At 44.9% G+C, this 275,214-nt stretch overlaps 5 protein-coding genes, 1 non-coding gene and 1 pseudogene across 9 annotated transcripts; 4 read left to right on the top strand and 3 right to left on the bottom strand.

Annotated features, from left to right (window-relative positions):
* Positions 1–14,313: 14,313 nt before the first annotated feature.
* On the top strand, positions 14,314–14,420 carry LOC117702039 (U6 spliceosomal RNA). The gene has a single exon (XR_004605954.1). It is a non-coding gene; the product is annotated as a U6 spliceosomal RNA (small nuclear RNA).
* Positions 14,421–21,330: 6,910 nt separating this feature from the next.
* Positions 21,331–50,068, bottom strand: Chrdl2 (chordin like 2). 2 transcript variants are annotated; one of them, XM_034518875.2, is made up of 11 exons: positions 49,423–50,068; positions 39,091–39,203; positions 35,185–35,278; positions 33,901–34,043; positions 32,023–32,116; positions 30,226–30,284; positions 28,242–28,398; positions 27,171–27,365; positions 26,692–26,865; positions 22,379–22,471; positions 21,331–21,483 (listed from the first exon to the last, which is right to left on the bottom strand). In XM_034518875.2, the coding sequence occupies exons 1-11, from the start codon at positions 49,502–49,504 to the stop codon at positions 21,404–21,406; spliced, it is 1,284 nt and encodes a 427-aa protein (XP_034374766.1). In that variant the 5' UTR covers positions 49,505–50,068; the 3' UTR covers positions 21,331–21,403. The 2 variants fall into 2 exon arrangements, with proteins under 2 accessions (XP_034374766.1, XP_034374759.1); XM_034518868.2 differs by lacking the exon at positions 49,423–50,068 and adding an exon at positions 45,989–46,181.
* A 10,907-nt stretch (positions 50,069–60,975) lies between these two features.
* LOC117712251 (protein SET-like) lies at positions 60,976–63,252 on the bottom strand (annotated as a pseudogene).
* An 18,945-nt stretch (positions 63,253–82,197) lies between these two features.
* Positions 82,198–151,784, top strand: Rnf169 (ring finger protein 169). 2 transcript variants are annotated; one of them, XM_076938781.1, is made up of 6 exons: positions 82,198–83,482; positions 111,907–111,980; positions 124,882–125,028; positions 129,733–129,851; positions 144,802–144,901; positions 145,530–151,784. In XM_076938781.1, the coding sequence occupies exons 1-6, from the start codon at positions 82,930–82,932 to the stop codon at positions 146,652–146,654; spliced, it is 2,118 nt and encodes a 705-aa protein (XP_076794896.1). In that variant the 5' UTR covers positions 82,198–82,929; the 3' UTR covers positions 146,655–151,784. The 2 variants fall into 2 exon arrangements, with proteins under 2 accessions (XP_076794896.1, XP_034374404.2); XM_034518513.2 differs by having other exon boundaries at positions 82,200–83,482; positions 145,473–151,784.
* Positions 151,785–154,143: 2,359 nt separating this feature from the next.
* Xrra1 (X-ray radiation resistance associated 1) lies at positions 154,144–219,888 on the bottom strand. The gene is made up of 19 exons (XM_034510141.2): positions 219,749–219,888; positions 216,648–216,715; positions 211,185–211,282; positions 205,312–205,487; positions 201,439–201,510; positions 200,334–200,406; positions 196,823–196,920; positions 190,435–190,568; positions 175,551–175,679; positions 174,505–174,710; positions 170,205–170,245; positions 166,337–166,462; positions 161,757–161,850; positions 160,904–161,019; positions 157,674–157,997; positions 156,073–156,271; positions 155,355–155,470; positions 155,084–155,189; positions 154,144–154,806 (listed from the first exon to the last, which is right to left on the bottom strand). The coding sequence occupies exons 3-19, from the start codon at positions 211,276–211,278 to the stop codon at positions 154,547–154,549; spliced, it is 2,364 nt and encodes a 787-aa protein (XP_034366032.1). The 5' UTR covers positions 211,279–211,282; positions 216,648–216,715; positions 219,749–219,888; the 3' UTR covers positions 154,144–154,546.
* Positions 219,889–220,026: 138 nt separating this feature from the next.
* Positions 220,027–239,701, top strand: Spcs2 (signal peptidase complex subunit 2). Its single transcript, XM_034510128.2, has 5 exons — positions 220,027–220,215; positions 229,501–229,584; positions 230,113–230,273; positions 234,045–234,179; positions 238,713–239,701. Exons 1-5 carry the CDS (start codon positions 220,102–220,104, stop codon positions 238,897–238,899), a joined length of 681 nt encoding a protein of 226 aa, XP_034366019.1. The 5' UTR covers positions 220,027–220,101; the 3' UTR covers positions 238,900–239,701.
* Positions 239,702–250,947: 11,246 nt separating this feature from the next.
* Positions 250,948–263,938, top strand: Neu3 (neuraminidase 3). 2 transcript variants are annotated; one of them, XR_013111920.1, is made up of 4 exons: positions 250,948–251,185; positions 255,716–255,927; positions 259,459–261,505; positions 262,552–263,938. XR_013111920.1 is itself a non-coding variant. In XM_034510114.2 (3 exons), exons 1-3 carry the CDS (start codon positions 250,969–250,971, stop codon positions 260,506–260,508), a joined length of 1,479 nt encoding a protein of 492 aa, XP_034366005.2. In that variant the 5' UTR covers positions 250,948–250,968; the 3' UTR covers positions 260,509–262,545. The 2 variants fall into 2 exon arrangements, 1 of the variants encoding a protein (XP_034366005.2); XM_034510114.2 differs by lacking the exon at positions 262,552–263,938 and having other exon boundaries at positions 259,459–262,545.
* Positions 263,939–275,214: the final 11,276 nt, after the last annotated feature.

The following is a 275,214-nucleotide window of genomic DNA, read 5'->3' as shown; positions in this document are numbered from 1 at the left end:
GGCTGGAAATCAGCTTTTCTCAGGAGCCGGGTGTGACTGCCCCTTGTCTCCTTGATTTGCCCTCTGTCGCACATTCCTCACCCAGCACAACCTTATGAGGCCTTTTGGGGCCCCAGGACACAGAAACCATTCATCAGCTCGGCCTCATCTTCAGGAAAAGAGACATGGGAGGGTGTTGGATGCATCACCAGTGGTCAGCACTGTGACAGAGGGAAGCATATGGGATATCAGGGGTCTAGATGATGGCCCTCAGCTCCCACAACCCAGAGACTTTTCTAAGTTCAAATGACTGTTTTGTTTTGTTTTTTTAAATAAATAATATATTTTAAAAAATCACCCCCCCCAAAAAAAAAAAAAAAAAAAAAAAAAAACTATAAGGAGCTATTTCCTGGGCAGACGGATGGAAACACATCCCGGGAAGCATGTGCTAAGCTGAGAGGTTAAAGTGATGGTGGCCTGCAGGACCAGTGCTGGCTCTGGTGTGGCTGAAACCACAAGTCGTGCAGGGCTGAGTGAAGTGTTTATAAAAAGATAAAGAGATAAAGAGAGTATGTTCTGTGGGTGTGTGGAGAGGTATGGGGAAGGGGATGTCTCAGTGGGACCATGTGGAGGCATCTCTTCCCATGAGGGACCAGCCACACACCGGTATAGTGTAGAAAAGAGTTTATTGAGGGCATGGGGAGGGGAGCCAGGAGGGTAGTAGAGGCAGAGAGAGAGAGAGAGGAGAGAGAGAGAGAGAGAGAGAGAGAGAGAGAGAGAGAGAGAGAGAGAGAGAGAAGCAGAGAAGCAGAGAAGCAGAAGCAGGAGTAGAGAAGTAGGGGCCGATCATGACCACGTGGAGTGGGGTGGGGGAGGGGACAGAGAGTCAAGAGAGTAAGAGAGAGAGGGTAAGAGAGTAAGAGATTAAGAGAGTAAGGAGGGGGCAAGCAGCCCCTTTTATAGTGGGCCAGGCCTACCTGGCGGTTGCCAGGTAACTGTGGGGAGGAGCATACCTGGCTGTTGCCAGGTAATTGTGGAGGTGGAGTTTAGACAGAATACTAACACTGAGGGCATGGCAGAGGCTCCATGTAAGGGTCCTCAGCTGTGTTACTGTTGGGACTCCACCCTGATGGTGGGGAAGTCATTGACATTTTGAGTAGAGGGATCAAGTGAATATTCTAGAAACACCCTTCCAGTTTATGAAGACCAGAGGCTAGGTGTCTAGAGTGAAGGTATCAAGAGCAATCTGCCTTTTTCATCATGTCTCGGACTTTCTAGAGAGGGTCCGAGGCAGACCACTATGAATATGTTTGTAGAGTCCCAGCATCAGGACTTTGTCTCCTGGCCTGGCCCGAGGCTTCCCATGCAGCAGGAAGGAAATGAGATGCAGTCCTTATCCAGGGGATAGGTCAAAACCAACCATAGAACCCCCTACATGGCACATGCCTGGGTACCACCCTAAGTTTATTAAAGTGTGCATTCATCCCACAAATACTTCTTAAATGCAAACCACATGCCAGGCCTGGAGAAGTCCATGGAACCCATGGAACTTACACTTCCAACTGACATCTATACCCAGAAGCACTCTCCCTGTGATGCCAAAGCCCCGTGTTATGAGATAAATTGCCAAAATTCATATTTTGAAGTTCTAGCCCCCAATACCTCAGAATTTGATTATATCTTTGTGTAGCCTTAGCTGTCCTGAAACTACCTCTATAGCCCAGGCTGTCCTGGAACTCACAGAGATGTGCCTGCCTCCTACGTGCTGGGAGTAAAGGCATGTGCTAGCATTGCCTGGGGAAGATAGAGTCTTTGAAAAGGAATTTAAGGGGCTGGAGAGATGGCTCAGTGGGACTTGAGCACTTGTGCAAGCATGTGGACCTGCATTCAGACCCCCAAATCAACATGGAAAACTGGGTACAAGCATGTCAGTCCAGTACTGTGGGGGATGGAGACAGGAGGGTTGATGGAGTTTGCTGATGCCAGCCTAGCTCCAGATGCACTGAGAGGCTCTTTCTCTAAGGAATAAGGCAGAGGGTAATAGAAAAGGACACTGGATGTTCTCCTCTGGCACTAATATGCACTAGTGCACACACATATGCACACGCCACACTCATACACATCTTTTTTTTTTCCCCGAGACAGGGTCTCACTATGCACCCCTGGATGGCCTGGAATTTGCTATGTAAACTGGGCTGGTCTCAAGCTCACTGAGATCAACCTACCTCTGCCTTCTGAGTGCTAGGATTAAAAGGTTGAACTACCACACTCAACTCATACATTAAAAACAAGGAGGGGGAGGCAATCAAGAATAACTCGGCCATTATAATGGCCCTGTGGTGGTTAGAATGAGGGTGTCCTCTTGGGCCAGCTGTTTGGAGACATGGTCTCCTGATGGTGGTACTCGTTGGTGGAGGTTATGGGACCTTGTAGGAGGAAGTGCTTTGCTGGAGATGGGCTTTGAGGATTTATAACCTCACCCCACTTTCTGTTCTTTCTTTCTAATTCCTGTATGTGGATGAAAATGTTCAGCCATCTTCCTGCTCTTGACACCATGCCATGTCTTCACCATCATGATGAGAGCCATAAGCCATTGCAAACCCACTCTTTCTTAAGTTTCTTTTGGCCATAGTATTTTATCACAGCAACAGAGAAGTAACTATACATGCCCAATTAGGACTTGGCAAAGACCAAGGAGAAGGTGGCCATTTGTAAGTCAAGGAAAGAAGCCTGAAGAGAAACCTCTCCTGCCCATCCCTGGACATCATATGCTTGGCTTTTTTTCAGTGTATAAGACTCCAGTCTGCAGTGGTTGGGTCTAGAAGATCTATAAAGGTGTGAGTTGCTATCTATGTAAGAGCCAGCTAGGGAGGCCACAGGCAGATACAGTGCAGGGCTCCTGTGGGCAGGGGCTGAGATGCCCAAGGTTTAAAGGTAGCTGCAGATTGCCCCTGATGGGACCCAGTTTACCTCATATAGGTCTCAGAGTGTGACCATTCAACAAGATGTACAGGTACTTCAAGACACTTTGCTGCTAAAGTTTTACTTTTAACCCTGGCATCATGGCAGTGGGTCCCTGTCACCCACAATGAGCCACAGCTGTAGAAATGAACAGAAAGTTTCCTGTCTTCCACAAGGATGCTCCTATAAGGACAGCACCAAGATCTACGCTCGTGAGACAGACCTAGTACGGGCAAGCACCTGGCCTAAGATCCCACCCAAGCTGCAGTCTAACTCCCTGATAGTCCCAGCTGCTTCCTTCTCCCTCCTGGCATCCCCTGTCATCCACCCTGCTTCCCCACCCTCTTCTCCCCGCTGCCCTGGTTCTAAGTCCAAGAACATGACCCTATAATGATGAGAGCCAGCTTCCAAGGTCACTCTGGCCTCTACTCAGTAGCTGTAATTTGACATGGCTCCATCCCCTCCCTTCCACTACCAGGAGACCAAGGCAGCTGCCAGGCCTTTTACACATGTCTGGGGGAACACAATGAGACACCAGAAGGGCTCATTTCTGTTACAGACTGTCTCCTGGCCCAGCCCTGGTCTGGAGGACACACAGACTCACATTGAACATTCATGCCCATGTCATGCTTCCCCCAATCATCCCACACCTAGCAATCAATGGCACTCAACTGCCTGTGCCTCTGTTCTCACTCGTCTCTGGTGAATTACTCGTGTTTTCTTGGCTTGGCTTGCTCTGCCTTATTCTTACCCCCTTGTTTGCCATGTCTACCTAACTGCTACTCATCCTTCAATACTCAGCTCAGGTGTCACCTTGCCCAGCAAAACTTACTGCATCTCCAGTAAATGGGCCTAATATGTCTCTATTTGCTCTCATTATCTTTATGTTCATCACATATATGTGAAATACTGCTTACATGTCTTTCTGGTTCCCCATACAGAATGGGAGCTTCTTAAGAACAAAGATGGGTTGGGACTAGGGCTGACTCATCTGTAGCGTACCTGCTAGTGCAAAGCTCTGCACTGATTGAGTTAACAAGTGATCACTGAGAGTTGTAAGTCTCCCAACAGGCCACACACACACACACACACACACACACACATGAAGGCACGCACACATACACACATACACACATGCATTCATGCATACACACACAAACTCACTCACACATGCACACATGCACGCGCCAGATGAGGCTCATACAGTCATGTAATTGCTACTTCACTACAAACCTGAGGTCCAAGAGAAGGTGCCTGAGCTGCTCCAAGTCCAGGTCAACACCAGGATAGAACCAGAACCCGTCCTTCTGCTGTTTGGCTCTTTTACAAGGACAGTATTATAGTATTATAGATCACCAGGCAGAGTGAGTTTCTGAATGCAGCCGTACTGTATTAATTTTCTAACTGCTACTGGAACAAATTTCCACAAACAGAAGTGGCTTAAAAACAACACACTGGGGCTGGGGAGATGGCTCAGTGGTGTAAAGGGATTTGCTGCCAATTCTGACAACCCGAGTTTAATCCCAGAGAACTGACTCCTCTAAGGTGTCTTCTGACCAATCTCGCAAGCACACGAGCACACGGACACACACACAGTATAAAAAAATTACGTACTATGTTCCAGGCACTGTTGATACTGAACATCTTATATCTATTTCATGTGTTTCTTCACTGTCTTACAAGTAGGACAGTGGGTTCATGTGGAGTGCCCAGCCAGAGTAGGGTACATCCATTTCCAAACATCGCTGGGCTAAGGTGATGGGAGGATACACTGTAGGGAAATGAGGGCTGAGGGATTATTAGTTGGGGATGGGGTGGGTGGGCAGGTCCATCTAGCTTGTGAGTCTAAGGCAGGGTGAGAATGCAGCCACTCCATCAGCTGTGACTGGTTTCCAATGAAAACTCAAACTATGGTCCACACCAGAAAGAGTTTATTTATTCTAATAAGTTTGGTTATGTTTTCCCATACCTGTTCAATGTAGAACATTTACAAAATTCCAGAGATAAAAGGGAAATAATAAAATGCATGCAAATTTTTTTACATGGTGTGTGTGTGTGTGGAGGGGGGCCAGGGGTAGATCTCAGGTGACCTCAGGTGTCATTTCTCAGGAAGCATCCAACCTGGGGTGTGCACCCTCATCCTGGCTTTTTATGTGGGTGTCTGGACTGAACTCAGGTTTTCATGCTTTCATGGCAAGTACTCTAGTGACTGAACCGTATCCTAGCCCCCTTACAGTGCTTTGTAACATACGGTATTTCAACATGGGACAACCTATGAGGTACTATAACAAACACTCATTTATACCTCCAGCTTACAGAACAAGATGTTGTGTGTGAACATATGGGGTTTTCAACTTCAAGATGGTGATAGGGAAGTGATTAGTAGTCAATATAAATCACAGAGCTTTGAGTTCTGGTCTTTCCCCAGCCTCCAAGTGTGTCATATAACTTTCTCCCTTTGTTCTGGCAGCAGCAAGCTACTGTTTGCAATCAACCATGCTCTCAGAAGAGAAAACCCTACTATAGACACCACAGTGTTTAGACATTGTGTCTTGTGTTTTCCAACCCATTGTGTATTCAAAATGCCCATCTATGTCTGTATATAGGCAGCCAACACTTAGTATAAAATGGGCCTTATGTTAGATGATGCTGTCTGTCAGGACCGCTGTTCAGGCTCTGAGCACGTTGATGGCAGGAGTGCATTTTGCACATGTTCCTTTTCTGATACTTTAAACTTGGGATGCATTTATTGGGGCATCACTCCATGGCAAGCCAAGGAGCACCTGTGTCATACTCTGATGTGCCTGTTGCCTGGGAAATACCCTCTCTGCCTGCCCAGAAGTCCCTCAGGACTTCCTCTGGGCCCACAGCTTCAGATAAGTTGCTATCACTTTGACTTTACAAGTTTGTGCCATACAAGTTCAGAGGGAATGCTAGAGAGTCCCCAGCCACCACATAGTAGGTGCTTCCATTTTTTTTTTTTCCTGAAGAAAAGAACTCAGGAGCTGGAGAGATGACTCAGCAGTTAAGAGCACTTGGTGCTCTTGCAGAGGACCCAGGTTTGGTTCCCAACACCCACACGGTTGCTCACAGCCATCCATAACTCCAGTCCCAGGGGAACACTATGCTCTCCTCCGACTTCTGTTGGCACCAGGTAGGCATGTGGCACACAGCCATACACTGAGTGAAAGCACTGATACACATAAAATAAACCAAATATTTAAAAGTCATTTAAAAAAAAGAAAAGAATTTGTCCTTCACACATGAGGTTTTCAGTTGCCCAGAGGTGTCACTCCATCCTTGGGGGTTCCTGCTGTAGGTGTGTAGCTGTGTCTTAGCTTGGCATGATCCCTTCCTACCCATCTGACCTCTGCTCTCTGCCCACTGTTGTTCTTGACAGTTCTCTTTCCTCCCATCCCAGCCTCACTGCTTTTTCTTACCCCTCAGTCTCTCTCCCCTGTCTCTGCCCCAGCCCCTCATCCACTGCTGCTCAGCTGGGCAATTCTACTCCTTCTGAAGGCCTCTTCACAAGGGCTACAGTGCTCTCCCTCCTTCTCCCTCATGCATGAATTTCCTCCCTTTCTTCTCTCTGTAAACTCACCCAGGGAATAAAGGCATCTGGGCAGAAGGGGCTGGTCCAATTCAGTACCCAAGTCTCAAGAATGGAAGTCTGTTTAGACCTGGGCTAGCCTTCACTATTCCCTTCTCCCAGCAGAACAAAGCCAGGGCTGAAGGGTCCCTCCCACTTACTGTCCCAGAGCTCTGGACATCATTATCAGAAACACCTGCCAGAGTCAGACACAAAGTCTGCTGCAGGAGACGTGTGTGTGTGTGTGTGTGTGTGTGTGTGTGTGTGTGTGTGTGTGTGTACATGTTGGGGTGGGTCATGTTACTTCTACCTTCTAGTTGGAGCATGGAGAAACTGCAGTTGGGGTGTGTCCTGGGGACAGGATGAAGACTCGTGACTGCCTCATTTGTGGGAAGTGTGGGGACTGGGGAAATCCTATAGATTATCTGAAACCCAGAGATACACAGTCAAGGGTCTGGCTCCGCACCCAGACCTGAGGAGGTACTGGACTGTCTTTCTGTGCTCACAAGTCCCTTTCTCTTGGTTTTAGAGGCACCTGGTTATCCTTGTCAGATATCTCATCCTTTCTATGCTGCCTTCATTAGGACTGGAAAGGACGGGAACAAAGGCATCTGGGCAGAAGGGGCTGGTCCAATTCAGTACCATAGGACTCCACTCAGGCCAAAGGCTTCAAGTTCTTGCTAAGCTTCTGTCTTCGTTAGGGCCACTTACTATTGCTATGATGAAATACCACGACCAAAAGCAGCTTGAGGAGTAAAGAGTTTCTTTGGCTTATATGTCCTGGATCACAGTACATCAGGGAAAGCCAAGACAGGAACTGAAGCTAAGACCATGAAGGAGAGCTGCTTATTAGCTTGTTCCTGGGCTCAACTTCAGCTGCCTTTCTTTTCTTTTTTAAAGATTTATTTATTTATTTCATGTATGTGAGTACACTGTAGCTGTCTTTAGACACACCAGCAGAGGGCATTAGATTCCATTACAGATGGTTGTTAGTCACTATGTAGTTGCTGGGAATTGAACTCAGGACCTCTGAAAGTACAGTCAGTGTATTCAACCTCTGAGCTATCTCTCCAGCCCCAGCTACCTTTCGTATACTGCCCAGGCCCACTTGCCCTGAGACGGTGCTACCCACTGTGGGCCTTCCTACATCAACTGGCCATCAAGACATGCTCAGCGACCAATCTGATGGAGGCAGCTTTTTAATTGATGGTTCCTCATCCCATGTATGTCAAGTTGACAACAAAGATTAGCCATCACACTTGGGCACGTCACTAAATCTCTTAGCTCCAGTATCTTCTATTCCTTTGTAGAACTGGATAACAGTGGCATCTAATATGCAGATAAAGTTGGATAATGTGGGAGGATTACCTAACCATGGAGCCTAACATACACATTTAGCCACAACAAATGGCAGTCATGTGATTCCTACAGATGTCGTGGGCTCCCTCTGGGTCTGTGGCTGAGACTCTGAGTGACACCATGTTTCTTAGACCTCATTGAACCTCAACTCATGCTTGAAGTCATAAAAGGTCAAAGGTTGGGGGAAGTCACAATAGAAGTTGTCCAGAGTAGCTCTCCTAGTCTGAGAAGGTGGCTGCATGTATACAGAGCTGAGCTGCAGTCAGAGGCACCAGTGTCAGGAGCACAGAACTGGGCATTGAGGCCACTGCGGCCACACCACATGCCCTTCTGAGGCTACAGCTCAGTGCTTGGCTTTTCTTGGTACCTAGCATGGGCCATCCCAGGCTGGTTTTTGAAAGAGGCAGCTGGCACAGCCACACCCATTGGTGTCCGAAGCAGCATCACCTTCAGTAAGTATCAGGCTTGGTTGGTCTTAGACCATGCTGGTTCCCTACCACCCAATGTGCTGTTGGGTCAGCCTCCCTGGGGCTTTCCGGAGACTCATTCTGCTCCCCCAGCACTGATGTGGCTGTGAAACCAATTATGCCTGTATCAGCTGTTTACTCAAATTTGAAACTCTCTGTTAAGACCTCTAGTGTACAGTAACTTACAAGACACAGACCCAGCTTGAAACTTACAGAGTCACAAGGCTTGTCCTGAATGTCATAGAAGCAGTGACCAATTACTATAGGGAAAAGAGACTCTCAGACCATCAGAGCTGTCTGCAGCTGCCTTTGAGTCACCCACACTCCCCTATGTAACCCCCATAAACTAACAGCTAGCCTTGATTGGAATCATTTCTTTGGTCTGTCTTTGGTGCCCTATCTGGGATGAGTAGACATTTGTTCATGTCTCCCCAGGAAAAGTCACACAACACAGGCACACTGAGCAGGAATGGCATCGTGAAGGTGACCCAGAAAGTGGTGGTGGCGGTGGTGACTACATAAGCCTGCTCTTCCCAAGACAGACTGTGAGCTTCTGGAGGCTTGTGTTGGTGTCTCGCCCTCTTGCCTACCCCAAAAGGGGTTGGACACTCAAGAGGGGCTTTTCTGTGTCCAGAGGCCAAACAACTGGATCCTAAGCCTGCAGGAGGGTAAGAGCTGCCATGTGGTGTTTCCACAGGGGTGAGCTCATCATAATGAGTCACTTGTAACTGGATGCCCAGTCTGTGCACTGTCCAATCTGTGATCTCATCTTACTCTCCCAACCCCCACCCCCTTGCCAATTTCACGTCCTGTGGGAAGACATGGAGAAATGAGGATTGGTCTCCTCAATTTCTAGGTGGGAGTGTTGAATTTAGGAGAGAGACTTATCTAGGATACCCTAAAGTTCACAGTGGTTGGAACTCCTTCCTTTCGGCCAAGTCCAGTGGTTCAGGAGAAGAAAGCCACACAGGTACCATGGAGACATGGGAGCAGTCAAGGGAGGCAGAAGAACTCCACAGATAGATGCCAGGGCCAGGAGTCAGCTAACATTGGGACAACTGGTTCCCCCAGGGTATTCTGTCAGAGCACTGGTTGCCCATAACTTGTGATCGAGGGGTACACTTGAGGCAAAGATTGCTTTACAGAGTTCTGGGAAGTTGTAGGCAGCATATGGGAGTTACGTATGTGCTGAAATGCCCCACGAGCGTGGAGAACGGTCAGCAGCCATGCAAGAGGCCACCTGGAATAAACGCCCTGAGGAGAATTCAACTTGATGTGGAAAGAGTGAATAGTACCCAAGTCATCACCCTGGTCTTTATCTGAGTCAGTGGCTAATGACCCAGAGCTGTTGAGAATGACCCCCCATAGCTGGAGATCCTTGAGGGAGGTCACATGTCTCTATATCTACTGCCCCACTCAAGAATATTTAACAGGCAGAAAAGATTACACCAGCTTCACTCTCCGTGTTAGGGGAGGGCGTGAGTGTCTGGTCTGATGGATTACTGGGCTTGCTGGACTGATGCTATCTAATGGAGAACTATCAGAGGAGAACAGAGGACCCACCTATGCATCCAGGGAACAATCCCTACCCAGAGCAAGAATTGTAGGGGGTCTGACCATTCTGATCCCAGGACCCCAGAGATCTTGTAGCTCTCTAATCCATGAGGGTGTCCAGAAGAGGAGACTCCCAGAAGGAAGTGACTATTTTCCACCAACAAAGGAGATGGAGACCTACATAGGTGATGGGAGAGGCTCCAGTTCCAACTTTGCTGGGTGACTTTGGGCAAGTTATTAACTTCTCAAATTCCTGTGGCCCTCCACTGTAACCTGAATATGTTTATTGCTTTTCTTATCTCTTCGACATCTTACTGACAGAACAGTTAAGGAAGGGGGGTGTTAATTTAGCTCACAATTTGAGAGTCCATAACCCAAGAAAGTCACGGGGTGAGCAGTGTGAGGTGGTGGTGTCTGTAGCCAGGAAGCAGACACAGACAAATGCTTGGAGTTCAGCTCACTTTTTTTCTTTCCCATTAGTCAAGGACCCCAGCATATGGAATGACGCCACCCATATTCAGGGTGGGACTTTCCACCTACACCTTTCAGAAATGCTCTCACAGACAGGCTCAGAGATCTATCTCTTTAATGATTCTAAATCCAAACAAGTTGACAAGGAAGCATTAGCACCATGCTGGAAAGCCCAGTACTGGGTCTGGTTCTATAAAAGCCCCAGGGCACACAGGGGCTTGCACTCATCTGAGTCATTCTTGCCACCAGACTGTAATGGAACTTACTGGAAAGCAGGAGCCTGCCTGTCTAGTTCACCTCCATGAGCCCAGTGTCTGGCACACAGTAGGTGCTCAGAAAATAGATGATGGAGAAGGAGCATTCTGAGACTTGTTGTTAATGACGGCCATTCCATCAGCCAGCAGAGAGGGTAGCCAATGGGGCCTGCTGGAAACCGCATCAGGCCAGTAGACCTGGGTTCTATGGCATCTCTGCCACTGGCTTGAGGGATCTGGCAAGTTACACCAGCAGCTTAGGCCTTAATTTCCTTACTTGTTCAGTTAAAAAGTTGGACAAGACAAGCTCTCTGGTTCCTTCATGGCTCTAAAGTTAGGGGTGGGGCAGAAGGACCATGCGTCCATCCGTACGTGGACCCATATGATAATGAAATCAGCCTCCCAGCCCTGCTCTCCATTCCTGGGTGTTTTCTGCCTGGATGGACCAGGTTCCTTCATAAAGTCTTAAGGGACTCTGGCTAGCTCAGATGTGGCCAGCATGGCTCTGGCAGGCCTTACCCTTCTCCCCATCCCCTTATGCCTTGCTAAAACCATGAGATTACATTCTTAAAGCTACCACCAAGGTCTATTTCCTATTTGGCTACTTCCTGTACCTGGCACTGACCACCAAGGTCCAGCTCTCAACGTATTGAAGTCCAGCAACCAAAAACCCCCTTTGGCTTCCTGAATTAACATGTCCAATTAAAATTAAACACTTGATCCTAACACAGGATTTCCCCTTGTACTTTTATATACGGTCATTTTTCTATGGGCCACATCTGTCTCCCCTCTATCTAGAGGCAGTCCTTTGTCCCCCTTCAGGATGAATACCCCATCCCTTCTCCCTTGTTCCCTTCCTCTTCTCCCTCTTCTTCTGTCTTCTGTCTTTGTCCCTTATCCCTGCCTTCTGTCCCTTTGGGGCAAACAAAACAAAACAAAACAAAACAAAAAACTCCTTCATGCTAAGAACTTGGTCTTGGGGGTCCTTTTCCTTTAAATGCTGTTTTGAGCCTTCTCAGACTCCCTACCCCATCTTCAACACTCCTTGTAGGCAGTGAGATGATCCCCCCCTTGGTCTGTCTGCAAATCCTCCCCCTCCTTCTTAGCAGTTTGGGACAAGTCTCATGTTCCCACCTCCAGAGCTGCAGTGGCCCCTTGACCATGGGTCAGAGAGGGTAGAGTGACATGTTTGCTGACAGACTGGTGGCCAGCGAGCAGGGGGGAGCAGGCCAGCAGCCGCAAAGGTGCAGTCTGTGCCAGGTGGGCCTTGCCAGCCTGAGCTATTTTTAGAAGCCATGTTTGCAAATTTTGTGTTAATAGTGTCTCTGTCCAAGCTCTGGCTCTCAGGGCTTAGGGAGGGAGAGAGCCCTGAGAAGTCCTCCCTCTGGCTGCCTCCTCCCCTCCTCCTCTTCTTGTCCTCCTCCTCACAGGTGGCTGGGATCAGAGCCCTCTCCAGGCTTCCATCTGCAGACATTGGGCCAGTGGGGGGGGGTGGGTGGAGTGGGGGGGGGGCAAAGTCTCCGTGCTCTCGTGAGAGATGGCAGGGACCAGGCTGGGACATCTCTGTTGGGGACAACTCACTGATGGGGATTGTCATTTACTTTGTCCCTGGTTTCCTCAGTGAGCCTGAGCCTCCTAGCAGTCTCCGGTTATTCTGTATATCCCAAAGCCTCTTGCCAGGCCTTGACTGAGCCTGTGGCAGCGTAGTCTATGCCCTGGCCCAAGGCAAAGTAGATCTTTCTGCGCCAGCTTATGAACAAGAATTTGACCATGGTGGGGAGGGTGGGTTGGCAAGCCTTTACAGTCCCACCCTGGGGCTTCTTGTCTGCCATGAAGGACCGACATTGAGCCTGTCAATACCCTAGGATGGCTATTCCAAGGGGAAGGGGTGTGTGTGTGTGTGTGTGTGTGTGTGTGTGTGTATGTGTAGGGGGGTTGCTGGGAAATCATAACCTGTTCTGAGCCGAGGGTTGACTAGTAAGTCAAAGCCAGGTCAAAGTGGGTACTAGAGTCCCACAGGGCAAGCTGGAAGGCTGAGGATAAGAGGAGACCCCAGGCTCCCTACTTTAGGGAATGACCACTGTAGCCAGGGCATCCATCCCTCCAACCACAGAGGTTCCCATTTTTTTCCTGGTTTCCACACATCCACACAAACCTGCACCACGAAGGCGCACCCATATTCCTCCTCACCAACCTAACAGTTGAGTGCCTCTCCACCAAAGCAGTTGCCACTGGTGTGCAGCCAGGAGCCCCAAAGACTGGGCTGGAAGGAGCCTAACGGCTCCAGGGAATTGTCTAGTCCTCTGCTGGAACACCCACCCTGGGGAGCTCACTTGCTGGACAGCTTGGTGGGAGGTGAGCAGGAAACGCCTCCTTGCTGAAACCCACCTTCCTGCTGCCAGCTGGCCCTTTCTAGCTCTCCCTCTTTGGAGAGGCATCTTCCGGTGGCTTTGAGAGTCTGGGTTCCAGCCCTGGCTCTTAGAACTTAGAACCCTGTGACCTTGAGTGAGGTGCTCACTCTCTATGGACTTCGTCAGTAGAGTGAGAAGAGCTGTAGGTCGGGGCCTGGAACTCTGTAAACTTCAAAGTTAACACTGCCATGTTTTCATCGTTACTGGTCAATGGAGGGGGAAACTCACGGCTGGGGCTTGCCGGGAGCAGGCAGGGAGGACGGTCATGGCCTCAGGGGCCCTCGCCAGGCTCCGCTGGGCCGCTGAGCTTTACGAGCAAAAACAAACACGTCCCACAAGCCTGGCCTGTGCCGCCAGGTCAAAGCCGGCTTTGTGCCCGCCCCACCGCCCCCGCGGCCCAGGCGATTTTAATTAGCGTCTGGGTCCACGCCGCCGGAGTCACGAATCAAAGCCCGCGTTCTTTTGCGCCCGCGCCCCGCCCCCCGCCCCTCTGTCCCACTCGGAGCACTCTGCTGGAAGGTGTAGTGAAGGTGGTGTTTCGAGTTCGAGTCTTGCCTCTAGAGCAATTTGTCCATGCGCTGAGCCTCAGTTTTCCCCGGTACAGCACTCATTACAACCAGCCACCCCGAAGTGTGACTTGTGTAGGAAGATAGAGGGCTGACAAGTGAGCTCTTATAAGCGCTGAAGACCCTTAGGGCAGAGGCTACATCTTGGGAGGATAAGGAGGTGCTGTTGGACACTAGGTAGAGCCACTAGGCAGTGGGAAAAGTCAGTTGCATGGCCACCAGGTGGGGGAGGTGCATGGGTGGTGCATGGGCAGTCATGGCCCGGAGCAAGAAAGTCAGATTTGAGCTTTGAGAAGTCCCTCTACTGTCCCTGGTTATGGGAGTCTAGAGGGTGGCCAGTGAGTTTTGAAGAGCTCTGATAAGGGTCGGGGCAGCCACCATAGGAAGAAAACAAACTGTTAGGCTGGATCATGGAGTGGGGGGTGGGGGGGGATAGCGTTTTCCACAGGTTAAGATCTTGTGTTCTTAGGGGCTTCTTTGGATCTGTCTACCTGGGGTGCTTGTTTAAAATACCAGCTCAGGAACTGAGGATAAGGACCAGAGGTCTTACCTTCAGACTCATCGTAAAAACTTGCGTAGAAATGTCTATAACCCCAGCTGAAACAGTGCCGCCCCTGGGGCTTCTTGGCCAGCCAATCTGATCAAATTGGTGAGCTCCAGGCTCAGTGATTGACCTTGTGTTTAGTTAAGAGTTGTATTGCTGTGCTCGATTCGGCAGCACATATACTAAAATTGGAACGATACAGAGAAGATTAGCATGGTCCCTGCGCAAGGATGACACGCAAATTCGTGAAGCGTTCCATATTTAAAAACAAACAAACAAACAAACAAAAAAGAGTTCTATTGCTATGATAAAGACCATGACCAAAAACTACTTGGAGAGAAAAGACTTTATTTGGCTTATAAGTCCATTACTGAGGGAAGCCAGGGTAGGAACTCAAGCAGGGAAGGAAACTAGAGGCAGGAACTGATGCAGAGACCATGGAGATGTGCTGCTTACTGGCATATCAGGACTGCCTACCTAGAGTGTAGGTACGACCTACAGTGTCCTGGGCCCTCCCAGATCAGTCATTAATCAAGAAAATGCCCACAGATGTGCCTATAGGCCAACCTGATGCAGGCATTTTCTCAATGAAGGTTCTCTCCAGATAAACATAGCTTGTGTAAAGTTGACAAAAATATGACAAAAAACAAAACAGTTAAACCTCCCTGGAGACATCCTCACAGACACACCCTAAAGACGTGCCTCATTAACACCCTGGATCCACTGATCTTTCTTTCAACATTTATTTAGTGTGGAGTGTGTGAGCACACACACATTCTCCTCGGTGTGTACCCAGAGATCAGAAAACAACTTTTAGGAGTCAGTTCTCTTCTTCCATCTTATTTGTGGCCCAGGGATCAAACTCGGAGGTCAGTCTTGGCAGCAAGCTCCTTTACCCGCTCAGCCATCTAGCCTGTCCCCTTTGGTGTTTTCTTAATTTAAACAAATTACAATCAGAATTAACACTGGACCTGGGTCTGTTAGAGGCTGCAGGCTAGAAGGACAGAATAAATACCTGGCATGTGATCCCAACAGCCTTCTGCTGGGATCCCTAAGCTGGAAGGTTGAGCTGAGGCCTCGGGTGAAAGTAAAGCATTAGGAGGTATTTCCAAGATGAACTAGTAACTGTGTAAAAGGGAGGGGAGGGGAGGGGAGGAGAGGGATCATTCAGGCCAAGTCCCACAAAGCGGACTGGGCTGTCTTGTAGGGAAGCTCTGGGGAAGGTGCTGGTGGTTCCTCAGCTGCTGACACCAGTGTGAAGGAGTTGGGATGTTGGTACCACATACCCTTGACCACTGGCTAAGGGTCATCTGTGCCAGGTGTGTGTGTGTGCGTGTGCGCGTGCGTGTGTGTGTGTGTGTGTGTGTGTGTGTGTGTGTGCGTGCGTGTGCGCACGCGCGTGTGCACATTCTCTGGTTTTCTAACCTGGAGATCACTCTGAAGTAGGAACCAGTGCCTATGACAACGACAAGGGATGGGAGGTGTCACACGTGGGGACTAACTACAGCACATCTTCAATGGTAGGAACCATGAGGCCATCTGTTTTCTTACCTGTTGAGGGATGGGGTGGTCACCATGTCTGTTTGGCACGGCTTTTGTTGACACTACCTTCTATTTAGATGGCATTCTTAAATTCGTTCACGTCTGTCTCTGTGGCCATGTTCTGGCCTAGAAGGTCAGCCTGTCAGTCACTGAGAGCTGAGGTAAGTCACTAAGCTGTTATCTATTGTTAATTCCTGCCACAGAAGTAGCACCTACCCCCCCCACCCCCAACCACAACTGACATTTTCTCAGTTGTATCAGTAGTAGTAATAGTAGTAGTAGTATCTGGAGCCTCTGGAGCTCCTGGAAAGGAGTGGTACCCCCCCCCCCCCCCATCAAAGATCACACTCAGAAACAAGGAAGCTTGATCCTTTTGTCAGAATAGAGTCTGCTTGCAGACAGTGTGATCCTCACCTAGTCTCAGAGGGATCATTTGCTATAGCAGGGGACAGCTGGGCTTGGGTGGAATGTGGACAAGTCTCATTTGCCTTTGCTGCAGCACTATCCAATCCTCCCCCAACACACACACACACACACACACACACACACACACACACACACACACACTGATTTTTAATGCTTACAAATTTTATTTGCTAGGATCTGACGCCAGCAAATGCGTTGTCTAAGCCCAACATGCCTGGGCCTGATAGTCACACACTTGGGCTATCGTTTCTGGTAGATGAACTGATTGATGATCAGCTGGACCTGGCACTGGAGTATCTAGAGATACCTCTCCAAGTGGCTTGGCTTTCTCACAGTGTGACAGCCTGCCATGAAGTCACTGGTACTAAGTGGCTCAGAGCTCCAAAAGCATGAATCTTGGTAACAAGGCAGTATCTCTGTGGCCTTTTCTGGCCAGAAGTCACCCGCCTAATTTCTGCTTCTTTCTGTTGGTACAGGTGACTTCTCCCAGGTTTAAAGGAGAGGGTAAGGACTATGTGACCTGATACGGATGCAAGCATCTATGGATATGTTTTAAAGCTGTCACAGTATGCAAGCTGGGGTGGTCCCATCTGTGAGCAGAGCTAGAACATGAAGAAAAAGGGATCTAGGCATGGTGATCCACGGATGTAATTTCAGCACTTGGGGAAAGGGAGGAGGATTATAAGTTTGAGGCCAGCCTGGATATCACCCTCTCCAAACAAAGAAAATAAAGAAACAAAGCAGAAAGCAGGGCAGTGGTGGCACACACCTTTAATCCCAGCACTTGGAAGGCAGAGGCAGGCTGATTTCTGAGTTCAAGGCCAGCCTGGTCTACAGAGTGAGTTCCAGGACGGCCAGGGCTATACAGAGAAACCCTGACTCGAAAAACAAAACAAAACAAAACAAAACAAAACAAAACAAAACACCAAAAAAAAAAAAAAAAAAAAAAGCAAAGCAGAAGAGAAAGCCAGGGAATAAGGCTTGATTTTTTCCTGTGCTGCCAAGGAATTCTTAGAAGCCAGAACATTTTGTATTTGAAGTTGGTTTTCAGGGTCATTCAAAAGATATATTTTTAAGGGCAGAAGATAAGACATGTGGAGTTGTTGGCTAGTTTGACTCTCAAGGTGTAAATATTTGAGAAATACAGACTCTATTTACATTGCTGTCTGAGCCCCGTGGGTGTGAGGTCCTAGTATTGAATGTGGCAGCCATGGTGAGTGTGGCAGTGGTGCTGAGTAACAACAAGGACTCAACAGACATTTACTGAGCACCTATATGTCCCTTCTAGTTCCTCTGAGAGAGGGGGAGGGAGGGAGGGAGGAAGGGAGGGAGGGAGGAGGGAGGGAGGGAGGGAGGGAGGGAGAGAGAGAGAGAGAGAGAGAGAGAGAGAGAATTGGGCTTCAAAGCCCACTTCCAGTGACACATCTCTTCAAATAAGGCCACACCTCCCAATCCTTCCCAAAGAGGTCTACTAACTAGGAACCAAGCACTCAAGTCTATGAGCCTATGAGGTCATTCTCATTCAAACCATCACATTCCACTCCCTGGTCCCCACAGACTCATAACCTGGGCTGCTGCTGGGAGAACAAGCAAAGGGATTGTGTTGAAGACATAGCAGGAGGCATCAAGAAAGACCAGAATGCAGAGGGCTTTAATGTTACCCAAAGGCGGTGAGCAGTTCTGGAAAGACAGCTTTAGTGGGGGAGAGCCTGGTGGAATGATGGTTTGGAATGGCCGCCTGGGCTGAGACGTAGAACTTTGTAGCAGGGTGAAGTAGGAAGGCTGGTGGCAAGGAGCTGTGAGCAGGTTGTAAAAACTCGAACCTTCTAGTCACAGCCTCTGAGTGGGTTCATTGTCCTTTGACCTTAGGCATGTTGTGTGATTTGCACCAGCCTGAGGTAAAGGGAGAATGATAGTAAAAGCAGATATCATGTGGTCGTTACATCAGAACAGCAGAGGTCCAGATCCCAGGTCAATTCTAGAAAGCTTCTCTGTGCAGAGAAGGGCATATGTACAGAGACCCACACCAGCCCATTTACATAGAGACCCACACTGGCCCAGTCCCTGGCAGCCTTAGCCACACAGAATAGCAGTTCCCACTCTTCTCCCATACATGGTTCTGAGGAGGAAGACATCAAGCACGGGTGCCTTCCAGGGACTAGGATGAGGAAAAGTGGGTTTCTAAGCCAGTCCTGGAGAGGGATGCCATTGTGTCTAGTGTGGCCCCAGGCTTTCCCTTAGGCCTGAGGCAGCTCCAAACCACAGACCACTTTTTGATTCTCAGAAATACTACCATTTCCTAGAGCCCAGCATCCCTGGAGAGATGGGACAAGGCAGTATCACAGCTGTAGGAGGAAGAGAAGAGGAAGTGGCCCCAAGAAACCTGGAGGCATCACAGTAAATGAGCCAGCCTGGGCTAGAAGGCTGCCTAGATGGGCCAGTGGAATAGGGCTCTGAGCTCAGTTCTGTAGGATGGGATGGGAGGCAGTACCCCTAGGCTGGACTCCACATTCTTCGTTTACTCTCAGCTCATCTTCTCATTCTCTGGATTCTTATTTCCTCATCCATGTAGCATGAATAGAAATCTCCACCTCACTGGGGTCTTCCAGGAAGCAGATGAGAGACAAATTTGAACATAGTAGAATGGTGGAGTGGGTATCACTGGCCTCCAGGCAGCATTGCCCACCACTCTCCTGCATCTGTTCTTTATTGCCAAATTTATTAAAAGTCTGTTTCCTCACTTCCCAGATACTACCTCAGGTTCCCCCAACACAGCTTCTGCCTTTCAACTAACACTAATGGTTGCCACAACCACAAGATTGACCTGGTCCCCACAGAGGGCTCTTTCTGGCCTTACTTACTCAACTTCATGGTGGTGAGTGTCTGGCCTTCCCTCTGCTTGCCCCAGCGAGATGCTCCAGCCTTTGTCTGGGTCTCTTTTCTCTTTTCATTCTACAATCTTTCCCAGAGCTTGGTCCCTCCCCTTCTGGCTTTGGTCACCATCTAGAAGCCAACAGCTGCCACCTTCTGTCTCAAGCCCAACCTTCTGGTAACCCATAATATACCCAGAGTACTATGGCCATCTCCTTGGGTTCTTCCCTGGCTTCTGCTTCACTCTGTCAGGTTATTCTTCTCTAGCAGGTAGGAGCAGCTCTCTAAGTCACAGATTGTCTCTTGGGGTAAAGCCAGAGTCTCTCAGTTGAGGGGCAACTTCACCTCCGTCTGCTCACTGTCCGGCACTGGTAAAGGATGATGCTTCTCATCCTTTGCTTCTCTCATCTACCAGGTTTTCTGCTTCTCCATCATTACCCACCCCCTTCTCTTGTTCCATTTACTATTGCCCTGTCTCTTCCCTGTCCTCTGAGCCTCTGTAAGTGTCCTCGGTTGGGATCAGGGGCTGTGCCCCATAAAGTCCTGCTTTCACCTCCTTTATCATTCAGATGTCACGATGCCACCACTTTATCCTTATTGATATCCTCCTTCCCCTGACTTGGGAAGGGCAATGTCAGCTCCTTATTCTGTGTTATTATTAGTCTAGTATAAAGCTTACCCCAGAGTGGCTGAGAAAGAGTATGAAATCACGGAGCAGCTTGGTGTTGTACAAAATGAGTGTTTGCTCAAACAGAAAGGGCTGGACTAAAGCCAAGGGGGGTTGATGTACACAATGTGCCTCACCCCTGCCTGGGGAAGCAGTCTCTGGGCACACATCATAGGCTTTAGATGTGCCTATTAAATAAGCCAGGAGGCGGCTTGTCCTTCCAGATCAAGAAAAGTACCTCAAGGACCCATTCCTGTCCTGAAACCCAGGACTGCTGTATTCGAGATGGGAAGATGGATGGGGCTGGAGTGGGGGCAAGGGACAAGGGGAGCATTGGGAACGCTTTGCTGGAGAGACAGTCCACAGAGCTGGGAAGATGGACAGAGCACACCCTATGAATGGCTGGGCTTCTAGGTTCCTGAATTTCTCAGAACGCACCTCTAGACTTGCCAGGTTAAGTCTCACTAGTGCGGAAGCTAGTCAAAATGATGACTTTCCATGAGAAGGGGCAGGTAGGAGCTATGAGATGACAGGGAGGCCACACACGTGTTTTTCTAACTGAGCCTGTCCCAACCTCTCTCTGGGTGTACTCTGGGTATATTATGGGTTACAGCTGGCAAAGGGGGCTTCAGGACAGTGATTCCCAGTAAAGGTAGCATTGGTGGCTGCTTAGGCCCCTAGACTTCAGGGACAGTAGAGTGGAAGCCAAGGCTGTGGAGACAACAGGGTGGGCGCTTTAGGTGGTTGCACAGCTCTGGCCAGCAGGCCTCTGACCACAACCTCTTCAGTGTGTCTTATCTGCCCTGCATTGAAACAGTGGAGAGCCGGGGCTGCGGATGGCAGAGCCTGGCTGTCCTGAGAGCTTCACTGGAGTGACAGAGTACTCAAATTCAGGTCCTGCCTGGCTATTCATCACTGTGAGGCTCTGAGAAAGACTGTCTTACTGGAGCCTGGGAGGCCTCTCCAGAGTGGGGGTAAATCCTACATTGTTTGACGTAAGTGAAGTCACGGGCCATAAACCATATTGGACATTGCAAGCGCTTACACACGTGGGCAGGATAAATGGTGGATTTGTCTTCCACTGTAATGGTTGGGCCTTCTCGGACAACGGGCCAACTTGGCAATCTGACTGCAGTCTTGGATCCCTTGGAGGTGAGGCTGCTCGTGTGGCAGCAAGAATGGGGGAAGGAGTGCTAGCCCGGAGCCAGAGCCCTGGCTTCCAGTCCTAGCCAGCCACTACCCCCTCTGTGCCTTCAGGCACAGCACTGCTTCAGCTCTTCTCTAAACTCAGATTCCCTGAAGTAGGCAAGGCTGGCCTAGGAGAGCCCCAGGCCCCGGGGAAAGTGCACTGAGGTCGTGTTCACTACTACTTGGCAAACTAAGTTAGTCTTTCTTTTTAGGCTTAGTGCAAGGAAGCCACTGGAAGGGTGGGGTGCTCCCCATAAAAGCATCCTATTTGGGGGCTTAGGGGATAAGGGTGCTGGGAGACAAAAGCCTGAGAGGAGGCTTCAAGAGCTATCCCTGGCTCTAATGAAAAGCAGCTGTGAGGAGTCGGGCCCCTCTGTACCCCTTCTGAATCTACTTCTACCCATATAAATTCAGGACAAAGGCATCTTCCCAGAAAGGTCCCTGGAAACGGGATGCAAAGTCAACAGGCAGGGCTGGGGGAGGGTAATGCGACTTCTTTATTAATATATAATAACAAAACCAATAAAACTCATCTGCAACTGTTTAGGTCCTTGCTATAGCGTCTTGGTCACTTTGTCTGGGCTGGCTGTAACTTTCAGCTCTGGAGTCTGGGCTAGGAAGACAGTCCAGTAACCTGCATGGAGGGAGGTAGAAGAGACAAGGGATGTGTTGGAGGGAGGTAGAAGAGACAAGGGATGTGTTGGAGGGAGGTAGGAGAGACAAGGGATGCGTATAGCTATGTATTTTATAAGCATGTGTGCAACAGTGGTGGTGTCTGGGCCTTTTAATGCTTGAGTCAGGAGAGAGTGTATGAGCCAGGGTTTGAGACCCACTGGTGGAGAGCTGAGGTCCCTGTCTTGTAAGTTGTATGAGACTTAGCCTTTAGACACTCTGTATTTAGGGGTTGGGTTTTCTGACTTCTGTAGGTAATATTTCATCTGTCACCTGACTTGACATCCCCACAAAAACATCCGGGCCCATCTTCATGGAGTACTGCAGAACAAATTAGACTGTCTAGGAAAGTGGTTAGAAGGGGGGGGGGGCTCTCATCAGGAATGGGGAGCCTCTAGAGCAGTGGTTTTCAACCTTCCTAATGCTGCGACCTTTAATACAGTTCCCCATGTTCTGGTGACCCCCAACTGTAAACTTACTTCATCACTACGTCATAACTGTAATTTTGCTACTGTTATGAATTGTACTATAAATATCTAACCCATGACCCCTGTGGGTTGAGAACTGCTGGTCCAGAGGCAGGGCAAGCACCGGGTCTTGAGAGCTCAGATCTGACCCTTCTGGGCCAAGACAAAGCCATCTGCTCAGTCTCACCTTCTCTCTCTCTCACTTAGGGATTGAGAAATCTCTGGCCCAGACATCCACTGGATTCCTGTGCTGGGAACTGACGTCTGCAGCTGACAGCCCCCCTCCGCTCCCCCTGACAACAGCAGCCTGGGAACTCCCCAAGAGGTCCTGCTTTCTCTCTGTTCCCCTCCCTGGCCTTCCCCTATTAGGAACCTAGCCCAAGGTCCCACCTTCATGGGTGCCGGTGAGCAGTCGGAAGTTCTGAGCCTCTTTCTGGAAATCTTGCTTCCTGACTCTCTTGATCTGAACCAAGTGGTAGATTCCTGCAGGAAGACACAGCATGAGCTATGGAGGTAGGATGGAGTGCCACTCACAACTCACCCCTTCCTGCCCCCAATCTGAGGACACACGAAGTTAATGTGGAATAAATCTGCAGGGTTCCAGTCAGTTCTCCAACCCCATCACCCCTCCTCAGTCAGTACACCAGAGCCCTGGCCCCTCTTAAACCATAATCCTAATGGTGACCATTTGAGATTCTCTGGCTCCTCTGACCACCTGTCACCTCCACAGTAAGTAAAACCTGTTCCTTTAACCACCTTCCTCTGCTGCTGCTCCTGTCACCAGCGACATGCTCATATCTGCCCACATGTAAGGAAGAAGGGAGGGAAGGGAGGAGGAGGAGAGGAAGGGAGGAAGAAGGGAGGGAGGGAAGGAAAGGAATGAGGAAAGAAAGGGAAGGAGGGAAGGAAGGGAAGGGAAGGAGGGAAGGAAGGGAAGGAAAGGAAGGAGGGAAGGAAGGAAGAAAGAGGAGGGAAGGAAGGAGGGAGGGAAGGAAAGAAGGGAAGGAGGGAAGGGAAATGGAGGGAGGGAAGGAAGGAGGGAGAGATGAAAGGAAAAATAAAGAAGAAAAGGCTGACCCATAAAGAACATTAAAGCTTTTCTCTAGCATACAGCAAGAGATAAAAATCCAGAGCCGTGTTTATTCAGACATCATAGAACAGGAGCTAAGGGAGCTATAGTGTCTTAAGTATGGTCCATCCCTAGCTAAAATTTTGGTCCCAGGAGGAAATCAAGCCTTTGCAAATGCTACTACTGCAGCTGACAGCCCCCTCCCCTCTCCCTGACACCAGCAGCCTGGGATCTCCCCAAGAGTTCCTGCTTTCTCTCTGTTCCCCTCCCTGGCCTGCCCCTATTAGGAACCTAGCCCAAGGTCCCACCTTCTGCTCTTGCTTTCTGTGGACAGCAAGAGTAACCCACTCACTCAGCATTAGTGGGAAGGCTTTCTGACCCATCCTGAAGGTGACCACAGCCTCTTCTCCATAGGACCAATCATACTAGGTTCTGTTTATCATTTTACCCTTCTTTTTAAACACGTGTGTGTTCACATATGTGTATGTGAACATGGAAGACAGAGGACAGACAACCTTGGGTACCATCCTCACTAAGGCTGCCCTTTTCATTTGGGACAGGGTCTTTCTCTGGAGCTCACGAGGCAGGCTAGTCTGGCTGGGATGCTCCTGTCTCCTCTTCCCTAGTGCTGTGATTGCCAGTGTGTGAACGGGACCCAGGTTTTTCACATCCCTTCTCGGGGCTGAACTCAGGTTCTCAGGCTTTGAGGCAAGCGCTTTACCAACCGAGCTGTCTTCCTAGACCAGTCACTCCTATCCCTATGGTGCTGTCATCATGACATTACCTAATTCTCTCCCAGACATGGAACTGTGGAGATCTTAACTCCTTGAGTTTTGAGCATGGAACATTTATGATAAATGATTCCCTGGGTAGAAGGACGGGTGGGTGGATATATGCTTGCATGAATGTATGTATGTATGTATGTATGTATTTATGAATATATGTATGTATATATTGTATGTTAATGGATGGATGGATGGATGGATGGATGGATAGATGGATGGATGTGGTTAGATGGACAAATGGGTGTGGGGTGGATGGATAGATAGGTAAATTGATAGGTAGATAGAAGGAAAGATAAGTTTAGTTTGGCTGGCTGGGTGAGTCGATGAATAGATAAACATATATGTACCTAGTCTAGTGAAGCCCCAGGAGGAATGAGGTATTAGTTGACTCCTCTGGTATTTTCACTTTGTGGGACACTACCCTTGGCACCATACATGGCACTGAGGCCCTAAACACTTGCTTTGTGAGGTGGCACTAGCTGTTACCCACCTCAGCCTCTGGCCAGAGAGAACAGATGCAGCCAGCAGGGCCTCAGCTAGGCCAGCACCGCCTTGGGGGAAGACCAAGAACCAGACCTGTATCCTGGGATCAGATTGAGGCCCCATGAAGGGGAACAGAAAACATGGATGCTGGGACTGAGTTTCAGCAATCAGGAAATAGCCAGCACTGTTCTCAGAGCCCCAGCTTAGATGCCAAGAACCAGCATATCGCTCCAAAGGCCCAGGGAGCCACATCAGAGTGGCAAGAAATAACTTCTATGAGATGGAGCAGGCCCTCCTGCACAGGCCTGCCACTGCATGCTCCCCAGTACATGGGAGAAGAGGTGGCAGATGGGAGGAAAGTCACACATACACCTCATGGGTTTATAATGCAGAATGAAGAAGAAGGATGCTTTTTGGCCTGGGGGTCTTGAATGTGCCCCTTACCCTTTTGAAAGGCTGTATCAAGTCTGAGCACCGCTGGGCCCTGTGAGCCCCTAGCAGAGCTGGCGCTGATAAGTGAGTTCCAGGCACTAGGCCAGTCCAGCTCACAGTGAAGCCAAACTTCTCTGGACCAAGCTGTTCTGGGCTGAGAGGGAGGCACCTGCACGGGACTAGGAGGGACCATCACGAGATAGAGAGACACCCCAGACTCTCACAGGCTCTTAACCCTGAGCCCATTATGCTCAGATGCTGCTGGTGTTCCGGGCTGGTCCCAGATGGAGAAGCCTTGCTAGTGTGGCTTCAGTGGTCACTCCTCTGAGGGAGGAAACTGCAAGTGGTGGTCCTGATGATGAGCCCAGGGAGTGTTCATCTGGGGCAGGGAGGAAGTCACTGAACATTTAGGTGACTCAGAGGGCAGCAGCTGGGGAGCACTGTCAGGGACAGGACAGTAAGAACTGGCATGGTGGAGGTGAAGGTCCCCTCGTTTCTTTTATGCTGGGTCCAGTGGTGATGAGATGAAAAATAAGTCTCTTCATCCTCTGTATGTCATCCTGGCCCTTCTTGGTCTTTCCCAGACACCTCCATAAGCCTTCAGGCAAGTCATGGTATCTCCTAAATGGAGCCTGCACTTCCTCCCCACGACAAGGTCTACGTAGCCCAAGCTGGTCTCAAATTCTGGCTGTATCTGAAAATGACCTTGAAAGTCTGGTTTCACTTCTGAGATTACAAATGTGTACCACAGCCTGGTTTATCCTGTGCTGGGGGTTGAACTCGGGGCCCTCTGTGTGCAAGTCAAGCACTCTAGCTACTAAGCCTCTCAAAAAACGAGGCCCAAGTACATACCATAAAGTTTCTTGTGAGGATTAAATGGGGGCACTTTGTACATGGTGCCTTCTGTGTACAGATCACAGAGCACAGGGCTGCTGCTGTTCTGCCTGCAAAGTCCCCGTGGCTTCTCCAAGGCCCTCCAGCTTCCCTCACTTGCAGAGGTCCACCCTCTAGGAAGCCTTCTCTGACCAGATCACCTCCCCATAAGCACCTGCTGCATAGAGTCAGCAAGCCATGTGTTCCCAAAGACAGGGAGGGTGGGGGTGAGGGTTACTGCTGTCCCAGCACCTGCTGGGGTGTAGAGTGTGGGTGGTCTGAGAGCTGTCGCCAGCACCAGCCCTGGGAAACAGTCTGATCTAAAGGTTCAGAATGATGACAAGAGTTCCTGCTTCTGCCTCTTCTGCTCTGCGGTTCTGAACTTCTCTCTGAGGTTAAGCAAGTCCCCCCTCTTACTAAATAAAAGCCCACCTCTCCGCCTTCTAACCAGCCAGTGTGGTAAGAGGATACAGATATTTTTGCCACATTCCATAGGTCAGGGATTATCCCAGGGCACCTTTGCCCAACCCACAGAAGAGAACACTGAGGTCCAGAGAGTCTAAGTGATTGCCCAAGGCCACACAGCTAAGAATGAAAAGCGCCAAGATTTGAAGTAGCAGAGGTTAGTTTGAACCCAGGTCTGCCTGGTTCCATAGCCTCTGCTTGTGGCCTGGCCTCTGCTGTCACTCAGAGTAAAACTGTTCCCTCAGTCAGAGCATCCCACCAGAGTCAGGAGCCAGTATTCCCCATGCCCTGAATCTTTTCTCCAGGCTTTGCATCGTGGCTCAATGCTTCAATCTCACCAGTCCAGTCAGTCTATGATTTTAAGGTCGGCTCCTCAAAGGGTGCAGTAACCCTCCATGACCAGGAGAGGGAGCATTCAGGGGCCTTAAGCGAGCTTATCAGAGCTATCACAAGTCAGAGGAAGGAGAATGGAATCAGGGCTCCTTACTTCTGGAAGGAGGTTGAGGCACCTGCCCAGCAAAGCCTCCTTAAGGCCCCTCTGGGTGCTGAGGACAGGAAGGCACCAAAGACATATGAGGCTGAAGCTGACCACTCACCTTTCACCAGCTTCCAGATGTACATCTCTACCTGGTCAGAGGCTTCATGCTCCAGGACAAAGCGGTGTAGGCTGTCTGGGCTTGGAGATACCAAAGTGTACACATGGAATTGGCCTGGAACCTTAGGACAGCGGGTGGCAATGACCTCACTGTGGTCATCATCCACCTCATCCTCTAAAAGAGAGGGAAAAAAGTTTGTGATGTATTCAGTCGGCATCGGCTAGTCTCAAAAGGTCCAGGGTTCTAATGTTTTAGGGCTGCATAGAACGCAAAACGTCATTTGATTTTGTGTCTATAAGAGCCTCTGAGGCTACCTCTGTCATGCTAGGTGGTCCCATGCAGTCTGGCATTTTCTATGCATGAGCTTCTAGCAGTCTGGGCACCTGTAAACCCCATGTCCTATGGGTAAGCGCTGCAGGTCACAGGACCTCCCAGTGCCTAGGAACAGTGTCTTCCCCTGCCCTCAGCATCCCTCCTACCTGGGCAGATCTTGCAGCACTTCCCAGCCACTTTCTTGGGTTGACTGCAGGGATATTGGGTGGGGCAGGTCACACGGTGGCAGTCCTGGTAGCCATCCATACATGTGCACAGGATGCAAGGCATGGGGCCAAAGGAGAGCACAGTAGGGTGCCATACCTCCCCATGGGAGTATGTCTTCCCATTGTGTATGCAAGCTGGAACACGGAGAGCAGAGAAGAGGGAGGCTGGGTCAGGGCCTTGGGTCTGGCCAGTCTCTAGCTCAAAATGTAGAGTAGGCCCTGAGTGCACACTGGCTACACTGTTGCACCGACTCTGACATCCCTCCCAGCACCTAAGCTTTGCTGAAGATGGAAAGTCCTCCCCTGGCCTAAGAAATTCTGTAGTGGGGCATGGAGAGTGCTGGCTTGGCAGCCAAACCTGGCCTTTCCTGACAGGAAAAGCAAAGACAAATGTTAGCATTGTGGTGTGAACTCTACTAGGTCCTCTTCCCCCTCCCTGCCTTCCTACAGCCCAGGATGTGAGATTCTGTAGCCCATGGCCCTTCCTTCTCTGCCAGGGAGTCCTGTTGTGAACCTTGGTCTTCCCTTACATAGCTATCCCCACTGTTACCCTGCAAAGCAGCTCTGCCTTCATGTGACAGCCTTGTCCTCAGCCCTGTCTCATGGTAACTTAGTCACATACCTCCCCAACTAATCTAGGAGCCCTTTGGGGCAGAGACTGGGGAAGAGTCTATTCTGTCTCCTGTACTTCTCAATAAACACATAATAGATGCTCAATAAAATATTACTTGGGAGACAGAGGTAGGTGGATCTGAAGTTCAAGGATAGCCTGGGCTACATAATGAGGCATACACACCCTCACACCTATAGAAAAGGACTGTTTTTGTTTTTTCCTGATCCAGTCCTTGTGCCTCTCAGTGTCCTCTTCTGTCACATGGGAGTTAGGGTGCATGATGGTTAGGGGAGCACTCGATTTTGTTTGTTTTTGAGTTTATGGCTAGATTGAGATTGTTGAACCAGAGTAGGGAGTTTGGGAGCTAGGGGATCTCACCCCATCAGCCCTGCTCCCACCTTTTTTATGTTTCTCCTTCAAGATAATCTTGATGGTCGTGCTGCCCATTGCTATTGACTGGAAGTGGCGAGGGATGAAGCCCAGAGGGGAGCTGAGGCTGGTGGGGGCTGGTGTGCTGGGGTCTCTCCTCGCCGAGCATGGATCCTGGGAGTGTCTCTGCAAACAGCAAGCAGGATGTGGAGCTGTCTCAGTGGGGCAGGCCACAGCTGGGTCCACAAACCAGGCTGCATTGAGAAGCGTGCTACTAAAGACTAGAGGACTTCTGACAGAAAGCAGGGGCACAAGCTCCACATAGAACCTTCTGGGTGAGGTCTAAGATATTCTCAGACTAATCAATAAAAACAGCAACAAGGATTTGGCAAGCCAGTCTCCCCCAGGGCTTTGTCGGACCTTGGGGCTGCTATGAGTAGACAGAGCAATATGGGATCAGGAATAGAGAAAACTTGTTGCGTAGAAAAAGTTAGGTGGTGAGACAACAGAATGAACCTCTGCAGATCCCAGAAAGTTCCAGAATTCCACAGTGTAGGAAAACAGAAATTCTAGGGTCCATGTAGAGACACGGGGTTTTAAAAAGAGGTCTCCAACCTACTCTCCAACCCCTGCCCCTCCAGACCAGATCTAGGAGTGCTGGGACAGTGAAGTGTGGGTGGGGATGGGAGCCTATGGGGCAGGAACTCTGCAGCTCAGTGTGCGGGCTGGGCGGCTCCAGGCCACAGAAGGGGACAAGAAGAAGAACCTGCCTAGATGTCCATGAGCCTTACAGACCTCCTTCTACAGTTTCCCCACTCCACACAGTCTCTGGGGTTAACCCTTTCATGGCCCAGAGGCAGAGCCTGCAGAATAGAACCACCCCCACCCCCCGGGCCCAGCACAGGCTTGGGCACACAGGAAGTGTCTGTGAAGCACTGGTCAAGTGAAGTTGGGACAAGAAGGACTTGAAGGACAGATGAAACACCCAACTGGTACATGTCCAAGTTATCCAGTTAGTCAGGAAGGAGCTGTTCACGGCCTGTCACTAGCCTGTGGCCACACACTGCCTTCTAGGGACAGGTAGAAAGGAGAGATCAAACAGCTCAGGTTTATGGGCCCTCTTGAGAAATCAGCCTGGCAAAGGCAAATGCCCTGGCTGAGGAGGAGAGGTCAGGAGTCTAGCTTTGGGTGTCCCAGGCTCCTGGATCCCAGGATGAAAGAACGGAAGGGATTTTCACACTGTATCCTGCCACTGAAGAGCAATAGGGCAGTTGAGTCAGGATATGGTTCATTCTCCCATCTCTTCCCTCAGGGTACAGAGAGCTGGGAAGGCTGGGTCCTCTAAATTCTAGACAAGATTGACAGGAGCCAAGATGGAAGTGGGGGGCAGAAAGACAGATCCCTGGCAAAAAACCTGCACCCCAGAAATGAGGCACAGAAGCACAGACCAACCCAGAGGCTGTTCCCCACTGACTTAGTTAGATCACACACACAGGTTCTGGAAGAACAGTGTCAGGAACCCCCCCCTCCCCAAAGGAAAGTGAGGGCATTTGGGGCCTACACTGACCATGTGACAACTTCTTCCCTTCTCGCCTATCAGCCATAGTAGAAACCATGATGACAGGAAGGGAGGGAAGCTGGAATTATGGAGATGGCAATGTAGCTGACCCAGAGTCAGTTTCTCAGGCCTTGGAGAGGGCGTGGGCAGAGGGACATGGGATCAGGAATAGATAGTGTAATGCCTAAGAAAAGTGAGTGCAGGAGAGTCGTGAAGACCTTTGGCCTTGGAGAGCAGCCTCTCTCTCCCCCAGCATGCCTGCAGTGTTGAGTCCTCTCTCTCCCCCAGCATGCCTGCAGTGTTGACTCCTCTCTCCCCCAGCATGCCTGCAGTGTTGAGTCCCCTCTGTCCCCCAGCATGCCTGCAGTGTTGAGTCCCCTCTGTCCCCCAGCATGCCTGCAGTGTTGAGTCCCCTCTCTCCCCCAGCATGCCAACAGAGTTGTGTGCGTACTTACCTCTCCATGCTGCTGCCGCTGTGTCAAGTTCTCTTCCGTGGAACTCTCAGTTGTCCTGTCTGAAAACTCAAAAGGAAACCAGGTCAGCCTCGTGGTCATGGTTCTGAAGCCTCTGCCTGTACCTCTATCCCTTACAAAAGCCTAATGCTACATCTGTAGCCCCAGCTTACGCTTCTCTATACAACCTGTCTTTGTCTTTATTGGGTTATCAAACTCTCCATTACTAGGATACTTCTTCAACAACCCAACACCGACTTTCTGGTCACTCTTAGGAGTGAACTGTTCAGTTAGCCCAGAGCATTTTATTTAGTCTACTTAAAAGTCACCCCTCTGGGACACTGATCATCGTGTGAGTGATCGCCCCAAGATCCCAGAATCCCATGCCGCAACCAGGTTTTTCACTACACACTTCCAGAGCTCTACTGTTCTACCTCCAGGGGAATCTTGAGGCCTCTTCTAGCTACACCAGGGAACCAGCACGGAGAGAGCCCTGTGGCTTCTTGACGTTCAGCACCATTCTCTTTCCCAAGCCCCTCCTTCACTATACCATCTGGCTTGTTGAATGTTCCTGTTCCAGAGACCCAGGGGAGTAGGATTGGAGAGTAAGAGCCTCGAGGCCAGCCTCTGTTTACTCCCCAGCTGACAGCTACAGGAGCAATGAGGACTAAACAGAAGCACACCTTCCCAAACCCCAACATCCGAGGCTCCCCAAGAAGCTCTCGTTGGCTTCCCGGTCCACTTGGACAGTCCAATTGTATACCTCTGCTCAAGCCCAGCCTGCTCTTCAGCAGCATGTGTGCTAGCCTCAGTTTACCCAGAGAATCTATCCCAGGAGTCCAATCCTGTGCCCTATGCTGCAGTAAGGAAGACAAGAGACACCAGGTCTCAGCCCATGCTTATTCCCTTCCGGGTGCTACTTTGTTCCTTTTAGCCTTATTGGATCGTGGGGACAGCATCCTGTCACTACAGGATCTGCAGCAGCACTCTCTCTGCTCCCAGCACCCTCAGCTTTACCCTAGCAGTGCCTCTTATCCTTGTCTCCTGGCAGGCCCCTCCCCTCACTGCCTGCTACTCCCAGCACTGCCTTGTCACCCGCGCTGCAGGAGTAACTGGCATTAATGAGAGTTATTGATGTGAGCCTTGGCCAATGGGAGTTGACAGGCTGGAGACTAAACTTTTCCCTCTTCTCTCATGCCCAGATCTTTACGTTGTCTCACATGTGCCTCCTGGTATTGCAGTGGCAGGAATGGTCCAGCACAGCATCAGCCATGGGCCCTGCTTTCTGGGACATCCATGTCAAGCTACCACCTACCTCCCTGTGGGAAGGAAGCATCTACCACATGCTGGTTGTCCCTAGGCTCATGCTGGCAATTCATAAAGGGAGAACTATAGAACCCTGGCAGCCTTTGGGAAGACTCAGAGTTGTAATTACATTCTATTGCTGTGATAAAGCATCCTCACTAAAAACAATTCAGGGAAGGAAAATATTTATTTCAGTTTACAAGTTATAGTCTGTCACTGAGAGAAGTCAATATAGGAACTCAGGTGGGAACTTGAAGTAGAAACCATGGAAGAATACTGCTTGCTATTGGATTTGATTTAGGTAGGTCAGGACCACTGCCTAGGGAATGGTGCTGCCCAAAGTGGGCTGGCCATCCCTACATCAATTAACAATCAAGACAATTCCCTATAGACAAGCCCACAAGCCAGTCTGATCTAGGCAATTCCTCAGTTAAGGCTTTCCTCTCAAATGACTCCAGGGAGTGTCAAGTTGATGAAGTTCACTATGACACTCACCTTTGCAGGTCTGACAGCAAGAATCAGGCAGAGGGAGTGTGATGGGGCACCTGGGTTCAGGGCAAGTCATGAGACCGCAGTAAGTGTGACCTTCCTGAAAGACAGAACCCACCAGAATGGAAATGAGCTGTGTTGAAGATCAAACTTGGGGGTCTAGGAGAGCCTCTTTCCCTGGGAATAAATAGCCTTGAGGTCTCCCCTGACTTGGAGGATGGAGGGAGTGGCATGTGGCTCCTGCACAGGGCAAGTCAGCCATGAGGAGGGGTCCCCTTTGACCTCCTATTCCCACTCCAATCCCTGAAATGAACTTCATCTCTAATGTTCCCTCAGCTTCCACAGCAACTTGTTAAGATGGGCTTCAAGGTAAGGGGAGTCCTGGGGGTAAGGCAGGGCTGTGCCATCAAGCCATAGAGACAGTCAGGGTGGAAGGGACCTGAGCTCAGGCTTCAGGGTTTTCCCACAGAAATCACTATCTTCCTCCTGGGCCTGCATCAGGGACCCAGAATGAGAAGGATCTACATGGGTGGGTCCTAGGCTTATATTGGTTTTACTGAAAACCATTGGCCACCAACTTCAAGGCTCACTCAGAAAGGTGAGACTATAGAATGCAGTGCCCTCTGGGAGGCAAGAGATTGGCACCTTTAGAGAGGAGTTTAGTTTCACCTGCTGTGAAAGGCAGGGAGCACAGTCACCTCTGAGTGTGGCCATGAAACTCAGCTATAAGGCCCCATGCTCCTGTAGGAAATGAGACAGCTGAGTCCTCTCTTTGTTCCTCCCCATGAGTCTGAGATATAAGGATCCCACTTCCAGAGAGGAGGTCAGAACTCAAGCCAGGGCCATAAACAGGGATGAGATAGAAAAAGCACAGCCGGAAATCCAAGCTAGTGAGTGGCTGCTTGGCAGAGCCCCTGCCTCTTGTCATAGTCTAGAACATTGCTCTGCTAGATTCAAGTTCATGGAGCTGTCTTTGGTCAATGGCCTTAGGGGAAAGACCTCATCCTGTTCAGATAAGCAAATGGAACTCAGAGCAGTTAAGTAGCTTGCTATGGCTACAGAGTCAAAATCCCAACCCAGACCTCCATGTCTCCTGAAATCTGTGTTCTTTTCCCAGTAGAGTGCTGCTGGGAAAAGGGATACTTGCATTAGGACAAGGCTGCGGGAAGATGCAGCGATGACGGTAGTGGACAGGATATTCTAATGGTTCCTTTGCCCATCCTTTCTGGATCTCCTTTTTATCATCTCATCCAGAGAGATTTGGCAATAGGGAGTAGAGAGATAGGAAAGCTAAGCCCGAGGGTAAGAGGAACAGCTGAGAGACAGACAGGAAGAGAGCTACAGGGAGACTCTCCCAAGCAAGAAGAGGAAGGCTTCCTAAGTTGTGCCTGTTTGGCTTTGCTGTCCATCCGTCACAGGTCTGTCAAACCTGCTGTCCCTAAGCCTTACTCTGACCATGGGCACAAGGAGTCTAAGTACTTCAGACTAAGCCCCATCTGCTACTGTCAGGCCCTTCTTGTCTGTGTCCCAGTACTGGTGACTGGTATTCATTCATTCATTCATTCATTCATTCTATAGCAGCCACTGGCATCCTCTGCATGCCAGGCTCTGAGCAGGAACAGAGAAGACACAGAAACAACATGGAACTCCCATTAGAGGAGTATAGTGTCACTGGGGGAGGGAAATATAAGCTGCTTTTATTATTTGGGGACCAAGTGTGAAAACCTGGAGAAAGGTTACCTCACCAAGCTAGGGGCAGGACATTGTGGATTCTGGGTGTTTGCTTCCCTTCAGCCTCCTTTATCCTTAGTTAGTGGTTCCACCCCCATCCCTCTTTGTAAGATAGACACTGGCTTGGGCCACCGAGACTGTAGAGGGTCTTACAATACAGCTACACAGGACACACTGGTTGGACAGGCGGGCAGGGAACAGCTCCTGGGCACCGAAGATCTCTCCGTGTTGGTATGTGGTCTCATTGAGCTGGCAGGACTTTAGGGGAACCCGGAGGCCAGAGGGGACACGAGGATCTGCAGGTAGAAGAGCATGGTGAGGGAGAGCATGGTGAGGGAGAGCATGGTGAGGGAGAGCATGGTGAGGGAGAGCATGGTGAGGGAGAGCATGGTGAGGGAGAGCATGGTGAGGGAGAGCATGGTGAGGGAGAGCATGGTGAGGGAGAAAATGAAATTTCCACGGATCTAAGATTTGTGCCAGAAGTAGGAAGGCCACTTCTCACTTTTCTGAAGATTTTGTACTCTCTTCATCTCTGTCTCTGTCTCTGTCTCTGTCTCTGTCTCTGTCTCTCTCCTTAACATTTACACTCAGGTCTGGCTTTGGCCTTCCCTGACATTTTCTATGTAAACTAGCCAAGAGTTCTCACTGAGATATATATATATCTTCCCACTGCAGCCTGGCCACGCCTTAGTGTCTGAGGCCCATGAGTGTTCATGAGGCTCTCTCTCTCTCTCTCTCTCTCTCTCTCTCTCTCTCTCTCTCTCTCTCTCTGTGTGTGTGTGTGTGTGTGTGTGTGTGTGTGTCAGGCTTGGCCCTGCTGCCTGCCGACAGGATCACAACCTAAAAGGTAGAGAAATGAGCCACAGCAAAGACACCATGCGCTCATGCAGGGGCCAGCCAACCCCAAGTCGTTCGCCTTCGCTTTCCCCTCGTTCTGGATAGCCGGAGGGACTGGGGCTCAGACATGCAGTCATCAGGCCAAGCCAGCTCTCACCTCCTTTAGTCAGTTTCTCTGTTTTCTTTCTTTAAAAAAAAAACTTAAATTTTTTGAATTACATGGGGGGAGGGGTGTAAGCTGTGGTCTGTGGGTGGAGGCCAGAGGACAATCCCCTGGGTCAGTGTTTTCCTCCGACCCTATGGGTTCCAGGGGTTGTCATCCTGACGGTAAGTTCCCCTACCTGCTGAGACATCTTGTCCACCCAATTCTACTTCACCTGCCTTTTTCTACTGTTATGTGCATCAATTTTTGGAGAAGTTTGCTGCTATTGTAGCCTACTTGGGGGTCCAAAATGTGTCCACTGGACATCTGTTTGTTCCCACATATAATGGACAGGACTGCTTTTCTCCTTCTGGAGGCTTCTCTCTCAGCCAGGAGTTTATAGCAGGAGTAAGACGGTCAGCAAGAGCTCAGTGCCAGGGGAGGAGGAAGCTACTTACCCACACACCTGGGACAGCATTGCTGTGGCTCCATCACAGGCTGTGAGCAGTGGAGGGGTGGGCATCGGAGGCGGTAACAATTCACGTGGCCATTCTGAAAGAGATACAGGGTCAGGCCTCATTCCCAAGAACCACAGCCTCCCATCTGTCGGGGTTCTCTCCCTAGACCCCCACCTCAAATGCAGAATCCTACTTGGTCTTAAGCCTATGTATAATAGGGTTAAAAAAAAAAACCCCTCAAGTGAGCCCCATCCCCACCCTGCCCACTAAGTGGCTCTCACTTAGCCGACTTATCTGCACCCTTCACCGAGGGAGGAAAGACCTGTTGTGGGTTTGTTCAGGGCTCGTGTCCCCTTTGTGGGTGTGAGAAATGGAAGTAAAAACCTTGAGCTATCTTGGCAATGATCTTGGTGCTCTGCCCAGCACCAAGATCATTTTTATATTTTTAACTCTACAACTTTTTTCTTATAGTACTGACCCTGAGCCTCTTGTTCAAAGGAGGACCGTAATACAGGAGAGCAGTGACCAGGACACAACTAAAAATCTAGTGTGGAAAAGACTTGAGGCTTTATCATCCCTCTCCCCAAGTCTATGAGGTTCTGTGGAACCCTGGATGAAGCCTCTGGGATTGGCACCAGGGAGCTCAAGTTCTTTCATATCTTCAAGTCTAGCAGATGAGAGAGAATCAGATAGAGGAACACACATGGCAAGAGATGAACAGAGGCAAAGAGAGAGAGGTCCCAGCTCCTTCCAGAGGTGTCCTAGAGCACCAGGGCATCTCTCAGCCCTTCCTCAACCTCCCCACACCTCAGTCTTGCCCCTGTGACCTGTCTCCCCTATTCTAGCATGGACTCCGAAGCAATGATTGGCACAGGGCTCTGATTCTAAGCAAGCAACCACTAAAATCTAAAAGTGTGAGGGTGGTGGGAGAAGAGAGAGCTGGGGGGGTGGGCAGTCAGACATGAAGGCTCTCAAGTGAACGGAGCCAGCATTGTTTAAACCCTAGTGTTAATTAAGCTGGCCCCAGCCCTCTTGCATGTAGTTCCCCTTTATTGCTCTCTGCCCAGCAGAGGTTGTAGACAAGACTTCTCCCAGAAGCAGCCTTTTGTACCCAGGAAGACCCTAAACTGTCTGAATGCCTCTAGAGTCCCTGTTTCCTAAGGTGGCCCAAGAGAATGGTGGCCCAAGTGGCCCAGTGGGACAGGGCTTGCTCAGAGCCACAGATATGGCTTGTGCTTCAACAGTGACTTCCTGGAGATCCCACACCTGGAACTCAGTCAATCTTAAGAAGGTGAATGGAGACCCTTGGAGAAGCAAGATAGACTTTGAGGGACGTGTGGTCTAAAGCTCTAGAAACTTTCTCCTGGCTCTTGCTGAAGTAGATCAGAAAAAGGCAGCTTGGGGGTGATGGGCATGTGGCAGGGCTCTTTGTGGCCAGATCCATCATATTTGGAGTGGCTGTGTAAATATAGATGACCTAACTTTCTGTCCCCAACACTAGCATCCATAGTTGGTGCAAAGACTGTCCCTGAGGCTGCCTGAGGTCACACAGCAGCTAAACACTATGACCAGGGGCCATGGCTTTGTGGGATGCTGGGACAGTTTGGGTGCTTATACTGAGCACAGGCACACAACCAGGAGTGACAGTCTTGTTCTCGGAAGCCTGAATCCTAGTGGCTGGAGATGGACCATAAGGCAGTTAGAAGCTGGGACAAGCTAACTTCAGGTGTTAAGTTTATGGCCATGACCAAACCAGGTGATGCGATTAGAAGACATATTTGATGAGTGTAAGGGAAGCCCTCTCAAGAAGGTGACAGTCACATTATGAACCAGGAAGGGAAAAGCTGTCATTCATGACATGAGAGAAGACTATTTCAATGCCGGGAAGAGGTAAGAATGTTTCAAACGTTGGAGGTTCAGACATGAGGCTGATGTAGCTGCAGCAAGGGCATGGAGTGAGAAGATAAGGGGAGGGGAGTGTTGGATCATGCAGGACTACCCATAGGCTGGGCTCGAAGAGTACTTACCTAGCACACACGAAGCCCTGGGTTCGAACCCTAGCACTGCAGAAAGTAAGCACAGTGGCACATGCCCATGACCCCAGCACGGTTGAGGTATAGGCAGAAGAGTCAGATGTTCAAGATTATCCTCAGATGCATTTGAGGTTAGCCTAGGCTACATGAAACCCTATCCAAATAAAGGGAGGGGGGCTATTGGATGGTTTTAAGAGCTAAGAAACAGGTCTGCGTTTAGGGAAGATCATTCTGGCTGCCCTATAGAGAGGGAATTTTGAGAGGGACAACAGAGACCTGTTGGCAGGCCTGTGCAGCTGTCTCACTAGGCGAGAGACAAAGGTGGCTTAGATGGTGAAGACAGGCCATGGTGGAGAGAGGTGAGATGTTCAGGCCATACTTTGGAGATATGAGCAGCAGTCCTTTGGGCAGAGAAGGAGAAGCTACATGTGTGAACTCTGGGGAAGGAGACATGAGTAAGCTCCAGCGGATCACAGAACTTGGCCTTTGTCAACTGGACCATGTGACATGTCTGGAATTTTCTGTTATGGTTTCCTTTCTGTTTTCTGGCTATATTTCATAAAGCTTTTGAAAAATGGTTTATTGGCTTCAGATGTGCTAAGGATAAAAAAAGAAGAAAAAGGCAGCTGGAGCCTTGGAGGCGGTAGTTGCATCCCTGTTTGTGTCTGAGTTCTACCTAAAGCTAACATTATGGGAACAATGGGGAGAGAGAGGGAAAGATCCAGGAAGGAGCGGGCCCAGTGGAGATGAGGACTAGGTCAACTGCTCCCCACTCAAGTCTCCTTGGGACTCTTCTTTGCCCTTGGAGTTTCTCGCTTAACCACACAGGCTCTTAGAGCTTCTGCCTCTTCCATCTCTTAGTCTGCGAGTAAAAGAGGTGCAGAGGGCCCAAGATCCAGAAGCCCCCAGCATCACCCAGAAAATGGGTTCAAGAGCTCCCAACAAGGACCTGTTGTCTGGGTGTCCCCTCTGGCCTGTTCCTGTTCTCCCATCCTCGCACTTCCTTGGAGAATTATGGGTTGCACGGGTCTCCTTTATCTTAGCCAACTGATTGTGCAAGGCCCAGGGGAGAGCTGCGATAGTGAGAGTTTGGATGTTGAATGACCCCAAAGGTGCATGTATTAAATGTCCCAGGGTAAAGCTGTGGAAGCTCTGTGACCCCTCAGGAGATGGGATTTTGTCCATGGGTCACTGGGGGTGTGCCCATAAAGAAGACGGTGAGACTTGGGTTTCTTATTCATTCTTTGGCTTCCTGGCCATGAAATGAGCAATAAGACCAACCAACCTTCGCTAGAACGTCGAAAACTGAGATGGTGCAAACCTTTCCTGTTTATGTGTTTATACATGTATGTGTTGTTGTGATAAAGGAAAGCTGACTGATACAGTTGGGGTAGGAGGAGGTAGAGGTAAAAACAAAGGCACGGTCTCTGCCCCATTTGGTTCAGCTTTTGGCTAGATGCGAGCCATGTTCTTGGGGGCCCCATCGAGAAGGTGCACATAACTTTGAACAGTAATTAGGAGAAAGAGACACAGATCCATCCAGGAAGAGCTACTTCCAGGCAGAGGTCATTTACTGCTTTAGGCAAAGCCTTGGAGAAGGAATATTTGGATCAGCTGAGCTAGAGGAATGTCTATGGCGGAAGGGTGAGGAGGAAGGCTGGAGGGAATTCCCTGGAAAAGAAGGAGTGTGAAGTCACAGAAGCTAGGCTGGGTGGAGTCAGACAGCAAAGCTGGTACCAACACAAACCAGACTGGAGAGCAGCTCTTCACCCACCGCTGTCTCTGACAACATTATTATAGAATGATAATTCCTCCTATCTGCTGTCTTCCAGACATACCTGATATAGGTGGCCCAGTGGCCAGAGGGACCTACCTCAGAGCAGGTGCAGCGCACACAGTATATCGTGCCTTGCGGTTCCAAGTACGGGTGCCAGCTCTGACCAGGGGTATATATCTTTTCACCAAAAAGGCAGACTTTGCCTGGGCCTGGCAAGCCAATGAGGGATGTTAGTCTCAGGAGGTTCCAACTCAAAGCCCCGCCTCATCCCTGTTCCTAGAATATCTGAGTTTGCATCTCAGCTGGACCACATGCTTGCTATTAGGCGTGATGCTGTCCCTCTCTGAGCTTTGGCAGTTTAGGGGGCTATGAGGGGATCAAACAATGAAATGCTTTCAGATCAACATTCTATGCTACCAATGGTAGTTCTCATGCCTAGGTGGATGATACAAGGTCCAGAAAGGACAATTTGCATGCTAAGGCCACACAGCAGTTAGTATACCAAGCAGGGAGAAAGCCTGGATCTCCTCACCCTCGAAGCATTGCTCCTCTGCCTCATACTCACACTCGTTTTCTTTCCTTTGTCCCATCTGTCCCTCTCCTCTCACTCTGCCTCTTACACACACACACACACACACACACACACACACACACACACCACCCAAATTTCATATATCACTAAAAGTGACATTCATGGGCTAAGGAGATTGTTCAGTGGGCAAAAAGCTTGCTATACAGATATGAGGATTGGTGTTCAGACCCTCAGTCCCCATGTGGAATGTCCTAAAGGTGTGGTCTTCCTGGACTTTTAGTGCTGGGAAGGTGAAGGTAGGGAATCCCTGGAGATATCTGTCTGTCTGTCCCAGCTAAAGCCTCACTAAACAAGCCAAATCAGCAATTGCTTGGTTCAACTGACTCAATGTAAGGTGGGGAGCAGTCTAGAAAGACACCTAATGTCAACCTCTGGCCTCCACATCCATGCATACATGTGCACATATCTGTACACATACACATGCACACATGCAACATGAACATATCACACACCGAGAGACAAAAATCACCTTGGTTACCTCTCTGAGTCGTGATTATCACCTTAACTGACTTTGTAGTTGTCTCTGTGTCTGTTGCAGTACAGGTACGTGGATTATTTCTCAGAATGATTGGAACACTAGCTTGTGTTTGAGGTGGGTTAGGTGCCTTTCTTACGCCCCTGCTCTCCTAAAGCCTCCACCCCCTTTCATTTCTAACCAATCACTGTCCTCCTTGCTGGTCCAGGGTCAGGGCTCCCATTTCAACATGGCTACCTGGGTTCACTATGCCTCTCGCCTTGTCAACAATTGCTTGAGCTCTTCTTTTCAGAAGGAATGGGGGTAGAGGGCCCCCAGCCAGAGCTAAGTGCCTCCATTTTGAAACAGGGACACAGGAACCTGCAGCTATTCTCTGTGCTGAGTGTTTTATATACATTACTTGATGGGAGCTGTGGTATGGCTCAGCTGGTAGAATGATTGCCTCGTGCATACAGAAGCCTGGCTTTGATCCTCAGCATCACATAAATCAGGCAGCAGGCCACTCTAGCCCTCTGAAGGTGGCAGAGGAAAATAAGAAGTTCAGGGTCATCCTCAACTACATATGGGTTTGGAGCCAACTTGGGGCACATGAGACCCTATATGATAAAAGAGTTTTCCTAAATATTGTGTGAGAATTAATTGCTGCAATACTTGCAAGCCTGAGGCAGCTGACGCTATTAGTTGACTGCTCTGTGGTGATTACAGCACCAAGCACAGAGCCACCTCCTCTTGGACATGGCTGAATGCCAAGGAGAGGAAAACACTCTGAAACATGGGCTAGGTAATTCATCCCGCAGTGCTTTGTGATGTCACGGTTACAAGGAAAGTCTATGAGAAAGCAAAGGCTTGCCCACAGAGTTCCAGCCAGTGATTTGAATCCAGGACCCCAGGATTCAAAGAGCCCAGCACCTATGCCACCCTCTAACCCAGACTCCAGGCCTATGGTCCCAATCTCCTTCTCTCTCGGCTCCACCAGCTACCACACTCTTTCCGTGGCATTTCCTCCTAGCTTGCTACTGTTCTCCAATGTAGAAGTTGCCTTTGGGGCCTCTCTCCTAACTTCTGGTAGACCATCTTGGGAACAGGGGTTCAGAATCATGTTCTCTTAAGCTTTTAGGCTCACACTAAGGGCTATCCTCTAGTTAAGGAGAGCTTGTATGGAAACTCTGATACAAAAACCGGGGTGGGCTGAAGAGGGGCCCCTGACACACATCTCCATGGTGGTGGATTTCCTAGGCCATCTCTATACCTTAGGAAGTTGCTTTGAAAGAGGAAAAATACTAGTCTTCATCTGGCTTCTCACACAGTTTGGCCCTTTTGGCCTCTCAGGACAAAGGTTTGGCATCATTGTTATGGTGCCGTAGTCTGGCCTTGAGTGGGCCATGGAGGACTTTAGGGACACACAGGTTAGCTTTCTCCCTACCTGCTTCCCACCAACCTACTGTGGAACCACTGCACCACACAGCAGGTCCTATCTCCCAGGAGCCAGCAATGCCTGGCTGGCCCGGCTTACCCGTATCAAATGAGCTGTGTTTATCTCTCAGTCTCCCCTGGCAGAGGGTGGAACACAGGCCCAGCTGGGGTGCTGGCTAGAGCCAGTCCAACTCTCCAAGGAGTGAATAATGTCTTTCTTCCTCAGTCCCCTCCCCCCACTAGGGAGGATTGATTGCAACACCGTGACCACCTTAGGTCTCAGTCAGTTGCTGAAGAAACCATGCCCTACCTTCCTCGGATCGGTCCTAAAGCCTTGGGCTTCTGTGCCAGTTGGCATGCCTTCCCTTCCCTGCCTGTTCAGAGTGTGAGGACAGGAGCCACTCAGTCAGGGCTCCTCCCTGCCACCAACATGTCTGGCAGAAGCTGGGTCTGTGGGAGGCCTGGCAAGAGGCCTTTGGTGGCCACACACTCCACCCTACCATGCCCTCTAAGGTTCCTGGAGGGCTCTCTTCCTTTAGGGAGGTGCGTGCTCAAGGCCATGTGAAATCAGGAGGGGAGGAGACTGCCAAGCACATCCATCCTGGTTCCAGTGACCCTGGCAGGAGCAGGAGCTCCAGTACAAGGCTGTTGGAAGGAGTGCTCACTCCTGAAGCTGCCAACACACAGGGTGATGTCCAGAATCATCTTACCTTCTCTGAGCCTCAGTTTCCCTATTTAGAAGATACTCTGGTCTCCAGAGGTTTTCTGTGTAGTCTATGAATGCATGGTTTCAAGTTCTAAGACTCTAGGTTCTAAGATTCAGTATTGGGAGTTGCGTGTTTGTAAAAGGACAGTTCATTACATCATGAAGCTTCTAATCAGCTTGTTTGATGCTGTGGTCATAAGGTGGATTGATTATTTCACAGTTCTCTGAGATTCTGATGGCTACATCCATCTCAGGGTCTCAGGCCCTCCAAGGTGTATTAGGATGAAGTTCTGGGAGCCACTGGAGCCAATCCTGAGTGCCACAGAGAAGAAGGCAGTGTGCTCTTCCCATCTCCCCCTCTTCTCCTCCATGGCCTTCTGCCTCCTCTCCCAGCCCTGGCCCAGCCTTCTCTCACCTGTCATCATTCTCTTCCCACCCACCTGCACCCAGTTCTAGCTGTCTGTCTATGTACCTATGTACCTATGTACCTATGTATCTATGTATCTATGTATCTATGTATCTATGTATCTATGTATCTATGTATCTATGTATCTATGTATCTATGTATCTATGTATCTATCTATCTATCTATCTATGTATCTATGTATCTATGTATCTATGTATCTATGTATCTATCTATCTATCTATCTATCTTCTATCTATCTATCTATCTATCTATCTATCTATCTATCTATCTATAAGCATGTCTTATTTTTTAGGACCTTCTGTAATCCCTGTGGCCAGGTCTTAACTCATAGTCTTACTTCTACTTGAAGCCCAAGTTGAGTAAAGCGACGTAAGCATCCCATGACCAATTTCACATCTGTTCAGTGGGACTTGTAATACACAGTGTCTCGGGTTAATCTAGAATTAAGTCAGCTCCTATACACACCATGCTTAGTGTCTGACACAGATTACGATATATGTTCATTTAAGTAGTGCCTAAGACCAGACTGACAAAAACCAGAACTGGGTGCTGGCTCTCCACTTCAACAGTCTGTTTCTTGTGGTATTTATTTTCAGAGTTCTCAGGGCCTCCTCCAGCACCTCTTAGCCATGAATACAGTGATCCTCCAGAGGTCACATCTCAAAGTGTCCTCGTTCACAGAGCTTCTGGTTTCTAGCTTCACTCACAAGCCAGTCCTGTCTCCCCTAATGTCACCAGCACCTCTCTGGACCTCAGCTTGGAATGCAGAGTGGCAGATGAGCTGAGGGTGGCTCAGAAGGTTGGGCAGAGACTGGGAAGGCAGGAGTAAGAGTGGAGGAGCCCCAGTTGGGGAAGGAGGGGGTGGAAGCTCACCATGACCTTGCAGTCAAGAATTCAAGGGCCAGCTGTGAGGAGTTGTGAGCATTAAACTGGGGTTGCAGGCATGATCAAGCCTGCATTTTAGAAGTGTCACTGTGGGCCACAGGAGTCGAAAGCTGACTGGAGGGTCAGTGGTCAAAGGATCAGGAAAGTGCTATGGTTCTCATCCTGGTGAGTTAGTACCACAGCAAATCTAGGGCTGGACCTAAAGGGAAGGAATATTAATAAGCAAAGGTACAGACTGAAGAAGCACGTTTATAGGTTTCATGGGCAGGCTAGATGGCAGACTGGGTGAGATACAGGTGGAGAGCCCAGAGGAGCAATTAAGGCGAGGATGGCACTGGTTTGGTGCTCAAAACTACCTGCAAGCCAGAGTGCCAGCACAGCAGCCTGTGCCGCTGGCAACGTGAAAGTTAGCAGAGTGACAGAAAGTGACCACAGTGGTTGCAGCTCCTGGGCAGGAACCAGAAAATGACATATCAATGACGGCAGGCCACTTGGCATCACATGCAGTGAGCGTCACTACCATTAGTAACAGGGGAGAAACTTCCTTCCATTCACTAATCTGTGGAGCTTCTGGGGCTCAAGTCTTACACCAGCCACAGGCTTGGAGCCTGACTCGCAAAGAAGACAAACAGATGTGGAGCATAGTGTGATGTGTGTGTGTGTGTGTGTGTGTGTGTGTGTGTGTGTGTGTGAGAGAGAGAGAGAGAGAGAGAGAGAGAGAGAGAGAGAGAGAGAGAGGTGGAGGGAGAAGACAGAGACACTAGGTAGAATCTTCGAAGTGTTAACAAGGAGCAAGAGGGGAGTGGCTTGACAGGCAAGGCATCTGGAGCGACCACCAAAGGCACAGAGACCAGAGTGACTATGGCTAGGACAGACACAGCCCGGGGGGGGGGGTTAGAGGTCACAGGATGCACCCACATCCATAGGCAACACCTGGGCTCATTTACCTTGACAGACTGGACATATTTGGAGTTAGTTTATCTGGTCTCAATTCAGGATGGCCATATCTGCCAGACAGATCCCAGATAGTCCCTGGTCACCCCAGGCTGTCCCTGAGCTGGCTCCCAGATACGTTTTCAACCATTACTGTTTGTGGTGACCCTGTTTTCAGGCTCACCCCATCTTGCTCTCACTCATCACACTTCATGGTCTTCTCACTGACGTCTCCTCCACCTGAGGACACTTCCAGTGTTGGGCTGGCTCCTCCCCCACGTCCTCAAAGACTGTCTACATGCCACTGTTTCCACTAAGCTACCCCAACCTTGTAGGACCTTGGCTTCACCTTCAGGACTGGGTTAAGATTGGTCACAATGCTGTCCAGATTCATAAGAATTAGAAAAGCTTGTTGAGTGAATTTGTCTTCTATACCAGACTGTGTGAGAAGGAACAGATGTTGGACCTCTGCCTGGTACAGGGCCTTCATAGAGTTAGTGCTTCATGAATGACCCAGTGGAGGGATGGATGAAGTTAACAGAAAGGGAGAGTGAGGCTCCAGCAGAAGAGCCAACTGTGGTCTTTAATCCTGGAAACCTCTCTCCTTAACAACAACAAACACAACGTTATTGCATGGGAGAAGAACAAGGCCCTTTCAACAGGTATATCTTGCCACATGACATGAATTAACCTTTGACCTCCCCTTCCAGCTCTTGGCCACTGACTCCCAAACCACCTGCCAAACCAAAGAACACAGTGTACACAGAGGTCGGGAGGCCGGGGCCGCTGAGGGCACAGATGATTCCCTGATCTTTATGAGGGGATCTCAAGTGTCCCCTCTTAGAACATCCCACGGTCTGACCCAGTGTGGACAAGGTCAAAGGTGGGGAGGCTGCCTAAAGACTCCCAATAGCAATCAGGAAGGACAACCAGAAAGCAGCTTCAAGGGAGGCTGGAGAAGGCCATGGAAACAGACCAGAGGTTCAGGGAGAGAAGAATGAGGTCTGGAATCAGAGCCCGAGCTCAGAAAAGCTGAGTGAGCCTTCACATCCCATCTTTACCCATACAGTCGTACTTTATTTACACAGACAAATTCACTCCCCTTTAAGACATAAGCTTTTCCCTGGGCTCTGGCTTCCCTTGAGGGTCGCCTCTTAATGTTACACAAAATGCCTCAGTGGCCAAACTGTGGAAAAGGGATACACTTCTTTGAATGTGTCTCTCTTCTAGACAGACAGACACTGAGAAACACAGACAAGAACAGAATCATTGAGCCGGAAAGGACATCTCTATTACCTATCAAAGAGAGTTGTCTGCATTCTATTTTACTTTACTATACACACTTAGACTCTAGGATCTAGAGTCCTAGAAAGTTAGGAACTCGGACCATGTCCAGTCCCTTTACTCTAGAGAAAGTGAGCCCCAGTGAGGGAGGAGTCAGGACTTGCCAGAGATCCCCGCTCTGTCCCCACATAGACTCCACAACCATTCTATAGCTCTGAAGAGGATGCTTACAGAGGTATCCGTCCAAGTGACAGGGCAGAAGAAATGGCTTCAACTTGCAAGCAAACAAACTCGGCTGAGACACAATGAAGAACTCCTGAATACAAGAATGAGCAACAGGTTCGGGTCCTACCCAGAGTGGTGCCGGATCTTTGCACCGCATCTCCTAGGGATATCTCTCTCACATCAGTCCTCCTCTTTGGGAGTTCAAGGTCCTTTCTCTGAACCGGCGCCATGGCCGGCGGCTGAGGGAACTTGGGAGGCCAGCCCTGAACAGGTGCAACAGCTGGAGCAACTGCGCAGCTGTCTTGGGGCTTGCAGCTTGGAGCCACTGAGTGAGGCAGAGACCTCTACTGGTGGGAGCAGGGAGGTGCAGAACCTCGTGCCAAGGCTGAACTTCAAGCCTTCCCTTACCTGCTCTCCACCCAGTTGAGCACATCTGGACAGATGGACAGAGATGTGACTAAGAGGACAGCAGAGCAGGATTCTATATTGGTAAGCAGCTCATGACACATATTTCCCTACATCTTCCCCCTTCCCCCCGGCACTTTTTCACTTAGGCATCTTGATCTTAGAGACAGTCAATGCTACCATGGTCCTCAAACATCAGCTGTTTAAGGACAAGCATCTACCTCATAGGTAGCAAACAGAGGCCTGGGGTTACATTTGGAATCAGGGAAAGAGCAAGTGCTGGGACCCTGGCATTCCAATGGTGTGTTTGCCTTTGGAGCCACATCATCCTGTAGAAACTGCCTTCTTGTCCAGGGCTGCTGCTGGGGTCTGAGACTCTATCACCTGAGAACTGAAGCTCCAATTCCCATAAGACACTAACCCTTGAGGGCTGATGTCTTACTTAGCGACTGACCCTCTAGTGGAAGTAGCATTAGATAAAAGGAGAGAAGAGAATCCTGAAGCTTGATAGACCGTTTGTAAGGACACGGTGCAGAGAGGAGCAGGTACTAGAGAAGGCCCTGGAGATGAGCAAAGGAATGGGGCCTCTTCTGGGTTACAGAGGGGATGCATGACCAGGGTTAAACCACATAGATGTGACTCCACCTGGAACTGGGATCAGCACCAGTCGGAAACGAGGCCAGAGCCTCCAGCCTCAGGTGGAATTGGGATCAGTCAGTGGTGAGTGTCGGACAGTTAGGGCTCAGTATGGCTCAACTGAGACTCAGTATGGATCTGCGGGTGGAAGTAGAGCCAAAGAGAGAATAAATAACCTTTGCTGAGCAGCCTTGGGCTTCAGCTAAGTAGTATGCCAAAGCCCCTGCTTGCCGGCCCTAGACATGCTTCAGGGTGTGGCTGCCTTGGACCTGAGAACACCCATCTGTTGGCACCATTTGTAAAAGCACTTTGGATGTCACCAGAAGACTTCTTAAACACCACAAGCCTGAGATCTCTCTTACCCTTAAACAAGACTTTTCATACAAGACCTTAAAATAGGATACTGGCAGGAGACTTGCAAAGTTCTCAGACCAACAGCTCCAATCATTATCAGAGATACGGGATGAGTCCCAGTTCACACAGCCAACAAATGACAGAACTGGGGTTAGGATCTAGGTCTCTGTTCCTTTTTTTGTGGCCTTGTAGACCCTCTTTCAGATTAACTGTGAAGTAGGTAATCCAATGGGTAGATGAATAAGGGGAACGGGGCCACTTCTGAGTTACAGAGGGGATGCATGACCATGGTTGAACCACATAGATCTTCCAGCCTTGACAACACCAGGATCTTAATGCTCCTCCCAGAATGCCAGGTCACCTCACCTTAGTGACAGTCATTTTCTTGAGTGGCTGGAGCTCTGTATTTTTGGAGGAGATAGCCCACTGCAGAACCTGGTGACAGATACAGACTGGAAGGCCCTTGGAGGCACAGAGGAGGGGAGGTCAGAAAGCAAGCAAGCATGTCTCCATGCGGAATTTTCTGGAAGAGATGTCTGAATTGTTGAAGGTCTAGTGGTCATGGGGGACAGAAGGGGGCTTTGAGTACCTCTGAGCTGCCCTCAAAGTGGGTCACCCAGGGCAATGATATTGGAGAGGAAGCTGCAGAACCAGGGCCAAGGCCAGGGAGGCACTGCAGTCCTCTGAGACTAAGTGTCTGTCATTGGACAGCAGGAAGGCTAGGAGGAAACCCTCAGGGTTTAAGGAAGGAGAAGGGATATTTACTGAATATTTGACATTTTGCTAGGCGTTTGAAAGCATGGCTTCCTTTAGTCCTTCCCCACACCCTTAGACCTTAGTTAGTTGCTCTCTTTTGCCAATGAAGAAACGGAGCCTCACAGAAGTTTGAAAAGTGACACAGGTGTAAGAGGCAGAGTCGGGACTTAAGCCCAACTCTGAGCCCTCTCTGTTGTCTGCCCAGTAGGACTTCCATGAGTCTCACACCACCGGCAGGCTAGAGAACGTCAGACAGACATACAACATTTCCCTCTGCAGAAGTAACAGGACAGAATCTAACCTCACCAGCTCCACAAAGCCACGAGCCAGACAGAAGCAGAGCTGGCAGGTGGAGCCAAGCTGTGCAAACGGAAGGTGGCCAGCTAGGAGGTGGGTACCTGGGGGTCTTCAAGCTTGGCTGTACAACTGTGGCCTGGAGCAAACCACTGTCCTCGTTGGCCTCTGTTTCTTTATCAGGGGCGTTCAGAAGGGGTTGCAGTTAAGGGAACGGGGTTGTGATCCTACATAACCCAGTGTTTGAAGTGGGAACTCCAAGGGCTTAGGCAGCTGATGGACTTTGATGAAGCCACCTTGTAACATCCCTATACAAGCTGCTCTGCCTGCTCCCTGTCACTTAATACTCATAACGGTTTTTAAGAGGCTCATATTGTATAGATTAGAAGAGAGACAGTGAGGTGCCCTCCGTGTCTGACCCACCAGCTGGTATACAGTGGGTTTGGGGAGATGAAGAACCTCATCTATTTCACTATGCCCGGATGCCTTCTAGTCTCACAGCCCCGCATCGGGGTGTCTTCCAGGCTCTGTAAGGCAGGATTTGCAATTAGACTCCTGGCTTTGGATGGCTTACTAGCGCCGGGCAACTTTCTTCTCTGCCTTGCCGACTTTACTCATCTGTTAAACGTAATGATGACACCTCCCTGGGGTGTAGTGAGTATCAAAAGAGATAATGGGTCCTACTTTGTTCACCCTTCTGCCCCGGAACTCTTTTACAGAACAGCCGTTCTTTTTTCATACTTTTTCCTCTGTGGACACACCAGGCTGCTGGGAACAAGGTCCTTTTCCACAATGCACACTGCCCTGCCCCAGCGCCCTGCCCCAGCAGCCCCGCAAAGTGGAATTTTGCCAAACCTTTTTCTCCCTCAAGACTCACCAGCTCACACTGGTCGTGGAGCAACATCTATCCCTGCTATGCAGGTGCTGCCTGGATAAATACACAAGTTAAGAGGTCCCCAGGTTCTAACATCTTCCAACAAGGTACATCTCACGGGTTCACATCCCTCCCCTGCCTGCCCAGACTTTGCCTGGTGTCTACTTACGGGCTCGTGCTTGCGTGTCCATCGGGAGCCAGAACATCAGGAGTCCCAGCAAAGAGGGGATGATTCTCACCCCAGGAACCATCCTTCCTTGTCCCAAGGTCAGACAACCCCGGGATGAGTGGGGAGAAAGTGAGATAAGAAGCACACAAGTGAGTCCCCAGGACCAAGTCGGACCACTGCCTGAGGAGTGGGAGAAGCAAAGATGAAGAGGAGCCAAGGGCAGAAGGAGAGGTCTAAGGTGGGGATGAGAGGACGGTAGGGAGGGGACGAGGAAAAAAAAGAAGAAAGATGGAGATATGGGGAGATGGGGAAATATAGGAAGATCCGGCAGAAGAGAAAAGCAATGGCAGAAAGGGAGAGGGTACTAGCTAGAGGACCAGAGTCTGCGGGACGCGGTCACCGGGGTGCAGTGTCCGGGTGGCGCTGGCTGGCGGCGGCGCGGGCGTCCGGCGCGGGGGGGGGAAGGGGGGTCCGGCGCGGGTCTGGGACGCGATGGGGCGACAGGACCCTCGGTGGCGGCGCGGGGGAGGCTGAGCGCTGCCGCTGTGCACGCCTCGGGCGCCAGACGCTGCGCTCGGGCGCATTTGTACTTTGCCGCGGGAAGCCTGCAGCCCCGGGCAGGCCTAATGCTGGCGCCTCCTCTGAGGCACCGCTAGCTCGTGGATTGGCCACTCGAGAAACAAGCCCATTTCTCCCCCTCCCTTCTAGTGCAGGGCTGGGAACCTTCGCTCCAGGCGAGGCGCCGAGTGGAGACAAGGGAGCTGGGGAGGGGGAAGGGGCCACAAGGGCCCCGAGTTTTAACCCCTGGCTCCCCGCGGTACCCAGCCTGCAAGGGGACCCAACCCAGTTAGAGTTCACTTGGAAATAAGTGGGGTTGGTGTTGGAGTGGGGAAGGTCATAGCATGGGTCTGGGAATCTCAGGATTGGGTATTTGGTGGGGGAGTGCAGAGACACTTGCCATTTTGAACACAGTTTGTGGGCTTGGACATAGCGCCTAGGAGAGAGGTTTTCTCTCCAACACTAAAATGATGACTTCAGTTACTTTAAAGGTTTTCAATATCGTCCTGCAAATGTTGCAAAGGATCATATAAGATTAGGAACATCAGCTCTCTCATCCAGCAGAGCAAGATGCCCAAAGGAAAGAAGACCAAAGGGGAAAAGGTGGCCCCGCCCCCCGCCCCCCGCCCCCCCGCCCCCTCGCCCCCTCGCCCCCCACCACCCCCGCTGTCGTCAAGAAACAGGAGGCTAAAAAGGTGGTCAATCCTTTGTTCGAGAAAAGGCCCAAGAACTTTGGCATTGGGCAGGATTTCAAGCCCAAAAGAGATCTAACATGCTTTGTCAAATGCCCGCCCCCCACCCCCCAATCAGGAGGCAGCGGTAAAGAGCCATCTTTTATAAAAAGTGCCTCCTGCCATTAACCAGTTCACCCAGTCCTTGGACAGGTAAACAGCTACTCAGCTGCTTAAGCTTGCCCACAAATACAGGCCAGAGACAAAGCAAAGAAGAAGCAAAGGCTACTGTCCAGTGCTGAGAAGAAGGCTGCCGGCAAAGGGGACGTCCCAACTAAGAGACCACCTGTCTGCAGAGCAGGAGTCGATTCAGTCACCACCTTGGTGGAGAACAAGAAGGCTCAGTTGGTGGTGATTGCCCATGATGTAGACCCCATTGAGCTGGTGGTTTTCCTGCCTGCCCTGTGTCGAAAGATGGGGGTGCCCTATGGCATTATCAAGGGAAAGGCCAGGCTGGGGCGCCTGATCCACAGGAAGACATGCACCACTGTTGCCTTCACACAGGTTAACTCGGAAGACAAGGGTGCTCTGGCTAAGCTGGTGGAAGCGATTAGGACCAATTATAATGACAGATATGACGAGATCCGCCGCCACTGGGAAGGCAACGTCCTGGGTCCTAAGTCTGTGGCTCTCATTGCCAAGCTGGAAAAGGCAAAGGCTAAAGAACTCGCCACTAAACTGGGCTACATGTACACTAAGTTTCTGTACATAAATATAATTACAAAAAAAAAAAAAGTTTAGAAACATCAAAGCACTTCAACTTTGGAGGAAAGCCATTTCAGGTACCTAGACTCTCCCACTGGCAGGTGGTGGTCCCAGGCACCAGCCCCAGGTTGGCAGCTAGCTTTGCTATGGACTCACTGCTGCTCCCACTTACCAAGCAGCCCAGGATGAACTCTTTGGACAGGTGAGGCCCACCACTCTGCACGTGCCAGTGCCAGAGCCTTGTCTTTTCACCAGAGAGTGAGCACGCTGACCCAGAACCCCAGAAGCCCAGGCAGGCCGCTGTTCAGACATTATGTTGAATGAGCTCCTGAACTAATAAGACCCTAAGAAAAGAACCAGCTCTGTCCGCCCAAGAGCACCCAGGCTCTGCAATGAAAGGACAGACTCAAGGTGCTGGCTCCATCCCAGCCACAGCTTGCTGGGCCACTGTGGGTAAATACAGCTGGCCTGGCTTTGGACCTTGATTCCTGAGTATCTCTTGCTCAGGTACCAGAGTCTCAGACCAGGGCTGGGGTAAGAATGGAGAAGAGATGGCGGGCCACACCCCACTCTGGTAGAGAGTCTGATCTCCAGGTTCTGTGACTGGCAGGGTTAAGGCTGCACTCCTCGCCCCAAGTGAGCAGTGGGAGGAACCAGTGACCAAGAAAGCTCCTACTCAGGGTTCTCAGAATGAAGGCAAACATGAACTTCTCCCAGTACTCCTCAGACTTAGGTTCTCCTCATCAAAACTCTCCTCCTTGCCTCCCTCAGGTATGCACTGATTGGACACAATGTTAAGATGTGATCTTCCCTTTCCTCTGTCTCTGTGAATGTGTGCTCTGTACCTGTTTTGATGTCTTAGGTTGCCAGAGGTGGGCTCATTAGGTTCCAAACCCTGCTCATTCTACTTCCCAGAAGGGTCTCCGCCATCTCAGCTTTCCTCAGAGCTCTGACATCTTCAGTCATTACTCACAGTCCTTTCCCACAGCCTGTCCTCAGGTCTCCTGACGCTGGTCCAGGCGTCCTGATGTATTTTCTTCACACTCTCCACAAGAGTTGTGCTGGTCATTTCAACGACAAACGGGATGTCTTCTCTCCCTTCTTGAACCCATTCTGGCCATCTTGTAACTCGTAGGATTAAGATGTATAATGGGGCTAGAGAGATGGCTCAGCCGTTAAAGGCTAGTCTCACAACCAAAAATGTAAGATGTATAACGTTCTGCGTTGACTTTAAGACTGTGCACATTGCTCCTTTTTGTCACTGTCACCCACCCTACCCACCCTGTATCTACCCTACCCACCCTGGACCCACCTGCACCCCTCCACACCCCCTACACCCACCCTGCACCCACCCTACACCCCTACCCTCTACATTCCTCTATAACCCATAACCCACCCTACACCTCCCCTACACCCTGTACAACCCTCTACACCCCCTTGCACCCACCCTACCTACCTGTACCCCTTTACCCCCTACATCCTTACCAACCACACACCTCCCCAAATTACCATGCATTTCACACCTATGTATTGTTGTACACATTTTCCTTTTGTTAGAAGATCAGTTTCCTTCTGCTTCTAAATCTTGGGTCATGAGCAAAGTAAGCCAGCATTTTCTGACTGAGTCTCATCGTCACTCCCAAGCTGCACCAACTGGCTTCGGTGATCCTCCTGCCTCAGCTTCCTAGCGACTAGAAAAATAGGTCTGTAGCCTTGTGCTGGAACTTGTGATCTTGAGCTGCTTGTTTATTTTGCTGTATGTCTTTTGTGTGTGCACACTTGCACACTGTATGCACACCTGTATTTGGTGCACATGCTCCTGCACTTGCATGTCATGACCAGATGAGGGCAGTCGTTGTCTTGCTAGATTACTTCCTACCTTATTTAAGACTGTCTCTTTCCAATAGCCAGCTAGCCAGCCCCAAGGATTCTCCTCTCACCTCCCACAACAGACAGCACTGGAGTTGCAGGCTTGAACAGACACAGGAAACTTTTTTTTTTTATGTGAGTGAAGGGAATTTGAACTCAGGTTCTTAAGTTTGTCCAACACACGCTCTTACCCACAAAACCATGCCTCTAGTTCCCCATGGTTTTAGCTTACAGTCTTTCTACCTCTCCCTCTAAGTGCTGCGGTTATAGGAATGCACTGCCACACTCAGCTGGAGAGTGGACAGGGCCTCCTACATGCCAGGTAAGCACAGAACTTAGCTACACCCCCTCTGGAACTTCATTGAGTCACCCAGGCAAAGATTTTTTTTTTTTAAGGCTTGGGGGGTTAAATTTAGGGCTTGCTACATGCTAGCAAGGCCTCTAGTGAGTTCTCTATCTTTGTGTGGAGTGTAAATATGTATTTGTATCTTTACCCTGCACTGTGAGAAAGATGCCCTTTTCACATCTATATCTAATTTGAGTACTGTGCAAACTTTTCATACACAATGACATTGAATAAGCATGGCTAGGTGTTTGAGCAAGAACATGAATGAGTTCAAAAGGTATTACCCTTTCATCTGAATGCACAAGGCGCCTGTTGCTCTCAGCCTTAGCCACTAAGAAACACAAGTGTCCCATGCTAAAGTTCTTGCCGAGAGTGTGCAAGGTCTTGGGTTTGACGTCGGCACGCATTATTATAGTCTGCTTTAAAAGGTCTCCCTGGTCCCTAACAATGCTAATGCTCGTCTCCAGTATCTTAACTGTAAGCTCCATATGAATATCAAAACCAAGTGACACATTTACAACATATTATGGTACCAAGTAGACATTCATTTTCCAAAGAAGAAAAAAAAAAACAAGCCCCGCTCCCAACATGAGCACCTATAGCAAAGCATCAAATTCAATCAAGAAAACAACAAATCTTGAAGCTCTAAAGTCCACCATCTGGAATCTTCTGAGCTCTGTAGAGTAAAAATCATTTGAGAAATACTTCATTTTTAAATGTCCTCTGGATTTCATATGATATTATAGATTTACAACGCTTAATCACTAATATTATATTAACTGATGTTATATTACATGATAAAGAAGCAGAAGAAAGAAAACCACAAATATCAACTTAATGTGTTTATAACTTATTAATAACAGATAGGACAAAAACATTCCTGTCAACTACAGTTCTCATTCCTGGTCAGGTGGTCTTAGCAGGTATTTATAAGCGCTGCCTCTTCCACAGTGGAAAGGGTGTGTTGTAGTCAGCCTGTAGCCACCAGGTTGCTGGCTGGTCACCCCAGGGAATGACTTTATATCAGGAGCATTGTATTGGTCTCTGCTGCTGGCAGATTTGACACTCAGAAGCAGCCATAGTCAAATCCACCTTAGTAAGTGGAACACCATGTTGTTGAGCCCATGTATAACTCCATCTCTGCCACCATGGCTATTTGTTCATGGGCCCATTGGGCAATGGCAGGAACGGCTAGAAAAGAAAACAGTGTCCACAGAGTGGGGTGCATTTGACTATTAAACTCTTCCTCTTCTGAAGTCATCTTTTGAAAAGCATTTCCATGGAACACAATTGTCTTCACATTCTTCCACCATTTGAAGAGATCTATCTACACTCTTTCCCCAAATGTCTTTCCCATCAATTTTTCAAACATGCTCCTTCTAAGTCCCTGGTCATATTACCAATCCATTGGTTACAGCCTATTGATGAGTGAAAAAAAAATCACACAACACACACACACACACACACACACACACACACACACACACACACATTTCTCTTTCCAAGCAAACATACAGAGAAGTTTGTTCACTACCAAGTTCTGTCCACTGTGAAGACTTTCTTCCAGTCCTTCATGGTTGCTCTGGAAATGGTCTGTAATGTGGTAGCTACCACTCTGGGTGACATTTACATGGTATGCTAAACCACCAGTAACTGGGTATAGTACTGTTCACCTTTAATCCCAGCACTTGGGAGACAGAGGCAGGTGGATCTCTGTGAGTTCAAGGTCAACTTGGTCTACATAGTGAGACCCTGTCTGGAAAAGACAAAAAAAAAAAAAAAAAAAAAAAAAAAAAAAAAAAATCAATGAACCAGATTCTAGTCTTTTCTTCTTCAGGCACCTGATCATAGGGCATACCCGACAGGGCCATGGGTGGATGCTTGGGCCCTCTGCAACCTCACTGGCCAGGGCTCTGTTTGCATAGCTCACTAAGCTGTGAGCCTCAATTATTTTTCAGCCCAAAGCTCCAGGATCCTTTCACAATCCTCCCCAAAGCAAACTGGTCCATTCCATCATAGCAATTCTTTGTTTATGATATGTTTCTACAATTACTTCCCTAGGATAGAGACTGTCTCATTCCTGTCTCATCCCCAAGGTCCAGATGACAAACCAAGGTATGGTTTACAAAGTTCACCCAGGAAAACTGGTGTGTTAATTAGGCCTACTCACAGAGCAATGATGAGAGGTTATGGGCAGGAACACAGATGACCTTAAAGTAGTCACAAAAATCAGTATGCAGTAGGGACGATGGCTCCCTAATAGCTGTGTAGATAGAAACCCTCTCCTTATCCTTCCCCATCTCCAGTCTCTACCTTTTTCCAAAAGACCACATGCAATTAGGGTAGAGTTCCATAACATTGGTTGGGAGAAGGGACTGGATACTCAGGAGAGGTTCCCATGATCCTCTCTGGTCATGTCTATGAGGCTCATATCTGATGATCTTTGGCAGAACTCCTGGAGATGGTGATGATTTGGCTCAGAGAATAGTCAGTCCTGTACAGTGCCTTGAGCCAGTTCTCCTCCTCCAACTCTTACATTTTTTTTCACCATCTTCTTCCACATGGGTTCCGGAACCTGGAAGCGGGTGACATAAATTTCTGAGCAGTGTCTAACTCTAGTGAGGTACCAAACCCTTGTGTCCTCTGTGGTTGTTTGAAAGAGAATGACCCCCCCCCCCCATAGGCTTATATGTTTGACTACTCAGTCCCCAGTTGGTGGGATTATTTGAAAAGAACTACAAGGTATGGCCTTGTTGGAGGAGGTGTGCCACTGGGGTAAGCTTTGAGGTTTCAAAAGATCTGTACCATTGCCAATGTTTCTTTCCTGCCTTCCACTCTGGGTCACTATGTGAGCTGTCAGTTACTGTTCCAGCTGCCCACCCACCAAGCCTTTCCCCACCATCACAGACTCTAACTCTTGAAACCACAAGCCAATGAAATGCTTTTTAAACAAGTTACCTTGGTCATAGTGTTTTGTCATATTAATAGGAAAGTAATTAAGACACTCTATCGTCATTCCTCCATCTCTGGAACATGGGTGGGAACATCTATTACAAAATGCAAGTGAGAAAAAGGACAGGAGGGGACAGGGAATAGGAAAATGTTCAAACAGACAGCTGGCAGTAATAACTTTGCAAACACAAATGTGGGGAAGCACCTTGGCTATTACATCCGTAGGCCAAGCACTAGCAGCTGCTTCTCCACTGGAGCCTATGACTTCCCTGGTTTTGCTTTCCCCTGCTGAGCCTGCGATTTAGTGAGCTCCCGGGTCGGAGAAGCTCTGGGTTGGGGCTGTGGCTGTATCCTCAGCTATTGTCTCTGGCTGCTTGGGAGAGGCCCTGGCTGGGCAAACTATCTGCATCCGTAGCATATCTTTCTGCAGAGGTGAAAGGTACCCTGCATAGTCTACAGGGATAATGGCCACCATGGGACATGCTCCGTTGTCTTCACCTGTAATGTTTTATCATAGATGCCTTCTGTGAACTGATCCTCAGGCCTTGATGCCTTCTAGAAGCTCATTAGCACAGAATTTGGCTTTCTGTCAATTTTTTTCTTAGGAACTCAGACCCAATGCAAATCCTACTGCATTTGCCTTCAAGTAATCCAGATAGACCCTTCCCTCTGCCTTGGCTGCTCTCTTCCAACACGAGTTGCTCCATCACTGCATAGATACGATTTACATGTTGGCTATGTAGATCCATCAAAGATTTTGCTATTTCATAAAGATCCTGCCTCACCAAAGGGCTCCACAAACCACAGTAGCTCCATCCAGTCTTGAGGTCCTTGTTGAATCCAGCTCTTCCTTAAACAATTGGCGAACGACGTCCTAGAAGCTATGCATCCTACATTATTGATTTCCTCATCCCTAGCTGCCTCTGTTGTGCCTGTCCCTCCTCTATGGTCCTCCAGCACCTGGTATCCACAGTGACTTGAGTGGGCCACTCCATCAGGGATGGACTCCCTGTGCACTGCCTCTGACTGCTTAGTTTGTGTCTCGAGTCAAGATGCATGTATACCACTTAGTTTCTCTGTTTCCACTGTTCCATATCTCACAGCCTCACAAGCCAGACTGTGAGAATCTTTCATTGCTTGCTTAAAGGGCTTCCATGTTTCCAGAAACCCCGGTACTGAATATTTCTTTATTACCATGATCTTGTCCACTGGACCATTGTTATGACCTCAGATTTCGGTCTGGATCATGGATTTTCCCTTTCTGTATCAAAGGTCAGACTCAGTGGGTATCACTTTCTCCCTTTTTGCTACTTGACTCCTCCCATAGGTTCCAGGTTTTGGAGTTCTGGAAGGGCTTTTGAATGAGATTATATTTGGGTTTTCTTTACTCGTTGGCCTCCCAGCTGTGAGAAACACAACTGCCCCTCATTCCCACGTACCCTATCGGGACAGATCATAGTGTCAAAACTCCCTCCACAACCACCCTCAGACTTCAGCTGCCTGGGCCATCATACTTAGCAGAAGCAACACCATTGCTCAACACCATTGTTCTTTCAAGCAACACCAAATTCATCCTTGGTTTGACGTATCATGTCAGATAAACCAAGTATTGCTGAAATCCCCTCCCAAGGTAGACATTGTTGAGATCTCACAGCCTCCACAAGGTCCCAGTGACTAACCAATGTACGATTCCACCAAAGTTCACCCTGGGGAACTGATGAATGTCCTGGCCTTCCAGAGCCACAGCGTGTGGTTATGAGCAAGAGCACAGGTGACTGTGAAGTAGCCACCCTGGGAGTCTGCACCCAGCAGAGGTCATGGTTTCCCACAGCTACATAGATGGTGCCTCTCCCTCATTCTTCTCCCCTAAGTCTCTAGACTGTCCTGGAAGACCACACACACTCAAGGAGTTGGGAGGAGTGACTAGATATTAAGGTGCAGGTCCCTTGGCGCTCTCTGCCTCCTTCTGCTTTTTAAAAAATAAATAATAAAAAAAAAAACCCAAATTCTTTTGAGACAAGTTCTCTCTGCATAGACCTGGCTATCCTGGAACTCACTGTGTAGAACAGGCTGGACTTAAACTCACAGAGATCTGCTTGCCTCTACCTCCTGAGTGCTGGGATTAAAGGAGTCTGCCACTATGCCCAGCTCTACCCCCTTTCTATGAGGCTCCTGAAGATGGTGATGGTTTGGCTCAGAGGATAATGTACAGATTGATGCCTGTACTACACAATGCCATTTTCTGTTCTACTTTGCTTCCTGTTGCTATGGCAAACACCAGGACCAAAAGCAACTTGGGGAGGAAAAAAATTTATTTCACCTTAAGTTTACAATCCATCATCAAGGAAAGTCAGGGAAACCCCTGGGGGCAGGAATGGAAGCAGAACCATGGAGAAGTGCTGGTCACTGGCTCATTCCCCACAGTCTGCCCACCTTCCTTACACAGCTCTGAACAACCTGTCTGGGAGTGCACCATCCACAGTGTGTTCTCTCCCACAGCAATCATTAATCAAGAAAATGTCCCCACAGACTCGCCCACAGGCAAGTGTAGTGGAGGCAGTCCTTCCATTGATGTTCCCTCTTCCCAGGTGTCTTTAGTTCATGCCAAGTTGAGGAAATCCAACCAGCTACTTGTTTCTTCTCCTAGAATGACATTCAAGAATCCACCTTGTTTGACTTGTAAGATCACAGATTTAGCCAAGCATAGCAGCTCACACCCTTAATCCCAGCATTTAGCAGGCAGAGGCAGGTGGATCTCAGAGTTTGATGACAGACTGGTCTTCAGAGTGAGTTCCAGGACAGCCAGAACTAAATATTAGAGAGATGTGTCTCAAAAAACAACAAACAAAACAAAATTAAGTCACCAAGACCCCTTCTGTCATACACTATTTACTGACTGCCTTACTGGATGCCAGCTCTGTGCAGGCAGTGCATGAGGTTCTGGGGACACAGTGTACAGGGTGCTGGGGACACAATGGAGAGCAAGAAAGACACCGGTACTCGGAGTCTGAGTTCCCTCTGGAGCGTGTTGATGGTCTCTAAGTTAGTGTCTTTCTCCTGCATGCTTCAGTTTCCCTCATGACATCATCTACCACACTGTTAGTCATCGGGCTGTGCCACCTTCTCTACAGCAAGTTCCTTCAGGACACAAATTGTATTTAAAATTGTATCAATAAAATTGATACAATTTCTTTACAATTTTGCACAACTTGTAAAGAAATTGTATCATTTCTTCCCTGGTCCTCAGTGCATACTTTTACCCACATTTGCAACTAAATGTAGGTTTGCTGGGTAGATTCTCATTGCTTCAAATAGTTTGAGACAGAGGCTCACTAATTTGCCCAGGCTGGCCTTGATATCACTGTGCAGACCAGGCCGGCCTTGAACTTGTACTCTTCCTCAGCTTCTCATGGACCTTAGGTCCAGGAGGAGCTCACTATGTAGACGGGCTGACTGGAAGTCAGAGACCTGCTTGTTTTTGCCTCCTCAATGCTGGATATAATGACATTTGGTTTTGAAATTATTGTTTTTAAACTAACTTGCTAACTTGAGTTTCATTAAAAAGACTTGTTGGATGAGTTTAGGATTAGGACAGAGTTTCCGATAACTGCCGAGAAGACCCTGACGTATCTCTGTGTTTATACTTACTTTTGCAATGTAGCATTTGCAGCTTCAGCCATTAGGAAATCAAAATATTGGCCAATTCTGAAAGACTCGGAAAAGGCTTCCTAGTTCATAGTATAAAATATTCAGACAAGATCTAATTGTTTATCTAAAAACAATTAAGCACATACATCTCACTAGCATGCCCATGTCCTTTTGTGGCTAACAAATGGTAAAGGTAACCATATTCCAAACAGTTATTTTTAAATGAATTTAAGATTTCTTACTAATAAAATTGTGACACCTAGATAGCCTGTAACAGTAAAAACTTTTCAGGTGAATGTGAGTCCAGATGGAGAAAGGTTAAGGGTGTCTTCCTTGTTCTGCTCTTGTGTTATTCATGGCCAGAAGGTCCCCTGGCCTAGAGATTACTGAACAGTGTAGAACCAGCATCACAACCTGGACCACAGGGATTAGGGGACCCGCCCACTGAATTTTGACAGTGTGCATCTGAAAGAACTCACCCCAAGGGAGGTGACAAGAGAGGGCTACATGACAGGCAGACACTGCACCATTCTGCTGACTGTATAAGTTCCAGCTTTGGGGATAGAGGCATGGTTCTGGGTCGTTTTTTTTTTTTTTTTTTTTTTTATCTATTCATTGTATTAAGGTGTGGCCCTCAAATAAGTTGATAAGTTGAGAACTGTGGTGTTTAGAAGAGAGAGACCTCAAAAACAGTGTGGCTGGAGACAGGGGTAATGGACAGGAGAAAATGGCTGCAGTTGGCTCTCAGGGACTGGAGACAATCAAAATAGAAACAGAAAAGAAGGTTGGAATCCACTGGTGTTCTTCACCATCCTCTCCTTCCTTCTCTTCATCATCATCTTCACCTTTTTTGCCTTCATCAGTGTTTTCTAATTCTCCTCCTCTAGTTTCCATATCACCATCATCATCATCACCATCATCATCATCACCATCATCATCATCACTATTATCAACATCATCATTATCAACATCATCATTAACTTCCTCCCCTCCCCCAATCATCCATATTAGGAACCAAGGGGTCTGGCCAATAATTACCTTTTATGATCTTTCTTAATTTGTCTGCATCCTCATAGCATGGCCAGTCAACCAGGTAAAGAAGCCCCATGGTTCCTTATACTGCCTCCTCTGCTCCCCTTATTCTCCATGGGGCTTGAATGTTTTGTCAAATGCTTTCCAGATTTCCATTTGATTTCAGTGGCCTTTGAAGATGGCTTATAGCTCTCACCCAGATGAAATTCTTCAGAGGGAATCTTATTTTCAAAGTAAAGATTTTCATCACCATAAAAGTCTACTCTGTAACCTGATTTTATGTTTTCAAAGTCTGTCACTTCATGTCTGGTCAGATAATATGGCCCCCTCATACCCCTCCCCAAGCAGTGCAGACACTTGTGGTTGACAAATGTTACCCCAAAATTTGGGTGATAATTCTGACCTTTTCTGGAAGGAAAAATGGTTGGTGGAGGCTGTCTCCTGTAGTCCAGGATGGCCTTGAACGTCTCTCGTAGCTGAGGCTGACCTTGAACTTCTAACCCTGACTTCTCCTCCTGCTGCCATCCTGCCTTGTTTGTGTGGTGATGAAGATGGAACTCAGGGCATCATGCAGGATAGACATGCACTCTATCAACCAGGTCACATTCCAGTTCATGCCACCTCTGCTTTAAACATAATTTATGTGATTATAAGGTCATGTAATTTAATTTTGTTAAAAGCTGTGTCTAATAACCAGCTTGCCAAATGTCTATTTTACTGTGGGCCTTCTTCAGCTGCCTCTAAGTATAGTCTGCCCTCTGTACTATGAGTTTAACAGTCACAGACTGAACCAGCTGAGGATCAAAAAAAAAAAAAAAAAAAAAAAAAAAAAAAAAAAAAAAACAACTTTACTGAACACAGGCAGGCCTCTTGTTGTTATTTCTACGTGGGACAGTACAACAATTATTTATAAAGTATTTGCACTGTGTAAGTGTGAGTAGTCTCGAGGTGATTAAAGTGTGGAAACAGGAAGACACTTGTTGGCTGTTTGTAGATCTTATGTCAGTGTTTATGGGGGACCTGAACAGATTCTGCAGGGTTCTGGACTCAATGGCACTGAACAGTGAGGGGCAACCACTGATTACTGTCTTTTCTTGATTATTTCCCTAAGGGGAAGGAATTGACATTTTAAAGTCAGAACCAATTCACAAACTATGGAGGCAAAAGTGTCCTCACAGGGGTCGTCAGCATTAACAGGTAAAGTGAACAATGTCTGCCTACCAACACCCGTCGGCCCAGTTACTCATCCACGCAGCAAATATTTCTTTATACCCAGTTGAAAATCACTATTCCTCTCTATTGTTATTTTAAGTGTATGAGTGTTTTGCCTGTGTATGTCACTACGTTCGTGCCTGGTGGCTGGGAGGTCAGAAGAGGGTGCTGGATCTACCAGAATGGAACTGGAGTCACCGACAGCTGTGAGCGACGGTGGGAGCTGGGAACTGAACCGGAGTCCTCTTCAAGAGCAGCTGGTGCTCTTAATTGCTGAGCCATCTCTCCAGCCTCAAATTGCCATCTTAATGAAGTTTGTAGTCTGGGGTACACAGCCTTAGAGTCCATCCCCCCAGGATTAAAATGATGATTTTGAGTCTCTTAATATGTTTATTGTCTTGCTACAACTGTCACAAGGATCAAAGGAGGTCCCAATGGTCAAAGCACATGTCAGAGACATGTCATCTATGTGTCAGATACATGCCACCTATGTGTCAGAGACATGTCACCTACATGTCAGAGACATGTCACCTACATGTAGAGACATGTCACCTACATGTAGAGACATGTCACCTACATGTAGAGACATGTCACCTACATGCCAGAGACATGTCACCTACATGCCAGTTTTTCTTCTTGACTCACCCTCAGTCAGTATCTCTAATGTCTTCTGGTGCCTTCCACTGGTTGACACCTTGCCCAGAGAAATTCTCCTATGGAGTCACTCCCACTTACCAAGCAGCCCAGGATGAACTCTTTGGACAGAGGCCCAGGCATCCCGGAGCTCAGGCATCTTCAGTCCCTATCAGACTCTCCCTCTGCCTGTCCTCTAGTCTCATGGCCCTACTCTGGGCCCCTCAGATATATTTTCCTCATATTTTCCAAAAGAGCTGTGGTCATTCCATGACAAACAGGATGCTATCACCTCCCTCCTTGAACCCATTGTGTCTGTCCCATCACCCATGGAATGTAACTCCCAATGTAGAGCTGTAGTCAAGAGCACACACTTTAACTCCTGTCATTGTTTCTCACTGTGCATTCTTACCAAGCATGCTCCCCGACAAGGCGGCCACGCTGTATCTGTGTATACACTCTGTATCTGTGTATACACTCTGTATCTGTGTATACACATTTTCCATCTATTGTAAGTCTTGGCCCTTGAACATAGTAGGCCAGCACTTTCTGTCTGAGATTCAGACATAATTGTCTAGCTGGCTTCAGTGAGCCTTCTGCCTCCTAGGATTACAGGTATGTATCTCCATGCTAGAATTTGGTATGGCTTAAGCTTCTGTCTTCTTTTTAGGAGACCGTGTGTGTGTGTGTGTGTGTGTGTGTGTGTATAGGGTGTGTTTACATGTATGAGTGCTGTTCATAACTTTTATACTGACTGGTGCACATGGCCATAGACATGGTTGTCCGGTCAGAGGAAGTCACTAGGTATACTGCTTTATCATTCTCCACATTCTTATATTGTTGTTGTTGTTGTTCAACCTGGAAGCCAGGCTCACAGCTAGCAAGCCCAGGCGATGCTCTTCTCTCGCCTGCCACAGTACCAGTGGTTGTACATGTGTGCAACCACACCCAGCTTTTTAAAACTTAAAAAGAAAACTTTATTTTATATGTATGGGTGTTTTGCCTGGATGTGTGTCTCTACACACTGTGTTCTCAGAGTCAGAAGAGGGCACTGGCTTTCCTGGAGCTGGAGTCATGAACAGCCGTGAGCCCACTGTGTGGGTGCTGGGACCCCAATCCATGTTCACTTTCTGCAAGAAATTCAAGTGCTCTTAACCACTGAGCCATCTCTCTAGACCCCAGCTTTTAATGTAGGCACTGGAGATTTGAACCCATGTCTTCATGTTTGCACAGCAAGGGCTCTTACCCACACAGCTATCTCTCTACTTCATTATAATCTTAAACTTTCCATCCCTCAGTCCAAGGGTTGCAGTGATTCGAGCCTTTTGGGAAGTGGACACAGGATCTCCTGCACGCTAGAGAGTACACTAACCCCCACCCCTCGTGTTTATTTCTTTAGGATCTTCCTGAGTCTCCCACGGAAAGTGTTGGATTTTTTGGTTTTTGTTTTCCTATTTATAATTGGCGGTGCTGTGGCTCAAACCTCAGTCCTGGCACATGCTAGGTTGGAACTTAGTGGACTCCCGTCTTTGTGAGGGCTGTAAATATTTGTGTACTTTCCCTGTACTGTGTGCTTCTGTTTTTTAGCACTCATCCAAACCTCTGATATACAAAGGAATCAAATAAATATGGCGGAATGAGCAAGGGCAGGAGTGATCTCACAGGACAGTCCTCTTTATCCAATGCTTGCAGCATTCACAGGCGTCAGCCTTAAGGCTAAGCAACAGACATGCTCAATGCAAGAGTGTTCTCCAAGCATGTGCAAGGCCTGGGCTTGTAGTAAGGCCTCAGCACTTACTACAAAATCCACCACAGAAAGAAACGACAGGGAGAGGTACAGGAAGAAAACTCAGGTACTCCTTCAGGAAGACTGCTGAAGATGGTTGTCCCTGTATCATTTCACTTCCTCTTCTATAAGGATGTGCGGGAGATGGCACAGTGAGTGACAGACTTTTGTACAAATGTAAAAACCAGCCATGGCTCAAAAAACAAAACAAAACCCATAAAACAAAACCCTAGGCATGACAGCCTGCATGAGTCCCTCCAGCTCTGAGAGGCAGACAGAGGTAGACCCCTGGAGCCCACTGGCCACTCTGCTCAGTCCATGGGTGAGTCCAGTTTCAGTGAGAGACTGTCTCAAAATGTAAGGTGGAGAACACCAAAGGGAGACACTCAGTGTTGGCCTCTGACTTCAGTGCACACAGGTGTACATACAAGCAACTGGGTTCCTAGCATGGTTTCAGGAACCAGCAGTTGAGAGAGGAAGCACCATTTCTGAGTATTTCTTCTATGCAGTTATAGTAGGTGTTGATAACTTTGAGCACATTTGTACAAAATAGAAAGTGATGTGTTTAAGTATTTATCATCCCTGTTCTACTTTTTAAATTTTAACTTTCGATTGTTGTTTTGAGACAGGGTCCCTTATAGCTCAGGCTGGCTTTGAACTCCTATGAAGCCAAGGATAGTCTTCAACTCCTAATCTTCCTGAGTCTACTTGAAGAGTGCTGAGATTACAGGAGTGTACCACCAAGCCTTTGTAGTCATGTAACGCTGGTGACAGAGCCCAGGGCTTCATCCCTCTAAGCAAGCATTCCTCTAAGGGAGCCACATCTCTAACCCTACAAATTCTATTTTAAATACAGCTTATTTTATATTTTATTAAGCTTCTGCAATCATTTTGGTGATAACTATTTAATGACCAGTTGCACAGTATCTAGAAATGCAACCCTTGCTCTAGTACAGTCAGTCCTTCATGTCTCCAGGCTTAGCATCTGCAGCTTGAACCGACTCAGGTGTGAGATATCCAGGAAGATACTCATAGCGTATGCAGCTTCCTGCTGTCTCATTGTCATTCCTAAACACTAATGTGTAGCAACTATTGTCATGGTGAAAATAGTCCAGAGGTGAGTTATAGTATGTGTGCAAAAGGATGTGTGTCAGCTCTGTGCAGATACATTTTATACAAGGGGCTTGAGTGTCCACAGATCTGATGTCCGCCAGGGTCCTGGACCCAATCTTTTATGCATAGTGAGAGATACCTGCTCACTGCTTGAGTTGATTGTCTCCTCATTTTGACTCTGAAGAACCAATTCAGGAACAACGGGCAGGGGGTAGGGGGCGGGGGGCAGGGGGTGAGGGAATCTTACTTAGGGTGCTCAGAGTTAGTGTGTGAAGAGAATATTGACCACCTATTGCTACTCCTGGGCCCAGACACTCCTGTATGTAACAAATGTTTACTTTAAAGCCAGTGTATTAGACAGACATGGTGGTGCATGCTAGTATTCCCAGTGACTGTGGAAGTTGAGGCAGGTGAATCATAAGGTAGAGATTAGCTTGGTTACACAGTGAGACCATGCCACTAGTATTTTAGGATGTGTTCATCTGGATCTCCAGATAGTGTGTTAACATAAGTGAATGTTTGCAGAATAGATGAATGAACCCTCAAAATATCAAATTGTTACTGATGTATTGTGAACACTCAATAACCTTTTTCTTTTTTGATTTATTATTATTTCAAGACAGGGCTTCATTGTATAACAAAGCCCTGGCTGTTCTGGAACTCACTCTGTAGACCAGACCTTAAACTCACAGACATCCACCTGCCTCTTTAATCCCGAGCGCTGGGATTAGCGATGTGCACCACCACCGCACCTGGCTATTACACTGATTTTCTTAAAGCAAAATACACTGTATTTACTTGTATAAGTTTTGTGTGCCCATGTAAATCTCACTCAGCCTCTCATGCCCTGTTGTGGGTCTTCTCTCATTAAGACAGTCTGTATACAGTGTGCTGAGACTGCAGGACTGGACAGGTGGCCAAGTTGTGGACAGTGCATACGGCTCCGAAGAGGGCCTGACTTCAGTTGCCAGCATCCAAATTAGGTGGCTCACAACTGGCTGTAACTCCAGCTCCAGATGACTAGACAATACACGTGAATGCGTGCACGTGCAGACACACACACACACACACACACACACACACACGATGGACCGGAGATGTCCAGTGTTTTCCTAGTATGCACAAAGCCTTAGGTTTGATCCCCATTGTAGCATAAACCATGTGTTGTAACACATGAAAGAAACCCCATCATTGAAAGAAGAAGGATCAAACGTTCAGGTTTATCCTGGGCTACACTGAGAACTCAAAGCCATCCTGGGCTATATTAATCATAAAACACAACAACAAAAAAAAGAGCCTTCATGAAGGAAGCTGAACAGGGACAATATTTATAGTGGATTTTATGGAATGAAATCGCCCTTCATCCGGGTCCTAAGCTCTGCCACCCTGGAGGGCTTGTGCTATTGGCAGTCATGCTAGTGCTGCAGTCTTATTAAACACGCGGTATGCCGAAAGGACCTTTGGTTCTGGCCTCCTCCACACCCAGGGACTTGAGGGAGGCAGGATGTTCACAGGCTTCTGTCAGTGTTACTTGAAGACGTAGGTAGGGGACCAGAGGGTGGTGCCAGGTGCTACCGTGTAACTTGAGTCAGATGTTAGCCTGCACTGTATCCATCTGAATATGGGAGTCCTTAGAGTCACCATCTAGAGGGGTGATTCAAAAAGTCTTAATGTGCTCCTTGATTGGGGGTTCCCATTGCATTTAGAATCCAGTCCAGCTTCTGGTGACTATTTGAAAGCCCCCCCCCCCGCCCCAGCTGCCCCTGCCTATCCTTGGACTCCCTGTCTCCTTTGTGGTCTCCTTTGTGCCTTTTTCTGTCCCTGGGACACATCACATTCTCAGCCTATGTCAAGGTCTTTGCCTTGTGATTTTCCTGCTTGGAAGGATTCCGTCAGGCTTTCCCAGAGCGGACTTCACATGTGTCAGGTGTCTGTCTTAATGGTCTTCCAGGTCCAACCTATCGACCAGGGTCTACCTTCTTTGATTTTCTGCTTATTTTTCTTCTCTCCCTCTCTCTCCCCCTCTCCCCCTCTCCCCCTCTCCCCCCTCTCCCCCTCTCCCCCTCTCCCCCTCTCCCCCCTCTCCCCTCTCCCCCTCTCCCCCCTCTCCCCCTCTCCCCCCTCTCCCCCTCTCTCTCCCCCTCTCCCCCCCCTCTCCCCCTCTCCCCCTCTCCCCCTCTCCCTCAACCTTGCTAAGTGGTAGAGGATGATTTTAAGCTTTTGATCCCGATTCTCTACCTCCAGAATTCTGGCTTTACAGGCCACCAACCTGGAATGCAGTGCTGGGGATTGAACCCCTGGCTTTGGGCATGCTGAAAAAAGACTATCACATAAGCTACATCCTGCACCCTGAGTTATTTCCACACGTGCGTGCGTGCATGCGTGTGCATGTGTGTGTGTGTGTGTGTATGAGTGTGTGTGTGTATGAGTGTGTGTGTCTGCCTGTGTGTGTGCATGAATGTGTGTCTCCCTGTGTATATGTGCATGAGTGTGTGTACATGAGTATGTGTGCTCACCTGTGTGTGTGTGCATGTATCTGTGAGGGCATGTGAGTGTATATGTGTTTGAGATAGAGTGTGTGTGCCTGTGTGTACACGAGTGTGTGTGAGAGAGAAAGAGTGTATACGCGCTTCTGTGTGTGAATGCGTGTGTGTTCACCTGTGTGGATATGTGAGTGTGTGTGAGTGTGTGTGTGTGTGCCTGTATGTGTGCCTCTGTGTGTATGTATGCCTCTGTGTGTGTATGTGTTCATGAGTGTGTGTGTGCATGTACCTGTGAGGACATGTGAGTGTATATGTGTGTGTGAAAGTGTGTGTGTTTGTGTGTACATCAGTGTATGTGTGTGTGAGAGAGTGTGTGTGTGATTGTGCTTCTGTGTGTGAATGTGTATATGGGTTAACCTGTGTGGGCATGTGAGTGTGTGTGGTGAGTGTGTGTGTGGGTGATAACATGAGTGTGTGAGTATGAGTGAGTGTGTATGTCTGTGTGTGTATATGAGTGAGGGTATGTGTGAATGCAGAGGCCGGATGTTGGTGTCTGGAGTCTTCCATCATTTTCCACCATGTGTATTGAGACAGGGTTTCTCATGGAACCTAGAACTCACTGTTTGGTGTAAACTGGCCAGCCAGCTTGTTCTGGGAGACCCTGTCTTTGTGTGATGCAGTGGTGTTACAAGGGGGCTGTCCCACTCACCGGCTTTTACATGGATCTGAACTATAATCCTCATGCTTTACTGCAGCCACCACCCCAGTCTAGCATCTTTTAGTTACCATAATTCTTTTTGAAGAAATATTTTGATTTTTTAAATAACTTTATACAAAGTATTTTAATCATATTCACCCCAACTCCTCTCAGATCCATCCTTATCTGCCATCCCCTCACAACTTTATGTTCTCTTTTTTAATTTAATAATTCATCTACTCCAACTTGCGCTGTCCATCATTTGAGTATGGGACATCCACTGCAATCTGGTCTTCCTACCGGAAGCTACATCCTTTAAAAAACTGACTCCTCCCCACCCCTTGATGCCATCAAGTGTTTTTAGGTCCTCAGTTGGGCTGATGAACCCTTTTCCACTCAGCACTAGACTGTTGGCTGACAGACACTATAGGCAGCCACAGCAGCTGAGGTCATGAGTGCCCTGGTCTTGTGTCCAGAAGACATTGTTTCATTCTGGTCTGTCTTGACCTCTGGCCCACCATCTTTCTGCCCCACCCCCATTCCATGATGGCCCCTGAGCATTGGGCAGAGGGCATGATACAGATGTCCCATTTACAGCTGAACACTCCACAGTTACTTGTCTGCATTATAACCAGTTGTGAGTTTCTGTGCTCAACATCATCCAAAAGAAACTTCTCCAATGCGGTCTGAGAGTCTTGCTAGTCTATGGATAGAGAGCTATGATTTTAAAGGGCAGTTTGATACTAAGTCCATTTAACAAAATAATAGTAGTAGCTGACCTAAGTCTTACATATAATCTGTCTCTACTATGTAGTGAGAATTGTGGTTTCTTTAAAAACCCAGTTATACGAATGTCTTTGTTTTAATCCCAGGTGTGGGATATGGGGCTGCTTCAGTTTGTCCACAGCCATTAACTTAGATCATCTTGTGCTCTGGGGGGAAGGAGTGAGCCCTGCAAGGATCTGTGGTGGCTGCTGCTCCCTCAGGCTGCTTCCCCCAAAGGCAGTATGTGTGTTTGCTGTTGCTGAGTTGCTGGACTGCTGGACATCTTGATAATGAAGACTGAACTTTCCCCAAGGAGTCTGATGACTCTCATCAGCAGGAAGTAGCCTGTAGAGGGCTATACCTGCTTTCCCTCTAACCTTCTTTCTCTTCTATCTAGTGGTGGGGGATTGGAAGGGATTAGGGTAGAATAAGGATTAGAAGGGAGGTAGAGATATAAGAACCCAATAAAGTAATAAGACATTCACCAATACTCCCATGATCTTGAACACTCCAGAATGAACTGGACCTTAGAGGTATGCGGGGGTGGGGGTTGGATGGGGAGATGGTGGGATGGGGAGGGCATATCCTTGGGGTTTATTATTTTCTTAATAAAACAGAGGATAAATTCTAGGCTCCTTTCAGGTTGCCCATGCTCTGATCAATGGCCCCATAGTCTTCCATGTTCTTCCGTGTGCATAGATAGCACTGACTAGACTTGGTGAGCCAGGTTCTCAACCTTCCTGGTACTGTGACCTTTACACAGGCCTTCATGCTGTGAAGTAACTATTGTTACTTCCATTGTACCTTACTAATCACAAATATAAGAGTCCTAAAAGAGGGGATCAAGGCTTTGGTTCCTCTGATGCATACTGGGTACAGCCTATAGTTAAACAAAAACCTATGATGACAATTTGGCTTGATGGAAATGCATTCCAAGGCTTGGTTGACACAAGAGCTGATGTGACTATCCTAAAACAAAGCAAGTGGCCTGCCACCTGGCCTCTGACCCCAACCTTAACCAATCTAAGGGGTATTGGCCAAAGTCAAAATCTACTACAAAGCTCTAAGGTGCTGATGTGGAAAGATAAAGAAGGAAATACAGGAAATATACAACCTTATGTCATCCCAGGCCTACCCATTAATCTCTGGGGCAGAGATCTGTTAGCTCAGTTGGGATTGATTATGTGCAGCCCTAATGAAGTAATCATGGCTCAAATGATAAACTCTGGATTTTCCCCCAGAGAAAGGATTAGGAAAAAGTGAAGAAGGGATTATCTAACCTGGATCAGGCCATAAAGGCTCATGAGTTACATCACATTAATTCTAAAACTTTAAAAATTATGTTTAAAATTACCAGAGAACAAGCTAGACAAATTGTTAAACAATGTCAATCATGTGTTACACTTTTACCAGTTCTTCATTTGGGTGTAAATCCAAAGGGACTGATACCAAACAGTATCTGGCAAATGGATGTTACTCATTATAATGAATTTGGCAATCAAAAATATATACATGTATGTGTAGATACATATAGTGGTTTCATTTATGCGACATTACAATCTGGAGAAATAAGCAAGCATGTGATCACTCATATGCTTGCTACAATTACTGTATTGGGTGTGTCTAAACAGATAAAGGCTGACAATGGCCCAGGTTATACAAGCTTCAGTTTCCACCAACTCTGTGAAAAATTGGGAATACTACATAAAATGGGTATTCCACATAATCCACAAGGCCAAGATATGGTAGAAAGGGCACATTGAACCATTAAATGTCAATTTGAAAAAATTAAAAAGGGAGAATGAGATTAAATTAATTAAAAAGGGATACCCCAGAAATATCCTTCATCACACACTTTTTATTTTACATTTTTAAACCTTGGATTCTGAAGGAAAATCCGATGCAGATAGATTCTGGCATCCTGATACCAAAAAGAATTTTGCAACAGTCCTCTGGAAAGACCTATTAACTGGAACCTGGAATGGGCCAGATCCAGTGCTTATCTGGGGAAGAGGTTCTGTCTGCATATATTCCCAAACTGCAGCTGCCACACACTGGCTGCCAGAGAGACTGATTAAACAAATAGACAACAATAACAAATCCAGGGAGGAGTAAACCCCCTGAGAAGCGTATCTTTTTCTTTGCAGGAAACATGAAGATGCTTCTCAATTGACTTCAAACTGGAACAAATCAACCAGCAAACCTGACTTGGGAAGTCCTTAATGTGGAAGGAGACATAACCACCTGTACCTTCAGGGTGGCTCTATTGAACTCTTAGTTCCCCCAACTTATTATTTAGTGGGAAACATTGTTTAGACCCAGGAGAAAACCCACTACCACAGTTACTATAGTTGGTTTTTGGGTTTGAGATTGACTAGAGCAGGAACAGGGATTTCCTTACTTGTTTTGTTAAGATCAAAGCTATGATCAGTTGTGTATTTCTATAGATTTAGATTCTGCTATAACACATTTATAAACAAAATAGAAGAGGCTTATACTTTTTACTCCTCTGATAGAGGGAGTTATGTGTTGCCCTTAAAAAAGAGTGTTGCTGTTATAGTAACTATTCAGGCATTGTTAAGTCTCTTGTCTCTCGGGTCCATGCTGTTCAACAAACTGATGGCTTTTGTATGACAACAGATAGACGCTATTCAAATGAAACCCATCAGGTTGGTTATCACAGGCTGGAAGTAGGGGATTGTAAAACCTCTGCCATCAAGACTAACGAGGTATATCCCTTAACTTATGAGCTAAGCCGGATAGTCAAAGACAGGTAAGAGAACACTTCAAGACCCTTGCCCCTAAAAGGGGAGACCTCACCATCCTAAGACAGGAGCTCAACCAATGGCTGTTGAGTATCCAAAGATGGGAAAGGGAGGCTGGGGTCATTTGTTCCAACCTAAGACCGGCACAGTTTCCATAAGTTTTCCCAGCCTTCCCTTTTGAAAAAAAATTTAAAAAGGGGAACCTGTGGGAAGCCAACAGAAGGTAGCTATCATCCTTGTAGCCATCTTGAGCCATATACCCTGAAAAAAAAAGACTTGATTACATTAGCCTACAACAGCTGAGCACACTCTGATAACATCTTGCTTTAGATACCCAGGATTTTCCCTTGGATGTGTGAGACTTAAAGGTGTGTGACTTAAGGGTGAGACTTAGAGATCAGATTTAGAGACAAGACCCAAGGGCATGATTAAAGGCATGACTTAGAGGCGTGGCTTAGAAGTGAGACATATAAAAGGCAAGAGGCAGACAGAAGAGAATCAGAACAATTTGGAGGAACAGAGAATCAGACACTTCAGAGACTACAACTTGGGAGTAGGAATTAGGCATTAGGAGAGAACAACTTGGAGTTAGTGATTATTAAGTATTGAGAACTTGGAAGAAAGAACTTGGAACTTGGAGGCACTAGGGACTAGGAACTAGGGACTAGGAACTCAAGACTTGGGACTTGGAGAGAAGAAGAGAGACTGAAGAATAAACGGGATTGAATCACACTCTGTCTGGTCTCCATTCCTTGTCCATCCTCACTCTCTCTCTTGCTGAACCCCAACCCGCAGACCTGAGCAGCTTGGGGCAGTGTGGGCTAACAAGTTAGTCCCCAAGGCTTCTGGCAGTGCGGGTTCCAACAATGACAGAACGGTCTGAGACATTTTGGCCCCCAAACGTGGGGCAGCTCAGGCCACAACAGACCCTCAACTATAAAATTATTTTGTTGCTACATCATAACTGTAATTTTGTTACTGTTATGGATCATAATGTAATATCTAGTATGCAGGATGTTACCGGTTAAGAATATCACTGTGTTAAACTGACGAAGGAAAACATGAAGTTGGTATGGGGTGGGGCTAAGGGAGTCTGGGAGGAGTTGGAGGGAGAGTAGGGGTTGATAGGATCAAAATAAATGGTATACATGTATGAAAATCTTAAAGAACAGATTTTTAAAAAGATAAAGCATTCATCTGATCATCCAGCTGCCTCTCTCATATCTTCTCCCAGACTTTGTAACTGCCAGGCTTCTCTTAGGTTGGTAGGTGGGCTCACTGCGCCTCATCCTCAGGTGATTTTTTTTTTTTTTTTTTTTGTAGTTTTGGCGTAGAAAGCTGGCTTGGTCCCACCTGCACACCACTGCTTCCAGTCATAAAACCACTTTTCCTGCATACAGGAGTCTAGGCCCTTCTAGAACTGTGTCGCTTGCACTCACTGGGGTTGCTACTTACCAATCTGTGCTTAGAGAACAGCCCAGTGAGTTCAGGCATCTTCAAATATCCCTCATGCTTGAGGGGGCATTGTGACGAGAAAAGTGAGTTACAAGAGAAAGTGTGGAGGCTAGGACACGCATCATCAGCATCTGATTCACACCGACCCCGAAGCTTAGACTCAAGGCTCCAAATTCTAGAAGTTTGATTGTGTAATACTGTCGCCAGCACCTCTGCCACTGCTTATTTTATTTGAGACAGGGTCTCTGTGTAGCCGTGGTTGTCCTGGGGCTGGCTAGGTAGACCAGACTGACCTCTAACTCACAGGGAGCTGCCTGCCTCAGCCTCCTGAGTGCTCCGGTTGAAGGCGCATGCCATCATGACCACCTATTTTTAGTTTTACTTTTACTTCTGTGTATGTGTGTGTGCCAGCATTAAGCGTATCCCGTTTGTGTGTGCAAGTGACCTCAGAGACCAGAAGAGGAGACTGGATCCCTGAAGCTAGAGTTAAGGTGGCTGTAAGCTGCCTGTTGTAGGTGCCAGAAATCGAAACCCAGTCTTCTGGAAGAGTAACAAGTACTCTTAACCACTGAGCCATTACTCCAGCCCCAACCCCCACTTCACCTAACATCTCTATTGTTATCAGCAGCAGCCTGGAGCCTGCTGTGCTTAAAGCTCCTTGAAGGAATGAGTGAACAGCAGCAACTTTACAGCTGATGGAAGATTTCTCCCTCTTCCTCTCTCTCATCTTTCCTACCTACCTCTTCTTCCCTCCTTGTTTACCTCTCTACCTCCTCTGCTCCCCTCTCTCTCTCCTTTTTCCCTTCTTTCTTTCCTGCTTTCCTCTTTCCCTCCCTCCTTTCCTCCCTCCCTTCTTTCCTCCCTCCCTCCTTTTCTCCCTCCCTCTCTCCCTCCCTCCTTCCCTTCCTTTTCTTCTCATCCTCATGTCTTCCCCCATCTTCTCTCTTCCTTCAGGATCTCATTGGTACTGAACTCACTCTGTGCCTAGGCTGTCCTTGAATTTACAATTCTCCTTAGTCCTGAGATTACATGTGTCACTGACTGACCCCAAGCTGCTTCTTTACTCCTTCTCCACACTAATCCAGCTTCTGATACACGTGTGGCAGCTCCTCAGAATCTCTTTTCCACCCTGCTCAGGGAGTTCTGTGACTCTAAGTTCTGGCTTCGTCTATGTCCCTTCTATTTGGAACTCCCTTTTTCTTGGATGAGTTCAGATCCTTCCTTTGGATCCAGTTCTGTGCCCACCTAGTAGTGGCTTCCTTCTCTGCACTTCCATACGGGTTTATCTGCACCATTGTCAAGCCCTCTCCTGGATTAGTGACAAGTTCACATATCTGTCTTTCTTCACTGACACTGAGCTCCAGGAGGGTGGGATGATGAGTTTTCATCTCTTTGCACCCAGGAAGGGTGGCTGGACCTGCCACACTGTAGTTTCATGCTTGGCGAAATCCTCCAAATTGCATACAACACAGGTAAGACAGAGTGTAGGTGCAGGAGACACTCACTGTTGTCCAAACACACTCCCCAGCCTCTTGTTCTTATAACTTAATCGGGAAACTAGTCTTTATGTAGAAACATGAAAGAAGTGTTAGCTAGGGATGATGGTACTGTGAGTTGGACCAGTTGATTTATATAGTAAGTTTTGGGCCGGCAAGGGCTGTGTCATGGTGAGATCCTGCGTCAATATGGGTAGAGATGGAGTTGTCAGAAGCATTGGTTTCTAGTTCACATGATTCACTAAAGAGCTTTGACCAAGTCATTCCCCTCCTTAAACCTTAGTTTTCTTCTTTTTAATAAAGGGGTTTGGTTAGAAACCTCTGGTGATTTCAAACATCAGCAGGGCTCTGAGAAACTGGAAGAGGCAGTGCAGGCTCTGTTTGCCTCCTGGTGGTCACTTGGTAACAACACAGTCCTGAGAGACCGGGAAAGTAGCTGGCTGTTCCCGCAGATTGGAGAGTGGAGCTGAGACTAGCAACCAAATTGTGAACAAAGAACCATCGTCCAGTGACCATTCTAGAATAGACAAAGTAATTTTTATCACTTGTTGCTCTGCTCCCTGCTCTTGGCCTTTAGCTGACCCATTAAGCATCAGTTTCTTCCCAAACTAGAGACATTTTCTTCAGAGGCAAATTCTTCATTCTGCTCAGTGTTACTCTCTTACTCATTCATTTATGACAAAGTGTGGCTTCACTGTGTCTCACACTTGTCCTCAAGCTGGAGCATGGCCACTTTCTTTTGGGGACTTGGTCTAGGCAAAGTGAAGCTAGTAAGATTTCTTTGTTGAGGTTACTAGGAGGCAGGCTCAGTGAGAATTAAGCAGATCTGAGCTATATTATGACAAATCCTAGTAGAGAGAAGTCTGCCTCTAAATGTCTTACTGTGAAATGGGGTTGAGTAGAGCTATTTGCCCGTTTTTCTCTTATACTTTCTATCATAAACACGATATATATATTAAAGCCACCTCTGCCCCTTATAAACAATAACTATGTATAATATAAAATTTTCATTCATCAAGGAATTTCTGTAATAAATCAAGCTTGGTGTGGTATATAGTCCCAGCACTCTGAGGCTGGTAATAGGAGGATTAGTGTAAGTTCCAGGCCAGTCTGGGCTACAGTGTGAGACTTTATCTCAAAAAATGAGGAGAGTGGCGAGGGAAGGGAAAGTGACTGCTCAGAACGTCTAGCCAGGGTCTAGGGGACAGAAGAGTAGAGAAGACTCGGCTTCAGGGAGACAGACTGTGGGGCAGGCCCTGCTGCCTGTAGAATTAAGTGGACGTACAGTAAGTATATAAGTAAGAAATCCAGAGAGAACCTTTTTATTTTTTTTTTTCTGACAGGACTTCTCTGTGTAACAGCCTTGGTTGTTCTAGAGCTCAAACTGCAGACCAGACTAGCCTCAAACTCAAAGATCTGACTGCCTCTGCCTCCCTAGTGCTGAGACTAAAGGTGCGTGCCGCCATGCCTGGCCAGAGATAACTTCTCACCACCATCAGCTTGTTTCTTAATAGATTGTTTTCTTATGTATTGTACTTTGAAACTCACCGAATGGTAATGGTATTAACTATGGGGTGATATTCCATGAAACATAACATCTAGGGTACGCCAAATCTTGTACTTGAAGCTGCCTGGAGTCATCAATTGCCGGCCTTCCTTCTTGTGGCTGAATTCTCAGTGCTGAGGAATGGCTTTCTCTAGTGATCTCTCAGCTCCATACCGGTGGGGAGAAGACACTGTTTGTACTCCATAACCACAACTATAGCTTTGAGAATTATCCCTATACAATTTATGTCAAAGCTCCTTTAGTCCAAATATTAAGTCCTTTGACTGCTCCCAAAGATCTTGATTGTTTTCCTCTATAAATAAACAGAGACAAACATGTCATTGTGCAGGGCTGACAGGCTAAAATGAGATAGTCGTTTACTCCTTAATGTGGTGCCTGCCATGTTGTGGTTGCTCTGTAAATTCTAGTTTTATCTTTTAAACCATTTTCTTTTTAATTTTCATTTTTAAAAAAAGTATGGTTATGTGTGTTTTGTCTGCATGTTTATCTGTGTACTACAAGTGTGCCTGGTGCTTTCAGAGGCTGGAAGAGGGCCTTGCTGTCTGAAACTGGAATTGCAGGCATTTTGTGAGCTGCCTATGTCAGTGCTGGGAATAGAACCTAGGTCTTCTGGAAGAACAGCCAGTGCTCTTAACTACTGAGCCGTCCCTTCAGCTCCACTAAGACAACCTTCTAGTTTTACATGTTTGGGGTAGGAAGAGGTAGAGAGGGGGAAAGGGAGGGAAGGAGGGCGAGGTGGTCCCTGTGAATGCCAGGCTTGCCTGTGAGGATCAGACAACTTGGAGTCAGTTTTCTTCTTCTACCATCTGGGCTCACTCAGTTCCTCAGGCTTGCTGCACCTATTTCATTTCCCCCAATTTCCTAGGCTAATTTCCAGCCCTATGTTCTTTCTTCCTATATTGAATTAATTGCTTAGTCTGAACACCACCCCCAACATCCCCGACACACACACACACACACACACACACACACACACACACACACACACACACACAGCTGAGCTTTGCTGCCTTCCCACCTCAGCTTTCCTTCCCTCCTGTCTACTGGGTGAACTCACCTTCAGAGCAGAATTCAAAGAGGTCTTCTGTGAGACCTTCCCTAAGACTCTGCCTATGCTCTCTGCTTCCATGAGACTGTGTGTGTGTGTGTGTGTGTGTGTGTGTGTGTGTGTGTGTACATGCGCACATGTGTATGTGGGCTCACTATACTGCTTCTAGCTTTGCCACAACTCTTTTGTTATGATTATGGGTGCATAATTTTGCCTATCAGATTGTAATCTTGAAGAGGCAGAAGCCGAGTGTCATGGAGATTCATACGGAGTCTGGAGGGGGTCAAACGGGTGACAAAGTGATAGGTACAATGATTGGCTTCATGAGAACCTTTTTCTGAAACCGAAGGGAAGAAACAAAAAAAAAGGGGGGGGGGAGACAAAGAAGCTGCCCAAAGAGAAGAGCACAGGGAGGGGTGGATTTTTTTTTTTCTCATGCTAGATGTGTGAGGTCTGTTGTAAGCTGGTGTGAAGGGGCTCCTGGCTTTGCAAAGAGACATGGCCTTGTTTCCACCTAGATTCAGACTGGATGGTCTTAACTTATGGTCCATCAGCCCAGCAGAGCAAAAATAGAGTCATCAGCCTGAAGGAAGAGCAGAGAGAGGCTTGCTCTGGAGTGGGTGAAGAGTTTTAAGATTAGTTGAGGCCAGTTTGGAGCTGTTCCAGTTGAAGCACTATGAACAGCCATGTAGTCCTCAGCCTGGATGACAGGGGTGGTAGATTGAAGCATGGGACTCCATTCTTGTTCTAGTTATCATCCTGCATTAAAGTGAGTCTATGGGTCCTGTTTTTTCCTGGTAGTCTGTATAGCCAGTGGAGGATGAGAACAAAGCATGGCCTACTATCTCACTATTCTGCTAGGAGCAGAGCCTTGGCCCTGGATCCTGCACCGAACCTCAGGGGCTCAGCTAACAAAAGAGGTAGAGTCAGGCTGAAGAGCAGAAAAAGATTTACTCAGTGTGGCCCCAGTGGGGAAGAGGAACACAGAGGTCAGATGGACCACATCCCCTCCTCTGGCCAAATCCATCTTTTCTGGGTCTTGACATGAAGCTTAGCTTTAAATACAGTGCAAGAGGCACGCACAGCTAAGCAGCCCTGGTCTAAGTATGGTCCTGTCCTTCCTCATTGCCTGGACTATAGTATTTCTTCAAGGTGGTCTGACAAGCTGTCAGTATTGCATGAAGTTTCTTTCTGAGAGACAAGTTTTTCTGCCTGGCACCATTTCTAGTCTAATCCTTCTCCCAGTACAGGATTTCCAGGGAAATTCCAATTCCATGGGGTCTATTATTCTAGTAGATCAATCTCTAAAGGGAGGGGCACATTCGTCTCTTTGGAAAATCTTCATTCCTGCCAGGGTAGTTACACTATTTGGGCTTTTTCTGTCCTAGACCATTGGCCTAAGCTTGTTGTATCATTTCATAATCTGTGAAGTATCCTTAACAACCAGTATCAGACGATGCCTCAAAATAACAACAAGAATTGCCGCAGAGTTGACAGGAACTGAGACTGGTTTAAGGAAAAACTGAATCAACTGAAGAGAGGCTAAAAGCCCAGGCAGCTGGTACCACAGGAACAATCCAGAGTGGCTACTATCAACAAGGGAAGGGTACCACCCCTCCCCCAATTCCTACCCAAGAGCCCTTGCTATTGGATACCCACTGTTTTTGTTGCTATGAACAATTCTAAATCTGTCTCTAAATCTGTCACTCATGGAAGAGTCAGAGTTCTGAGAGGAGTGGGAAGGGAGTGGAGCCCAAGACCTATGACCAGCCCTGGCTTCTCCAGGCAGGGAGGAGCTAGATGCTTCCCTGTGTCAGCTTCCCTCCTCTCATCAAAGATACACAGAATAGGGGCTTTCTTAGCAGAAAGGAGGTTTGATGATGGCAAATGAGACACAGAGAAATGTCTGCCAGGCATCAGTCCTCTCCTCAGACCAGTGCTCCTTCTGGTTGTTCCACTTTGCTGGCTTGTCAACCATGATCACAGTCTCTGGTTCACACCTGAAACTTTAGAACCATCTTCTTCTCATTCCTGTCTCATCATGAATAGCTCTGCACAGATCTGTCTCTCCCACCCCCCACCCCCACACCCCGTCACCATTACTGTGTTAGAAAGATTACCTTGGCAACACACAGAGGAGAGAAAAGACTGGAAACTGGGAATCGGTCTTTTGAATTTGAGAGATGGAGGAGACTATTGAATGTGTCCATTGCAGTGGTCTCCCTTACAATCTAGTGTTAGATTCTTGTAACATTAAAAGTAAGCATCACATAGATCCTGGACTCCTTTATCTCAGCTTTTGGCATTCAGACATCTGAGGCAACGCCGTGGCTGTCATATGCCCGAGTGTGTATACTTGTGTGGTGCATCTCAGGCAGAGAACCGCTGCATTCTAGTACACTTATTTTAAAGCCGAGGAGACTGAAGGCAGGAAAAAAGAAGTGAGCCAATGAAAAGGACCAGGAACAAGATCAGAGCTGACATCTGGCCAAGTGATACTCAAATCACTTACCTTTCTTTGTGGAAAAGAAAATTTTCTGTTTCTCTTTGTGTCCAAGAAAGCAAGCTACACTGTTCTAGACTAGCAGTGAACAGGCCCTTCAGACTGCAGTCCTACTGAGTGACCAGTTGACAAGAAGCAGCTGTTTCTAATGGTGGTTGCTTTCTAAGTTTCACCATGCTGTGCTGAAACACTGTGACCAAAGGCAGTTTTGAGAGGAAAACGTTTATTTGGTTTATATACCCTGAATTAAAATCCACTGAGGAAGCTAAGTCAGGGACTCAAACTGGGCAGGAACCCAGAAGCAAGAGCTGCTGCAGAGGTCATGAAGAATGTTGCTTGCTGGCTTGCTCTTCATAGCTTGCTTAGCCTGCTGTCTTATAGAACCCAGGACCATTGTGTCAGGGTCATACTACTTACAACGGGCCAGGCTCTCTCCCCTCAATCGCTGATTGAAAAGATGTTCTACAAGCTTGCCTAGAGCCTGATCTTATGGAGGCAAGTCCTCAACTGAGGCTCCCTCCTGTCAGATGACTCTAGCTTCTGTCAGGTTAACATAAAACTAGCTAGCATACTCTCCATAAGTCTTCCTTGTCAGAACCAGGTAAAATGTCCCTGGGTAGGAAGTGAGGAAGTGCCATAGCCCAGCCAAGAGCACACTTATGTGTCTGGCAGTATTCTGGCTGTCTGGGCCTTAGTCTGGGCCTCTGACTCTCTGGACATGATGTTTCATTACTCACTGACCCTTTGTCAGTTGCTGTCTGTCCTTTAACTACCAGGTTCTCATTCTGAGACTCCATGGCTCCCTCCCTCCCCACTTCTCTGGCTTCTGACTTGGATTAATCACTAAGCTTTGAATTGGTTACCACCAACTGTAGACACTCTCATGGCAACCTGGAGCTTCTAGATGCTTTCTTCTACATAAAGTTACTTAAAAATAATGTCTTTACAAAGCCTCTGCTTTTCCATAAAGATAATATCTTGGTCTAGATGTACCTTAAGAAAAAAAAAAAAAAAAAAAAAAAGGCAGCAGCCTGGGACCTGTTGTAGTAGAACCATCTTTCCATCAGGGGGAGCCATTCTTTTTCCTAAATCCTCTGTATCCAGAAAGGGAAATCACAACAAAGTCTGAACACCTCTCCCTGGCTTAAACAGGAATGATGTGGTCAGAGCTGACCGGTAGGAATGGACTCTAAGAACCACGGAACAAAGCTTATCGGAAGTAGGGCTGTGTGATGGGAGGTCAGTTTGCAGAAGTCACTGCTGCCAGCTCGATGAGAGATGATGAGGAAGAAATCATGCAGTGGGCCTAAGGAATGAAGAAGTGGGTGGGAACAGGCTGGAAATAGAGCCATTTTGGCCAGAAAATGACAAGACTATAAGTTAAAGACGCCTGGGCTGGGAGCTTGAGGACCTGTGGAGACAGACGGTTCTGTGAATAGAATGGGGGAAATAAGAAGGGCTGTTTTGAAAGGAGGGAAGCATTAGGTTTGTGCATGGAGGATGCAGATATCCAAGAATGTTTCCATAATGATAAATTCAGTAACTTTGAACAGCAGATATTAGTGTGGGCTTTCATGAGGCAGAAAGGAGACCAGGGAATCATATAGACCGAGAAGAGAAAAGGCACAAGTACAAGAGTGTCTACATTTAAGTATCAAACGGAAAAGTAATCTGAGGAGCAGGATGTGTGTATAAGTGAGAAATAAAGTATGCTTTTGCCCCAGTCAAGGGAGGGGACTTCATAAAGGGATGTGGAGAAAGGGGGGAGGGGGATGAGATGAGGGCTGGCCAGGTTGTTAATAGTCACTCAAGACTTCTGGTCGTGGTAGGCCTCATTTTAATCACAACAAGCTGTCATGGTCCCGAGGAGAAAGCCCTTACCAAATGAAGTACTTTGACAAGTTTCTGGATAGCTCACATTTATAGCTCACTTTATAAAGCTCAGGGTCGCTCAGAATTTCCAAATAAATTCTTTCAGTTTGTAATCGCTTTGGATTCCGTGCTAGAAACTGTAAAAGCTGGAGGGCGGGCTGAAGACCGGATATATAAAGAATAATCATTAAATATTAATGAGCAGTCTCCTCCCGCTAAGCTAGAGGTTCTAGGAGAAATATCCCCAGGCCGACTAGGCTCCCCGCCCCTCATGAATATGCAGATAGCTGTCCACCGCGCACTGCCCCGCCCTCTACTCCTCTCCCAGCGCAACGGACTCTCCCTTCAAACGGGAAACAAGATGGCGGCGGCAGGTCCGAGCACTCGGGCTTCTTCCGCGGCGGCCGCGGCAGCTCTGAGTCGGCGGGGCCGACGGGGCCGCTGTGACGAGATGGCGGCAGCGAAAGCCGGGGTTCCGGGCCCGGCCTCTAGCCCCGCGTTGTTAGTGTTGCGGCCAGCGCCACGGCCGGAGGAGTCGGGCTGCACCGGGTGCCTGGAGACCCCGGGGGAAGTGGCGGCCCTGCCGTGCAGCCACTCGCGGTGCCGAGGCTGCGCCTCTCGCGCGGTGGGCCCGGGCTGCCGTCGCTGCCGTCCCCGCGGCTCGGGCTGGGCCCGCCGTCGGGCCCGTGACGACCGCCAGGCCGCCGTGAAGCTGATGGGCGAGCGCGCCCGTCGCGGACAGCCGGAGCGCTGCCGCCCGCGCCGGGACGGGGGCGCGGCTGCCTCGGGGCCCAGGCCGGAGCCGGAGCCGCTCGCGGAGCCAGGTGGAGCCTCCCCTCGCCCCTGTGGGGTCCAGCCAGGCCCAGCCACCGGGTCTGGCCTGGTGAGCGGGGTGGAGGGTCCCGGGCCCTACCGGAGCGGGTGTGGAGAGTTCTCCTGGGGTCGCGACCGGGTTCTGCCCTGGCGCAGTATGTGTTGGTTAATGTTGAACTTTGGAGCGAACTGCGGGCGTGTTGAATTTGGAGGGGGCAGTGAGGGAACCCCGCGCCTTGCGTAAGTCAGAAGTTTGGAAGGAAACACTTCTTGGAACAAGTTAGGGGCATGTTGAAGTTGGTGCGTGGAGGGGGAGGCGCCCTGGAGGAGGATCCCAGAAGCGCTTGTTTCAGTGTTGGGCGGAGGGCTTAGGGTCGCATTCTAGGAAGGATGTGTCTCCCAGGGCTGTAGAGGATGAGGTGCGGGGTATCCCAGGCTCAAGGCTTTGCAGACTTGAGAGCAGAATGGCTTTTGAGGATGAGCTCGCGTGTGAAGTTCTCAGGCAATCTTGAAAAAAAAAAAATACCATGCTTGGTGCTGAGAGCTTGGCACATAGTGAGGATGAGATAAATGCCATCTATACTGGTGATAATACTAACCATAAACGTCAGTAGTGCTTGTTGAAAAAAGCTGGGTGGGATTTAAGTTTTTAAACTGGTTGGCTGGGGGCTGTTTTCTGTCTTTTAAGTTTCGTCTATGATGCTGGCAATTTAAAGGTCTGTTGTTGGACTCTTGGCCTGAACTCCTTTTCCTTTCCCACCTTCGGCAGTTCATCACTTGTTGGTGCTGAAGTCTGAGATAGAAGATTCCGTTTTTAACACGAACTAAGCTGCTTTGGTGCATGCCTTGGCAACATACCTACAGCTGAGATTTTCAAGAACCGTAAATCAGGAAAAGCCATTTGTTAGCCCTTTTATGTTAGGAATTCTGCCTTACGTTGTTTTCAGCAGAAGGAAGGCATTGCTTTGTGTGTATGAAAGTGCAGTTCCTAGAAACTACAAGGTCCAGAATGCATCTGTTTTTGGTTCAAGCAGAGACACCTGCCAAAGACACCTTGCTTTTCAGTCTTAAGAGCTGAGATGGTCTGTATTTTACTTTCTGCGTTTCTTGTTATTCCTTCTAAAAACATCACAATGGTCTTGGTTGTATCTTTATTTCTCTTTTATATATGAGACCGAGGCCCAAAGAGATTAACTAACTTGTCTAATGATGAAAGTACAATTTCATCTGATTTTCTCAATTTAGCTTGCTTTAATTTCTGAGATTATAAATATAAGCAATTTCTCTGGTATCCCTACTAACTACATTGACAGTATGGTCAAATAGGATAGCAATTTCTCTTTCTATATCTCTTGGAACTGTTGTGAAACTCCACCTTGAAATTTGAACTATGTAAAGAAATGTATTGCTTATTGATTTGTGTGAACTTTTTCCCATTAAAGAAATTTGTTTTCAAAAAGGATAGGCTATGTGATTCAGGTCATTTACCTAAAATGAGAGTCCATAGGATTTATTAAGTTACTTAGTATCTTTCAGTTATATGTGAGTCATAATAAAGAGTATTTTTCCTAAGTTTCCTTTTTGGATCACTGAGTAAATGCAGTCATGTTTATCCAGCTAAATAATTTTAGAAGAATAGAAAATACTGCTGAACCAGTCACGGTGATGCAAACGTGCAATCTCAGTATTTGGGAAGTGGACCCAGGAGGGACAGAAGTTCAAGGTTGTTGGCTACATGTGAAGCCATTTAAAAAACAAAACTTAAAAAAAAAAAAAAAAAAAAAAAAGGAATTGCTGAATAGGGCTTGAAAACTCTTGTTTGGCTTTGGTGGGTATTTACTGAAGTTATACACAATATATTTTAATTAAAACTTTAACAGCGGAGGTGGGGGCAGCAAGAAGTCACCAACAGTGCCAAGCCTGACAACTTGAGTTAAAGTCCAGGACTCACATAGTGAAGGGGGAGAACTAAAAGCTGAAAAGTTGTCCTTTTCCTCCACATGTGTGTAGTGGCATGTGAACATACCTCCCAAAATAAATAAATAAAAATGTAATAAATTTTGTTGAGTGTGATAGGGCAAGCCTATAATTCCAGTGTTTGGGTTGTAGAGACTAGAGAATAAATTCAAGATCTTCCTTGAGTACATAATAAAATCTAGGCCAGTCTGGGCTACCGGAGACTATGTCTCACAGAACAAACCCAAACTCAACAACCTTGTATCACTGTGCTTTGTGTGTGTGTGTGCACACCCGCACACACACACACACACACACACACACACACACACACACGCGCACACGCAGTGGCCAGAAGAGGGTGTCAGATTCCCTGGAATTGGTGTCATAGATTTTTGGGAACTGACAGGTGGCTGCTGGGAACTGAACTTGGGTCCTCTGGAAGAGTAGCTAGTGCTCTTAAGCACTGAGCCATCTCTCTAGATCCATAATTTTTTAAAAGTTGTTTTGTAACTGTCCATTTCCATGGAGAAGTCACCCACAGCTTGAACAGATTTTCAAAGAGTTTGCTAAAGAGAAGAGGTTAAGTATTGCTCTGCTCTGGATCCTCATTGTTGCAGAGAGAAACCTGAAGTGGAGGCAAGAACGACTAGTTACAAGTTGCAGTGTGGAAATAGAGAAACAAAAGCTAAAAGAGGGCCTGTGTAAAATGACAAACTGCAGACTCTGGACAGGGAAAGGCTCATGTTGACTTTGTTTGGTTTCTGATATGAACTGACTTTAGAGTCCAGCAGCCGGAGCTATTCACCTGCTTCAGGTTCCTGAGTGCTGAGCTTGCAGGTGTGAGCTACTGTCCTGGCTCATCATGGCTATGAATGGCGGAAGCTGAACGTTTGCATTGTGATTTCAGGAATAGAAACCACAGCAGCAGGAAATCATGTGTGGAACCCTAGTAAGTGTATCTCTTGGTGGATTCTTACAGTGCAGTTAGGCCAGCAAATGAAGGAAGGGTTGGCAAGCTTTGTGAGACTGGAAATGAAGTTGTCTCAGGTGCATTGCTGTTTAAATGAGAGTTTGTTGTGCTTGCTTGCTTGCATATCTATTTGAAGCTAGGTTGTATTCTGTTGCAGAGGCTGGTTTTGAACTCCTGCAGTCCTGTGGTCCTCCCACTTCATCCCCCTGCATATGCTCTGCAGTGCTTACTCTATCTGTGTTTTGAGACAGGACCTTGCTGTGGAGCCCTGACAGGCAGTAAACTTGAGGCCTTCCACCCTTAGCCTCCCAATTGTGGGACTGAAAGCATGTGCCACCGTGCACAACTTATTTATTTTTCAAAAAAGATTTCAAAAACAATGTCTCTTTTAGGATTGTCTGTGGGGAAAAAAAAAGTATAGTTTGTGCTTGTTGAAAATTTTGGTTGTGTTTTTGACATTTTTGTGGCTTGAAATTTATTTAATTTGAGACAGGGTATCACTGTGTATCCCCAGGTTGGCCTCAAACTTACAACAACCCCTCAGCCTTCTTAGTGCTAGCATTACAGGCATGCACCACCACACCTGGTTTATTAGCTTTGTTGATCTGTGAAACCCTGTGCGTGAAGGCTACAGCAGAGACAATATCAAGGCTGGCTCCACGCTGAACTTCACACTCTTTGAGGCTGTGCAGGTCCTTGTCTGTGTCTTGAACACTGTGCAGAGTTTATAATGAATAGCTGCATTTTGTTAAGCATTTTTCAGTGAACAAAATATTATAAAGCTTTCTCATGCAATTTATATTCTAAATATAAAGGCATTCTAATGTGTTGATTTTAAAAATATTTACTACACAGTCGTGAATAGTTTTAGAACTATACATACTAATTATATTTACGTCATATTGAAAATGATTAAAGCATTTTAATTTAAAGCCAAAAGAGCTCTAAATTATACTGTCTTTGATCTTGAAAATGGAACTTTTTAGCTTTTAGGATAATTATTTTTTCTTGTACTGTAGGTAATGATTAAAGTAACAAGCTAGACAAAGGCTGATGACAACTTTAAGTTGGCAGACTTTTTTTTGTCTTAAAATCGAATTTCAAAAATGTAGATAAAAAGGTTTTTAGTGTGTCCTTCCTTTTTGTCTCACAGTCTCCCCACACAAACATCTCTGTTCACACTTCCTGTTCACTTATGATTAACACTTTTTAAACATTTGTTTTCTGTAAAAAGCAAATAGTTCTGGTCGATTACTCAGTTGTCAGACAACATCTGCTAAGTGTGTTGCCTAAATTAGGTTTAGGACTAGTGCATAATGAAGTTATGTGATTATATAAAAGGATGGGTTTCTCTGGTCTGTAAGGACTTGTTTCAGACTGTATGAGGTGACTCATCCTTTCTCCTCAATGACAAAATAAGCGTATCCTTTTTAGTTGCAGTGAGGCGGATACCATGTGTCTCACACTTATGTGTTTTACAAAACTCTTGTTGAGATTACTTCATCATCTGTTTACCACGGAAATGAATTACCACTGAAGGAATTGCTTGGCTCTTTGGATTCAAACTGAACAGCAGGGATGCAGGTGGTATCTGCTTCCTTCCTCTCTTCTGCTCCCTGACATCCACTTAATTTAGAAGAGTTGCCCACCTTAAGTTCATTTATATGTGACTTAGCTTGAGAATATGATAATCCATTTTAGTCACATTTTATTTGATTAATATAATGAGTATTTGGTTCCTATTAGTTCAGACACAGTGTCCACAAGAGGGTGGAAGGTCAGGGACAGACTTGTTGGGCAATGGTGGACTTTGGATGTCCTGTCAAAGGGTGAGGATGCGCCAAAGAATTCCAAAGAGGATCTGACTTTTGCACTTCAGAGACCCTCTGAATGGGGTTTTGTTGCACATGTGTTGGAAACCCCAGTTGTCTTTGAAAGATGGTAGACCGCACATACCCAGACGGATAGGGAGTACAGAACAGTGACTTCACACATTCCCGAGGTTGCTGGGAGACAGTAGTCAGTAGACATGGAGCTATCTAAACTGTTAAGCCCTTGTGCCCACACTGTTTACCTTGTTACCTTGGCTCATGGGACCCAGTGAAGCCTGAGTGAGGGGGTTCTGTTTTCCTCTTCTGGGGTTGAGCTTAGCCATGTGCAAGAGGCAAAGAATTCTGCATAGCTCGGGTTCTTCATGGGCTGTATTCTCGGTGAAAGGATAGGCAAACAGACAAACAAAAAACTACCCTCTGTCACAGAGAGAGAACAAAAAATCTTGGTTTGCCTGGGCTTTTTGCAAAGTAGAAATTAAAAAAAAAAAAAAAAAAAACTTTTCTAAAAAAAACCAAAGCTCACTCACATTTAAGATGTGAAAGGTTTTGGTTCAGATAACCTTATGGTAAAAACTTAATATTAAAAAGATATCTCCAAGCTAGTGAACTATGCAAATCACATGGAGAAACTAAAGCAAGACTTTCAGGAACACTCTCCTACCCCAGATGGCCCAGGGTTCTTCCAGAAGGAAGATGCCCCGCTGTGGGTAAACTCAGTGGAAAGTGACAGTGTGAGCCAGCAGGCTTCCACTGAAAGGAGAGTCACACACAGGAAAGGAGGACTGAAATGCAGAGTGAACCAGTGAACAGACGTGGTTCAGGACTAAAGATATTCCAGAACTGAAGATCTTTATATAAGGATATCCAGAATTGAACACCTCAGTGAGTGGCCAAGACGGGAAATAATTTGTAGAACTAACTAATGGAAACATCTAGTCAGTGAAGTTGGAGCTCAGTAAGGCAAACTGTGGTTTAAAGTAGCCCAGTATGTGAGGAAACTCCTCAGACACGTAAGAATGAGGAAACTAGGAAAGAGAACTGAAGACATTGATCAGGAAGCTCCAAACATTAACCCAGGGGAAAAGCAGATAGAATGAAGGAGTATAGAATATGAAGATGAGCCAGGCAGTGGTGGCGCACACCTTTAACCCCAGCACTTGGGAGGCAGAGGCAGGCAGATTTCTCAGTTCGAGGCCAGCCTGGTCTACAGAGTGAGTTCCAGGACAGCCAGGGCCACACAGAGAAACCCTGTCTCGAAAAACCAAAAAAAAAAAAAAAGAATATGAAGATGTGATGACCTGAGATGATTTCAGAATTAATAAAAACCCTGTATATCTTAAGATTCATGAAGTCCGACAAGAATTGAAAACATGCAGGAAACCCCATAACTAAACACATTGTGGCAAAACTGCAGAACACCAAAGTCACTCCCCCTACCCAACTCCCTTGCTGGGGATTGAACCTAGTTTCTAAGTAACAAAACCAAGGAAAGTTAGAAAAATAATAGCAAGTGAAATCCAAAGGAGGTACAAGATAGGAAAGAATGGAGCCGTCCTCATTTAGGTACTGGTCGTTACCTGTAAGACTGAAGGAATACAGTGCAGCTTTTCCAGTAGTGCATGTCTGCCTTAGGGGAACTCAGGTACGCATGCTCACACAGTTCATCTTCAACTGCAGAACTGGAAAAAGTGAACAGTTTCCTTGAGAGAAATTATGGGTCATTTCTGTAACTGTTGCTTCAGTGAATGAACAAAGCCCTTAGGTATTGTCATGAATAAATCTCGAAAAACTGGCTGGGCAGTGGTGGCACACACCTTTAATCCCAGCACTTGGGAGGCAGAGGCAAGCGGATTTCTGAGTTCGAGGCCAGCCTGGTCTACAGAGTGAATTCCAGGATAGCCAGGGGTACACAGGGAAACCCTGTCTTGAAAAACCAAAAAATAAAATAAATAAATAAAACAACTGTAGAGTGGAAAGTTACAAAAGGCTCTAGCCAATGCCATTTATACAAATAAAGAGGTGCACAAAGATGGGCTTGTTTGAATGGGCAGAGGACTGAGAGATGAAAGTCAGCAATATCAACTATTCTTTCTGGCAGCTAGATAGTGAGAGAAAGGAGATGGTATATGGCAGGGAGAATCTGCCTCTACAGAAGAGAAGCAAAGCAGGTTTTATTCAGGACTCAAGATGCCTTTGGAGAGTCCTCGTTCTTGGGATTTTGGTAGAACTTGAGAGCCTAATTGACAGAGACCATGTTTCCCTGTTGCTATATACTACAGGAATGACAAGCTATCCATTTGTTTATGAATTGCTGCTGGTTTCCAGTAGCTGGTAAAAGGAGTTACTGGTTAGGGAAGGTCAGGGCCAGGCCTACCTAGTAAATTAACACTGACTGAGTGCTTATGAGCCAAGAATTGTTCTGAATGTTTCCACATGCGTTATTCCTATCTTTCTTCCAGAAACTGAGTACTGAGAGCTGCCTGTGAAAGGAGAGAGAAGGATAGTCCGCGGATGTACCTTCAGGCCACAGTTTGCGATTTCAGCTTAGTAGGCACAGCAGTATTCTTATGTATTTATACTTTTACCGGGATCAGAAGGATTGTAAAATGCATGTATGATTAGTTACATCTTCTACTCACTACTAAAGTATATCTTTTTTTTTTTTTTTGCATACTGAAAGTATTCTGGAAGAAAGATAGTATTGAAAAGTAGTGGATCTGAATGAAGTCTGGCTCAAAGCCCTGTTGTAGCTGAGGCTTTGGGCAAGCTTCATAAACTCTGCACTAAAATTTTATTTGTAAATTTGAATAATGGTTACATTGGAATGCGGATGGGTTAGATGAGGTAACACATGTTAGGTGCATAGAGCAAGCAAACACCTAATGTTAGCTTTTCTTCATTGTTTGTTAATGTATTCATTGATTATTGTGGCAAGCACACAGCTAGTTATCAAGGACCCAAAGATTATTAAATCACAAGCTTCTGTGAAGAAAGTTGGGAAATTTGTTATGACAGTAAGTGTGCAGAATAGATTTGTAGAGAGCAAAACCTAGCTCTGGAGACACTTAGAAATCATTTGCATTCAGTACAGGAGAATTGAACACTAAAAAGCATAATGAAGAAAGAGATGGCTTTATGTGCTGTGGTGTTTGCATTTCAGAGATAAGCATAGTTAATGAGGATGTATTGTTGTCAGACTTTTTTGCTTGGTGTTTTAGTCAGCACTGTCAAGTTGACACAGACTAGAGTTATCTGAGAGGAAAACATTGATGGAGGAATTGCCAAGATCAGATTGGTCTGTGGGCATTTTTGTGGGTGTTATTTGGTAATTAATTGATGCAGGAGGGTTCAGCTTACTGTGGATGGCACCATCCCCAGACAGATGTTTCTGCACTATATTAGAAAGATGGCAAGCATGAGCCTGGGACTGGGCCAGAGAGTAAGCTTGCAAGCAGAGTTCCTCATGATTTTTGTTCTGAGTTCTTACTATGACTTCCCTCATATAGACTATGACCTGGAAACACAAGCCAAATAACTGCTTCCAGCAATGGGTTGATTTGGGCAGGGTGTTTTATCACAGCAACAGAAAGGAAACTAGAGCTTGTATAAATATTGTGTGGCTTGTGTGCACATTTGACCACCCAAGTGTTTTGAATCTCAGACTCTGGGAAATTTCTACTACATTTTTTTTTCTACTACAATTTTACATACATCTATCCTGTAGTGTGTGAGATTTAGTAACTCTGCATCTCTTGTTCTTGTAATTCTCTCACAGTGCAGATATTCTGACAGAATTTAGTAGGCTTGTTAATATAGGTGAAGGATTTGTCAGATTTAGGCATTGCTCATTACAGACAGGAAAGTTTTGGAGGTAAAAAGAATTAGCATTTGTGGGGCTGGAGAGATGGCTCAGAGGTTAAGAGCACTGACTGCTCTTCCAGAGGTCCTGAGTTCAATTCCCAGCAACCACATGGTGGCCCACAACCATTGATAAGGGGCAAGGACCTCTTCTGGTATCTGAAGACAGTAGCAGTGTATTCACATACATTAAACAAATAAATAAATAAATCTTAAAAAAAAAAAAAAAGAATTAGCATTTGTGGAGTTTACTTTGCCCATATGCCTATGTGTTGTGTTTAATGGAGAATTCCTACTATGTGTAAGGCATTGGACTAGGTTCCTAAGAAGGATAGAATTGAGAGCACAAGTGTATTAAAAAGAGGAATGCTGAAGGAACACTGATCCTTTATACTTAATAAGTGTGTTTCATTTTGCTTTGGAAGAATAAATGGTAAGAGGCTTTAGGGGTGGTGAAGAGAGGTGAATGCAAAGGACAGCGCTTTCATTCCTGTCTCTCCAGTGGGAACAGATCCTGTAAAGACACAGTGAGCTACTCTACCCAGATTTGTGTTTTCACTGAAGCTTGTATTTTGATTTTAGAGATCCTTTGTTCTTAGACTAAGTGTAGATTCTTTTTGTGTGGTAGATTATGTCCATGTTCTGAACTGTTCTGCGTTTGTACTGCTTGCCATCCTTAGGTAACATAGAGACTTGTTTGGGTACTTTTAAAAGCATTTGGTACAATAGTTGAATGAAAACAACCACAGAAACAAGATCAACCACAGCGACAGAAGAACCCATAGAATGGCCTGAATTGAGAACTGAAAACAAGAGTGTAGAAACAGTCTTTTTGAGTTTGTTGAAAGGGAACAGAGAAATCAGTACCTGTGGGGATAAGAACTTAAGAAGTTTTCCTTGTAAGAGAGGTGAGTCAAGTCACCAATAGATGTGCTACAATTGTGTGTTAAGGTGGAGGGGAGAAATTGATGGTACCAGAGACTTTGAATAGAGAAAACTGAATGTGGAAATTTATCTTCTCATTAGATAATTTAACAAATGCTTTCAGAGGCACTCAATGACAATTAGTGTCTTAGTTAAGGTTTCTGTTGCTGTGAAGAAACACCATGACCACAGCAATTCTTACAAAGGAAAACATTTAATTGGGGCTGGCTGGGTTTAGTCCATTATTAACATGGTGGGAAGCATGGCAGTATTCAGGCAGACATAGTGCTGGAGAAGGAGCTAAGAGTTCTATATCTTAATCCAAAGGCATCAGGAAACTGTGTGCCACACTGGGCATACTTTAAGCATATAAGACCTCAAAGCCTGCCCCCACAGTGACACACTTCCTCCAGCAAGGTCTCACATATTTCAGCAAAGCCACACCTCCCTCCCAGTGGTGCTTGTAGTTCAAGTACCTTTTGGTCTGTGGGAGCCAGTTATATTCAAACTACCACATCTGGATACATGCTGGGAGATCATCTCTATCACATCCCTAGGTAGGGAGGCAGATTCAAGCCCTTGTAGCAAGTCTGATACATGCAGTGCATTTATAGAATGCTCTGAGCCAGGTCAGTAATGCACTTCTCTCTGGGTTAGTAGAAAAGCTTTGGAAAAGAGAAGGCAGAGAAAGGGTTTGAGGTATGGATAGAGAATCATCACACAGTGAAGGAGAGAACGTGTATTCTAGGAAGAAGCATGTGTGAAGTCATGGTGTAGTTCAAGTATGACTTGTTAGGAACAGTGGCGTGGGTAAGAGCTGGGGACAGGGACTTTTTCAGGGTAGAGGATATAGCTGGAGTGGTAAGTTTGGGGTCCTGTTGTGTATATGTTAGAGGGAGTTAAAAGCTACCAAAAGTTGCTCATTAGGAGGACGATAGATGTTGAGGATATATGGGAAGACAAGAGTGTGGGAGACAGGGAGGCTGCCATTAAATATGCACATAAGCTGTCTTCAGTAATGCTGGAAGATTAGATGAGATGAACTATTCAGATGGAGCTATTTTATGGTTAAAGAACCAAACTAGTAAGGATGAATACTGAAGGTACAGTCCAGGAGAGGGTACAGTTGAATGCAAGTTGGTTTGGTTCTGGATCCTGGACTGTTTCTAACTTAGGAATCATTTTGCTGATGATTGTTGTCTTAGTCAATGTCCTATTGCTGTTGTAAAGGAAAACATTTCATTGAGTCTGGCATACAATCAGAGGTTCTAGTCCATTGTCATCATGGCAGGGGGCATGGTGGCACGCAGGCAGACATGGTGCTGGAGAGGTAGCTGAGAGTTCTACATGCAGATCAGCATGCAGTAGGGAAGGAGGGAAGGAGGCAGGGAGAGAGAAGAGAGGCAGGCAGGACCTGGCATGAGCATTTGAAACCTCAAAGCCCATCCCCAGTGACACACTTTCTCCAACAAGGTCACAGCCTATAGGGCCAATTACCTTCAAGCCACCACGCTTGTGAATGATGTCTCGCTTCACAGCAGCAGAAATCAAAAGCTGTTGTTCATGCTGGTGGTGGCTATGATGCTGTGGACACCTGAGAGTAAGACTCTGCGGTCCAAGCTCTTCCTCGAGGCTGCTCCTGGGCCCTGTACCTTCATTTGATTTTGTGGCTTTTTAATCATGGGCTTTAGACTTTACTGATGATCCATCATAGGTTGCCTAACAAGACAACGGTGCTTTGGGGGTCGTTTTTTAGACTCAGCATGGAAGTCTTATTTGCTTGACTATTTCTATTTCTGCTTTTACAAGCCTGTCAAACTCTACTGTCAGCCTTCTCTGACTCAGGAGTTGGCAGACTGGCCAGTAGGTTTCACCCTTCCTTCTGAAAGTGTTCCCTGCCCTCCTCTTTCCTGTCCTTCTCTTCTGTGACTCTGAACTGCAACACTTTACTGTAAGGTTGATTTGGTAGTTGTTTATTCTGTGTGGCTGTTACGTCTGCAGTTGTTCAGATCCATCTTTAGGACCTTTTATTGATTTGTCTTAACTAATAAACTGTATTAAAATTCTTAGTGGAGGGCCCCATGTCTGCTGTCTGTCATTTCTCTTCTCACGTCACTTCCCCTTTTCACTGCTCATTTCCTCTTTAACCTGCTAATGGTTTGTGACTGTTTCCATTGTTCTTAAACACACACACACACACACACACACACACACACTCCCCCCCCCACTGTTAGCACTTTGATTTTCATTTTCTCCGTTTGTGAATTTTATATTAAGTTGCCTTTTCCCCTTGCATGTCAATTATCTAGCATACCCTAACAATGGCTTTTCATTTTACTAAAGCAACATTTTACATTTTACATTATTGGGTATTCTAGTTACTCTCCAGCCCACTGCCCTCTTGAAGTGTACTCAATAAAGGAAGTTTTAAACATGCTCTTGCCTTAGTTTGCTATGATGAAACACCATGGCCAAAGCAACTTTGGGAGGAAAGGGTTTGTTTGGATTATACTTCCATATTGTTGTTCAGCATCAAAGGAAGTGAGGACAGGAACTCACACAGGGCAGGAACCTGGAGGCAGGAGCTTACACAAACGCCCTGGAGGCATGCTGCTGACTGACTTGCTCTTCATGGCTTGCTCAGCCTGCTTTCTTACAGAACACAGGACCATCAGCCCAGGGATGGCACCACCCACAATGGGCTGGGCTCTCCCCTCCCGTCGGTCACTAATTAAGAAAAAGCTTTACAACTGGATCTTCCGGAGGCATCTTCTCTATTGAGGTTTCCTCTTTTCAGATGCCTTTAGCTTGTGTCAAGTTGTCATAAACCTAGACAGCATAGCCATCTGTATAGTTTTAATAGCTAAATAATAGTACATTGTCTGGCTATACATAATTAGCCTAACCATTTGCTCAGTGTTTAGCATCAAGGTTATTTTTGGTTTTCATTTTGTAGTGAGTGAATATCTTTTTCTAACTTTTATATACTTCCACCGCTCCCCCCCCACATGTCTGTGCTTGTGTTTGTGTGTGTGTGAGAGAGAGAGAGTTAGATTACAGCATGCTTGAAGAAGTAAGAGAACTTGAGGAGCTGGATTTTTCCCTTTATCATGTGGTCACTGGAGGGCAAACTCAGGCCATCAGGTTTGATGACAAGCAAGCATCTTTGCCAAGCCATCTTGTGGGCCCTGAAAATAGTTTTACATAGAAGTGTTTCTGTCCTAGAAAATCTGAGATACATTTGTAGAAATTAAGTTATTATACCTGAAGTTACAAATATCATGTAAGTTCTTAGTATGTGAGCTGTGAAATTTTGATTTGATTAATGATTTACCAGGGGATGGTTTAAAAATATAAACTGTGAAATTGAGTATAATGGTAATTAGAGGAATTCAGACTTATCCATTGCTAGGCAGTCTGTATACTTGATTCTAAATTTCACTAGCTTTTAAGAAAACATTTTTAAAAGATTTATTGAATGTATATGAGTGTTTTGCTCACATGTATGTATGTGTGTTGTGCATACCTAGTGCCTGTAGAGGTCAGAAGAGAGCATCAGATGACTTGGAACTTGAGTTATAGGCAGTGTGAGCTGCCCTGTGAGTGCTGGGACTCAATCCCATGTCCTGCAAGAGCCATAGTGCTGCCACTGTTCTTCTTAACTTTGTCTCTCTCTTCCCAGGTGAGCACTCTTGGAGCACTACTGTAATGGCTCCTTGTATGAGCAAGTGAGCGAGCGAGCGAGCGAGCGAGCGAGCAAGCAAGCAGGTGTGCTAGGTCAACATAGTTGGCACTTAGCTGTAGTCCACACTCTTAGAAGGAGCTAACCCGAGAATAGTAACTGATTAGCTTACTTATGTTCTTTGTGGTCCTGGGGACTGACCCCACTGCCTCACATGTATTATGTAAATGCTCTAACTCTGAGCTATATCACCCCCAAGAGCAGGGGATCATATTAGTTTGGGTTTAGCACACATTTATGGTTTTCTCTTATTTCTCTTCTTGCTGCAGAGGGGTGCACTTAATTTAATACTAGATTTTCTCCTTTTGGAGGGCTGGCTATGGTGGCCAGTACCTGTCATCTCAGCACTCAGAGACTGATGCAGGAGGGTCATGTGTCAGGGCTACATGGTGAGATTGCATTTGACAGTTTTCTTTTGAGGTTTAGTAGATAGGCGCATATATACATGGGTAACTTGAGACTGTTGATAGTGACTCCTGTGTCCCGTGTATACACTTAATGTATGTTTCTAAGAGGTACATACATACATACATACATGGGTATACCTGTATGTACCTTTGTGTGTACCACAGTCTATATGTAAAATCAGAGAACTTTGGGGAGTTACTTCTCTTCTTCCAACATGTAGGTTTCTGGGATCAAATTGATGTCCTTAGGCGTGCTACAAGTGTCTTTACCTGCTGAACCATCTCAGTGGTGCCATTTTAGTCTCTTTCTGTTTTCTCTTGGGCATACTAGGCTTGTGTTCCTGCTTATTCCTCTTTTATTCTTAGGGCCTGTGTCTCTGTTGTTACAGTCACTCAATAATCATTGCTCCAACGTCTTCCCTCCCATCCATACCACTCTCAGAGGCATGTCATGTCACTTTGCGCCTTAGATGCAGAAATACATTGCTTTGTGTCTAGAGCTAACCCTGGGCTCTAGTCCTGCCTTTTGGCCTCCTCAGCAGCTGTTTCTGCCATCGCTCCACTCAGCACTATCCTCTGTTCTGTCCAGCGCACTCATGGACTTTACGAGTGGCTTGCTTGGCTTTGCTGGTATGTTTTCTTGATCCCTGGCATAACTCAGCCCTTCCAGGGAACCTGGCCTTTTTAATCATGTCAGCTCCTGTTAGTTGGTCCTTCTTTTTCAGATTTACTCATGAGCCTGCATTCGCCATATAATTACTTCATCTCATAATTTGAAAAAATAGTTGGGTCTCACATGTGCTTTTATCACGAAATCGTGTTTTTCTTACAATGCTTATGAAGTATGTGGATTTTAAATTCTTCTGGGTACAGTGGAACAGATTGTAGCAGACAAAGACTCCTGCTGAGAATAACTAGAAGAGCCTTATTTTAAAAATCCACATGAGAGCACTGTAAGGTTGCCAAGGCAGCCAGAGCTTCAGACTTGGATTCTTGGTGAGGGAAGGAAGCAGCTAGTAAGAAGCAGAGTCAGATGTGTTCTCCTCGTGGGCCTGAGGAGATAAAAAGTGTAGCTCAGGGTGCCAGGCAGCCAGACCTGAGAGGCCAGGACCCTAGTAAAGAGGAGGGGCAGTTCCCTCACCTGCTATCCCTTGGAGCGTCTGCTGGCTAAAGTGGGTAGGGTAAAGGCAGGGAGCTTCACAGAAGCCTTTGAGAAACAGGCAGTCTTTTAGCTTTCCTTCAGTGTTGAGGAAGAAGATGTCCAGGAGCTTCTGAGGAAGACAGGCATGTCGAATGCCTGGGTTCTCCATTGGACCCCTGTGGGGTGTGCTCAAGGGCAGAGTCAAGTTTACAGTCAGGAACCTGCAGGCAGTTTTGAGTCTGTTCATGTCCTCTTTAGGTTGTGGGGTGATTTACTCTCATTCTGAGTGGGGTTAGGGAACATGGAGAGCCTCAGTAGGGAGATGATGTCATTAGTGCTGCTGCTTTTTAGGCACAGTGGATGGCATCTTACCCAAAATCACCAGGCCAGTTCAGAAGCTAGGATAAAAGCAGACATTATAGGAGCAACTGTTAGAGAAATGGTGTCCCACTTAGATAGTTGTTTGTTTCGTCTCAGTTTGAAGGTCATTCAGATTACAGTCTTCATTGTTGTGAGAGATCTGTAGTGAACATTCTTGTACATAGGTCTTTGCACATATAAATATCTTTAAGATACAGTATCCTATGCATGCTACCTTAGTCTCTGTGAGTTATTTGTGCATTAATCGTTGATTTAGAGGGCATTGCTTTCTTGGTGTCTTCCATCCCCTCTGACTCTTACACTAATTCTTTCTCTTCTTCTTAGGGTTCCCTGAACCCCGAGGAAGGGATGTGATGGAGACATCCTGTTTAGGACGGAGTTCTCCAAGGTCTCTTACTCTGTGCATAATGTCTGGCCATGGTCTCTGTACTTGTTCCCATTTGCTGCAGGAGGAAGCCTTTCTGCTGATGGCTGAGCAAGGCAGTCATGTTTGATTTTACCCGAGGTTCTGGGCTGTCTACTCTTAGGGTCTTGTTCTTGGTCATGCAAGCAGTGTTGGGTGTGGGCTCCATCTCATGGAATGGGCCTTCTGTCATATCAGATATGGGTTGGTTACTCTCACAAGCTCTGTGCCGCCATTGCCCTAGTGTATTTTGTAGGCAGGACACCTTTGTAGATGAAAAGGTTTGTGGCTGATTTGGAGTTTGCACTGCTCTTTTGGTAGCATGCAGATTATCTTCCTGTACCAAAGATGTTAGGACAGGAGCGAATGTTTTGTGTAGGCACAATGTTTCCATGTTTAATGTTGTGTGGGTGTTATTTTTAACGTTGGAGCCTTGCTATCAGTTTATGGAGAGCAACTTGTAATATTAACAGCAACCTGGGTTGTTTGGGGGTTCATATAGGACCCCTTTGGCCAACAACTCAATTAGATATAATCCAGTCTGGTATTGGAAGCTTCATTTGCTAACAAGGGATGGCCAGCTAGGTGTCGGTCTCCTCCCATTATTTGGCAGTTTTATTTAGACGACCTTCATATGTGTGTATATTTTAAGAAGTTTCTACTGTGTTAGGTTTATATACCACTCCAGGACCTGCTGCACCAGTTGGGGTCTAGAGCCAAAAGGGAAAGTAGACAAGTGCCCCCTTCCTTATTCAAGCAATTTCCAGTTGATAACCACTGGCCAATGTGAATTTACTTTTCTCAAGGGAAGTCTCACAGGGGAAACACACTCTTGTTAAAGACGGCACAGCCAGCAGTAGATGGCCACAGAAAGTGAGCTCAGCAGAGGCTTTACAGGACCCTTGGCTCAAATGTCTTGTCAGGAAGCTTTTTTATTTTAATATAATTTTTTGAAAATGTATTTTATTGGTTTGTGTGTGTGTGTGTGTGTGTGTGTGTGTGTGTGTGTGTGTGTTCCCCCTTCCCACAGACAGTTTCTCTGTGTAGTCTTAGATGTCCTGGAACTCACTTTGTAGACCAGGCTGGCCCCAGACTCAGATCTGCCTGTCTCTGCCTTCCTCAAGTGCTGAGATTAAAGGCATGTGCCACCACTGCTTGGCTTAATTTTATTATTATTTTTAATTATATATATACATATATTTTTTCTTTTTATCCTATAGATCCTTTGCATATATATTGTGATTTCCAGTTTAGTGTTTTTATGGGATTCCTGACTGTGTAAATGAGTGGGTCTCTGTTTTCTGTGCCTTCTTTTGGGCTTTTTCCCTTCTGTTTGTTTTGTCTAATTCTGGTGTGTTGGTTTTTGCTTTATTATATTATTATCATTCATTCATATATATATATATATATATATAGCTTGTTTCTGAGAGACAGATGGGAGGGGAGAGAGGGGGGAGCTAAGAGGAGTAGAGGGAGGGAGACTGTAATCTGTATATATAATGTATATATATAATTTTTTTTCAAGTTAAAAAAGAGACCGTATTCTTACCAACTCTTGTCTGTACCAGACTTTCTGATATTTGCCAATCTGCTACATTAAAGCATTTTGTTTTTAAATGATTTATATAACCTAGGCTGTAATTTCCTATGTCCTTTGTCTGTTGATGTGTATGTGTGTGTGTATGTGTGAGAGAATCTGATTTCCAGGACTTCAATCATGGTTTTTATACAATACTGGGGCATTAGCAAATTAAACTCTATGTACCTCAGTTTCCTTGTCTGGAAAATGGTGATAAAGACACATTACAGAGACATCTGGCTCCTATTAAAGGATGGTTGATTTTAACCCAGTACAAGGTAAGAGCAGAAGGTTGAGAGCATTTCAGGAGTAGCTGTGGGCAGAATGTGGTTTAGCCAGGAGCTATAAACTGTGAGGAAGGAATGAGGTGATATAAAACTGTAGAGGTGGCAGAGACTGTGTTTTATGACTGACTCTTATACTGTATTGAAATATAAGTGGTGTGGAACCAGCTCTGGTAGTTAGAAACAATTATCCCTTTATGTTTGAAGAGAGTGCGATACTCCCTAGTTAAACATTTTGTGGTAGATATTAATTTAGCTATGTATTTGCATGGTGGTAAATAAGTCACCAAACACTTACAGCTTACAACCTTTTTAATTTATTGTTTTATGTCATGTCTGTAGTTTTAAGATGTGGTTGTAATATTATAAAATTATAAATGACAAATTACAAGGATAAATGGCTAGTTGGAATATTCACATTCAAATCTAAGACATAGTAGGTCTTAAGACTCAACAAATCCAAAATTCTCTTTTATTCTGCTACATTCATAGGAAATTAAACTTTGTTAGTGGGGACATTTTGGCTTGTCCAGGGACTAGAGGACTGTTGACTTTGGCCATTGGCTTGTAAGCTAGCGTCTTCCAGTATAGTGGAGTAGGGTTTGTTTTTCTAACACTACATTGAAGGACTAGAAAGATGACTCAGTGGTTAAGAGCACTGGCCTCTCTTACAGAGGATCCAGGTTCCATTCTGAGCACCTACATGGCTGCTCAGGATTATCTGTGATTCCTATTCAAGAGCATCCAGTGTCCTCTTCTGGCCTCCACAGGCAGGTGTATAGTGCACAGATAGACATGCAGACAAAACACCCATGCATAGTAATTAAAACAAAAATGTCTACATCAAATGTGGGTGTTTTGGTAGTGACACTGGACTTGGGGCAAGTAGCAGAATGTCTGCCTGGTAGTTCATTTGTTTTCATTAACAAATCACCAATCACCCTGCCCCAGAGAATCCATTTTAAGAAGGACCTTTAAAGATGTTTTTCTGTTCTTAGAATGTTCATTAGACTAAAGTCTTGTGGTTAGGTTACTGACCACAGGTGTGTGTCATCCTTAAGACACCTTGTCCCTTGGGAGTTTCTCTTCTTGGTATGCAGAGTTAGAGGGTAGACATCAGGAAATTCTGTCAGCTCTGGATTCCTTTATGAATGGGGATATCTGTGCTCTCATGCACCCAAAGCCACGTCTGGCATTGTCTGTAAGGGAAGTAGGTGTGAGCAGTTCTTGTGCTACTAAAACATTTGGGAATCACTGAACAGTTGGTAGCTGTTTTCCTAGATAGGCACTTTTAACTGACTAAGCAACAAGGCCCCATGGGATTGGTAGATTTGTGTTTTCTTTAAACTAACTGCTCTGAACAAGAAAGGGTTGTGTTGCTTTTCCTGTTGTCCAGGACATCTTGTTCCTCTGCTTATGATAGTGTTACTAGCATTTCAACCTCAAGTTCCCCTTTTGGGGTAGAGGAAGCTGACATATAATCCTAAGAAGGATTATATAGGAAGTGAGGGAAAATTAAGTAAAATCCCACATCAGCAGATAAAACCATCTTACAAATCATGGAACCAAATGTTTTACCTACTGATAATGTTAAGTGTCTGCTACATAGTCTCCATTCAACTGTGAAAGGATGATTTGAAAGAAGAACTTTTGAACCAACAAGATGGCTCAGCAGGCAAGATGCATCCTGTCAGCCCTGTCCACCTGAGTTCAATCCCTGTGGTCCTTGTGGAGGAAAGAGTGCTGACTACACAGGTTGTTCTTTAACCTCTGATGCACACAGTAGCAAACACCCACCTCCTGTAAGTTAATAAAATTACAATAAAAAGTTTAAAAGAGGAGCTTTTATTTTCTGGCCTTTGCTTGGTCCATTTTCTTTATACTCGTTCAGGCAGATTGAAATGCCACACTTCACAGAGTTTCAGAAATGTGACTTTGATGGCATAACTGCTCTAAGCCAATAGCATTTTACCTGTAAGATTGAACTATAGTGGAATTTTACAGACTTCAGAAGAATATTGACTAGCAGATAAGAGGGAATTAAAGGTTGGTCTGAATCAACTATAGATGTGCTGATTGCTATCATCTCTCCTATACAAACAGACTGAAAGAGTTTGTAAAGCTAGGCATTTAGTAGTGCACATTTGTAATACCAGCATTCAAAAGTCTGAGGCAGGAAGATCTTGAGTCAGTTATCCTGCACTGTGTGTGTGTGTCTGTCTGTCTGTCTGTCTGTCTGTACCCAAACACCATCCACACTGACTAGGAACACTTATAGGACTCAGCATATAGTTCTACTCATAGCTGTGATCTAGGGTAGTGAAATAATACTGAGCAAAATAAAAAATAATACTAAAGAAACATTTCTGTGGAACAAAGTCTGGAGGAAAGTAGATACAGGCTTCCAAAGTCTTCTCTGAGTGGTGGCATGCAAGATATGGATTACTCCCCCAGCAAAGAAAGTAGAACACTGTGTGAATGTTGTCAACCAGGGAAGCTTGCTGGAGACTTAGTGCCTAGAGTTTTTATAATGAATGGATCACATACACTTTCTGCTGAGCATGTACCAAGATTTCATACTGACAGTAGGTAAGCAGATATTCCTAGAATCAGGTGCAGTAAATCATTCTTACTGGTAAGTCAGGGAGGATAGGAACCCTAGTTGAATCCTAGTTGAAGGCATCAGCCAAAGGCTAAGTTGGTAGGCAATTCTTCATAATAACAGTTAGATCTACCATATCTCTTTTTGGCAGTGTATGGTTTGTATGTATGTGATATTTAGTATATAGTGTGTGCTCATTAACTGTTACATTTTTATTGTAAAGATTTTATTTTATATTTTTGAGACAGCATCCTACTGAATAGCCCAGGCTGAGCTTAGGCTGTGTATCTGTGGTGGATTGGAATTTACAAAGATCCTTCTCCTTCAGTTTCCTGAGTACTAGGGTTACAGATATATACCACACAGATGGGTCCATTGTAAGGATTGTTTACTGACTGCTAACACTAATACTACTTATAATTATGGTATGCTTTCTTGTGAGGTAGATTAGGTTTTTTTTGTTTTTTTTTTTTTTTTTTTTTTTAATCATTATACTTTGTGGGGTTTTCCTGTAGGCCTTATAGCTGGCAGGGAGATGATCCAGGTGAGAGAAGAATGAAACTAGGTTCAGCCTGACTTAGGTAAATTGTGCTGGGCCAAACTTGGAGAGTCTGACACCACTTGGTTTATTTTAGACATATTTAAGCACAGCATGATTTTGGAAACAGTTTTCTAATAACAACTCAATCCCATGAGTATAACAAAGCTTAAGAAATGTTTACATTGAAATTCTTTATAAAGTACATCTAGCGTTTCTCACACAGATGGGTACGTTGACTCGGGTAGTGCCCAAGATTTAGGGTCTGGGAGAGTGACGGAGGTGAACATAATGCCTGTGGGTGTCAGGATTGGCCTGGCCCTAAGATAACATGGAAGTCACTTAGGCCATTGTAAAGCACAAATGACATCACTCAGATAAAGATGGGTTTTATGTCCTAGAAGCAGAGAAGAGTTATAGGGAAAGGGTCTAGGATAAGTAAAAACAAATTCTGGGAGATGTGGGCAGAGTCTGTCTCAACAGACACCAAAAGAACACAGATGGTAAACTGCATCCTTTCTCAGCATTCCAGAAAGAGAGGTAAAACTCTCTTTGAACAAACAAGCCTGCATGTTAAGCTTTTCCTGGTGTCTGCAGGGCTTACCTGTGCGTACAAGGATCTCTTGACCTTTACAGTACCTTAAAAAATATAGAGATGGTGATAATGATGATGATTTATTTATGTAAGGTCTTCTTAGATAGCCCAGGCTGGCCTCAGAGCCAAGTTTCTCCTGTCTCACCCTTTTGAATGTGAAGATTACAGGCCTGGGCCATCATGCTTGGTTTAGCATTTTACATTTTTAAAGCCAAACAACCCATTATTCTAACCCAATATTCAGATGATTTATGTCAGTCCTAATGTTAGTGAATATATGATAGCACCCTGCTCTTGTCTTTTGATTTCAAACAAGGCAGAGACATGGTAAAATATAGAATAGATCATAATAATTGTGGTCTAAATGCCTATGAGGTAGGTTGGCCAGTATTTTGATTCATATTTGATAGATGAGGAGACTAGAACAAAGCAAAGCTTTGCCATCTCTAAATAATTTTATTTCACTGGCAGAACAAGTGTCTGAACCAATATGTCTTTTACACATCTGCACGGTTGTGATCCCAGATGCTAAGTTCCTGTTTATCCTTGTATGAATTTCTTAATGTTCCAAAGCAAATTTAGCTTTTTGTGCAAATGTACATATAAAAACAGCTAGATCTGTGTTTCTTATAAGTTTAAGTTGTAAATAAAAACAAATTATATTTTTTCTTTTTTATTGGATATTTTATTTATTTACATTTCAGATACCATCCCCTTTCCCCATTTCCCCTCCCTAGAAACCCCCATCCAATCCCCCCTCCTCCTTTTTGCTTTTATACCATTTTAATTACATGCAAGTATTAAGGTCAGTTCTAGGTTGAGGAACTAACAATACAATAGATGCAAATAGTCAAGGAACAAGCAAGATAATAAACACAAATAGTCAAAGAACAACCAAGGCAATAAACAAAATTCTGTGACCACTCCCATGATCACGGTTTCTAAGGGCTTATCAGGATGACCAAAATAATATTCCCTGTCCTAGCCCACAGTCATTTTCATGTCTGAAGCCTACTTCCTTGTTCTAGCCTAAAATTTAGATTCCTGACTGAAATTACTTCTTTGTTCTAGCCTAATGTCAGATTCCTGCCTGAAGCCTACTTCCTTGTCCTTAGCCAATGTCATATTCCTGCCAAGCAGCCCATTTCCTTGTCCTTGGCCCATGTTAGATTCTTGCCAAGCAGCCCCAAAGGCTTTCCACCTCTCCCCCTTTTTTATTTCATAAACAAGACTGAGCCTGTCTTAGGTCATTCTGCCAAGAATGCCTCCCTTACCCATTGTGATATATGCATTATCAAAACCAATGCACTTCTGTCTTAGGTTGGTAAGGCTCTGTGCAGAATCTTACCTGTCCTTGGTTTGCCAGCTGTTTAATTTAATAACTCTGTCTAAGGGTCCATTTTCAGGTTCAAGCCATGTACTTTGGCTGCCAACATGTTGATGTTGTTAAAGACAAGCTTTAACACAATGGGCAGGAATAAAAGTATTCCCAGGACAAAAAGGGCTAGCATGATCAAGCTGTATATGCCAGTCTTGAAGCTTGACCAAAATAGAAATACTGACTTTGGGTCATAGGTAATTTTATCAGCAGTATCTGCCACATCAACGCTCAGCAGAGCGACATTCTTTAAATTCATAATCTTACTATGCAAAGTTAAAACATCCAGAGAGGTGTTAGAATTAAGCCAAATACACTCCAAGTATCTTTAAACTTTTTCCTAAGTATAATGACCACCACTGTAAATTTTAGAACTAACATGAATCCAATGGTATTTGGCATGATACTCGAGATGGTCCCTTACTCTTAAACTCTGAACCTCCTTTCAATAATTTGAATAGGATAAAGAGCATCAATCTGTTCTTCCAAATGCCTATCTAAATCCTCTTGTGCACTGAACACATTAGTAACATTTATTGCTAAATGATTCACAAAAGTAGCTGTCTTAACTTCTTGTGTCAAAGCAATTGCAGAAGCAGTGGTGCTAGCAATTAATGTAATTAAAGCTGTTATACCAGCAATAATCAAGCCCACTACCCTCTTGCTTCTGCTTAAAGCCTGACTCACTTCTTCCAGTACTTGCAGGCTATTTTTAGAACACCAAGGTTCTGTGATACTGAGGGCAGTAAAACAAAAGCTGTTTGATAGACCTCCATAACTGACATGCCGGATTTCAACACACTAACACAATTAGAAAGTATACAATAGTTCAACTTACATTAAATACTGTAGAAGAAACAAAAGTAATTTTAACTTGACAATTAAAAGAGCCTTAACACATGTACTAACACTTGTTTGAAATCTAGATCCTGTCCCAATTTTATCTCTTGCTAACATAACATCATAGAGAACTGCAGCTAACTTCCAAATATGTCTCTGAAAATGTCCAGAACCAGACTTCCAAATGAAGACTTTATTTCCAATATTGGATTGATTTCTAGACCAGTACATGATTGAGTTTCAATAACTGGTCACATTTAAGAAAAATACAAGAGTCATTATAACTTCTCTTTTTGATTCTATGTTCCACAAGATCTAAAAACTTGAGGCAAGGCAGTTTGTCTTATCATAGCAAAGGTGGGTCAGGAATGTATGTCCAATACAGCCTCCCAGTCACCATTGTCAGGGCACTCAGCAAACTCACAGGTCAGCATCATTCTTTATCAGGGCATCAGCATGTCTCACCTGTCGCTCTGGCAGCCACCATGCTCCTTCAGCATCCTGCAGAAAAAACACAAACATGCCCTTTCCCCCATATTAAATACCTATAATCCTGGGCATGTTAGAGCTCCTGGGAGTGCAACCTCCTCTGGGTTTTGGGGATTGGATGCAGAACTGATGCCCTAGGACTGCTCCCAGCACTGGTGCAGATTGGAAGGGTCACAAATTATAATTTAAAAAGCATTATACTACTGATATAGTATGATATAGTCTTATGTTTAATAAATTGTGCTATATGCTGCTCTGTTTGAAATTATTTAAACAGTTTTCACTCTCCTTATCCTCATTTGATTTTTAAGCCTATAATGAATAAGATCATTAATGAGAATTATTTACTATTGTTTTGATTTTATAGAGGAGGGAACCAAACCTTTCTTATCCAAGGTTCTTATGCTTGTCTAGGATCAAGTTTAAAGTTTTAGATTATTTACAAGATGAAGATACTATACTCTTGAGACTTGAAAATTTTATTCATTTTTAAAATTAGTGTATATATTAGTTACATAAAATAATAGAACTTATTGTGTACTAAATAACCACCAAGAACTGTTTTAGACAGAAAATTCCCTAATGGTAAACTAAGTTGCTGTTTCTGCCCAGCTATCACTGAAGTATTTTATTCTCTTGTGTTGGACAGTAGTCTTATTTATAAGCCTGCATAAGATCATGTTCCTTATGTTGCTCCTCAAAATACTTAGAATTTTTGAAAGTGACTCTGAGAAGATTGTCATGGTTTGTACCAAAAGGGACTATGATAGAATTGATTATGTCTTAGTCCCAAGTACAGAAGCCATAAAAGAACATTTGGAGGCCAGGTGTGGCAGTGCATGCCTTTAACCCTAATCCCAGCTCCCGGGAGGCTGAGGCAGGCGGATCTTGGAGTTCCAGGAAAAGAGCCTGTGTTAAAAAGAAAGAGAGAGAGAGAGAGAGAGAGAGAGAGAGAGAGAGAGAGAGAGAGAGAGGGAGGGGAGGGGAGGGGAGGGGAGGGGAGGGGAGGGGAGGGGAGGGGAGGGGAGGGGAGGGGAGGGGAGGGGAGGGGAGGGGAGGGGAGGGGAGGGGAGGAGAGGAGAACAGAACAATTTGAGTAATCTACTCTAAAAGAATACCCACCATAAGCAGAATCCACACCATGATAAAAGGAAAAGTAGTGTTCTTCACTTATACAGAGGGCTTTAACAAATCAGGAAGATGGTCTTAATGCAATCAACACAGGAACCAGATCTCTAGATGTAAGCTACTCTTAGCCATGTGGGAAGTCCTGGTGTTCCTCATGAAATATCTACAGGAATGTCATTGTTGCCAACACTTAGTGCTGAACAGATGGCAGCTTTGTGCTGGGCTGGTGGGTCCATCACCCAGTGTAGTCTTAGGAAGGTGGGTTTATTATCTGTTCAAAAACACGATCATCTGCAGCTCAACATTCAGTTGCCAGCAGTTTGGCCTGTGGATAAACAAGCAGCCATGCAAAAGAATAATATGTTAGTTGTTGTAGTGTTATAACAGTCACTGAAGGTTGAAGCCCAGCGTGGAACCCCATTTGGATTTAAAAAAAAAAAACAAAAAAACTTTCCTCTTTTTTTTTCCTCTTGGTTTTATCAGCTTCTGATTTACTGTTTATTTCAGGGTGTTTATGAAAAATAATAGAAACAGCTAAAGTAATAAAAAGCAGAAATCTACACTTGCAAATTTAATTAAAAAAGGAATTGAATGATAAAGAATATTGGGTAACAGTTGGCAGTTGCATAGCTAGAAAGATCAACTTGGAAATGGCAGCCAGTGTTAAAGGAGACTTTCTAGTATGGATTATTTGAAACTGTGTGAATGTCTTTGTAATGTGGTATATTATAAATATGTTGGGTTTTTTGTTTTCCTTAATACACACACTGTTCATTGGGTGGACACATAAATGTAAATATGATCAAATGTAATATTTTATTGTATTTCACTAACTTTTGGCTTGCTCAATGTGTATTTTTAATTGTGGTATATTAATTTTCTTACCATAATTTTATGTAATTTCTCCCTAAAACTTTGCTTGTTCACTATATGTAGGTTCATACGGGTTCATGACTGTTATCTTTTTAATAAATATTTTGTGTTTTTAGATAAGTAAGGAAGTATACTAGTTTCCTTTCTGTCCTTGTGATAAAATACTGGCCAAAATCAAGTTAAGGTAGAAAGGAATTATTTGAAAACCTCCAGGTCCTGGGCCATCATTGAGAGAAGTGAAGACAAGCACTGAAGCAGGAACTGAAGCAGAAACCATGCAGACTGCTGCCTGCTGGCTCTGGCACAGTTCACACTTAGCTGCTGTACACAGCCTAGGCTGCCTGCAGAAGCTGAATGGTGCCCCTACAGAGCACGGCCTCCTGCACCTGTTAACATGCCGGACCATCTCTGGCTCAGGTGACCCTAGACTGTCAAGAGGACCCCACTGCAATGCTTTTTATAGTAGGGGAGAGAGATTGGCCTGAGTTGTGGAAGCACTGTTCTTTTAGTCATTATACAGTTTCCCCTTTGTCCCCATTAAAGTTTTCCTTCCAGCTTTCCTAGGCACTCGTGGTCCTGCATTAAGCAGACTATTATAACCCATAGCTGCCTACCTCAGTTGTACAGTGGGTGTAATGCCTACTGTAATGTTTCTGTGAAAGTTTCTCTGAAAAATATGTGAAGTGAGTTACCTTTGATAGGTTTTCAGTAGTGCATTTAAAGTACTTTAAAAAAGAGATTTATTTTTTGTGATGTTTGATCTGCAGATATTTATGTACAAAATTTATGACTGGTGCCTGTGGAGGTCAGAAGATGGATTGGATCTCCTGACTGTGAGCCACTGTGTGGGTTCTAGGAATTGAACCCATGTCCTATGGAAGAGAAGCCAGTGCTCCTAACTGCTGAGCCATCTTTAGCCCCTAAAGTACTTTTTAAAAAGGAATTTTGCTTTGTTTTTTTTTTTTTTTCCTCCTTTTCTCTTTAAAAGCATCAGCTTTGAATGTATTTGCTTGTAAGTGGAATGTGCTTTGGGATCTGACAGAGATAGTCATGGGACTTGAAGTGGGGGAAGGTGATAGATTGTTTGTCTTCCAAACTGAGGGCGGAGTGTCTTTTTAGTGCATGGGAGAACTTTGAGTCCCTGTTTCTGAATCTGCATCAGGTCCACTGTTCTTAGTTTCTTCTTTATTCTTCAACATACTTTCTTTTGAAAATATTTGAGACAACTGAAAAAAGGACAAAAGGCTTTTGAGGAACTTAGTTTTTATAGAGCCAACACTGGGAGGTTAAAGTTACCAATAAATTGTAAAATTATCATTATAGTTAGAACACTAAATATCATGAGAATATAAACTATTGTCATATTTACAGAGATAAAGTGTATACCCCTCTACCCTTTTTAATAATAGGTTCTTGCTCTATAGTCCAGGCTATTAATGAATTTATGGCAATTCTGCTTTTGGCTCCTGAGTGCAGGGATTACAGGAATGTATCAGCATGCTTGGCTTCTTGGTTTTTATGACTTACCTTTTATTCCTGTTTTAAATTTTTATTTTTACTGTCTATTTGCATAACAACCATGTACTTTATGTGCCTTATAGACCTCATTCTTTGATTTACAAATAGAGGATAGAAAGAGAGAAGATAGAATTTTAGATGGGAAATCAAATTTTCGTGTATATGGTTCCTGCTTTATGGTTAACTAGTCAGGGGTTGAGTAGCGTAGTGATTTTGAAGATGATCAGTTAACAGAGCACCTTGAAGAACATGTTGGAAGTAATTACTTTCCCTCGCAGGCTCATGAGAGCCACTGAAGGCTTGGAGGGCTAAATAAAATAGGTTACATTCTGAAAAAATATAAAACATGTGCACATATCTGTATGTGTGTGTATTTGTGTGTGGGTGCACATGCACATGTGATGTGTGACATAGGGCTTAAATATAATTTTCTTTGTAGTATTTTGGCATGTTTATCCATGAACCCTTTTTCGACCACTCTGGATAAGATACTTTTCTTTCCACCCTGCACTAATTTCCTTCTGATAGCATTTATTCCCACTACTCAGAATATATTCTCACTTGTTCCCTTCTTGTCTGCTCTTCCACACGATTGTAATTCCATGGCACAAGGACTGCATGTGTTCATATTCTGGTGCTTAGTACAGTCCTGATTATATTACTATAACCTTTAGTAAGTATTGACTAAATTAATGAGTGAATATTCAAATTAAGATAACCATAAGCAGGCATGAAAGCACATGCCTTTAATTCTAGCTCTTGGGGGGGGGGGTGCAGAGGCAGGCAGATCTCTGTGTATTCAAAGCTACCCTGGTCTACAATAGTGAGTTCCGGTACAGCCAGGGCTACATGATAAAACATTGTGTTAAACAAACAAACAAAAAAGATAACCATAATTTTTTATGCAATTTGTATCATGGCTGTCAGTGGTTGGATACTGTAAAAGAGACCTTCCTACAAAACTCCATTAAAAAATATTTTCCCTTTCTTCCAGAGTTTATATTCAGAACACCGATCAAATTAAGCAAGCCCGGAGAACATGGTGAGGAATGCAGATACCTGAGAAAGGTACGTGCTTATTAGCATGACATTTACCTTCTTACAGTTAATTGAAATATTGGCATTAAAGAATGCTTACTTTTAATTCTCTGGGTCTTTAAAAATCTACAACTCATAGCCTGAATTCATAGCTCTTCATACAATCGTGTGGAAGAGCAGACAAGAAGGAAATAAGTGAGAATATGTTCTGAGTAGTGGGAATAAATGAAATCTGAAGGAAATTAGTGCAGGTGGAAAGAAAAATCTGTTTCTTCATACTATTTTATAACAGTCTGGATAGATTTAAAGCTACACTAGAAGTAAATGTGGCTGAGAACCTTTGTGCTGTCTTTTCATAGTGAAAGTGTAGCTGACAGGCTATCACACTGCCGAGGAGGCTGTGCTCCACACCCAGCATGGCCCTGGCTAATAACTGCTTGTGTAATTTTTCCTTCCAAACACTTCTTGTTACTTGTAGCTGCTGTTACTTTTACACCTTTTACTTTATTAAGTACTCCAGGAGCATTGTTATGGAGACCATAGGACCAATTCGAATAATCTCTTAATTATAAAATACTTACTACTGAGAAAGCTTTTAAGTGTGTTATCGTGATCCTTTTTTTTTTTCAATATTGGAGACTGAACCTCGGGCATGGAGGATGGACTCTGCCAGTAAGGTCAAGCCCCGGCCTTCATTGTTACTGTTGTTTTCTTTAATTTCAAACTGATTGTCCCAGACTGGCTTGTAGACATTTGATGTCAGTCAAGCATCCCTGGTCTCTCTCCTGCACCACCACTGCTCTCTCGGGCATGTCAACAATCAGGTGGTAATTCTGCATGTGAGCATTTACTTTATAAAGGTGAATGTCTACTTCATCAGAATCAGGCACTGGTATAGAATAGACGCAAGATGTAGTGATGTTTTCTCATGGTGATGAATGCCTGGAAGAAGCAGCTCAGGGGGGAGAGGCAGTCATTCCTCGTGGGAAGGGCATGGCTGCAGGTGACCTGTGGTAACAGGTGCAGATCTATGGTGACAGAAGGGCAGGTGTTTGCTCATTTTTCTGCAAATGTGACAGGTAGTGAAGCTGGCTAGGCAGCACAGCTGCTCACTTCTTCCATCTAGGTACATGTGCACACAGAGAATCTTCATGGTTTTATTACTCAGATGGTTATTGAGCACCTGGTATGAGTCACTGGGGATACTCATCAGAATTTTAAACTCTGATGTCACAGACCCCTGCTGCTAGAGAGCCTGGCAAATACAGTATTTTAGTAGGCAAGATAATTTCCTGTGTAAAATGGGGATTTCCTTATTAGTAAGAAGGAAAGCGTGGTTACTGGCTGGGAGCTCACATTATCTGCCTCATAAAATGGAAATAAGACCAATTAGAATACTTTTTGGAGTAAGCAATGTTAAGTTAAACCACAGTTCAACTTTTGCTAAAAGTTTGGTGGAAGGGTATAGTAAATTCGAAGATGTGCTCAAGGAAGTTATTAGAGTTGCATGTTATTGTTTTGTTTTTGAAATACAAGTCTTATTATATAATTCAGGTTGGTTTTGAACTCAGTCCCAAGAAGGTGAGAGTATAGATATGTGGCACTGTGCCCAGCTAGTTGTGGCTTTGGGTCATGGCTTTAGGTTTATTTAAGAAGGGTGGAGCTGTCAGTTTTGGTGTCAAGAAAGGATTGCAAAAGGTAAGGTTGCTAACAGGAGTAAAGCTGAAGACCTAGGGCCTGATGGTCTACTTGAGAGACAGGCTTGGGGGAAAGCGATTCCAAAACCCAATTTGAAGTTTGCTCTCTCTTTCCTCCTCCTCCTCTCCTCTCCTCTCCTCTCCTCTCCTCTCCTCTCCTCTCCTCTCCTCTCCAATCCTCCCCTCCCCTCCCCTCCCCTCCCTTCCCCTCCCCCTCCTCTCTTTGCTCTCTCCTCCCCTATTCTCTTTTCTCCTCCCCTTCCTTCTCCTTCCTTTACTCCCTCTCCTCCTCTCTGTGTATTCGTGTTATATAAAAAATTATGTATTTGTGCCTGTGTGTGGGTATGTGCATGTGAATGTAGGTGCTGACAGAGACCAGACTTCAGAGGCATCCTAGCTCCTGGAACAGGGTTACAGGCAGCTGTGAGCTTTTTGACATGCATGGGTTCTGGGAACTGAACTTGGGTCTTCTGTAAGAGAAACAAGTGCTCTTAACTGTTGAGCTAACTTTCTGGTCTCTGAAGCTATATTTTAAAATCTTTTCATTATCATTCTACTTTGAACTATAAAAATAGAATCTATTTTACTGAAACATGAACATTCCACTTAATCTGCTTGTCTATATGCACATTGTACCATGATCTAGATTTGTTTTCTGTTTGTTTACTTGTGTTAGAAAACACTTGCAGCAACCTAGAGGGTTTAAAACATGTTCTGTCACATCACAGAAGAAGCAGGTTATTGACCTATTTTAAAATGATTTTCCTATAGTATTTCTAAGTACGAGTGCTCACCAAATGTTTATTCAGTTGTTGATTATCTAATCCTAAAGCCTCCTCTTTATGAACAATGATTTATGTAATGCTGTCCTTGGTTCCTGACAGGACTAGATGCATTTTAAGATTCCTGATGCTCTTATGTTTATCTGCTGTTTTCCCTCATTTCTGACACATGCTAGTGTTCTTCTTTCTAGAGACAGAAATAGGTGCAGGGCCTTATGTATTTAAGAATAGGCAAATGCATGATAGATGCTTAAACTCGAAGAGCATTAGGTAGGCTGTGGTCTCCTTTCTGAAGTAATGTACTTTGTGGAGAAAATAACACACATAAATTCAGAGTGTGATCAAATTTAGAGTATCGAGTTATTAAGGGTGTTTCTGAAATGTGCTATTTGCCTTGCTACTTTCATATTTATGAGACAGGATCAATAGTTATAAAGCTACTGTGCTACTATAATGGTTTTTATGGCTTAGAGAATAATTTAAATAAAATCATTTCAAGGTTACTTGCAAAGCAAATAAAGAAATCATCTAGTTGTAACTATTAAGCCGCTAGTACAAACAAAATATGTTGTTAAACTATCTGACTAATTATGCTTTTAGTAAGTTAGGATAACTTTATTTTTTCTATTCGTGAAAGGCAGCAGAGTTGTATAAGTCTTTGAATTGTGAAAAACATTAAAGGTTCCTTCCAGTCTGGGCCCAAGCACTCAGCAAATCCTGGGAGGCAGTTCTGCACCCAATTTCACAGAACCCAGAGGAAGCAGGGCTCCCAGGAGCTCTAACCCAGGCAGTATCTTAGGTAAGCAGACAGCAACACCTGCCCCAAACAGGGAGTAACTAGGACCCACTAGGACCCAGGAAGTCACTCCTGGCCCAGAGCACTGGTTCTTTCCCATCTGGGCCTGAACATTGAGCAGATCTTGGGCCTCAGCTCTAATCCCAGTAGCAACACCCACCCCACACAATTCTGACACAACCAAGATAATAGGAAAGACAGGCTCCGGTCAGAGACAGGGCAGGTAGCACTAAAGAGATCGAGATGGCGAAAGGCAAGCGCAGGAACATAAGCATCAGCAACCCAGGCATCATCAGAACCTAGTTCTTCCACACTAGAAAGTCCTGAATTCTCCATATTACTAGGAAAGCAAGAGTCAGATCTAAAATCACTTCTAATGATGATGATAGAGGACTTTAAGAAGGTCATAAACAACACTCTCAGAAAATTTGAGAACACAGGTAGACAGGTAGAAGCCCTTAAAGAGGAAACACAAAAATTCCTTAAAAAATTACAAGAGAACACAACCAAACAGGTGAAGGAATTGAACAAAACCATCCAGGACATAAAAATGGAAGTAGAAACAATCAAGAAATCACAAAGGGAGACTACCCTGGAGATAGAAAACCTAGGAAAGAAATCAGGAGTCATAGACACAAGCATCACCAACAGAATACAAAAGAGAATCTCAGGTGCAGAAGATACCATAGAAAATATTGACACAACTGTCAAAGAAAACACAAAATGCAAAAAGTTCTTAGCACAAAACATCCAGGAAATTCAGAACACGGTGAGAAGACCAAACCTAAGGATAATAGGTATAGATGAGAGTGAGGATTTCCAACTTAAAGGGCCAATAAATATCTTCAACAAAATTATAGAAGAAAAACATTAAAATATTTTTTAAAATTATTTTTATGTATAGTGATATATGTGGGTTTACCAATTGCTTGTGGGTACCAAAGGAGGCCAGAAGAGGCTGTCAGATCATCCTGGGACTGAAGTAACAGAGGTGTTAGCTATTGTGTGGGAGTTGGGAGTGGAATCTGAGTCCTCTGAAAGAGCAGCCAACACTCTTAACCACGGACCCATCTCTTGGGCCTGGTAAAAAACCATTTCAAAAAATTAGGTTATGAAAAGGGATTAAAGAAGACAGGGGAAATCGGCAGTAGTCAGGTCACCTAGTAATCACATTCAGATGTTGTTTACAGCAGCTGGTGCAGTTGTGCTTGCCTGTAATCCCCGGATCGGACTGACTAAGATCCATCTCAAGTTGGAGGCCAGTTCATTACTACACAGTGAGAAAATGCTGACCAAGACTGCATAGTAGAAACCAAAACCAAATCATGTTTGCTATAGATAGCACAGATCCTATAGACAGTTCTTCAAGACCGAAACCAAACCGTGTTTGCTATAGATAGCATAGATCCTATAGACAGTTCTTAAAGAGGACCTGGGTTCAATTCCCAGCACCATGTAATGGCTCACAACCTTTTGTAACTCTATTCCAGGGTATCCAGTGCCCCTTCTGGCCTCTGCAGGCACCACACACAGATGGTGCACATACATTTAGGCGAAACAGTCATGCACATAAAAATAAAGGTTTAAAACAAATGATGTTGACTTTTTTTTTGCCATTCTGATGGTGGCAAGTGTTCTACCACTGAGCTATCATTACCCTCCAACATGTTCAGTAGCCATATAGACTTTGAGAAAATGTCAGTGCCAGTGCTGTCCTGAATGTCAAGACTAAGAGTCAGAAATGACTTTTAAAAGTGAATTTAAAAATATTCTACAAAGAAATTTATTTTTATCTTTTATTACTTTTTAAAGATTTTTTATTTATATGCATTTGTGTGTGTGTGTGTGTGTGTGTGTGTGTGTGTGTGTGTAGCTCCCATATGTGTGTGGGTACCCATGGAAGCCAGAAGAGGGAGTTGGATCTCTGGAGCTGGCACTATATACAGTTATGAGCCACCTGATGTGGGAACTGAACCAGGGTCCTTTTAGGAAAGCATCAAGGGCTGAGCCATCTTTATAGCCCTTCTGTGGGGAGGGGGGTCAGGGACAGAGTTGGGGGACGTTTCAGAACAGGATTTCTCTGTGTAGTTCCAGCTATCCTGAAACTCAGTTTGTAGACCAGACTGGCCCCAAACTCAGAGGTTCACCTGCCTCTGCTTCCCAAGTGCTGGGATTAACAGTATGCACTACCACTGCCTAATTTATGGCCCTTTTCCTGCCTGGTCTACAAAGAGAGTTACAGGACAGCCAAAGCTACACACAGAAGAACCCTGTCTCAAAAAAAAAAAAAAAAAAAAAAAAAAAAATTTAATTCATTTAAAATGAATTCAAAAGTTTCACTTTAAAAAAAACCAAACCAAACCAGGGTCTCTCTGTGTATTTAAAAAAAAAAACAAAAAACAAAAAACAAAAACCAAAACCAGGGTCTCTCTGTGTATCTGTGGTTGTCCTGGAACTTAATATGTAGACCTGGCAGGCCTCAAACTCATAAGAGTTCTGCCTGCCTCTAGGTTTGAATGCTGAGATTAAAACTGCACCACCATGCCTGGCTCACTTACTCTTTTTATAATTAAGAATCTACTTGTTTATTTTAGGCTTTTAAAACATTCGGATATTTATCAAATGATATATATATATATATTATTCAGTTAATATTAATCTAAACCGAGAAGCAGTATTGCAGAGCCAGTTGTCCAACTAGAAATCCTACTTTTGCAACTTACCAATATGTGAATTTAGGCAAACTACATAATCTTTGTATGTCTTAGTCTCCTGGTCGTTAAGATGGATGCCGCACTCCCTAGCTTTCCCTTACTGTGAGATACTGTTGGCACGTGAAAATTCCTGTATAACTGCCAATTATTCTCACTAGTGTTAAGAACTGAGCACATAGTGACCTTCCTGGTTGCTGATGTGGTTTTTGCTTGGGTAAGAAATGGAAGACTGAAGAATTGTAGTTGGAAGTGGAGGGATAGTGCTGTGAGGCCCAGGGGAACGGATTCTCCCTCAGGACTGTGTTTTTCCTATGTTTTTTATCTTCTGGATGTTACATTAGATGTTATATCTGTTCAAGTGAGTTTTTGCCGGGTTTCTAATTTTTGTTTTGTTTTCTGTTTTTGCTTTTTGGGACAACATTTCTCTGTATAACTGCCTTTTCTGTCATGGGCTCATTTATAGAGACCAGGCTTGCCTCAAACTCAGAGATCTGTCTGCCTCTGCCTCCCAAATGCTGGGATTAAAGGCATGTGCCACCATGCCTGGCATTCAGTTTTCAATTGTTAAAAGATCTTTGTATATTTTAGATCCAGTCTTCCCATGGCACACACTCTACACCTGCTGCTTCTGTCTGTGCCTTGTTTTCTCAGTGTATTAGTGTCTTGACGAGCAGGCTGTAGTTCTGATGTATCACAGTTCGTGCATTTACCTGCTGTGGAGTATGATGTGTAAGAATTTCCTGCCCAGCCCAGCGTCATGGTTTCTGCTGTCCTTTCTCTGGAAGTAATAGATTTAGGTTTAACATTTAAGTCTATGATGCATTTTGAGCTGCTGTTTGCGTGTAGATGCCCAGTTTGTTCCAGCACCGTTTGTGTAAAAGTCTATCCTTTTCTACTAAATTGTATTTGCACCTTTGCTGAAGTAATTAGCCATATATTTGTGGCTTTTATTTCTAGGTACTGTATTGTCTTGATTTACTTTTATGCAAATTTCTTGTTGCTTTGATTTCTGTACTTCTGATGAATCTTGAAATCCATGTGTTAACTATCTGACTTTGCTCTCTTTCAAAGTTATTTTCACTCTTAAGGTTCATTGTATATCTAATTTTATAGGAAGCTTGCCAATTCTTACCCAAAAATATCCTGTTAGAATTTTTTTTTCCAAGACAGGGTTTCTCTGTATAGCCCTGACTGTCCTGGAACTCACTCTGTAGACCAGGCTAGCCTCAAACTCAGACATCCTTCTGCCTCTGCCTCCCAAGTGCTGATATTAAAGGCAAGCACCATCACCACCCAGTTACTTGTTAGAGTTTTGATTAGGACTGCATTAATTTGTAAATCAGTTTTGGGAGAGCTGGCATGTTAATAATATTGAACCTTTAGATCCGTCAATTTCTATATATTTCTTAATTTCTTAAAGTAGTGTTATGTGATTCTCAGCTTATACCTTAGACAGGGGTTGGGGTTGTGGGGGAAAGGGGGAGGAAGGAAGGGGAGAGAAGGAGGGAGGGAGAGAAGGCAAAGCTGACTCTCCTTATAAGGGCATCAGTGCCGTCACGAGCTCTAACCACGATCTCATGTTATTCTAGAGGCTAAAGTCTCAAATACAAATTTGGGGATGGGAAGGCACAAGTATATCGGCCCTAGCAAGAGTCAGCTGCTATCACTGAAGTCATTTAATGGTCAAAGATAATCTTTGAACAGCTGTAGTAGCGCAGGCTCAACAGCTCATGAATAAGTAAGAGTGAACACTATATATATAAATATAAATATATAAATATATAAAAATCTGGGCTGGAGAGATGGCTCAGAGGTTAAGAGCACAGACTGCCCTTCCAGAGGGCCTGAGTTCAATTCCCAGCAACCACATGGTGGCTCACAACCATCTGTAATGGGATCAGATGCCCTCTTCTGGTGTGTCTGAAAACAGCTACAGTGTACTCATATAAAATAAATAAATAAATAAATAAATAAATAAATAAATAAATCTTTTTTTAAAAAAAAAAAAGTGCCCTAAAAAAGAAAAAAGTTAGTGTAAAGCTGGATGTTGTGATGCACACCTTTAATCCCAGGACTCGGGAGGCAGAGGCAGAGGCAGGTAAATCTCTGTGAATTCAAAGCCAGCCTGGTTTACGTAGTGAGTTCCAGGATAGCCAGAGATACATAGTGAGACTCTGTCTCAAAAAAAAAAAAAAAAAAAAAAAAAAAAAAGAGAGATAGTGTAAAAACTAAAACTGCAAGAAGGAAACAGTAAAAAAAACAGTAAAAAAAAGTCCTTGGGACAGGTAGAGGTTTTCTAGAGAGGATAACAATGATGTTTCAGACTTTTTAATAGAAGAAAAAATACCAATATGTAATAACAAACTCAGTTATATGGATATAAACATCAGAGAGGATGCAATTGAGAAAATACCTCCATAAGATCGTCTGTAGGCAAGCCCGTGGGGATTTTGTTAATTAATGATTGATGGGGGAAGGGTTCAGCCCATGGTGGGTGTTTCTATCCCTGGGTGTGGTCCTGGGTTCTGTAAGAAAGCAGGCAGAGCAAACCTTGGTGAACAGTCCAGTGAGCTCCTGCCCCCAGGCTCCCACCCTGCTTCCCTGCTTCCCTGCTTCCCGTGATGAACTGTTCTGTGGAACTGTGAGTGAAGCAGAACCTTCCCTCCACAGGTTCTTTGCTCACGGTACTTCATCACAGCAACAGTAACTCTGACTAAAACAGCCAATATAGTGATTTTGTCAAATGTCAAAGGAAAATAAACAACCCACAAACTTTGCTCTTTAAATCTGCCATTAAAGACATAAAAAGGCAAAACAACGATTAGGAGAAAAAATTCTCAAAATGTATATGTAGCAATGAACTTGTATCAAGAGTATATAAAAATATTGTACTTTCTAATAAGGTAATAGGTAAATAATTAAAATTATAAAAGGGCAAAAGGTTTGAACAGACGTTTTACAAAAGAACATAGACTGTCAAGGATATGAAGACAGTGTAATTAGCCATCTGAGAAATAATAATTAAAACCTCAAAGACAATACCTTACATCCTCTCCCATGGCTGAAAAGACAGTAGCTCCTAAATGTTAGAAAGATATGAACATCGAATTCTAATCTCTCAGAGCCCTGTCTCCAAATACTATTAACATGCAAATATGAGGGTTACATTTTGAACACATGGACATTTGATGAACATATGTAAGCTGTAACACAGAGACATATATGCAGACACATGTGTGTTTATATTCTATCCTGACAGTTCTCATCTCCAAAGACTATAAGTAACTCTAGAAGGGCAAAGATGTGACTAGCCATGCCAGAAAGAGGATGTGCAAGGAATGAGCTTAGAAAGGCGCTCTGCAGGCCTGGCTCTCAGTCGTAATGCAGTATCAACCCACGGGATGGCAAAAATAGAGTACTGAGTGGTGGAGAATCTGGGAGCGGCTGTTGTCCTCCCGCCGGGAGGGGCTGCAGTGGGAGTGCAGTCTGTAAAATGAACTGGAGAAGCTGGCAGCATGCTCACATCGTGTGACTCACAGCTTCTTCGGGAGTAGTCTGTGGTATGCATATCCCTAGCTAAGTGGTCAGGAATACCAGCTTATTTTTAAATAGCCACAGACTAGAATGTCTCCAGGTATCTCTGAATAATAAATGTTCAGATTGTTTTAAAACCAGGCAGTAGAATACAGAGAGCAAAATGAGAAGGTGCACACAGGTAAGTTTCCTGGAATGGTGAATGAAGGATGGCAGTTAAAAACCAGAATACTCCATGTATGTAAAAGTCACAGTGAGGCCAGATGCGATAGCACATGCCTGTGCTCCCAGCATTTGAGAAACTGAGGCAGTAGGGAAACCGAAGCAGTAGGGAAACTGAGGGAGTAGGCTGCAGAGTTCAAGGCCAGCCCAGGCTCTCAAGTAAGAGGCTCCCTTGAGCCCCAGGAAGATAAATGATTTTGTTGTTAAAAACGAAGACTGTAGTTAAAGTGAGAAGTTGGTCTAGGGCACAGGTAGAGGTTGGAGTTCTCAGAGCGCACTTCTTCAGTTCAGCTAGGTTACTGATGCTTCCCTGAACTCAGGGAACCTCTTGTGCTTGCCTCTTCAACACCAAGTTCATAGCCACACATACCAATGAAGATCTGAGCAGGGTAAGTCCTGTGGGCACAGTCTGTAGCTTCCATGTGCTACCCCAAGCTCTTAGATCCTCTCCTGCATTCTCTAGTGTGAGTGAGGTAGGTGTAGGGATGTCATGGACACAGAGACCACCAAGGTCCTTAGCGCAGTGCCTGGCACACAGATAACAAATGCAGTTACTGTGATGCTAATCTCTTTCACACTTTTCCTCTGTATCTCCTGAAAAATAAGATACCCATCTGTGTGCTGTCTGTGGTTAGTCTCTAAACAAGAGCCTCTGAGATGGACTGTGAGCGCTGACTTCAGTTTTGTTTCCTGTCTGTGGATTTGCTCTTCTTCCTCTATGGTCTCCTTTGAATTGGGCAAGCTGGGAGTTCCTTTCATTACGTTGTAAGTGGTATTTCCTGCTTATATATAACTACTTGAAGTAGGTTCAGTATCTTAGAGACAACAGGAGTCAGATGTATAGAAATTGGAAGAATAAAGCTAGGCTTTATTGTTTTGTTTTTGTTGCTATGGATTATTATTATTATTTAAACCTAGAGACAACAGCCTGTCAAAAGTCTGATTTTAACTAAGTGTGATGGCACAAGGCTGTGATGCCAGCACTTGGGAAGCCAAGGGAGGAGCACCCTGAGCTCAAGGCTAGCCTGTGCTACATAGTGAGACCTTTTGTCATAAACCAGAGGCTAGTGAGATGACTCAGTTTGTTAAGGCACCTGCTGCCAAGCCTGACCATCTGAGTACCACCCCTGGGACCCATACAGGAGAAGGAAAGAACAAAGTTCTTGTATGTCGTCCTCAAGCACACTTGCATCATAGTTTGCTGGCTTGTACCTAGTCATCTGTGCAAACGTACACACAAATAAATAATTCACTAACTAATTAATTAAAAACCTCCCCTAAAATATTCTTGTCCCTTTAACAGTATCTTTTTAAAACTTATTAATTCTTTGTGAATTTATCATGTACTCCAATCCCACACACCTCCCAGTCCCTCCATATCTGCCCTCCACCTTTGTAACCTCCCCACCAAAAGAAAACAAAAGCAAAAGCAAAAATACCCAAAACAACAACAACAACCCTCACTGTGGAAGCTTAGGCTTATCACAGTGTGTCACATACACCTTTTGCTCAGACAGCTTTACTTGCCAGGGCTCTCTGTACTGAGTCATTGGTATGGTTCAAGGACTCTGGCTTCTGTTCTGCTGTCAAGACAGGATCCTCACGGCACTCCTCTCAGGTATCCTGCTGTTGACCTGTGTCATGGAGACCCTGCAGCTTTGGTTCTGCAGGACTGACCCTGCACATGCTCCAACAGCTCATGGATGTGGTGGGCTAGCTCAAAGCCCTGCAGCTAGGCCTGGGTGCTAGCTGAGTTGATCAGCCTGTCAGTTCTCCTTTGTCTAAGCTTTCCTGAGCTGCCCAGGTGAGAGGTGGAGCCAGCTCTCCTGTGTGCCACAGAAGTGGGGACAGCTCAGCACACCCCTGGGACATCAACATGGCCTCAGGCAGCAGCTTCCACCTGGCCTTTGGTGGTGACATGAGGCATAGACATTGACATAGACCACAGCTGCAGCAGGGCCACTGAAGAGGCCCTCAGCAGCAGCACAGGCTGACATCAGGCTGTTCCTCATCTCTGTGGCATCTCCAGTTCTGCCTCTCTTCATAGTGCACAAACCACTCCATCTCTCCATAATGTACTTGGTCATCGTAGTGGCGGCTACCTCCCCTTGGCTGTCTTCTGCCTGCTCCAAGTATAGGCAGGCCTCTTAGCTTTATCTTTTTACAAGAAATGGAAACTATAAATAGCTTATCAGTATTTAGGGTATATATTATCTCATTTAAATTTATTAAAACTTTAAGCAGTAAAAAATGAAATGAAACTAGGAAGAACTGGTTAATACTTTGTAAGAGCACAGCAGGATTCTGTCGACCATTTAGAATACTTACAATGATGGCTTTCTCAGAGGAGGATACAGAGACTCCTATTTTGAGCTATATAAGTGATTAACCATTTGCCTAAGATCATCTAGGTTAAAAGTCTTCTGTTCCTTATATAATGAAACACTGCCTTTTCCAAATGAGAAGCATCTATCTGTGCCTTAGATTCCTTTGTAGACCTGTGTCTTTGTTGACATATCCTGTAACCATAGAATATGAACATAAAATACAAGGCCTGGAAGAAGTTATTGTTGTTGCTAATAGACCCAGCCAGCTCTTCACATGCTTTGTGGCTGCTTCTGCTCCTGGCCCAACACAGTTATATGTAACTTCAGTGGTATAAGAATGTTTAGGTTTAAGTTTTATTTTTTTCTATGTGAATAAATCTAGCTATACAGCTAGCTTTTATGGTTTTGTGTTGCTTATGACTACAGAGCAGTTCGGTCCTGTGCTGTGAAGGAAATGTGGATGTAGAGCAGTGATTCTTAACCTTTGGGTCCCAACCCATTTTGAGGGTTGAATAACTCTTTCAGATGGGTCACATACCAGATATCCTGCATATCAGATATTTGCATAATGATTCATAAGAATAGCAAATTTATAGTTATGAAGTAGCAATGAAATAATTTGATGGTTGGGGGTCACCACAACATGAGGAACTGTATTAAAGGGTTGCGGCATTAGGAAGGTTGAGTACCACTGAGCTAGGGCCAAGTAAAAGCAGATTTATTTAACAATCAGGGTGGCCATGTCTAATAAGAGAGTCACCCTGGAGACTGCCGCTTGATCTGGGTTGTAGAATAAAGATGTCTTTAAGTTTAGAGTTGCCTAAAACTCTACAGTCTCTTTGTGATTTGTAATTTTCAGCTGAGAGGAGAGAAGCTACAAGAAGAAAAAGTTTGTGAAGATCAGATGCACAAGATACTGCAAGAAGATTCCGAGGTGGGGAAGAGGAAAACTGATGAACAGAAAAAAAGAGATGAGCCAGTGGGGTTGAAAACAAGTCTGGAGCAGGTGAGTGGGTCACGTCTGGAAGACATTGTCTGAGAGCAGGTCAGTGGGTCACGTCTGGGAGGACATTGTCTGAGAGCAGGTCAGTGAGTCACATCTGGGTGGATCTGCCTCAGAGAGCCCTGCCTTGGCAGACCATGGCCCCAGGAATACTCACTGACTGTGCAGCCTAAGGGCAGTGCAGCACCATCCATCTATGTAGAGATGGAGGAAGTGATTGTGAATGGGACAGCGGAACCTGTGGAAAGATTAAGGGACTGGAAGAAAGTAAGGACAGGCTGGGATACTGTGTGACGAAATGTGTATGTATACCATCAGGTTGACGTATGTGCTGGTTTTTGACATTAAACTGTATATACCTTAATATCCTCAATTAGATTTTTAAAAAGCATGTATTTCACTTTCCTTTATCCTCTGTAATCTCTTAAGCAGAACAATGCTTAGATCTAAGTATGTACCCAATATTAGATGAGTAGTCTAAACTAACTGGGCATATGATTGGGCCACATCTTGCCTGAACAGTTTTCATTACTTATATTTTATTACTTCTTTGGATGTGTACAAGCACATGCATACACTGACACACATGTGGCAGTCAAAAGCCACACTATGAGAGTTTGTCTCCTCTTTCCATCATGTGGGTTCTGGGATTGAACTCAGGTAGTCAGGCATCTTCACTCACCAGCTCACCTCACTGGACCAAGAAAGGACTTTTTGAAAATGTAATTGTATTTATATGAAAAATAATGTCTTAATATCAGTTCTAATCACAATTTGGATATCTAATGCTTATATTTTTCAGTATTTTTATGTAGCTTTGTTAACATTTTAAGTTATTTTTTAAATGGATTAAAATTAATGAAGCTTTAATGCAAATGAAGATAGGCAGTGTAAGAGAGTTAAGAAAGTAGGAAGAGGGGGCTAGAGACATGGCTGCTTTGCAGAGGACTGAGTTTGATTACCGTCACCCACAGGGGGGCTTACAGCCTCCAGTTCCAGGGATTTGATGCCCTTTTCTGACTTCCATGGGGACCAGGCACACATGTGGGGACCATGAAGGCCAAATATTCATATAATAAAAATAAATATCACATTTTATGTGTTTACAACATATAAACATAGATTTATGTTTATATATTTTGAATATTTATATGTTATAAACATATACATATATATTTATACACAGATAGATAGAAAAAGAAAGACTAGGTTAAAACAAAACAAAACCCCCAGTAGCCCTGCAGAACCAGCGGTGCAGCTAACTGCACTCTGGCCAGGTTTCTTTCCTGCAGAGCCAGCGGTGCAGCTAACTGCACTCTGGCCGGGTTTCTTCCCTGCAGAACCAGTGGTGCAGCTAACTGCACTCTGGCCGGGTTTCTTCCCTGCAGAACCAGTGGTGCAACTAACTGCACTCTGGCCGGGTTTCTTCCTGCTCGTCCTTTTGTCTGAATTTATATAAAAGCCATGTTTCCTGTGCTTTAAAAGCAGAAAATTTTAAAGGTGTCTTGGGTCAGTATATTTGTTGACTACCATATGCAGGTGGCATATGATTTTGGTTATAGTATTAATTATCGCTAATTATTATCAAAAGTAGCCATTTGGGAACAGCATGGTGGTACACATCTGTAATACCAGCACTTGGGAGGGTGAGGCAAGAGGGTTGCAGTTAAGCTAACCTAGACTCTGTAGTGAGTTCTAGGCCTGCTTGGACTTTGAATATAGTACGCTCTTCCTCCAGACAATAAAAATAAAACAAAGGCACTTGGAATTTATAATTCTTTAGTCCTGTAAAAGATTCCATTTAACAAGCACAACATGCTGTGTGCTCTCCATGCTGTGCACCCCAGGAACCTTTAAAGGGCAAACCCTGCTGCTAGGAAGGATCCATAGTAGCTTAGGCAGCAGTAGCAATAGGACATGGGATGTTTGACCACAGCCCCAGCTCCGGGCTGTAGTCTCTGAAAGAGCTTTGCCTCTTCCCAGTTGTAATGTGCTCAGGCAAACTGTCCAAAAGCCTCCATGTGTCGATCCATGGGAGAAGCCATTCCCTCCAGGAACTGTGTTCCGTGTCAGGCTAGGAGTCATTGTAATTATTTTGCTTTTGGCGCTATTATCTTTGAAATAGAAAGTAGTTGCATCAGTGCAGTTTATTTCTTTAAAGGAACCAGAAAATACAGATTCTCAGATTTCCTTATTGGCAGTAGCCAGGCTCATGACACTGTCAATGCAAACCATAGTGAGTAAATTCTCACCTGTTTTGGATTCTTGTGATCTTGAAACTTTCTACCTCCCTATTTCCTTTGTACATTTTTGAGGACTTTTAAATGACTTGAATAATTTTTAGACAGGCTGGGCAGTATAGGCATACACCTTTAATCCCAGCACTGGGGAAGCAGAGGCAGGTAGATCTCTGTGAGTTAGAGGACCACCTGGTCTACAGAGTGAGGACAGCCAGGACTACACAGAGATACTCTGTCTTAAAAAGAAAAAAAATAGTTTTTAGACTGATAAAGACTTGTGCTCTCAACTAGAAGAGACTGAAGTCAAAAGACTGCAACTTCGTGGTCTGATTAGGCCTCAGAGTGAGTTCAAGGCTAGTTTGGGCAATTCAGTGGGACCATGAAATAAAAAGGGCTGGGCAGTGGAGAAGAGGAGCCATTGACTAGCATGTGCAAAGCCCCAGTGCTAGGGAAAAGCACATGTTTGGTCTTGAGCAAATGATTTCATTATAGTAAAATTGGGACCCAAGAGAACCTGAAATGGTGTCAGGGGGACAGCCAGCCATTGTATTAAGGTTGTCATTATGAGACTGTCATTACATTTTCCTGCCACCAAACCTCAGTGGCTCTACATTTCTTTGAGAACTGTTCGCCCAGCACCCAGATCCTTCCTTAAGCATGTTTCTAGCTAGTCTTTTCATCCTTGAGGATGCTCCACAGCTCTTGGAGGAGAATGTTTGCTGCCAACATACACACTCTGCTTTTCTATGTCAGGCACATTGCAGCAGCTTGCTGGTGGGAAAGCTGCTGTTTGTCTCCATGTCCAGTTTAAAAGCTGTCACCTCCAGACTGGCAGAGACTTCACCCATCCTCCTCTCCTCAGTCCACCCTTAATAGTGTGTGACTTTTATGGGACTTTTACTCTCATTATATATTTTTATGTTTGTTTCTCTATGAGATTGTTTGTTGACATGTGTCTGACCCAATTAAAAACCTCCCATAATGTCTTGCCCATCACAACTTTTTGATGCATGCTCATGAAATTACTAAACTCAGAAAGAATTCTAGAGCGATTATGATATGTTATTTTTATAATAGAAATAAAATGGGCATAATTTTTAATTTGTTGTTTTATTATGGTACCATTACTCCAATAATGGTATGAATTGTTGAAAAGCAGAATTGTATAGCCAATAGTTATATTAAGGATTATAAATCAGAGGTGAAAGTTTAATTATCCTATGACCTAGAAATAACCCCTACAGACATTTTGGTGATTATCCTAATCAGATCTATTTTATAAGTACAGTGTATACACACACAAACACACACATGCACACAAATACATGCAGCGCATGCACACACATACACACATGCACACAGAGATACATGCAGCGTGTGCACACACACATGCACACAGAGATACATGCAGCGTGTGCACACACACATGCACACAGATGCCTGCACACACTTGTGCGTGTTCTTTTCATCTAGAAGTGTTGCCTTGCACATGTACTGCTTTATAATGCTTCCATTTTTAGTTAATTATAAATTGTGTCTTTACTTGTAAATAAAAAATGTTTATCTGTTTTAATTTCTTCCCAGTGCAATTTCTTTGAATATTTTAATCTCCTATAGATGTCTTAAATGCTGCTGTGATAAATTACTCCAAGTAGAAGGCGGGTGAATAATGTTTATGTCCAGTTGTCTTTGAAAAGGTCTAATGTAGCTGAGTTCCGCTTGCCTTGTGTGAACACCCCGCCCGCCCTCAGTAGCCTAGCCTTGGTTAGGGATGGTCTTTTTGTCAAGTGTCACTGTAAGCATTTCCTTTGCCCACGCTCTGTACCATTCTGAGGACACATAGTGCCTTAGGTTTATTCACACCTGAGGTGAAAGGTGTGAGGTGAGTTTTTCTCACCTCATGTTTCTAGGTGTTAGGCTTGGAAGCATGGAGAGCAGGGTAGTTTTGTCTTTGTAGATATTGATTTGCAATAATGCAGCTTAGTTTTCATCAGTTAAAAGGAATTTGGTGAATGGTATAAAATTAAGCTTTCTCTTAATACTATCTGTTAGCTTATTTAGTGCTTATCAGCTTGCAGGATCTTTACAATAGCACAGTCTGTACAGAGGAAGTGGAGACAGACTAGTGGCACTGAGAGAGATGTGATCTGAATGGTCTTTTACATGGTACCAAACTAGTTATAAAAAGAGACTGAAGCATACAGATTGCCATTATTAACCTTGTGTTGAATCTTTTGTCTCTCTCCCAAAGTTGGAAGAAAATATCAAGTGCAATTTGATAATGGATAATTTGATTTTGGATATTTTCAGGTAAAGCCACATTTGTGATTAGTATTTTTAGAAAAAAAAAAAGGAATCAAACTGGAACTCAGAACAGTGACTTAGAGAGATAGGACTTTGAAACTATACTAGGATAGATCCCATGGAAACCTCAACAGACAATTTATCTCCCTTGTCTCCTTGCCAGTGTCCTGCACGTCTCTCGGATTCAGAGAATGAAGAGCCTTCTCGGGGCCAGATGATACAGACCCATCGCTCAGCCTTTGTTTCCAAGAACAGTTCCTGCTCCTTAGCTTTGCTGGCAGGGTAAGACTGATGGCTGGATTCAGTATACGAGTGCTTTCATTTGTGGGGTGATAAAGGGCTTTTGAATGAGTAGAAGGGGTGATAAAGTGGGAACTGAATTTCCAAATGGGGAATATAGAGAAGGGGCTCACCTGAGTGTGGGGGAAGGGTGTGTGTGTGTGTGTGTGTGTGTGTGTGTGTACAACAAACGTTAATCTCAAGTGGTGTTCTTCAAGGGCTATCCACCTTGTTCTTTGAGACGGGGCCCACTAGTTGGCCTCAAGTGTGCCAAGTAAGCCCTGACCCCACTGTCTCCACCTTCCTAGCCTTGCAAGTGGCCTCTGAGGTCAAACTCATTTTTTCTGCCCCTCTACCAAATTTCCATAGAAAAGTCCTATTTGCCCATTTCTGGCATCCTCTGGGGAGGATTATGCTAATTTCTGAGCTGCACAGTGTGACCTTTTCTCCTATAGAGAAATGATGAAGCTTCTTCAGTTGCACAATATATGTAGCTTTCCCTCTGGACTTTGAATTCTTCCAAGGAGGGAGGCCTGGCTGGGTTTCTTTTCCTTGCCTCGATCTAACATGAATTTCAGGAAGTTTTTTAAACCCTAGTCAAGGACTTTCTGGATCCTTTAGGCTCTGCAGGTTTTGGAGAGGAAAAGAGTGTGGTTGGATGGTTGCTTGACTCTGGAGGAATAGAGGAGAGGAGAGGAGGGGAGGGGGAAATGAAGCGTTCATTTATTCAGTAGACATTTTGGAAGTGGCTCCTCCATGCTGCACTCCCTATATATAGGGATGTAAAGCATAGTCTTGGCCTCATGCTGTTGTTGTTTTTTACTTGAAGCGTGTTTAAGTAAAAGGCGTTGTTTATCCTTGCTGCTGGGGCTCCTCTTGTTCCTGCCAACACTATACATAGTAGCTGTCTTTCTTGGTGCTTCTCTGGACACGCATGCACTCTTCTTTCTTGGAGATGTTACTGGTCTCTGTGTATAACTACGACAGACTACCAATTTAATAACTTTGTCAGAGGTTCTGTCCTGGAAGATCCCTGATGTAATGTCTGTTCCGGAAACCTTGTGTGTGTTCTTCTGGAACAGTTTAGGATCGTCTGTTGAAGATTTCTAAGTATGAAGTCACCAGATCTCTAGTCTTCTCTTGAGTAGTAGTAACTTCTCAAGGATCCTTCCCTGGATGTTTCCACTTGTATACTTTGTCCTAGACCAGTGTTTCTCAACTTGTGAGTTGTGACCCCTTTGGGGTTTCACAGGGATCACATTTCAGATATCCTGCATATCAGATATTTGCATTACAACTTCTAACTGTAACAAAATTACAGTTATGACATAGTAACAAAATAATTTTATGGTTGGGTATCACCACAACATTAGGAACTGTGTCAAAGGGTCACAGCATCAGGAAGGTTGAGAATTACTGTGCTAGACAGTATCTTAGTCAATAGAATTATGATCTAGTAACTGGGTAAGCCTTTGATGAAGATAGACTCACTGTGTGAGCTGGAAGTCAGATGTCCTTCAAGCTCTACAAGTCAGAATAATTCGTCACTTCTTGATTTCATATGTGGATTGTGTATACCCAATCCTAGTCATATCTTAATGGTTATACAGCAGGAAAAAAATAAAATAATTTTTCTAGTAAAGCTAGAAATCACAATAAATATACACCAAAACTAATACTTTATGACATCTGCAATTAATATTATTATGTGAAATAACTTAGAAAATAGATTAGTATTTCTGTACCAAAGAAACATTGGAGTTTATGCTGAATGGGTGAATTGTTTATTACCAATTCCAGCCCTACCTTTGTACTGGTATAATTCATTCTTCTGAAAGAGGACCTGTGGATTAATATGCCATTACATAAAGGCTTAAAAATTGTTCTGTCTTAGACAGAATTGCACAAGCACAGAGGAGTGTGCTTGGGGAACACCTCCGCCATATCTTCTTTTCTATCTATCCTTCTAGCCTATCCTTGCCATGATGGGACCAATTAATATGCAAACACTGACTTTAGACTTTGTCTGTTAGCATGCATTAAGTTTAGTGTTATATAACTTGGATCTTGGGGCTCATCTTACAAATACTCAAGTCAGGTGAAGTTCAGTTGTTACTTTAGTTCTTGAGACAGTTAATTGGATCATATATGCTCATGACCACCCCACAAAGAAGCATCAATGGACTCCCACAGCTGCCATGTCCAAATCAGAGTCTCCAGCAAAACCTAAGCAGACACATGAGAGTCTGGGGAGCCAATGTGGGCAACAGGGACATTCATGGACATGTAGTAATGAGATAGCCAACTGCTAAATTCTTTACATGCTGTGGGGTGGTCACTTATACCATTGTAAAAAGAGGTGTGTGCAGACACACCTATGAGGCCTCACAGGGTAGGTGAAAGAGTGGATCTACAGAGGGTGATCGAGGGAGAATCTCCAAACTGAGGCACCCACTGCACTGCGGGAGATTTTTATCAGGAGCATTAAGAACATACTTGAGAAACATTATCTTAGTCAATGTTCTATTGTTGTGAAGAGACATCATGACCAAGGCAGTTCTTATAAAATAAAACATTTAGTTGGAGCCTTGCTTACAGTTTCTGAGGCTTAGTCCATTATCCTCATGGTGAGAAGCATGGCAGCACTCGAGCAGACATGGCACTGGAGCAGTGGCTGAGAGCTTCATCAGATTCATAGACAAAGGGGGGTGAGGGAAGGAAAAGGGGGGGAGGGGGGAGAGCATGTGCAAGTGCCAAACAGACTGGGCCTACTGTGGGTTTTTAAAAGCCCACTGCCAGTGATACCCTTTTTCCAATAAGGCCACACCTCCTAATCCTTTAGAAATAATGCCACTTTGTGGTAACTAAGCTCCACCATAAATGTGATTTAAGAGATTATTTGGAACAGCGTGGGAAATTTGAAGTGGTTAAAATCTTGACTTACTGTAGCAGGATCCAGAAGAGGAGCTTTACTTATGTAACCTTGATGGCCACAACAATGTTGACATGACTGTCCAGAGATACTGTCCTATTACTGGTCACAGCTGTAAAGTGAGGAATGCCTTGTTGAAGTAAGGCATGACTTGCATTTCTTGTAGCCGAAGGGGCTGAAGTAGTCCAGAACACTGTGGTGGTCATGGAAGCCTGTTGTGGTAAATCTCCGACTCAAATAAGTCTGGTCAAAAAAGAACACAACTCAATACTTATGATTATAAACTGCAAGCCTAGATTGGGCAGATTTACCATTGCACTACTCTATTCCCCAGCTATGAGATCCCTTACAACTTGCGGTTTTTCTAGGCCACGTTCTCCTCCTCTGTTATCCTTCCACCTCCAGCTCCTCCCTTGCTCCTCTGCAGCTTCTCTGTAGCCTCTCTCTCCCATCAACTTCCTCTTCCGACTCCTCCCCTAAGCCTTTCTCTCCACCTCCCCTTCTACTGCCCAATCACTGGCTCTAGCCTTTATTTTACAAATTCAATTGGACAGAAGGTTCACAAGATTCACTCCTCCTCTGCAGCCCCTCCCAGGAGTGGAACTACCATCAAAACAGGAGGCTGGGGCTATCCACAACACTTCCTCCTTCCTGTCCAATTAAACATTGGCAAAGAGTGTGCAGTAATTTCTTGGGAGAGATTAACAACAGATACCTTAAAAGCAAGCGGCTTCAGTTCATAAAAAGAACTAATTGGATTCCCCCTTGTATATTAAAGGGAATTCTGATATCTGGAGCCCCTACATTTTACACTGATGCTAGTAAATCAGGAAACGCAGGATATAAATCAGAAGACATAAGTAAGGTGGCTGAGAATCCCTATAAATCAGTTCAAAAATCTGAATTATATGCAATAATCATGGTGTTGTCAGATTTTCAAGAGTCCCTTAATATAGTAACTGACTCTCAATATGCAGAAAGGGTTGTTTTACACATAGAGACTGCTGAACTTATTCAGGATCATTCTGAATTGACCTCACTATTTATTCAACTACAACAAATGATCAGAAATAGGAGTTACCCACTATATATACATACGTAAGATCCCATACATGTCTGCCAGGCCCTCTAGCACAAGGTAATAATGAAATCAACCAGCTATTGATAGGAAGCGTGCTAGAGGCTCCAAATTCCATAAAAAACACCATATTAACAGCAAAGGTTTAAAGAAAGAGTTCTCTATCACTTGGCAACAAGCCAAGGAAATTGTGAGGCAATGCCCTACTTGCTCATTATATAACCAAACTCCACTGCCTACAGGAACTAACCCTAAGGGTACCCAAAGAAATGACATTTGGCAAATGGATGTCTTTCATTTTACAGAGTTTGGTAAACTGCAATGTGTGCACCATACTATAGACACGTATTCAGGATTTCAATGGGCAACTGCCTTGGCATCAGAAAAGGCTGATTCTGTAATTACACATTTGTTAGAAGTCATGGCCATTATGGAAATACCCATATAAATTAAAACAGACAATGGTCCAGCATATATCTCTAATAAAATGAAGAAGATTTTTACATATTATAATATAAAGCATGTTACAGGCATATCACACAAACCTACAGGACAAGCAGTTGTGGAGAGATCTAATTGAACTCTAAAGGAGATGCTTAATAGGCAAAAGGGATCAATAAAAAAACCCCAAAGATAGATTACATAGTGCTTTATTAACCTTAAATTTTTTGAATGTTAATGAACAAACCACCACAGCTGAGAGACATTGGATGGTGGGAAAAACTACTGAACTAAATCAACCTGTTTATATGAAGGATATTCTGACATCAGAATGGAAAGTGAGAAATGTGTTACACTGGGGGAGAGGGTATGCCTATGTTTCCAAAGGAAAAGAAAAGCTGTGGGTTCCTTCCAAGTTGATAAAAATCAGACATGACAAAGGGAGACCTCCTGAAGACCTTGTCGACACAGAAGAAAAGGGAGACTAACACAACCAACCAAATAGGTGATATATATATGGTGTTGTTTATGTCTCTTAAATGGAGACAGCTCTGGAACCGGCTGGGACTAAAATGTCTATACAAAGCCAAGAACACTTAATTGGGTACGAATTTTTCATGACTTGCTAATATATGCCATCCTTTATGAGGGCATGTATACAAAGTTATATTACAGTTTGATTAAGTGATCAAACTAACCTGAAGAAGGGCAGTTGCCTTTCCTTATTGATCTCCATTGACCAAGCTGTGTGCCCTGCATGCTCCACGTGAATGTCTTTATAAAACTACCTGCTGCTTTTAAGTTTTATATGTTACAGGATGAAAGAAGAGAAACACAGCCCTAGCAAGATTCATACTCGGGGATGCTGAGACTCTGGGACCTTCTATTCCAGCTTCGTGCCTGTTTCTACTGCAACTACATCGAAGCTGCTTCTTTTAAGGACTTGCTTCCAAAACTTTTCCAGAACAGCTAGATTGCCTGTCCAGCCTTTCTGACTGTCACAGTCATGGTGTCAGCTAAGCAATGAACTTTCTCAGCACATAGTGACTTCAAGGCAAATGATGCCAGCTAGCTCTCCTTTGACTATATCTGAAAGAAAAGAGTCTTTTAATTGGACAGAAAGGAGGAAGTGTTGTGGATAGCCCCAGCCTCCTGTTTTGATGGTAGTTCCACTCCTGGGAGGGGCTGCAGAGGAGGAGTGAATCTTGTGAACCTTCTGTCCAATTGAATTTGTAAAATAAAGGCTAGAGCCAGTGATTGGGCAGTAGAAGGGGAGGTGGAGAGAAAGGCTTAGGGGAGGAGTCGGAAGAGGAAGTTGATGGGAGAGAGAGGCTATAGAGAAGCTGCAGAGGAGCAAGGGAGGAGCTGGAGGTGGAAGGATAACAGAGGAGGAGAACGTGGCCTAGAAAAACCGCAAGTTGTAAGGGATCTCATAGCTGGGGAATAGAGTAGTGCAATGGTAAATCTGCCCAATCTAGGCTTGCAGTTTATAATCATAAGTATTGAGTTGTGTTCTTTTTTGACCAGACTTATTTGAGTCGGAGATTTACCACAACAGAAGCGAGCTTGGAGGTGGTGGCAGCTCTGGTTGTGGAGGACTCATCAATGAAGATCATTACAGCATCTGTGGTGGCAGTTAGGGTAGAGAGTGGTGTGGCAGCAGGCACGGCTACAGTGGACTTGGTAATGGTAGAGACAGTCTTAGAAGTAGTGGATTTGCCATTTATGGTGATCAGTCATCAGGTTTTGGAGCCATGGCGGGATATACCCTGTCTTCTGTGGTGGTGGAGGCTGGTCCTTTGCCAAACCCTGAGACTATTGTGCTTCCAACTGTAGCAGCAGCTGTGGCACTGGTAGGAAGCTTTCCTTTTGTTTTGGGTCTTGTTTCTTGGCTCTTTCACCTAGGCCAGCCTCACTCTCTCAGTCCTCCCTCCCCAGCCTTCCCCCAGTTCTAGGATCACAGGCTAGGTCAGAAGGTATTGGCTATTGCTAGACACCAGCTTTGAAGAAAGGGGAGATGGAGAGGTAACGGGGAAGGCCCGGGTTACAGGAGTTTGTGCTCAGCCTAGCAGAGGGTCTAGATGCTCTGGAAAGGATGTGCTTTACACAGTGTTCATGTATAGGCAGGAAGCTTAAGGACTGTCATGACTGTGTAACAGCCATTTTAATTGCTGTTCTGTGGAAAGTTACTCCAGAACATTCAAAAAAGGGTTTTAAAGTAGTTGACTATTTCCCCTCCATGCTGTTGTGAATGTAAATGAGAACAGCATTGAATAAATATGTCCTTAAACATAATTTTTATTTAAAAGATGCCTTAATTAGGGGTATGGCTTAGTGGAAGAGTACTTGCCTAGCCAGCAAGAGGTGGTGGGATTGCTCTCCAGCACTGCCAAGACAAAACCAAACCCAAACAAATGACCAAAACCAAAACCAGTGCAATTAATAGGGTTATCTTTTCAGGAAATGATCTTCAACACAATGGGAACCTTCGGTAGAAAACTTGATTACAGGAATGCTGACCGAGTCTCCTTTAGAGTGTGCCTTCCCTGTAGCTCAGAAACTGTTATGTTCACTTCAAACTGTTTTCAGATTTTAGGAAAAAATTTAAAGATTATAAATGGTGAGGATGTGTAGTTACGGACAATGAAAAAAATTAACTTGATGATAGTTGTACAACTATCATCATTTAAACATAGTTAAACATCATTTAAACATAGTTAAAATGATGAAATTTGTGTTGTTTATATTTTACTACATAAAGATACTAGCATTGTTTATAGTTTGGGGAGATTTTAAATATATTTTTTTCTATTAAGTAACAAAAAATGAACAGGCTTTCTCTGACAATTTGTTTCCTAAAGAGTTTCTAGGTAACAATTTTAGACGTTTTATAATTATATTTTCATCAAATGAAGCTCCATTTGTCCTTGTTGTCTGCTGTGTAAGCTTGTGTTTCTTAGGCCCAGAAGCATGCAAGCAGGCAGTGGTGTCAGTGGAGGGGCCACTGATGGAGCCATGGATAGATTCTGCCTGGATATTGTCAACAGATCAACTAATTTTTGTAAAAGAAACAAAGTAAGAGGGTTCTGTGGTTGTCTGATGAGATTGTGATTCTTTAAGATAACTAGAATAATAAGTTAATCAAAGATCATTTCTAGATATATTAATTAGAAAAATCAATTTGAACTTTAAGGTATTTAACAAAATTAAAAATTAAATACCTGAAAAGTTTAAGAAATTAATTAATTAGTTCTAAAACCATTATTTTACTTTACTCTTCATCTCTGTTTCTCCACTGAGTTCAAACTGGATCTGTGACTTGGAAAGCTCATGTGGGGAACCGGTCTGGCTGACTTGTGTCTTTTCTCTTGCTCAAAGCTCCACATTGGGCTGTGTTTTCCTTGGTATCTGGGCTCTCAGGAGGTTGGGCTTTGGGTGTTACCGTGGCTTACCAACATGACATAATTTAAAAAAATAGTAGTTTCTATACACTCTTATACTTAATGTCATCTCTAGTCTTCATTAAGAGTTTCATTTATTTATCTTTTACACCGTGTGTGTCTGTGTGTGTTTGTTCCTGTGGAGGTCAGAGGGCAATTTTTTTATTGGATATTTTATTTACATTTCAGATGCCATCCCCTTTCCCCATTTCCCCTCTCTAGAAAACCCCTATCTCATGCCCCCTTCACCTTTTTGCTTTTATACAATTTTTTTTAATGTTAACCAAAGGCTTTATAAGTTTGGTAGTGCTCAATATCAATCAGAAGTGTAACCCAATACCCAACCTAGATATATCAACTATCTTTGACTGGCAGAGACATGTGAACATCCGCCTCCATGGCCTCCCCCCCTTTCTCTTTCTCATCACCTAGATCCTCCTCTCCTTCTCCTCCTCCTCTTACTGTTCTTCTTCCTCTCCGTACTCCTCCCACCTTAGCTCCTCCTACATATCACCCTTCCTGTTAAAACTTTTCTCTCAAAATACCATTAGAGCATAACTATACCAATTTGTGTCAGTAAGGTACAAGATAGACCTAATACCCAGTCCTTCATTTTGTTGACTAACCAGAACCTCTGTCATCTCTCCTAACTAAGAGACTTATTTCTGAACCTGGCTTTTTTTCTTGGCTTTAGAATGAATGTCAGCTGAAAACCATCCTCTCAAATCTTTTCTCTCAAGGTAAATAGCCAGGATTGGCTATGAGACTATAAGTTTTCAACCCTGTCAGAAATCCAGAATGACTGAGTTCACTGAAATTGTGGGAAGCACAAAGCATAGCTTCTAAAACTTAGCCAATTTATAGAGACCTCTGAACACCTGGACAGTCCCTATACTACAAAATGTTGGAGCATTCGATCTTCAGCCTTCTGGCCCAGGATCATCTGACAGACCTAGTGTTGCAGAATTATTAAGGGCTGATTACTCTGTCTTGGCAGATATAATCAGTCGACTATTCTGCAAGTGTGTCCTTTTCTGGAAAGTAATTTGTCTGTAGATAGAAAGAGACAATTCTTGCCTAGTGGCTGTCTCACCACATTTGGAATAACTCCAAAGATGCTCAATTTCTTCTTAGAATCCAAGACAGGAAGCTGTCAGGAGCAGACAGGTCTCTAATCAAAATGAACATTAATCCAGAAATGTTTGTAACGTCAATTCTGTGGACTTCTGATATTTTGAAAACCAACTATCCATGTAAGGTAATCTGGACTGTTGTCTGTTAACTCCTCTCAGCTATTTCTAAATAAAATATAGAAAACACCCTAATAATAAACTCAGAGCCATGAATTTGCTATAGGCCCTTAACTCACAGTCTAACCATCTCAAATCAGTTAAAAAAAAGTTAAAGAAGAACTGGGTCTAAGCCTTGTATTCCTAAATGTGTTATATAGGCACAATGCCTATGAGAGTAACAATATTCATCTCACTTTTATATCAGTAAGAAGCTCATACCAATGAAAACCTTAAATTTGAAATCAAAGTAAATTTTGTACCATTTAAGAAATTATAACTTCATCTTAATAACAATTATACATATCTCTACCAGTAGGTTATGGCTATGCAATAAATCCTAGCTAATCCTCCCTGTTCCACCAAAACCACTACTTTTCCCTAGAATGACAGCCCAATATTAACCACCTTAGTCCCCAAGCCCAGGGAATAGGGGCACTGACTCTTCATTAACTTCTTCAAGCTGATTATGGGTGTTGAGATATTAGAAGAGGGGCAGGGGAAGAGTAAATTGATAAGCTTCTGATGCTGTGTCTTCACTGCATCCAGCTGGAATTCTAGAACATCAGAGGTTTGAGAAGGTCTGCTCAGCTTGCTTGATGAGTAGATACACCAAGGCTATGTGTTCTGCAATATACAATTCTCAAAACAAATTTTAGTATCAAGATGATTTTTTGTTTGAATTCTGGAATCTAGTCTTCTGGCGGCCTGCCTCTGTCATGTCTAATCCATATAATTCTGGGAGTTCCTATGAGGGTATGCTCCTACCATCCTCCCATTTTCGCTTCCCTACTCTCAAATTCCCCAACACTAGGGGATCCAAACTTTCAGGCACCTAGGCCCTCCACTTCCACTGATGCCTAATCCCTTACCACATCCCCCCTCCTTCAATTACTATGAGGGTTTCCTCTCACCATCCTCTCATTCCCGTCTCCCTGCTCTCGAAATTCCCCAACACTAGGGAATCCAAACTTTCAGGTACCTAGGCTGTCCACTTCCACTGATGCCTGGCAAGGCCACCCTCAATTACCTATACAGGTGGAGCCATGAGTCCCTCCCTTTGTGTTCTCGGGCTGGAGATTTTAGAATGGCTACTCCAGCTTGTTTCTTAGGACCATTTGCTTGAAAAATTGTTTTCCAGCCTTTTACTCTAAGGTAGAGTTTTTTCTTTGTCACTGAGGTGGGTTTCCTGTATGCAGCAAAATGCTGGGTCCTGTTTATGTATCCAGTCCATTAGCCTATGTCTTTTAATTGGGGAATTGAGTCCATTGATGTTAAGAGATATTAAGGAACAGTGATTGTGGCTTCTTGTTATTTTTGTTATTAGAGGTGAAATTATCTTTGTGTGGCTATCTTCTTTTGGATTTGTTAGAAGAGAATTACTTTCTTGCTCTTTCTGGGGTATAATTTCCCTCCTTGTAGTGGAGCTTTCCTGCTATTATCCTTTGTAGTGCTGGGTTTGTGGAAAGATATTGTGTAAATTTGGTTTTGTCATGGAATATCTTGGTTTCTCCATCTATGGTAATTGAGAGTTTTGCTGGGTATAGTAGCCTGGGCTGGCATTTGTGTTCTCTTAGGGTCTGTATGACATCTGTCCAGCATCTTCTAGCTTTTATAGTATCTGGTGAGAAGTCTGGTGTAATTCTGATAGGTCTGCCTTTACATGTTACTTGGCCTTTCTTCCTTACTGCATTTAATATTCTTTCTTTGTTATGTGCACTTGGTGTTTTGATTATTATGTGACGGGAGGTATTTCTTTTCTGGTCTAGTCTATTTGGTGTTCTATAGGCTTCTTGTATGTTTATGGGCATCTCGTTCTTTAGATTAGGGAAATTTTCTTCTATAATTTTGTTGAAGATATTTATTGGCCCTTTAAGTTGGGAATCTTCACTCTCTTCTATACCTATTATCCTTAGGTTTGGTCTTCTCATTGTGTCCTGGATTTTCTGGATATTTTGTGTTAAGAACTTTTTGCATTTTGTGTTTTCTTTGACAGTTGTGTCAATATTTTCTATGGTATCTTCTGCACCTGAAATTCTCTTTTCTATCTCTTGTATTCTGTTGGTGATGCTTGTGTCTATGACTCCAGATTTCCTAGGTTTTCTATCTCCAGAGTAGTCTCCCTTTGTGATTTCTTGATTGTTTCTACTTCCATTTTTATGTCCTGGATGGTTTTGTTCAATTCCTTCACCTGTTTGGTTGTGTTCTCTTGTAATTCTTTAAGGGATTTTTATGTTTCCACTTTAAGGGCTTCTACCTGTCTACCTGTGTTCTCCTCAAATTCTTTGAGAGTATTAATTATGTCCTTCTTAAAGTCCTCTATCATCATCATTAGAAGTGATTTTAGATCTGAATCTTTCTTTGCTGGTGATATGGGGAATTCAGGACTTTCTAGTATGGGAGAACTAGGTTCTGATGATGCCAAGTACCCTGGGTTACTGATGCTTCTGTTCTTGCACTTGCCTTTTGCCATCTGGATCTCCTTAGTGCTACGTGCCCTGTCTCTGACTGGAGCCTGCCTTTCCTATTATCTTGGTTGTATCAGAACTGCCTTTCCTATTATCTTGGTTGTATCAGAACTGTGTGGGGTGGGTGTGACAAGTAGGGTAAGAGCTGGGGCCCAAAATCTACTCGGTGCTCAGGTGCAGACAGGAAAGTACCAGTGCTCCTGGTCAGGAGTGACTTCCTGGGTCCTACTGGGTCCCAGTTACTCCCAGTTTGGAGCAGGCTTGCTGTCTGCTTACCTAAGATACTGCCCTGGTTAGAGCTCCTGGGAGCCCTGCTTCCTCTGGGTTCTGTGAGATTGGGGGCAGAGCTGCCATCCGCGATCTGCTCAGTATCCAGGCCCAGACTGGAAGGACTTTCATTTTCTATACCAAAATCAGTTGCATTTTTATATATTAGCTGTGAACAATTTAAAAGTGCAATGAAAAAAATACCATTTTGATTTATTGCTAGGATCAAAAAAAATAGAATAGAGATAAAGTTGACCACAGCAGCATAAAATTTTAATACTGAAAATTCCAAAGTTTGATGTTAAAAGAATTTAAATAAACAGAATGACATCTTGTTCATGGATTGGTAGACTTAGTGTTGTTACAATGTCATTAATACCTGAATAGTTTTTAAAAGTTCAGTAATAACACATGCTAGTTCTGGTGGATTCCCTTGCAGAAACAGAGACCGATGCCAAAGTTCTCACTACAATTTCAGGAGAGCCCACATAGCAAAAGCTGCCCAGAGAATGAACAGAGTGCCGGAGTAGGAGACAGATAGAGAGCAGTGGATTTAGAATTGAGAGTCCAGAAATGATCTATACATTTGTGATCAGTTGATTCTCAACAAGGGTGGTAAGATCATTCATTGGGAAGAAACTTGCCTCTTTACACGGTGCTGGCGCAGCTGGGAATCAACATGCAAGAGCGTGAGAGATGTGGCTCTTAGGACAGACTCTGTGGTAACCGGTGCAGTAGCCACCCCCTCAGGACAGTCTAACAGAGTGGCCTTCAGGAACTAGTGTGCCTCTGAGTTATCTAGTCAGTTGGTGTCTAGTGCTTTGCATAGAATTGCTGTTTGAAAGGCGCTCTCCTGCCAGGCAGTGGTGGCGCACACCTTTAATCCCAGCACTTGGGAGGCAAAGGCAGGTGGATTTCTGAATTTGAGGCCAGCCTGGTCTACAGAGTGAGTTCCAGGACAGCCAGAGCTATACAGAGAAACCCTGTCTCAAAAAAAAAAAAAAAAAAAAAAGTGCTCTCCTCACTAAGTGACAAAGAAAATTTCAATGATACTGAAGTTTATTTAAAATATTTTCACTGTCAGGAACTTCTGTAGGTATCTTCATTGTATGCTTCATCACAAATGTTGAGTTTGCCCCCTAGGTTTTTTCTTTCACCAATGTGGAGTTGAAGGGACAGATGTGAAGTAGTTTTCCCAGCTACCCACAGTTGTCATTTGTGCGTCTGTAAGTTGGACGTGAAACTAGACTAGTCAATTGTCAGCTTGGCCATTACCCCTGACAATATGGATTCATAGCTTGGTATGAAGACTGTATTGTTAATTCCTCAGTACAGAATCTGGAGCTCAGGGTTTAGGTGTAACTTAGCTCTACCTCTTCCAATGGCATCAAACCCAGTGTTCCAGAGAGCTGATCTGCTGAACGCTACAAAGCTCTTCTTTCTTGCACTGGTCAATCAATCTTTTCCTGTCAGTGTCTGTTGGCCTCACCCAAAGTCGTGTATTTGAAATAATAATGCCACCTATCAGCTCTAAATCCCTGCTCAAAATGCTCATTCTTTACACAGCATTTGGGGATGGCTTATGTGACTGGTCGTTTGCGTGGCTTCTAACAGTGCAAAGGAACTTTAATGTTTTTCTAAGTATCAATCCAGCTTACTTCTAAGGAACTGTCTTCTTAGAGTGAAAGTTGCTTACTCCAAAATTGTGAGAGACTTTCCTTAAATGCTGAATTTTCTTTTAAAGTGCAAATGTGTGTTACACAGTCATCTTTTTCTCCCAGTAACACCGTGTGGCCATGAGACATAGGATGGGAGAAACCACGCATGTGCTGGAGTAGAAGAGTTCTGAGTGGTAGACAGGCTCTCTGGAGACACAAGATGCAGAAAATTCTGTTGGGGCAGGGGAGTTGCTGGGAGACAGGTCCCTACCCACCTGCCCGCCTCCTTGTTTTCTCTGACATTAAAATCTTGTCTACAAAAGAGTTTATATGATGCATTCTGTTAAAGAGCTAAATAGTATCAATTGAAGAAATAATTTTTATTTGGAATCATTTATATAGTTATGTGTCTGTTTTGATTTATTGCAAATATTTATTCATCCAGTGAGATGACTATGTTATAGAAAGGCTTTTCAAGTTTTCTTATTCTCAGTTATTAATAATTCCCATTTAATGCCATTTCTAACTGTTATGCCATCCATGCCTGTTTCTTATGGTGCCTTTGTAATACTGGATTATTTGTTTTCCCCACTGCTCTCTAATTGCCTAAAGAGCTTGACTATCTTCTGTGTAGTGGGTATGTGATAAATGCTTGGTGAAACATGTATCCCAGGCAGGAGAATAAAAAGTTAGCTGTATTGTGGTGTAGGTGCCTGCCTGCTGTGTGCATGTAGTTCTCCAGTGGATTCTGTCTGGCACAGGCACACTGATAGGGAGTTACACCTCCAGTGCCTTACCACATGCAAAAGTTAATTCAGAATGAATCAAAGACCCAGATGTAACAACTGAAACACTTGGAAATTTAGCTCTCTAAGGGCTGCTCTGTTACTTCATTCAGCACGCTAACCATGGGCTGCAGCATTCGGTACCTCTGCTGTGGAGTGTGGTTGGCAAGTCATAGCACAAGGCTCCAGAGTTGGTTCAGTGGCTATGATCACAGGCTGCTCTTTGAGAGGAAGGACACAGATTTGATTCCTAGCATGCACATAGGGGATCCAGCGCCCTCTTCTGGCCTCCATGGCACCAGGTTTACATGTGCTGCACAGATGTATGTGCAGGCAAAACACCCCCACACATAAAATAAACGAAACAAAAATTGTAAGGCTATAATAAAATAAAAATATAAGATAAAAATCATGTGTCTGGAAGACTTTGGAAGTCTTTTTCTCTTTGGCATTTGGTTGCTAAATTAACCCATTTTCTATTATAGCTACCTAAGGGAATTGTCTTTCTTGAGGAGTGGCTTAGAATGGTAAAAAGAGACTGTCATCGTTTCCTAACTCATGTATAGACTAATTGTAACTATATATTCTTTTTTAGGAAGCTAAACACCAAGGTGCAGAGGAGCCAGAGCTGCAGTGACACAGTTCAGGACAGAGTGAGGAGCCGGCTCAGGACAGCTCCACCCAGCAGAGCCAAGGTACATGCCAGCCTGGGGCTGCTGCGGTTCTCCATCTTCTCCATCTTCCAGCCTCAGCACACACAGCGTCCCCTGCACAAGGCAGAGTGGAAGGAAGAAGGTTCAAATTAGTAGACAGATGGGATAGTAAGCCATTATAGAAACCTTCTAAAAGGTCTAGGCAAGATCCTTCTTCAGATTTTGATGTTGCTAACTCTTTCACATTTGTGTATGAGTTTTAGGCTAAGAACTTTTCCCATTTTTTAGGTATACATTTCCCTTCCTTGGCCTTCCTTCTCTACCCTCTCACCATCTGAAGGACTCATGTAGAAAAAACTGCATGTGTGAGAAGGCTGGAGATGGCTCAGCAATTAAGAGCGCTTGTTCTTGCAGAGAACTAGACCCACATTGGGCTGTTGCTTCCCATAATTCTGGCTCCAGAGGATCCAACACCCTCTTCTGGCCTCCTTGGACACCTGTACATACATGGGCATACATACACACATAGACCCACATAGACAAGTTTTAAAAGATAGAAAATAAAAAAGTAAAGAAAACCACACACACACATGATCTTTTATATTTCTTTCAGATCACAGCTATAACTCCAGGCTCTACCCCTATTATTGGTGTTCTCTTGTCTACTCAGAACAACCGCTGCCTCTCCGCCCCTGACTTGACCGTAGAGAAGCGCCTGCCCTTCAGCTCCCTTTCACCCTTGGCTTCCCTTCATAAGCCAGAGCGCTCTATCAGCCCTGAAAGCAATGACAGCATCTCTGAAGAGCTGAACCACTTCAAGCCTATCGTCTGCTCACCATGCACCCCTCCCAAGAGACTCCCTGATGGCCGGGTGCTCAGCCCTCTCATCATCAAGTCAACGCCTCGAAACCTGAGCAGAAGCCTGCAGAAGCAGACTTCGTATGAGGCCAGTCCTCGCATCCTCAAGAAGTGGGAGCAGATCTTCCAGGAGCGGCAGATCAAGAAGACCCTTTCTAAAGCTACTCTCACCTCCCTGGCCCCTGAAGCAGGGGAAGAATTACCAGGTTCTGAATCGATCGATTCTAGCAAGGAGAGGCCATCTCTGGCCTTAAGTACAAGGCTGTCCAGGGTCCAGGCGCTCTCAGAGTGTGCTGGGCCCGCCTCCACTGTCCTTGAGTACTTCCCCTCTGTTAACCAGACAAAAGCAGAACAGGACTGTGTTAGAAAAAGGAGCCATGAGGTCCCACTGGAAAGCTGCCATTCCTCAGAGCACAGAGGAGTAGCCAGTGGGCCTTCTTTGGAGGGGGAACAGTCTGAGGAGTCAGGGTCCACCGTGGATGCCACATTAGTTAAAACTTGCATAAGCACAGCCATGAAGACTACAGCAGTTAATTCATTGCTACCCAAAAATGATGTTTTGGGTAAGGTCCTCAAAACAAAGAAACAACTAAAGACACTCAGTCATTTTGATCTGGGTAATGGCATTCTGGTCAACAGCCTAGGAGAGGAGCCAATTCCTTCCCTGCGTAGAGGCCGGAAAAGGCGCTGTAAGACCAAGCACTTGGAACAAAACGGTGTTAAGAAACTGCGACCACCCAGCAGTGACATGGTCCTGGCCCCTAAAGACCCAGGGATGCTTGAGGTGGGGCAGAAATCACAGCAGGAGGAAGAGGACCAGCAGCTGGTTCTGCAGTCACAGCGTATGTTTGACAGTGAGAGGCGGACTATGAGCCGGCGGAAAGGAAACGTGGATCAGTATCTCTTGAGGTCCAGCAGCCTGGCTGGGGCCAAGTAGCACTTAATGTACAAAGTAATGTTACCTGCTTTTCAGAGGTCCTTGGCCTCAATCATTTATCCAAAAGAGCTAGCTGAATGTTCTCCCTTTAAGTTTCTTTCAATGACAAAACACTGTCTCCTATGATCCTGAGAGGATCCAGGGCCTTGGTATGCAAAAGCCAAGTGTCTGCATCTTTGGCTTTCTAGGACCAGGGCCAGGGCTCCTCACCCTTTGAGTGAGCCAACTCTGAAGGCTTCTGAGCCCAAATCTGGCAGCATCCACTTGGAATGAGCTTGGAGTGCCCTCATTCATGACCATGATGGCCAGTGTCAGAGATGCTAGGGAGATGGGGTTCTTACCACACAGTGGTGTTTTAAGTTAGCCTTGCAGATAAACATGGATTCTTTTCAGAGACAAGCAGTACCAGTACTTTGGAAGAGCCAAGATAAATAGATGCTCATGTTCTTTCTCTCCCCTTTGCCACAAGTAATTTCTGCATATCCAAATTAGTGGAGCTTAGAACTTTTGCCTCTACAGAAATTAATTTACATTCTCTGTTTAAACTCTGACATTTGATCCAAGCAGTGTGGTTGACACCTGGTCTTCCTGAGACCTAATGTGTAAGTGCGGTCAGCTGGATGATGAAGCCGCAGTGTAGATGTCCAGGTTCTCTTAGTTGTCAAGCGGCCCAGCCCAGACTGATCACTGGCTCTCATGGCCATAAGTCCCATGGATTCTCCACAATCACAGGGTGCCCAAAGGAAATACAACCTAAGGGCATGCCAGGGCCACCCAGGGAGACTGGCTAGGCACTGAGCATGACAGTGCAAAGCCCACCTAGAAGCACTTCACCTTGACGGGATGTAAAACAGAACTGCAGTGACCTCACCTAGCTGGCTTACAGGCTCCTGTTCTTCTAGGAGCCCTGGCCTGGGAGATGGACTGTGAGATTTCCTTACTACTTTCCATGTGGCAATGGCTATCTGCAATTTTTGGTCTAAAAATCATGAAAAAACTTGCCCTAAAGTCAGGCAAAAGACAAAGTTGAAACTCCATACTGTGGAAACAAGGTATCTAGCTGGATGCAGCTGGTAAATTCAGTCCCATGGACCTTTGGGGTTTATTTTTCTTAGCAGCTGACACCATGTGTCTTTTGCATCCCTGGTGGTGCTTGGTGCTTCTGCCCTTCTGGGCTCATTGAGAATAGGGATTCTGATACGGTTTTAGGGACTCTCAGGTGGGCTGGCCTTTCCTGTGTTTGTATGTGTATGTATGTTTGTTTGTATTACCATAGTCATGTGACTGACATTTTAACAATCCTTCCAGAGCTTTTATACCAATCCTATGTTGTTCCCCTTAAAAGGTCCCAGAAAGATACTGCATAGTTGTCTGGCCACGTTGCCTTTGATCAGAATGTTTCTGAAACATTCGAAGTCTAGAAGGAGCTGCAGCTTGGGCTCAATGCTCTGTGCCGAGGGAGATGTCAGTCTTTGGGAGTTCTACAAGAAAGAACTTCAGATTCAGAGTTAACTAGAAACTGGTTGAAGCTTCTGAAGGTGGGAAGAAGGTTGTGGAGTCCCGAGCACGGTGTCCTTTGAAGCAGACAGAGCTGATTTCTCTGCAGCTCATAGTTGACTGTTCCAGGGATGCTAGATGTGTGTGGTCATTAGTAAAGGTGGCTTCAGAGGCTGCTCTGGCAGGAACCTCTGTGAGTCTGGAGTGTGGGCGTATGTTTTTAAAACATGCAGTAGTCTCATTACTTTATATGCTTACCACTTTACTTCCCATCCTAGGCAACTTACGGCTTTTAGGGCTGCTGGAAGGCATGCTAGTGCCCCAGGGAGGATCCTGCCCTGGCTGCAAACACCAGGAAATTCCATTAGGGAAACTTAGAAATGTCTACCATTTCATGTATTTCCTTTATGATCTTAGTAATTGTTATTGGAAGGCTAGTCTTACTGGGTAGCATTAAAGACTCTTATTTTTCCACTTGCCACCCTTTTATATGTCACTAATGCTTAGAAAAAACACTTTCAGTTGGAATTAATTTTTGGTTTTGGTAAGAAGATAAAATATTTTAATAGATGAAAGATATATATATTTTAAATATCCCCCTTCCCCTAGTGACTACCTTGATAAGAGTGCATAGTGACAAGTGTGGGCTCAGGTGCAGTGTTGCTGTTGAGTGAGTGTTGCAGACACTGGCTGTCCCTGTGTACTCCCAGGGAGATCCCGAGTACTATAGACAGTGTTCTTTCCCATACTTCCTGCTGAGAGCAGTGGCCCTTGAAGTAGAGGCAAAACAGTTTATGTTGAGAAGGAATGGCTTACTCTTTAATTTGCTTACCCTTGAAAATGGAAAAACGACTAAAGTATCTGCATGCAAGATGCTCTCAAACTTAGTCAGTGAAACCTGAACACCTCATTTCTGAAAATTCCCGTCTTGGTGTTTGACTGAAGTCCATCGCAACCACAGTTGTTGACATGGATGCCTACAGAGTAGATAGTCCAGGGGAATGGATTGTGTGAGAGGCTGGTGAGCGAGAGGGGAAGCCACCATTCATAGATAGTTCTCCTAGTCACTGCAGTCCTTGTGACCTGCACACTGCCCACTCTGCCGTGCTCCTTAGTGTGTGCATTCTGTTCATCTTTTTCTTATTAAAGAGGAAACTGTGAGGGACAGGAGGGTGAGTCGTCTTTTTGATGGGAAATGCAAGAGATATGCTATCCCTCAAGAGGGCTTGGTAGCCCTTTTCCAGAGATGGTAACCCTGGTACATTCAAGAGTGGCTGCTTGTACCTATTTGAAGAAATCATCTGAAGTCATCTTGACCTGATGGGCTGGTATCGAGTCAGGGAGTACTCTGCCAGCACCTGGCCTCTGGTCTCTGTCTCTCAGTTTCCTCTTAAAAAAAAAAAAAGTCTGGCTGAGGCTTGTCTAGGAATCTTTCCGAATTGACTTCATTTATTTTACAAAACCAGTCTTTGATTATGGAAGAAGTACTGGTCATAAAAATTTTTTTTAAGGTAAAATGCCCGTCAGAAATTAAAGCTATTTAATTAGTTATTATCTGATTACAAACTGGCCACTGACTAAAGTGGGAGGCTAATGAGGGAGGCTGTGTTCATTTAGAAGGCACTTCTGAGCTCTCAGACCTCCCGTCCTGTGCTGGACCACAGACTAGCCCCTCATGAGGGCCTCATGCAGTGCAGTGTGCTGGGTGTGTTTGACCCAAGAGTATATTCATGAACTTTGAAAGGCCGTTCCATCTCTGACAGTGCTCTCTAGTGGTCCTGTTCAGGAGATCTGGCTCAGCAGGTTACTCACATTTTCCATACCTTATCAGTATTTCAGAGTTTGATTAACTCTGCCTTTTCCATTTCCCAAGTAATTTTTCCAAGGAAGAATGGCTTTTCTCTTGTAGTGATTATAGAACAGTTGCCCCTGTTTAGAGACTGCATTTAGCTCAAATCCCAAGAAATGAGGCATGTCTGGATCACCCCGAAGAAGCCTGTTCTTCACTTGAGTGACCTGCTAATGCACCCCAAGCTGACCTCTCAGCAGATTCAGCAGTGACTTAGGGTTTCCTAGCTTGTCACTGAAGCAGAGAGTCAGTAGGAAAGGGTACCTAGCTCATCATCATCACGAGGTTAAATCTCGACCAACGCCAGCCCCTACCTTTAAATGAAGACCCACAGTTCTTGTTCCCACTATGTACTCTAGGGCTCAAATAATTGTGACAGTTACACAGTTTGTGAAGGGGACATCCAAATGACAGCTTTATAAGTTTTCTTCAGTTAAGATATACCTGTATCCCCTGAATACACCCACAATACATAGATTACTTAGCAGGGAAAACCCCATAGCATGATTGAAGTCATTGGTGGGGTTTTGACTGGAGTATCTGTCATTTTAATTACAGCCTTGGCTGGTTCTTTCAGTCAAACTCCACAGAGTCCTAGCCCTTCCTTAGGCAGCATACAGTACTCTTCAGATTGCGCCTTTAGGACGAATGGAGCTGGTTATCAGTTCTTATAGCTCGGTAGGATTTGAGGAGGAGGCTGCTGCACAGAATTTTTTTTTTTTTTTTTTTTTTTTTTTTTTTGGAAGATGCACATTTCCCAGATTGCATTTCCAGAAATGCACATTTCCCAGATTGTTATCTACTGTAGCATTCTGAGGATTGTTCTGAAGAGGAGACTTAGATACACAGAGGTGACCAGTTTTTAGTCAAACTGGATGGAGGAAAAAGTGCCCCACTCCATGAGCAGACAGCTTTGCGTATCGGCAGGATGTCTTCTGAGGGGGAAGTGCACTCTGTTTCCTAAGTTTGTTGCCAGGCGTGGGAACCTAAACCATACGAGAGCCAACCCTAGACTCTGAGCTCCCTCCCTCCCTCTTCTGGAGTCTTGGGTTTAGGAGTTAGACAAGGCCATGCTGAGGCCAGACTTGCTCATGCCCTTCCCTCCTGCTGCATGAGGCACAGACGGTTCAGCCTTCACATGTCCAGCTGGGCCGGAGCAGCTTCCACGTGGTTCCAGATTCCTGCAGCAGTGGCGAGGTTCTCTAGAGCTGCTATGTGCCCTCCAAGCTGAGCCACAGTGCAGCCCAGCAGATCCCAGTTTGCTCAGGCATAACCACCAGCAAAGCAAGCAAGCAGACTATGCAAGACAAGAAATAACTAACTGAAATGCCAACTAATGTTTGTTTTGTTTCACTGATACACTGTTTACTCTTAACTGTACAAATATAGTTGTCCTAAGAGCCAAGAGGGGAACCTTTCCACCTAGAAATAGAAAATGGCTGTCGGTTGGCTTTACGCTGCCTGCTACAGCTCCTTGTGGTCTGGTGATTGTGATTTACTCAAGCTGTTTACATTAGAATTTGAGAAGGGGCCCTGGATCTTGGTGGGCTGCCACTGCTGTCTGTACCCCCTTGAGTCCTAAAGAGCCTTTTGATAGAGTGACTCGGGACAAGGGATGCCCTGTCAGGGATGCTTTTACCACAGAGGAATGGTGTGGAATCAAGTGAGATGACTGATGTATGATTAACACAGTACCAAAGTGCATTCTTCAATGTGTATGTGCCTGTTCCAGGCAAGGCCCAAGTTGAAAATGCAGTAAAGCAGACTCATGAAAGCAAACAGTATTTCTGATCAGTCTCTGGAGTCTCAGTGTGGCTATGTTGAAGGCAGGTGTTTGGGCGCTCTCCTGGGGCTGGGAAGGTACCTGGGTTAGAACGCCTCACTTGGGCATTCAGGATGACAGGACATACTGTGGTGGGCGTCTCCACAGGGTACAATGCACCTTTTGGTGTGTTCTAATGGACATTACTTACTGTTTCCTGATCTCCTGTGACCATTCCTATTTGTCTGAAGACACCAGCAAGTTGAGCAGAGAATGACTTGAGGATGCCATTATCCTTGCACCTTATGGCCACTCTTAGCAATCTTTTTTTAAAAATATCCTTTGGAACCATTGCTAGAAAGTCATAAAGAATACCTTTGACATAAATTTTTCATTAAAAGAGAACAAATGTTAACCTGTTCCTTTTAAACTCAGAAAGTGAGCCTGGAAGAGCACTGAGTTGATGCCGTGCATGGAAAGGTAGGATGTGGGGCCTCTGAAGTCACCTGGCCCACGACCTTCAAGGGAGGTGTTTAAAGTGAGCATGCTGCCAGTCAGAGGCTTGAAAACCATAGTCGGGCACTTGGCCTTAGAGTTCTGCACACTGTTACTTCCCTTCTAACTAGGAATAGTGGGCTGTGTCCTTTTCCAGATGGGAACTCCAGCCCTGGCAGTTTAGAGTCTAAGTGCGGGGTCCTCTGATTCCAAAGCTGCTGGTTGCTTCTTCTGTCACTGTGGCCTTGACTGACCTTACAGTGAGAACCTCTACCGCTGGCCTTGACAAACTGTGGTTCTGGTTGCTATCTGGACTGGAGTTGGTTGGGCCAGCAACCAGGCTTCTCCCACCTCACCACTGTACTGTGAGAGTCTGAGCTAACTCAGGATGAGAACAGTCTGCATCTCCATCTGCCGGCTCGCTCTCCGAGCCTAACTTCAAGGTGCTCACCAGCATCTTGGGTAACTAGAGACAATTGGGAAGGTTGGAGGACACAAACTAAAGCTAAAAGTTACAAGTGAGCCTAGCATGGTGTGTGCGGAGGCAGGAGGATCAAGAGTCGAGCGTCATCCTTGGCTACAGAGTTGGAGGCCATCTTGGGCTACATGAGACCCTGTCTGAAAAACAAAACAAAACCAAAACATGAGCTGCCATGTCCTTTGACCAAGTGGTACTAGAGTAGCAACAGAGTTTGGGGACTACACAGTGGCTTCCTTCTTGGGTTTCAGTTGTAACATTTTATTATATATATGGAAAAGGAGGCCCCTACTTGAACTCTGCTCACTATGAAAGCAGCTTTGGAGGTAGGAAGCCAAAGTAAGGAATTCAGAATGATCAGGAACTTAGCAAGGAGAGGTACCCAGCCTGTTCAAGTGAGAGATGGTGATGCTTGGCCCAGATGAGTGTGCCCTCTTTGGGATGTCCTCACACTGATTAAGGGCTGCATGGGGTTACAACGAGCAGAGCCAGAACTGAGGAATTTAGGCAGACACGCTACACAGTCCGTTGTAGCAACTCCATTAACACTGCCAAAGAGAGGTAAGAAGCTAGGTTGGAACAGGTTGTTTCTTTGATGGAGGTAGGTCCATCCTTGGGACTATGTGGCATGAACACATCTGGCTGAAGGGAGCTGTCTAGGAGGCTCTCCATAAGTGGAACCTGGTGGGTTGACAATGTTAGTGTCAGGATGGAGTCTCCTATCGGTAAAGGAAAGATGGGCACTTTGGAACTCCAGAAAGTCCAATCTATCAAGTCAATAAATGCCCTGAATGTGGCTGCTGCTGTGGGTCACTGTGTTCCTTATATCTGTTCAGATGTCTGTGAATGGGCTAACTGTACTTTTGTCACCTGTGGTGACCTGTGTAGTGGTGGTTCATCACATGTATGTCTGGGTATGATCACAGCTTAGCATAGGCTCTTAACTGGCTACTTGCATAAGTCTGTAAAGTTGGGTTCAATACTATGCAAATGGTTGGAATTTGGGGCGTCTGTCTTGCTGAGGATCAAGAAGCCTTGTGCTTCCTGGGCCCTGGGTACTGCAAGTCAGCCGCCTCCAGCAGGAAAGCTCTTAGGTCCCACCCAGCATAGTTCTAGTGGACTTCTCTAGACCCTCCCGGAGCAGATGCTGTCTGCTGGGCACACGCCAAGAATGCAGCAGCCCCAGTCTGCTTTGGCCAGTGTTTCTTTACAGATGGCCTTTCATGTCTTCAGCCTGTGTCATGGATTATAGGGCACTGGGGAGCTAAACCCTCCCTTCTACCAGCAATTACCTCAAAAGGAACCATTCCATCTTCTATCACCCTCACAATGGAAAAAGCTTCCTCACAGGAAAACTGTCTCCTGGACCTCTACACCCCTCCCCCACACCCCATAGCCCAGTCCCACACCCTGAGTTTTGCTACCCTGCCTCTTGCTGGCAACTTGCTGCCATTTCTGAGCTTTCTAGGCTACCTCTGTCTCAGCACTTATGGAAGCTGTCCTTAATAACTCAGATGGGGTTCTCAGGGCCCTCTTGGGATGCAGGAATCAGCAGAGATTTTTCTTGAGTAACACTGACACTGTGGCTCTGGCCTGACCTCCAAGGAGGATACTTGGCACCCACTGTATTGCTCTACACCACTCTTTATTGCTGCTGGGCCAGCCACCAGGTGCGGTCTGGCTGGGCTCGGAGGCAAGGTCCTGCTGTGCTCCCCATGCTGACCACGGAGCGAGATGGAGCCCAAGCCCCCTCTGTTCAGGGATGGGAACAGTCCAGGGCACAGAGCCCTTGGGGAGGGAGGTGCGCAGCTCTACTCTTTCGAGTCGCTGGCTGTGGGCTCTTGGCAGAACTCGTCCATGAACTCGAGGAAGCGACCCAACTTGGGCTGGCCGGCGCTCAGCGCACGGCGGGTAGGCGGCCTGGGCGGCGGGCTGGCGGCGAACACAGTCCGCAGTGAGCTGCGTACCAGCTGCCGGTAGCGTGCGCGGAACTCCTTGAGCAGCCGCTTGGCCTCGCGGTATTGCTTCTGGTTCACTAGGCGCTGCTGTGCACGCCGCTGCAACACGGCGCCTACAGGGACGAGAAAGGACAGCGCCAGGCTCGCCCAGTTTCCCCGGCCCAGAGATGCAGAAAGTATAGAAGCAGTCCAGCCCCCGACAGTAGGAAGTCATGCCTTAGTTCTAGACCCTGATGATGTGGAACTCTCCTTCTTGCATGCTCCAGCACGCTGTGGGTAGACACTCAGAGTCCTACTTCCCACAGCCCTCCCTGTTCTCCATGCTTCCTTCTAGCTTCGGACCCGTCTTCCCTGCTAGACATTAGCCCGGTGGGACAGCTGGCATCATACCCAGTGGAGCCTCAGTAACATTTCGAGGGTCCCGCATGCGAATGAGGATATCATCCAGCAGCTGCGCTCGGGTCTTCCGTGGGGCTGGAATCGGTATCCTCCCAGTCTAGCACAAAGCAAGGAAAAGGTTTGTTACTTCATACAGTTAAAGTGACAGGCAGGGGGCAGTAGGGAGCGTTGGGAAACAGGCCTGGGGTCCCAAAAGTAACCGCTGGGTCTGTTCCTGCGGACTCCTCAGAGCTCAGGAACAACCAGTGGCTGAAGTGCTTACCCTCTTCTCCTTGGGAATATAGGGTTTCTGGAAAGTGTCAAGCCTGGGCTTGGAGGAGCGGCAGATGAGCGGCTGCTTCAGCATGCGATGCAGGGCCTGTGCGTTCTTCTGGATGCCTAGAGGATGCGGCAACAGTTGTCATCTCTGACCCTGCTCAGCCTTTGGAAAAGGACTTCAACACCTGATAACGCCATTCCCAGGACTCCCTCATCTGCTCCCTTGCCTAGACCTCCACCATTTATTGAGTGAAATGTCCCCATGAGCTCAGAGTCTAATGTGGAGAGACTTTGGCCCCACAGGGATCCCTTAAACCAGTCACATGAAAGGGGCTGACTCTCAGTAGACCCACTCCCTGGCAGGCTAATTGGAGGCACAGATACTGGGGCACATCAGATGGAATGGAATCAAAGCTAAGATGGCACTGCACTGCCTCTGCTGCCCCAAACCAGCGGGGTGGAGTCTGAGATGGTCTGGTCTTTAACGGGCTGGTGAGAGCTCAGGAACCTGGCTTTGTTTGGTTACTAGCCCTTTTCTGCAAGTAAATTTCTCACCCAGGGTCACTGGGCTAATCCAGCCAGTCTTTGAAAAAAGCCACGACCCCCCAAAGCAATGACAGTTCAGCAAAGGACAGTGATGCTGCCATTCCCTAAGAATCTCCTGACATAGAAGGCAGGGCTTGGTAGCACATGCCTTTAATCCCAGCACTTTAACCCCATACCCTTTGGCTCCGAAAAGGCCGGATCAGGCTTGGCTGTGAGCAGCTCTTCATAGCCATCATACTTGTTGTGAAGAGAGGTAGCCGTCTGCTTCCTCCGAGTCCTCTTTGTCTCTCTGGGTGCTGTTGATGGTCTCCTTTGGTCATTCTCCTCTGCCTCCAACTTTTCCCTGTGGACGGTGGAGGATGGCAGCTCATTCACCTGTGCCAGGAAGAAAATACACTCTCTTGTTCCCTGCCACATCCCAATATCGGCTCTGCACAGCCAGCAGCACTGAGCCGATACAGACACACTAGATAATGAACAGGAACAGGAAGAGGCATGGCCAATCTGGGCATTCTCAGAGGATGCCCAGAACCAGCCAGAAAGCTCCATAGGAGGTGATGACTTAGACTGGACCAAGTTCCAGGGACACAGGGGAGCTGTCCCCAGACAAGGCAGAGAGAGGGCTGGACTGCAAGCCACCACAAAGGATTGCAGCTGCAGCAGTCAGGGAGTGACATCATGGCACACTTAAAGAGACAGGTAAGTGGCCAGAGTGCTGAGCAGGCCTAGGAAGGACCCTCCAGTGCCACACTGAAGGTGTTTGTTTTGTATTCTTTGTTCTTGCTCTGAGGTTCACCAGAGACATTTTAGCCTACCCAAATGGCTTTATTCAACTCAGGAAACCCTATTTCATGTAGGGACATTCTGGGGGTTGGGGGAGGCGGTGGCGGCCCTACCAGCCTTACAGAGGTTGAACAATCCTTGTGTGAAATGCCTGGGGTTAGAGGTGTTTGCTTTTTAGAATATTTACATGACAAGCTAAGATACCTTGGCACTGGACCCAAGTCTATACATAAAATTTGCTTATGCTTCATGTACATTTTATATATGTAGCCCTAAGGTAATTTCATACATTTTAAATTATTTTATGTATGAAACAAAATATCATCAAAATTTCCTCTTGTGGATATGTTGGCACATAAAAAAAAATTCGGAGTTCAGAGCACTTGGGATTTGAGTCGTTCGGGTTGTGGGTGTTCAATCTTGATTTCCTCTCTATACACTGCTGCACGGACAATGGATAGTCATGGTTCTAAACATCCCGCTTAAATTTCTCCCTGGCCCGCATTCCCTGCTCTCTCTGCCCATATTCCCACCGTGTCCCTCTCCTAGCCTGAGAAGTACAGCTCATTCTGCCCTCCCATACCCTCCTGGAAGGAGGAGGCATCCTTCCTCAGGTCCAGGTCCCTGGGCTCTCCCATTCTCAACACTGATGGCAAGCTCTGTTCCTACCAGCTTCCCCATTAGACCATAAGCACCTCAAAGGTGGCACCTGTACTTGAGCCATCTTTGTTCCCGGGACCCAGGGAAGCATGACAAGTGAGGTACTTTTCGGCAGAGAGGGACAAGTAGTGACAAGCCTCTACAGACTGGCCAGCACCAGGTCCCAGTGAGATCTGAGATGCTGTCTATGCCATAGGACATAGGGTGCCTGAGAGCTGCACTTCCTTCCGGGTTTCCTGCTGCCCTGGGAAGTCCACAGCAGTGCAGGTTGCTCAGGGGCTGCAGGAACCTGTGGGTGCTGCAGCTGGGGCTGGAGGCAGCTGGGGGCAGTCACCTGGGTTAGGAAGATGGACTCTGTACTCTTGGCATCTTCATCTGATGGGTGATCTGGGCTCACGAGGCCGGCTGTACGACTCTGGTGGGACACCGTCTCACTGTGAAGGGTGGAGTCGGAGCAGATGGGAGGCATCGGCACAAAGGCCCGGTGAGTTAGGGAAGGGCCTTCTGGGCCCTCACTGGAAAACAGCGCCTCATGAGAGGTGTTTTCAGTGGAGTGATCTGGCTCCGGCATAAGACTTGATGGAGGATTGTCTGTGATCGTGTTGAGGTGATGGGGGACCAGAGAATGCTTCGGCACCTTGGGGATGTGGGTTTTCACCTGTATGAAAGAAAGGCTGGGTTGACTTTGCTCTCTCACCCTCCCAGCCTCAGATGGGTTGTACAAGGGGAGCAGTTTGGGGGAGCAGGGGAGCAGTCACACCTGCTCACGGAGAACACAACTAGCTCCACACTGCCTCGGAGTGGGAAAGGGCTCTCTGTCACCTGACCACCTGAGTTTCATCCCTGGGTTTCACACAGTGGCAGGAGAGAACTGGCTCCCACAGGTTATCTCCTGACCTCCACAAGGGCTCTGTCATGCAGTGTAAATTTTATAAATTACTCAAGGAACATGGAGCCTGTCACTCAGGCATGAAGAGGGAAAAGGATTTGTCCAGGTCAGTGACACAGTCTGCCCCTTCTGCCTGGAGGCCTGGGCTCTAGGCCTTACTCTGTTCTTGGCAGCTTCTCTTCAGGGTTCACCAGAATGCCTGTTTCCCTCAGGGAGTCAGAGTGGGTGGGAGTGGCCCTTCTTTTCCTGAGCCAGGTTTCTCCAGAGCTGTGGAACTACTTCCTCAACTGTCAGGGCCTATCACCATTTCTCCTGTACTGACTCCCCAGGGGGTGACGGGGTAGGCTGTGTGTGTACACACACACACACATGTGCGTGCACGCGTGTGCTGAGTGCACACCGATCCTTCTGTCTACGTTTACAGACTGACTAACAGAGTAGAAAGCCCAGGACACTACTTAGGAACATGCAAGCCGAGACACAGTTGGATCCCTGGAAGCTGCTTCCTCCTGTGAATGGGGCAGACCCTCCACCCCTACCCCAGTCCTACCTATACCCAGATCCAACACCCAAGAAGCAGGAAGGACCACTCATTTCTGAAACAGATTTCATTTTAAGAGAATGTTTTCCTTTTGATATGTGTACAGTTTGTGTTTTGAATGAAGCCTGAAGGGCGTGGACCTTCTTCAAAATCCATGCCACGGGGGAAGGCATCACCTAGCAGGACTTTCGCACACTAGGAGCTCACACTACCCTGCATCCCTAACCCTTCCCACAGGGTGAATTGACACTCCCCATCCCTGGCTCATTGGTGGCTTGACCTCCTGCCCTCAGGACTGGTCTGGTCTATCCGCTTCTTGTGTCCTCACAGGGAAAAGCTCACCGAGTATGCTCTATATTTTCTCTGCCTGCCCATGCCTTTGTACAAACAAGGGCACACACAACCTGGAGCCTTTGACCCTCTGCACTAAGACTAACCCCAGCCAGCATCAGGCCTAAGCCATGTTCTGGGGTCAAGTGGTGGGTATGTGCCTAGATGTGCACACTACTGTTTTGTTTCCTGCAAGCTGGTGCTTGCGTTTATTAATATTAATATCCCAGTTACTCAGGACCCTAAACAGGATGAGGGGGAAGGGCCACCCCAAGCCCAACGCACATATCTGGTGAGCTGGTGCACCATTCTGAGCCTGTTTCCTCAGGAGGTGAGCGAAGGCAGTGTGTGCTCCATGGAGTCCTGGCCACAGAGTGCCTTAAGAGGCCTGTACTGAGCAAACAACTCACTAGCATTCCCTCCCCAGATGCCAAGACAGGCAGGGATGTGGCAGATCCTCAGAGCAGGCAAGAGAAATTCTACCCTAGGAATTTCTATTTCTGGCATTAAACCCTTGCTGTGCTCCTCTGTGGGCTTAAGAGCTCGGTTGGGCAGAGCTGCAGCAGAGCGGATAGAGCAAGGTGCAGATGTCTCTACCTTTGGGGACCAGCAATGTCTGAGCTTGGAGCAGGAGCCTCTCAAGAATTTTTTTTAATTCCTTCAGACCAAGAGGATGATAATTACTAACTCTTGGCCCCCAGAGGCCCGCCCAAGAGCTGCGGAGTGAGGGGAATCAGCCTGCGGCAGCGGCTGTGCTTCAGCTTCTGCTGCCGCAGAGCTGTAACTCGCACCCGGAACTGGTGTGCGAAGGCTTGGGCTCTGCAACGGAGCTTCCTGTCTCCTCCCATCATCCCTTTCAGCAGCTCTGTGAGGCTCCAGAGCTGAAATACTAACGGCTCAAAAAATCCAAACTCTTGCCAAGTTCAGACAGCTATAGACAGTGATGGGTCTTCCAACTTCAGGGTTGGTCTCTTCCTATTTCTTTTCTGGCCCTTAGTTTCTTGTAGCAGGATATCTTCCCCGACCCCCCACCCCACCCCCATACATTTTACAATAAAACTTGGTAATTTGGAGCTAATGTGGGAGGAGAGAAGGAGAGGAGTGGGAGAAGAAGAAGGAGAAGGAGGAGCTAAGAGAAGGAAGAGAGATGTAGCAGCCATGGAGAACCACGCATGCATCAATAACAGTCCTGGGTGACAAATTTTATCTAAGGTTAGGTATTGGGAAACAACTCTAACTGTGTGGGCAAATTGTTAATTGAGCATTTTTAAATACACAAAGCCTTTGGATAATAATTAAGCTTTAGAGTCTTATTTCTACTGGGTACTGCGTGGATGGTGGGTATTGTCTGGGGTTCAGCCAAGCCTTGTGAAGATAGCATGGTAGGTTGGCAGAGCCATCTCCCATGCTAGCGTCTCATGGGTGCCAGGGCTGGTGCATCTGGCCAGCCTGAGCCGCGGTCTTGCGGGTCTAGTTTTGGCGCACGTGGCTTGAGTTAAGCAGAGCTGCTGCCGCTTAGATGGTCAGCCCACGCAGCGTCATTTTTAAAATATTACCTCAACAGTTTCTCTGTGAAATTAGGAGGTCACTGACTTAGTGACTGCCAAGGCTCTCCATCTACCCTCCTCTTGCTGGGGCTCTTTGTCTTATCACCCCTGCTCTGGTGTCTAACAGGAAAGGAGAAGGCACTAGAGACCATGGAGAGGTTCCAGATTTGGCTGGGGAGCAGGGTTCTCGTGCCCACTTGTGTGCATGTTAAAATGGCTCCATTTCTCCGAGGCCAGGGTCCTGTTGGAAGGCTTACCTTCCGTGATTCCTTCCGAGGCATCAATATATGGTGTTTAGGTTTTACCAGTTTCTTTCGAACTAAGCGGATGCCCAGGCGATCCTGGAGGAAGCTCTTCAGCAGTGGTGGGATTCCTGGTATGAAAAGAAGACAAGATGATGATTAGCTAGTGTCTCCTGGGGCTTACTGTGTGTCTGGCACTGTTCAGGTTGCTTTGTCTGTGTTAATGTAATTGTATTCTCTTTTCAACCCTCAAAAGTCGGTGCCATATTGTTCCTATTTTATAAGCAAGGAGTGGGACGGACAGACAGGCTAAGATAACAAAGTGAGCCGGCTTAGCACCTCCACTGTTGTCACAGCAGGCCCAGGACTCCAGTGCACCTCCAGCTGTTAGGCCTTGACAGGAGATGATGGGCACCACCACAGAACTGCATTCAGGCTGCTGGCAGAGCCAGCCCAGCAGCTGGGTCAACCCCAGATGAGAAATGGAGATGAGACCAGACAGACCTGCTCTACATTCAGGGTGCGGTTTAAAGAGCAGAAGAAAGGGCTAGAGGAGTCAAAGGTCCCAGCTTTTTTTTCTTGGAGTGACCTTGGACAGATCTTAACTGCTGTGCCCTTTGGTTTCCACCCAAGTCCTTGAGGTTAACGCCTGCTCGCCATGGTTGCTGTCAGGGCGAGCAGGTGCAAAGCAGGCGCTTGGCAATGGTAGCAGTGACCTCCACCCTCCAGGGTTGCTGAGCCTTCCTCCTCTTCCTGCCCACCCTCACGCCCCACCAGCACGTCTGGCCTAGCACCTAAGAGGCAAGAATCAAAGTTCTAGGGCTAACACTGAGCACTGGGTTGGGGGACAGATCTGTGGCCACCATACCTCGTGTGTGTGCTACCAAAGGGTTGTTATGGAAGACAAGCTCACAGAGGGAGGGGAAGAGAGCTGCTGGCAGGACGGCATCCTCCTTTGCGATCTGGAAAAGCGCAGGAGACATGTTAGTGAATGCTCCCCATCCAGGTAGGAGATGCTGGCTAGCAAGGATGGGCTACAGAACAGAGTTGGGGGGGGGGAGGTGACAAACAGTAGGCAACACCTGATCCCTGCACCATTGCCTGCTCAGGCTCAGAACACTTTGCCCTTCTGTCTACAAAATCTGCCACAACTGGTTCACCTTTTAAAAGTTAATTGCTATTATATGTATGGGTGTTTGGCCTGCACATTTGTCTGTACCACATGTGTGCAGTGACCTCAGAGGCCAGAAGAGGATGATGGATCTCCCTGGGACTGCTGTTAGATTACACTTGGTTGTGAGTTACCACATGGGTGCTGGGAACTGAACCTGGGTCCTCAGGAAGAGTAACCACTGCTCTTAACAGCTGAGCTATCGCTCCAAGCCCTATTGCTGCATTTTTAAGAGTTAAAAATCTCTTATACACACTGGATATGAGAGTATCAAGGATACTGGTGGCCAAATAATCAGAAGCATTTGTCTCAAAGAGTCTCGAGGGCTGGCACAGCACTGACTTTGTATGCTACTGGTCTTCCTTATGGCAAGCCTGCACACTCCAGCATTCCATCAACAGCTCTCCTGGCCTCTCCTTCCCATCAGTCCTAGACACCAATAGATCAAGTGAAGAGGGTCAGAGAGCAGAGACTCACTTGTCAATGGAATAAAGTTGAGCCATGACAAAGGATACATCATGGCTGGCTGGAGCCAGGAGCTACTGTGCCCTGTGTACTTAGCCTGTAGGTTGTCAGGCAAGACACTGCATGACAAAAGTCACACAGGTGTTGTTGAGTAGAGTAGCGAGAACATGGGGACAAAAGTAGAGGGGAATCAGGGCTATTGGTACCAGAGGAGCCCAGAGTAGGCTTGGATTCAGGCACAAAGGTGAGAGGGTGTGGTGGTCTAAACATGCTTGGCCAATGGGAAGTGGCACTATTAGAGGGTGTGGCCTTGTTGGAGTAGGTGTGGCCTTGTTGGAACAGGAAGTGTGTCACTGTGTAGATGGGCTTTGAGGTCTCTTAGTGCTCAGGCTCCGCCCAGTGTGAAAGAGACCCTCCTCCTGGCTGCCTGTGGAAGGGAGTCTCCTTGTGGGTGCCTTCAGATCAAGATGTAGCACCACAGTTCCTTCTAGGGAACTCTCTAGAAGTCTGCCTAGATGCTGCCATGCTTCCTGCCATGACAATAATGGACTAAACCTCTGAAATGTAAGCCAACCCCAATTAAATGTTGTCCTTTATAAGAGTTCTTGGTCATGGTGTCACGTTGTCAGTTCACAGCAAGGACAACCCTGAGACGGAAGGGAAGGACAGACAGCTCAGTTTGGCTACTGAAGCAAATGGCATCTCTCATGGTTCTCTCTCAGCCAAGCCAGCACTTGATCCTCTATAGAGTCCAGAGTGTAGACCATAGGCCGATAAGCTTTCTTGTCAAGAGCCAGGTGGTAAGGGTTTGGACACGGAGGGTCTCTGTTCCTGACTCAGGCCTCCTCTTATAACCTCAAAGCAGCCCTGGACAGTTCATAAGAAAATAGCTAGAGTGTTTCTTTTCCATGAAAATTTTATTTATGGACTCTGAAATTTGACTCCTTATATTGTAAATACTTCATGAAATGCTATCCTTGTTGAATGCTTATGAAAGTGTAAAAGCCACTCAGTCCAGAGGCTGTGCCAAGACCAGGAGACACAAACTCAGTTCACCATGTTTAAACAGACCATCATCTTTCCCTTTGTGTTCATATTCCCTTTACAGAGATATGTAGACAATATATGTATGTCTACAAAAATATACATATCTTGTTTGGCCCTTAAAACAAAATGACTGGGCTTGGGGATACGACTTGGTGGTAGCCGCTTGCCTAGACTGTGAGAGGTTCTAGGTTTAACCGCCAATGCTGAAAACACATCACAGAAAGCTTGTGGTCCAGAGAAGGAGGCTTAATCTACCTGTGTTGTGTGTCACGGTGGCCCAGGGTGGCACAAAGCCTCTGTGGGCAAACAAGTGAGAGGTAAGTTCTACAAATGAGGAGTAGAAATAGAAATGAATTCAGTCAAGACCCAAGATCCTGTTTATAACTAAAATGAGGAGCGGCGTCTTGAGTGACACCCAGGGTGTGTCTTATGTTCTGGTCTGTGATACCAAGCTCTAGCTCAAAAGGCATGGGCACAGGGTTCTGGCTGATTGGCAAGCAGAATCTGGCCAGGGCTAGCCTGCTCCCTATGGGGCATGTCAAATGATGTCAGGGACATGGTCTGATTTTAACGATAACCTTCCGTTTCTGCCCAACTGGGTTAAATTGGTTTCTGTCCAACCTCACTGGATTAAAGATATATAACCGCCAGACCTATGAGCTAAATAACTATTGGTTAAAAGTAAAATCTGAGTTTTGCATTTGACACAACGTTTCTAAGTGAACATCTTAGGAGGAGAAGTTCTGTTTGGAGGTGGAATTGGCTTTGAAAACTTGTACCTCTGATAAACCGATCCCTAATTTCAACACACACAGTAGCATCTGTGATGTGACACAAAGCACCCACAAACAAACAGCACCCACAAACACTTGCTGAGCGCCCGCCGTGCATCACATTATTCTGAAAGCTAAGAATACATGGGCAGGTAAAACAAAGCTTATCACTAAACAAAATATGTCCTGGTGGTCTATAGCAGATCACTAGCACAGAGGTAACCATGATGGTGGGAGCCAGCTGTCACACAGAAGATTGGCAGCCATAGCGAGGGCACAAAAGATAGGAGTGCCGCCCCAACCCCAGCAAGGACAAGCAGGCTTTCCACTGTCCCGGCTGTTCTCAAGCAGGCAGAGAACTCTGGTCTTAGAGCAGTCCCGAGGAGCTCTCAGTAAGGCAGAGCATCTCCAGGAGAGTGGGACGCTGACTCACCTGTAACCCTGGTGCCAGAGAAGAGCAGGGCTCCATGCCAGGGCTACACATGCTTTAAAGATTCGTCAGCTAAGGAATGTAATGAATTGTTAAAGTCCAAACAGACAGAACTGAAGGCAGAAAGGGACAAATCCACAGTCGTGAGTGAACCTTTCTCTCTCTTTGTGTGTGGTGTGCACACCTATGTGGCTGTGCTTGCCTGCGCATGTGCGTGTTGAGGCTGGATGTTGGCTTCTGCATCTTCCTTCCTCATCTCTACCTTACCTTTGAGATAGAGTCTCTTTGTGAACCTGGCCAGCAAGGCCCACTTGTAACTGCTCTTCTCCAGCACCTGTGTTACAAGTGTGTGCTGCCACAGCTGGCTTTTATGTGGGTGCTGGGAATATGAACTCAGATTCTCACGCTTGTGTGACAAGCAACTTACTGAGTCATCTTCCTAGATCCATGAGTAGATACTTGAATACACTGCTGTCAGTAGCTGATAAGCAAGCATGAGTTCACAGACTAGTAGAGACACTGCCAATATCTTATCTTGACTGACATTCATCGCACTGTCTCCACAGCTGCTTTAAGAGCTTACGGGACAATCATCAATTCTGCAGGGAACCTCAAACCTCAAGTTTAAATAGATTTAAAAAGAAAGAAATCTCATAAATCATGTTTATCTGGAAAGAGATTTAATTAGAAATCATCAGCACATCTAAATGCCCAGAAGAGCCTTATATATTTGGAAATTAACCAACTGACTCCTAAGGAACCCACAGGTCAAAGACAAAAGCCACAGGAAAAATTAAGAATACTTAAGTTGAATGAGAACACACAGGGGTTGGGGGTGTAGCTCAGTAGGTGAACACATGCATAGCATGCACGAGAGCTTGGGTTTGTTCTCCAGCACCAAAACAAAACAAAACAAAACAAACAAACAACAGAGAGTCTATAGGGAGCCAAACACGACACGGATGCTAGATAAAGAAGGAAAACACGTGGACTTGTCAGTCTTTTGTGTCTCCTAATCCCGCTTTGCCTGAATGATTGGGATCTAAGCTTAGACACTGTTTCCTTGGCCAAATGCGAGGTCAGAGCGGGCATCATGCCCTTACTTCACAGTGCTGTGTGTCTCTTTCAAAGCACCAAGCATGTGTATAGTGTGGTTGCCTGTCCAGTGTCGATCCCTACTGCTGACAAGCTCTGAAAGACCAAATCTTGTTCTTTCTTTCACTCAATGCCTCCAGCCCAGGCTAACCTCAAACTCACCAAGCAGCTGGCCCTGACCCTCCTGCCACTACCTCCCCAGGGGTGGGATCATAGGGACATGCCACCAACCCTGGATTTCAGTAGCTCAGCAAGCATGAAACAGTCCAAGACTTGAGTCTTCCTTTGTGCTCCTGTACACCCAGTGCCTACCTTAGAGGCTAGTGTGTGGCAAGTGACAACCTTGGCCACCGTGAGAACCAGGGCCACATGTTTACATTCAGGGAAGAAAGGGTTGGGCTTCAGGTGGGAATGGCTCACAGCCTCTTCCTCCCATCTGTGCCCCACGGAAACAGCAACGCAGTTACCTTGTTGTAGGCCAGGCTAAGATATCTCAGCTCTGGGAAAGGCGGGGCCAACGTCTGGTTCCTTGCTTTTAGTGACTTCACAGGAAGAATCTCAAATATGGGAGGAAGTGAACATACCTTGGCTGTCTTAGGAGGAAAAAAAAAAGTCAAAGTGTCACAATGATTTAAAAAAAAAAAAAAAAAGTTAAGGCTACCAGCAGCCAGCGCCCTTTCTATTGGGTATGGTGAAAGACCTCTGTAGAGAGTGTGGCCAAAGAGACATCTATGGTCATAAAGGCCAGAATTCTGACTTCATGTTCTCTGAGGTCATGTGAGCTAATTCTCCAGCATCCAAAGTTCCAATGTCAAGTTCTCTGGGGCCAGAATACAATAGGAGTGCTGCAGACACAGAGGCTCCGCCCTTCCTCCAGCCCCAGCCCTGTGCACCTTAGCTCTGGCCACCCCTTCTATGCATCAGCTGAAATGTCCCCCAGGAGGTAGAGTAGGTTTTACACTGATGAAGGCCATCAGTCACCTTAGCCAGAAGTGGGAGGGAAGGATCGGGCTGAGAGGGAAACCCATGTACTCTTCAGGGTGGAGCAACAGCTAAGTCCTGACCAACCCGAGGCAGGCTCAGCCTGATGATGGGATGGCTTATCTGGATCCCCTGTAGTGCCTGGCTCCCCTACAGCCTGGAGTGCCTCAGGGCCAACGTGGGATCAAGCATGAAAAAGGAACTGATGGATTAACCCTGCCAAACTCAGCTCACTTACGTTCCATGAGTTACAAGGAGTCAAAGGATGTGACGAGGGTAGATAATGGACTAAGATGAACCAAATGTCCCTAGTGGTCCTAACTGCTGTATGATCTTGACCCCATCGTTCTAGTTCTACTATCCCTTATGCGATAGATGAGCATGTGACGAGCAACTACTTGGAGCCAAACATTTTATGTCCTCTTGAGTCAACTTGCGAAGCCAGGACATGAGATGAGACAGGTCAGTGTCAGGTAAATGAGTAATACTGTTTGGAAACTTAGATGGCTCCTTGGGTACAGGTTACCCCTGCAACCTGACAAGAGCTGGGTAGGATGACAGCAGACAGCAGTCTCCCCCCTTTTTGAATTCCCTGTGACAGGGACTCCTGAGGGGGCCTCCAGCTCTCTCCTGTGCAACTTTGAACTTGGGGTCAGACCCCTGCTCAACTCCACACTTACACAAGTGAATGATCTGATGGGGAGCCACAGAAGATTGGTTATCTCTAAACTCACCTCACATCTCCCGCCATCCTTCAAGGCAGAAGGCACAAAGATAAGAGTAATTAAGACATTTTCATGATTCTAGAACCAGATCTGGGGGCAGTTTACCCCCACGGTGGGAACAGAGAGAGGAACAGTTATTCCATGATGGCAGTGGAGGCTGTCACCCATGAGCAATCCTCTCATGAACCAAACTTCCTCATCAAGCAATGTTTTGTTGAGAGTCCACAGGACCTCTACAACCACACTGGAAACAAATGAGCCACACAGATGGACAAGACTAATCGACTATGTGTGCTTGTGGCCCCGCCACAGTCTTAGTCCTTCCCCTACATAGCCCCAGGCACTTATCCACACCCCAAAGACAAGGTTAGCTACCACTCTCCCTGTTTCCTCTTACTATGGTTACACTGCATAATTATTTTCTTCCTTGACTACCACTTATCTCGCTGGTTGATTTTTTTTTTTTTCTTAAGGAAGCAGGTGGCAAGATCCTGGCCTGTTTGAACCCTCCAAGGTCAGAACTGGAGCAAGACTAGGTAAGCAGAAAGTGGCAAGCCAGAGTAGAGCACAGACAGACCAGGAAAGTCAAGAGAATCAGGCTCAGACTACACCAGCTGAGAACATGGCTGGTCCTCTCTTAGAGGGACACACATCTGACTATTAAAGAGAAAGAACCCTGTTCCACTAGAGAAGACCCCTCTTCCACCCAGTTTGCCTTCCAGGTTCTCAAATACTAAGCTATAAGCACCGACATTCCTGCCAACTGCCACTGACTTTCCAAGGTACATCATTGGCCACAGGCCCCTCCACCCAATATGAATGTCCTTTTGCAAGATGACCCTTGGTACTGGCCAACTCAAAGGAGCAGCTGCCATTTCTATACTTCTAAAACTAGACTGGCTGCCTTATGGCAAAGGCATATGGTGCCTTACCTGCCTCAGATCTTGGTGTTGAGCTTCTAAAGCCCTGGGACTAAGTGATGGTCTGTCTGTTAGCCAGGTTCCTTGGATTGCCTGTTGTCAGGGTTTTTTAAACCACATTTCCATTTCTGCTAATGGGATTGGGATGGGAGTTGTCAGACCTGGTTGGAGGGTGGGGGTTCTGAGCTCAAACCATACATCTAAGAAGACTAACAAAAGTTGTGCTTTGAGGCTCAGGCAAGCTCCCTGGTCAGAGAGTACATCAACGTGTCAGGAGGGTGGATGCAGGTTACATGGGGGCATAGGTGTGTGGGGGCATGGGTGTATGAGGGCTGGGTGCACACAAGCTTTCCAGGTGGGACCTTCCGGATCTCACCTTACAATTCATCTCATTTTGCTGACCTCACGTTTTGTCCTTTATAACACTACTGCAATTTTCTGAGCAAGACTCTTTCTTGAGATCTTTTGAGTTCTAAAGAATTACTGAATAAGGTGGGGGGTTTGTGGGGACTCCCAAATTTATAGCTAATTGGTCACAGTATGAATAGCTTACTGTCTTCTCTTCCTTCATTATTAGCACCTAGAGTGTGGCCAGCTTTCTTAGGGGACACACACACACACATCTAAACTCAGCCTCACACTGGGTGGTTAGTGTCAATGGTACTGCAATGTCATCCTGCCCTTCTGATTTCCTTTGACAAGAGAATGTGGCTGAGCTACCACATCTGGATCTCTCTTCTACTTCTTTCTTGCTCTCTTGAGACCTGACTCTGTTCTGTTAAGACCAGAATGAAGATGACAAGGGAGAGGCCAGGGCCTGCCCTATCCTTTGAAGCTCAGCTCCCAGCTGGCCTGCCATGGTGGCAAATCCAGCAGACCTACCTTGCTAGCTCAAAGAATTCTGGGAAGTAACCAACTGAACTAGAGTCAGTGCTTGTCGGTTTTGTTCTGCAGCAGAAGTTAACCAGCATGGTTTCTCACACCGTCACAGGTAAGGAGGCAGCTTACTGTGCTATGCCTCAAGGATATGGTTTGGCTGTGTGTAGGAATGCACATCTTGTTGCAAATGGATGCATCTATATTTAATTTACATATATTGGTATCCATGAGCTTGGCTAGTGAGCTCTGCCCTGAGACAAAAACCAGTCTTCTATGCTGACAAAAATCAAATGGTACACCTTTGACAGCAAGGCTCTGATCTGGGCAGCACTGCACACAGCAGGAACTTGTCCACTTTTTGAGGTCTTTGTGAGAGGGCTCTGTGAGTTCTGTCCTGGTGGCAGTCCCAGTTAGATCACCTGAGGTACCTGCTGTCATTACACTAAGCTAAATAGTGTCTGGAGGCATGAGGGCAAGGCTGTGGACTGATGAGGTCAGAGCCTGTTCAGTTCCCTCACTGCATCATCATAGGGCTGACTCACAGTAGGTGCTCAGCAAAAACTTGTTCACTTAGTGTGACCTAAAGAAACGTCTCCTGAGCTCTCTTAGCTTACTCAGTTTTGTTGGTTACCATCCAATGCTCTTGTCACTATTCTCTAACCAGCACAGTACAACTCCTTACAAGACTTAAGGCTGTATCCAGTATTATAAAATGAGTCCAGGAATGGCACTCAGGGGGCACAGCACTTGCCCTGGTTGTGCAAAGCCTTGGGTTCCATCCCTAGTAGGACAATGAACAAACACAAATGTGAAGTAGCAGTTCCTCCTACCTCTGAGGTTGAAAATCCAGGGTAAGAGGAGAACACAACCTCTGAAACAAAAAAAAAGAGATGGAAGGAAGGTGGTGAGGACCTTAGGATCCACAGCGCCGGGTCTGCATCTCTTCCCCACTGTGTCTTCTGGGTGCCTCCCAGACAGGTCCAGTGCTAACCCAGAAAAGGGTCAGACTGGGAGAAAACCCAACTCCTTAGCCAGGCTGCTGGGCACCCACATGGCTGGTCCCCTCCATCCTCCCCCATCGTCACCCTTCTCGGCTCACTTTGCCCCTCTGCTCACTCACAGTGTTTCAGTCCCATGGACCTTCATCATAACCTTGCACTGTGTGAGCTCTTTCTAGCCCTAGTGCTACTGGGGAGCCTGCATGGAGTGGAAGGCTAAGCAGGAAAGACACCCATCTGAGGAGGAGGAGAAGACATGGTGATGGCCTGGAAACAAAATGTGTTAGTTGGTGAAGTCAGTGAGAACAGCCGGGATAGGGAAGAGGCTGCAGAAGAGCTCAGCCTGGTGGTCTGACTCAGAGGAGCCAATCAACTGCTGAGTTTCACCTAAGGACCAAGGCTGGGCATCTGTGGGACTGCATCCTGTGCAGGCAGCACTCTGCTTTACCTGGTGCCTGGGCCCTCCACATACTCCTGACAGGGTGAGAAAGGTCACATGAGAATAAGCAATAGACTGCAGTAGGCGGGGCAGCATTTGCTCTGAACAGATCTCCAAGCTGGCAGGGACTGGGGAAAGGTTCATGGGGCACACAGCCAGTCAGCAGGGCATGAGCCATCTTAGACTCCGACAAGGAGGTGCCTGGTGGGAGGAGGTCTTTGACAGCAGGGAGGGAGGGGCTCCCTTGCTCTCGTCTGTGTCCCATAGCTTCCACAGCCGCTGTGACTCCTAGGAATGGCAGAATGGAAGCTTTACCTTGCTTGGCATGTAAATCCAATTGGCATATTTTCCACATTCATAAAGTAGCGTAATTCTGACCCACTTGGTGGGTCCTTTCTTCAAAGATCTGGGTCAACTCCACAAGGCCAGCTGAGCACAGATATCAGCATCTCCTCCTCCTGTCTAACTCTTAGGTCTAGAGTCTAAGAGGCTCTTCCTGCAAGATTCTAATTTTCCTGGAGTCCAACCTCTTCATAGTGTGTGTGTGTGTGTGTGTGTGTGTGTGTGTGTGTGTGTGTATGTATGTATGTATGTATGTATGTATCCAGGCTCCAATGGCTTCACAACATTGTCTTCCAACACTTAAAAAATGAAACAGTATCCAACTTTTCTAGGAAACAGAAGAGAAGTGCACACTGAGCGTTCTGAACTCATTGTATCAGGCAAGCACAGCCTTTAACACCAGTCCTCACAGGAGCATCTTAACAGAGGAAGACATTACACCCACCAGTCACCTGCTGAATAAGGCTGCAAAAATCCTCCACAAAATGTCAGCAAATTCAATTGGATGGCCAAGGGTGGGGTCTTGTCCTGGGAACACAAGACTGAGTCAACACTGAGGCGTTCGTTCAATCCCTTCAAATAAACAATGTGTGGGTTGGTGGGGCATGTCTTTAATCCCAGTACCAGGAAGACAGAAGCAGAGGCAGGCAGATCTCTGTAAGTTCCAGGCCAGACAGAGTTACATGGTAAGACCCTGTCTCAAAAAAAAAAAAAAAAAAAAAAAAAAAAATAACTTTCCCACCTCCAAAAAAAAAAAAAAAAAAAAAATCAATCCATGTAATTATCAGCACAATTTAAAAAAAAAAGAATTCAATAAAATTCAACACTGATTCCAGAAGGAAAAAGATACTCTCAGAAAACTAGGAATGCCTATGAATTTCTTTAAATTTAAGGCATCTACAAAAATATATACAGGTAATATAGTTTTGAAATGCTGAACACTTTTAAGTTTGCACAGAAAATTTCTCAGAGTCACTTGTTTTCAACACCATACTGTTATGGTCAGCCAATACAGCAATAGAAAGGTGCTAAGAGCTATTACAACAGGAAAGGAGGAGCTAAAACAGGCATCATATACAGATGCTGCCACCACGAACACAGATGAATTCAAAAGAGCCTGAAAGTCACTGGAGGCAGAAAATGAACCTGGGACCACTGCTGGAGATGAGTTCAATATGCCAGTGTACTAGCAATAAGTGAATGGGGCTAGAGTATACAGAGATCAAAGACCCAGGAACACATCTGATAACAGATGTGCATGCTCGCAGCCTTGGAAGCAACGGAGCCTCCCGGGAGAAACTAAAGGACTGCAATCAGGTTGGAGAGGTGGCTCAGTGCTTAAAAGGACCAGCTGCTCTTCTAAAGGGCCTGGTTTTAAATTTCCAGCACACACTTGCCAGCTCACAATTGTCTGGAACTCCACTCCCAGGGGAGCCTATCCCCTCTTCTGGCCTCTTCAGGCAGTGCATACATGTGGTGCACAGACACGTAGCAGAACGCACACATAACACAAGTATTAAAATTAAATAAAAGATCTGAAAACTGATAGGGTGTGTTCTTTGACTATTCCGGAAAACATATCATATATAGGCATTATTTCCACCTTGACCTAGAGAGTCAGCGCACTTCCAATCAAATACCAGTGGGATCCTGTTGGAAAAACTGACAGTTCTCAAATTTAGGTAGAAATGCAGGCCTTTATTGGCGCCAGAAATTGTTGAGCACTGCAGCTCACCTGAAGAGGTTCACATGCAGTAAGCAGCAAGCCTAGGTGTAAGTGGCTAAGCCTCGTTACAGTGGCACTCACTACTGCTGTCACTTCAGCTTGGGAGGGTAGCGGGGTATGGGGGTAGTATGCTAAAAATATATTTGCATGAAAACAGCCTTATGTAACTGTATAATTAAATGACAGAAGAATTTCTATAAAAGTCTTTATAGAGAACTAGTGACGTGGGCAGGCCAATGGCAGACCAAGTTCACATCTGACCAGACATCCCTGTTACGGAAAGAAGGGGAAAAACAAACTACACAGTAGATTTTTTTTTTTTTTTGGTAACATATTTATAAAGTATTCATGTCCAGCGTTATAAAAAAAAAAAAACCAACAAATCAAGAAAAAAGTACACATTCCAATTTAAAAGTAGGTAAAAGACTTTAGTATTTCCCAAAGGAGCATCAAACTGACCAACACACACATGAGAAAATACTTGACATCACTTGTCACTTGAGGGATGGACAATGGAACCACGATGCCCTGCCCTACATAGCCAGCAGAGCAGCAAGGCTCAGCAGGCTTTTGTGGGGCTATGGAGTGACCAGGACTCGCACAGGTCAGAGTGGGAGTGGACTGGACCAGCCATGCTGGTGACGTTTGCAGTGTCACGGATGCTCAGCACACTTGGAGATGTATAACCAGCAAGTCTTCTCCTGGGCACATTCCCCAAGGAAACGAGGGCATGTACCCACTCAGTGGTAAGAGGATGCTCACAGCAGCTCACAGCCCCAAACTAGATATAACCAGAAGGTCTCTCAACAGCAAAAGGGAGATAAATTGTGGTATACATGGCATAAATTAAGAGCAGGGGGAAAGATATATGGAGTAATATTAATGACTATACTGACATAACACTGGATGGAAAAAACTGGGCATGAAGTCCTTGCTGGACAGTCTTACGCTCATGAGTAAAGTTGGGCAAAGGGGGTTATTCTTGGAGTTGGTACTTACTGGGAGGGTCCCACTGGGAATGTTCTGGATTGTAATGAGAATAAAGCATGTATATAAAGAGTGTAGACAGAACCTCAAGCTCTGCATGAGATGTCTGTACTTCGCCTGTCATACTCTATTTTCACCAACTCAAACCATAAACAAGCAGCAGACACACAATAACATAACACCATAGTGGGACCTGAACAGAATATGTCCAACCCAGAGATGTGCTCCTCTGTTACCGGCTGTGGTTTAAAATGTGTTAATGTGTCTTTCCTTTCTGCCTCTGGGGGCTGCATGTGGATGTGACTCTTGGAACTGTGGAGCCATCCTGAGAACCCAATAGGAACCAGACTAATAGGACAGGCAGGTAAGGTAGTGCCCGAGGAGGACGGAAAGACCTGAAGCCCCTGAGGACATGGATACACCACAGACTTTCCTGACTTCTTTCTTAGTGTATGAGATTTTAAAAAGTTATTCACTTTTACTTGGTGTTTGAAAGCATCTAACCTGACAGAACTGTTTTGGAAGTCACTAAGTGGTTCATTTAGAATGCAGGAGCTCCCTGAATCAGAGTCTTAGGATCAAGCCCCAGAAGCTTCCTCTGCAGTGGGGCAGCATCAGGAACAAGGGGCATGGCTCACCTGTGCGGTCGACATCCTTTTTCATGGGCAGTACCGTGTAATTTGGCTGCTCATCAGGAGTCTCAAATATCCACATCTGGGGCTGCAGCTCTTTCTGGGGATTTGGCCCCTCTGTAACCCAGTCCCCTGTTCCTTCACGGAGCTGAACCTGTTGTAGGTACGGGATCCGGAAAATCTTGTTTTGGTCCAGGCTCAACTTCTTCAGTCTTCAATTAAGGAAAGTAAATTCAGAATCACAGCAGTAATATTACCTCTGAGGTACTGCTGGGCAAGCTAGGGGACACACATGGATTCCAGCTTGAACATGGATGCCTGTTGTATGACCTTGAGTTGTGGGGAACTTACTTTCTCTGGGGCTCAATGCTCCTACCTCATAAAGGGGATAACGTTTATTAATCTTTAAGGCTCTGGTGAAGACTGAGACAATATGTAAACACAAGGCAGTGTCCAGTAAGTAGGGACTGAATTCAAAGGAAAAATTCTAGAGATATTTGTCACATATGCAGAGCTTGGAAGCTCAAGTTCTCTGTGGGGTTGTGGGGGCAGTTGTGTGTGTGTGGTTGTGTGAGGGGGTTATGAGTGGGGTTGTGTGTGTGGTGTTGGGGGGTTGTGTGTGGGGTTGTGTGCATGGTGTGGGGGGTTGTATGAAGGGGTTGTGTGTGGGGTTGTGTGTGTGGTGTGGGGGGTGTGTTTGGGGGTTGTATGTGGTAGGCTTGTGGGGGGTTGTGTGTGTGTGTGGTTGTGGGGAGGGTTGTGGGTAGTTGTATATGTGGGTTTGTAGGGGTTTGTGTGTATATGGAGGGGTGTCTTGGTTTCAGGGTCAGGGATCTATCCTGGGCTAATCCTGGACATGATGGATCTAACCTTACTGATATTGCCCTTCTCTGCCAAGCTAAGCTCAGAGAGAGGTGACTTGCCCAAGGCTACAAAGCAGAGTTGCATGGTGGAGCCAGGACTTCACCCCATGCTGTGTAGCTGGAATTCAGCACTCAGGGTGTGAGTCCCACTGGGGTTGGGGACAGTGATGAAGGAGGCTGTGACAATACCTCTTGAGCCCAGCCAGACTGGCAAAGCAGCTGGGATTGGACAGTTTGTTGTCATCCAGCATCAGGGTCTCCAGTGCTGGAAACCTCAGGATGTACTTCTTGCTGGTCAATGATGTCATAGATGCCTCCCTGTGGGCACAGAGATCTTGGGTACTGAGTGGGGGAAGAGAATGAGAGCCACTATCCCCAGGAAGCAGGGAAGATAAGAAGCTGACCAGGAGGATTAACCAGCTTCGAAACTTCCCTAGTGCCCACAAGAGGTCCATGTAGAGATGAGCAGCAGGCATAATTCCCACCCACTGGCCCCCTCCCCAAGTCCTGCTTGTCCACACAAGCCGCTGAATGGAGAAAGCTTCACTGACACTGGGCAGGGGTGGGATAGTAGGGTCAACTGGCTGTGTTGATGGTCACCTCCAGGGTGAATGAAGCAAGACTAAATTGTAGAGATTGTGTGTAACAAATAGTACACTGTACAACTCTGGCCAAAGGCAGATTGCTGGGTACCTGTTGTTACCTATCCTGAGGATTGGTAACCATGGGAACCATATGCTCTTGGCTTGGACCATGGCTGTGCTTTCAAGATTCCCTTGGGGAATTCCAAAAACACGTGAGAGAGGGATTCAAGAGGCTTAGGCCCTGGTGTCCACAGGTATGCAGGAGTGGTGGCGGTTTAGGTGTGACAGTTAATCTGACCTCCTATCTCCAGGGGAATGAGGCCTAGGTTGTCCTAAAGCTCCATGGGCAGATGACTCGGATCACAGTCTCACCCTTCCCTGCACATCCCGTTCCATCCACACCGAATAGAGACACCTGTGACACACACAAACACAGAGCCCACGCGCAAGCTACAGGCACACAGCCAAGAGGTAAAGCGACCAACATTTCTCCAAAGCATATCTCATTCCTGCTGTGATAAGGGACTTCACAGGTCCTTGGAGGATGTCAGCAGGAGAGGTTCTGTCTACCTGGTCTCTAGTCAGGAAGTTCAGCAACTTGCTGAAAGCCGCTACCACGCAGCAGAGAATAAACTAGCGCTTAACCTCTGTCCAATCTGCAAGCCCAGACCCTTCCACCACCTGCCTCCTCTTCCCATCACCGGCCTCCTCTACTGGTCACATCTTTTCAGGGACGACAGGGTGAGGACACAGAGAAGCCTGGACTAGGTAGAGCTTGGCAAAGGCTCAAAAGCAAGTGCAGGATTGAGGTAGATCTGGAAGGGAGGGAGGAGGTGGATAAGGTCAAATGGAGTGTACAAAATTCTTAGAACTAGTGAAAAGTGAAGGCACTGGGATGTCCTCCCACTCCTTAAGTCATGAGCGTTTCACAGGTGGAGCTTGGGAGGGGTTCAGCCATTCATTCCCTCAGGAACTTCCTTAGCAGGTGTTTATGTTGCCAGGTACTGGGAGAAAAGGGCACTGCCCTCCTCTCCATGCATTTCCAGTCTTGTGGAAGGGGCAGGGAACGCTGCCCGAGATAGCAACTGCTATACCTGAGGGGTGGGGGGTGTGGCGGGGTCAGGAAAGGTAATGCTTAAATGAATTCATAAACAACAATGATGAGAGGGATTCTGCCATGCTCTTAACTCTGAAAAAGAAAAGGAATAGGAGAAATAACCCCTGGCTCTATAGCTCTGGGCAGCCATGTTTCCCACAGTGGGGTCCAGAGAGACACACACACAAATATACACACACAGACACACACACACACAGAAACACACACACACACAGAAACACACACACACACACACATACACGGCCCAGCAGTGAGGACACTCAGGTAGAGTTACAGAGATAGATGGATATAAAACTGAGAGAGAGAATTCTGGGTTGCTCCCCAGTCCTTGGACCTACAATTTTAACATAGATCCTCTTTAAGATACAGTTGTGAGACTCTTGGGGTTTCTTAGAATGAATTCTCCCCTTTTGGGCTCACTGTAAAACTGAGACTTCTACAGATATTACCATGTTCTGACTGAACAAGGGGGCAGGCAGGGCAGATATGATTTTATAAAGGGCAATGGCAGCAGAGGGGACAAGGGCCTTTAGTAACAGGGACCTTTCCTTTCCTAGAGAGACAACTTCTGCTCAGTGGGTTTTGAACCTCTACCTGACCGAATGAGCAGGAAGGCACACAGCAGCTCTGTGTTCTACTCCAGTGACACCTGACACACCAGGACTCAAGCCTTCAGAGACCCCCTCTTAAGCACCACCATGGTAAAGGGGCTCCATTTGTTTCTGTGACAGTAATCCTATCTCACCATCTTAAAGCCTGTCCTAGTGAAAACATAGGAAAGGTTTTTGGTTTTTGTTTTTTTTTTTTCATGTCTATGAAATAGGTGTTGTAAAAGAGGGACAGGGACTAGCGAGATGGCTCAGCAGGCAAAGGCTCCTGTTGCCAATCCTGACAACCTGTGCTTCAGTCCTGGAACCCACAAAGTAGGAGGAGAGAACCAACTTCCACAAGTTGTTCTCTGACCTCTACACATGCCAGGGTGGGTACATACCCATAATAAGTCAATCTGAAGAACCCACAATTATAAAGGAAGCACGATGCACACATGTGTGGTGTGTGGTGCGTGCGTGCGTGGTGGGTGGTGCAGGGGCGTGGGACCTAGCAGGAGAAGCCCACTGCAGCTGTGGCTCTCCTGCAGAGCTCTCCCCACGGTCTCAGCAGATGAAATCTCTGTAGTGGCAGATTAACAGAAGTGGAGAAGCTGAAGTTCCCAGCTCTCCATGCTAGAAACGTTTGCATTGCCGGGCGTGGTGGCACACGCCTTTAATCCCAGCACTTGGGAGGCAGAGGCAGGTAGATTTCTGAGTTCGAGGCCAGCCTGGTCTACAGAGTGAGTTCCAGGACAGTCAGGGCTATACAGAGAAACCCTGTCTTGAAAAAAACAAACAAACAAACAAAAAAACAAAAAAGAAGAAGAAGAAGAAACGTTTGCATTGCTCCTTGCCTAGGAAATGGATTACTATTTATAAAAAATAGGGTAGGTAAATGTCTTTTTAGAAGCTGAGCTTGCGCGCCTAGTGGTTGGAGTCAGCCATAGGAATGCATGCTTTTTAGCAGAAGCCAGGGGTGAGCATAAGGAGCCTGGACGCCCGCTATGCTTGGCCTGACTTATGGTGCCAAGCATTTATCGTCCTGCAGTAAAAGGTAATTTCTTATACTCTATGCCAAGAGCCCCACCGCTCTCTCAAAGCACAATGATTTCAACTGATGCCCTGGTGCAGACAGGAGCACATGTACTCTGCAGTTCTTATATACAGGGCAAGGAGTTTCTATTTGGACCTGAAATACCCACTAAAGATTATGTGCTAAATGCTTGGTGCCAGCTGATGGCTTTATGGAGCAGTCATAGAAACTCCAGGACATGAAAACTTGTTGCAAAGACTTTAGGTCACTGCTGAAAACAGGGTCTACCTTGTCCCTAGTTCCTATCCCATGTTCTGTCTGTGTGTCCTAAACATTACATGTGCTCTAAGGTACCATCCATAGGACAGTCTGCCTGGCCACAGCCAGAAACTAGGGAGATGGTGACCATGGGTCAAGCCTCGGAGAGCATGAGCCAAAATGAACTCCTTTTTCTCACACTTTTCTTTGAGGTATTCTGTCACAGCAATAGGGCTAACTGACACGGGAGGAAGCAATGGTATGGACTTGTTTTCCTTTATGCAGCAAGGAAATACCCAAATAGCCCTGGGTATTTCCCACTGAAAATACCCAGACTGTGGAATAATGAGCAAAAAGAGAAAAAAAATGCATCATTTTAAAACCAGCAAGAGATGTGAAGGCCACGAGGATGCAGTATACAGACTGTAAATCCCAAAGAGGGGTCTGAATGGAAGAAGCTGGGCAGCCTCAAGGGCGTTCACTGATCCCGCTGGAATTGAATTGAAGGCTGTCTATCGAGAAGCAGAGACGCTAAAGGGATGGCCACCCTCAGGAGGGTGTGAGCCAGACAAACCCCCTCATATCTCACAACCAGGAAAGCTGTCTCGGAGTGAACAGGGATGGAGCGTTCTCAAAGCTGTACCTCAAATCCATGTCATTAGAATAATCAGAAAATAGCCATAGTGAATGCCCCTGGGAGCCATAGTGAGTGCTCCTGGGCACCCAGCCAAAGAAATGGAAAGGTATATTATGTTGCAGAAAAGTAACATGGGCCAATTTCCTTCAGCGTAAAAGAGAGAATCCATACAAACTACATATTTTAATACAATCTACTTTAAGGTGTCTGAAAGCTGAGAAGTTATGAAGAATTATTGGGGCTGAGTTTTATGAGGTAACCCAAAGGCTGCTTTCCCTAGAGCTCTGCCCACTAGGGAAGTGACAGGCAGATTGGGAAGTTGACCAGACAGTTCATTGGTAGCCAGTGGTTCCCAAACTCTAGGTCCATAGCGTACCATAGACTGGAAGCCCAATAGAACACCCATGGTTATAGGTTAGAACATTGAAGGACTAAACCATGAAAGGCAGTGTGTACTAGAAATAATTTTGAATAATTTTAGTTAGTATAATTGAATTAGGAAGGTTTAGAATTATTCATGTAGATAATCAAAGACTCACAATCTGACAAGAAAAAAGTGATTTAAGTTGTTCAAAGGGAGAGTTGAGACATCTCACTGGGTTCCATATTTGCATTTAAACTACATACAATTGGGCTTACATGCAATAGAAAAGCAAGTTCTTGCCTCATGTTAGCTCATCTGAGTACTCACTATGACAACCACACTGAGCAACACCCACACAAAAGATGTCCCACACTATAGCAAGCAGCACCACAGTGTTAAACTAGACTTATACAACCATCAGACAATACCTGCAGACTGGTGCGAGTCTCTGAGGGTGTGGAAGGTATGGGGGCTACCATTCAGTGTGAGGATCATGGAGGTCAGAGGAAGACTAGAAATACAGCCCACTTGTAGTTTTGCCCCACAGTGTGAATGTGATGCTGACTGACTAAGAGAACACCCACAGTGTTTACTCAGTAACACCCTGGTGGACTGTTACTATGGAAAATACCACCTTGAAGCTCTAAGAACTTTCCTTCCCTTCCAGTAAACAGAAAATGCCATTGGCATCCCGAGATCACTGCAGAGAGCACTGCCAGCCGGGAAGAGCAGGAACAGGGAGGAACCTGAAGCACATGACACACCTGCAAGGTGTCCCTTGTACAAATGTCACTTCTTGAAGACCGACTGTAGATTATTCAGTCTTTAACACCCTGATGACTCCAACTCAAGCTGCTGTTTGCAGATGTGAAATCTTCCTGTACTGAATCAGCAGAGCTCCTGGCACCTGGAATCTACCTGAGGACCTGAAAATGGTTCCTTCTTATCAGCTAACAAGGACTTCCAGAAATAGTTCGTCTTAATCTGACAGGGACAACAGTATACTCATGACCTCTTCCTTCAGGGCCATATTAACTTCAAGCCCTATCTCCATTGATCCATAAGGATGAATTATTTTGATGTTCCACAGAAAACATCATGCTGACTGGAGTTTGGTGACAAGAAAGGTTACCACTCTCATCCACCTCCATCCCCCTACCTCCCACCGCTGTCATGGTTTATTACAATAGGTTACAGGCAAGAGATAAAACACACAATTCTGGGGACTGTCACCTTGCATTCAGGTACCTGGAACATGTTGAGATATATCTCTTGTACTTTGTACCATCTGTTGCTAAGAAAAAAGCACAAAGCTTCATTGGTATCTTTGGGTTTCAGAGATTACAAGTAAAGTGTTTGTGCCATTCAAAACATTAACTAATTATTCCCTGAGACCGGCGGTGGTCAAGACAAGGTTCTGCGGCAGGCTGAGAGTGAAGTGAGAGCTGGCCTTCTGCGTGACCCACTCAGCAAGCACACTGGGTGCAAAAGGTCCATAGCAACAGACGTGTCACACAGTTAGGGTTACTACACATCCTGTTTTTCAAGGGAGGCCTGAGTTCTTCCATTTTCTCAAAGAACTGTTCTTTTGCTCTTCCTTAAATATGTTCTAGTTTGGATGATGAATGACTGACAAGGTTATGCTATAAATAGAGCCCTCTGTAGACAGAAATAGTGGAGATCGTTAAGAGCAAAGTAATGCCCTTATTCTGATCAGTATTTTCTCTTTGAAGTTCAGTTTTGGCTCACTACTGTGTGCTGGCAGAGACTGGCACACGGGACACAAAGTGGCTGTGTGATGTGAGTCACTTAGGAACCAGATATCTTACAGAATGGCCCCATCAAGTGGCAGAAATTTTTTTGAGACAGGGTTTCTCTGTGTAGCCTTAGCTATGCTGGAACTTGTAGATCAGGCAGGCTTCAAATTAACAGAGATCTGTCTCTGCCTCTGCCTCTCTGCGCCTCTCTCTGCCTGCCTCTCTGCCTCTCTGCCTCTCTCTGCCTCTCTGCCTCTCTCTGCCTCTCTCTGCCTCTCTCTGCCTCTCTGCCTCTCTGCCTCTCTGCCTCTCTGCCTCTCTGCCTCTCTGCCTCTCTGCCTCTCTCTGCCTCTCTCTGCCTCTCTCTGCCTCTCTCTGCCTCTCTCTGCCTCTCTCTGCCTCTCTCTGCCTCTCTCTGCCTCTCTCTGCCTCTCTCTGCCTCTCTCTGCCCCTCTCTGCCCCTCTCTGCCCCTCTGCCCCTCTGCCCCTCTGCCTCTCTGCCTCTGCCTCTGCCTCTCTGCCTCCTGAGTGCTGGGATTGAAGACGTGCACCAGCACACATTTAAAATGTATATATTATGGAGTGCTGTGTGATGCTTTGATAAGACTTTGATAAGATATATAATTCAGCGTGTTCAAACCAGCACAAGCGTATCCATTTTCTCAAATATACCATTCCATGATAAAATATTCCAAATATTTCCTTCTAATTATTTTTCTTCTTTTAAATATACAGCATATACTTGTTATCTGTAAAATGTAACTTGTCCTAGTGGACAATAGAATATGAGAACTCAGTTCTCCTATATACCCACAGCTTAACACTTGTTGATTCACCTCTCCTCATGCTCCTCTCCCAACTTCCCCAGCTCTATTTTATTCTACTCTCAGCATTTATGAGATAAACTACAAAATTCTGTATATGGGAGTGGCTATGGTGTATGTGTGGTCTTGTTGGTGTAACTGTGTGCATCAGTGTGTGGGGGGAGAGCAGTCAATGCCAGAGGTCTTCCTCTATCACTCTCCACTGTTTTTGTGAGACAGGCCCTCTCATTGAACCTGAGGTCACTATTTGAGCAGGCAGGCTGGCCCTGGAATCCGTCTGATTCTATCCCTACCCTAGGGTTTAAGAGTCACAGGTAGGTGCATAAGCACATCCCAACTTTTACCCATTGAGCCACTCCCTGCCCTACTTTTGGAAAAAGGATCTCGTGTATCCCAGCTGGTCTCAAATTCACAATGCATCCTTGAATTCCCAATCCTCTTGCCTCCACTTCCCGGATGCTAGGATTGCAGCTGTGTGTCACCACACCGAGTTTATGCTGTGGGGGTTGAAGCCAGGGCTTTGTGCACACTAGCCATGTACTTTTTACCAACTGAGCTAAATGACCAGTAGCGGGTCAACTGCTTTAGATTTCATGTATAAGTAAGATCCTGCAGGATTTGTCTTTCTGGGTTTGGGGAAAACATTATTTAAGGTCAGTCTCCAGAAAGTCTGGAGCATAAGGCTTAGATTCCTGAGGTGTCTATCCCAGCTATGTTGCTGTCTCTCCATCAGCTCGCAGCTAAAGCCTCAGGACCTGGGGATGCCTCCACCGTACTTGAAAATTATTTTGTATAATATGGTATGGCTCTACACAGCAGCAAAGCTTGGAGCAATGCACAAATCCATTTCCTTACTTGGAAAGTCAGAAGTACAGATATTTCATGGCCCTAACCCTAACCCAGTGGGAGAATAATAAAAGCTTGAAAGAAAGAAAGAAAGAAAGAAAGAAAGAAAGAAAGAAAGAAAGAAAGAGAAAGGAAAGAAGAAAGAAAGGAATGAATGAATGAACGAAAGAGAAGGAGAGGGGGAGGGAAGGAGGGAGACAGGGGAGAGGGTGAGGGAGAGTGAGGGAGGGAGGGAGGGAGAAAGAGAGAGAGAGAGAGAGAGAGAGAGAGAGAGAGAGAGAGAGAGAGAGAGAGAACTGCTAGTAGGGTGGAGTGATCTTTGAATGAATTTCCAGAATAGGTGGGGTATGAAGGCCAGTCCTATCCTCTATGGATATACACACTGCAGCAATCTCAGTGACCAGATGGACAAGGTGACCTAATTCCGTGAATGTCAGCTGGCCAACTGGTCTCACAGCAGGGAGGAAGACTATGCACTTCCCCTCATCAGAGCACAGCTGGGCATCATCTGCCAACAGCAGAGGTCACTGCTGTGCTGCAAAGGACACTGTTTCCTGGAGCGAGCGACTGGCTGCAATTAAAGCAATCCTACACAGCCTGGGACACAGATTCACCTTCTCTGCACAGTGTTCTACAGCGGGAACTGCAATATTATTACAATGATACTGTGTTGACTGTGTATTGACCTAAATACACAGGCAGAGATTGTATCATCTTTGTTTCTGTGCACAGTTTTGGGTTACTGTGTAGGGTTCTTTCATAGAAGTCTCTGGCCACATCCCGCCCTGACGCTTCCTACAGAGCAGGTTTAGAGGTAATTAGTTCATTTAGCTTTGCATATCTTGAAATGTCTTACTTTCTCCCTTACCACAGAAAGAAAGTTTTATTTTTAAGTGTGTGTGTGTGTGTGTGTGTGTGTGTGTGTGTGTGTACATGTGAATGCAGGTACCCTCAGGGTCCTTAGAGCTGGAGTCACAGGCTGTTGTAAGCTTCTAGATGTGTGTGCTAGGAATCCAAGTTGGATTCTCTGGGAAGAGTAGCATGCACTCAGACACCTCTCCAGCCCCTGAACGACAGCTCTGCTGGACACAGAACTCCTGGTTGACAGATTTTTTTTTTTCTTTAGCACTTTGAATATGTCAGGCTTCTGCCTGCCATCTTACAGAAAGCTGACAATCTTACTGAGACTCCCTCACATATGAGGTGTAATTTCTCTTGTACTGGTTTCAGATTCCTCTCTATCTTTGACACTGACTGTGGTGTGTCTGCATGTGTACATGATGTTCACTGTGCTTCATGGATGTTATAGTCACATAAACTTGGGAAATTTGGGGTCACTATTTCTTCAAGTAATCCCTCCCTCCCTCCCTCCCTCCCTCCCTCCCTCCTTCCCTCCCTCCCTCCTTGCCTCCCTCCCTCCTGCCTTCCCATCCCCTTGCCCCCTTTCCTCCTCCTTTTGCCCCTCCCTTCCTCCCTCTCCTTCCCCCTCTCCAGCTTGCCCCCCCTCCTCTTCCACGGCTTCCATAGAGCAGAGACTGATTTGCTGGCAATTTATCTTCAGATTCCTCAGGTTTACAGATGTCGATCCTTTTATTTCTCAGACTTGGTAAATTTAACTGTCCTACCTTTAAGGCCACCAATCCTTCTGCCTACTCAAATCTGCCTTTGAATTTTCTTCAATGACCCTTTCACCTCAGTAACTTTTAGTTGTATAATTTCTGTTTGCGTTCCAGGTTCCCTCTCTTTGCTATTACTATTTTGCTTGTGTGCCATTCTCTGGACTCACTGCTTGTCTTCTGTTAGCTCTCTTGGCATCTTTACCACTGTTGAGATTTTTTTTTTCTTTAGAAAATCTTCCTTCAGATTTTTCTGAGAGATATTTCTGTTTAGTTTTTCTTTGTAAAAGCCCACATGTTCTACAGCTTGGAATTTTTAGTGGAAAGCTGACTGTTGGGATCTGCTAAAGTCTTTATCACATTAGCAGAATCCTTTCTCATCAAGGTTTCCTGGAGTTGGTTTATTTTTATAATTTTTATAGGCTATCTTCGTGGCATGGATCATTCGAAGGCATCAACATCAGGTCTTCTCAGATCATTTTGGACCATGTGCCTTTCTCTGGACATTTATGGTGAGTTTCTAATTTCTTCCACATATACTATTGCTTTTGAATGTCCTAGACTTTGTCTGCCTCTCAAAAGGGGGGAAAGACACTTGAGGGGGTCAAAGAAACACTATCAGTCTTGAGGTTTCTCTGACAGAAGTGGGAGGAGCTTGAGCAGTGCATGGGGCAACAATGGAGGAGTGACTACCTCTCTGTGCTTCATGATCAGAAGTAGCAGTCAGTGGTCACAGGACAGATCCCCGACACTTGGAGAGGAGGGACATTTCTGCCCACTCTGGGGACTGTAAGCTGTTCATAGTTATACTTCAAAGGCATATGTGTGATTATTACCATGAGACTGGGGATGGCAGGATAGGTCTAGCTACTGAAAAAAAAAAGAGCTGAAATTACCAGCAGTTTGATGACTGAGCCTTCTTCCTCTGGAAGATGTCTTCAGCAGGTTTCAGAGTCTCCAGCGGTCTCCCAAGATAGATTCTGCCAATGCACTTATTGCTAGGTGAGGACACAGATTTGAGGTGCTTCCTATCCTACCATCTGCCCAGAATCCTCTGGTGAAATAGCCAATATGTAGAGTTGGGGACGTCACATAAATCAGCAGTCAATGTGAGGCTGGCTCTCTCCTTAGCATTCTCGTTAAGGACCTAGGAATTATCAGAGGGAAGTGGAAGTGCCCTCTCACAGTGTCTGAGAGTGGAAGAATTATATTTCTGCTTCTCATTTCTGGGCAGTGTGTGTGTGCTGGGGGAGGGGGAGGAAGGGGGTAAGAGGCCAACTTTGTGGAGAAAGTTCTCTCCTTTCACCATTACATGTCTCCCAGGGATTAACTCAGGTCATTAGGCTTGTGGGGAAGTCCTTTAAACACTGAGCCATCTTGCTGGCCTCACATTAGGTGCTTCCAATTTAGTGGTCTGTCTTCTCAAGAGAGGGGCTTCTTGGGGGATCACAATAACAGTCTCATGAAACTAGAAGCTAATATTGTTACTAGCCACTTAGGTTTCTTGTTTCATTGAGCCAAGAGGCAGGTAAAAGGGGGACTTGCTTCTAACAATATGAGTAATTATCCAAAGTAAATATGCTGTTGTTATTCCTTTGGAAACTGTGGAATTGTTGATTTTCTCTTAGAGAGTCTAAGACATTTAGCAAACATTGGAAAATTTTATAATTACTAGAAAATTATAGTACCTTCCTAAAAGCAAGATGCTTAGTGCCCAGACTCTTCAGGAGTGAAGATTGAAGAACTCTAACTAGCTAAGGTTGCTGGCTGACAGTAACAGGACTATAAATGGGTAATGAGAAAATGTATAAATATCCACTATGGCTTCCTGACCAAGTAAGAGAAGATAAATGTGGCAATTATGAATGTTTTCATTCTACTTTCTTTCTTGTTTTATGTAGACATATGAGTGTGTACATGTTCATGTATACCACACATGTAAGTTGCTAGGTGATGGAACTCTATCTCAACTCGTGATGGAGGAAGGTGAGTGTGTTCAGTGTAAGTTACACAAAGCCTGTGGCGGTTCTTACTGTTGTGTGGAAATCAGAAATGGAGAGGAGAGAGCTTAGGGCTCCAGTGGGTGGGTATACCAGCCACCTGTGCCCCTGTTGTCAGCCTTCAGTCTTTCCCTCTGTAGTTAGCACTATATGGTAAAGGGTTGGGGATAACTGCTTAACTATACTTGCTAGACCAACTTTTAAACAGGCTTCTAGCCAGGTGCTGTCAGTGGAAGGGATTGGTAAGCCTGCCCAGCACAGCAGGGAGGGAGGCCTACCTCCTGCCTGGTTTCTGACAGCAGCAGCCCAGGAACACTGACAGTGGCTGCTGTGTCGGAAAGGCTGAGGCAGCAGAGCTAGAATTAGAGCAATGACCTCTCTAGAAGTCCAGTGGCAGATGCAGACTCCTGGCTCCAGCCCACCAGCTTCCAATAGCTGGAATCCTCCTTGTGCTCCTCTGTGCCCCCCTTCTCCATGTGCTCCAGCCGTGTCCTAAGACTGATGAAACCAAGTCTCTCTACTTATCATTGGTGATGCTGGAGGTGGAATGAAGGTTTGTTGGTTACAAGTTTTAAAGGAGCCCTCATCTCTAGAGGCACATCTTGAATATTTACACATGATAAATGAATCCGCTTATTATTCATTTGTGAGTAGATTCATGTGCAACTGGGTACATTTTCTTAAGGATAATCTATACTGGGGTGTGACAGGGGTATAGCTGTAACAGGCCAGCCACAGTCTCACAGCTATCAGGAGCTAACTACCAGGCGGAAGGAACACGGGACTCATTTTCCCACCTAGTCTCCTTGTGTTAATCATTTTGTTCGCTGCTTTGACGAACACCTGTGAAAAGCAACTTACAAGGAAGAATTGTTTATTTTGGCTATTGGTTTTGGTTTTAGTCCTTGAACACCTTGATTCTGGGCCTGCAGTGAGATGGAATGTCACGCTGATGGGAGCTGAGGCAGAAATTACCAAGCTCATGGAGGGCAGGAATCAGAGAAAGACAAGCATTGGAGAAGTGCAAGATACCCCAAAGGCCTTTCCCAGGAAAGGACTTCCTGTAGCCAGGCCTCACTTACTAAAGTTTTGGCACCTCCCAAAGCAGTGCCATCAGCTGGGGAACCATCCTTTAGTATATGAGCCATCTGAAAGGATATTGAATACTTGAACCATAATTTTACTTTTATGCATTTCTGAAATTTTCCATAATAAAATACCAATGATGATCTCCCTCTACTCGGAGCAAGTGAGTCCTCTCTAACCACAGTACTTTTCTATGAGTCTGAGACAAGTCCTATCACAGAGAATGCTTACCTCCCCACGAAATCAGCACAAAGGTAAACAAAGCAGGGGGGGGGGGTGTCTAAGAGCATGTAACAGACAGTGACAGAAGTTTGCATATGGGACCAGAACCCTGACACACTCTGCCCCTAGTGTGCCGTATACCTCAGCACAAATCTGGACGATTCATTTTTAGGATTTCTTAGATTTAGAAGCCCCCTTCCTTTCCTTTATGAAAAAAAATATTTTTACAAGTGTGTAGTTGCTTTGTCTGCCTGTCTACTACATGTATGCAGTACCCATGGAGAGCAGAAGAGGGCGTTGGATCCTGTGGAAACTGGAGTTGCAGATGGTTGTTAGCTGCCATATGAGTGCTGAGTCATTTTTCTAAGAGCAACAAGGGCTTGTAACTGCTGAACCAACTGTCCAGTCCCCTTTTGTTTTTATGGGAGATAAGGACTCACTACGTAACCCAGGGTGACCTTGAACTCCCACGGTCCTCCAGCCTTAGTCTCTCATACTGGTATTATAAGCACATGCCACCACTAGTGGTTCATAAATACCCTTTTTGTCTAAGTTAGTTTGAACTAGATATGTGACATCGAGCTTGGAAACAAAATAATCCTAACTAAAGAAACCCTAAATGCAACAACCACTGTTATTCCAACCACCTGGAGCAACTAACTAACTAACTAAAGAAACCCTAAATGCAACAACCACTGTTATTCCAACCGCCTGGAGCAGCTAGCTGCTATCATCATCATCTTCATCACCAACCTTCCATCATGGCGATGAGCAGCATCACCAGGACCATCACCATCAACATCTCATTGGTCAGTATCAACTGCCTACATAGTATATGAAAAGTATCAGGCTCTTGTCTATCGCTGCTGATCAGAGATGCATGAAACAGAGCTCTAACTCTGAGAGTACTCCTGACCCACGTGGAGTGGCCAGATGTACCAGCCATCTAACCACCTTCTATAAAGATACACGTTTAGGTGGCCCAGGTCTCAACAGACTAGCCAAGTACTAGACTAACTAGGGAAACATCTAGTTCACCTGATAGAGACTAGAGGAAGAGGTATAGTATCTGGGCCTTGGAAAATGATCAACCATGTGAGAAGCCACCATCATGACTGTAAGTTCTGCCTCTAGAGTCAAAAACACTTGACTCTAGAGTCAAGTTCTGCCTCTAGAGTCAAAAACTCAAATCTTGGCTCTGTAAGAAACCAGTTTTGTAAACTTGGGAAAGTTATTTAACTTGCCTCTACTTCAATTTCCTCATCTGAAAAATGGGATGATAATCACTTAGCTCATAAATCTCTCAGGAGGATTAGAGTATGAAGAACAGTGCCTGGCACACAGTAAACACTACTTATGTGTTATTATTCAGAAAAGAAAGTCAGTCGTTCTGGCAGAAGAAATGTCCTCAACAAAGGTGCAGGAACAGAAATGTACAAAGGTTATTTAAAGGTCAGCAAGTAGATTTAAGGAGCTGCACAGAGGGAGCAGCTAGCAAGAGCAACACCCATAGCCTACAAAAGATCAGAGGCAGGAAAAATGACTACAAATGTGTGTGCATCTGTGTGTGTGTATGTGTGTATGCACACACGTACACACACATGCACATGTATGTTTGTGTTTGTGTATGGGTACATATGTCCGTGTATGCTTGTGCATGTTTTGAGACAGGGTTTTACTATGTAGCCTTGGCTAGCTAGAAGTTGCTATGTAGACCAGGATGGCTACAACTCACGGAGATTGACCTGCTTCAACCTACTGAGAGCTGGGATGAAAAGTCTTCTTCATCATGCCCAGTTCCAATCTCTCTTAAGCCAAGATTTGAAACAAGTATCTTTGACTCTAGAGGCAGAACTCATAGTCATCATGATGGCTTCTCACACAGGTTGATCATATTGAAGGCCCGGCCCCTATTCCACTTCCTCTCTTCTCTAACCACCAGGTGAGCACACAGGAAAGCATCCATTGGAGGAATTTCCTGGAAGGATAAGTAGACAGCATTCTCGCATTGCCACCCAAAGCCTGTCTTTACAGAGCTCCCAAGAAGAGCTGCTCTGAGCTATTCGTTTGATGTCAGGACCCAGGCAAAGGCTCCTGGGGGTGGGGCACACAGAACAAAGTCAAGGATGTAGAACTTACTGTTCTTTGACAGCCATGTTAGGTGGCAGAGAGGTGAGCCCGTTGCCTGTGAGGAGCAGCACACGGAGATGCGGCAGAATCCCCAGATCGCAGATGGCCTCCTCAGTCAGGCTGTTGAAGGAAAGGTCCAAGAACTGCCATACAAAACAAAAGATTGGATAATAAAGTGATGTATGACAATGATGCCCAAACACGAGGGGGGGGGGCTATGCTCCTTTCCCCTCTTACTTCCAGGTACCTATCACCCACAGGACAGTGTCTCGGGTTTGGTATTCACAGCCTGTTGGACCCAGGCTCACTCCTTGTCTCAGCTGCCACTGCGCATCTTTTCGCAGACTCCTTCCTCCTCCCTGCCTGTCTCGCCAGTCATCCACTGCATGTTTCCACTAGAAGAACGCCCCTCTCTGAGCGTTGAAATCCCAGCCCCAGAAGCCATCTCAAAGCTGCCTCCTTAGAAAATAGTCCCCAAATCTTGGCCAGGTGGACCATCTCCCTCCCCTGACTTTATCTGCTTTATTTAAACTATCCTAGGGTATTTGTCCAAGTCTGCAGGGTCTAGAGATAGCTGGGGATGTATAAGAAGTGGGTATGGTGTGCCGTGTACTTTGTCTGGCACACAGTGGAGGACTAGACCGTAAGCCCTTTGAGGTCAGGAACCGTATCACTGCAGCATGGTAGTCGTGTAACTGAACACAGGCCCTGGTACCAACAGACACACATGAAAGTAAACTTAAATGAACTAGCTTAAAGGAACCATGAGTCCTCCACCATCAGCTGCTGCCCCCTTCTGCTGCCCCCTAATGCTGCGTCTCCTGCTGTATCTGCTTCTCTCTCCTCTTCCTCCTCTTCTTCACTCCTCCTCTTCTTCCTTTCTTCATCATCACCACCACCATCATCATCACTGCTATTTCTTCATCCATTACCCCCATACTGAAGGGAAGTCCCAGTTGTCTTTGGCCACAAACTATCTATGTCCATCTGCTAAGAAGGGATGCTGCTGGACTCTCAGCCTTTATCAGAGAAGCTTCTTTTATAGTGGACAGAGGTTAACACAGAGACTCACAACTGATCCAAGTGCAGAGAATAACTGACTCTGTAGTGCTCGGCCCTGGATGGGACACCCAAGTCCCCTCCTCCAAGGCTCAGGCCATCATGGAAGAGGGGGTGGGAAGATTTTAAGAAACAAAGGTTGGAGAGGAACGTGGAGATGCCACAGATGGTGCACTAATGACATCACTGTAGTCATGGTTACCCGAACAAGATTGGGCTTATCCACATCTCATCAGAGAAGAAGGAAAGGCTCATAGAGCCCCACCTGTCTCTGAAGGACCACTGGTAGCTATAGCAGCAGGGGCAGGGTGTTACTTTCTTCAGTGATGATACATTGTCCATGTTCTGGTAAATAACCTCCCACCTATGCTCATGCAGACAACCCAGAGGGTCTCCCACACAAAGGTCAGAAAAGTAGGAGGAGTCTTGGGAAGAAGGGTTTCAGCAGGAAAGGAAAGGGGTAGAGACAGGGTACGAGGAGTGGAAAGAATTAAAGTTCATTATATACATACATGAAACAGTCAAAGGATAAGTAAAATGTCAAAGAAGGAAGTGATACTGCCAGGATACACGTCTAGACACACACAAGCCACAAATAACAGTCAGGTCTGCCAGAAGGTCATGGCAGTCTTCACAGAGATGCAGTGTGTGAGCCATCCCCAGACCAAACTGTTAAAGGCGAAGAGAACCCAAATGAGAGAGGCATGAGTCAGGACGTAGCTGCCTTGTTCTGAGAACTACAAAGGGTCTGGGCATCAGGGAAGCTTGTGGGAGAGGAGAGGTTTGATAAGACTGGTCAGGACATGAGAGGCTCCAAGCACCAGGAGGAAAGACAGGGCTTGAGGTGCACAGAACAGAGCCATCTCACTTGGCTGGAGCAGGGAGAGGTGCAAGGCCTGGAAAAGCAGAGGCAAAGATAAGGAAATCCTTGTCTCTCCTACCTGTATGTGAACTCCCAAGACCTATGACTTTTAATTTTTACCTCCATTCTTTGTGTCTCTCGAGTTCCCTCCAACCTGTTCCTTAGACAGCAGCCAGGACATGTTTTCTAAAATATGGCCCTGACCACAGCATGCTCCACCTTAAAACTTCGTGGTTCCTATTCCACTGGACAGTTTTAGCTCCTGAACAAGCTGTCTAGAGCACCCCCAGATCTGTCTGTCCTAAGCCTCAGGTTCACACAGTACTACCAAGTCTCAGCTCTCACTCTCCATCTATGCACACTGGCGGATTCACTGGTATTCAAGCTCAAGAGTTGGTGAGCCAAGGCCAGCAAGCCAAACCCAGCCTGATGCTCCTCTGTGGCTAGTGAGCTAACAATGATCCTTACACTTAAAAAAAATAAAAATAAAAATACAAGGCCAGGATAGGTAGTGTGTGTCTTTAATCCCAGCACACAGGAGGCAGAGGTAGGTGGATCTCAGTAAGTCGAGGCCAGCCTGATCTACAGAGTGAGGTTCAGGACAGCCAGGGCTACATAGAGAAACCCTGTCTCGAAATAAATTAGTAAAAAAGGAATTGTGTGCCCCAATTGGCAATGAGAAATTCACATTTCAACATCTTGCTTGCTTGCCTCCTGTCTGGGGCCATCTAGGAGAGGCTAAGGCTAGCAAGTGACTTTCCTGGAAGTGGTCCACCATTTTTCTTCTTTCCTTTCCTTTCCTTTCCTTTTTCCTTTTCCTTTTCCTTTTCCTTTTCTTTCTTTCTTTCTTTCTTTCTTTCTTTTTTTCTTTTTTTCTTTTTTCTTTTGTCATGGCTTATGATGGACGAGGTCTGAGAGGCAAGGTTCCAAAAGACTTCATCTCAGGCCTGCTTCTTACAGCTGATATGCCTTTCCTGTCACTGTTACATAGCCTAAGGATCCCTGGGCACTGTCCCATCCTACTGAGCAAATTTCCTGCAGATCTACATAAAGATGAACTTTCATGAATTAATCTCGTTTAGATGAATTAATGATTTTATAGAATTCCTCATTTGATGCAAATAATTTTAGAAAGATTTTTAGAGATGGTTTTAGTTGTTTTTCCAGAAAGATATAATAAAGTTAGAATCAAGAATAGAATGTGCCCATTCTTCATAGAATAGTAAAGAAAGGCTGCATAACAAGGAATACAATGAGCCTTCATAATTACATTATAAAGAGAAATAGGCTTGGAACAAATCAGTGATCAAGGAAAAACATTCATTCTAGGTCAGACTATGATAAAGCAAGGTCATGTGAAACTGTTGTGTTGAACTTATAATGAGCTTAAAAATGAAACACTATTTTGAATTTACGATTAACATCCTTCTGTAACTCCCCTTTTGTGTAACATTTTATCTATGAGGTACTTTTCTAAGAACTTTTGTCTATAAAAAGGTCAGAGAAAAGAAGCAAAGTGTGGCTTGGTGGGGCTCTGCCCCATCCATCCCAGCAAATATATATGCCTGTTGGTCTATATGTACATGTGTGAGTATACGTGTATGTATGTAAGCACGAATAAACTCTGTGGGGTTGACTGAGACAGGTAGTCATGCCTGTCTAGTGTGTGTGTGTGTGTGTGTGTGTGTGTGTGTCTGTGTATGAGTATGAGTATATGTGTATCTGTGCATATTTGCCAGTATAAAGGATTTTAATTCTTTTCCTTTCTTTTCTCTCTGGTTCACAAAGAGTCCTAAACCTCTCGCCTGGCCATTGAGAGGTTCTTGAGCCAGAGAGGAAAGAAACCATCACTTATTAGCACAAATAGTAAGAAAGTTACAGAGTAAGAGACCCACTGTGCTTATTAAAGCACAAGTAATAAAGTTTTAATGCCATGGATTATCTGACTTTAGCCTTTGTTGGACACTGTCTGCTGAGTACTGTTCTCCTAAAGGCTGGGGCAGGTTCCCAGCAGCCTCTGTACTGTCTGCAGTTCTTTCCTCTCACAGAAGGATGACTGCTTGTGATAGCCACAACTAAGAATGAGCATATGGACCCAAAGTTTAACATACTTAGTTTCTTGTTTCTTACACACACAAATACACACACACACACACACACACACACACACACTCAATGGTGAACCCCTATTCTAGCTGCTTTGGCTATCATGTTGGTTCCAGATTTGTGTTCCATGAGGGGTAGCTCAAAGAAATAAACAGTTGTAGGATCACAGGTCGCAGAATGTTAGAGCTGGCTCAGATTTTACAGAGAAACTTTGTAAAATCAAAGAAACTTTACCCTCAAGGGCAAATTATTTGGACAAAGCGTAGGGCCAGCAAAGGGTCAGCAGGACAAAGGTGAGAAAGAATGCCTTCTGGCTGCTGGGGCTGGGGTCCTGCTGGATGGTTTTCAGATTTGTAAACACAAAATCAAATCACAGCAAAGTTAAGTTTTCCAAAACTGACTCTGGAGGAATTCCACCCTGGGCCACTCCCCTTGGGGCAGGCTCTCTGACAGACAAGGACAGAAGATTCCTAGCCTGGCTGCTGTATCTGGCTGAGTCACATTGAGTTTTATTACACATCAAAGTATTCATTACTGTGAGATGCAAATTCAGGATATTTGACATGTTTATCTTTTCCCTAGGGAGCCCTTGCAAATCACAAATGACTCATCCAGAGATTTCCTTTTCTCATTTATACTCTGCATCCTAAAATGAGTCTGTTTTCTTTGTAGACAAATTCCTTTGGACAAGACTGGGTCTGTCGGATAAATAATCTGCATCAGATGCAATCAAAGTATAAAGTAGGTCACATATAAAATCAATCATGATTAGCATTAGAACCCAAGCTAGTTACTTGTAGAGTCAAAGAATGTGATCATATCCCTCTGGTACCTGTGTTGTGTTTTGGGTATTTGGAAGGAGGAAGACAAGATTCAAGGCACAAAATGCAACTCTTGGGAGTCTTCTGACAAAGTCAAAGAACAATGGAAGTCCATAGGAGGTACCTTGGCCCAGAGGTTGGGGAAATGGCTCCCTGGATCTCTTTGGTCTAGGATCTACTTCCCACTGTTGGCACCAAAATATAATACCGAAAGATGTTTTAACATAGCTCCAAGCTGCATCAGCCACTTCCATTTGGGTTTTAGTGGACTTTGAGAGTTTGTCTACTAAATAATAAGTCTGAGGACCAACTCATGTCCCAAGTCAGAGCAAACTGCTGTCATCTTCAATGTGACTTAAAAAGTCACATGGGGAAAAGTCAGTTTTCCATTCAGCACAGGATGTTTTCAGAGTGTGAGGACACACCCACCATCCTGGGATGATGTCCATTTCAATATGTTAAAGGTGTTTCCCAACTCTGTCATTGAAAGGCCATCAACCCTTTGAAAAGGTCAGTCACCCTAAAACAAGTTAGGGGAGGCTCATCTGGAGCATGGCTGACCTTTGATGCTTGCAGATCTAAGCTACCAAAGCTAACAACACGTACACATGTTGCTAAGGTGCGAGTGGAAGTGTTTCACTATGAGGCCAGCACACAGAGGAGGGCACACTACTCAGGGAGGAGATGGGGTCTGGCCAGGGGCCTGAGTCCCACTTGCAGCACTGTTCCTTGATCCACGTGTACAGTGACTCTCAGGTAGTGACAAAACATTCATCCCTTGTAAAGAAAAGTGACCCTTGAGCCTTTATCAGCAGAGGTAAGAAAGTATGAGGCTATGCAAAGCAGACTTTCTGTATTTTCTACCCCAAGGTTCCAAGAACAACTAGAGATGTACATAGGATGTGCATGCGTCTCTAGTGTGCTGTTGAATCCACTGGGGCCTTGCTTGCTCATCTCTGGGTCAAGGGACTAGATGTACAGCCTGTATGTACTACGCCAGTCCACTGGGACCAACCTCGCTTACTGAGGTCAGGTATGTCTTTGGTATTGGTCCACAAAGTTTCTAGCTCACTGCACCTGGCTCTTAACCTGGATCCACAGCTCTCCAAACACCTATGGAGATATATCTCCTATGAAACTCTTCCTCCTATGATACTCCGTTTAAACTCAGTTTTCTATAGATTCTTCTGAGCATGAATGACCCTTGGCATTTATATTCCAGGGTCATACAGCTTGGCCATAGTTACTTGTCTGCCATCAGTACCATTAATACTATCACCACCCCCATCATCATCCCCATCCCCACCACCTCCATCACCATTATCACCATCACCACCACCTCCACCATCATCATCCCCATCATCACCATCACCACCACCATCATCATCCCCACCATCACCACCTCCCTCTCCAGAGGCCAGAGCCATGAAGCAAGAGCCTAGCAGTGAAATCTTAGAGAACCTTTCCCCAAAGGCATAATCTGTCAAGATCCCTATACTCATTCCTTAGGGGAGCAGGTAGGATCACAAACTTCCTACCTCCAACTTACTTCCAATGTCTTAAAGTCTCCATATTTCACGTAGACCATCTTGATGCCGTTGAATGCAAGCTCTAGCTCCTTTAGGGTTGGAAATGTGTGAAAGACATCTGCATGGGAACGGAAAGAGAGTGAGAGGAAATCTTGAGCTTGAAAAGGCTTAAGGAGAAGGCAATTAACAGTGACCATGCACTGAGCCTCCAGCCATGGGAGATGCTTTACCCTGCAGACCTCAGATCTCTAATAGGCTGGAGAGATGGCTTGGGGTTGAAGAGGATTTACTGTTCTGGCAGAGGACCAGAGTTTAGTTCCCAGTGTCCACACTGGGTGGCTTCTGACTGCCCGTTACTCCAGCTCTAGGGATTCCAATGACCTCTCCTGGCCCCAAAGGGTCCTGCATTCCTATGTAAACACACACACACACACACACACACAGCATATGCACACATAACAGAATTAAAAATAAAACAATCTTTTAGAAAATTTTCAATCTCTAGGCTCCATCACTGACAGGAGTTGTGCTGTTCATCCTATGGCTGAGGAAATGGCAGCTCAGGCAGGCTAAGTGACTTGTTAGAAATACGGTTGCTTAGCCAGGCAGTGGTGGCGCACGCCTTTAATCCCAGCACTCGGGAGGCAGAGGCAGGCAGATTTCTGAGTTCCAGGCCAGCCTGGTCTACAGAGTGAGTTCCAGGACAGAGCTACACAGAGAAACTCTGTAAACCCTGTCTTGAAAAACCAAAAAAAAAAAAAAAAAAAAAAAAAAAAAAAGAAGAAGGAAGAAGGTTGCTGGTAAGTGCTGAAAGTGGGAAAACTAAGTCTGTTCAAATGCAAGGCCTGCCCATTTAAAAAATGATACATTCTTTTTTTTTTTTTCTCTTCCCAATCCAGGGACCAACCTGAGGGTCTTGTGCATGCTAGGCAAACTCTCTATCATTTCTGATTAGAGACACTAACATGACCACCCCAAAGAGTCAGACATCCCAGGGAAAAGGTTCCTTTAGTTTCAATATTTAGTGTTAACTGTTTAAAATTTCATATGCATACCTAATATTTTCTCATGTATGTATTGAAATACAGTCTTCTTACAAAAACAGAATCCATGCTGTACACTGGCTTTTCTCTTTCAGCAGTATGACTTGAAGAATATTCAATGTTAAATTTGTCCAATATCTTAGTTACTTTCTAGTATAGATACACACTAGCTTTTCCTGTTGGTAACATTTAACCTATGTGGGAAGGGGGTAAACAAAAACTCCTTCTTGCATGACAACTGGATCTTAGATTCACTTTCTAGGCCTGTTTCCCTGGTAACCCGAAGCACATGCTATAGTAACTGTGTTACTAGGCAACTACTGCTTGTGGTAAAAATGGTTGCGGACTGGTAAATAATGTCTGGACCAAGAGAAAGTATAAATTATAAATACCTGAAGAGGTTACTGCTATAATCAGACATGTCCTTCATGGGACTGCTGTAACACAGACCTATGGAATGGCACATTGGTTCCTGTGTTGATGAGTTTTCCAAACAAGGGCGATTCCTGCACTTACTCAATGAGAGTTTCTGTCCAGCACCCAGGGTGACTCTTGGCTAGTGGGAAGCATTGCAAGATAGCCAACCATGGCGACTCCCCTGTAGGACTCCTGAAGCTGTACAACAGGGGCATAGTGTAGAATCACTTAGAACCTTCTACTATGTAGCCTACAAAAGCCTGTGAGTCAGGATGCTCAGTCAAGTCCAACAAAAGACTGACTGGGAGGCTTCCCTTGTGTAAGTCTCTTTCTGTAGAATACATTCCTAGAATTGGAACTACTAAAGGCAGTGACTATCTCAACTTTTTAAAGATTTATTTATTTATTTACTTATTTGTTTACTTATCTATTATATGTATGTGTTCCTGTGTGGTGTTGTGTGCAGTGAGCATGTGCGAAAGCCCATAGAAGCCAGAAGAGATCACCAGATCCCCTGGAACTGGAGTTATAGGTGGCTATGAGTGGCCCCCATGGATGACAGAAATTGAACCCAGGTCCTTTGCAAGAGCAGTAAATGTTCTTAACAGCCCTGCTCTCCGTCCCTGACTTGAATTTTAAGAGACACTACCAAACTTCCCCTAAGGAATCACACTGCTTTCTTATATTTGACTTTCACCGAGAGTCTCCACTGCCTCCCCAGGGTTGGCTGTGGTTAGAGTTTTTCATACTTGCCAAAGTTTGATGAACCTAAAAGTGTCCTGGTGATGTTTTCTTCCTTAGTGAGGCTGGGCATCTATCACAGGCCCGTTGGCCTCTCCTAGCAGACTACACTTCCTTCTAAGGTAGAGGTCTCTGTAGATGCTTTGATAGGCGCTCCCTCCAACTCACTGAGACAAACTTATCAATGTCCCCTTCTAGAACTGTCTCTGAATATCATCCTCTCAGGTTCCCAAGTCCTGTGATTCCCACTCTTCCCAGGTCACTCTCTCAATCCCCTTCACTCCCCATCTCAAGCTTCATCCCCCTCCCATGGAAAACCGCTCTTCACTGAGATTCCCTGTTTAAAAGCCTTCCACGCCTCTTCTGTCTGAAGGACTAAGCTCAACTCTCAAAGCCCTTGATGATCAAGTCCCTGCCAGTGTGTCTAACCAGCAGTTTTTTCTCCTCATGTATTCCTTGTACACAGTCTTCCTGACCATTCATTCCACAGCTGCCCCTCAACCCAAAGCACCTTTACCAATTCCTGAGTCAGCTTCTTTTCTTTCTTTCTCTCTGTGTCTCTGTCTCTGTCTCTCTGTCTCTCTCTGTCTCTCTCTGTCTCTCTCTGTCTCTCTCTGTCTCTCTCTCTCTCTCTGTGTGTGTGTGTGTGTGTGTTTATGTGTGTGTGTGTGTGTTGTGCATATGCAGATGTCAGAGGACAGTTTTCTAGGAGATGGTTCCCTTCTTTTATCACGTGAGTCTTGGAGATCAAATTCAGGTCACCAAGCTTGGCAGCAGGTGCTTGAAAGTACTCAACCATCTTGCCAGCACAGCGTATTTCTTTTTTGATCCTGTCTTAGGTGCTCTTACCTAGGTTTCCTGACTCGCTGGACTGGGTTAAAGTCGCTCTGGTATGTTTGCCTGGTGTCTTCTGATCTCCCTGTACCAGTGCTTATATGTACCCTGTTTTTGGTCTGAGTCCATCTCTCCTACCAATCACAAGCTCTCCAGAGCAGCAACTGGGTGCCTTTCTTTCTAAAGGCCACACAGTCCTGGCACCAGCAGGGGTCACTGTAGATCTTCCGAATTACTAAAAGGCCTTTTTCTCTCACTGGAGTTTGCAAGGTGTCCTGCCGGGCTAGAGGAGAAGGTTATCTGGGTTTGTGGAGAGGAGCTTCAGCTGACAGGGAAACCCTTGGTGAGTGACAGCTCAGCACCAGAATTGAGATCTGTGATCTCTCCAGAGCGATCTCCTGGCCATGAGAGGCCAATCCCAGGTGGACAGACAGATAAATTCTAACACAAGTGCTTTGTGGGCTAGGAGGACAGTTAATAAGAAGAGAAAGCTCACCTAGAGGCAGCAGGTTTTCAGAGGCATTGATATAAATCACAGACGTAAAATGTTTGAAGTCCTTTTCCTTTGCCTGTCAGAAAGCATTCCAGAGAAACACAGGATTAGTTCCCTGCCCGGGAGCCTGTAGAAACACCACAGCAGCTGTCAAGAGGGCAAATGCCTAAAAGGGACTAAGAGACATTCTTAGTCCAAGAGCAGACACGCAGAGAGGGTGGTGGGGACTTTTCTGTGTTTTTTTTTTTTCCTACCCTAAAATACTTCAAACGTATCGAAAAGCACAGTGAGTGATACTTTGAAGATGTAGCCACCGTGGCCCAGTTTTAATGACCTGAGTCTGAAGTGTCTAAATGTGAAAGAAACTATCAGAAGACGTGTGTGCTCTATTACCACAGCCTCCATGTGTCTCCTCAAACCCCACGCTGTATCCCTGCTCTTGGCTTTTATGTAGATAACGTACACAACAAAGTTTATACCCATCAATTATACATAGGGTTATTTACATGTTTTAAAACTTTATATTCAATGCTATGGTACGAATGTGTCTTTTTACTAGAGAGTATAGCTTTGAGATTTACACAAAGTGTATATAGATCTGTGGAAATTAATCTGTGTTGATACATATAGGTCCAATTTGTCCATTTGAATTCCTTGCTTGAATATATGACACGTTATCCTCTTCTGCTGTGTACACATTTAGTCTGTTCCAAAACTTCAATTGTTATAAACAAGGTGCTACACACATTCCTGTACATCCTTCCTCATCATAAGAGTTTTGGTACCCCTACCACACAGTTAGCTCATGTGATGGGAACTCCACACAAAGAGTTAGACTCTACCCAAACTCCCTAGCCAATTCTCGCCATGTTCTATGCCCTAGTCTCAAGAACAGATTCTTAAGATGAATTTTTCTAATTCACAGAACACCAAATTCATAGCAAGGTTTGTGTGTGAATATTGTTTCCACCCCTGTCTGCCCACCTCTTCCCCCTCTTTCTACATAACTAATTTCTAGTTCCCAGGGACTGAGGAGGTGCCATACACAAACCAAAGCATCCGGGTTCCCTGACACCTGGCTCGGTCATGCCTTTGATGCTGGCCTCACCTTGGAGAACTTCATGCCACTCACGTTGATAGTGCAAAGGTCTGATGGCTTTCTGGCAGAGTGGTGCTTTAGCTAAAACACAAGACACAGAGTTGGTCCCCAAAGTCCCAAGAGAATGTAATAAGTTGAGTTACTTCTGTTGAGTGTTTTCTCCCTGGGCACTCTCATAGACTTGCTACTTGTTTGCTTGTGCATTCACTCACTCACTCACTCACTCATTCATTCATTCATTCACCAAGTATTAACTGAGCACAGCTTTGGGCATGAACTGTACTGACTGTTTTAACAAACTTTTCTTTACCCTAACTGAACCCCCCTTTAATATAAGTAGTGTTTCTTAATAATTATTAGTTGTGTTAAAGGGTTGACCTTTCTCTTCCAGTATTACTTTAGTTAAAGAGTTTAGTCCCATGGCTGGGCAGTGGTGGCGCACGCCTTTAATCCCAGCACTTGGGAGGCAGAGGCAGGTGGATTTCTGAGTTCGAGGCCAGCCTGGTCTACAGAGTGAGTTCCAGGACAGCCAGGGTTACACAGAGAAAACCTGTCTCAAAACAAACAAACAAACAAACAAACAAAAGAGTTTAGTCCCCCCTTTTAATGAGGTTAAGAGATGAAAGCTACCTTGCCTGAGGCCCTGTAGCTAGAACATGGTGGATGGATGATTTGGATTCAATCTGTACTCATTAAACTGTGCATTTTTGCCTGCTATGTGTCACTGTACACAGTGGAAAAGTTAGGATCACCTATCGGCTTCAGAATATCTCCTAGTTGAGTGCTGCAGAATTCCTTGTCCCATCTATCATGGCCTACTCTGTATGGTGCCTACTGTGAAGAGAGTCTAAACAGGCTCAGAAAAGACGGTGCAGAAGCAGCAGATGCCTTCCATACTCTCTCAGAGTGACCACTTCGTAGGAAGGCAAATAGCAAGTACTCAGAAATGTAATGATTATTTTAAAGGAGAAATTCAAGATCCAGTGGGATATGGAAACAGGAGGCCCAACCTCAGTCTTAAAAGGAGGAAACATTTCCTTGAGGGTGTGATGTTACAGCTGAGAGCTAAGCCATAGGAGATGATCCTATGCAGTGGGCAGGGAGTGCGAAGGCCTCCCAGACAGAAGGCAAGGTGTTTTTAGAGAGGGAGCTATGAGACCACGCGGATCCACACTGGCTCTGAACAAGGGAGTGGATTAAGTTGGGGCCGACAGCAGTTTCATAAAGATCAGCTTGTCTGACCTACTTAAAAAGGATAAGAAGACAGAAGACCGATGTGCCAGATGTTGTTAATGACTTTTCCAGCAAGAGCTTTTACCTACTGAGCCATCTCAACGACCCTAAAGAAAAGCATTCTCATTGGTTTGAACTAGTTAAGAGTTACGTGGTTAGCCCAATAAGAGGTGATGGTGGCCTAGTTCACAGTTGTAGCAGAAGACACAAAAGGAAGTAGGCTTGATGACTGTTTAATAGAAGCTCTAGGACTTGGTAATATGGGAATGTCGACAGAGGGTGAGAGGCAAGCGTAAACTATAACCTCTGGTTACAAGCTCAGTGAATGGCTAGTTAGTGCCAACAGAGAGGTAATATTAGCCAAAATGATGCATTTGGGGATGTGGGGTCAATGGCATATGTGCAGAAGTATAATCTGAGGTGCCAGTGAACTGACAGGCAGCACAGAGATCCCATTGCTCTGAAAAGCATTTTCACTGTTTCCTCTACCCAAAGCTGCCGTGAAGGTAACAAACCATGCTGGTTAATATGGGAACTCACAGGGGGACGGTCACCCTACATACATACATACATACATACACACACACACACACACACACACACACACACACACACTCAACTCAACTGCTGGAAATGCTAGGATGCAAAAACAGGGACATTCAAACACTTCATTATAATGTTAAAAATTACCTTTATTTTATATATCTGGGTGTTTGCCTATATGTATGTCTGTGCATCACATTTGTGCCTGATACCTGTTGTGGTGGTTTGAATATGCTTGGCCCATAGGGAGTGGCACTAATTAGGGTATGGCCTTGTTGGAGCTGGTGTGGCCTTGCTGGAGAAGGTGTGTCACTGTTGTAGTGGGCTTTGAGATCCTCCTCCTAGTTGCCTAGAAGAGTCAGTCTTCTGTTTGCCTTCAGAATAAGATGTAGAACTCTCAGCTCCTCCAGCGCCATGCCTGCCTGGATGCTGCCATGCTTCCCACCATGATAATAATGGACTGAACCTTAGAAGCAGTAAGCCAGCCCCGTTAAATAATTGTCCTTTGTAAGAGTTGACTTTCTCATAGTGTCTCTTTACAGCAATGGAAACCCTAACTAAGACATCTGCAGATGTTAGAAGAGGGTTTTAGATCCCCCTGGAACTGGGATCTACAGATGTCCTGAACTTCCATGTGGGTGCTGGGAATTGAACCTGAGTACTCTGGAAGAGCAGCTATTTTCTCAACCCCTGAGTCATCTCTCTGGCCCTCAAGTTCCTTGTTTAAAATATTCCAGTGGCTTCAAAAAAAACCCCTATGTATATCCTTTTATATACTCTCAATCATCTCCGGGTTAGTGCTAATATCCAAATACATGTAATATGTACATAGTGGAATAATATGTAAATAGTTTTGCCATATGGTTCAGGGACTAGGAATACAAGAGTATTCACATGTGTAGTACATACTTGTGCTTTGTTTTTCAAACATTTCAGTATGTGGCTGTTTGAGTCTGTGGGTGAGGAATAGTGGATATACGGGGCCAGTTGTATTTGGGAATGAGGGGACAAAGAACACCAGAGTGAAGTGGTCTGCTCGACGTCCGTACTGCTGTTTCCATCCTCTGAACTCCCAATGAGGAGTGGTCCTAACAGAGAAACAGATCCACAGGCTCTGCAGAAAGCTTGTGCTGCTCAGTGAGATGAGGCGGACCAGCCACATTCTCTTGTGACCTCTGATACACGTCTTAAGACTTACCAGCAGAATATGGGAATGAGTGAGGCTACCAGAGTTGTTCTCAGGGAGCAGCGAGAGCCCACGCTGTCCATTAGTATTAATTTACAAAACCCATCTTTCTCTGCAAAGCTACTGAAGCGTTGCATAGAACAGATGTGAGTTTGCCTGGCTGGTCTCCAACCCACCATCCCAGGTCTCTTCAGAAAGACTGCCTCAGGTCTGGAATCCTTCTGCCTCCAGATAGATGCTAAAACCAAAGGACAAAGGCTGTGGGAAAGCAGGACCTCCCTGGTCTCACCAGCTCCTGGAGAAGTCACCACAGAGCAGAACACAGCATGGCTCACAGGCATCTCGCATTCCTCCTCAGCACTGGCTTAAGGATCCTCAGTTTACCTTTTATTTCTGAAACACTCTTGCCTTTCCAACTGACATAAGACTTTTCACTTTGTAAAATGTCTTTTTTTCCTCTTAGAGCCAGGGTTTCACTAAGTAGTGCCTCTGCCTCCCAGAGTACAGAAATTAAGGGTATGTGACACCCTGTCTGGCCATTTTACATAATATAAAGGTACAGGTTTTAGAGTCAGTAGATCAGGGTTTTAATCCTGGTCTGGCCATTCACTGGCCATACGTGGGGCCTCTTTTCCATGTCTACCAGTGGTAACAACATAGTAAGGATGGCAATCCTGGGCCTGTCTCGCAGGGTGTGTGTAACGGTTTCACGTGTTAAAGGACATTTCCAGGGCTATTTCATCATCAGCCACAATAAATTTGCCACCATCACTCTCATGGCTTGAAGTCAGGTGGGAGTAAAGGTACCTGGGCAAGACCAGTCCTTGCCCCTAGTCAGACAAAGTAGGGAAATCCTCATTCCTCCCTTCCCCTTCCCTTCAATAATGCTGTCAGCCACTCAGGAATGTATTTACTCTCACCAGAAAAGACCGGTCCAAGATGTGTCCAAAAATGTCTGCCTGACTATCTCGCCGAGATATTTTCTTCAACCCAGTATCGAAAGAAACCTTCTTCTGGTTTTCCTGACCGTCGGTGGCTGCCTTAGCTACCCCTTTCTTCATGCTGCCTTTCCGAGCCACTATCCAGTGTCCCCGGCCTGTGGGGAAGATTGGGACAGTGAGCAGAGCCAAAGGCCTCTGAAGCCAAGGATACGAATACATTATATTTATCTCTAATGCCAAAGCCCCAATAGCTCCTGAGTGCTGGCACTCACTACTGCTGAAGCAGTCTCATGCTGAAGCACGTCTGTGCACACGTCTCATTTAAGAGCCTCTAAGCTCAGTGAGGGCTATGTTACAGATGAAACGGCTTAGGATGAGAAGGGTAGGATGGCTGCCCGACTCCCTCCTTATCTCCAAATGTGTGCCTCCCAAGGCTACTGTTTAAGAGACAGAGTCAGACTCTTCCTGTTATATGATGTCCTCCCTGATCTCTGTCAGCACGAAGGATTATTCTCTCAGTGCTAGGCACCTACTCTACCACTGTCATCTCCCAGGTAAGGACTCTGTGACCTCAATTCCATATGTCAGGATAAAGAATCATATGATGCCCAGGGATGTAACTCTGTTGGCCGAGCATTTGCCTAGCATACATGAAACTGCAGTTCATACCCCCACCTACTATATAAAACTTGTTAGTGGAGCACACCTGTAATCTCAATACAATCTCAATTAGTGGAAATAGGAGGACCCAAGCTCATCCTTGGCTACACAGCAAGTTTGAGGCCAGCTTGGGTTACATGGAACCCTATCTTAAAATTTAAAAAGATTATAGCATTCATAGTAAGTCCATTTAAAAATCATGAAGACATTCTATAATCTGTTATCTTCCACATTAGCCATTAATCTACCCCCTGTATTAACTGTAATCTTTATATTATTTATTTACTCATTTGTGGTCCACATTCCCTTCCCTCTGGAATAGAAACTCTTTTAACAGCAGGGGGCTTGTCTGACTAATTCATCTTCTTGTCTGCATGGCCTGCACAGAACTCTCACACTGTGACCACTGCTAAACGAACGACTTAGTGAGCCCATATCATCATCTGCTTAGATGTTTGTGAACATCTACTTTGTGCTGAGAGCTGGTGTCATGGCAATGAACATGACAGAAGCACTGACCCCTAACAGGTCAATAATATCTGTGGTAGTGTGGAAGCCCAGAGAACCTTCCAGTATGAGATAGCTCTACTAAGCTGAAGGAATTCCGTTGATGAGGATTGAAACTAAGGCAGTCTAGGTAGAGGGAAGAACAACAAATGCCCAGATGTATGAAGGCCTGGATGACACACAACAGAATAGCTGTGAAGCCCAGGATGGGGCCACAGGCTCTGGCAGGCAGCAGCTCCTAGTCCTGCCTCCAGGGTTCCACACTCAACCACTGTTGCCAGTCCTGCCTGCTCTGGTCTCATGTGAGGCATTTCCCACTTCTGCTCTGGCTAAGTAGTCTGGTACCCCACCAGCAAAGGCCACCCCACCTGGGCATAGGTTTCGGTTCTCCTCGACTCACTCTGCATAGCCCTGCCTCCTGAAGGTAACAGTCTGAGTTGGTGTGAAAACACCAAGTGGCCAAGAGGAAAGGCCCAGATGTGCCAGGAGATCAAGGGAGGAAGCTGAAAAGGTCAGGAGAGGCAGCCCATAGAAAGTGCTGAAGCCAGACGAAGCACAGGAATGGTATAGCTTTTAGCAGAAAGGAGGATCAAGGAAGGATTATTTTGTTTTTCCTTATATTTTTTCATTTTGAGATAATTTTAGACTTCTAGAAAAGTTGCAAAAACAGTCAAATTGCCACATAGCCTTCACCCAGCTCCCTTAATGTTCTGTTCTTGCCTTTGTAACAGCCACAAAATTACTGAATCTGAGCAATTAGCATCGATGCAACATCAGTACTGATGTCAGCCCTTCTTTGAAATCTGCCAGTCTCCTGACTAATGTCCTCCCCTTGTCACAGGATCTAGGCCAGGATCTCATGTCACATTCAGCTGGCATGGCTCCTTAGTCTGCTCCAACTGGAGAGACAAACCTCCGTTCCACTCTTTCCTCCTGCAGGCTTGACACTTGTGAAGTGTGCTTGCCAGTTAAATATTAAAATACCCAAAGTAAGATATCCACCTGTGTGAACTTGTTTAATGCTTTCCCAGGATTAGACTGAGGCTTTGAACTTGGCAAGCTACGACAAAAGCAAGCTGTGCCTTGCCTTGTGCCTCATATCAGAGAACTCGCTATGCGTTATTTCTGGTGGTGGTACCTTGTTTTTGAGACAAGTTGTCACCATACAGTCCAGGCTGACTTTGAACTTACAAGTCTCCTGCCTCAGCCTCCTGAGTGCTGGGGTTATAGGAATGTGCTATTATACAACACATTGATGCTAGTGTTTGTTCTGTGTGTGTGGTATGTATAGACATAGACATATATATGCATGATGTATGAGTGCATGTGCACGCATGTGTGCAGCTGTGCATGTGGAAGCCAGAGGAACATGTAAAGTATCTCTGTTACTATCTACCTTGTTCCCTTGAAGCAGAGTTTCTGGTTGAACCGGAAGCTTACCACTTCAGCTATGCTGGCCAGTCAGCAAAACCCCAGAAATCTTCCTGTCTTTGTCCCAAATTCATGGGCATATATGGCCATGCTCAACTTTTACATGGGTGCTGCGGATGGGTCCTCTTGCTTGCTGCAAGTGCTCTTCCCTACCGAACCACCACCCAGCCCTACAATGCTAACTTTGATCACTCATTCATTCAGAGTTGGGCCTTTCCGATTTCGATACCGAGAAGCTCCTATTCATTTTTTACCTTTGTTACTAATAACTATAACTAGAAAGTTGTTCAAATGTCTCGTTTCTCATACTTCTACCCAACTTTCTTCTGCATCCCAAATTGCTGTGTGTCAGCCTTACTGGGTTAAAATATGCAATTGTTCAAACACTGCATTGCTGTGACAGTATTTTGTAGTTTTAATTAGTAAGGTGATGTTAGTGAGAGAGGTACTTGATAATGTAGGTGACTCTACCTCCATCAGCTGAAAATTAAGGGGCAAAACATGAGATTTCCTAGAGAAAAAAGACGTCCCGCTTCAAGACTACAATGGGGTGTACGTATTTAATCCCAGCACTCCAGAGTCAGAGGCAGCTGAATCTCTGTGAATTCAAGGTCAGCTTGTCTACATAGTGAGTTCTAGGACAGCCAGGGCTACCTAGAGATCTGTTTCAAAAAAAAAAAAAAAAAAAGACAATGGGCTGGGATGTAGCTCAGTGGTAGAACTTACCCAACTTATGCAAAGCACAGGGTTTCATTCTTACCATCAGGAAACAAAACAAATATCTACTTTAGATTAGCTCTCCCCAGGAGTCACATAAGTCATATTCATATAAGTCAGTTCCTATTCCATCTACCCACCTGCTTGCTCTATCTATCTATCTATCTATCTATCTATCTATCTATCTATCTATCTATCTATCATCTATCTATCCATTCATCCATCTACCTATCTTCTATTAGCCTTATTTCTTTAAAGAATCCTGACTGACATATTACCCAAAAGTGAGTTTTAGCTGTAAAAAATATTACTGTGATATTTGAATAGTGATTTTATATTTCCCTCATGTCTTCTGTATTCATTAATCAGAGTTTTACCATAAGAAAAAGATGTTTCTTCTCTCCCACTTATTTATTGGCTTAAATGTTTATTTATATCATTATGGGCTCATGAATATTTATCCTACCATTATTTATTTCCCAATCTAGGCTATTTATTTCCAGATTTGGCTCTGTTGTTGACTCCTGTGTCCCTTCAACCTGCCCTCGATGTTGTTCTGAGTACTTCTTTACTTTCTGGTACCATCCAATGTTTAAAGTCCAACCTGAATTCTTTTTCCCTTACTTCATACCTGCGAACATCTATTTTTCTGGGGATCTCTTATTCCTCTCATTGGAGAATGGTATTTAGAAGCCAAGATCCAGGTAGCAAGTGTATTCTTCACTAAGTCCACACCTCTGCTCTTAGTGAGCATGCATACCAACATATGCAGATAAACACCTCCCTCCCACCTCTGTCCTTCTGTCTGTCTCTCTAGCTGTCTCTGCCTTTTTCTTCTGTGTGTGGAGAGAGTTTGAGGGAGGGTGGAAAAGAAGGATGAAGGGAGAGAAGGAGAGAAAACATAAATCCACATTGTTTCCTCACAGGATTCAAACGAGTAGGTGGCCAGGAACAGCGCCTAAGTGCAAACTGAAACCCCTTTGGAGAAGCAGGGAGAACAGGGCTAGGATGTAGCTTAGTTGTAAAACCCTGGCCTGTCATGTGTGAGGCCCTACAATTGATCCCTAGTTACTACACACCTCAACAAATTGGAGAATAGACTAGAGAAGAATCAATCAATATCCTATATATTCTGTATCCCCTTTTCCAAGGTTTTCCTCTGTTTTCAGTTGCTCAACTATGACCTAAAAATATTAAGTGGAAAATTCCAGAAATAAAGAAGAATTTAAAACAACTTTGTAGAGATAATCTCTTGAGTACTGTGTAAAAGCATTCGCCTGTCAATAAAGGGCTGATTGGCCAATGAGCTGAGGCAGGATTAGAAAGTGGGACATCCAGCAGAGAGAGAAATTCTGGGATTGAGGTACAGGAAGATCGCCCCCACACCCAACTCTGAGGAAGCCAGTCGAATGATACTGAAGGAGAGGTAACTAGCCACGACTGAGACTGGTTTACGAGGGATAAATGAGTTACGAGATAGCGGAAATGAGCTAAAGCCTGTGGCCTGAACATTTATTCTTGTATATTACGTCTCAGAGTCATTATTTCGGGGAACTTATGTGCAGGTGGGAAAGCCCACAGTTACATAACTTATTCATTATAGCAAACTGATACAGTTATTCTATTTACTATCAGCTAGTTAGAACAGTTTTAACTCTAAGTTAATCTCATACTATTCCTAGTTTATCTAGTTTATAAATTAAACCTTATCAGGTCTATATGTATGGAATGATGTAATATATATATATATGTGTGTGTGTGTGTGTGTACATATATGGTTTATATGCAGATATGGTTTGCATTACTCTTGTTTTAGGCATTGACTAGTTAATCCCCCTACTGATGATAAGGGAATACTTAATAGTAGAGTGAGCAACAAGTCACAAAGCCAGGGGTTAAAGAAGGTGGGCTTTTCTCTTGACCTACTCATCTGAAGCAACAGAGCTACCTGACTTCTAGACAGTGTTCCACCTCTAGGGCTATGCTCACTGTAAAAGTCCCTGCCCATAGGGAAGGGGGAGTCACTAGATGGATATTTAAAATTACCAGAAGCATTAGCAACGTCATTCCGGAGTGGAACAGAGCACGACTGCTCATCCAATAAGAGGAAAGGAAGAAAGGTACACAGCAGACTCGGGTCGTAAGACGGTCTTTGAAAACCGTGGGAGAAGGATAGGGCTTCGAGTATGGAAGACTCTGGCTAACAGGAAGGAAGGCTGGAACACTCAGGACAAATCCAAATGCTTTGTGAAAAAAGCATCCTGGGAGAGAAGCATCAATGAAGGAAAGGGGTTGTGGCAGAGATTAAGGGTGGGTTAGGTTGCAACCGACATGGCGGGCCTCTACAGGTGTCAGCAATGAGAGGTCACTGAACAGAAGCCACTGTGGTTAAACACACACTACAGAAGGTCTATGAGGTTGCTGCAAAAAGAGGGGTGGGAGGGGATGGGCCTGAGTGGCAAGGAGAAAACAAGGAAAAATGGTGCAAGGCAGGAGCTGGGTATAGAGAAGAGGCAGCAACAGAGATGTCACCTCACCTTCTTCCGGCAACCGAAGGAGACTTTTGGCTGGAAAGCAGTTGTTGAGGCAAGGCTTGCCATTATCCATTTTGTATATTCCTGAAGACATCATCTCCCTGAAGGATACAGGGCAGTGGGGAGTCAGAAGAGTAAACGGTACAGGGGAACCCTTCACCCAGTGCCATTCCTGAGCCTACCAAGACCAGTGTGTCCTAAGCACCCTAAATCTAAAGACCAAGAGGCTCTGCTTCAGAAACCAGCTGCCGTGAGCAAATCAGGGAGGCAGGGCCTGAGCTTTCCAATTCAGACCAGTCCTAATTCAGCAGAATACTAGATTAAGTTCAGAAAGACCTGGTTTGAATCCTTGCCTTGCTGTGTGATAAGCAAGTTCCTCTACTCCACCAAGTCTCAAAGTCCTCATCTGTAAAGTGGGGGTGACAATCCTACCTTCCCAGAGGAGCGAGAAGATCACATGTGAAGGGCAGTTGTCTTTGTTTTAACAGAAGTCAGAGAAATGGGGCTCACCTTTTAGGAAAAGTGATACACAAACCAAGTTTTGACAGGATAAATCCAATTTGAGGGGTAAACTGAATTTACTGGTGGAGAGAAGAATAAACAGTTCAAAAAGGAAGAGGCACAGAACTGAGGGCATTGCAGTGCTCAAGACGCGGCTGTCAGTCTCAGGGCAGGAAAGGTGTGCATTGGGGACTCTTGGTGTGGGTGTGAGGCAGAACAGGAAGACAGTGCCTGCTCCTGAAGGGTGTTTGCTATGAGGGATGGGGTTCAGGGAGGGGGCAGCTGTGGTTTCAAACTGTAGGTGACTGGAAGATAAAGTCAACTTCTGAGCTTTGTATAAGTCATGAGCAGAGCTGTGCTTGAAAAAGGAGGCCTGACAAAATTGGTCCCAATGAATGAGACTGGCAGTGAGTACCGCAGGGAGGGGACCAGGATAAAGAGCAAACACCGGAGAGGAGGAGCTGGGAAGCCAGGGAAGGTTAACTGCTAACACAGGCCATGAGGAAACAACAGTTGGCTTCCAGGAAGAGGAGAACTAAATACCGATGTGTGCTGTGGAGTGGGGAGAGGAAGGCAGAGTCACACAAGCAAGGTAACTGCAAACAAGTTTTCCAAAGACCTGTGCTGTGAAAGGGAGAGAGGCAAGCCGGAAAAGTCAAGAAAGTAGGCAGCAGGGCAGGAGTTAGAGGTGTGGGATGTAGGGAATGTCTGGGGATGCACTCCCTGGCTCACAAAAGGGAGCAAAGGCAACCAATGCTTTCCGATAGTCCCAGCCTTGGAGGGCAGTCACTACATACAGAGTATGGGTCAAATGCTGGTAAGATACTTACTGTGTGGCCTTGAACACTTAAGTTATTTAACATTTCACCACACTGCTTCAGTTTCTCCCTCTAATGAAATGTAGGCAGTAAGTGGACCTCTTCTGTGGAACTGTTTTCATGATCTAATGAGAAAATGCTTGGGACTGGGTTTAGGAGAATAAACAGCACCTGGCAAGTACACATTGATAATCTTCTAGGGTGACCACTGCTAACAGGACGAGAAAGGCTTGGCTATATGCCTGCCACCAAGAGAAAGGAGCAGATTTGAGGAGGAGAGAATGAGAAAGATGGGTGGCCTTGACCCCAACTGGGAGCAATCAGGAAGAAAGGTAGTTGGAGCCTAGGGGAGGGGTTCCTCCCTGAGGAGGAGGGACAGAGAAGGCTCCCTGAGGGTCAGCTACAATAGGGAAGACATTTTGCATATCCTGACTGGCCCATTTCTCTACCACCCAAGGAATAAAAAGAACACAAAGGAAATAACCTTTCACTTCCTGTTGGTTGTACCTGTATGTACATACTTGTATATAGACAGAAAGGTGTGCACACACATGTATACAGACAGAAATTGGGAAGTAGATGTTGGTTCTGCCTCCAGGGTTTGATTTGACTTGAACTTTTTTTTTTTTTTTTAAATCAAATTGTTACTGTCTTCAGAATAATTCCTCAGAGGAGTTGCTAACCCCTAATCACAGTTGAATTTATCACCTGTCACTCAGGAATCAGGAAGTGAAAGAGCTTGCAGAGTTCAGGAAAGACGAGGAAGAGCCGAGGGCAGGAGAGGCCTTGCATGTGCAAGAGCTTGAGCTCAGTCCCAGCACACACACACACACACACACACACACACACACACACACACACACAAAACACCCAAACCAAACAAAAACCCCTCATAGTTATCATCTGTATCTATTTGTCATTGTTTGTCTGGTGTCAGACCTTGCATAAACTTACATAAGTAGCTAAGTGTGGCAAATACAGGCTTTTACAGGATTTGGGCAAGCTAAGGGAGAGAGTAAAGAAAGCTGGATGCCGGCTGATGTGTTTATAAAAAGGTAAAGAGATAAAGAGAGTATGTTCTGTGGGTGTGTGGATATGGGGGAAGAGGCTGTCTCAGCAGGCCCATGTCGAGGTATCTCTTCCCCCTGAGGGACCAGCCACACACCAGTATAGTATAGAATAGAGTTTATTCAAGGCTTGAGGAGGAGAGCCAGGAGGGTAGTAGAGGCAGAGACAGAGAGAGTAGAGAAGTAGAGGAGTAGAGGCCGGCCATGAGCACGTGGAGAGAGGGGGAAAGGAAGGGGCAAGGGAACAGAGGGATCAAGAGAGCAAGAGATGGAGGAGGGGGGGTCAAGCAGCTCCTTTTATAGTGGGCCAGGCCTACCTGGCTGTTGCCAGGTAACTGTGGGGGTGGAGTTTAGACAGAATGCTAACACCATTGACAGGAGGGAAGCATGGGGTTGTGTGTGTGTGTGTGTGTGTGTGTGTGTGTGTGTGTGTGTGTGTGTATAGGAGCAGCTCCTATTCAGTCCTCCCCAGTGGCTGCCAAACGGAGATCTGAGTCAACATTGCCACCTCCCCCTCAGCGCCTTCCTTTCCTCCACAAGAGAAGTCTGCTTTTTGTATGGAATCTGATTATTTAAGCACCAGCAAGTCATCTATCATTATGAAACAATGTGCAGGCCAAACCAAACGTATCCAGGAAGAGAGTCAACTCTGAGGCTACTGTTGGCTTTCTGTGATGAAAATCCTCTGACTTTCACAGGTCAAAGTAAGAAATTCTATTCAAAAACACAAAAAAAACACCAGAATACTATTATTACTTAGCTTTGCAAATCCAACAACAAGCATTCGCTGTTGCTGGAAATGCACAGCAGGGGGCTACCCAATGCGGCCTGGACCCTTTTCTGGATCGGGGCCTTTCTTTTTAACCTATGCTTTTATCCTATGCTGTGGTAAAATTTCCACTCACATTGGCCTAGCAGTCTACCCTTCTTCACTGCCTTGGTTCATCCTTGGACTGTATCCCACCTAGACTGCCACTACAACCCCTGACTGGATTCTCACGGGAAAGCCATAGGCCCTAGTTGTTTTTGTTTGTTTAGCTAAACAAAACGTTTCTGCTTTTGCTTTGCTGGAGATGGAACCTAGGGCCTCAGACACACTGGGCAGGTGCTCTGCCACTAAACCCAAGGCCCACCATCCTGTTCTTGAAACCTGTTCTCTGAAGTCCTTGGTGTCTCTACCTTACCTTCCCGCCCTAGCCACTCCTGTCCATTTAGCCTACGAGGGTATATGGCAAACAGTGTTTCCAGCTTTGTCCTTTGTACTCAGTGATTAGTGTTGCTTCCCCATAACATATCCTTTCTAACTCTGTCCACCTGGTTGGTCTCATCCATTAAAATTCAGTTGCAGACTGGCCTCTCAGAGATCTAAGTTTCTTAAATTGTGAAACCTGAAGATTTTTCCTTAACAGACTTTAGTTATCAAAAAACCTGCTTTGGGGCAGCTCCAGATAATGTGAGCCTCTCCGACCCCGCTGACTGAGGGACAGGAGTTACGTGAAGACTGTGAGACTTCGGTATCAAGAGTGTAGGAAGAACCCATAAATGATATGGGCAGTGAGGAAGCAGGGCTCGAGGTGTCCTAAGGCAGAAGGAAGCGGGCAGTTCCTGAACAAGGAACTCAAGTTCCGCTCTAGTTTCTGCTACAAAGCTGCATGGCCTTGGCCCAGTCACTTTACCTCTCTGAACCTGCTTTCCCACACAGAAAATGAACCTAAAAATTCTGTGCCTCGAAGAGTTGCAGTGAGAACTACCTGAAGCCACGGATAAAGTGTGTGGAGAAAAGCCATCTCTCTATACCCTAGCACCTGCCACCCCTCGAAAAGCCTTTACCAAACTCTCTAGTGAGGAACAATTGTGCTTTTGCTGACTCTGAGCTTATTTAGTCACTTTGTAATTTTCTCCTTTATGACTCAAGCACTTCCGACCTCACAAGATAAGCACCAACCATGAACAAGCTCCCCCAAGGGACTAGGAACCTCTGGGTTTGAAACATGCCCAATTCGTTGCCTCTCTTCTCCCGGGGGATCTAGTGCATGAGAAGCACCTAACAGACATGAGTGAACATGATGGACACCACAGTACTCCTGGGACCGAAGGATGTACATAAATCTGATCTCTCTAATTTCCCTCAAGGGAAAGGGCAGTGTTACATAGTTAATTGTCTGTTTATCCTAACACAGCACCTAGCACATAACACTGGATGAGTAAGCAAAGGCTGGGCCCTCCTCTGCTCTAGTGAGGAGCCTATGTGTATTCTGATCCCTAAGTTCCTCCCTCTAAAGGGTTGGAGGCTCTTCTCATGTGGCCCTCTGACACCCCGTATGTCCAGAATTGTATGTGTTACTTTATTATTATTTTGTTCCCCTCAGCAGACTGCCATCTGTCTCAGGGCCTATGATTACCTCATCTATAGAAACACACTTCCTGTTTAGTTTGTTTCTGTCAACGGACATGAACTCGGGTTAGTGTCATCTAGGAAGCCATGACTATCAACTGAGAAAATGCCTCTATCAGACTGGCCTGTGGGCAAGCCTGTGGCATACTTTTTTTTTTGATTAGTGACTGATGTGGGCAGGGCCCGGGTCTCAGTGAGGAGGCATCCTGGGTTTCGGGAGAAAGCAAGCTAAGTAATCAGGTGTTCCTCTGTGGTCTCTGCTTCAGTTCCTGCCCTGCTTCCTTCCTGCTGAGGCTTTCCTGGCTGATAAACTGTGATCAGGATCTGTAAGACAAGTAAACCCCTTTCTCCCCAAGTTGGTTATTGTCAGTGTTTTCATCACAGCAATAGAGAGCTAAACTAGAACACCCTGACACCTGACACAGAGCCTAGAATTCAAAAAAAAAAAAAAAACAAACAAACAAAAAAACAAAACAAAACAAAAAGGCAGGTACAAAATCAGTTGATTCTTTTTTTCAGGGTACCTCTCTGGAGATCAACCATTCTATCAGGTGACAGACAGCTAGACAGGGAGTGCCTGCTTAAATTACTGTCAGGAAAATGCTAGAAACTGCAGCTGCTGGAGAAGGCTCTAGCAACTCACCAGGATACTGGGGCCTATTTGCTAGGTCTATTTGGTACTTACTTGATCTTTGACCTCGGGAATGATTCTTTGCCTTCCTTTTGCTTCTGTTTCTTTACCTGTCTCTTTACCTATAAAAGAGATAATGTGATTCTCTTCAGCCCATTGTTAATTAAGAACTCTTGAGCTCTAGTAACTGTATCCTATGTCTTGGATTGATGGAGCCTTATGCTCCAAACTGTGTCTTGTCAGGGCATGTGCAGGGGCGTTAGGAGAAGGAAAACAATTCCAAGAAAAAGATGGGGTAGCTATGAAGAGAAAGGGGCCGGGAATGCAGGTAGCATGCTCAAGGTCCTGGTTTTGATCCTGAGTATCACACATGTACACACCCCTGGGGCACAGAAACAAAGACATGGACATAGCTTTACAAGAGCTACATTGTGCTCTTGCTCAGTGCAGTTGCACTGTTTAAGCAGGCCACAAAAAGGACCAGTGGTAAAGGAAGGTGCCATCTATGATATCATTTCAATGAAATACATTTCTGCAGAACAGAAGTAGAAGAGACAAAGTTGAAAAGTCAGACCCAGTCTGGGAAAAATAAATGCTATGCATTTAACACAAAGAATAAACCCAGCTCAGTTATTACCCAGGATATAAAGGTCTACAGAAATCCCAATTCAGCATGAGGAATAATAGCTAAGAAGGTATGAGTATGCGACTAAAGGGCCCAGAAGGGGACACAGCTCCTAGTTACATTATTCTAAATATAGCCCCAACAGAAGCATGAACTTATCCTTATGGTAGAAAATGAAAGTCCAAGGTCCAGATTTGAGGGTTAACTTCAGCTACATCTGGACTCTATCTCAAACTTGAAAGCTAACATCAAGCTCACTTTAGTACCTCCTAGCTCCAACACACATGTACCATTTGTCTATTTGTCTCTTTCCTACAACTGAGTGCCTGCATCACCCCCACATCTGACCCACACACAGGCACTGATGCTCCTGATCCATTTGCAGACTCCATTCCTTTGTTATCTTGATTTATGTAGTTAATTTTTCTGCACACCCTACCCCCACCTAGATTGACCCTCTGCTGCTATCTCAGGCCCACTTCATTTCTTTATAAACTTTTATTTTATTTTATGTGTTTTGCCTACATGTATGCATGTGGACCCAATGCCCACAGAAGACAACATAGGGCACTGGATCCCTTGGAACTGGAATTATAGATGGTTGTGAGCCTTCACATGGATGCTGGGAACTGAACTGGAGTCCTCTACAGAAATACCAAGGGCTCTTTCTTAACTGCTGAGCCACCTCTCTAGCCCTCAGGCCTATTTCTTAACAGAGGTACTCTATTACAATGTATCAGAATGACCTGCTTTTCTGACCATTCTCCACCACACCCGCCTCAGGCTGAGGCCTTCCAAGGGCAAGCCTAGGTCCTAGTAACCTCTTCATCTCTGGCATCTCAAACAGGACATGGCCTACAGAAAGATGATTCTTTATAAATGCTACCTCAACTAAACAGAGGCATAAACAAAATGCTGCAGGGGTACTTTGTTTTGCCTGCAAGGAAGTCAAAAGCAAGGACCAAGGGAGGTTTCACAGAGCTGGTACCACTAAAGCAGGGTGCTAAGAGATGAGGAAGTGACAAGAGGGATAAGTGGCAACAACCAAAAATTATGAGACATTCAACTGTGAAAGGACAACAGAAACCCATTTGTCGCCATTTAAGGACCCCCTCCCCCATTTCTCTCTATTTTGAGGACCAGGCCTGATTTCAAAAAAGGCCATAAGACACCAGCTTCAGGAATAGACCATAAGTCCCAGGAACTAGGTCGTAAGGCACCAGCTCTAGGAACAGACTATAAAATCCAGAACAAGATCATAAAGTGTTCTCCCAAAGAACCGCCTGGAGCTAACCACAAAAATGGGGAAATATCTTATCTCAGAATGGGCCATCTGCACTGGACAGCCCTAATTCATCACATGGTCGAATGCTCACCACATAGGAATGCAGACCACTGATCATCTGTGAGCCCCTAGCACCCATCAATGAAATTTTAGATTACCTAATCCTTCTAGAGAGCTTCCTCCATCCCCTATAAGAAGGCCTGCATGTGTTTATCTGGGGTCACCATTTCAAAGAATGGTTGGCCTCTGCATGCTAGTCGTTTGTGCAAAATAAACGCTCTTTGTTTTTGAATACTATTTGAACGTGGGGTCTTCCTTCAGCGATTTTTGGACCCTAATTGGAGTGGCCAGGAACTGCTTAATAGAAGATGAAATCTAGTCTGCTAGTCTTTAGTGATCGCATGAACATAACGTTGACAAGAACATTTTGTCTTTTTCATTCAGAGGTATTTCTAAGTGTCTAGAACAGGACTGAGGACATGCTAAGCAATTCAGAGGCTGGGTATGGTAGTGAACATCTTTGGTTCCAGCACTAAGGAGGCAGAGGCAGGATTTCTGAGTTTGAAGCCAATCTGTCTACACAGTAAGTTTCAGACCAGCCAGACCTTACAGGGAGACCTTGTCTCAGAAAAACAAAACAAGATGTCTAGTGAATTCAGTATCTGGCCGATCATCTGTATACATATGGAAAATATATAGGTATAAAAAACTAAATAATGCTATGTAACATGGCATAAAGTGATATTACTATATGGTAATTTCAGGCCTCTAAATTAGCAACCAGATTTATTTTCCTTATATGCATTCATTTCAATGTCAAGTTTTATTGGTGCTCAATATTTTTTTCCTCAATATTTATAAAAATCACACTGCCAAACTGGAAAAATGCTTTTAAGTTAAAAAACTAAAAAGTTGGCTTCAAGTGTGTTCTGACCCATGCTCTCTGGCTTCTGGTAAATTCTTTTCTTGTCTAAACAGCATTATCCTGAGACTGACACAGAATGGGTGGATGTAAGTGCATGTAGGACACTGCCTGGCACACAGTAGGCACTCAATAAATGGCAGTTCTACAGGAAATATTACTAACAGCTAAGATGATCGTCACGTCGGAGAGAATAATCGAGTTAATGTTCTACCATCAGGGATAGAAAAGGATGAAGAGCAGGCTCTACCTCCCTTCTTAGGACACAACATCTGGGGCTGGAAAGACTCATAATTCAAGCAAACTTAAGTTTCCAGCCACACCTGCCTTCGGCGTCGTTTCCGCCTCCGAAGAGCCCGCGGAGGCGATGTCCCTGTCAGGCGGAGTGCACGCCTGCGAGCCTCACGGGAATCTCGGAGTCGCTCCACGGTGGCGCTTGCCACAGCCTTCCCCACCCACTCCTTAGTAACCGCGACGATGTGGCTAGCAACGTAGGCGGCAACCGGCGACGGCAGATTCTAACTACAAGTCCCGTCAAGCCCCGCGGCCACTTTCAGGCTTCGTCAGCACACTAAACTACGGATCCCGATGGGCTCTGCGTCGAGCATCACATGAGCGGCTTCAGCCAATCGACTTCGGACAAGTCGTATGGGAGGGAGACTCGGAGGGAGACAAGATGGCGGCGGCGTCGTCGCAAGGCGGGAGAAGCGGCGGTGGCGGAGGCAGTAGTGGGGCTGGCGGTGGCCCTAGCTGCGGGACAAGCAGCAGCCGTAGTGGTTTGTTGGATAAGGTGAGGAGCTCTGTCCTGGGGACAGTCTAGAGCCCGGGGGATGCCCAGGAGGTGGTGAGTCCACCTTACCATCCCCGCCCCCCTTATTTTCTGCGGTTTCTTGAGCGCTCCTCTGTAGCACACCAACGCACGCTTGTAACCTGCCCTTTCTACACGTTGGAAAACAATCCTTTTCTTTAGTCATCTCTTTTCTCAGGTGTTGCTTGTCCCTAGCCGCCACCGCAGCTTCTCGTAATTATGGCAATAGTTCACCATAATGATCATGTTTCTATTGTGCCCTCCTAGGGCCACTCTTGAAAATTCCCATTTCACCAACGTGGAAAACTGAACTGCTAAAGAAATTGAAAGAATCTTCTCGAAGTCGGTATTCCCCAAACCCTTCCACCATCATCCTCGAGTGTTGCTACAGAGCCCAAAGAGTTCCTTGGCCTTTTACCAAAGTTTTTAGGCAGGTTTTTTTTTTTTTTTTTTTTCCCCATGATATGTCAAATAATGAAGTATTCGTGTGTTGACTTCCTTTGCTAGGCTGATAGGAAGCCTTAAGATTCCTTTTCCCTGTTGGGTTCCCTGCTTTTCTCTCTTCTTCCCCTGCGTGTCCTTTGCTGTCTGCAGCAGCTGGCTGCTTTCCACTCTGCCTGCACAATTATTAAAACATTTCACATCCTTATCTATAAGGGTTTAAAGGAAAGAGGCAGGGGAGGAAAGCTGCTATTGGATGAACCTTCTTGCCCCTTGCACAGCAACTTGGAAGAAACAGTTGCCTGAAAAACAGGCCTAATATTAGTTCTGCCTCTAGCTCTGTGTCCTAAAATGTACCTGTTCTCATCTGAAGAATGAGAGGTTTAGCCCTGTATACCTTCTGGCCCCTTTCCAGTGTTGTCATTCCCAGCTGATGTGATGAGGGTGGTGCATGGTGCTTTAATATAGTAAACCATTTTTCTTGAAATATTTTAATCGAAATGCTTTCTTACTCCTCTGTGCCAAGCAGATGGCCAGGGCTTAAGAAATGAACACCTGATCATGGTGAGGAGTTCGAATCCAGGGTGTACATAGCTCCTATATGGTAGGCAGTGCTCTACCACTGACCCACATCCCCTGTTCTTTTTGTCTTTTTGAGGGTCCTTAGATTCAAATTTGAGACAGTGTCTTGCTGTGTAGCTAAGCTGGCCTGGAACTGGCCTTGTGCAGAATCCAGGGACCAAACCTGGGTTGTAAGCCTTGACAGTAAGTATCTTTCTTTATCCCTTGAGCCATCTCTCTGGTCCTCAAGTCTTTCTTGAGGAAAGATACACAGAATATGCTAGTGCTTATGGTTTCTTAGTAGGCTTACTAGAAGGATCTCTTAGTAAACTTAGTGAAAGGTAGGGTTTGAGTGGAGAAGGGTTACTTAGGAGTGGGATGTAAAGGCCTTTAAGACTATATAAAGTGTCTTGAGGAAGGTTATTTACATAGTGCATGGAACTAGACACAATAAGGCTATATACTAGTGTATAGGATTTCTTAGAAGGGTAAGTTTGAGTTCTAGTGTAGCATACTAAAAGGCCTGGGTGATTGTTCATTACTGAACTTGTATTTCTTTACTACAAGCAAGGTAAAATGTTCTCACAGAGGAACATTTGGGAGATTCTTCATTTTGTTTTGTTTATACAGGGCCTTACTGTGTAATTCAGGTTGGTCTTCAAACCAAGGGTCTTTCTGCCTCAGCCTGCCTAATGTGCGATTACAGGCCTGCTCCACCAAACCTCCTCACCCTCACATTCAACCAAGAAATGAAAGACAAGAGTGAAAATAGTCAAGAGCTGTTTAAAGTCTGTTTTCCTGGACAACTTCCTTTCTGCTACCGTTGAATTGTTCCCGCTCGAGTTCCTCTCGTATCTGGTGCACCTGGCAGTGCCTGTGCCCTGCCTGTTTGTGTGTTTCCAGTTTCCTGTGAGGGTTTCTCTACACCGGTTGTCATAGAGTGAGTGCTTACAGTCCTGAATTTAGCTGAGAAGAAATGCCAGCCCAGTCTTAGGAAGAGCTGTAGAGGATGCTGCTTTGAAGTGTCTCAGACTAACAGCGGAGGAGGAGAGTGTGGGGACTTGTCCTGAGTGACAGAGCGGTCCAGAACGAGAACATCGATTGTTCACGTGAGGATGCTGCCTTTAGTAGAACGTCTTGACTTTTATTCTTCTCTTTCTCTTCCTGCCTTTGGGGCTTGGAGGAGGGTGTTGGTTCTGCACCTGCTGTGAAGAAGTGCAGCCTGGTCATATGAATGTGCTTCTCACTCTCGATACTGGTGTAGTGTCTGCTCCTCTGAAACCAACTTTAAAAACAAAGCAGCACATACTTCCTGATTTTTAAAAATAAGTTTGCAGATCTAATCTTCCATTTTGAAGTGACTTAGTTCACTGCACTAAGTTGTTTTTGCCCCAAATCTTGGAGAGCATTTTGTTCTGTGTGGCAGCTATAAAGAAGAGCTGTGTCCTAATTTGTTTGGGCTATTAAAGTTTGGTATGGTGTTTGTTTTGTTTTGCTTTTTTTTTTTTCTTTTGGTAAATTATTATCCAAACCTTCTTAACCTCAGTACCTGGATTCTGTCTCATGGTTGGATTCTCAACTTGACCTTAGAACACAGCTTCTGTATCTTAGTTGAGGACGTATCCTGGGCCAGTCTTGCTTTGAATTTTGGCTCCTCTCCTCACCAGCTGTATATTCTTGGACCAGTTACCAAATTTCTTTGTAACTCAGTTTCTGCCCCTGTAAAGTGGGGACCCTCTTGGGGTTTGACTGCCTTAGATAAATATTTTTAGTACATGTGTGAAAACCGTCCTTATTAGATTTTCTCGGTTTTTAGTTAAAAACAATAGATTTCTGTACCTCCCAGATTAGAATAAGATTTTGTAGTATTGAGGCCTGGCTGTTCTTACTTTCATATATTCTTTGTTACCTATGCATTTTAATAGTATATTTTTTAAAATTGAAAATAATATACAAGTTTTACTGTCTCCTTTTTTGTTGTTGTTGTTGTTACTGGTTCACAATATCAGGAAGTTATTGTAAGTCCCCCCGAAACCCCATACCCATTAGCAGTCTACCCTAGTCTTTATTCTTAGCTCTAGGCTACCATAAAGAGCTTTTTTTCAGTGAGGCAGCTCAAATGGAGACTCTTCATGCTTGTAAGCTATCAAGAAGCCTAGTGTCTGTCTGAATGTGCCTGTTGTGGACAGTTTATATAAATGAAGTATGCACCCATGGACTATTATGATTAGCTGCTTTCCTTACTTAACGTTTTCAGAGTTCAGATGTGTTCTGTTGGTTTGGTTATTTTGTTTTGAGCCAGGGTTTCTCTGTGTAGCCCTGGCTGTCCTGGAACTCACTCTGTAGACCAGGCTGGCCTCACTCAGATCCTCCTGCCTCTGCCTCCTAAGTGCTGGGATCAAAGGTATGCGCCACCATAGCCCAACTAGTTCACGTTTTATAGCATGTATCAAATTTTATTTTATATGACTTAAATATATTCATCAGCACTGATAAATCATTTTAAAATTTCTATATGTCTGAGTGTGATGTGTGTGCCATGGCACTTGTGTGGATATAGAGGACAAGCTCAGGTATCTTCACCCTCTGCTTTGTGAGAGATCATTCTGTTTTCCACGTCCCTCCTCACCACAGGAGCCTGGGCATTACACATGTTACACAAATGTTCACAACTAAGTCCAGTTTCACTTGTGGCTTCTGGGACTCCAGACTTAGGTCTTGACACTCATGTGACCAGTGCTTTACTTAGCAAAGCCCTTCCTTCATGTGACTTACTTAGCAAAGCCCTTCCTCTGTTTATCAGTTAATATTTGTGTCATGCACCTTTGGCTGTGTGATACCTACTATAAACACAGTTGTCCACTGGGTGGATATTTTCAGTTCTTCAGGCTATGTGTACCTAGGAGCAGAATTGCTGGGTCATATGGTAACTGTTGAAATGTGGTCTCTGTAGCCCAGGCTGGCCTGGAACTGGTGTTGTCTTGCCTCAGTCTTCTGAGTGCTAGGATTACAGGCTCCTTTGGTGTTTACTATTATAGTTGGCCATCTGAACTTGGACAAGTGGGACCTAAAATGTCTAAAGTCTCATGCAATAGTTAACTTTCTTCAGAGATCAGACAGTTTATTCCCTGAGAGCTAAGATTGTATGTGCACAGTCACAGGAGTAAGCCTCATGTGATTAAAAACCACTGAAGTGAACTCATCCCTTCCCACTATACCTCCGAGGACCACAAAATACATTCCAGGAACAATTCTATGTTCTGAGGAAACTCAGGTCACAAGACTCATGTCTTGTCTTCTTATAAGCCCTCAGAAATCTCCTCACACTGGACTGTGTTCTGACACCTAGGCACTGTGTTTGGTTTTTTGAGGAATTGTCAGAACTGTTGTACATATTGGGGATGCCACTTTATATTCCCACAGAGACCCCAGAAAGTAATTTATAGTGTAGTTGCAGTTTTTAAGCTGGAGTGTTTAAATGCATGATCTGCCATGTCCATAGAACAAGGACTCACATATCACATCTTGTTTCTTAGGGTTTGGTTGTTGTTTGTGTTTTTTGAGAGTCTCATTATGTAATGCTAGTTGGCCTGGATTCTAGAACTCATTGTGTGACCAGCCTGGCCTTGAACTCAAGTTGATTTGTGTGCCTATGTCTCCAGAGTGCTAAGACTAAAGATGAGTACCTGACTGTTGTTTTTAGGCAGTGTCTCCTGTGTTCTAGGTTGGCCTCTAGCCTCCCAAGTTCTGGGATTAGACATACACTGGTTTATGTGGTGCTGAGGACTGAACCTAGGGCTTCCTGTGTGCCAGGCAAGTCCTCTCTACATGCTGAACTATGCCTCTTCATCTTTTTAATCATGGAATTTTCACCCTAAGCTGTTTTCAGCCTTAGCTCTCAGATGTATTGGCCCCATTTGTGGATATTTAAGCTATAGCGTCCATGAACTGAAGCTGTCTCCACAGAACTGCAGTAATGTAGGCTTCCTGAGTCATGGGGCCAGGATGCTGTTGCAGTTTGGGACCACAGAGAAAACAGTGGGGGAAATTTTTTTCATCAGTTTCTCTGGAATTGCCACTAATGTGCATGTTCATAATTTAATTGGCACATGGTAATTTCTAACCTCCAACTAACTCATAAATGCAACCACTAATAAGCACTCCTATACTTCCATTACAGTATTTCTTGGCCCTTAAAAATATCCTTGAAATTGAAGGTTCAGTGTGCTAACAGCTGGAATCTTGTCTTGGTGATACCATGGGGTTTCAAATTGTATCTAAATTAAGCAACTGCATTTTCAAGATACACATCATTTTCTTCCCGAATTAACATTTTCCCCTTTATTTTTGCACTTGCTACTCCTGATCTTGCTAAATGTGTCTTTGTAGAAGGTGAGGGTGGATATATACTTAAACCCAAGCAGACATCATCACAGCCTCTGAGTATCCATTTCTGTTATCTCTTGTTACTGGTTAGAAAATTCTGGAGTCAAAGGTAAAATACATCTATTAAACATCTCAAACCTAGTGTACCCAAAGGAGGGTTCATCTTTTTCCTCCTGTGTTCCTTCTCTTGGAAAATGGCATGATGGTTCAGACAAGTCATCTAAGAGCCTTAATTGTGATAGGTGGGCCTCTCTTAGTTCTGTCATGTTACTTTTGACTAGTTTGTTACTAAGTCCATCCAGTTTCACACGATCAATGCTCACTTCTCATCCCTTGTTGATGCGATGCTGAACATTCAGGTTCTGCACTTAAAAAGGCCCTGTCTCACTTATTTATTATTAGTGGTACTAATAATTATATATTATACATGTCCTAGTATTACATTTGATATCGTATGCAGATTTGACTGAGATGATTTTCAAAACAAAACCAGCAAACTTCCTTCAAACACATAAAGGTGGTTGATATTCCTCCACTTAAACTCTTACCCGTTTCCTGCTCAGAACCATGTCTACCTTTAGCCTTGTAAGCAGTTCTAGGTTATGGTTTCTTAGCCATGTGCCTTGTTCTTACTACTATCCTGTTTTTGTAGCTTATATCCGCTTCCCGAACTGGAGTAGGCAAATGAAGGGAGAGAAACTTTTTGTTATTTTTTTCTAAATGAGAGTGGGGTCCTTCATTGATACAGCACTGCTACCCCTGGTGTCCATCTCAGAGTGAGTTGAGGAGTCCTTTGGGCCAGGCTAAGGAGCTCTCTGAAGCAGTCACTGTGGTCCTCATATCACCACATAACATCTGCTTCCACTGTTACTAAGTAAGAGAAAGTGTTCCTGCTGCTGTGCTGTTCTGAAGACTGTTTGCTTAGCTTACCCTGATAACCAGGAATGTTTTCCTTTGTTGACCCATCCCCAGCCCTTAATGCCAGAAGATGGATGGGGAAGAAGAGAGGCTGTAATCCCAAATAAGTTAATTCTAAAGATGACTTTCTGTATTGTTTACATATTCTTCAAAATGGAGGTGTATTTAAAAAGTTCACTGAGCATTTGAGAAATGAGATTCCCACTGCCATGCCTGCAGTGAAATGTCTTTGTAGAACTTTCCACAGTGGAGAATCACAAGTGAAATGAATCTTCAGTGGTCCGTGAAAATCACCAAGTATCCTTTTTCTGTGAACTATCATTTCTGTACTCCAAAATGTGGCCAGGAACAAGCATGTCCTGTTCTCTGTTGATAGAAAAGTGGTTTCTAGTGGCTGTAGTGACTCCTTCATGAATAGGAATAGCTATACCAATGAATGGTATACTATAAACTCAGATCTAATCCAGTTAACCTGTTAAATAATACCAAGTCCCTACTATGACTGTATTAAAGAGATGGCAGGAGGAGCAGGAAAAGTAAATGTGTGTGTCAGGAGAGTTACCCAGGATTGGGGACCTGTTAGATAAACTGTGAGACTCAGCATACAGTGCTGCTTATGAGATGGAGTGCAGAGGAAACCACGAGGTATTCTAGAGTGCCCCTGCCACTAGAGCTCTCCAAGACATCCCTTGAGTAGGGAGAGTTGTGACAGCACACAGACAGTGGTGTGGCCTACCAGGTAGCCTCACCACAGTGGTTTTCCCTAGGGCTGCTTTTGGGTACCTTAAGCCTGGTCTGTGTCAGACTCCTAGAAGGAATGGATTGGTCACAGCTTAGATACAAGGAGCTACTTTTAGCATGTAGGGGATGTTTTCTATGAATGTAGGGAACTGTGTAACAACCAAGTTGCCAGATAGCAGGCAAAGACCAACCTGGAAAATATGCTTTCCTAATTAAAGGTGGCAGTCCTTAGGAAGACCTACCTTAATTCCTTTCCACATGTTACCCTTCATTATAATTTATCCCGTGAGGTCCGGGTACCATGTGAAACAAACTTACCTTTGCACTCCTTCTGCCCCGTATGTGTGGGGGGCTGGGGGGGGGGAGGAGGGGTGTAGGCTATTCCTCATTATTGCCCTTTGTTGTCTAGTTTAGGAAGACCAGGGGGAAAGGAAAAAAGAAGCCTGCATAACAGCAGAGGGGATGTGATTTACATACGTTTTAGATCAGCACTTTTTGAGAATGATGGGAAATATTGACCACAAAAATAGACACCTAATGTCAGTCCCTACTTGTCCAGATATTTCTCTGCTGTAGCAGAGAGGACTAAGGCTATTCATGCATACAAAATAGAATGATGTTTCCTTTCTCCAGAAACCAAATTAAAACCTTCCTTAGAGTTTTTGTAATTCACTGAAGAGTTCCTGTTCTCTGTGCTGAAGATTCTAGGCACCAGGCAGTAGAGTTAGAGCTGCAGCTCGCTTACCGTGCTCATGCTGATTCTGCATTTTATCCCTGGAAATGACGAGGAGATGGTCGAGGCCTGCCTCAGTTCTGGATTGTGCTGTGCTCAGTGAGGAGTATCTGAGATGGGAGGTCTATGAAAATATGTGGGTTTTTTTTTTTTTTTTTCCTCTTTTGGAATGACAGAGTTTTCAAAATGACTTAATCATTTCACAGATAATCCAAACCTTGTTGTAGGCTTAGCTCAACAAATTATATGAGGTTATTTAATAGAATATATTTGATTGAATGCATATGAGCCAGCTGTTTGGATAAAAAGAGGCTGTCCTTTTCTTCTTAGTTCAATACATGATTTTAAAAATTAGGTGTCATGTTTGATTAGTAGATTGACAGGTTGTGAGAATCAATATTACAAAATGTTTCCATGAATAATTAAAAATTTTATTTTTCTAAGACACTGATGGGAAAAGATTTGATTTGTAATGGCTTTAAATATAACTGATTTAGGAGCTGGAGAGATGGCTCAGTGGTTAAGAATATTTGCTGTCCTTGTAGAAGATCCAAGTTCTGTTCCGGCACTGTACCAAGTGACTCCCAATCCCTGTAACTCCAATTCTAGGGTGCCTGGGGCGAGGGGTATTTGTGCAAATGTACACACATAAACGCATGCTCGAATACATGCGTGCAAGCACACAAATACACACAATTTTTACACATACATACCTAACACTTCATTTATATTTTTTCCTCTGAACAGACTTCATGTTTTCTTATTTGTATATTAGTGTATAGAATCACAGCTTTTTAAAAACAGTTGATAAGAAGTGTTCTCTGTCTTTCAATATAAGAATCCATTCTTCAAGCCAAATAAAGTTGAATTGAATCACCTGTTAAGTGTTCCAACCCAGGGCCTCATGTATACTAGGCAGGCACTGCCTCTGAGCTACATCCTATCCCTGGTTTCCATCCAGAGTTGTTGTTGGTTATTATATTCTGTCACAGCAACAGAAAGCAAATTAGGACACTTGGTTTATAATAGAAAAACTGATATTTTTAGCAGATTCTACTGGGTTTGCTGTTTTAAAGTTATAGTATGTTAATAAAGTATGCAAATTGTTCACAATGATGTTTTTAAAAAGACCTTCCCTCTTTGTTAGTGTCCATAAATTTCTTTATCTGTATTTCATGAATTTTGTGCTTATAAATGTTAGGATGAACAAAGGCATTTTTTTTTTCTGTATTCTCTGTGGTTAAAAAGGGGTAGGATATATGAGTTCACATAGCAAATGCATGTGTTCTGGTTCTAGGCTTGTAGGATTTGAGTTTTCTGCATGGAGACTTGGTCCATACGAGAAACCATCTGAGTATAGTGCCTAACCTTCATACCAGAAGACAAAGTCTAAGTGCTCATGTACTTAGCAGTCTGAAGGGAGTAGCTCATTGTACTTTGTTAGGCTTCATGGTTTTTGATGAACTACTTTTCTGTTTGTTTTGCAGTGGAAGATTGATGATAAGCCTGTAAAAATTGATAAGTGGGATGGATCAGCTGTGAAAAACTCTCTGGATGATTCCGCCAAAAAGGTACTTCTTGTGAAAACACAGAGCACGCTTTCAGCCTGTGGACTCGTTCTTCTCCTGCTTGTAATGACCATAGTTTTCAAAGTTAGATAGTGAGCCAGAAGGGACTTCTAAGATACCACAGAGTAAGTAGGAGGAAAGAGGTTACAGCACGAACGTTGGGATACCAAGAAAATTGGGAACTCATTGTTCTTAGATTAATTAGCTTAGAGCACATAGACTTGGGAAGACAGAACATTCATCTACGGTGAGCCCATTTGCAAGGAGAAAAAATGTTAGCTGTGTCCTATGGGAAAAGTTGAGAATTTTAAAACTAAGGACTTGATAATTTTTTTTTTTTTTTTTTTTTTTTTTGGCGGGGGAGTATTCCTTAAAGAGGGTTTGAGTCTTTGTGTAGAGTGGTAAGAAAGATGCTAGTTGAAGAGAACTGTGTTCATTCCTGCGTTCATAACATGACTTCAAATGGGAACCGGTAAAAGCAAGCTGTAGGAAGAGAGCATCGGTCTTACCTGATCTCCTACTTCTCACTAGGTACTCCTGGAAAAGTATAAGTATGTGGAGAACTTTGGTCTTATTGACGGTCGCCTCACCATCTGTACCATCTCCTGCTTCTTTGCCATAGTGGCTTTGATTTGGGATTACATGCATCCCTTTCCAGAGTCCAAGCCAGTTTTGGCTTTGTGTGTCATATCATATCCTTTTTAATGCTGTGGCTTGCTTTTTAGTAACAATTCAGAAATATCTGCCATTAAGTCATCTTTGCTTTTGAAATATAAAAGCTTTGATTTTAGAGCTTGCTAATGTTAGAATTAACATTAAAATTGTACCTGTAAATTCATGTTACATCATTGATAGCTTGTATTTAACAAGGTTATTTATCTGTAATGTACTTAGTTATTCACTAATAGGAACATCAGAGCTCCTGTCATACAATGGTAGTGAGATCTAACTCTTTTAACCTGTTAGATTTTTCCATTAGACTGAGTTTCTTCAATCTGTTTATTCTAGACTATAGGATTATAGAAATTGGGATCTGGTTCCTGTTTTTCTTTGAAGCTGAAGAGCTGGCCAGGGAGATCCTGAGCATGAGCTGTGGGTTTGGCCCTATGTTTCAGTGAAATTGAAGACCCCTTCTGGGGCTGCACAACATGAGTTTAAAATCCAAAGTGTTTGTGATCTTGTGCTAGAGGGAAAAAATATAAGTAATACCCATTCAGAATTGCAAAAATGAATGGGATTCTGGGCATGGTAGCATACACTTGTAATTCCAGCTCTCAGAAGGCTGAGTCAGGATGATTTATGAATTTCAGGCCAGCTAGGGCTACCTGGCAAAACCTTGTGTCATTTAAAAATTGGAAAGAAAAAAAAGAAGACAGGGAGATGATCTAGTTGTTAAAATGTTTGCTACACAGCAGAGACCTGAGTTTGAAACCCCAGTACCCACATAAAAAGTTGGACGTAGTAGCATAGTAATCCCAGTGCTGAGGAGATGGAGACAAGGATCAGCCAGGCTTCCTGAATCAGTGAGCTCCAGGTTGGTTCAGTGAGAGACCCTGTCTCAAAAAATTAGGTGGAGAGTGGTATAGAAAAACACCTAGTGTCAACCCCTGGCTTCCATACACACATACATGTCTCTGTGTACCCATACACACATGTACATACAGGTGAACATATACACATGCACATACCCCACACAAATGAAAAAGAAAAACTTAAGGTGGGAGATTATAGTATATTTGATATATAATATAGATAGTACCCAGATTCTAAAGTTTAGCTTACAATTACTTTATAATGGTATGAAAGAATATTCACACAATCATTGTGGTTTTCATGTTTAATATAAAACCCAATAAATTACATCAACTAGCATGCTATTATGTAGTAGGCTTTTATTAGATGAATTTGCCCAATTGCTAGCTGATATAAGTGTTCTGAGCACATTCAAGGTAGGCTAGGCTAATTAATCTACAGTGTTTGGAAGTTTACTGTATTACATGCATTTTTAATTCATGGTTAGAAAATCCTGTTGTAAGTTGAATTTTGCCTCTCCTTTTTTGATAAACATTTCTTAAGATATGCAATGCAAAGAACTTTTATTATAATCTTAATTATAAAATTTCTATGCATTTGTAGTAATGATTTCTTTGTGGTCTTCCACTCTTATCTCCTATCCCTGTATATAACTGTTTGTTTGTCTGTATATAACTGTTTTACACTATAACTTAAAAAATACATGCATTTTTTTGGAGGTTCGTCAAGATGGCTCTGAAGGTGAAGGCATTTGCTGGACTCCAGACTGAAGGGAGAGAGTCAACTCCCGTACATCCCTTGATGTACTTTTATTCATATGTCGCCCCAAATTAATAAATGTAAAATCTAAAAAGTACAGCTATAAATTCATATTACTCTGTAGAACTCTACCACAAACTAATTATATAGAGAGACTTTACCTTCCTGAGGTTGGAGAGAGTACAGTAGTTAGGATTACTTGGTATACTTGCAGTACTGGAGTTTCATTCCCAGAACCCATGTCGGGTGGTTTCCAGCCATCTGTAATTTCAACTCCAGGGGACCTGACACGTTCTTTGGGCTTCCACAGGTACTCACACTAATGTACACATACCTTACATAGACACACACACACACACAAACACATAATTTTAAAGTATATTTTCAGAGGCTAGTAGCAAGCCATCTTAATAAAGCACTTGATTAAAAATAGTTTTATACAAATAGATGGTTCCTAGACTTGGCAACAAGTACTTTTTGACTCGTCAGTTAGATTAATTATCCTAGTTTGAAGTTTTCACTGTTGAAGCAATCTAAAAGAATATACCATAAGTTCTAGAGACCATTCTCAAAACAATGACAGCAACCTTATCATACACAATCTCCAAAAGAACTACTTTGATAGTATTTCAGTTATATTAGTATAAAGCAAATCATGGTCCTAAGTTCATGTTCTATATATAGTGCTAGTGACTATTGTTATAAATAACTACTGTGTGCTACATGGTTATATATAGAAACCCCATGACAATTCTTGCTTGTTTGAGACAGAATCTCAGTACACTAGCCTTAAACTTGCAGTAGTCCTGACTTAACTTCCCAAGTGTTGAAATTATAGGTGTGTACCACTCTACCTAGCTTCATGACAATTCTAAAAATGCAGTATTCTCCTCATTGTAGACATGAGGATAGCCGGGGAAGAAATTTATTAAATGCTGAAATGCAAATCCAAGACTGTCTTTTTTTTTTTTTTTTTTTTTTTTTTTTTGGTTTTTCGAGACAGGGTTTCTCTGTGTAGCCCTGGCTGTCCTGGAACTCAACTCTGTAGACCAGGCTGACCTCGAACTCAGAAATCCACCTGCCTCTGCCTCCCAAGTGCTGGGATTAGAGGCGTGCGCCACCACCGCCCGGCCAAGACTGTCTTATCTCCAAAGTCTGTGTCCTTTGCACTGTACTTCCTGCCTCTTTAGTTCATAAAATTTAAATAAGACTCCACACAACATGTTAGCAGTTGAATATAGGTTTAGACTAGTACATAATGTGTCTGCATAGACACATGTATGTCAAGCATAATTGCTCTCACAGTAGACTAATCTGAAATCACATTGACACTGGTTCAGTCTAGTCAAATCCACTGTGAGATATATGTTGCGGGGGAGGGTGAGGACGTGTTTGTTTTTGTTTTGTTTTTCAAGACAGGGTTTTTCTGTGTAGCCCTGGCTGTCCTGGATCTTTCTTTGTAGACCAGGCTGGCTTCAAAATTAGAGATCCATCTGTTTCTGCTCTCCAAGGGCTGGGATTAAAAGCATGTGACATCATGCCTAGTTTTTCTTTTTTTCTTTCTTTCTTTTTTTTTTTTTTTTTTTAATTTTTTATGTGTATGGTTGTTTTACCTGCACCTGTGTCTGTGTGCCCGGGTAAACCAGAAGAGGGTATCAGATGTCTTGGAACTGGAGCTATAGAATGTAGTTAGCTGCTATATGGATGGTGGGATTCAAACCCAGTCTCCCTGCAAGAATAGCCAGTGTTCTGAATTGCTGAGCCATCTCTCCAGCCTCTGGTCCTTTTTTTTTTTTTTTTTTTTTTTTTTTTTTTTTTTTTTTTTTTAAATGGATAAATAAGCACAAGTTATAACAAAGTCTTGAGAAACTAAGACAACGGGCTATTGTCAGGCCTGTTGTCCTTTTAGTGTAAAAGATGAGAAGGCCTGTGTGTCCTGTGCCATCTGCCTCCATTTTGAGATGTCTACAAAACTAACCAGAGAGAGCCTTGCTTCCGTTAGGTGTATAAGTACAAGGGTAAAGGGTAAGTAACTACGTTTTCAGTGCTTTCGTGGTAAGATAAAAATTATTTAGGACTGTCAAGAAAATGTTTGTGGCTCTTGTGTGCCATTTGTTGTTGCTTTTGTTGTGTTTGCATATTTGTATATTTTCCCTTAATGCTATTTGAACTTATTTTGTGATGATGGGGATTCTGACCATTTATACCTCATATAAAGAGAAGAGCATCTTCCTTGTGGCCCACAGAAAAGACCCTACAGGAATGGACCCCGATGACATTTGGCAGCTGTCCTCCAGCCTCAAAAGGTAATACCCGTCCTCAATTCTTAGAGGTGCATAAGGGCTGGCGTTGTTTGCTCTGGGCCATGTCGGGATTCCTGGGCTGTGTCTGTTCTCTGCAGAGCATGACACTAGTCATGTCAAGTGAAAGGGCAAGAGTGAGCTAGGAGGCTTTCCTAGCATAGGAGTCTGAATGGCTTTATCACAGAAGATACTTGAAGTTTATACTTTGGAAAACTGAGGAATGATTGTCTTTTTCCTTTTGGCCAGTTAGCAAAGGTCAAAGGTTAAGTGTGCTTACTGTTCTTATAGAGGACCTGGGTTTGGTTCCTAGCATCCACAATGGCTCACAACTAATTGTAACTTGAGTTCCAGGGGATCCAACATTCTCTTCTGGTGTGCTTTTTGTTTTTGTTTTTTAGGGGTGTAAGGGGAGATCTTTTGTCTTTTATATGAACATTATACACAAACTCATGCAGATGAACACATATACATGGATCTTTTTAAAATAGATCCAAGTTATGAGATTAGTTATCTTTTAAGAATCCTCTGTTTAGCAGCTGTGTCTTCTGACTTCATTCTGAATGTGTTCAGGCATCTCTGAAGTGGTGCTCTGTACAACTCAACCACAATCCAGTTTTTCTGAACTATGTATGGTAGTATACACATGTTCATTGGTACCCAGACCTGGATTCATGTTCCAGTGTACTTGTTTCTAGTTCATGGCTTTTGGTAAATTATGAAAAGTGAAGCTTATTGTTAAAGGTTTTTTTAAAAAAAAAAAAAACAACAACAACAAAAAAAAACAACTCCAAAGAGTTGTTAGGAAGATAAAATATCAAATGTCAATTACTATAGCAAATGCATTTCTTATATCTTAGGCATTAGTCACTTTTCTACTGCTTTGATAAAACTACCAAGGCAACTTATAGAAGGAAGGGTTTATTTGGGCTTAATGTTTCCATTGCCATCAGAGCAGGGAGGCTTGGCAACAGGCATAATGCGGGCTGGAGAAGCAGGCTGAGAGTTCATGTCTTGAGCCATAAACCAAACAGCAGAACTAGAAACGGTGCAAGTCTTTAAACTCTAAGAGCCCATCCTTAGTGACATACTTTATCCAACAAGACCATGTCTCCTGAACCTCCTCAAACAGTGCCACCACCTAGAGACTTGAGTGTTCAAATATATATGCTGTGAGGAACATTCTCATTCGAACTACCATAGGTATTATGCCTCATAAATGTCATTACCTCATTTAAACCTTAGAACACATTTACAGATAGGAACATGGTCCTAAAGGTTAAATTGACTGAGTCAGGGGTAGTAGAGTAAGAGTTCTAGGCTAAATTGTGCACAGATTTCAGGCTCCTAGTCATTAACTAAAAATACATGAAACTTTCTGGCATATACAGGCCATCACATCATAGTTTACTCTGATTGAAGGTAAGTAGCATCAGTGCCTACCCCTTGCTGGCAGGTTGTGGGGTAGGAAGAAGAAGACTTTGACAGCTGAGTTCTGCTGTCTCCTGTCAGCCCCCTACTGTTCTTTGGCCTCAAACATTAGAGAAGTCTACTTCTCATCAGGCCACTAAACAGCTGCAGAATTGTAGAATCCAACAACAAGGATTGCATTATTTTCATCCAGCATGTTTTACTGTTACTGGTGTGTGTGTGTGTGTGTGTGTGTGTGTGTGTGTGTGTGTGTGTGTGTGTGAGAGAGAGAGAGAGAGAGAGAGACAGACAGACAGACAGAGAGAGACAGACAGACACGGGGCTGGGGCTTGTATGCACATGTGCCACAGTCTGTACAAGTGTGGTGGTCAGAGGCTGCTTTTTGGGAGTCAATCTCTTCTCCTGTGGACCCGAGGATTGACTGGCAGGCACTGTCTTTTCACCTACCTTGCCTCACCTACCATCCCATTCACCCATGTAACGTTTAATTGACTCCAGTGTTTACAGTTGTGCCTGTGACCACAGACATAAAACATTTTCTTTACCTCAAAATGAAACCCGAGCCCTTAGTGCTTATCTCCTGTTTGCCCGTTTATTGTAACCCAACTAATCACCCTTCTGATCTCCATGGAAAATGTCTCTTATGGACATTCATGTGAATAGGATGATGGTGGCTTCTTTTACTTAGCATAGTGTTTTTCTGTTTCTATTTTAAATCTTTTAAACTTCTCTCTGGGTTTTGAGACTTTCATGTAAGTGTATAACATTTGTTGCTGCTGTCCACCCCCTACTCCCTCCCTAACGTCTCCCAGATATCTCTGCGTATTCCCCTCTCAACTTCATATTCTCTTCATAATCCACTGAGTCCAGCTAGTGCTGCCTGCTGGTAGGGCTACCCACTGGAGATACAACCCTGGAAACAACAGACTGCCAGCAGCCATCACTCTCAGCTAGCAGTGGGGCTTCTAGAGCTCTCCATCTGTGCTGCCATATTGACTGGCTATATGATGTGCAGGCTTTGTATAAGGCAGCTGCAGATGCTGTAAGCCCATGTGTACAGTGGACTGGCCATGTCCAGAAGATAACAGTTTCCCAACGAAGTCTATAAGGTTTTCAGAGTTCACCTCTGTTGTAGCATATATCAATACTTTGATGCGTGATGTGGTTGAGTGATAGTTTATTGCACAGATCTACTGTATTTTGTTAACCTTTTTTCAGTTGATGGACATTTGGATTATTTCTACCTTTTGGATTTTATGAGTGATAGGGCCTACATATTTGTGTGGATCTGTTTTCATTTCTCTTGGGTAAGGTACCTAGAAGATGAATTCCTGGATCATGTGGTTAATTATTTGATGAATTGACAGTCTGTTTTCCATTCCACTAGAAGTGTGTAAAAGAACTGATTTTCCACATTTCTTGCTAGTTTTTACCAGCTGCCGTATTGTTGGTAGAGAGCCATGAGTGCTTGTGCTCTCCCCTCACAGTGGTGTGGTAGAACAGTGCCTGATTCTGCTGACCTACAGCTGCCAGGCCGCATGCTGGGAAATGGCAGTGGACGGTTCACAGACTATCTGTCGGCTGCCATGCTCAGACTTTGTCCAGGCTCCCACTCAGTGGAAAAACCTTTGAGTTGTTCTTCTGCACTATAAGCCTATGCAGCATGAGTGTGTCAAAAAGCTTTTCGTATTGGAGCTAAAGAGGTGGCTCATTGGTTAAGAGAACCGGCTCTTCTTCCAGAAGACCTGGGTTTGATCCTTGGCATTTACATGGTGGCTTATGGTCTAGCCCCAGGATTCTAGTGCCTTTATTTGGCCTCCACAGGCACCAGGCACACAGCACACAGACATACATGCAGACAGAGCAACCACACAAAAGAAATTAGAAATAAATGGGAAAAAAGTGTGAATGATTGAAATGAACCAAGCCTTAGCTGTAGCTGTGAATTCTTCACTTGCCTCCAAGGTATTGTTGGCCACCTACACAATCTCCCATAGCTTCTCCCATAGCTTAACTCTTAGGCTGAACATTTCCCATTTTTCTTATATGATGAGAGCTGCCTGTAACCAGAAGACACAAGTTGCCTAAAGAAAGATCTCTAAATCTACATTTTCATCCTGATCGTTTCTTGGAACTGTAGCTATACCCTGCGTCCTGTCTGATACTGGACCTAATGGCATCTCAGAGTTAACATGTCTAAAGATCACCTCTGCTCCGCATTGTCCTGCCTGCTCTTCCCTAGTTTTCCCTTCTGGGTTAGTGGCAGTTTTATTCTTAACAAGTCCAGATTGTTTGGACTCCAGCGTTCCTCTAGTCTGCCAGCACTAATGTTACCAACCCTCATTTCTGGTGGACCCCAGGAAGGTTTATCCCTGCTTGAAGTTATTGCCAGCAGAGCAGGAAAAGCAAGTGATCTGTAAACATAAGTCACATCCACTTTGTCCTCTGTTAAGACCTCTAGTTCAGGAAAAAGGCCAAGTTCTGAGGACAGCTTAGCAGTCCTTTGTGTGTGGTATATGCTCCACATGCATGTGCAAATATACCCTGGTCTGCTGTCCTTTTATTTTTCTCAGACACCCTAGCCATGTTCTCACCTCAGGGCCTCTGTGTTCTCTGGTCCCTCCATAGGGAATACGTTTCTTGGGTAGCCTGGTGTTCTCATCTTCATTAGGGTTCAGCAGTTAAACCAGGGAAGGTTAAGGTAAATCAATATTTGCAAGGAAACATCAGACCTGTGAATGGGGTTGGTCGGTCTCCCTCCCTCCTTCCCTCCTTCCCTCCTCCTTTCCCTCCTTCCCTCCCTCCTTCCCGCCCTCTCTCTTTCTCTTTTTCTCATTGCCAAGCTTATCACTACCTTTCAAAAACACTTGCTGAGGAATTGTTAATGCTTGAGTCAGTTTGTTGTTAAAGTTAGCATTCAAAGTGCATCCTTTATTGGGCTTTTTCCTATGTGTGCTCTCATTGGTCCTTCTCCCTCGGCTCCCTTCCCCCTCCCCTCAGTACCCCTGTTCCACCATCATGTGATCCATTATTGTCTCCCACCCTAAGAGCTCCTCAGTTTCCCAATCTGTTTGGTTTTTGATTTGTTCTCTTTGTCCTGATGCTTAGGTTTGATGACAAATACACCCTGAAGTTGACCTTCATCAGTGGGAGGACAAAGCAGCAGCGGGAAGCCGAGTTCACCAAGTCCATTGCTAAGTTCTTTGACCACAGCGGGACATTGGTCATGGATGCTTATGAACCTGAAATATCCAGGCTCCATGACAGTCTCGCCACAGAAAGAAAAATAAAATAGCCAATTGTAAAAGCTCTCCTTCTGCTGGATCATACACATTACTGGTGGGTAGGGGAAGAGACAGAAAGCTTAAGCCTGGTCAAGTAAGAAATATTAAAGATGCCCCTGTTTAGTCCACCCTGGATAAGTAGAATTTCCTAGTACAGATATGCAAAGTTGTCTCTTTGACGGCTAGCTGTAGCCTCCTTGGTCTGCGGAATGGTTTTCTGTTGTTTTCCTTAAGAAGCATTTTTGTAAAAGCTAAGCATACTTTTCATTTGTGCTTAATAGCGCTTTATACAGTATAGCTTTGTGCCACACAATGTTTGGATGCTCAGTTCTTAAGAACTACTAACCTTGCTGGGGCGCAGGAGTGTTCACCTAGAATCCCAGCACTCAGAAGGCCGAGGAAGCGGGGTGAGTTTGAGGCCATCCTGGGCTGTAGAGCCAGGCCCTGTCTCAGGGAGTGGCATTGTTAAGTTGTTGCTGACTGTGTTGACCCCTGCATCAGCAACCACTTCTTTAAACCCAGGACACAACTTAAGTATGACAGCTTTCTTTTACACACCAGTTTTGTGGGTGTATATATATATTTGACTTGGGGAGAATTATTTTTTAAAAAAATACAAAATAGCTTTTTAATTTGTTTAAAATAGACCTGCCTGTTACATTTTGTGCTCTTAACCAATTAAAGAAGCCAGTGGCATTTTTAGTTTTATATTCTCTGTGTTTTCCACTCGTATGTTCCTGTTGATTTGTTTTTGCCCTTTATTGACTGCCATTTTCTAAAATTTTTTTCAATAAATGAAAGAAGATGTGAAAATGTGGTGTACTAGTCTTGAAAGTACAGGAAGTACTTTACTTGGATGGAGTCCCTTCTAGGCTGGCTCACTGTCCACGGGCCTGAGAGAACCCGGAGCCAGGGACTCTTAGTTCTAATGATAGCAGCGACACTTAACTCTGGGCACGTCACATGTATTGGCTCACTGAAGCTCACTCAGCAGTCTTGAGGGCAGGCACTGTTGTCCTCATTTACCCACGAGGAAGCTAAGGCATGAAAGTTAACAGTCTACCAGACGGTTCCAGAATGGGAACTGAACTCTGAGTAATCTGGCTCCAGATGTTATGTTCCTGCAGAGACAAAAACAAAATACAAACAGTAACAACAACAACAAAAAAAAACAGTATCTTTTCCAGCATTTTCTCAACTTGGTCAGAGAACTGGGCATGTTCAGGAGTCTAATTCTAAGTCTAGTTCCCCAAATTATGTTCCCTATGTGAAAGCATCCAGAGCGCGTTGGGAATGTTGTCCTGTCTGGCATTACCCAGTGAGACCACATTGGCCAGATGTTGAAGCCTTGGATTCTATAAGCCTGTATGCCTTCCTGTAATCCTTCAGTAAGTCAGAGTTCCTTGAGCTTCTAATACTGCCCCTCCCCCTTCTCGTAAAAGTAACAGTGCAGGGCTGAGACCCTGGCTCATTTAGTAAAGTGCTGGCCCTGCAAGCATAGGATCCTGAGTTTGGCCTTGAGAATGCATGTAAAAAGAAGCTAGGTGGTATAGTTGTAATCCCAGTGCTGGCGAAGTGGATATAGGATGATCTGTAGCATGCTGGCCAGCCAGCCTAAAAACCAGGGCTAGGAGACGACCAGGTGGGTAAAATGCTTGCTGTGTAAGCAGCGGTACCTGAGTTTGAATCCCCAGAACCCACATAGAAGCCATGCATGGTGAAGCACATTTAACCCTTGTGTTGGGGAACAAAGACAAGGCAGAGGCTAGGGTCTTACTGGCCAGCCAGTCTGGCTGAAATAGCAGTGAAAGCCCCGGTCTCAAAAGTCCAGGTGCATAGAGATGGAGGAAGATGTGTGCTGTCAACCACTGGCCTCCACAGGTACATAGACTGACACTGTAGGTCATCCTCTGACCTCTGTGCATGGGCACACAGGCAAGGACACACAAGGTAAAGACTCCAATTCAGTGACCCACTTAAAGGTTTTGAAAGTGTTTGATCAGATGACACTTGCACAGGGACAGAGTCACTACTGTTAGGGAAGTTCCAGAGCTACAAGAGTAGTCCGTGGTTCCCTCATACCTGCTCTACCCTGTGCTTTATCTCTATACAAATACATCCTTGGGTTCATACATGTTAGGCAGCTCTCCAAACACAGATTTATATATGCCCATCCCTTTAAATAAACATTTCAATTATATTGACTTTGTTTCAAGATGGGGTCTCAGTATATTACCAAGACTGGTCTTAAACTCATGCACACAAGTGATTCTCCTGCCTCAGCATTGTAGCAGCTGGTACTATATGCACATGCCATTGTTAGTAGCTTTTACATTTGTTTTTACAGTGTAGTATTTTATAGGGACTCCCCATAGGCAAACTAATTTTTAATAACTAATAACACTTAATGGTTTTAACTTCCCTTATCAATAGATAATAGATTGATAGGCGATGTTTTTTCTTTCTTGTTTTTCACTACCTCAAAAGGAATGCTGTTAAGAGGAGAAAAAAAAAATAGATCTTTTGGTTATCAGAGTCAAGAGACTTGATTTTCATAGCTTTATTTTAATGTGTGAGCTTGAGCAAACTTCATTCCTTCTCTGTGTTAAGTCACTTCATTAAGAGGGTTAGAAAGTATCCCCTTGAGATTATGGTCAACGTAAAACATCTCCCATTATAAAGTGTGTGCTTTAAAAAAGTAGGTTCCAGTAAATCCACTTAAGGACTTGGTCTGCAGCCAGGTTAAGCAGTTTGGATGTGTTGAAACAGTTAACCAGCCCAGCCAGTCGTAGACAGTTGTCAGTCACACAAACCAGAAATTCTCTTGAGGCTCAGGCTTCACCTGCACTGTGAGGCTGCAGAGTGCCTCCCGAGAACTGGCTGTTGACCCACTTGTGTGGAATGCTTGCTCACTACATCTGTCATGAACACTGCTTGACTGCTTCTGCCCCTCTGGGTCTGCAGCACCCTTTCCTCCTGGAAACTGGTGCTATCATATCCTCCTGTTTTTCAGCTTTTCACACTTTCCCCAGGTGGACTTAAGTCTTCTCAAGCAGAAAGAACTGCTAAGGAAGGGAAGATCATTATTTGCAAATTCCTATTGCTAATGTTGCCGGAGTCTTTTTCTGGTGCGCTCAGTAACCTGGAGCTGAGATGTGGCGTCAGTGAAAGAAAGGATTCTGACCACTTGTCAAACAAGTGGCCCCGAATAGCTTGAGACATCCTTAGTATACAGAATTTCAGAGCATTCAAACACAGTTTCAGATTTTCCTTCATCATTATCTAAGAACCTCAACAAGTACTTATGAAAATTCATTTTAGGTTCCCCTTACTTCCTTGTCATCTGTGACTACCTTGTCCCATATCTAAGCAATATAATATAATCCAAATGGTTACGTCATAGCTAAGCACACCTAATATTGTCAGTCAAAAAGATTTAAGTGTTGTATTACAAGCCGAGTGATTGTATCTAGCCCAGGCACATCTAGTTTGTGCACAGGCCAGCAGCAGACATGCAGTTTCAAAGTAAATGATAATTAGAATCCAAACTTCTAACAGGAATTATAACCTTTCTATTTTATCACCTCCTAATTCCATATGCTCACAGTGCATTGTAAGTTGTCTTTATACCATAACCTGTCTGTGTTTTACAGTGCGGTCCTGCCCTATACAACTCTGCTATACAGAGCACGGACTGACAACACTTCTCCACCAACTCATGCCGTTCTTTCTTTTGTATAGCCCTTACCTAAGACAAAGGTGAATCTATCCAACTTATATTTCTTTTAAGAGCACAACAAGTTTTACTAACTTATCCTAAGAATGAACTAACTTGTCCTGAGCGTGAACTCTTTACTGTTGGCTTTTAGGCCCTATCTTCTCTGAGTTTTGAACTTTCCTCTCTTCAGTGTACTGTCGTGCCTAGGTCCTCTGAAGAGGGAGTTGACATTGCCAAGCCCCTTCCTTTTTCCTCATATTCCCACCAATCTTGAGGCCATCTAGTAAGGGATCTGTTTTAAAGGTCTCAGTCACGCCCTTTCTTAACCTTTGAGAGCCTTTTGAAATCATGGCTGCATCTCCAAAGGATTGATGCAATCACTCTGGTTATCATTCCCACTGGTTTTGTCTCCACTCTAACTAACCCGACTGTGCCCAAGCCTTGTCTCCACAAGAGTCCACAGGGAAAGCCACCTATTTTACAGTAATACTGATTTTTTTTAAAATAAGAGTATACCTGTCCTCGCTGTCCCCATACTCTGTTACTAAATAGAATAGTTCTTAACTTGGCTAAAGATACACATGCTTAGGTCTCTTCTGATGTCCGCATCACTTTAAGTATCAACAAAGTTTGTAAACCTGATAATAAAGCTGGATGTGGAAGTGTACATCTGAAATCCCAGCATTAGGGAGACGGGAAGATGGCTATGGTTGAGGGCAGCCTGGTCCATGTAGCATGTTATAACCACTGTTATTCCGGTAACCCAGGTAAAGACACAACAAAAATTATAAACCAATCTCATTGATGGACATAGATACAGACATTTTAAAAATACTTGAAAACCAAATTCAAGAACATATCAAAAGGCCATTTACCATCTGAAGTCGGCTTCAATCCAAAGATGGAGGAATGATTCAACATGCAAACCAGTATAAGGTTCCAAAGACAAATCACAGCATCATCTAAGTAGATGAGCTTTTGATAAAATCCAGCATTCTTTCATGGTAAAAAATCCCGAAGAGACAAGGAGTAGAAGGAACATGCCTAAATATAATAATGTCTATATGTGACAAAGCTTCATTCACTATTACACTAAGTGGGAAACATTGCATTTCTACTAAAATCAGCAATAGACACGTATGGCCTTTACAGTTACGGAACAGCTCTCCTATAAATACTTTCTGAAAAGTGGTGGCATACAAATTACCATATAAAAATTTAAAAGCATTATGTGCCTATCAACAAACAGGCTAAGAGAGAAACAGGAAAACAGTCATTCACAGGTGTCCTTTCTGACCCTGCCCCACACTCCTGGCAAAGCCCTTGGGATAATCCTAACCAAAGAAGTGAAAGACCTTTACAGTGAAAACACCAAAACATTGAAGAAAGAAATTGAACACCTATGCTTGCAGAATATAACCGTGAGTATTGTGAAATCGATATATCAACAAGAAATCCAAAGATTTGATGCAATCCCCATCAAAATTTAATGTCATTTTCACAGAAAAAAATTCTAAAATTTATGAAACATGGAACACTTTGGATAATCCAAGCAGTGCTGAGCAAAAAAGAGAAAAATAAATGCCGATTTCAAGTTATACCATAGAGCCATAGTAACAAAGAACACATTACTGCCACAGAACCACACAGATCAATGGAACATAAGAGCCACGTGTTGACTAGTGCTACTACAGCTACCTTATAAGAAAAATGCCAGAAAAATACATGTTGGAGGAAAGTGCATTTTCAACAAATGGTGCTGCATGCCCACATGTAAAAACAATGAAAGCAGACCCCATCTCTAGCCCTGTACAAGACCAACTCCAAGTGGACCAAAGACTTTAAGATCCAAAACGGAAACATAGAGGGAAAAGTAGAAAACCAGTCAAGATGCAGGCACAGGAAAGGCCATTCTGAGTAGAACCCAGTCAAGAAGTAAAGCCAACTATTGACAAGTGAGAGGGAACTCCTCAAACTGTAATTTAAAAGCTGCATAATAAGATCATTATGTGAAGAGGCAGCCCAAAAAGTGAAACAGAATCTTTGCTAGCTATATTTCTAACAAAATTAATATCTAGAAAGAACTTTCCAAAAATAGGGAAATGTTCCGGTTTCCTTACTGTTGCTGTGGGAAAACAAACAAACAAACAAAAAACACCCAGACCGAAGGCTGCTTAAGGGAGAAAACTTCGTTTCACTGTATAGGGGACAGTACATCACAGGGAAGTCTGGGCAGGGACTTGAAGCAGAATTCATGGCGAGTGCTGCCTGCTGAGTGGCTCACAGGCTTCTGCTTAGCTAGTTTTCTGGTATGGCCCAGGATGACCTGTTTAGTGATTTTACTGCCCTGCCTGCAGTGGGCGGGGTCTTGCCTACATCCGTTAACAATCAAAATCGTCCTCTACAGACAAGCCCACAGGCTGATTTGATCTATGCAGTTCTTCAAATGAGGTTTTCTTTAGATGACCGTAGGCTGTGTGATATTGACAAAGCTAACCAGGACAAGAAATCAACCAGCTCATCAATACAGGAATTATGAATTGTTGTCAGAAGATGAAATACAAAATGGCCAATAGACATACAAAAACACGTTCACTCTCACTGGATATCAGAAAAACTGAAATTGAAAATATCTTGCAATTCCATCTTCTTCTGGTGTCTGTGGGCATGGTCACACAGGGCACACACACACACACACACGATTAATGTGTGGAATTCTATACCTATACACACATCATATAATGGTTGCAAAAGAAACCGTTATCTACTGTTAGTGAAAAACTAATCCAAGCATTACACAAGTCATTGCACAGGTTACTTAAACTAAAAGATCTATATGACCTAGTTGTGTCTGTTCTAGATATTTGTCAAAGGGACTCCTAATTAACATGGCATGGTCATACAGTGTTTATATTACCTTAGTTACAAAACTAACCTAAATGTCCAATAGCAGAGGAACAGGTGGGGCATGTGGTATATACATTTGATGGGCTTTTCTCCCCCAGCTATACACAAGAATGAAATGACATCATTTGCAGAAAGGCGATACAGCTGATAATCGTGGTTAGCCAGTCTTAGACAAATGTGACAGAAAGTTTTTTCTCGTGAATAAAACCCTGTATGTATTTATGACATGAAGGTAGAAGCGAAACTGTCTAGAGGAACAAGAAGACTAAAGGCAGAGGTTTTTTTGTAGTTGATTAAAAATTTTTTATATCTTTTTTCTTTTTATTATTATTAGATATTTTATTTACACTTCAGATGGCATCCCCTTTCCCCACTCCCCCCCCCTTAGGAAACCCCTATCCCATGCCCCCTTTTCCTTTTTGCATTTATACATTTTTTTAAAAATAATGTTAATCATAAGCGTTATAAGTTTGGAATTGTTCAATCAGAGGTGCAACCCACTGACCAACCTAGATATAACAACTATCTTTGACTGGTGGAGATAACATGAACATCTGCCTCCATGTCTCCCCCCTCTTTCTCTCTTTCATCACCTAGCTTCTCCTCTCCTTCTTCTCTTCTTACTCCTTTTCTTCCTCTCAGTACTCCTCCTACCTTAGCTCCTCCTACACATCACCCTTCCTGTTAAAATGAAACTTTTCTCTCAAAATACAATTAGAGCATAATTATGCCAATTTGTACCAGTGAGGTACAAGATAGTCCTAATACCCCGTCCATCCTTTTGTTGACTAACCAGCACCTCTGTCATCTATCCCAACTAAAACATTTAGTTCTGAACCTGGCTTTAGGATGAATGTCAGCTGACGACCATCCACTCAAATCTTTTCTCTTACGGTAAATAGCTATAAGTTTTCAACCCGTCAGAAATCCAGAATGACTGAGTTATCTATAATTGTGGGAAGCACAAAGCATAGCTTCTAAAACTTAGCCAATTTATAGAGACCTCTGAACACCTGAAAAGCCCCTATACTACCGAACGTTGGAGCATCAAATCTTCAGCCTTCTGGCCCAGAATCATCTGACAGACCTTGGTGATGCAGGATTATTAAGGACTGATTACTCTGTCTAGGCAGATATAATCAGTCGACTATTCTGCATGTGTGTCCTTTTCTGGACAGTAATTTGTCTGTAGATGGAGAGAGGCAATTCTTGCCTAGTGGCTGTTACCACACAACTGGAGTAACTCCAAGGATGCTCAATTTCTTCTTAGAATCCACGACAGGAAGCTGTCAGGAGCAGACAGGTCTCTAATCAGAATGGACATTAATATATAAATATTTGTAGCGTCAGTTCTATGGACTTCTGATGTTTTGAAAACCAACTATCCATGTAAGGTAACCTGGACTGTTGTCTGTTCACTCCTCTCAGCTATTTCTAAATAAAATATGGAAAACACCCTAACAATAAACTCAAAAATATGAATTTGCTATAGTCCCTTAACTCATAGGTTAACCGTCCCAAATCAGTTGAAAAGGTTAAAAAAGGGCTGGGTCTAGGCATTGTATTCCTAAGTGTGTTATACAGGCACAATGCCCATGAGCGTATCAATATTCATCTCATTTTTATATCAATAAGAGGCTCGTACCAATGAAAACCTTAAATTTGAGATCAAAGTAAATTTTGTACCATTTAAGAAATTATAACTTCATCTTGATAATAATTATACAGATTTCTACCAATAGGTTATGGCTATGCAATAAGTCCTAGCTAATCCCCCCTGTTCCAACAAAACCACTACTTGTCCCTAGAAAGACAGACCGTTATTAACCACATTAGTCCCCAAGCTCAAGGAATAGGGGCGCTGACTCTTCTTTAACTTCTTCAAGCTGATTAAGGGCGTTGAGATTTTAGAAGAGGGGTGGGGGGAAGAGTAAGTTGAAAAGCCTCTGATGCTGTGTCTTCACTGAATCCAGATGGAATTCCAGGACATCAGAGGTTTGGGCAGGTCTGCTCAGTATGCGTGATGAGTAGATACACCAAGGCTGTGTATTCTGCAATATACAATTCTAAGATACTGCCTGAGTTCGAGCGCCTGGGATCCCTGCTTCCTCTGGGTTCTTGGAGGTTGGGGGCAGAGCTGCTACCCAAGATCTGCTCAGTGCTCTGGCCCAGACCGGAAGGCGATTAAACATTTTTAATGTTTTGTCTGCCCTATCCCCTCCCCTGCACTTGACATTTGTGAGTTTGACCAGTTGTATCTTAATGATATTATTTAACACATTTTTACTCCCCTCCTGTGTGTGCATGTGGTGGTGGGGTGGCTGGGGACTGAGGCAGGGCTAAGTAAGCACTCTACCACTAAACTGCACCTTCAATTCTCAGATTGGTTGTTTAGCAGTAAGACGTTATATAGGAGCCCTTGTAATAACCTGCTTGCCTCTTTGCCATGCTATGCATAGTGGGATCAAATGATTTGGGCTTGATTCATGAAATACAGTGGTTCTGAGCCTTCCAAATGCTCAGACCCTTTAATACAGTTCTTCATGCTTTAGTGACTCCCAACCAAAACAAAACAAAACAAAACCTATGTCATTGCATCTAAAACAAAACCTATGTCATTGCATCTTTATAACTAATTTTGCTACTGGCATGAATCATAATGTAAATATCTGATAGGCAGGATATCTGTCTGATATGTGACCTCTAAAGGGGTTGAGAGGCTTATGCTGAGAACCACTGAGCTAACATGAAAATTTACACTGAACCAGTATATGGGTCTAGCAGCCACCAAGCTATTGCAAGCTAAGAACATTGCATCAATCCTTTGTTTATTATTATTATTATGATGATGATGAACATTGAGTCACCTTGGAATATGATTTATATAGGAAAGGCTTTATTCTACCTTCTACTTTTAATCTAGCTTTATTTTCTCCATAGCACTCTCTTGAAATGACCAAGAGACTTTTTTCCATGTCTATATGATGTCATGATATTTAAATTTTTTTCTATTATTTTATGTGTATAAGTGTTTTGCCAGCATGTATGTATGTGCACTGTGGTTTGCATATGCTTGGCCCAGAGACTGGCACTATTAGGAGGTGTGACCTTGTTGGAGTAGGTGTGGCCTTGCTGGAGGAAGTGTGTCACTGTGGCAGGTGGGCTGTGAATCCCTCCTCCTAGCTGTCTGGGGGACAGTCATCTCCTTGCAGTCAGATGAAGATGTAGAACTCTTAGCTCCTCTAGCACCATGCCTGCCTGGATGCTGCCATGCTTCCCACCTTGATGATAAGGGACTGAACCTCTGAACCTGTAAACCAGACCCAATTAAATATTGTCCTTTGTAAGAATTCCCTTGATATCAAAGTGTCTCTTCACAGTAGTGGAAACCCTAAGACATCACCATGTGCATGCCTGGTGCTCTCAAAGGTTAGAAGAGGGTATTAGGTCCTGTGGAAATGGAGTTAAGGATGTTTGTGGATCATCACGTGGGTGTGGGTGCTGGGACCTGAACCTAGGTCCTCTCAACCACTGGGGCATCTATCTCCAGCACCATAGTCTCATAACATCAAACATTTAATCTAGCCCTATGTAAGTTGTTATTCTCTCCCCGCCCCCCCTTTTTTTTTTTTACATAGGTTCTCACTATGTGGCCCTAAGTACTCTGGAACTTACTGTTGAAACCCAGCTGATTTAGAACCTCTGCTTCTACAATGCTGGGGCAGGTGTGCAGCACCACACTTGGCTGTTATTTTGCCCATATTTGGTAGTAGGATCCTAGTTAGGTCAGCTCTTCTGCCATGACCTTGTCTCTTTCTTCTTGTTTTCAAGTAAGACCAGATACTCAAAGCCTCTTTCCCTGCCTCTGAAATCAGCCGTTTTTCTTTGGAATCCTGGTTCCTTTTAGAAAGAAACCATTTTATTTTCACTCAGTGTTGTCAGGCTAATCTCTCATTATATTTAAAAAGGAATGAAGAAAAATCCCATCATGTTGTGATCTGGCATTCTTAGGAATGCCCATCTCCCCAGTTCCACACTTACTGCATTTCTCAGGCTCAGGGATTCAAATTCAATATACATCATGGTTTTCCATCCTTTAAATTAATATTCTGTCTTTCCCGTTATTTCTTTTGCCAAATTCCTTTATGTCTTACTTGGTTCCAACAAAAAATGAGTTTCGACTGTTTCTCTCCATGTGAGTTCTACTCAGAAGAATCAAGTTCACATCGAAGAAACAAGATCCCGTATTCTTACACTGGGGCAGGAGGAGGCAGCCATTTGGAAGAGAAAATCCTAAAATGACTGAGATGAAATAAAAAGAAGACAGGTTTTGCTCCTTGGTGGACGGGCCCTGCCCACTGGCGTCGTCACAGGTAGAGGAGGAATGCCAGTCCAGCCGAGTCCTCCCTGCTGTGCTGCTTTCTATTTTACTGTGGTTAGACCCACATTTGGTGATATGATTTTTAATATAAGGTGAAGGGTGCTATTGTACACTTTAGTGAGTATTATAAGCCAGAAGCAGGTCCCTTCCCACAGAGCAGTGCCACTATGCTAAATGTCTCAGTTCAGATGTTAACCTGGTACAAAGGATTTTGATGCCAGTATACTCCACATCTTGGTTTCGTTGTTTGTTTTTATTTTGGTTGTGTTTTTTTCATTTTTCTTTTAGTCTCCTTTGGTAGCCTTGTTGACCTGAGGGGTTTTTTTGGTTTTGTTTTTTGTTGTTGTTGTTTTTTAAAGACAGTCATTTTTAGCTTTCTTTGCCCCTATCCCTGGCTGGCCTCTTAGATGCTGCAGTGTCTCAAGAGGGGCCTTTTCCTCTTTTAATTTTGGTAGGTGGGGAAGAGTGAGGTGGTCCCTGCACATGACTGTGAAACAAGAGAATGGATTCAGTACTTAGTGACAGATACATGTGTGTGAATGTGTATAGACAATATATAATGTTATCTACGGTACAGGAGAGTGAACCTAGGACAGACGTTGCACCTGCTAGGCAAGTGCTCTGCCACCTAATTGGTTTCTCAGCTTTGCTTTTTTTTTTTTTTTTTTTTTTTTTTTTTTTTTTTTTAAATCTTTCAAGAGGGGCAGTTGTTCAGGCTGGCCTTAACCTCATTCCGTAGTCCAGACATGAAATCTAACAGTCCTCCAGTTTTAATCTCCATCATACTAGCAGCGTTCACCACCTGCACCACCAGACCCTGATAAACATATACCTTTTGGAACTTTTTGCAAGGAGAGTGTCCAGTGCTTTGTGTGAAAACACCCCCCTTTCACCTCTTATCTTTTTTGTAGTCCCCTCTGTGGCCCGGAACCTTTGCTCGACAATTAGGCTGTTGAGGGAAGTTTTAGGCGGTGATACCTTCCATAGACCCACCAACAGTTCTGGGCGAGAAGCAAGCAGGGAGGGCGCTGAGCGACGAGTGGGCGTGGCCTGGCCGGGGAGATTGACACCCGGATGCTGCCCATCTCAGTCATCTGGCGCCAGCTCCCCTGCGCGTCCCTTCTGGCCCGAGTGATCCTTGTCTTATTACTGCCAGCTCTTGCGCAGCGGTGTTTGGGTTTGTTTCGGCGTCTGCGGTTTCTATCGCTGCTATCCTGTCTCCATTGCCCCAGCTCAGCTTCAGACCTTCCTCCGAGACTCCACGGGAGAGCCCAGAGAGCCTCCGGAGCCGGTGAGCTGGGGTGGGAGGGAGTCACCGGGAATTCAGCCGGCCGGGGACTTTGGGGACCTGCATCAGGAAGGAATTACTGAGTCAGCCAGAATCAGCTAGGACCTCATAGCCAGGGAATGTTCTGGGCCACTCTACTTTTGCTTTCTTCCATCTGAAGCCAAACTTCAGCTGTAGTTTAGAATTGTGGGAATGAAGCAGGAACTAGAAGTCTTCTTACTACAGAGGAGTTCTGGGCATCCAAAAAGGTCCTGAGGTGGAATTTTTTGAGATTAGGTTTGCAACTGAGTGGTCTCCCCTAAATTTTCCTCCTCAAACAAGGCTGACTTCAGAAGTGCTAAACTGTACTCTCTCCCCAAGAAAGGGGGCAGAGAGGACTTGGTTGGAATGTGAGAGAGTGTGGAACAGTGATTAATAATTAGAATTATCTGCTAAAGCAAGCAACGCCAAAGCAGACCTGTACTTGATTTTTCTCAGTCCCTAGTTCTCAGCACATAGTTTGGGTGAATCCTTTAGGTGTCAATGCTGGCCACTGTGCTACCGTTGTCATCAATATTATTAGCATAATCATAATTAATAAAATTAATGACAACTTAATTGTTGAGGTGATGGCAGAACCCAAACTGAATTGTAAAAAGGTCACAACTCATAATAATTAAAGACGTTGATTTGTATAGTGCCTTAAAGTTTATTAAGCACCCTTGAGTGGTCCTCATAAGTACACATTATCCAGCTTTAACAAATAAGAGCCAGTCATGGTGCCTGGCTCCTGTTATCCAAGCACTCAGGAGGCAGGAGCATGAGAATCACAAGTTCAAGACCAGCCTGGGTGCTAAGAGGAGGAGGTGAAATTGATAGAATAATGCAGTGCTTAACGATGGGGCTTTGTACTGAGAACAGCACCATGATGTGGCTTCATAGTGAGAACATTATCAGTGTGGATGTACATCTGTATGGTACAGACAACAGCACAGCTAGGCTGTATGATGTGTGTGTGTGTGTGTGTGTGTGTGTGTGTGTACACACGCCTATTGTTGCTGGAGCCATGGTGAGCCTTAACATGAAATGAAGTCAAACACAAGAGAAAATGGTGTCAGGAGACTCTGAAAGCATGGGATGTGTGAGGCGGCTACCAGCTAAGGTAACATGCTGTTTTAGTGCAGATGATTAGTAAGTTTGTATTCCAAGTTAATGACAGGAAGTGTAGCATAATGAATGTATGCCAACCAGTAATGTAGTTGTATGAGCTGTACATATATATTTGTATATGACTGACATCACAAACGTGAATAATGTGTCAGGGTTGTGACACTGAGGACCAAGATGTCTGTAGGTGCTTTAGCACTGTTAGAATCTTGTGGGACTACCACACACATGCAGTCTAGTATTTCGTTTTATGCGGTACGTGACTACTGATATACATCAGTTTCGGGATTCAGTAATTATATTCCCTGTTTGGTGTGATGGCACACACCTGGAATCCTAACACCCAGTAGCCTAAGGTTCGAGGATAACATGTCCAAAGCCAGTCTGGGATACAAAGTGAAACATTGTTTAGGGGGAAAAAGTAGCGATTTATAATTGAAAAATAGTGCTATGGTGACCGCCATGTATTGTGCAATAGGCTTTGTAACAGTTACTTAAGGCTCCTTTGTTCCTTTTATGTAGAATTGAATCTATTTTATAGATAGGATCTTGAAGCAGTAGAACCTGTAGTTCTAAGCCAAACCCTTCATTAAGCATTGCCAGCAGTGGGGCTCAGACACAGAGGCATCCTTAGAATAGTACCCAGTGGTGCATGGAAGGAGAGAGCCGGAGTGTGGGGAACAGGCGGTGCTCTGACATGCTGAGAAGACTTGATTTTTAGATTATGTGGTGTGAGCCCAAGCCTGGAAGGAAGGCCGGCTTTTTTTCTGACTCAAAGGCCACTTCTCCTGCTCTTCTCGCAAGTGAACCAGCATTCTCTCAATTTAGTGATCGATTGAACCATTCGTACATGTTCGAGTTTGTCTTGCTTGACTCAGGCTGTAGACCAACACAGTGCAACATTACCCTGTATCTCATTACCCAGAAAGCTGCCTGAAAGACTGGTTTAAACTGTTTCATTCCTATCAGAAACTCCACCGTGGCTCCCTGTTTGTAGGACGGATACCACAATTAGGTGAGGAAACCTGTCAGGATCTAGCTCTGCTGGTCCACTTAGTCTTATCTTTGCTCACAGGTTTTGCGCTCCACCTCACTAGTCATACTAGCCTACTGGAGGCCTCCACAGCTCACTGTTGTCTGTTACCTAAACCAGCAACCTTGCTGCTTCTCACCTCATCACTTGGCTGACCCAGTTTTCACTCTTTATATTCCAGTTCATCTATTCATGTACCCATTCAGCCAGCAAATACGTGCCAGAGCCTATCACAGACTGTGCCTGGTTCTAGGTGAGGAGATAAAGCCCTCAGTGTAAGCAAAGGGTGCAATGAAGAAACCACAGAGGTGGCAACCTCTTCAGAGATTTGGAGGGCTGTAGGAGATTAGAAACGAATGGCTTTTACTGACAGACGGAAACCCACTCTACAAGGTTACTGAGGAACGCTGAGTGTTCCCTGAGTCAGCAAAGAAAAAAGGCAGGGAGAGGAGCAGACTGGTGATTGCCAGGACTGTGGGAGAAGAGAAGAGAGCAAACATGCTGGGAGAGTCCTGCCAGTTCTAAGTGGTTGTACTGTAGCTGGAGGAGGGCAGGTTAGCTGGATTAGCCTGGGAACTATTGTGGGGCCTCTGATCTGCTGGAGGCCTGTTTGGTTTAGTAGAAAACTAGAGGCCCTCTCCAGAGATTAGGGACTTGTAGGAGAAGATAAGAATGTAATGGCTTTTCATGGCAAACAGAAATCCCCTTTACAAGGTTTCTAAGGAACACTGAGGGTACACTGGGTCAGAGTCCAGCCTGGGATGAGCACAGACTACCATCTTGGGGTGTTGGGACTTGATACTGTGGATCTTTTATTTTGTAGCATGCATTGAGTATATATACTATTTGAGACCTCCGAGAGTGAGACGTCCTGTGGAGAAATAAGCAGGAAACAAGGCACAGTGGTGGCAAGGGCGTTGTCAGACAACAGCCCAGCAACCAGCTGATATTTGAACACAGCTTCAGGAAGTGAGGTAGTAGATGATGTTTGACCAGAATGGAGGGAAGTGAGGTAGGGAATTGTGTGACTATCAGAAAAAGAATGTTCCAGGCAGAGTAGGTAGCTAGCTTGGCCCAGTGTTACCCTCTCAGAAAGTCCTTTGCTGGGGCTTTGGTCTGCACAGTTGTGCCTTTTCTGTTTCCTACTTGCTCTTGTGTTTATCTCTAAGACAACGCTCACTGCTTCATATTTATCTCCGTGTACATCTGCTTCCCTCACTCAGTTCTGTCCTTGAGAACAGGTGTCTCTTCAGCACCAGTGTAAGGGCCTGATATGTGTAGGCCCAGAAATGTTTACTAAATAAATACAGAGAAGGGACTCATTGGCCTAGTTCTTATGGGCTGCTTCCTTCCTTCCTTCTTTCCTTCCTTCCTTCCTTCTCTCTCTTTCTCTCTCTCTTTCTTTCTTTCTTTCTTTCTTTCTTCTTTCTTTCCTTTGTTCTTTCTTTCTTTCATTCTTGTATAAATTGTTTGAAGATGGGCTTTGGATGACAGATAATTTGAAAGAAGATTAAATTTTAAAGCTTATTTTTTTTCTGTTTGGCCTGATTCTCTTCTGTCACCTCTGGGAAGTAGGGCTTCTGGGTTCTTTCAGTGTCTGGAGGCTTCTACTGTCAGTGTCACAGACCGGCTAGCCTAGCACATGGCAGCTAGACTATCACAAGACTTATGTAGCTGAATTTGAAAAAAAAATGTTATCTCCAGGGGGCTGGGGATAAGAGCAAACCCAAATCCAGAGTAGCTATCCCGTGAACTACACACAGCAGGTCACATGTAAAAGTGTGGTTTTTAACACACTTGTCACACCAGCCAAAGCTGCAGATCTACCTGCATTAGACCACCCAGAACTGAGATCATAACGCCAAGATGAATCCCTTGAGAATCTCCACCCTCTGTTGTGTGTACCCCTCACACAATGAACTAGATGGCAGAGCCCTCTCACTAGCATGGATGAGAAAGCAGACTGTCTTTTATCCTAGGCTTCCCCTTTCCCCTTCCTCCCTTTTCCCCTTCCCCCTTCTCCCTTCCTCCCTTTCCCCCTTCCTCCTTTCCCCCTATCCCTTTTCCCCCTTTTCCCTTTTCCCCAAGGATGGGGAGAAAGCTTCCCAGTGCACTGTTAATCTCGAATGTTACTCAAATGGTTTGAGTAATCTGGGAACTCAATGGACGTATCTAGAGAACAGAGTTGTTGCATGCAGGTGTACATTATTTGCTTTGGGCTGTTGATGCCATGATGTTCTCTTTATATGAAGAAATAGACATTCAACACACCCACATCTCCCACATGCCCTCAGCAATGAAATGACCAAGAACTTGTGTGCAGACCCACACTGAACTGTTTTCTGTCCTTACAGAAGTCATGGAAGAAGTTTCATCCTGCTCTCTCAGCAGCACTGTGTTCCAGCAGGAGGAACAGAACGGGATTACCTACCGGATTCCAGCCCTGCTGTACATTCCTCCCACCCATACCTTCCTGGCCTTTGCAGAGAATCGTACCTCATGCAGAGATGAGGATGCTGCCCACCTGGTGCTCAGACGAGGGGTGATGAAGGGGCGCTCTGTACAGGTGACTCATCCCAGATACGGGCATGGGTGTCTGTTGGGAATTGGTCCTAGTGCTCTGTCTTATTTAGGCTTGCTGGGAGTGGAAGTGGTTTAACACATTCACCGCTACAGGACTCATCTTCTCTCCTCAGAGCTGAATGCACTTCTGGGTCTCTTCTTTTTCTCCCCACCTTGACCAGTAAAAATTTGTGTGGATAGCTAAGAAAGGGAAGGCTTTTACTGCATGGTCAAGGATACATAGCATCTTCACAGCCATTCTATATCCTAGGCTTTGATGTCAGTCATGTCTGGTACATGGGGAAACAGACTCAAAGGCTTTGTCACTTATCCTAAGCCATGTATCTATCATCCAGCAGCAGAAACAGTTCAAACTCAGGCCCAAGCTCCCAAGGCCTCTCATTCAGACCAGGTGTGGCCTGCTTTTTGTTCCTATGCCCTGGTAAAACCACCCAAGGAAGGAAGCACCGTTTGCTTACCTTTGCTGAGTACTTCACCCCAAATCTGCCTGCTTTCCTACCTCTTATAGTCTGAGCTTCATATGCAAAGTGAGTGCTTTGCTATGTCACAGTGATGATATGACTGCTGAGCCCCTGTCCTTGCTTTAAATGGCAGTGGTTCCCAGTGCTTTCTGAGGATTTTGGTCTTTGGGGATTTGCCAATTCTGTATCTCATTAGGTCTCAGTAGCTTGGCAGATCAGACCCCACAGAGGCCCAGCCCTGTGGCCTGGCAGAGCCTGTGACCTAGCTGTTTTGTTTGCTCTAGGACAGGCTTTCTGGTGTGGCTAGTGAGCTACCAAGCAAGGATGACACCTGTTTAGTTTTCCTGGTTGTTTTTGGAGAATGTGTTGCCGAGCCTCATTGTCCAGCAGTCCCATGGTTCCCACGTTTTCTCATCACTACGTTGACTTTCATTCTTAACTGTAGACTTGAAATTAGGAAAAACATTTCTCAATCTAGAAACCTGATTTTATTAGTAGCTTCTAGCTTAGCAGTTACGGACATAGCTTTAGCCAGTTGTCCTAGTTAAGATTACTGACTCTTGATGTGATGAAACACCATGACAAAAGCAACCTGGGGGAGAATGGGGTGATTATTTCATCCTATATTACCAGGTAACAGTTCAGCACCAAGAAAAATCATGGCAGGAACTCAAGCAGGGTAAGAACCTGGAAGCAGGAGCTGATGCAGAGGCTGTGAAGGGGTGCTGCCATGGAGGGGTGCTGATGACTGGCTCATTCAGCCTGCTTTTCATGGGCTGGGCTGTCACCTCTCAATCACTAATTAAGGAAAGGCCTTACAGCTGGGTCTTATGGAAGCATCTTCTCAACTGAGGTCCCCTCCTTTCAGATAGCTCTAGCTTGTAACAAGTTGACATAAAACCAGCCAGGGCAGTCAGTTAGTACGGGTAGTGTACCCCGTTGGATTTCTGAACATGAGTCCTTGAGTGTTCTCTGCTTTATCACTTACAGGATGTAATTGATAATGTGCCTAGTAAGAACTCAACGCTAGACATCTTTCATGGTGGTCTGTTTTCATATGAAGATCTTAATCATTGACAGTAAATTGCATGTTTTAAATGAGATAGCCTCTACTTCTAACTCTACATTGGTCTTGTCCCTGCTTTCTTGAGCAGCCATTCTATGCATAACATAAAGTCCCTTGTGCAGAGAGTCACTCCTTGAGGTACCTAGAAGTGGCTCATGCCCCCTACAGCTTCTTTTCTCTGGGCTGAAAAGCTCTTACTTCTTTTAGTGACAGGCTTGATTTGTCATCTGGTCTCTTGACCAACCCGGAGACCTGTCTGGGCTGTCAGCATTCTTCTGAGTATACCAGGCATGTCCAGCATGGGCTTGGCTCCTAAAGTAGAATTTCCTAGCAGGGGCTTAGGCAGGCCTAGCACAGGAGGCACCTGCTACTGCCCGGCATCTGGAGCAGGGTTCCTGGGTAGAATAACATTTGATAGAAGCCCATCCCATATCACTGTATATGAACAAAGGGTCATTTCCCCCAATTAAACACAACCTCATGTGTTGGGATGCTCACTCTTATAAGCAAAGCTACCATGAAATCCCAGTTTTAAAGTTTTAATGGAGAGGGTTATTTGGCTTGCTACTGAATTGCCTTGTAGTTTGCCTCTCAGTGTGTGAGGATCTAACCCAGGCTTCTACGTATGCTAGGCATGTGCTCTACCCTATTCGACACCTCCAGCCTTTTATTTAATGAACTCATATATCTTGGGATAATATTCCAGAACTGAGCATCCTGGCAAAGGATAAATCTATTTGTACATAAGAACTCAACTATTATACTCCAGACCATGTATGAAGGAGCCTATTTATCCACCTCTTTCTTTTTTTATCAACAGACCATTACCACACTTTTTAATGTAAAAAATTGTTAGTTGAAAATGCTATTAGTTTAACTCCAATTTATGTTTTGTTTTATGTGTGAGGTTGAACGTATTTTTCCCCTTCTGTAACATGTCTGATTTTGTTCTTTACCCTTTACTATTGGGGTTCTAGAAATTTACCAAATTCTGCGTGGGGAGCTCAAGCCTTTCTTGTGGTGTGTGTAACCAGGCATTATCTCTTTGACTTCTTTTATATCTCCTCTGTTACTCTCCATTTGGCCAGTGAGGAAATGCCAATCAGGTTTGCCCAGTGTCTCACAGTAGTGATAAGGCAGCCTTGGGGGAGGGCTCTCTGTCTCTGCTTGAGTCTTCAATGTGCTGTTCTGCATTGCTTTCCCACCATAGTGCAGGAAGAGAAAAGCTCTTCAGTCTTGAACTTCCAGCTTTGCCGGGAACGTCCCTATTTGATCCATTGTTTGCGTTTCATCGTCTGCTTTTGTGTTACATTTTATTCTCTTCCCCCTCTCTCCTCCCTCTGTCTCTGTGTCTATCTGTCTGTCTCTCTGTGTACATGTGCCACAATCCATGTCTGGTGATCAAAGGACAACTTGAAAGTCCTTGGTTCTCTTCTTCTACCACTGGGTCCCAGAGATCAGACTCAGGTCACCAGGCTTGGCAGGCTTCTCTCTGAGCCATCTCGCTGGCCCCCGCCTTTTCTGTTTGTTTTTGTAAACTTTTGTTGGCTGCTATCACATGCCAGGTATTGGAGATACAAATGTACATAATCTGGGTACTGTTCAAAAAGCTGACAGTCTAAAAGGGGATTACCGAAAATATGGATAGTGTCACATAGCTGCTGAAAGCTGTTAGAGGAATGAGTTTCAAGGAAGGCTTCCCAGAAGAGGTGGCACTGGAGTTGGGTATTGGAGGATGGTTTGGAATTCAGATGAAACAAAGAACATTCTTGAGAGAACACAGCTTTTACAATATCTAGCATTTTCAGTTTTCAGATTTAAAGCCACCTTGTAATAGCTGCAAAGTTAGTGATTATTTGGGCCTTCAAGATTCTGTCCATTTCAATGTTATATATTGTTTGAAAAAATAAAGTGATGCTTTTAATGAACCTCTTGTCTTCATATTAGTAACCAACTTCCACTGTCTCCTTCACTTTTCCTTGACTAGTGGGGCCCCCAACAGCCACTGATGGAGGCCACATTACCTGGGCATCGCACCATGAACCCCTGCCCTGTGTGGGAGAAGAATACTGGCCGTGTGTACCTGTTTTTCATCTGTGTGCGGGGCCACGTTACTGAGAGATTTCAGATTACATGGGGCAAGAATGCTGCCCATCTCTGCTTCCTTTGCAGTGAGGATGATGGGTGCTCATGGGGTGAAGTGAAAGACTTGACTGAGGAAGTCTTCGGCTCAGTGATGAAGCACTTTGCCACGTTTGCTGTGGGCCCAGGCCATGGCATCCAGCTGCACTCAGGGAGGCTGATCATCCCTGCCTATGCCTACTGTATCTCACACTGGTTCTTCTGCTTTCCATGTTCAGTCAAGCCACATTCCCTGATGATCTACAGTGATGACTTAGGAGTCACATGGCACCGTGGCAAGTTCATTAGGCCCCAGATGACAGGGGAGTGCCAAGTGGCAGAAGTGTCTGGGACAGCTGGTAACCCTGTGCTCTATTGCAATGCTAGAACATCAAACAGATTCCGAGCAGAGGCTTTTAGCACTGATAGTGGTGGCTGCTTTCAGAAACCAACCCTGAACCCACAACTCTATGAGACTCACAGTGGTTGCCAAGGAAGTGTAGTGAGTTTCCGGCCTTTGAAGATGCCAAACATATGTCAAGACTGGAGTGGTAAAGATGCTCCCACTACTCAAAAATGCCCTCTGCTGAACAGTTCTCTGGAGGTGGAGGAGGGAGCTGGAGCACCATCAGGAACATGGCTCTTGTACTCACATCCGACTAGCACGAAGAAGAGAATTAACCTAGGTATCTACTATAATCAGAACCCCTTGGAGGTGAACTGCTGGTCCCGCCCGTGGATCTTGAACTGTGGGCCCAGTGGCTACTCTGATCTGGCTGTTGTGGAAGAACAGGGCTTGTTGGCATGTTTGTTTGAGTGTGGGGAGAAGCATGAGTATGAGCGGATTGACTTCCGTCTGTTTTCAGACCAAGAGGTCCTGAGCTGTGAAGACTGTACCAGCCCTAGTAGCAAGTAAAGACAAAACAAGGCTGATGGGTGAGGCCCAGCTTTCCACAGAAAGGAATGTCAGCTACAGCCAGGGTGGCAGAGGTCTCTGATGTCTAGAGAAAATCTAAAAACTAATAATCTGCTCCTTGCATTTTTTCACTTTTCCCTTCAATGAGCATAGTGAAAATTGTGCCATATTTTACATAACAAGGCTCTTGAACTGGGAGTTTGGAGACCAGGCTGTAGTTTTGGCTCTGCTGTTGGCTTGCTTCAGGGCTCTAGGTATATCCCCTGAACTCTTTGCACATCAAGTCTCCATTTGTATAATGAGAAGATTGATGTGGGATTTCTTCTCTTCCTATTAAAAGGAGAGGCTGTGTGCTCACTTCCTGCTCTGCAACCCCTCGACTCTGCTCTTGAATGGAAGCCGCAGACTTGTCTTTTCAAATGATTCACTGCTCACCTGAGTAGTAGGTGATGTGTAGGTGCTTTGGCCAAAAGAAAGATCTGTGTTGTTCAATTTTTAATAAGAAAAATTCCCTTATCCTTCCACTCATGCCCGGAGCTGTGCAAATTGTCTATCTTAGAAGACTTGAGGAAGCAGAATTGTACGGTCAGATGCTTTCTCCGACCTTGATGTTATGATCTACCTCCCCTTCCTCATCCAGAAAACATTTACTAGGGAGGAAATGAGAAACCTGTTCTAGCTGCCCGTGACAATGGTTGATAATGGTGCTTATTGCTTTTGATACCATTACCTCTGTTAAAGATGAATCTGAGTCAGAGGTTCTTGGCTTACTTCAGCTGCATCCACCCATCTCCAGATGGACATTCAAACACTGCTGAACAGTCAACCGAAGTGAGTGCTGCATGTGGTAGCCTGTTCCAGGTTAGTCATAATGCTTCCTGGAGCTAGGCTTTTATCTAATACCAGGAGCCATTTAGGAGAGGCTAAAAAGTGGGAGATGATCTTCATGAGATGGTTTTACTGTGGACTGTGAACCATGATAGATGAGCCCTTCCAGGTGAGGCTAAAGGGACAACATTATAGGAAAGATTCCTGGTATTAATATGCTTTTTCTAATATATATATATATATATATATATATATATATATATATATATGTGTGTGTGTGTGTGTGTGTGTGTGTGTGTGTGTGTGTGTGTGTTGTAGTGATGCTATATAGACAAATAGATGATTTAATTCTTAATGATGATCCTATAAGAATTCCTAAAATTATACTAGTAATTATTAAGCCCTTTATAATAGGACTGCTATTAAAACCCTCTCTGATGTGAAAACTGCAATGAGAACTCTGCCAGTCTTTATGTGTCATGAGTTAATTACTTCTGAGATATAAAGCAGGCATTTTACAACTTAGAACACGTTTCTTAGAGCTGTAAGACAATTAACCAAAGTTCATAAAAGGGAAGGAAAGATTTATTGTAGGTGCTAGGACAGAAGATAAAATATTGACTGGGTATATCTACACCAAACTTCATTGTTAACTTAGACACAAAAATTATGGTTTTTAACTTTCAGTGAACCTGTGGAGCTAGTGACAGAAAAGAAATGTCTAGTTAGATAACTAATCTTAATGGAAATACACATAAACATTTCTGTTGCACACTTCTTTTTGAATTTATGTTTAAACTTGTGATGAACATCAGACACCACGTGATCATGTATTCTGAGAAAATAAAGAACTAAAAATTAACAACTTGGAACTTAAGTGAATATAGAGCAGAGTAAGTTAGATGGTTTTAATAGGTTTCCCCCATTTTTCTTTTTCCCTTAGAAATAAGGATTAGAATTCTTTTGTAAAGTGTCTCCATCTTTTTGTCTTCCTACAGTTGTCTTTCCCTAGCTGAGAAGGAGCTAAATAAACTGTCAGCTTTAAGTGCTCAACCTGTGGAGAAAAGAACAAAGAACCTCTTTTAAGTGATAGGTGTCAGCTTGCCAAGAGGCCTGCAACTTCTGGCCTTAAGAGTAACTTAAAGTCAAGATTGGTAAATGTTATTATAGAAAGCACATAATCTCTCATAAGACTAAGTCTTGTGTCACCCCAAGGCATCCTGGTTCCTGGTTGAGCAAAGGCTAGAAAATCTGGTGACCCTGAAGGGACGGAAGGTGTTTTGACCCACTCCTGGGCACCCAGTTCCTGTTACATAGCTACCAGCCCTCCATCGATTTGTGTCCTTCAGTCATGTAAGTGCAACACCCCAAGCCCCTCCACAGGTAGAGGATGTGACCTGTGGTCACATAGCCTCAAGACAGATCTCCATTTTAATGAGGTACCTAAAAGCCGGGAGTCTTAGCCAATAAACTCCCCTACCCAGACACTCCTTCCTGCAAAAGGTATTTAACCTCAGGCCCACCCTGAGATGGAGGGGGGTACGGTTTTACTCATCCACTTTTCACCATGACAATAAATGCCCTAAAACTATGGATGGGATCAGCCATGGCGAGCCATGGAGAAGGCCTTCACTTATAAAGCTGATGTCTAATCTGTAGAAGGTCTCTCTGCACTCCCAGCCACAGCCTCGGCCAAGCCAAGCCAAACACAAGCCAGCCTCCCTCTGACAAGCCAAGGACTCATCCCTACAGGATCCAGCTGAAGCTCCCCTCTTTTCCCCCTCGGACCAGGCTAGATTCAGCCTGCGGGCCCGCACTTCATTCTCAGCTCTTCTGGGTGCCCAAGAGCCTGAGAACCAGATGGCCCTGGCCTCCCTGCAGGCCCTGGGACCTGCTCCAGCTGTCCCATGCTTCAGACTGTGCTCTCCCACCCCCAGAGCAGTGTCCCTAAGGCTGCTCTAAGGCTGACACTTACCCAGGATAATTGTGGTCAAAACTCCCTCGCCCTGCCTCCCTGAGCGGCTGAGCCCTGTGGCAGAGCAGGACTTGGGACCCCACCAACCCTGTACCCCTCCTCCCACTGATACTCTTTGCTCTTTATCCTTGGCTACCTTCAAGAGAGAACCAGAGTTCTAGAGCTGGTCTCCAGCAATCTAGGTTGGGCCTGGTCTTGCACTATGAGATGTCCCAAGCCTAAAGTCAAACTGTGATGTATGGGGTTCCCATTTTACCAGTATTTCCCTTTTGTTCCTGACTGGATTTTCTATAACTGCCACTCCTGTAGGACTCCAAGGGAGATGCTGAGCTTATAATGTTCTGAGTGTGTCTTGCCTGGTTCTGTGATGACAGCTCCAGGCACATATAAACACCGCCAACACTTAGAACAACAGTTTTCAATCTGTGGATTGTGACTGCCTTCACAGAGGTACCTAAGACCATCAGAAAATAAAATTCGTAACAGTAGCAAAATTACAGTTATGAAGTAGCGATGAAAATTATTTTATGGCTGGGGTTCACCACAATGTGAGGGGACTGTATTAAAGGGTTTCAACATTAGAAAGGTTGAGAACTTAGATCCAATAAATATGCTTAAAGGTCTTCATTCCATTGATTAATGATTTTTTCTTTTTCTTTTTTAAGACAGGGTTTCTTTGTGTAGGCCTGGCTGTCCTCTAACTTGCTCTGTAAGCCAAGCTGGCCTGAACTCACACAGATTCACCTGGCTCTGCCTCTTGAATTAAAGGTGTGTAGCACCACCACCCAGCAGAGGGATTAAAGGTGTGTAGCACCACCACCCAGCAGAGGGGTTAAAGGCGTGTAGCACCACCACCCAGCAATTAAGGATCTTGATTGCTAAGGAAAGTGAAATGATCATTGTCTTAATATCTATTTATAGTTCATATTCAACATTTTTCAAAAGTAAATCTGAGCCAATTTATTCTTTTCAGAGAACGCTTTAGAAAATGTTAATACTCTTGTAGTTTCATACATGGTTGTTTAATCAGTGAGAGGGAAACAGAGCCAGGACTACCGTGGCTGGTTTAAGAGTAAGAGCTACCCATGAGCCTGTATGTGAAGAGCCTGCCGTGCAGTGACCACTGACTGCAGCTCTGGGTCTGGCCACTGCATATCTTACTGTGTTTTCAAAAGACTAAAATTACTGTCAACCTGGCTGAGGAGTCCTGGGTGTTTTAGCAAGAAGGTGATGCTTTTAAGTTCACTGCTGCTGTTGCAGCATGTATACCATCGGGCTGTTTCGCTGCTGTTGGGCTTCACAACTAAATCAGTACGACTCCTTAAATTCTCCTAGCAAGTCCATGTGTTCTCTGAAATTCACTTTAGGAAAGGCTTCAAGTAAGCATATCAATTTTTATAATACTGAGACTCTCCCAAGGACAAAAGTAACATCCAGAGAATACTAACTTACCTTTTCAGTAGTTTTATAATAAATGTTTACAAAATCATTTAAAGCAAGAAATATAACCTCTTTTATTTTTCCATTTTTATTACATTGGTCCATGGAGGACCTGTGGACTTGAGAGGAATACTCAAATCTCTATAAGCCTTGGTGCTTCCATTTGTTTAACTCAACTAGGATTTTTATCAAGACTTAGTAAACATTTAATTAATAGCAAATTTTTATAAGTTACGTTAGACATAAATACCCATCCCAACGTCAATCAAGCTGATCCTTTGAGTGTTCCAAATACTGTAAGTAGTTTATTCAACATGGTTACTCCAATTATAAGCCACCATTATAACAAAGTGGGGCACAAAACCCCCCACAGCCTGAGCACATGCTTAACCCACTACCTCAAGGCAGCAAGAGGGCTGTGGGGTAGCTCTGATTGACCAGGAAGTCCTCAGAAGAACTTAGCAGTGTGAAGAGCAGAACAGGAAGGCACCTTTATCCTATCACTATCTTAATTGTCCTCAGCATGGGCAGTGTTTGATGACTGAATGTTGACAATGAGGTAATGAAGGGAAGAAGTCAGGGCCCCTGACAGGGCACTCCCAGGTAGAATGTAACCTGGTGAGAGGTTACAACATTTGTGGCAGTGTGTGCCACATGACACTTTCTCTCAGAATCCCAGGCTAGTGGAGTTGCTTTCCAACCTCTGAGAGCCCACTTTAAATTTTTTTAAATTTACTTTATTTCATGCTTCTCCCTTAAGGGGGTTCATGTTCTCACATCTGATTCTCTTCCCAGTTGTTGATAACAAAACCTATCTTTAGGGTGACTCTGGGTCTCAGCAAGCAGGTTCTGAGGCTGGAGAAATGGCTCTCCAGTTTACTCAATATGTATTGTGTGGAAATCTATGTGAGGGTGTCTGATTAGACAGTGTGAGATGCCATGTGGGTACTTGGAATTGAGCCTTGGTCCTCTCGAAGATCAGCCAGTGCTCTTAACCTCAGAGCCATCTCTCCAGCCCCAGGACCTGCTTCCCAAGACCCACAGTCATCCTAAAGATAGGTTTTGTTATCAGCAACTGGGAAGAGAATCAGACGTGAGAACATGGACCCTCTTAAGGGAGAAGCATAGATGTGGATAGCAGGAAAGGCAGATGCAGTGCCAGCCAAGCAGCTTGTAGGGACCAGGCAGCTCCAGGAGCCACAGACTGGAGGGAAATCTTGTTTTATGCAACAGTGCCTCTGCCATTCTCCACCGCTGGGTCAGTCTCTGGAGCTGTATGTAGTAGCCAAGTCTGAGCCTCCATATGCAATTTGGGTGGTTCTCCTCTCATTATTCTGAACACACACACACACACACACACACACACACACACACTTACTTCACTGTTATCCCAACCTACAGATGAGAAAATAGCCCTGGGAATTGAGCTATGTGAGAATACAGAAAACAAGCCTCACCAGGCCTCATGAAGCCTTCACCAGATACCCAGGCTACTGGCACTTTGATCTTGAACCCATCTCAAGAACAGAACAGTGACCCACAAATTGTTGTTGCATATGAACTTTTCAGTCCAAGGCACTGCAATAAAATCACAGCAGGCTGAACTAAAATGTAAATTAAATGATTATTATGTTCTGTATATATTAATTAGTGCTGGAGATTAATATGGCATCAGTTATTTCTTAACCAGCTGTTTCCCAAGTAACCAACAAAGACCTTCTAATATTTCAAAGCTTAGGCCTATCTGGGCAGACTCTCAACTAACTCATATAAGTTAATCCAACAACTTAGCCCCATCCAGTTTCATAGTCACATCTGTCCCCTCCCATGTCTCCTGGTGAAAAGGCTATCCTCTTCCTTCCCAGAGTTCCTTTCTTCCTCCCAGGAAGTCCTACCTTCCACTTCCTGCCCAGCTAATTGACCATCAGATTTTTTTTTTATTAAAGTCAATCAGAGAATACCTTAGGTAGGTGTAGGCTGCCGATCTGACTCGGCTGGTAAAGATGGCGAAGGCTTCTGGTATGATCTACTGGTAAACAAGTGTACTGCGCATGTGGTCATCCTTGGGCCAACTTAGCTTTGGTGCCAACCCCTCATGAGTGGGATATGTTTATGAAGCACTGCAATTCTGACCCATCGTGCTCCTCCACACGCACCCTCCCACCAGGGCTGGGCATATATGCAGCTCGCTCCAGGTGTTCAAGGTTCCCGGGTAAATGATGAATGAAGTGCTTCAATAAAGGTGTTGGGAAGGATCCAGTTGTTTGCGTCTTCCTTGCTGGTCGAGTGGGGGCGCAACAGTTAGGTGAGGAAGGACAGAGATATAATTTCACAGAGTGTACTGCAACATCTCCCCTTTTTAGTCCAATAAAGGCTTTTTCTCTTACAACAAAAAACTGTATGCAATAAGAAAAATTACAAGAACAATCAAGTAAGAATTACATTCACAATGTTCAGCCCATTTTTATTTGGCAATCTTCCAAGAAAGAACTCTACTATTTAACCTATCTTGATTAGTTCTGTTCTAACTCAGTTTCTATCCTAATTTGCATTACCAATCTAGAAACACCAGTATATATTTTTTGTACAACCTTCATAAGGCATCTTCTGGATCTTCTAACCTTCATTTGCCATCCTTAAAACATTTCCTTAGACCCTAAAACATTTTCTTAGATCCTTTACAACTTAAACTTATAGCAAGACTATGATTATCTAGTCTTTATCCCCATCAGAGACTTGTAATGAAAAAAATATCCAAGTATGTAGGAAGTGCAGGCAAGTATCCCCAAAAGTATAGAAATGACAGTTGGCTGCCTGGACAGCTAGCTACCTAGTGTTCTAAAACATTGGAGCATCATCTTCAGCCTTCTGGACCAGAATATCTGACAGATATTTTGTGAAGCAGGAATTATGAAGGACTTTCTTACCCTGTATTGGCAGAGCTTGGCAGCTGACTTCCCTACATCTGTTTGTCCTTACTGGATAGCATCCTGTCTGCAGATAAAGTTGGGGGCATTTTCTTTACCTGTGGCTAGCTTGTCACAAATGAAGCCATGTCCAAATTGAGGTTCTTTGATGCTCATCTTCCAAGTTGAATGGGGTGTTGCCAGGAGCTGACATGTCTCAATGTCAAAAGAGCCTCAAATTAATAAAAAAATCTTTAAATGCTATATTCTGAGAATCTCTAAAGTTTTCAAAGACCACCCATTTACAGCATATCTGAACAAGCAAACATTGCTTGTTTCTACTTACTATCTGTTTAACCTAGAATGTATATTTTGTGATAATCTAGACTTGTATCTGATATAACCATGAGTTTGATTGTCTGAACATTAACTTTTATTTTTTAACCATCCCTAATAGTTTGCAATAGCAGCTATAAAAGAACTAGAGTCAAACCTGGCATTTTCGAATGAGCTGCAAGGCACATCTACATAAGAGTTGAAACATACATACGTTATATTGTAACAAAATTAACCTTAAACTTTGTATCAATATACAACATTTTGTACCAACATAACAAAAATAACCTTTTTGAGAATATCAATAGCTCTTAAGTAGAGGAGTAGATTTAATAATCTACCCTTTTATTCTTTCTATATGATAATTCTATATCCTCCTTCTCAACCTCCTTCTCCTTATCTAAGAAAGATATAAGAAGAATAGAGAAAAGGAAAGGAAAGATAAAACTCCCGAGTCTAAGCTCCCTATTTTGTTTCCTCCCTGTCCAAAACCATAATTATTTGTAATCATTCCCCCAAATGACAATGTACCTGTAATTCATAAAATGACCCAAACTAATCATCTGAAAATAAGGGACTGGGATAATTGCTTCCTGCTGAATTGGGGCAAAGAATTTCTTTGGTGGGGGGTGAAAAGGAAACTGAGAAAATAGCTAACTCAAAAGAAAATTAGCTGGCATCATTTGTTGCTCAGTCTCTGTATGCTTAGAAAGTTTGGACTTAAGTGAAGTTTTGACTGGATCATTCTGGATGAGATTGGAGGAATTGAAGTCATCTGGGGTCAGTAGCCTTTCCTGAAGCTGTTCTGGAAGCAAGTCTCTTGAGGAAACAGCATCAGAGCAGTCTGAGACAGGATCAGGAGTCCTAGCATCCTTGAGAGTGAATCCTGTTAGGACTGGTTCCTTGGTTCTTTTCTGTGAAAATACAAGCTTTTACAAGTAATATGCAGTTCTTCGATAATATGTGTAAGGAATGTGCAAGGTGCACAAGTCTGTTAATGATTCTCTGCTCTTTGTTTGAGCAGGTGAGAAACATTTGTGTGTCTTAAGTTAGTTTGATTACATAACCAAACTGCAATAAAAGTCTCATGTCATCTGAAAGAATGATGTGTAATAATAATTCATGAGCATTCTGTAGCCAACAAGATTTATTGGCCATGTGAGCTGAAGTTATAGCTGGAGGTGTAAACATCCCAGTCAGTTTCAGAGTTATTTCAATAGAGGGTTTAGCATATACATTACCGGGTCATTTGGTCCCTGTGATTTTTTCCTCTTTTTCTGCAGCTGAGATATTCAGCAGATTTCACTCTATAGAATCTGATTCTTACTATTTTGGATGGCATTCAAAGCCTCTTTTCCTTTTCTGTTGACACAAACAAAAAGCCAAGCCTTTCCCCACATGACATGACATATTTTTTGCCCTACAGTTTGAAGTCATTATTAGTATAGACTGATCCAATCAGTCGACTCCATTTTGACCTCTCTCAAAGAGGAAGTATAATGTCACTAACACTATTGACAACATAACCATTTTCATATTAATAAATCATAATAAGTCTGTATGCAGTACAAATATCCTCCTCTACAATAACATGTTTATTATTATTTATTGAGACAGGGTTTTTTTTTTTTTTTTTTTTTTTTTTTTTTTTTTTTTTTTTTTTTTTTTTTTTGTGTAGCCCAGGCTGTCCTGGATTTGCTCTGTAGACCAGGCTGGCCTTGAACTCACAAGGAACCTACCTGTCTCTGTCTTTGTCTCGCAAGTACTGGGATCAAAGGCATGAGTTTATTTAGTATCTATGTACCCTTGAAAACATTTATATCAATTTTCAATCTCCCTTTCCTTACTCTGGAGATTACTTTTTATGTGGATACAGCTATATATTTTTTCTCCTAATTTAACATTCTGACCTGTGTTCCACTTGATTTAAACTTTATTTAAATATGCCAAAACATACTTTCTAGCCTATTGTGCTTGCTCAGAGGTCTTGGCCTGGTTTATGTATGTCTTGCTAGGCTGAGTTGCCATTAGCTCTCCCATGGGAGCCCCATATTCCAAAGAGACAGGCTGGCTGCTCAGGGTAGCATGGGATTTTACCTCATGTTAGCTTTCATGAGCAAAACGACTCTGCTTTAACCCCAATTCTGGGTCCTTACATTGACTAGTAGAATATAGCTTTCCTAGAGCAAAATGCTTTTTGGCAACAGAAAAAGCATTATCTTTCTAGTTGAAATGATAAACATACCTTATGTGGATAAATATTATGTATATGGATATGTATACTTTATCTTGTTAAGAACATATTCTTTATTACTAAGAAAAAACTTTCATAGTACCTTTAAGGAAAAAAAAGTACATTTTGGATTTTAGACTAATCCTAACCCCTATCTTATCATCAGGGGGTTCCACCCTGACTTCATTGTGTAGACCTTGCTGGTCTAGAGTTTGCAGAGATCTGATCTGCCCATTTCTGTCTCCTGTGTGCTAGGATTAAAAGCATGTGCCATCACTGTCCTGCTCAAATATTTCACCTCGATTCCAAATCATTGTAACTCTTTAATTTAGAAAACAACAATTTTTGAACTATGGTGCCACTCTGAATTTACTTTAAAATCTTTACAAATCTCTTATGTTTTAGTAATGCCAAACAAAGAAAAATCCTATTTCCCACTATTAGGGAAAAACAAAGACATTCAAACAAAAATCAAGCAAAGAAACAAGAAAATTCTAAGTGTTGGTCCAGGTGTGTTCTCTCCTGCGGTAGCATCGAAGTCTTGTCTGTTAGTCCTTAGGAGTTGGGATCTCCTGCTCTGTATCACCGGGCCCTTAGCAGAAAGTGAGGACTAGCATCTCATAACCAGAGAGCTCTGAGCTCCAGTTGCCAGCCAGTTCCTTTTCTCTTTTGGGAAGAGCCCTTTTCCTTCCTCTATTTATTGCTTGTAATTTGGTATTCCATCTCTGATTTCCCCCCTTACCTAAGTCTGATTTATTCTGAACTTCCTTAGGGAGGGTACAGAACCGTGATCACTAGTGAACATGTGTGACTAACTCCCTGATGACAACAACTGATGAAGCTATGAGATCCATCTGCCTTCTGCTGTAATGGTCTCCATTTTCTAACAGGGAAAATATTTTTCCTTTAATCGCTGACTCTCTCCTTAAGGATTTCAATTTACTCATTTTAAACTTAATACCTTACCAGTTCAGAGGCTTGGGGCTTTTTCTTTTGTATCTTGTGCTGTTGCTAGCCCCACCCTAGCAGTTCAGAGAGCTGGGGGCTCTTGGTTCCACCTTAAGATGGCCCTGGCCAGGCTTTTTCAATCCTCGGAACTCCTGTGCTCCTTCAGGCCACAGTGTGAAGACAGAACTCTGTCCAGCATGTTTTTAACTGTCCAGTATGTTTTTAACTGTGCTGTGCTTGGGAGAAGTCGCAGGAATTGTGTCCTCAGTATTTGGTCTGCTTTCTTCATTTTTTAAATGCACCAGAACTTTTGTCAGTTTAACCTGCTTTTCCCCTGCCTTTCCCCTGCCTTTCCCCTGGCCTTTTTAGGCTGTAAACTTGGATTCTAATTCCTGTAAGTTGGGTACTATTTGCAAATTAAATAATTATTATGTTCTGTATATATTAATTAATGCTGGAGGTTAATATAGCACCAGTCATTCCTTAACCAGCTTTTCCCCAAATAACCACACAAAGACCTTTTCATATTTGCAGACTCTCAACTAGCTCATCTAAGTTAACCCAGCCACCTAGCCCCATCTAGCCATGTGGTTAGCTATACCTTCCGGGCCCCTTGTCTCATCTGTCCCTTCCCATGTCTCCTTCCTCCTTTTCAAAGTTCCTTTCTCTCCCAAGAAGTCTCACCTTCCACTTCCTTCCTAGCTAATTGACCATCAGATTTTTTATTAAGGCTGATCAGAGAACACCTTAGGTAGATGAGGAAGGACAGAAACACAGTTTCACACAGTGTACTCCAACACCAAAATGGACTCTGAGCAGTGCCATCTGACCTTGCATGTACATATGAATCACCTGGAGAGTTGTTAAAAACCAATATCCACCCCCCATCCTCTATCACACCTCTTTCTGGAGAATGGAATTTAGTAGCTCTTCCCTTGAGGGCCCTAGACTTAAGGGTTTTTTTGGGTCAAATCATTGGGAAATCGTTCTTCCAGCTATACTGCGTGCTGGTTTAAAGGTGTCTATGTTGAAAATGAAGGCCGTGGGGTTTGGTTAATGACAGGTATGGGCTTCGAAGGAAGTCTATCAAGTTTCTTAGTTTTCCTTCTGTGCCTCTTGTACAGTGTGGGATTGATAGATATTTCATGAAAGAAAGAATGAATAGCCATTCCAGTCTGAATCATTTGAGGCGGTATAGTGCCCACAAACTGTGAATTCAAAGGTAGGTCTTAGGAAAGATGAAAACTCCTGCTCTTCTTGACCTTCCTTGACTACAGGCTTTGAAGCAACCCCACAGATGGTCTCTGGTAGCATGAAGTAAAGTGAAGCCTGGGTTCAGAGAGGTGCCACTATCAGGACCCCAAGCTGAGCTGAGGGACTACTTTGTCACTCTAGGTTCATGCCTGTTCTCTTGTTCCTTGTAAACTGTGATGCTTTGATTGAGAATGGCCCCATAGGCTCATATATTTGAATACTTGGTCCCCAGTTGATAGAACTGTTTGGGAAGGATTAGGAGGTGTGGCTTTGTTGGAGGAGGTGTGTCACTGAAGGTGTTTTCTCAGGGGTGGGGTTTGATGTTTCAAGCCCACGCCATTCTCAATCACCTCTATGTACCTCATGTTTACGGATCAAGATGTAAGTTCTCAGCTATGGTCTAGTGCCATGCTTGCCTGCCTGCTGCCATGCTCCCGGCCATGATGGTGATGGACTTACCCTCTAAAACTGCATGCCCCAAATAAACTTTCTTCTACAGTTGCCTATTCATGGTATCCCATTACAGAAATAGAAAATTAACCAAGACAGAAGCTCTTCCAGAAGCCTGGCTAGTATTCCAGGTCGCATCTGCTATGTTGTTAGTATTAAGGAATGCTAGGGACTTGTGATTGGACACTGAGGCTTCCAAAGACCAGTATGGTGGTAGCAATAGGAATTGGAGATCTGAAGGGAGAGATAGATCTGAAGGCTAGAGCTTGGTCCTTTCATAGAGCATCCTTCCCCAGACCCTATGAAGATGCTCCTCTGGAGAACGGTTGCTGTTTCTTCACATCTCTGGAGAAGGGCATTGTGGGTAGGTGTCCATCAATACTTTCAAGGCTAAGGAGCATCCAGTTCCCTAGGGATTTCAGTAGGTGGGCACAAGCCTTGAACTAACCCAGAACCAGGCTTTAGGGCAGGCCTCAAGACACCACTGATCTCAGTGGGTTCTGACAAAGATCCTGGCTTGCAGGCATGTGTGTGCCTGTTGGGAGAGCTAAGACCAATCCTGCTAGTTGGGACAGATGACTCAAGATTCAGCTCAGGTGGGTGGCTGTGCTTGGGAGAACTACTGCTGTCTTCAGGTTTCTATTACTGTGATGAAGCACCATGATCAAAGCAGCTTGGGTTTATTGGCTTACATTTCCCCATCATGGTTCATCACTGAAGAAGTGAGGACAGGAACTCAAGCAGGGCTGGAACCTGGAGGCAGGAGCTGATGCAGAGCCCATGGAGGGGTGCTGCTTACTGGCTTGCTCCCCATGGTTTGCTTAGCCTGCTTTTTTTATAGATCCAGGCCCATCATCCCAGGGGTGGCACCACCCACAATGGGAGGCTCTGCCCCTTATCAGTGATTAAGGAAATGCCCTCCAGCCTGATCTTATGGAAGCATTTTCTTAATCGAGGTTCCCTCCTCTCAGAAGATCTTAGCTTGTATCAAGTTGACAGAAAACCATCCAGCACAGCTGCTTCTGTGCCTGGCTGATAGATATGAGGCTTAAATTCAGCTATGTGGTGCTTTTCAAGGCACGTACTATGCCCAGAGGGGCACCTTTTGGGAAATTCTGATTTTGAGTATGTGTGCAGGCCAGACACTGCTATTGGCTCTCATCCCCAGTAGCTCTCCACCTTATTTTTTGAGGCAGAATCTCTCACTGAACCTGAAGTTTACTGACTGACAGGTTGACTTGCCAGTGAGACCCAAGGATCTTCCCACATGTCTGCCCAGCGCTGGGATCACAGGTGTACACTGTTCTGCCCAGGTTTTTAGGTTTTGTTTTTGTTGTTTTAGAAAACATTCTATGAAATTGAGCCTTGGTCTTCAGGTCTTTGTGACTGTATGGCAGCCCTTTACCAACTAAGCTATCTGTCCATCTCAAGAAGGAAAGGTTCTTAAGTCTTTTGGGGTTTGTTTTGTGGTTTTGTTTTTGTTTTGCAAGACAGGTTCTCTGTGTAGCCCTGCTGTCCTCAAACTCTCTGTGTAGACCAGGCTGGCCTCGAACTCAAAGAGATCTTCCAGCCTCTGCTTGCCAAGTGCTGGGATTAAAGGTGTGCACCACCACTGCCCAGTTTAAGTCTTAATCACAGTTCCAGCTCTTTCGTTTCTCTCTCCCCTGTCTCTACTCTCCTTTAATTTTCTGAAGTCAGGCGATGTGCTGAACTCCAGACCTGCCTTTCCTCCTCTGAGAAGCAGTCACAGCAGTGTTAACCTTTTAACCTCTTGGCCGATGAGAGGATCTCAGACTTTCTCTGCGAAGCATTCAGGGTAGAGCCATGGTGAGCTTATGCTCCAGTGCCTGTCTGGGTCCTGCTTTTGTCTCTGGTGGGGATAGGGGCCCTTGTATCCGTCCTTGGGCATGAGGCATTCTCTCTTTTGTGTCTGAGAGAACTACGATGACCCACTAAGGACACCAGACTTTGGAACAAGGAAGAAGCAGGAGGTGAAGGCAGTAGGCTTCATGTGTCTTATCAGGAGTCCCCATCAGTTACCAGACTCCCCTGCCCCTGAAGTGCCTTAATACTGTCCCTGCCCACTCTGTATATGAACTAGCTTCTCCTCCAATGGGACATTTTTCTCTCATTTTAAAAAATTTTCATCTATTATTGTCATGCCATATGTGTGTGTGTGTACAAGTCACAGATGCACAGGATCAGAGGAAACCTGTGGAGTCAGTTCTGTCCTCCTCATTTTTTTTTTTTTTTTAACAAATTCTCATGGGTCAAAGGCAGGTAGGTAGTAAGGCTTGCAACATTGTGTTCAGCACTTTTACCTGATAAGGCCTCAC

Source organism: Arvicanthis niloticus, chromosome 1 (assembly GCF_011762505.2).
Source record: "Arvicanthis niloticus isolate mArvNil1 chromosome 1, mArvNil1.pat.X, whole genome shotgun sequence".
NCBI lineage: Eukaryota > Metazoa > Chordata > Mammalia > Rodentia > Muridae > Arvicanthis > Arvicanthis niloticus.
Note: the sequence above shows the minus strand (reverse complement) of the source record. Positions and strands in the feature narration are given on the sequence as shown.

Coding starts and splice junctions, on each gene's coding strand:
- Chrdl2 (XM_034518868.2), bottom strand. CDS start 46,091: ATGCGGTGCAAAGATCCGGCACCACTCTGGGTAGGACCCGAACCTGTT. Junction 35,279..39,090: donor TGCGCTGCACCTGCTCTGAG/GTAGGTCCCTCT, acceptor TATCTCTTTCAG/AATGGCCACGTGAATTGTTA. Junction 32,117..33,900: donor GTGTCCTGTGTAGCTGTATT/GTAAGACCCTCT, acceptor TCTGTCTTTCAG/GAAGGTCACACTTACTGCGG.
- Rnf169 (XM_034518513.2), top strand. CDS start 82,930: ATGAATATGCAGATAGCTGTCCACCGCGCACTGCCCCGCCCTCTACTC. Junction 83,483..111,906: donor GGAGCCGCTCGCGGAGCCAG/GTGGAGCCTCCC, acceptor CCTTTCTTCCAG/AGTTTATATTCAGAACACCG. Junction 125,029..129,732: donor TGAAAACAAGTCTGGAGCAG/GTGAGTGGGTCA, acceptor TCTCCTTGCCAG/TGTCCTGCACGTCTCTCGGA.
- Xrra1 (XM_034510141.2), bottom strand. CDS start 211,278: ATGATGTCTTCAGGAATATACAAAATGGATAATGGCAAGCCTTGCCTC. Junction 205,488..211,184: donor CCTTCGGTTGCCGGAAGAAG/GTGAGGTGACAT, acceptor TCTTCCCCACAG/GCCGGGGACACTGGATAGTG. Junction 156,272..157,673: donor AGTCCATCTTCCTAACCCAG/GTGACTGCCCCC, acceptor TTCCTGGCACAG/GTGAATGAGCTGCCATCCTC.
- Spcs2 (XM_034510128.2), top strand. CDS start 220,102: ATGGCGGCGGCGTCGTCGCAAGGCGGGAGAAGCGGCGGTGGCGGAGGC. Junction 229,585..230,112: donor TGGATGATTCCGCCAAAAAG/GTACTTCTTGTG, acceptor ACTTCTCACTAG/GTACTCCTGGAAAAGTATAA. Junction 234,180..238,712: donor CTGTCCTCCAGCCTCAAAAG/GTAATACCCGTC, acceptor CCTGATGCTTAG/GTTTGATGACAAATACACCC.
- Neu3 (XM_034510114.2), top strand. CDS start 250,969: ATGCTGCCCATCTCAGTCATCTGGCGCCAGCTCCCCTGCGCGTCCCTT. Junction 251,186..255,715: donor CCAGAGAGCCTCCGGAGCCG/GTGAGCTGGGGT, acceptor CTGTCCTTACAG/AAGTCATGGAAGAAGTTTCA. Junction 255,928..259,458: donor TGAAGGGGCGCTCTGTACAG/GTGACTCATCCC, acceptor TTCCTTGACTAG/TGGGGCCCCCAACAGCCACT.